Consider the following 285,078-nt stretch of genomic DNA (forward strand, 5'->3'; position numbering starts at 1 on the left):
GGCCAGCTGGCATAATGAACCTGAGTTTTCCAGCTCTCCGAGTGCTGCTTGGTCTCTTGCCTGGATCCAGGTTGCTGTCACAACTGAGCTGTAACACACATTTCTGCAACAGTAACTTGTTTATTTTATGTATTTATTTATTTACTTACTTAGTTTGCTCTAAAATTTACAGCCTTTCTATCAAACCAGAATTTAACAGGACTTCTTAAAAGTCAAAAGAGGCCTAATCTTTCTGAAGTTCCTGCTGTATTTTTTTAAATTAAGAAATATTAAAAGGTTTCAAAAATTCTGATATATTTTTAATGTTTACTTTTAGTATATTAAAGCTTTTCACTTACACAAAAATGTAACTGTATGCATAACCTCATTTAGACATAAATTCAAAAAGCAAATTTGATATCCTTCCTGAAAAAGCCTTTCCCAGCTATCTCTGCAATAGGTTCTTTGAATTATAGAAAATGAATTAATACTCTGCTGTTGTTGCTGGTTACCTCTCTGGCTACCTTAAGGGGTATCTCAATTCTGTATTCCTAGTGCTCAATGCGTGGGGTCTAATAAACATTCAATAAACACTTCTTGAATGAATCTATAGGCCAGCGCCTTGCTTTTGGTTCCAGGCCCACTTACTCTGAAATATTATGAGAACCACAAAAAGCTTTTATGTGGGTTATACCTATCAATATTTACTGTATTAGAACTGAAAACATTGTAATATTAATTTATTAATTCACTTAAGATAACAATTCACTCATTATATACTAATACAAATAATCCTTTTATAGATAATAACTGTATTTTCCAAAACAATACGGTGAGAAGAGTGGCATTGTTTTACATTTGCAAATCTCTGGCTTAATAGAAGACAGATGGATTCTCATAGCTCCTTCTGCGTTCAATTCCTTACGCTACCACAGGACACATAACCTCTGGAAAAATTGACTGTACATTCATGAGAGGAGTATGGAAAAAGCAGATAACAACTTAGTATGGTTATCAACACTGTATTGATCTAGCGATGGACCCGTTGAAAAATTCTTTGAGAATCTTTAGAGGAAAAACTGTTTTTGAACGACAAGGTTTAGGCTTCAGGATTCCTCTACATACAGCACATCTATCTTGAGAGAGGTCAGACTGGAGGAGTAAAAAAGGAACACAGTAGAGACAGCCTTTCTCTTTTCCTTTTCTCCTGTGCTGAGTAACGCAGTGTTGCCGTAACCCAAGATGGCAACCGTCGCTCATATTTCAGTCCGTACAATGACGTCACACAGCGACAGCGACGCCCTCTTTCCCTCAGGGTTTCACTACATTTCCCAGGATGCTTTGCCAACAGTGACGCTATTGGTCGGCGCTGGCGGAAGAGCGCTTGACTGAGCGGAAGTGAAGAGTCTCAGACGCTAGGAAGGTGAGGACGAGAGGAGCTGTGGAGCTGTGAGTAACCCGATGGGTCCGTTCTTTTGCCGGTGAGGGTCGCAGCTAGAGGAAGAACTGTTGGGAAGCGTGGGGTGGGCCCTCCTTAACTCTGGGGCCTCAGACTCCTGCCTTCTTCCACTGGACCTGGAAGCGGGGAGAAACAAAAAACACTGCTGTGGAGGAGAGGTCTCCGTATTAAAATCTTGGTGTTTTTAAGTTTTCTTGGGACGAGCTGGGGCAAATTGTCGCGACTCAAGGGTCGTTGGCGTGTTTTGTTGCGAGCGGAGAGGCAGGGCTGCTGACAGGTGTGACTCAGCTTCTACAGTAGTGGTTCTCAATTGGCTACACATGAAAATCACCTGGGATGCCTTTTTTAAAAATAGTGATGTCCTGGCCGGCCGCCGGACCAATAAATCAGTGAGGATAAGACCTGCGCAGCAGTACTTGCTAAAGCGTCCCAGGTGTTAATGCTGTGCAGCCAGGGTTGAAAACCACGCTTTTAGTGGTTGATTTTGACCCTCTCGGGAATCCTGATTAGGGCCACCTGCGTCAGGGCTCCCATTTCGCCGTAACCTACGTGTCGTCTATCACAGGCATTTGGGTGTAATTGATGATTACTCTTCTGGCACAAATTGCATTTTGAGCTCCACCAAAAATTCTTGACCTTCGTGTGGTGGTGCTGGAAAGACAGGCCATAGTTTCTTACTTACCACTTGGCTATTCATTCTGAATAAAGGTTAGGACTGCTTCATTTTTCTTGCCATTGTTTTCGTCTCGGTCTATTTTTTTTGCTACCCCGACAAACTGGGAGCAGTGGAAACTGAAGAGTCACATTAAAAATCGGCCTCTTTTGTTGCTTATAAGAAGTTCTGAAAAGGGTATCATTTAAAATTACATTTGGCGTTATTTATGGGCTTATGATAATCTTTATATATACATAATGTATAATTATATATGTAATGAATTCAGTGAAAGGAAGTTGAGGTGTGATTTGAGCTTTGATTCAGAAGTTTGTTCAGGTTTGATAGGTTAGATCCCATTACCTAAAACATGTTTTCTCTTTCCCAGTTTCAGCTTCACCTCCGTCACTGATTGAGCATGGAGGAGAAGTCAAAAAACTGTGGGGTTCCAGAGGATCTGTTTAATGGTTTGAAAGTTACAGATCCCCAGGAAGCGGAGGGTGCTAGCCCTCCAGTTTCTAATGCCGAAGATCACCTTTCTCAGAGCAAACTGCTCCAGGATGTTGAGACCCATCCCCAGGAGGACCAGGGAGAAGAGGAGTGCTTTTATGACCCCAGTGCCTCATTTGAGAAGGAGGAACCACGAGTGGACGAGGTTGAAAACAAACCTGAAAATGATGTGAATTCCTCTGAACTAGATGAAGAATATCTAATAGAACTGGAAAAAAACATGCCCGATGAAGAGAAAAAGGTAAATATTTTCTTTATTGTACGTGATCTGCTACATAAACTGCTTCTTCAAGTGAATAAATGTGTCTGATAGTGTTTCATGGACTGCTTCATCTGTGGTAAAGAGTGACTTGCCAATCTTTGACCTTATTGCTTTAATAGAAATGAATATGAGATAAATCAGTAGCCTTGAGTGTTTCTACTTAGCAAAGAAATTTCCCTTTTTTATGTGAATTTTGAGTTCTTATGTTTGTCCTGTGTCATTGCTTCTAACATGTATATATACCTTTTGCCTTTTTTTTTTTTTTTTTTTTTTTGACAATCTTATCTATGGTCGTCTGCTGAAATTCCTGTAGTGGACATTTTTTGGTCAGACTTTAGAACTATGGTATGCTGCCTGCTTTATGTTGATTCTTTGTTAACAAAAAGTGACCGCCTGGATATCCTGGTGGGGATTTGGTTACAGAGAGCAGTGGCTGGGACCTGGATCACTTACATATCATTCTTGAGAAACAGAATTGTGTGTGATAGTGGCTATCATTTGTTAAACATCTATATCGTGCCAACCACTGAGCTTAAAATGTTACTTGTGTTTTCATTTAATGTTCGCAGCACGTCTACAAGACATAGGCTGTTAGCATTCCCCATAAGAGAACAGATCTTAGAGTAGTAACTTGCCTAAAGTCACGTATCTAATAAATGGCAGAACTAATTCTCAAACCCAGATCTCTGATTCCAAAGTATAATGTAGAACTTAACAAAAACAGCTATCTTCCTACACAGTAGATACATGAATAAAATATACACGATCCTTTGCTTTGCCCTTGCGCAAGTGACTAAGCAAGCCTTCACTTTGGGAGACAGAGGCTTGGTGACCTCCATATATCCTTCCTCCTGATCTCATAAGCAAGGTTGCCTGAAGAGTCACCGTAGTAACTGAGTTTGTCTGCAGAGAACTTGAATGAGGTTTGTAGCTTATGCCTTTGAACAGCTCACACGCCGAAAGGACTGAGATGGTAAATGTGCAGTGTAAGAGTGGGGGATGGGGAGGAAGTGGGAGGTGAGGAGGAGTATCTTGTCTTTGTCCCTCCTTAAGCAATTTTCATTGTCAGATCTGCTGGTTTTAACATGCATGTGTTAGCTTTTGTGCTAGTGTGTGCCACCAGCAGAGAAGGATAAAGGGCAAAAAGGAGCCAAGTTCATAACTACCTTAGCAGAAATGACTCGGAAAATTAAATCAAGTACCATTCAGTAGCATTAGGGAAACGGTTTTCCAGGAAGTCAGTGTTTGGTTCATTTTTCGTATCACTGGTGCAGGCTTTTTAGAAACATTGATTAAGCATCTGTGTTATAATGTTAGCAATACTGTTCTGATACCTTAATATGTTTTGCCCTGATACAGTGAATTTTTTCCATTGCCATCGGTTTGACAATTGAGTGGTTTGCCTCAAAGTGTTACGTACTCTGCTCCCCATTCTCATTATAGAAACTGTTTTTTTCTTTTGGTCTCCTAGCGAGGAAATTCTAAGTTCTATAAATATTTGAATTAATTATTTTGATGCTTATTAATTAAATATTATAAGTAGCATAATACTTTTAAAACTTTTGCTTCCTTTTAAAAATTAGGGTGTCACTTCTATATGATGAAACTGTTTTAAGTTCTAATGTGTTCAGAGAGTTTTAACAACTGTATACACTTGTGTCATTCACACCAATTGTAGTATTAGCTATTTTTATGCCGTTTTGATACATATTTTTGTGAAATTACTAGGAAATATGTCTCTTCACATAGGGTTTGGTTTTATAGGTCATCAGGAACAGAGTATCTTTAAGCTTGATTCTTTTAAAATAGGCAGAATTCAGGTAATTAATTCAACAAAAATAAATACAAATGGCCACAAAATGCAAAGACTTTCAGCCTCACTAATAATTTTTATATGCAAATTAAAACATTCTGTCTTATTTTGCAGCACAAAGCACTGATCTGATACTGACAAGAAAATGATGTAGGAACTCATGTACTAATATTGGGAGTTTGAATTGCTGCCTCATTTCTATGGGATATAGATATCAGAGTTTTTGTATGAGCAGTTCTTTAGATCAGGGCTATCAATAGAACCTTCTGTAGTGATGGAAATGTTCTGTTTCTACACTGTCCAATATGGTAGCCATTGGCTACCACATTTTTAAATCATCTGGCTGTTGAGCAGTTGAAATGTGGCTAATACAGCTGATAAGCTGAATTTTTCAATATTTTAATTTTAGTCACACATGGCTAGTGACTACCATATTGGATGGTACAACTTTAAACTTCTGATTCTCTTCTAGTCATTTACTTTAAGGAAGTTACTAAAGATACATGTAGACATATATCATAGAGATATGTTGCAGAATCATTCATAACTTTGGAAAACTAGAACTAATGGTGAACAAAGGGGAATACTTTAAACATTTTTGGCGTATCTTTGTGGTAGTGTGCAATATAGTCATTAAAAAAAGATAAATCTTAGTATTGACATGGAAATAGGCACATAGTTAAATGAATTAAGCAAGTGTGATAAATGATTTACAATAAATATATATTTGGTGTTTGTCCAGCTCCTGACCTAGAGTTCCTAAAACCTTTGTAATTTCCTAAGTGAGAAAAGGTAAAGGTATATTTTGTTATTCATAACAAGCCCCTTTGAAACGCATCTGAGTTACTGTTAATGAAGTGACTTTTGGAAAGCCCCTAAGGATGAAGTCTGGTTGTCAGAATTTGAAGCTCTCAGCCCCACCCCACTCTATCCCCACCTCTGGGGAGGGGAGAGGGGCTGGAGGTTGAGTTAATCACTGATGACCAATGATTAATCAATTGTGTTTACATAATGAAGTTTCCATTAAAAACCCAGAAGGATGGGGCTCAGAGAGTTTCAGAGTTGGTGAACATATGTGCGTTCTAAGGTGACACATCCAGAGGGCATGGAAGCTCAGTGCCCCTTCCCACATACCTTGCCTTATGCGTCTCTTCGATCAGACTGTTCCTGAGTTATATCCTTTATAATAAAGTGGTAATCTAATAAATAAGCTCTTTTCCTGAATTCTGTGACCCGCTCTAGCAAATTAATTGAACCCAAGGAGGTGGTTATGGGAACCACCAGTATATAGCCCATGGGTCAAGAGCAGAGGTGACAGCAGTAGTGTAGATGGACTTGGAGGACATTATGCTAAGTGAAATAAGTCAGAGAAAGACAAATACTGTATGATATCACTTATATGTGGTATCTAAAAAATATAACACACCAGTGAGTATAAGAATAAAGAAACAGACTCACAGATACAGAGAACTAGTGGTTGTCATTGGGGATAAGGAAGGAGGGAGGGGCAAGATAGGGGTAGGGGATTAAGAAGTACACACTATTATGTATAAAATAAATAAGCTACGGAGGTATATTGTACAACACAGAATATAGCCAATATTTTATAGTAACTATAAATGGAGTATAACCTTTAAAAATTGTGAATCACTGTGTTGGACACCTTCTATATAACTTACATAATATTGTACATCAACTTATATAATACTGTACATCAACTGTACTTGAATAAAAAAGAAAAAATATATAAACCAAAAAAAAAGAGGCGACACCCTGGACTTGCAGTTGGCATCTGAAGTGGGGATGGGGCCAGACGTGTGGGACTGAGCCTCAACCTGTGGGATCTGACACTGTCTCCAGGCAGATTGTATCAGAATTGAGTTAAATGGTAGTTCACCAGCTAGTGTCCCCTGTGGAGCTGGAGTTGCTTGGTGTGGGGGAAACTTCCATACATCTGGTCACAGAAGTGTTCAGAGTAAGTATTGAGAGTAGAGGAGACACAGAGATGTTGTCCCTTTACAGCATATTATAAAAGTGACAATTCCTTTTAAGTTAAAAACCTATATGAAAACACGTTTATACATGAAAGTTTAGAAGGAGAGACACCAAATTATAAAAAGTGAGTAGCTTTGTGGAGTGTGATTATTGGGCAATTTTTACTTATATTTAATACAATTTTGTAACATTTGCCTTTTTTATAGTAAGCATGTGATACATTTATAATTAACAACAAAAGAAGTTATTACAGTTTGAGAATATAAATAAATAAAAATGAATTCTTTACAACCAGGCTGGACTTTTTGCTAAAAAAAGCACATAAAGCTGACCTTTGAGGATTCAGGAAAGATTTGCTGTCGTAGGGTCTGTATTGCTAAATGTACCTAGTATCAATAGCTAAATTCTGTTATTCAACCTGACTTGACTTGCCCCGTGGCTTAGAAGATAATCCGGCCACAAGTGGGTGCCAGCTCTCAGCAGAACTCGTAAATCAAGGATGATGGAAGAGGAAGGCAGTTATGATTTGGTTGAGACATCTCTTAAGGAAAGCACTGTGTATATGTGTGTGTGTGTTTCAGCAGCAGTCTTAACTATTTGTGAAAACTTAAATGTAGACTTGACTACCCAGAGGAATGGGGTTTTATCTAAAATTTGACGTGTACTAGATCTGCAGAGGAAATAAGTGATTCTTAAAGCTTGGCTGAGGTGGCACACCTGGTAGCAGATGAGGATTATTGCTGTAATAATGTTGTGATACAAAGATGCTTGTAGTTTTTGTTGGTGTATAGTTGCTCACAGTATCCTCTTAGATGCTTATAGTTTGGGGACATACAGAATATACTGCACTGTGGGCTGCTTGCCAAAGTGGAGCTCTGAGGCCACACGCATAAGTTCTCTCGGTTCTTGTGCACACGCTGAAGTTTGAGGACCACTGTCATAGGGCCTTGTGCACAGTCTTCCTTCAGTAACTGAATAAGGTTATCTCTTCCCTGAGGGCCAGTAATTGGTCTTACAAGTTACAGAAATCTTGTCTCATTCATTTATTCAGGAAATGTTTGGGTTTCTTCCACATGCCAGGCATTGTTTGAGGCACTTAGGAATACAGTGGTGAAGAAGACGGGATTTCTCATCTCTCATAGGTATATTCTAATTGGGAGGTATGGGGTAAAATGATAAGATGAAGTGATGAAGGGGTGGGAGTCGGAAGGATCAGGAGGACCATTTTAAACTGATTGGTCGGGAAGGACTTGTCTGGGGAGGTGGCATTTCTGCAAAGACTTGGAGGGAAAAAGGAGTCAAATGTGTGAGGATCTGAGAGGGAAGTGTTCCTTACAAGGGGAGCAGTTAGTCTAAAGGCCCTAAGGTAGCTACAAGCTTGGTGTATTCTTGGCCTACAGGGAGTGGAGGGGCCAGTAGCTGGAGCATAGTGATTATGGAAGAGAGTAGGGCGATGTAATAGGAGGGTCTGATGATGGACCACTTTGTGAGCCATGGGAAGGAATTTGAAGTTTCTTCCAAGTGCAGTAGGAAACAGATGGGTAATTTTAAGCCAGAGTAGAGATGGAATAAAATATTTACATTTTATTGAGTTTTCTGGTTGTGGGGCAGAGAATGAAGGGTGTGGGGCAGGGGTGGTGCAGAGCATTGAGACCAATTAGGGCCTAATCCGGTATCCTGGGCAAAGATGATAGTAGCTTGAACTGTGGATCAAGTGAAGAGAAATGAATGATTTCGGATATATTCTGGAGGTGGAGTTGACATACTGGTGGATTCAATTGGGAGGGCTGGTGTGAGAAATTAGCTTGATTCCTTGGCTTCACGTACTGGGTAGATGGTGATGCCCTTTATGAATACAGAGAAGATGGAGGGGCTTTGAGTACTTCGGGGATGTGGTGATTTAATTCTTGCCTGCATATGAAAAAGATTTGTAAGGCCAAATGGAAATTTTGTTATTTTGATGGGTTTGCTCCCTGGTGCCAGTTGTTTGCACACAGCATTCATTTACAAATAGATACATACATAGATCCATTTAAGCAAGGGATATAGAAGTCTGTTGCTTGGTGAACTTGGACTCAGAGCACATAGTTAATGGGATTTTAAAACATTTTCCTTGGGTTCTGAAACTGAAAAGGAATGGTCTTTCCTTTAACACTGTTTAACCTCCAGCCAAGAGCCACCATTGAAGTACTGGTTTAGAACCGAAGTTCTCTTATCAAGTCTTCCCTAGTTCTCTCATTTTTCTTAAATCCCACATTTCTTGATCCTTTTGATTTCCATGTTTCTGCTACCTCACTGCATTATTTCCATAATCATATCAGTGTAACAGTGGGCATGTTTGCAGGGAACAATTCTCTTGTTGCTTCTAGAAAGTTTTCAGTAACTTTTCTGTAGTGGCCTGCATATTCTTATAATTAACTTCATGAGAAAACCCTCTCTGATTTGTTGTTTACCTTTTATTTCCTTTCTAATGGGCATCCTTTTGAACTAAGGTTCCCATATTTACTAATTTCTTAAAAGAGTTTTAACAGTATTGGGTTTAAAATGAATGCTTCTGACAAGGAATTAAATAAAATCCTAGAATTTAACAGCTGGAAGGGCCTTAGATTTCTGATGCTGAGTTTAAACCAGGGAGGTAAGGGTTGTTTACTCTAAAACATTTGGGAGTTATTTGCTGATGATATGGTTAAAGTAGCATTCAGTGTTTCCTGTGTTTATTAAGGAAGATCTCTTTGTGTAGATCAGTGGTTCTCAAACTTTATTGTGGCTAAGAATCACAGGAAACTTACCGTACAAATCCCTGGGAAGTGTCTGATACCACAGACTTGTGAAGTGGCAGCCAGAAATCTGCTTTGTTAACAAGTATCTCCAGGTCATTTTTTTTTTTTCATTGAAGTGTAGTTGATTCTAAAATACTGTGTTAGTTTCAGGTACAGCATAGTGATTCAGCTATTTTTTTTTTCCTGATTATATTCCATTATAGGTTATTGCAAGATATTGACTATAATTCCCTATACTCTGCAGTAAATCCTTGTTGCTTATCTCCCAGGTCATTTTGGTGTGGGTAGAACTGTGGCCGCAATTTGGGAAACAGACAGCTAGACTGACACAGGTGACTAAGCTCCCGAAACAAGAAGTATTGGCTAACCAGTGTACTGACTGCATCCAGCATCAAAAGATGAGCTTACTAACGGGATGTTTTCTTTTACCGTGATCTGTGCTTAAGGTCAGAAAAAGAAAAAAATGACTTTTGGGGCAGAATTTAAACAGTACCAAAATAAGGAAATTTATTTCTATTAAATTGAGTTTTGGAAAATGGAATTTTCTGAGTTAAGAAACAAAGTATTTCCATGATCAGTTATCTTTCCTCAGAATGATAAGATTTAGTGAGAGTCAGGTTCTGGCTACAGCTTAAATCTAGAGCTCCACCCTCCCAGCTCCAAGCCAACTTCTGAAAAAAGTGACTCGTGGAAAGAGTGAATATGTCTGTATGTATAAAGCAAATGATGTCTGATTTGAAAGAAAACAAAACTGAAGCTTTGGTTCCCTTTTTAATGGTAATTCCCTTCAGAATCATTTGTATGACTGGTGTCTCTAACCCTTTCGGTGTGTAGTTTTCTTAGCACACCTAGGTAGGACTGAAGCAGAAAGTTTTGTTGGATGTGCTTCCATTTTTCAGCCCTTTAGCAAGTAATGCAGTTTTTCAAAATCCTCCTTTTTACTCAGATGTGATTGAGTTCTGCCTGCTGTGCTTGACTTAAAAGTTTGTGCTGTTTTATATTGTCGCAATTACTTTACGAAGCTGCAGGGGGAAGCAGAGAGCTACTGATAGATTTACAATATGGAGATTAACTTGGTGATGTGAACCTCTTGGTTTTCTCCTGTTGTCTGTTAAACACATGCTTACTATAGAATTATTTAATTAAGATTTTTTTTTTAATTTACTTAATGCAAGTTTGTATCATTTAACAATGAAAGAAGGGTCATACAGTTGTAAGCTCCAAGTCAAGTGTGTTTATGTTGTGTTCACTGACCTAAAGTATAGGGAATGTCCCTGGCCAGCTGTTGCACTGAGAGGGTCAGGGTCTTTGGTGGTGAGTGGTTTTTTATGATTAGTAAGGGAATGAAGGAGCACCTTCTGACACTTTTACCAAGTTACAGCAGTATTTAAAGTTGTTTCAGTTGGAGTTCTCTAGAATTTTGAGTCATAGTTAGAAAGCCATTCTCCACATTGAGGTCAAAGAGGTATTCACCTGTTTTCTTCTAGTACTTACATGGTTTCACTTTTTACATTTAGGTCTGCAATCCTCTTGGAGTGTGTTTTTGTGTATGGTGTGACATAGCAATCTAATTTTTTCTTCTTCCAAATGACTGCAATTTATCCCAGCACCATTTGTAACAGTCCATCTTTGCATCAATGATCTAGTGAAATTTTAGTATCAACTAAGACCAAATTTATATCCTTTCCCAAATGCTCATCTTCTTCCTGTTTTTCAGATTATCAGATATATATTTATAGTGGCATTATTTATCAAAACAAAGAACCTCATTTAGACAAGGTTGGATCACCAAAGATTTGAATGGTAATCAAATTTTTAAATAACTGGAGAACTGTTTAGTTTAAAAGTACAGAAGCATGCTGTTGAGATGGTTTTCTGCGGTATAATATTTCAGTTTCATCTTTAAGAGTACATTTCCTCCATGTGATGGGGGAACTTCTGCATTTTACTCTATAATCCAAGAAATTAATTTCCTGGAAAATAGAGTAAAATAAAAGACCTTGAGCATCCCTGTATTTGTGAGGGCAAAGAGTAGGTTTTAAACACTTGCAAATTGAATTCATACACCTGCAGGGAACCCATTTTGCTAACTCAGTGGAAAATGGCCTTGGATTAACTGTAGAATAAAAACCCAAGAACTGTGATGCAAGTCCCTGATTCAGTGAGGTAGAGGTTATTTTTAACGTAGGTCTCAAAATGACTATGGATCAGATCTCTGGGACTCAGTGACATGTTCTGGAGGAGTGTCATCCTCTTTTCAAGTGCCCTAATTCTTGGTAGCAAGGGAATTTAAAAAATGACGTTTTCTTTAAGACCGAAGCATATGAGCTCTGTGCTTACTACCTTTTTACAGGAGTTCCTGTGTCTTGCTCACTTACTTCTTCCTGCAAACAATTCTTTATTTCCATACCTGTGGAAGACAATATAGTCTTGCGATTAAGAGCATGAAAGGTTAGACAACTCTGTCCCAGCTTGGTGCGAAATGGGATAATAATAGTACCTATCTCACAAAGTTATTGTGAGGATTAAATGACTAGCACATAAAAGCAATCAGAAAGTGTTAGTTATAACTAAGTCAGAAATCAACACTGAGTGTAGACTGCGAAATGCTTAGGGGTCTGGAACCTTGAAGATCTCTTGAGAGTCAGTTCTGGACACATTTTTTCCCCAACGTGGTAAGCATAAATGGATATTACAATTTTTTGGAAGCAGTACTAACCTCAGTCAGTTATCTATAAATTATCCTTCAAGTTAATTCATGGACAGTAGATTGAGTGCTTGGGGATATGGGGTTGGGGTGCGAGAGAGGGTGTTACAGATTTGGAAGGGGCACATGGGAAACTTCTGAGGTTCTGGCAGTTTGTTCTCTTTCTTAATCTTAGTAATTATATGGATGTATATTTTACAGCAATGTGTTAGGCTATACTTTGTTTTGTGTATATTTCTCCATATTTATTCCTATCAGTTTCTGATAGTGAGATACTGAAATTTTTAACAATTGAATGGTGGATTATTTTTCTCCTTTGAATTCTTTTTCTGTATGTATTTTATAACTCTGCTGTTAGGTACATTTACATTTATTGCTGTTATGTTTTCTTGATTTATTGATTCCTTTATTATCATGAAATCATTCCTTTTTTGTCTCTAGTAATATTTCTTGTGTTAAAAACTTTTTTCTGATACTTCTATAGGCATCAGTATAGACTAAATGTTTTCATCCCCCCCCCGAATTTGTATCTTAAAAACTAACTCCCAATGTGATAGTATCAAGAGATGGAGCCTTTGGGAATAATTAGGTCATGAGGGTGGAACACTCATAAATGGGGTTAGTACCCTAATAAGAGACCAAAAAAACTTCCCTTGGCCGTTCTGTCATGTGACGTTAAAGCAAGAAGACTCTTATGAGCCAGGAAGCAGGCCCTCACTAGACACTGAATCTGCCAGTGCCTTGATCTTGGACTTTCAGAACTGTTAGAAATAAATGTTGGTTATAAGCTACCCAATCTGTGGTACTTTTGTGGTAACAGCCCAAACTGACTAAGACAGCCACTCTCTTCTCGTATGGTGGTTATTTGCATGATACATATTTTCCATCCTTTTCCTTTCAACCTGTTTGTGTCTTTGAATCTAAAGTGTGTCTTATAGACAGCATATGGTTGAATCTTAAATCCAGTCTGACAGTCTCTGCCATTTGATTGGGGTGTTTAGTCCATTCACATTTAATGTGCTTATTGACATGGTTGAATTTATTACATCAGCCATATTGTCTTCCATATGTTCCATGTCTTTTTTATTCCTGTTTCTTTTATTGCCTTCTTTTGTGTTAGATAATTTTTTTAGTGTACCATTTTAACATTTCTAATTTTTCAACTGTTTCTTAGCTAAATTTTTTTAGTGGCTGCTGTATGGATTACATTATACATCTTATTACAGTCTATTTTAGTTTAATTTGATGTAATTCTAGGGGAAGATAGAAACTTTGCTTCAGTATAGCTCCATTTCCTCCCCATTCCTTTGTGCTACCATTGTCATAAACATTATATCAAAATATTTTGTAAACCCAATCATGTAGTGTTATAATTGTTATTTTATATAATCTTTGTTTGAAATTAAAAGAAGGGAGAAAATAATATATTTATAGAGCCTTTGATGTATTTACCATTTCTAATGCTGTTCATTTCTTCGTATAGATTTACCATCTGGTGTCATCTTTCAGTCCAAAGGACTTCCTTTAGTGTATCTTGTAAGGCAAGTTTGGTAGCAGTAAATTCTCCATCTTCATCTCTGAATGTCTTTATTTTGCCTTCATTTTGCAGTATGGTTTTGCTAAATATCTACTTCTTGGTTGACGGTCTGTTTTTCTTTCACCATTTTGAATATGTCATTACACAGCCCCTGACCTTCATTGTTTTTGGTAAGAAACTAGATATTAATAGTTCTGTTGTTCCATTATACATGGTAAGTTTTTTTTAACTTTTTTTATTGAGTTATAGTCATTTTACAATGTTGTGTCAAATTCCAGTGTAGAGTGCAATTTACATACATTCATTGTCACATTCTTTTTCACTGAGAGCTACCACAAGATCTTGTATATATATTTCCCTGTGCTATACAGTATAATCTTGTTTCCTGATAAGTTGTCTTTATCTTGTTGCTTTCAGATTTTCTCTTTGTCTTTGAACAGTTTGACTCTGGTGTCTCTAGATTTGGATCTATGTGTTTGGGTTCACTGAGTTTCTTGGATCTGTCAGTTAACATTTTTTATCACAATTTTAAGATTTTCTGTCATTATTTTTTCAAATATTTTTTCTCTTTCTCTTCTTCTGGGACACTCATCCCATATATTGTAAAGGGTCTGTTCATTTTTTTTCCATCTTTTTTCTGCTCTTTGTTCTTCACATTGGTTGTCTGTTGCTCTAACTTCAAGTTTACTTATTTCTCATGCCAATTTGAATATGCTGTTGAGCCTGTCTATGAATTTTTCATTTCAGTTAGTGAACTTTTCAACTTTTTAAATTTTGTTTTTCCTTTTAGATAATATGTGTCCCTTTTTTGTGGTTCTCTGTTTTTTAATCATCGTCTTCATGCTCTCATTTAAGCCTTTAAAGACATTGCTTTTAGTTCTTTCAACAAATTTAGTCACTTTTGAGTCTGTTAGATCTCATATCTGTGTTTACTCAGGTGTTTCTATTGACCACTTTTTTTTTTTCTGATTATGGGTGAACTATTCCTGTCTCTTTGCATGTCTTATAATTTTTTGTTGAAACTGAGCATATTAAGTAATATTGTAGCAGCTCTGACCTCCACCCCATGCTCACCCCCCAGATAGTTTCTGTTGCTGTTTTGCCTGTCTGCTCCTTTGTTTAGTAATTTACCTGTATTGGAGTTCGAGTTTTTTGAGCTTGAGCCGGCCATTCTCCTTGCTTGGCCTTGTAATAAATCTTTCTCTGCTCTAAAAAAATGTTGTTGTTGTTGTTGTTGTTGTTGTTATTTGCCTGTACTTAAGCTGTGCAATTCATTTCCTCTGGGATATGTGGCCACTGATGGCTCTGCTCAGTTGGGTTTTGTTTTTGTTCTTGTTTTTATTTTTAAGTCTGGCTTTCTTGGGGTTGCTTCTGTTTCTGCACAACTTAGTGGTCATCCAGTAACTGGTCAGAGATTTATGTTCGAATACTTCAAATCGATAAGGCTCCTACCTCCTGTCAGTGGATCTGTGTGTGGGTGTAAAAGTATATTCCAAGTTCAGATAGTTTTCAAGTCTGCCCCAACTGAACCCTCTTGTGTCTCCCCTGCACACAGCCTCCTGATAGAACAGGATGTGTTGAATAATTTCAGTCTTCTCCATCCTTTCCAAGTGTGCACAAGAACTCCAGTCAGCCCAGGAAATTTGAAGAGCTTAGCAAGTGCCTCGATGACTGTCTCTTTTTATATCTCCCTGTTACATAGTTCTGTCTAGTCCATGGGTCCGTTACTTGCCCAACCAGGGCCTCAGCCACAGATTAGTAGAACCCCTGACCTTCCCCATTTGCTTGCCACTCAGATTGCAGCACCCCTGGGCATGGGTTATTTCACCCTCTTAGAATCAAGTCAGCCTCGTCCAGCCGTGAACCCGCTGGTTATTCACAGCCTGCCTTGCTGGGTTAGAATTACAGCATTGAATGGTGAGAAGAAGCGGTCTCTAGCAAGTACGCCACAGATTTCCATGGTTATCTCCTCATGCTCAGTAGTTTTTCATGAATAACGATAACTCACTTTTTTATAAACCTTTAGTCAGTTTCCAGGACTCTGAAATAGTTGTTTTTGATCTTTTTGTCCAGCTTCATAGTGGCTTTTAGGTTAGAGGATTTGGCAGCCTCCTCATTTAGCCACATCAGAAGTCCCACCTAGTATTGAGTTTTGAACTGTGTAAATATTCTACATGTTCAGATATTTAAATTAGAGAGGATAAGGAAAATTAAGCCTTAAAATGGATTACAGACAGAAAAAAATTAATGGATCTGTTATCAGATTGATTCCATATTAACATAACTGTATCCAATTGATTACATAGAGAAGATAATTCCAGTAACTTCGGACATAGTACTCTGGCTGTACACCCTTAGTAGGTTATATTGTAAAGTCAGAAAGAACTGCAGTAAAATCTTGAACTTTACATTGTAGGTTATAGGTAGTGATATTCATGTAGTAATTTTGAAACCTTTTTGTTTATTATAGAATAGAGCAAAGGAGAAAATATATTGCCATGCCTGGGAACCAGTTTTTACTGTGGGAGTTGGCGTGGTTTTCACTTTCATGAATACGTATATACAAGATTTGACTTGTATGTTATTTTCTGACTTCTGTGGTTTTTGTTTTGCTTTGCTTTGTTTTTTTTTTTTTTAAGATGTATTTCCACGGATATCTTCACTGAGAGGGCCTAAAACCAGTGACTCCTTAGTAACAGTGAACATACTGGCACCTAGACCTTGGTTTCTAAATACCATTCCCCACTGAAAGAATCCAGGACTCCTTGGAGAAAGCTGACTCCAGGTCCAAGGAAAGCAGAGTAGAAAGTATTGCACCTGAAATATAACGTACACCTGTAGCAAAGCCCACCCTTAGTGGGACAGATCCAGGCAAAGGTTTATGCAGATCCTGGAAGTGAGCTAAGTAGACTTAGGCAGGAAATCTGGAGCACAGTCTAAAAGGGCCCCATGGGAGGAAGGGTGCAGTCAGAAGAGGACCTTGACGGGGCCCTCTTGCCCAGGGATGTGCAGTGTTCTTCAACCCAGAAAACCATTTAAGCGTTAGGTAACGTTCCAGACTTTCTGCAGTGCTTTTTTATTCTCTTATAATTTTAAAAAATACTCTGTGAGGTGGAATTGAATTGCCAAATTAGAGGCATTACGTTCAGTCTGTGTTCAGAGGAAGATCATGTGGGGAAGGAAGTGAAAGGTACTCCTGGGGAGGAGATAAGGTTTGTGCCAGACTTTGAAAACAGGAAAATGTGCTTTGGGCAATTGGAAGGAAAATGTAGGGGGAAACAAAGGCATTCCAAGGTGGGTGGATAAGCAAAAGAATGGAATGAAGAATAAAAGATGGGAAGATCGGACTGCCTGGAAGAGAGGACTTGTGTAGTCCTGGGAGATAAGGTTGAGTGGGTTGGAATAGAAGTTTGTTGTGAAGAATAAGAGATTTCTGAATCTTGATTTCTGTTACCTGTAAAATAGGTCAATACCTCCCTCCTACTTCTCAGAATTGTCTTGAAAAGCAAATGAGCTAATGTATGTGATCACAGATTTTAAGTAGTGGAGTGCTATCCTGATATAGGTTATATACTGCTTTGACTACCAGGCTGAGAAGTTTGTGGTCGTAGTAATTATTGAAATAAACTCCATTCATCAACGGCATTGTCTGCTTAGGGTTTTCCTTGACAATTCCTGTGACGATTTACAGTGCAGAGTAATGTCGCTATTCCCCACCCCCCACCCCCGAGTTTTCAGTGACTGGGAGAAATACTGAGTAAAGAGGCCTGTAACATTTCTTTGGCTCCCATTCTTATGAAAATATAATTCTGGAACAGATGTTTCCCAGTGAGGCCTCTCTAGAATGTGTTAAAAAGGCATTGTGGAGGCGTGCGAGAGGACTCCTAACCGAGTTAGACCAGAACCTGAAAGATTTGCACCTGAGAATGCAGCAGAATCCCAGCACTGCCAGTTCATTTATGTGTGAATGCTCCTGGCACTCAGCGTGCTAAGTCAGACCTAACGCACTGTAAAATCTGTCCTTGGATTCCAATAACGTTACACAGGATGTGTGCCATCCTTTGGAAAAAAGGGATGTTCCAGCAGCAGAATAAATCCTAGTCTTTGTACTGGGATCAAGTTAGTCTCTTGGCACCGCTGAGAGAGTGCAGCTTTCTCTTCAGAGTGCTATTTTTAGCTGTTTCCTAGGAGATGGTCAGCATGATATTGATAATTGCATTAATCCTCAGTTTATACAGTCTGTGGAAGCAGCAACTCTTTTCCATTGTTTACTGCTCACTGGGTCACTGAGTTGTGATTTATCAGTTGAAAGAATAAAATGCCTTCCTTAGAATAATTGGCCTTTGAAATCCGTTCTGGAGCGTATCTCTCTGCTCATTCAGCTTTTAGGCCAACTTACAAGGGCACCGTGAGCTTTTCTCGGGCTGCCTGCTCAGGCTGGCTCTTATCAGTAATTCCTTCTGGGTGTACCTTGGATCTAGGCTTTTCCCATTGGGATCTTAATGTTCTAAATTTACCAAATGATGATTAAACTCTTAACACACACACACACACACACACACACACACATATACACACACACACACACACACACTCTCTCTCTCTCTCTCTCTCTCTCTCACACTCTCATGCACACTCACTCACTCAACACTCACTCACACTCTCACACTTCACAAGAGCCTGGTCTGACAGTCTAAGTGACTCATTCATGTTCATAGAACATTCCTGATAAGTTGGCACTGGAGAACAGATTATAGATCAGAAAGTAGCTTGAAACTAGAGTTAAAGCAGAGAGATTGAAAATTGTTAATGGGTGGACATTAAACTAATAACTTGATGAGTTGCTCTTCTCTAAAGAATTTTTATTTTTGATGTAACTGTTTTTAAAAAATATATTACAGACCTTTCAGACCTGTGATGCATTTATTCATGTGATCATATAATTTTCTCTTTTAACTTATCAACATGCTACCTTGCATTAATATATTTTCTAATGTGAAACCAACTTTTCATTTACAACTTTATTAGCCAGTGACATATGCAGGGGGCTGTTTTTGTGTGAATTTAAAATTGATAGAATGAATTCGCTAATATAGGGTTTTGGTTTTACCCTAATTGAAATCATTTTAAAACTTTTTTAATTAAAACAAATTTTTTTCATACCTCTTTATCCATTTCTCCTGCCCCCACCCAAGCCCTGACCTATGAACTTAGTGGGGTTTTTGTTTGGATTTGTTGTTTTGTTTAGACTCCACGTATAAAAGAGAGCATATGGTGTTTGTCTTTCTCTGGCTTACTTCACTTAGCACAATGCCCTTGAGATCCATCCATGTTGTCGCAAATGGTAAGATTTCATTCTTTGTTATTGTTGAATCATATTCCATTGTCTACATATACCACAGTTTCTTTATCCATTCATCCATTGATGGACACTTAGGTTGTTTCTGTATCTTGCCTGTTGTCAATAACGCTGCAGTGAACATGGAGGGGCAGATATCTTTTTGAGTTAGTGTTTTCATTTTCTTCAGATAAATACCTGGGAGTGGAATTGCTGGATCATATGATGGTTCTATTTTTAATTTTTTGAGGAACCTCCATACTGTTTTCCATAGTGGCTGCACCAATTTACATTCCCACCAACACTTCACAAGGGTTTTCTTTTCTCCACATTCTTGCCAACAGTTGTTTCTTGTCTTATCAATAATTGCTATTCTGACAAGTGTGACGTGATACCTCATTGTAGTTGTGGTTTGCATTTCCTTGACGATTAATGATGTTGAACATCTTTTCATGTACCTGTTGGCCACGTATGTCTTCATGTCTTCTTTGGGAAAATGTCTATTAGATCTTCTGCCCATTTTATGTAAGGTTGAGGGTTTCTTGCTATTAAGTTGTATGAGCTCTTTATGTAGTTTGGCTATTAACCCCTTATCAGATAGATGCTTTGCAAATATTTTCGTCCATTCATTTTGTTGATGGTTTCCTTTGCTGTGCTGAAGCTTTTCAGTTTGGTGTAGTCCTACTTGTTTATTTTTGCTTTTGGTGTCAGATTCAGAAAATCATCACCAAGACCTGTATCAAGGAGCTTACTGCCTTTGTTTTCTTCTAGGAGTTCTGTGGTTTCAAGTCTTATTATGTTCAAGTCTTTGATCCATTTTGAGTTTGTTTTTGTGTATGTTATAACATAGTGGTCCATTTTCATTCTTTTACATGTGGCTATCCAGTTTTCCCAGGACCATTTATTGAAGAGACTGTTCTTTCCCCATTGTATATTCTTGGCTCCTTTGTCATAAATTAATTGACCGTATATATGTGGGTTTATTTCTGGGCTCCCTGTTCTGTTCCATTGATCAATGTGTTTTTATGCCAATACCATACTGTTTTTTAATTACTGTAGCTTTGTAATGTAGTTTGAAATCAAGGAGCATGATGCCTCCAGCTTTGTTCTCCCTTGTCAAGTTTGCTTTGTCTGTTTGGAGTTGAAATAATTTTTAACAGGATTTGTTCTGGAGTTTTCTTGGCTTCCAGCATCCAATCCCCCCTCCTGTGTGGAGGAATTCCCTTGTGCTGTAATCTTGCTGAGTGGCAGCCGCCCATGTCCCTCACTCCAGTCTCTGACTGCTGAGTCATGTCACCTACACTTGGCTCATTGGATGCTTCTGACCAAAACTTTAAATCTGGATAGGGCAAAGAAAAGGGAGTGGTTAGAATTTATTGGCTGCTATTACAGCCCTGTCTTGACCAGTCTCTTCCACTGGAAGGCACTTAGTGTTTTCTTGCGTCTTGACTTAACAGAGCTGCCTCGAGTCCTGCCTGTTCTCTAAACCTATAATTTAGGTCTCCATTGATTGTGTGAGCCCCACAGTAGCATTCCAGTAAATACGCCCTTCAAAAATTTTATTTGCCTGAGATAGTCTTTTTGCTTGCATCCAGAAATCCTGACCAATACAACAGAGGACCATTACAACCCAAGCACCTCTCTCTTGGGTAGTACTAGGGAAATGTGGCCTGATTTTAATATTTTGATTGCCATCACCACCACCCATTTTATTTTTTCTGTATTCCCTTAGAGTAGCCTCTACTTAAGCCAAAAGAAAAATACCGTATGATATCACTCATATGTGGAATCTTAAAAAAAAAAAAAAAAAAAGACAAATAAACTTATATATAAAACAGAAACAGACTCACAGACATAGAAAACAAACTTATGGTTATTGGTGGGGAAGAGGGTGGGAAGGAATAAATTGGGAGTTCGAGATTTGCAGATACTGACTGGTATATATAAAATAGATAAGCAAGTTTATGCTGTACAGCACAGGGAACTATATTTGATATCTTGTAGTAGCTCATGGTGAAAAAGAATATGAAAATGAATGTTATGTATATTCACGTGTGACTGAAGCAATGTGCTGTACACCAGAAATTGACACAACATTGAAAACTGACTATACCTCAGTAAAAAAAAGAGTAGCCCTTCTTTAGATATGTTGTATCTTAAAATGAATTATTTTATCTGTTGAACATCTGGCACATAATAGATACCATAAAAATTAGATTCAGTTTATACCTACCTTTTAGTTTCTTTGTTGAGATTCATCAAGTGCTCTATTTCATCCCAGAGGATAATAATAAGGTATTTGGAAAGTACCATGGTCTCAACAGCTCACTTATAAACTTTGTCCAGAGACATAATATTTTTAGTTTGGTTCCTAATCTTGGAAGTACCAATTGTTTAGGCTCCCAGCTTGTACTGCGGATGAGAAAGCCTGTTAAGTGTATTTCCTCCCTTTGAAGCTTTTATTTAGTCAGAAACTTAAAGAATGAAGGAAGAGATTTTTGGAGTTTTCTTTCTTTGTTTGTTTTAATGCTGTCAAAAGTGGCAGGCAGACACTTGTGCCAGTTCTGCTGGTGCTGACCACGTTGTTAAGATGTTCGGGGCTGAAAGCACAAAGGGATCCGCACGTGTCGTCTTTGGTCTACAGAATGGCATTCACTCTCTCTTTGAGTTCAGTGAGTGCTTAGCCATCTGTGTGAATTTCTGACTTGTTAGTCTGACTTGTTAGAAGCAGCTAAGAAAAGAGATTTATCTGAATTTCTTCAAATTTCCCTGTGTTAGCCTGCTAACAGCATATGCTCTGACCCTGTGAATAAGACTCGTTTCCCCATAGTACACTGCCAGCGCACTGTATGTCTCCTTCATGACATAAACTGTAGTTGTAGCTAAATGAGTATTAAGTTGCTTATTTTACAGAAATAATAGCCTATTATTTATTGAGCCCTTATTTGCCCATCAGTATATTGGGAGCTTTATATACATTGTCACATTAATTCATAAATCTATTAAAGCCTCAGTTTTTAGATGAAGAAACTAAGACTCAGAAAGATCTGGAACTTGTCCAAGATCATACGATTAATAAGTAGCAGATCTAGAATTTGAATTTGTAAGGGTAAGCATACCAGTGGGTATGTTGTTCAGTTTCATTTAGAGTAAACAGAAATTACCATTCTGTGCAAAAGCTAGAAACATAGAAAACCTAGGTTTTGTCTCTTAAACGTCAGGATGCAATTGATGATGAGCCAGATGGTTGTGTGTTTTTCTCTATATCTGTTTGAGATTTAATGAAACTGACCCAGTTCTCGAAAATCAGGCTGCTGCCTATGCAACGGACTAACGTGTAGTGAAAGCTGACCTTTTGTTCACTGACAGTAATATTCTGAGAATTATGTCATTCTCTGATCTCTTTCAGAAACGGAGAGAAGAGAGCACTAGACTAAAGGAGGAGGGAAATGAGCAGTTTAAGAAAGGAGGTAAGACACCTACTTGAGCACTGATGCTGGGCATCTTGAAGAAACACCAAAGAACGTTTGGAAACAGCTAGCAAACCTAAACTGCTGACAATGCCATGTTGCCTCCCAGCACCTTGGAATTTTGTTTTTTACCAGGTCCACATTTTCTTAGTGGACAGTGATCGGTTACCACGTGTCACTAGGCACAGGCGTAGTTTTTCTTTTCTATAATCTATTGCCTGTAAACCCAGAAATTAGGAGGAAAAACTCTTGAGCTGTTGCTTTGGAAAGCTCTCACTTGGAATGTTAAAAGGCTGTTGGCCGCACTGCTGTCAAAGCAGGGCCCCCCTTCCTAACTTGCGGCAGTGCTGTAAAGACTGGCCGGTGGGTCCCCCACGGCCTGGGGAAGGGGTTCACTTAGGCTCTGGCTGCTTTTTCATGTGCCTCTTTCTGTGGCTGCCTTCAGTAGAGAGATGGCCTCCATGTCCTTCTGCATTTCCTGTATTTGCTTAGAAAGAAGTTGGGTTCGTTTGTGGGAAGTAGTTGATCTTATGGTAGCTTTCTGTCATGTTTCAAGACTGTATATGCTTAGAAATCTGGGAGTAGTAACATTTTCCCCTACTTATTTTTAACTTAAAAAAAATTTTTTTTCCTTATATCCTGGTTTAACAACCATCACTTCTTTTTTTTTAAGTGAACTAAATGGTTACAATTTCAAAAGCATGTTTCTTTGTATTTTAGTATTAAATATTTCAAACCTGAGAAGTGAGTAGGCAATTTTCTTTTAGTACCCTGACCATAATTCTGTGTATGGCAATGAATATATAAAGTTATCACCATTTTCTCTTTTAAGGTGTTTAGTCAGCTACTGATTTTTACATTGTTGCTTTTAGCTCCATAAAATGTCCCTCCAGACATTTCCTGGAAACAGTTTTAGCCAGGTTGACTCCATGAAAGCACGCTGTCTTTAATGAAAATATATACATAGGATTTTTTTCTTCCTCTCAGGGCATTAAACCCAGATTTTATTCTCTTTCATCTGTCCAGTTCCCTAGTTCCCTTTCAAAAAACTTACTAAATTGATAAACCACTTGAAAGGTAAGCGTTAGAGCATTTTATTGGAGACCTTTGTCCCGTGAATGGAGAGCTACGCCTTGTGAGACCCTTTGGAATACAGAGATACCAGGAGTGAAGTCATAACGATCTCTCATATTTTACCTTATCCTCAGATTATATGGAAGCCGAAAGTTCTTACAGTCAAGCCCTTCAGATGTGTCCATCCTGCTTCCAGAAAGACAGGTCTATTCTGTTTTCAAACAGAGCTGCTGCAAGGATGAAACAGGTATGTACCTTTGACCTTTCCTTTTTAAGAAGCACGTGAACTTGCAGTGTTTTCGTAGGCTAGCTTCTCTCCAGAAACAAGCACAGAGACTTCAAAGCTGCTGCCTCTCTTGTCCTGCCCACACATTACCCTGATGTAAAGGGCACAGGCAGGATAGAAAAATATTTTGAAAAACTTGAGTAGGATTACTGTTCACATTCCTCATTAAAGTGGCTGAGTGAACACTTTCATGGAAGGAAGCTGGCAAAGTTTCCACCAAACTAGGGCAGGTTAGTGAAGCAAAGAGCCAAGTAGCGCATGGCCTGGAACAGCTGATAGCTGCTTATTCTAGGCCTCTGGGATTCCAGATAAAGACTCAAAGGGTCAGGAAACACTAATTAAAAGTCTGGACTTCAAGGTGCTTATTCCTGAGATTCTGTTTTTCTCAGAAAAGTATGGACACAGGGAAACATCCAAGAGTTGGGCGGAGAGGTACCCTTAAATGCAAAATGGGTGTCAGGGAAAGTTCAGAAGTATTTTGTAAGTCCAGAGGACTGAGAACCTGGTATAGCAGGGTGAATGTAGAGTAGATAAGAGTGCAGTTATATTTGTTTGCTGTTGTGTTGGTCTTAAAAGTTAGATTTGTTGTGGTTTGTCTGATATTCCTGTTTAGTTAACGTGGTAAATCTTGCTGGACAGAAATGATGAGAATTTGAAAAGAAAAAATTACCACTTGTTTAACTGTGGCTACTAATATTCAAAACACAAAGTGTAGGGTTTTTTTTCAACACACCTTTAAGCGACCACGAAGCCAGCCCAGTATTAAGTGAAGTGGTTTTCTGTCTGTCTGTTTAGATCAGGTATCCATGTCACTTTCTTTTTGACGTTGCCTGAATTTCACTAGTGCCTCTACCAGAGTCACCTAGTATGACCAGCTTTTTTTTAAGGGTGTAGGGGGAGGTGCTTGGATGTTTAGACATGCAGAAAGTCTTTTTTTTTAATCCAAATTTATGTTTTATTATTGGATTCACTCTCCAAGGTGAAAATGTTTTTAGAATGATTGATGTGGCATCACGGGAGAAGGAATAACTATAGTATACAAGCAGACATTTTGTATTAGAGGTTCTAAAGCAACTATTTTAAGTTTATTTAAAACAGTATTCATTAATATATTCTGCCATCGATCAGAATTCACAGCCAACACCTTTTACATTTAGCTGGAAAATTCTGATCTTTTGCTTTTGCCTCTGAGACATCCTGCCACGTTCTTAGGCTAGAAGTTGTCATTGTGAAGTGGAATCAGGGATACCTTCAATATCAGAGAAAATGTACCATGCTCATCTGGCTCCTGGGATTTGGGGTTCTTTGTTCCCACGATTGCCGAGTTAATGGTGTTGCTAGGGATGGGCTAATGTAATCAATTGGTTCTTGAGTTAGGAAAATGTATGGCCTTGCTAGTCTTTTGCCTGTCATTTCTGAAAAGAACTCAAAAGACTTCTGTGACTGTTTCCTGTACATAGGATAGGTTTGTTAGTGAGGTTTTTCGTTTGTTCTTTTAACTTGCATTCATAATATTTTAAGAAGATTCTAAAATTATAGACTTGGAAACTTCAGGATTAATGCACTGAAGTGATTTAAGGAGCATATTCTGAGTTTGAGAAGGTGATGGGTTAACTGCTTAAGTTTCTGAAAGGCAGGTGTGCGGCCTCAGCACCCCTGACTTGGGTGCGCCTGGCCAGGCTTTCTGTTTCATGTGTGAGAGGGCAGAGGCAAACTGGAGTTAGGGCAGAGTTTCATTTCAGCTGTAGGCCAGGCTACACAAGAGAGCAGCCAAAGCCCTAAAAAAAAATAAGCTCTAAAAATAGTTTCTTAGGGGCACAGTGGATACCACCCCCAACATTTATACACATAAATTGTAAAGATTTACTCCTATTTCAGAAACTTTAGAATATGAAATTGTGTGTCTTAGATTTATAGGACTCTGATAAGTCTGGAAAATATGGACTTACAGATTTCTTTACCACAGGACTTAGAGCTTTTAATATGTGAATTGCTTGATAAGCATTGGGAGAGATAATATAGTTAGTGTTTCCCAGATGACTCGAACCTTTTTTGCTTATTGTGGGTAAAATACACATGACACAAAATTGACCATTTTAAAAGTATACAGTTCAGTGCCAGTTAAATATGTTCACGGTGTCATCACCACTGTCTGGTTCCAAATTTTTTTTATGACCCCAAAGAAGACCCACGAAGCAGTCACTCCCCATCCTTGGAACTGTTTTTGATTGACTCCTTAAACACACTTTGGTCAACGTTCTAAAATGCTCCGCAAAATAATTGATGCTTGTTACAGTAGCTGTTACGGAAATATTGAGCATTTATTTGAACTAACATTTCTGTAACATTGTAGAACATTTCTAATTTGGGGGAAATAGACATTTTAGAGTTTAGAAAAGTTAAGCAGCAGATCAGTGTCAGGGCCAGATCTAGACTCTAGCTCTTTTGGTAGCCAGTGTTCTTTCCACTGTGCTGTGCTTCTCCGTTCAGCAAGCTGAATTGGTTAGATATCTTACTTGGCGAATTGTTTTGTAGTTTTGTTTCCTTATTGGATAATTTAAGGTTCACAACTGAGACCACATAACAAGTCATACTGTGTTTGTAGATGGACCATCTTTATGCTTTCTGGAAGATACCGCTTTGGATGTGCTATATAACAGCTAGCCAAAGAGGAGGGTTATTAATTCAGTTATTCACTTATCAGTCATCTGCCCTGTGTATTGACTACAAAATTTTCTCAGTGTCAACATTCTAAGGTAAAGTATCTTGCAAATATAATAGGTCAGTTACAACAGTCTTTAAAGATACGTGAGGAAGAAGCTACTTGAATAATTTGTTGCCAGGAGACTTTGAAGTCAGAGCTGTCACCATAGTTTGAATTTTAGCTTGGAAGTACCATGCATGTTTTGGCGTGATTTCTTTGAAAGGCACTCTGCATCTCCATAAGCAGTTGTTAATGATCAGCTTATGTCATTGAGCCTTTGGGCTGTTGAGACAGATCTAGGGTGACACATATTAATGGTCTGTTTCTTTGTAGGACAAGAAAGAGATGGCCATCAGTGACTGCAGCAAAGGTACAACTTTTTGGTCTTGTTACATGTTAACATACAAGAGCATGACCTCTAGACAAGCCAATCAGGTGTGCACTTGTACACATGGACCCTTCTTCTGGGGCCAATAAAGAAGAAACTTTCAGCCTTTCTAGAGGTACTGCACAGTAGTCATCTTTGTGTAACCATGCTTTTAAATGGATAATTCAGGTGGTTTATCCTGTACTAGTAAATATACAGAAAATAATTCAAAGCTTCCGTGGCCACAGAAACTCTTGGAACAGAATTAGCTTCCTGTAGTGTCCATATTACTTTCCTTTGAGATTGAAACTGAAGATCCGAGCTGCCACTGGGGCATCTGGATCTGTATGTTCAGAGTGGCAGCAGGGGGCGCAGTTTCTTTTAGGGAATTGCTGCTCTAGTTAGAGGCAGTCATTCGTCCAAACCTTGCCATCATTTTAATTATCCTTTCAAGCTCCACACAGTGAACCGAGCCTTTGCTGTCTGATACCTGAGTTCCATCATGGCCTTTCATCCCAGCAACTAATAGAGGCACCCCCGGACGTCGGATCACTGTTGTTTTTTTCAAAAATTTCCTGATAGGCCAGTCAGTTGTCTTACCTTTATAACCTGCGTGGTGTGGAGAACACACATGATCACTTTCCCTTCTGTCTTGCTAGTCTATGAGTTTTTCTAGCTAATTACTACTTTTGTAATTTATGTTTTTTCTTTTTTCCTCCTTTGGATAAGATTTTCTCTGAGAGCACTCTATAGTTAGAAAGAACCTTATATATTATCTAATCCCACTCTCAGACCAAGCGTAAATTCCCTCTTCTATTTTGTTTTTGGTTTTTTTTTGTTTTTTTTTTTTTTTTTTTTTACATTAATTAGTTACCCTATCTCCTGGATTTCTTTTCTTTATGCTGGGTGTTTCTTCAGAGTACCTGAATGAAGCTGTTGCTGCGTTAGAATCTAGCAGACTGCTTCTGACCCATTACTATCTTGGGCTGGATCTAATTCTGAATGTACTGTTTTGTTTGGAAGAAAGTGTTTAACCTTAATCTGTGTGACGTGTGTGGGTTTAAAGAGTTTAAATTAGGAGCAAGCTGCTGATTTTCCGAGTTTTTTTCTCTGTAACCAAATGTTGAGAAGATGCCTTGTGAGCCTGATGAGCAGGGTGTACACTAGGAAACAGAGTTTATTTCTAGCTGTAGCCCTCAGTGTAGGAGGCTTACCAAGAAAGTGAGAGGAGGGAGAGGACAGTGTTTCCAACAACAGTGTCTACCAGATTTGTTTTTGGACTTGGTTAAGCCAGCATTCGTGTGCTTATCCTTAGCTGTTATGGGCTGCGTGTATGGAACCAGAGGCAAAATACATCGACACTAGTATGGTTTATTTGTATTTAGGACCTTTCTCCTCCCCTCTAAACACGTACACACGCCCACTCAGTGCATAAACCTTGGCAAAGGGCTTGGCTGATTTTTGAGGTCATATTTGGAGCTCATTGCTGCTAGTCACGTGGAACAATATTTCATGCCACTCACCCTGGGCCTTTCAGCCTTGGCGTAAATAAAGCTTAAGTTCATTCTTTTTATATGGATTAAGAAAGAAAATCACAAGTTAGAGTGGTAAGTTGACTTTAGGGATTTTTATACAGGAATCATGGGAGAGGTTCTTTCTCTTCCATACATACTTGCATTGTTAGGAGCTGTCCACCAGTTGAGAAGGGGGTGGTATCTGAGTTAAAATGTAAATTAGGGCATTCAGGTTTTTAGCAGGGATAGTAGAGGTCATTGGCGTATTTTTCTTATAGATATTATGATGTTGTAATTGGGAATATTTTAAGAGAATATGATATGCTGGACCAAGGGGAGGTTGAAAACGAGTGAAGTTGAAATGTTGAGGTTGGGTTCTTTCAGAGACTCTTCTCCTGAACAGTATCCCCGTCCACCTGCTGTGCCATTTCTCTGGTCCGCTTCTCTGACAGATTGCCTGTACTTAGGTGTCTGCTTATGTCTTCTCCCGTTCTCTCCTCACATGTCCTTTGGGCTTCTTTTTCGTCCACACCCATGAAACCCATCTTATAAAAGTGAGCAGCAGCTTCCTCTTGCTCCGTAGTTGCTTCTCTATCCTTAACTTTCTTGACCTCCCAGGAGTGTGTAATGTAGTGTGTCATTCGTCATTTTTTTTTTTTTCTGTTTCATTAGCTCTTTCTTCTTACTCTCTTTTGCTGGCTTCTCTGTCAGCCTCATCATTTTAGAAGTTCCTAGATCTTCATCTGTAGGGCCCTCTTCTTTTTTCTCTGTATTTTTTCCCTGTGTGATCTCACCAGCTCTGAAACTTTGACCATCTGTATGCTGCAGTTTACATCTTCAGCTGTGCCCTGTTGCCTGGAGCTTGTTTCTGCTGCAAACTTGACATCTCCTCTGGGATGTCTGGTAGGCGTTCCGGATTTAACGTGCTCAGAACAGACTCTGGTTCCTCCCCGACCCCCATGCATGCAGGCACACACAACTTGCAGTTATTTTCAGTTTAATGAATGTCATTATAATCCATTTACTTGCTGAAACTAAAGCCTTTGGAGTCATCCCTGATTGTTCTTTGTTCACTCCACATGGCTTAATTAGCAAGTCCTGTGGGCTCTGATTCAAAGATGGTTCCTTAATCCGGCCTCTTCTTTCCATCCCCACTCTCACCAGCTTAGCCAGCATCATCTCTCACCTGGACCACTGCACTGACCTCCCAGCTGTCTCACTGCTATCAGTTGTCCCCTCCACACTACAGCCAAAGTGATCCTTAAAGTGTAAGTCAGATTATATCTTTAATCTGCTTGAAACTGATCCAGTGGCTTCTTATCACACTTAAGAAAAAGTCCATGTTCCTTTCCCTGGCCAGCAAGGCCTCCATGGCCTGGTTGCTGCGTCTGTCTTCGCCCTCATCTCTTCCCCAGCCCCTGCCTGGCCACCAACATGGCGAAGTTATTCTTGCTTTAGAGCCTTTCTTCTTACTAGCCCTCTTCCAGTGCACTCCTCCGCTTTTCAGATGGCTGGCCTCCCTCAGATATTCCCTTTTCATATTCTTTGACCACTCTCTAAAGTTACCTTATTCCCCTCTTTGCTTGAATTTACATGACCTTGTTTCGTTTTTCTCCATAGCACTATAACCATCTGAAATTACTTGTGTGCCATCTGCTCTTGCCTCCTAGAGTAGCTTAAAGCTTCATGAGAACATGGACCTTGTGTGTTCTGTTTACCATTATACTCCAAAGATAACACCACGTTAGGTACTAAATAAATAGTTACTGAAAGTATGAATGCATTTTTTAAATGAGTATATCATTTAGAAAGGAAAAAAAAAAGTTCTATTGCTTCCTAACAGAAAAAGAAACAACTCAAAAAGGAATAGAAAAGTGCTGTATACTTGAACCAAAGCACAGGCACAGGATTATTAGAGGGGCACTTGTTAGATGAAGGGAAGGATGTTATGCACCAGTGACATAAAGGTGTTGGAGCAGGAGTTTCAAGGAACAGTGACAAATTAGCCAAAAATGTAACCTCAGTAGTCATGGCATGACCTCAGTAGTTGAGGCCCAGAAAAAGGAGAATGCTGGCAGAGTTGACCGCCAAACTGTTCTCACTCAACTCTTCATAACTTGTCCCTTCAAATTCCCTCTTGCTCTTTCGCTGTGCACTCGAGCTCTGTGTTCTGGCCTGTTCTAAAGTGGGTGAAGGAAAAGTATGTGGAAACCAGGCGTTGGGGTATAGACCAGGTTTTGGTAATCTACAGCCACAAGCCAAATGCAGCTTGTGTGCCAACTGCTTTTATTACAGCCCGCAAGCTAAGAATGGTTTTTACATTTTTAAATGGTTGGAAATAAAATCAAAAGAGAAATGGTTTTTCAGGACACATGAAGATTATGTGACATTCAGATTTCGGTGTCCATAAATACAGGTTTATTGTGATGCAACCACCCTTATTCGTGCAGCGTCTGTTCTTGCTTTCGTGCTATAGTAGCAGAGTTCAGCAGTTGTAATAGAAACAGTCTGTCTCACAGAGCCTAAAATCTTGAGTATCTGCCCTCTACTGGAGAAGTTTGGCAACCCCAGCTATAACCTCTGACAAATGACTCTTCCTTATAGACCAATGGAAAATGGTTAATAAGGAAACTTGGTGTGGCTGAGAGTGTATAGGACCTTTTTCCTCATGGTAACTAACAATTATTTCTTCTGTTTTACAGCAATTCAGTTAAACCCCAGCTACATCAGGGCAATACTGAGGAGAGCGGAGTTGTATGAGAAAACCGACAAGCTAGATGAAGCCCTGGAAGACTATAAATCCATATTAGAAAAAGATCCGTCAGTACATCAAGCAAGGGAAGCTTGCATGGTAAACCTCATTTTTTTAAAAAATATTTTCTCTTCTATTCCCTGTGTTGCTACTCAGTGAATCTTAAATAATCCTTTGAGACACAACTACATTCCATTTCTGTGCTTTTGAAAAGCTTATTAAAATAATATGGGAGATAGAACTTCGAAGTGGTGGCCACAGACCTTCTCTGACCATGTACCGTTTAATCCTCATCCTAAACCTTTGGCCTCCAGGGTTGACAAGAACTTTATTTCACGGCTGAACTAGGGAAATCTTGCCTGCTGGTAGTTGTGTAGGTTAGTTGAGAGTGAGTCTTAGTATCACAGGTGTTAAACCTCTGGTTTTCTGTCCATCCTTTGCCTTACTTAGTCACCAGGTTTCTAGTCATTGTCACATGCCCAGTACATTTCCGGTTGAATGTATCCTAAACTAACCTTCTTAATCTTTCTTAAAACAACTCTTGTTCTTGTCCTTGTCACTAAAACTCATTTTGCTTCTAAACGTCATAATATTCGTATGTCGATTGTAAATTAGCTACATGTTACTGGTTTTCCTCCCTTAAAAAATAACTTGTGCTTTTACCTTTAGCACTACTCTCTGGTTGTCTCTAATGTGCAGAGCAGTGTCTGTTCTAAAGATACGCTACAGAATTAGGTGTGTATATGTTATTGCCCCAATATAATAGATGTTCAACTAAGTTTGAGAAACACTGGCTTTCACTAAACAGGTTTCCGTGCTGCCAGACTTTCCCAGAGGGTCATTAGGATGGAGAGTTCTGTCCTGGAAGCCATTACGCAGTGGAGAGACAGGCCAGCAGGCAGGAGTGGGGAAGCTACAGGCCTGTTTTACTGAAACCAAACTTTTTGGCTCTTTTTTTAATTGAGGCCACTTGCCAACATTTAAAAATGGAAAGATTTTACTAGATAAAAATCTAAGCCGGACTCCTCTTAAAAATTAGATATGGACATGCTGGCCCCTTCTTGAATTCCCGCGCGCTGGCCTTCGGCTGGAACTCTCCAATTCCACCGCTGAGCCACACCACCCACTATTGCCTTACAGCCATTCCATTACTTACTTACATTTCCTGTCTGGCCCCTGAGGGCATCTCAGCCCCTGCCGTACAGGATTTCTCATTTCTTTCTTGGGACTGTGACTCCACCAAGCAGACCTGAGAAATGTTGATGCATCTCCCTGCACTAAGATCCTAGGTGGTTTGGGTTTTATTTTACGGTGAATTCCTTCAGTAATAACAGATCATTTATTTACCTAGAAATGGAATAGGGAGAAAGGCTCGTTCAGGGTAATTAGAATTCATACGCAATTTGAAAGCAGTTTTAATCCTTTATCTGACTTTTAACATATCTCCGAATGGTGTTAGGATTAGCTTAAATTTGACATGAGGAAAGGGAGCAGAGTTCTTAAAATCTTGCCTAAATTCTCGGTAGCCTTTATCCTTGTCAAATTAGTTTTAAGCTTTCTGTGAAAGGGAGCTTGTTATTAAAGCTAGTTGGTATATGCATAATGAGTTTATTTTACTTTGAATTATTATAACTGAGTTATTTTTGGAACCCCAGACTACTTGGGACCACTTACAGAGCAAAAAGTGGCCACAGAAGACTATTCTAGATGGGTGGTGCTCAGCTGGAGGTGGTCTGGTTCCCAGGGACATTTGGCAATGTGTAGGGACACTTTGTCACGACGGGGAGGGTAACTGCTGGCATCTAGTGAGGAGAGGCCAGGAATACTCTAAACATCCTACAATACACAGCACAGCCCCCCTGCTGAAATACTGCCAAGGTTGAAAAACCCTGAACTAGATGATCATTAGGAACATCCAATATCGATCTGATGCTTCCTCAACACATGAGCTTATATAAAGAAAGGACTTCAAGTCAAAAAATACAGATGGGCAAAAACCATAAACATCACTCGTAATCCCACCACCTAAATACACCGCTATAAACATGTGGTGTGTATCCTTTCAGATATGTGTGTGTGTGTGTGTGTTTTTCACCAGTTTTTTTAATTGAGGTCCTCCATGAGCCCCTGTGCCGAGGACTGGGCATGTGGCATTGAACCAGACAAAACCCCTGTCTTCCTGTAGCTCGTCCACAGGTAAATGCTGGCTTTTTCTTTATGTAATAGGATCATATATATGTACCTAACCCGATCTCATTTTCTAGGTTTTTAGTGTTTCTCAAATTCAAAATAAAACCAAAGGATTTTCACAGTCCATGTTTCTGTGCTTTTTCCCTCAGAGATTACCTAAGCAAATTGAAGAACGTAATGAAAGACTGAAGGAAGAGATGCTGGGTAAGTCTGCTTCCCTTACTTTCTCCTGACTGTAAATAGAAATAGGCAGGAAGCCAGGGGTGGGGGGCACCACTGTTTTTATTCTCTAGAGGAGAACACAACAGTTAAAAACACTTTCAGGGCCCTTCTTTTAGTGTAGCCACCAATACCACAGGACTAGTGAGTTCTTAGCCATTTTTGACTCCAGAAGGAGCGATGTGGTTTAGAGTGGATATCAGCTTTTCAAAAGTTAAACTTCAATTTTGTTTTTCTTGAAAAGCTTTCCTGCCTTGAAGAATGCAAATATAATTCAACTCCCAACCTAGAGGTAACACCAACCTCTATTTCAGATCATGAATTTCATTTTAAAAAAACAAAAAAACAGAACAGTTGAGTTTCTTCATTGAGTAAACAGCCTAAGGTTTTGGGTTCATCAGGATGCAGTGACTGATGGCACCGAGAGTCCCTTTAGTGCTTGAGAAGACATGAGAGGGCAGGAATTCATAATACATAGTAAAGGGGAGAAGACTGGGTAGAGGGCAGGGCAAATGGATTCAGCTGACTCGTGTTTTAGTTCTTGTATTTATCAAAGCTTTTTTTCTTTTTTTAATGGAGATACTGGCTGTTGAACCCAGGACCTCGTGCATGCTCCCAGAGCGATACCCTCCCCTCAAAGCTCTTTATAGTTGGAGTCAGAGAGCGCCTCTCATGAGCAGTCTGCTTGACTGAAAGGGCGTAAAGGTTCCTAGATGGAGACCTACCCAGCATATTCTGCTTTAACCTGTCTGCTTAAACCCCTGCTTGAGATCTGTATGTCCTTCCTTATGAATATTTGATTTCTGTCTTGTGAATTGCATTCAGTATATTGCAATCATACGGGCCTAAAGGAAAATCATTTAAAATAAACTGAGCCTGGCCATTTATGGCCTTTAGGCATGAGTATCTAGAAAATGAGACAAGTTTCCCAGATCACTCCGATAGCTGAGCAGATTGAGAAGAGGCCATTAACCTCGATGGTCCAGAGCCTTCTGGCCCCTGCTAGGTAAACTCAGACTCCAAGGAGAGCTGCTTCATGCCTGGGAGGTTTCTGGAGCCTTCTCCGGTTTTTCCAAAAGTGGCTCTTTCCCTAATTTACATTAAATTTGACACCATGTTTAAGCAGAAAAATTATCTTGGAGGTGCTTTTTCTTGAAAGAAGAGGGAATGGAGCATTTTCTCACCTATTTTAACAATGATGCTTTATTTTGGGGTGGGGGGAAGTATTTGCATTTAACTGAGCTGAATTTCATGCTGAAAGAGATGGCTTTGTGAATGACCACTGTGGATTTGGAAAGACACGTAGGCACTGGTCTCTAGGTCCTTTTTTTTTTTTTTTTTTTTATTTATTTATTTATTTATTTATTTATTTATTTATTTATTTATTTATTTATTTATTTATAGTCAGTATGAAACTGTAAAGGGGTAGGTATTAAACTGAGTCATACTGCTGCTGTCAGTTCCAGATGGAATGAAAACTTCCATCTGTCCTTGTCACTCTAACTTCTAATGAGCCAGTGTTTCCTGTCTTTGGGCTTTGAGTTTTACTTACATTATTCCTTTCATTTGAAATACTCAAGTTGAATTCATTCCCTCAGTTGCTTCTGTAATAAATTCTCCTTCCATCTGACTTAAACAGCTTAAATTGCTTGGTAAATAAATATGTCAGTTGTTACGCATCAGTAGTTTGAATGGCTGGACTCCGTTGTTTTCCTGATGAATGTAAAGATCACGAGTAAAATACGGCTTCTAGGTGTTACCCGTCATAGGAGAGCCTTAAAGGGAGGAATCCCTCTCTGCGTGGACTCTCAGCCCCACAAGAGCTTTCTGGTGTCCATCCCTCCTCGTTGCAGATGACCTGGCTTTGGTTCATGTGCTGTGAGTTCCTTGGAGGACAGTCCCTCCAAATGCAGAGTGATGTCATGTCCTTAGAAGCTGTGAGCTGGCTTTTTGCAGTGGAGTGCATGGTTTTTAGTGCTAGTTTCTCTGGGAATGATGGCTTCTACTGGAAGACAGGCAGTTAAAGATACAGAAAACTGCTTAATACCATTTGTCTTTGGCATTTACGAAGTTATGTGATTATGTCACAAAATGAGATTGTGCTTAGGTTTGTTCAGTCATCTTTGACTTGCTTTTTCTTTTTATAACCTGACTTCCTCTTTGTTAGAAAGAAGAGCTACGTACCCGCCTCTTTGAGGGGAAGAAATCTGAATTGGAATTAGGAATGAGTATAACATACTTGCTTCTCTCTTCTTAGCCTGTGTTTTATAAATATCATCCTTAGAGCAGGAGTGGAGACCCTGGGAGGCCGTCAGTCATGGTGCTGCAGTCCTTGCCCATCAGAGAGGACGATCGTGTTGGCTTTAGATTTGAGGAAAGGGGTCAGTAACTGGAGTGTTTCCTTTTGTCCTTTCTCTGGGAAGAAAGTCTCTTGTTACACCCTGGCTGTAATAGCCAGGGAGTAAAAGGTTTAAAGGACTTACGGGTGTGGTCAGTGGTGTGATGAGGTGGGAAAGAGGCCCTGGACAGAGAAGCCCAAGAGGCTCAGAGTCTTTTGAGCCATTGGTGGTACTGGTTATTGATTATTATCTGGCTTTGTTCAAATCTAGTGATTTTCACTTTTTGAACAGCAGAACTCCTTTTAAAAAAAAAAATTATATGAAACCACAATATAGAAAACAAGAAGTGGTATTTTATTTGTATAAATTCAAATGTTTAGTGCTTATAATCAGGCAATTTTAAGGAACATAAAAATTTGAAATCAAGAGGGTTTAGGATGGCAGGCACAGCCTTATGAGTATCAATAGATCATTTATTTCTTTGTTTTGTTTTCACAGTGTTAAATTTTTTCTCACATAAATGGGTTTTAAAAAAAGATTCAAAGTAAAACTGATGAGACATTTTCAGATCCTTGAAGCTTCTCTGCTGGAACTGTGGGTACTGATGACAGAGCCGTAGCGCACTGCTCTGTTTTCAGGAGTGTCTTGAGAAGCATGTCTGTTTAACCCTCTAGGGGAGAAGAGCCTTCCTGGGGTTGGGTTCTCTGCACAGGAGGTGGCGGAGATTAGCCACACCTCGCAGCTCTGCCGGGAGGGCAAGAGCTGTGTGCTTGGAGACCAGGTGATGGTGCTGACATAGGTCTCTGAACAAGTTTTGATTACAATTAGAAAAGAATGTGGGATCAAGACTTTTGTCATCATCATTTGCAGATTGTTTTATCCTATATCCTGGCCCAGCCATGAAACCTCAAACATGTGGAATTACCAAGAATCTGTATGTATATGCCTGTGGTTCTTCCTTGCTCTCTTGTCATCTTATGTCAAACTGTGAGATTGGAGATAAAGTTGTCTGCTTTCTCCAAAAAAATAACATGGACTGTTTTTCTACATCATCTTAGGAGGGACACTCCACCTGGGCAGCCTCATCCCGCTGATCACTAGAGAGGGATGTTTACAGTTAGTTTTTAACATCAGGCTTCTGATCGAGATCCCACTTGCCAGCTGCGAAAACAAGTTATCTTTTGGGGGTGGTTCTCAAAATACAGTGTCCAGACCAGCCTCATGTCAGAACTTGTCCAAAAAGCACGTTTTCCAGCCCACCCCAGGCTACTGAATCAGAAATCAGGGGTGAGGCCCCCCACTCTGAGTCTTAGCCGCCCCTTTAGGCTTTTCTGATGCACTCACTCAGGTTCATCTGCACCGATTTATGGATATGACTGGTGAGGAAGAGGGCAGTGCAGGCGCAGGCGCAGGCGCAGCCGGGAGCACTGAGGCAGGATGGGGTGTGGCCATCGCAGTGATAGGCAGGGGTGTGTTCAGCAGCTCTGCTTGGAGAGATCCCTGCTGAGCAGAAGTAGGCATGTGTCTGAGTTTATCTTTCCCTCCTCGTGCCGTGGCTGCAGCAGAGAAAAAGTAGAAAGTAGACGTTTCAGAATGTGTGCTCTCCTCATTCACTAGGCTTGAGATGTGCGACAGCTCTCTGTGGCAAGCCGTCCCTCACCTGCTTTCATTGCCAGTGTCTGTTCGGACAGGCTGCCACTGGAGAGGTCAAGGCAGCTCACTGCAGGTCGTTGCTGTTTGCCGAGTGGGTAGGGAAGACCACCCAGGTCCTGGGTGGGGGGTGTCCCGGTAGCGTGTATAGTTTGTATTCCAACCATTCCATGAGATTTGCTCTTCCTGCCTCAGCCGAGAGCTGCCAGGTGGCTGTCCCGACCCGGGAAACCTAGAGCCAGGACAGGACACTCACTGATTCCCCCAAAGGACCCAGAGCCATGGGCAGGGCGTGGCCCCAGCAACCCTGCCTTCCTGTCACTGGCATCCGATCCCTCCCGCTCACACAGGGGCCTTGGTCATCATCCAGCCCAGGTTTTCCATGTGGACTGTCCCTCCTTCCACCTTCTTGGAACATGTTTGTCATCTCCTGATTCCTGAAGTTCCTCAGGCGTTCACTCCTGGCCACTCGCATCCTTTTGTGAACTGAATTAAGAACACTGCCTTTTTATGATCCACATTCAAGTTACGGGCCTGGAAGTAATTTGTTCATTGTCATTGGGAGGATACGGCACATTCTTTCTCAGCTATTCTTGTGCATTATGTGCTTCTCCACTCTGCAAGTAGAAGGTTCTAGAATCAGTTCCCTTACTGAAGATTACAAGAAAGACTCAAAATTGTTACTGGTCCTTAAAACTCCTAAAGCCACACGTGTGGGTATGGAAATCCAGGGTTGTTTTTTCCCGTTTCTCTTCCTTCCGCCCTGCCTGGTGCTCATGACAGACTGTGCACATGCCGTGCCCTGCGCGCTGGCTGGCTCTGTGTTGTTGTCGCCCCTCGGGGGTGTGTGAGTTCTGGGTTTCCGGTTCCCTGCTGTTTGCTGCACTCCCTAGTCGCTCCTGTAGCTTCTGCTCGTGGGAGGATCACTCCTGCCACTTGGACAGTTCTTGGTAAGGCTTGTTTCAGCCTCTACTTTCACCCAGGAGCTAAAATAAGCATTTGAATTGGGTGTGAATTTTATCTTCTCTCTTCTGTGGTACCTCTTAATCTGCCTTTTGCTCAGAGGAAAGCAGGAGTCAGCCACATGGCTTAGTTTCCTGCCTTATAAGAGGAAATGCCATTTCAGGATTCTTTTGTATGCGTTTTGGTTTTCCAAGTAGGAGAAGGTCCCAAAGGACCTCTTGCATTGGGCTCAAACCCCAGTGGTCTTAGAGAGGTGGAGGCAGATGGCCTTCCTGGCTCTCTGCAAGGTAAACTGACTCCTGCACTGTCAGTATCTCCAAAGAGAAGTCACGCATAATGAGTCATTTGGATTAGCATGAGACGCTGTTGCTTGGAGGCACAGAAATTACTATTCATCAGAACGGGCATTAATCTCCAGTCACGACCATTCTTGTCTGAGCACAAGCAGTGCTGAACTCTTCTCTTTGCCATGAGATTTCGTCTGATGGATGAGATCCTGACGGTTTGGGCCCTGTGGACACGTCCAGGCTGAGTGCTGGTGCCAGATTTGCCACAAGTGGAAGTAAGGGAGCCTGACTGCTCACTGCCCAGGTCAGGGGAGGCGTAGGGTTTGGCAGGCGGTGGGAAGTGTGGCAGGTCGGCTCCTTTGGCAGATGACCCTGTCTCGGATACAGAGGTGCTGCTCTGATCTCTGAGCGCCCAGCCTGACTCTGGGCGGCAGCAGGAGAATCTGTGAGTGTGTGACTGTGTACACGTGGTCTCTGCTGAAGGTGCTTCTCTGCCACCATCGTAAACAGTAAGAAGTGAGCTGTGCAGACACCAAAAACTTCTTGGTTCTACCTTAATGGTGTGCTCTGTCCTCTTAGTTCCCACTGGCCCCGTGCTGACTTCGGAGTTTGTTTTGTTAGTTTGTTGTTACTGAAGTATAGTTGACTTACAGTATTGTGTTAGGTTCAGGTGTACAGCATAGTGAGTCAGTATTTTTGCAGATTACACTCCATTTGAGGTTATTACAAGACAGTGGGTATAATTCCCAGGGACATCCGTGTTGCCTGTCTATTTTACATGTAGTAGTTTCTGTCTGTTAACCCCATCCCCTAATTTCAAAGCTGTTTTACCCAACACTGTAGACATCAGATGTTTGTTTAATGAAGAAATGGCCTCTTTCCCATTATGTTGCACTAACTTTCTGTCAGAACCACCTCCAGGCTCTCCTTCTCTTGTTCGTTTTTCACTTTGTCCCACAACATGATTAACCCTGAAAGCTACTCCCAAACCATCAGTGGGCTTCGCCCTGACACAGGAGCTGTAGACCTCTGGGCCCGGGTCACAAAGCCTGCCATCTGGGTCCTTCCGCCTCCCTGTCAGCCCATTGGACACACTTCCCACCCTTGCCTGCCTGTCTCCCTACATTTGCTCAAACCACCTTTGCCCGCCCTGCGCACTCCCCCCATCCCAGATGGTTGCGGTCCTGTGTCTGCCTTGGTGGAGATTCAAATGCAGGCTCACACACAGAGCTCTGCCAGATGGGCCTCCTCCCTGCCCAGGCTGGAAGGGCTCTTCCTCTTACTGACTCTCCTAGCGTTTTATATCTCAGCCACATGTGAGCTGGCTTCTGCGTGTGTCTTCCAGCATATCTGAGCTTGTTTCGGTGTGAAGATCGTGTCCCATATCCTTGCATCCCCACCACACTTAGTACTTAGTACTTGGTTGTGCACTGAAAGGTGACCGCAGGTCTTCTCTAGCGTGGAGACGATTTAATCCTGCGTCTTTATTGGGTGTCTGCTACCTGCCAGGGACTTTATGGACGTTTTCTGTTTAGCAAGCAGAACTTCCCGTCGGCCGTTTGCTGTTCTGGAGATCATGGACTGTTGTGGAGTGTTACCAAGGCAGAGATACAAGAATAGAAGGAGAAAGAGTGATGCCATGTGTGTTAGGTTGGGACCTTGGAGAAACAGAAGCCATGCTTGGATTAGAAATGCAAGATGTTCATTGGGGAAACACCTGCAAGGGACCGTGAGGCCATGGGCGGCAGCTGGAGGTGGGAGGGAGCCCTGTAGGATCCCTGCGGAGGAGACGGGGGTTGTGGTTGTCGGAGGCCTGGGCCGCGGTATAGTGCCAAGGGCTTCTCAGCAAAGCCACCGGGGAGCCAGAGTTACCTGTGAGAGGAGTTCCCTGTCCTGTCCCCTCCGTGCTTGGCCGGTGCCTGGGAGCAGCCGTGGGACGCGCAGCAGCCGTGCTCCCTGCATCTGGAGAAGCATGTGCTCGTGACGGCCGCTCCATGCCAGCAGCCGAGCTGGAGCTCACGGCTCCTCGTGGTGGGCAGGTCTGCAGCCAGTCAGGCACAGTGAGGCCTGCAGAGCGCCCCACGCTCCCTCTCCGTCTGCAGTTTGAGTGTCTGTGCCCGTGCTTTGTGGCCGTCTCCAGGCACAGTGGCATCCTCCCCATCCTCAGAGCACGTGGAGCCTCGTCTCTGCTGAGACCCCTCCTCACACCCCTGAGGGCCTGAGCGCTCCTCTGGGCTCACCCCAGCCTTGTGTCTGTCTCCCCAGCAGACTGTGAGAGCATCTCGAAAGCCAAGAATAACTTGTACCCTTGAGACCCCGGTGCCTCACATGGCAGACACCAAATAAACGTATGTTTGCACTTCAGCCTGTTGTCTTGGCAGTGGAGGTGGGCCCGGCAGCGCCCCCTCCTCCCAGGCGGGGCCGGAGGCGCGGCGCACAGTCGGTGTGGCCCCGAGACAGAGGCTGCTCCTGCGGGGTGCGGCGCGAGCGGCCCAGGAGGCTCACTGTCGCCTCGTTCCCTCCGTGTCAGGAGGGCCGGTGCCCGTGCGGCAGCGGCGAGTGGGGCTTACTGGGTTTTAAATGCCTGCTTCTCCCCTGTCCTCTTTCCCCGGCCGCACGGCACGCTGCCGGTTCTGGCCAAGTCACGCTTCCCTAGGGAGGCCCTGTCGTTTCTGGCTTGCCGTGGTCCCCACCCACGTGTCCGTCTAGCTGCGGCCTCTCCGTGCCGCCACCTGTGTGCGGGGACGGCGTCAGTGCCAGGGATCGTCCCCGTCAGCAGCACTGAGTGTGTGTCCGGGTTTACGTTTGGGAAGCGTGCCTGGAGAGCGGTCGGTCTCGGTTTAGGGAGCTTTCTCAGAACGTGATGAGCTTCTGGGGGCTGAGTCTTCAACTGAGTCCCAAAGCTCTCTCCGAGAGTTACTAGGAAAGCCCTTGACATTTGAAGGCCATGTGTCCTAAGTTTTTGACCTGGGGTTTACTTCAAGGTGGGAGCCTCAGAGGGACAAAGCTGCTAACGAGGGTAGGTGGGAAGGAACCTGCAGTTCTGATGGTCAGGGGCTTCTTTCCTTTTTACCCACAGAAGTCCCCATCTCCACTGGAAGCAGACCTGCAAGAAAAATAAGAACAGTTTAGAAACGGTTGAAATATGTATTCTCCCATCCTAGCCACAATTTTCCAAAACTCTCTTAGTTTCAAATATTCCATCCTGTTGCCCCACCAATCCTTAAAATCTCTGAGATGTCCTGGAATCTCCAACTTTTATATAAACTCCGTGGACCTCTAGTTATGTCGAATCAGCATAAAAATCCATGGTTATACTGTGTATCTTAATTTTGGCTTCATGAATTGAACTCACCTGGTGATGAATAAATACAGCCTGAAACTCACGGGGAGGAGACTGGGCTGCTGAGGGTGGCGGTGCTGTGCACGTGAATCAGATCTCCTGTGTCCCGAGAAATGACGAGTCTGGGGTAGAAGCAGGGCTGTGCTTAGAAAAGCGGGAGGCTCTTGAGTTTGAACCCAGGTCCAGTGGAATCAGAGTCGGCAAGTGGCTCTGCTGTTCCGTGGAGGAGAGATTTGGAGGGACCTCCACCCTCCCCGCCAGGCAGCGGGGCCTGGCCTTCCGCCTGCAGGAGCGGCTGTCCCCGGGGGCCCGCCGCTGGTCCTGGCGCCCGTGGCCCTGGCGGCCCTGGCCAGGCTGGACAGGGCACTTTGCCCTCCCAGGAGGGCTCCCTCATGTCATCTGCTCAAGCAGCGGCGCAGGGTGGAGGGCCCTGAGGTGACTGCAGTGCTGAGGGCAAACTGGGGGCCGAAGTTTGCATGATTTTAAAAGCAGGAGTTTTTTAGCTGCAGAGAGATACCCTTTCTGTGTTGTAACCAGACAGTAAGGCAGGGTCGATGGGGATCGTTCTGCTGACCATATTTATTGCAGTTTCTGCTTTTACATTGCAGGTAAACTAAAAGATCTCGGGAACTTGGTTCTCCGGCCTTTCGGACTCTCCACAGAAAATTTCCAGATCAAACAGGATTCCTCTACTGGCTCCTACTCCATCAATTTTGTTCAAAATCCAAATAATAACAGATAACAGAGATAACAATAGCTTTTAAAGCTGGCTTGGAAATTGTGTGCTGCTTGCTGTTAGCGAGGGGAAAGGCCCTAACAATGTTTAACTTTTAAAAGCATCTTATCTCCAAGACAGGCTATCCAGTAGAGCCCAGTGCTCCCTTCTGCCCCTTGTTTTATGATCAGGGCTAAATGCACTTCCTGTTGTAATGAGCCTAATTTGATTTCCATTTTAGGTTGGTGGCTGTGCAGCTGTTGCCCTGGTTCTGGCTGTCCTTTATTTTGTCCAGGAGAAAGCCTGCTTGTCGAGGCTCACCTCCCCCGAGCTCCTCAAAAACAAACCCAGCCAGAGTCTCCCAGGCCGAGCAAACCTGCCGGCCAGAGGCTGCCCAGCCACAGTTGGTGGGGCTCCCCCCTGCCGTCCCCTCTTCCCGATCACACACGCTGCCCAGGCTGCCATGTGCGGGCTCCAGCATCTCGTGATTTCCTCTGTGGTAATAAACGCGTTCTGTGATGGTCTGAGCTGGGTTGTGGATTTTGTCCCTGTGATGACAGCTCAGGAGGAAGGCGTTTCTAGCTTTAGGAGCGGTGTTGGTGTCCAGTGGTGTTAAGGGGTGTGGCTGGATTCCACAGATCTTCCCCGTGTCTTAGTTTCCACCTTGAAGATGATCTTGAAGAGATGCCCGTTCTGCCATGCCCTCGAATTCAGGCACTCCGCCCCGCGCGCCGTCTCGGCCTCTCCGGGTTTGTGCGGGTGATTGACGTTAGTGGTTTTGACCAGGCGTCAACCTTAGTAATTTCAACTTAAAATGACTTTGTTCAGGAATGACGGTATGTGAACCCCCGAACAAAACCGTGTCCTTTTAGACTACGTGGACCCAGGCGTTTCAGTGGCGGTAGGTTCTTTTTCCCTAGTCATGGCTGCTGGTGAAAAGCTTTCCGTTGTTACGGTTTGGATGTGCTTTGCCAAGCCTGCCTCCCAGGTCGAAATAAAATCCTTCATGCAGTTTATAGGGGGAAAGGAGAAAGGAGAAGGAGCGTGGTTACTTTGCTTTGCTCTCTTTATGATAAATCTGGCACCTGGTTTCCCCCGAAAGGTATGTGAGAAGTCACACAGGTGGTACAGAAACCTTGGCCGGAAGCCGTGCGGCCCAGCTGTCGGCGGTGCGTGCGTCCTGCGCGGCCTGGGTTCTGACAGCAGTTCTCAGGCCTCTTGATGTTTACCATACTGGAAATTAAAGCTGAGAAATGTATTAAATACTTAATTAATTCGTTTAAAACTAACAAATACATTTTATGTTAATATGATAATCGTTTTAGAACAGTATCTTCTAAAAATCACATTTTAGTAAGAAGAGGGAATTTTTTTTTTTTACACAGTTTGCAGATCTCTCTAGTGTGTGGCTTGATGGAAGGTAGCATGATTCTCATGTCTGCTTGTGTGCTCGTTTCGTCATGATATATCATGTCATGTAGCCTGGAAAATTCTGTGTATTTGTGACAGAATGATGGTGGAAAAGCAGCCTCTTATGAAAGAGATTATTTCGTAACCACTGTGAAGACAGTTTTGACCCCATGGACACCTGAAAGGGTCTCAGGAACCCCCGGGGAGCCCTGGGCTGCCCTGAGAGCCACTCTGTCACGTTGTCGCTTTTGAGCTCAATTGCTGAGACTAAGTGAAGGTCAAGGCTGAGATTCCTGAAGGACTTTCTGAGCCTCAAGGAACAGGAAATAGACTTGTTTGCCTAGAAGGAGCCTTTCTTGAGACGCCACCACTGCCGCAGGGGGTAGAGGTTTTGCTTCTTAGGCCTCCTTCCTCCTCCATCTTCCCCTCCAGTGCCTCACTGAAATTTTGCAGGAGGCCAAACAAGGCCAACATGAAATGCTCCTAGTGAGCGAGCCAAGTCATGTGTCTGGAAAGGAAAGGAAGGGGATCTAAGTAGGCATGAGTTTGCTTAAGCCAAGTTGTTTATCTACTACTGTTAACTTCTCTGCTTCCAAAATCTGGAAGAGATGGATTCAAACCTTCTCAAAATGTTTGACTGTAGAAAAATCCTGAAAGGGTTGAAAGTAGAAAGAGTGGAGGAAGGGGGAGGAAGGGGGCCTGCATTTGCCGCCTCCTGCTGAGGTGTACGATTTAAGTTCTGTGGTGCCTTCCTCCCCACACCAAAGCAAGTATGCCAGAGTTTGCTTTTAAAATAGTCACACTGTGACACGGTATGTGTTCTTACGCCAGGGACATTGCAATGGATCAGAATAATTTTGGATCTCCTATAATTTCCTTGAAGACTCAAACACATTTTTTTTTAATACTATGACCTGTTACCTGTTTGCCTCCTTGAATAGACGTGAGCTCCTAGCAGGTAAGGGCCATACTTACGTTAATAGCACCAGCACCTACCGCTCTACTTGGAACTGAGAAATTGGTTTTAAAGGCTATTCCACAAAAGTGGTCTCGGTGTGAACAGCCACTCTATCCAAACGTGCTGAGATTTCTGGGGTCTTTATTTAGCGCCTGGTTTTTTAAACGTCTCCTTTGCTACTAACGGCTATCTGTCCCCTCAAGACAAGGAGAAACTAGTCATCTTCAAAATTTTAAGACCCAGCAAAGTGATTTAAAATGTCAGCTTAGACGGTTTACTTGCCGTTTTTCACTTTCCAAGGAATGTGGTGGGAGGCAGCAAAAGACAGCGTCTTGGTCTCCCCGAGTCGGGCCAGTGGGCGCTGATCCGTGGCTCCCCACGTGCTGCCGGGACAGCCTCGTCCCCCTGGCCCTTAAGGCTCCGGTTAATTCCCTGCAGAAGTGTTTTCATTCGGATCCGTGTGCAGTTCCAGTCAGTTTGGAGGACTCAGCTAGGACTTCTCAGCAGTGAATCTAGTCATTGCACCCTTTGTGAAGTTTAAAAAGATATTTGGTAAATATTTAAGCCAGTCAAGCCCATCTTGGGTGGTCACGTCGAGCATCCTCAGGTGGTGATCATTCAGCGTGGCCTGTGAGCACGTCTCCCGGTTTTTACATTTTCGTTTTTGGATATTTACAAGGATTTGTCTTGGGACTTTGAGGAGTCCCCAGCTTGTCCTCTAGTTTCAGCCTCCCCTCCTTCTCCCAGGTCACATTTCCGTCTTGTGTTTGTAGATGTCCCCACTGTGCTAACCCACACGTGAGCAGCTTTTCCACTCACCGGGGCACCGGCACTGTTACTACAGCAGATACACACTCGTGTGGCAGTTTTTCTGTGCGGAGTGCACCGTGGGTTAGTTCATTTTCTCACATCATGGATCTGAACCATGGTTAAATTCTATTCTTAAAATTCAACCTCTTTTTCTAAGAACTCTAAGACTTGCCACGTGTCCCCCTTCTATCACAAGCCCTGCGGCTGAGTTCCTCTTCCCCTGTCCTTCTGCCCCTTGTCCCACCCTGCAAAATGCCTGCCTTATCGCTGTACGAGTTACTGTGCTTCTAGGAATAGAGGTTACCACCGGAGATGCAGAGGCTGGGAGTGGCCGAGCCTGCTAGCTAATGACACAACACCGCAGCCCTGGGCCTGCATCTGAGCCTCGATAAAGTGACAAGACTTCAAGCACTGGACCTCCAGACTTGCTCAGGTATAGTCAAAGGCGTGAACTTTTTAGTCCGTAGATGACAAGAGTCGGCGTTCCTGCAGCAGTGTGCATAGGTGAAGGGACGGGACCGCTTTGGCAAACGCTGCTGGGCCTGGCCGCGGTCTCTGCTCCCTGGGTCTGTGTGTGGCCTCCAGGACCACGGCTGCCGTCCACCTCTCAGCTCGCAAGCTGGAATGCAGGCAGCTTTAGGAAGACCAGACACAGGGCCTTTTTGGAGGCGTGTTAATGTCTGGTTGGACTGTTGTGGAGTGGGGCGCTGCCAGCAGCCATGAAGTGTAAACCTGATGGGAAGGTGTGTTTGTAAGGTTGTCTGTCTGAGCCCAAGAGCTGAGCAGGCCTGCAAATCCTGTCTTTACAACCGGTTTAGTGAAACTTGGAATGTCAGAGGGGAAGGCTGTGATAGACCAGGGAGGATGGGAACAGCCATTCAGGTTAATGGCTGCTTTAATCTTCTTGAGAAAGGTCTTTAAAGGGAAGGGCCCAGTAACCTTCCAAGACCAGAGTGCAAATCTGAGCCATCACACAGGACAGGAGAAATCGGTGGTTCAGGCTCCTGCCCTTTCCTCCCGGCTGTCTGTGCTTTCCCGTGAACTTGCCTCTGCGTGAAAGGCAGGCCTGGGGCTGCCCAAGTTCAGTCTCGCTGGTGCCGCTGAGCCTGCAGCCTGGTGGTCGCCGCCAGCCCGCTGTCCTGTCCATGTTGCTTTCTGGGATCCCGCCCCCTTTTGATCCTGCCTGTCACCTCCCTGCCTCGTCTCTCCCTTTTTTCTTAAGGCGTTGAACTCTCTGTCTAATACGCCTGTCGGTGTGTGCTGTGTACTTGATACACACCCCCACACCCTAGTGAAATCTGGAGGCAGTTTCGGTGACATGTTTATGACCCTTTCAGCCCCACCCCCCTGCACTTCTATAGTAACAAGCTTATTCCTTCCATCACTTGGATTTCCTTTAAAAAAGGATGTAGACATCCCACCAGAAGTGGCTGGAAAGTCTGTTCTTCCAGGGAGCTGCATAGCTATGCAGAGAAAGGAGGTGATCATTTGCAGTCACTTCCTTCTGTTGTGTGGAAAGCAGTCCTGAGCCCACACTAGACCAACTCCATTCATGCCCCTGAAATGAGAAATGGACCACTTGCTACCAGCCAGCCCAGGAGGTGGGGCCGAAATAACCAGAGCATCTGACTGCTTAAAGCCCTTCAAAGGGTGAAGAAACCCTTTGGTGATAAAATTACTTTATGAAAACTAGTGAGGATGTTCTTACATTTCAGAGCATCAAAAATTTCAGCCTTCTTGGCTGCAAGTTGGTAATTGTTGAAGCTAGGGATGGGTACATGGGGTTCATCTGAGTTTTCTTCTGATTCCCCAGCCCTCTGAGCTAGCTGTAAGCTAGGAACAGGCCCCCCCTGCGTAGGAGTTAATGTCTGTCAGCCAGACAAGGATTACGACTCCCTGTACCTTCTGCTTCCCTCCCTTCCAGGGGACGCTTGGGAAGCTCGCAATTCCCCCCTTAGCTGAAGTGCGGAGGAGCCGGCTGCCCCACTGCCGGGGAAACCGCAGCTTACCCTTTGTGGCCGTGATTCAGTCCCAGCTGCTAGTTCTAGCTTGCTGAGAAATACGGCCTACCCCGGATGGGGACGCCTGTCAGGCGCTGGGGCTCTGAAGCCATCAGACGTGACAGATGTGAAGAGAACCAACCAGGGCGATGCTGGAACAGGGTCTACAGGACATGTTTGAAGGCGTCAGTCTAAACTCATGCTTCCTCATCTAAGACAGCGTCCAGGAGATCCCAGGTTGCATCTGTGTCTTGCAGAAGTTGTGTCTGTAAACGTAGTGACACGGATACAGGCTGAGGAGGGCTGGCCCTGGAGGGGGCTCTCGCAGGCCTTCCCAGTTGACCTGCACATGAGGCGTTTACCTTCCCTGGTTCTCTGCTTCCGTTTTCATTTGTGGGAAACTTGTGGAAAAAAAGAGGTATCAACAGACCCAGATTCCAGTGGCCTCCTTTTTATACTCATTAGATAAACTGAAATGGGAGAATGTTTGCGATTAAAGTCGCCACGTATCCTCTGGAATAGCAGGCAGCCTTCTAAGGGATTGCTTTACTCAAATGGAAAAAAGAAAAGGCACACTGACCGAAGTTTCTGGGTCAGCCCTAAAAAAAAAAATTTTCATCTGGTAGTTTCCAGAGGCAAATTTTTCAAGACAGCTGAGTGCTTCTGGTCACTTGACCTCACACTGGACATAGTGGGCTTTTAAAGAAGCAACCATTTATCCATAAGGGCAGGACTCCTTAAAATTAAAACAAACAAACCGACCAGTAGATGCTTGTTTAATTACATCCAACTCTGAATGGTAGGTTATTCGTTTCCACCAGAAAAGAAAACAGTAATGTTTGTGCACAGGATCCTAAACTACTCTCCATTCCTCTATCCTTGCTCATAAAGAGAACCCATAAAATCGCCCAGTGATTAAAACTCCAGGCTGTTGCCCTAAGGCAGCAGTGCTACCTGGAACAGCTCCCTGAAGGACAAAGCGGTTGAATTTTAACAGTTTGAAAAATAACCTTTTAAACCTAAGTCCTAAAAGGTAAACAAATAGGCTTTAAATAACAACTTTTTTTTTAAAAATCAAGACTTTATTGGATAAATGTTACACAACATTCTTTAACAGTTAAGTCTCAGCATACTTTAGATGAAAAACAATTTTTGTCATTCAAGTCTACAAAATGAAATAGGCTTGTGGAGATTTTGAAATACAGACGAAGGTAGCATGAAGCAAAGCTTAAATATTAAGCAACTAAAGCGATGGAAGGGAAACAGCAATACGGTATGTCTAGATTTTAAATACCACCAAGTTGTTTTTTAAAAAATGAAAATCTGATTTATGACAGCTTTGAGATTCTGTCATGAGAAAAACTATTAGACACTAAAACCAGATCTCTCCCCGTTCGTTTGCCTTTATAGTACTTCCTGGTCATGCCCATCACTCTGCACAAAGACAGACTTACAAAGCCTAGTTAAAATTTTTGATACACAAAATCTGCCGTGACCTGGGAGCCACCTGGTTCTGGGCGTGAACCCGAAAGGTGCTGCCGGGTTACGTGTCTGCAAGAACCACCCCAGCCTTGACCCTGGGGCCAGAGAGCAGGGGCCACTGGCGTGCGTGTCGTCGTCAGCACGCCTGCTGCTGCAGTTCTGAGCTGACTTCTTCAGACCTGATCAAATGCACAATGACTTCATGGTAAGGAATTTTCCATAAAGGCAATTTCAGAATGCCATCGAGACTCTGAATAACTTACGTCGTAATCAGGATTTGCACTAACTCATTAGAAGCAGGACTGCCTACCTTTCCTTCTCGAGTTGTAAAATCCTTGTCAGGTAGAGTAAATATTCTGAAACTCACCCAGAACTTTTTGTTCATCTGGAGTGTGGGGTTATTAAGTAATTCCAAACCTACATAGTAAGACTGGAAAGTGAACACTTGAGCCAAATGCTCAGTTTTCTATTATGTTGCTTCACATGAATTTTGTATTTTTAAAAGTTTTTTTGGCATTTTTTTCCTTTTTTTTTTTTTGTATTAAGTAATCAATATGGATTATCTTTCTGGTTTAAAAAATAAATCAGTATTGCCACTAAAAAACTTTAGTTTTATTATTAAAAGCACTGCACCATCAAATATAAAAGCCTTAAAAATGTAGTACTAACAGGACCATCTGCTTGTCTCATTCATGTTTTCTCCATTCATTAAAAAAGAAAAACTAAGGTTTTTTTCATAACATGTATTTTCCAGAATCAAAAACATGACGGTCTCCATTAATGAGAACTCATATGCCACGCGTGAGACGTTCACTGTCCTTATGGGTTGGCTTCCTGCTGCTTGTTCCCCAGGGTCAAGTTGCACTGACACCTGCGAGACTTTCTTGCACTTAGAGAGCACAGGAGCTCTCTGTGGAGAGAGGTCAGACAATTCATTGTCACCTTTCCTGAACTAGACCCAAATCAGTAAGGACAGGGAGAAGCTCAAACGCCTCTCCAGCACAGTAGGATTAAGACTCGCTCTCAGTATATTTTCACTCCAAGATCAACACTAGCCTATCCACTTTGAGTCAGAATTTGAAAGATAAGAATGTAGTCATGAAAATGTGCACAAAATGTTAAATACTGGTGGCAAATAAATACATCTTAATATGATCTAACAAGCAAACGTATATTTAAGATAATATAGCCCTGGCCCTGCTTTACTGAAGAAAAGATGCAAATGTTCTTGGCGGGGTGGGGGGTGGGGCACTGCCATCCCTGTAGGATGTTCGGTCATCTTTCCTGTTGATTCCACTGACACCCTGGTGGGCTCACTGGCCTCGGCGTTTGTGACTATTGCTGCTTCACAGGAGAGCCGTTTTAGAAATATCTGAGTTCATAGCTGAACTAATGAACATAAACCTCGGAGAAAGCAGTTTTTGTATGACAAATAATTCAGCGTTTCTGTCAACATCCCATGCCTTTTAGGACTGTCCAAGCTGTACTGAGAAGGACTTCACGTTCAAAAGAAGTTACTATCAGTGATTCTTCATACGTAAAATTCGAGAGAGGTCTTTGCGTATCTCACATCACTCTTCTCATCTGATGCATAATTTATTGCAATAGTTTACTTTTTATAAAATATTCCCCTAATACCTTTTCTTCAGTTTAATACAGCACGGTTTGCAAGTGCCCCATTACAGACTTGGTTTTAACCACTGCCTGAACATTAGCTTCTTAGTGCAGCTTTAAAAATCTGAGTCTCCAATTTCATTCAGTCCTGACGCTCAGGTGTTCTGTGTCATTGTGGTACAGGTCCGATGAAACCAGCGGCCTGCTAATGTCTCTGTGCTGAAATATAGTAAAGAAAAGGAAGAAAATGCAGTTAAGCACAAGTACTTATATGAGGAAGACGCTGTCCTGGTTTAAATTGAGCCCTGTATAGACTGTGGGATCACATCTGACTTTTTTCTTTTAAATCAGTTAAACTTGACCAATGGCTTTGTTTGTTTTTTTTGTTTGTTCGTTTTGAGAAAACAACTTACTACCGCTCTAAACCAGCAGAAGCATTCGTGTTATCTCTGAAGTAATCCAGCCAAATTGCAGCACAAATAAAATGGTTGTCACCTTCACATAGTCAATCTGCACTTGAGCGCATTTTGTAAAATAACTTGTTTATGAGTAGCTGCCTGAGCTGCTGTGTGGACTGTGAAACACAACAGCAGCCGCCCTCTAGCAAGCAAAGTTCTACACATCAGGCTGTGTCAGACTTGGCTGCAGGTTACACTGTCTGCACGTGGGCAGGAGTGAAAAAGAGGGGCTGGAGGGTGCGTCCCCAGAGGGAGACACACGGCACATTAGAAGGCACCAAAGGCAGCATAACACTGGCCGGATTACACAGTGTCCCTTGTTACACCAGCAAACCAGAGTATCAGCAGAGGCACTCTGCACCACACCGCCAACAAAAAGCAGGACTCTGAGCAGAACACTTATAAAGGACAAGGCTTATATAAAACTTACTGCCAAGCAGCGTGACCAGAATGCCCAACATTACCGACCACCCTCTGATACCAAGAAGTGGTACGAATCCCACTGAAACCCTCTATGGTCCCTGGTCACGCCTTGCAAACCTGGGAGCCTAAGGACCAATAAGAGTTTGAATCCCAAAAGAGGTGACCCATGGAAAAGATGATTTTTTTCAGTCAGATGTATTCTTAAACCAAAGATGTGGTTACCTTCAGTGAAATAACAGGCAAAACAAACAATGCAAAAAGGGAAAAAAGAAAAACCAACCCCATCCTCCCAATGTTTAACTTTCAAATGTTTCCAATGAGCTGCATCCCCCAGTCTCTGATGGCACTCAGAACTTCCAGTGCTGCCCTGCATCACTCATTTGTGGGTCCAGGTCTGTAAAGTTCACGGGGCTTCCTATCACAGTTCTTAAGCAATGAAAAGTGACTTCTAACCGTAAATACTGCACACATCAAAATGGAAACTGAATGTAGTCCTTCATCACTAAAGCAGCAGAATGATTAACAATTTTAAAATTTGACACTGAGCTAGGAAGAGTTAATTTTCTAAAACTAAGATATTACACTAATATAATAATACTAATAAATTTAGACTCACACAGAACTTTGGAAGTAAATGTCACCATTTTATAAACTGAAAGGAAAAAAATCAACAGCCAATCCCATGTACAATTCCACTTCCTTCTGTTTATCACTCTCAGTCTTTGGCTTCAGCCTTAGTGAGGCCTATTCAAGTTGGCGGGAAAGCCAAGGATGGGCGCAGATCTTACTATTCTTGTGGGAGATGCCGAAAACAAAATGGTGAGACCACCATGGGGCTCAAGAGACCACCACGAGGGCAGCTACCACTCCTGTGCAGGTAAGAGTCCCAAACAGCCCAGCCTCAAGCCCTGACTCGAAGCGTGCTGTCCTCAGCCAGCTTGCAGGCTCAGCTCCCGGGCAGCGATGCGGCCCGGTTACAGCTCGTCACACGCCCGAGGGTGAAGGGCCTTCATTCAAGGAAGCCAGAAAGATCCCAAGTCCAAAGCAGCAATGACAGCAAAACCCCTAAACCTTCCCTGTCACATAAGAGCCCAAAATAAGCCTTTCAGGCGTTATCCCAGGAGGTCTGAGTAAATGTGCTTAAAGAAATAATTACAACTACATTTCAGCATTATTTTTTGCCACCCTCTGAATTTTGACTTGTTTGGGGGTTGATTTAATTCACTAAGAATATCTATGTTCATATATGGAGATAATATATATATTCTCATATTAATGACTATCTAAGAAGTTAAAATAATGAATATAAAAGTGACAAAGAAAGACTGAGGTAGTGAAATGAGACAGAAATGCACTATCCTGCCTTTCCACGGAGACTCGGCGGCCGTCCGATGGAATCCTGCCGTCCGCCCCCAGCCTCTCCCACGCTGGGAGACGCTCCTCTCGGTTCCGAGGCTCACAGGCGGTGGGCTTTGGTTTCCTTCCACACAGCAGGTAACAGCAATGAAAAGTTAATTTCACTTACTATAACTGGCACTTACATGAGGCGCACCCAGCTACCAAGGTCAGTGAAAACGGAGGAAAGAGAACTAGCGCGTTCGTTTACATCTAGCCTGAGCTACTTCGGGGGCGGGAGTGATGACATGACGCCCTCTTCACTCTGTGGCAGGGCTTAGCACAGACAGACCTGCCCGTCTCACTGTTAACTTCAATGCTCCCAGTCTGAATCCACAGTGGTCTGTCAGACACTGTAAGGGAGCAGCAGGACTCGTCACTGTCTGATGTAATAGCTGCCATTTGTTGAGACCTATGGTAGAAAAAACCAAGTTAACAAAAATAGAGCAGTCATTCGAGTTCTTTTTCATCCATTTTACAAAAAAAAAATTTAAAAATAAGACCAAAATTCAGCTGAATTTTCATAATGAATTTATTCTAGATAACTTGCTGGCCTCACAAAACGTGAAGCTCTGGTGCCAACGGGACAGACTTAGGGTGTGTACACACCAGTCTTGGCCAGGAGAGGGCACGCTCCAGCCCAAGTCAGCGGAGCAGCACAGTGCCTTCAGGCTCACCGGACGCTGCCCTCCAGCGCTAGCTCACACGTAATGCTCCTGACAAAAAATCTGTGCTAGCCTGACCCTAGCCTAGCGCTGGCGTAGTCCTGATCGGCTCGGTATTCGGCAGCGGCCGAAGTCCTCACCCTATCTGCATCGTATCGATGCGCTCAGAGACCGTTGTGAAGAATGACCCGAACTGCCTGCGTCCCTTTCGCCTTGAATGCCGGTGGCCCCTGTGCGGAACACTCAGACCTGAACTTACTGTGAAGTAACACCTGCGTGAAATAGGTTTGACAAGGTAAGCTTTCTCACTTTGGCTTTCAGCGCAGAGACTTCAAAGTACAGTTCAAGTGAAGGACTGTCCTTGAAGCCGTGTTGTTTAACCCATTTGCTCGTTTCCTTGCTTCCCTGCTTGAAGTACAGAATGCGTAAGGAACAACTCATTACCACTTCAGCGTAGGCAACTCTGCGATCACTGATTTAGATAATGTTCAATCCATATAATAAAATATTTTTAAATGCTAAATTAGAAGCCGTAGCACATAATCAAAACCTTAAAAAAGGCTTCTCTGACACTGAAAAGGGGAAATTTCATACAACTGATCTATATACAAATGATTACTTCTGAATTTAATTCAGAGAACAGTTTTCTTAAATGAGGTTATTTACCCTTTTGTTCATGGCAAAACTTAAATATACTCTTAGCTATAACCCAACAGCAGTCACACAAGAAAAAAGAATATGAATGCACAAGAATTTATCTTTTGAACCTCACCCTCCTGGGTTTCAGCAACCATTCTAAAGGCTCTCCTTTTCAGTTCTAGGCAAGAGGAGAGTCAAGACGGTGCATCAGAGAATCTTACTTCCCTGTGCAGCTCCCCACCCAGTGCCCAGAAATGCCATGTAGAACATTAGCACGTGAGGGCCCAGGCCACAGAGCCGGGCCCGCGAGTCTTCTGCACTCATGTTTGAGGTGAACTTCCCTTCAGTGCTTTTAAGGGTCTCAAGGTTCTTCTTTAGAAGCGAACAGGATCCATGAGGAAGAGCCAGGGAGCCCTGGCAGTGAGGCGGTAAAAGGCTACCCTCATGAAAGGCAGCAATTTCCCTGGAAGTTACTTATTCTGTCCTTTAAAAGAAAGCTCACATGCAGCAATGGCCACCATTCCTGGGAGGCAGCACAGATTTAAAGGGCAAATCACAACAGAGTGAGTCAGCATTCAGTCTCCCCTTTAGAGCATGAACGAAGTAGAAGAGGTCACAGCCTTAGAGCGAAGCCCAGAATTAAAAACTAAAGAATTGAAATCACGTACATGTACCTCTTGCCTTGTCTCGCTGAACATGGAATAGAAAGATTCTCTTAACCCAGCGCAGCACAACACAACACGACCAAGGAGGGAAGCATCGATCACGCCTCATTTCACAACAGACACCCTGTTTTTCTAGCCTTCGTGCTATTTTTGTAACCAGTTCTTTTTCTAGGGTTTTAGACCAACTGCACAAAGTTCTTTCCAGCATACCAGAACTCACACCGAAACGTGCCACTGCCAGTCAGAGTCCCTCCTGAAAACGAAGCTGCAAGGGGAAATCCTCGATTTGCAATCGGCAGCACGTCAAAAGCGAGCTATGGGTAGAAATGACCACCCCCTGGAAAATACGGCCACGGCGCGCACAGATCAAGGCCTTGGAATGTGAGGTATTTCCCTCCTAGAAATGGGACACCATCTGCCATGCAATCATACCAGTGGCAATAAAAAGGAATGTTCCAATTAATGTCCACTTTTTCACCTTTTGGCAAAATACTGAAATAATAAAACACCAGGTTCCAGGAAACAGCACCCGTACAAACCAGCTACTTGTCACCACTCCAAAGCTGCCAGGTACAGCCCTGTGCCTCTGGTACCTTTAGAAATGCCTCGGGGCCTCTCCACGGGCCCCACCGGCTCAGACACTGCTCACGCCTTTGAGAGGATGTGGGTGCGCCAGCCTTCGAGGATGGGGACTGGTAGTCAGTACATGAATGTCTGCATCGATGGAATTACTCTTCCTCACGCAAGAGTTGAAATATTTGAATGCACTTCTCCCCTCACCATAACCCCCAGGCACCCTCCACAAATGCCTGTTGGAATTTTCAGGTAAGAATAACAGTGCTACAGCTTGTTTTTCATTTACACTGAGTGTACGCTGCAGACAGACCCTACCAAAAGCTACCCGAAGGAAGCTTTTGTGCCACGTACGGCAAGTGGCAGCTGTGGTCGTGACAGCAAGTAGTTCAGTCCTGCGCCAGACGGTGTCGCTTTCATCATTTAAACTCTCCGTTACCTTCCGAGGAGGTGCTGTTACCCTCGCCCGCGTCACAGATGACGACACGGAGGTAACCTGCCTAAGACCACACAGCTCGTGAGTGGCAGATCCAAGTCAGACTTTGAATCTAGGAAATCTGGCTCAAGAGCCTATCCTTTCCGCCACGTGCCTGCAAAGTGGAACCGAAGGACTCTGCTCAGTAAGATGGACACTGAGCACTGTGCAAAAATGTTAACGAGTGCGCCCGCTCACCTGCACCACTGGCAAGTTATCCTCCTACCCACCCATTTCTGTCGTTTACAAGGGGTGATCCTCTCTCACTTCCACAAAAACAGTCTCCCCAGGCAGGCAAAGACACCTGTCATTTTACCTGGGGGGGAGGTTACTCCTCCCCGGCTTTTTCAGTAGCTTTTAAGTGAATCTTTGTGCCACAGAGAACTAAGTGAGGGACACTGAGTTACAAAATTATCCTACTTAAAAAACAAAAAACAAGCCCTTGCTAAAACTTGATACGTTATCATTACAAGCCTTTTAGTTTACATGAAAAGGAAAAACATTCGATTATGACACAGCCTTAACACTCTGGCTATGGAGTATCTGGTTTCCCTTCTAGATACCCGCACTAGGACAGAAAAAATTTATAAAGAGTTTTAAATCAGGTTTCTGGAAAGATTTCTATGATTCTAGTGCAATGAAAAGGTTAACCGTCACATCCTTATGATACAAGGAAAATTCCATATTTAAATAATAGCTGTGTTTTAAACTTTAAAAATAATTAGGAATTTAAAGAAAAAATACTTAATTCATGTTTAAACCAAGTTTTAAGAAAAGTTTCCAGAAAAACTGGTCAGTTTTCAACAAAGTTTTATGAAATTGTTTTATAAGCCAAAGTGTCCAACAAAAGAAGGCCCACAAGTTAGATGACATCTATACTACTAGCCGTGTAATTTACTGAGTTGAAGAATGAGAATTTCTTCTTTTCCTTTACATGTCCCCACGACAAATCTCTCCTTTATGCCAGCATAACATAGGCTCTACGGGAAAAAAATTCAAGTTTGGCAGGTTTTTTTTCAGAGATTATTTAGATGCACTAAAATCTGACTTAGTCTATCCAAAATGGATTTAAAGGCACAATATAAAAGTAAATTGAGGGGAGGGTATAGCTCAGTGGTAGAGCATGTGGCCTCGCATGCATGAGGTCCTAGGTTCAATCCCCAGTACCTCCCTCAAAAAGTACAAATAAATAAATAAACCTAATTACCTCCCCCCACCAAAAAAAACCTTAAAAAAAAAAAAGGTAAATTTAATTCAGTATTTCCTACCAAAGTGTGGTACACAAAATGACCTTACAATTTTAATAGAATCATCTATGTATGTCAAGGTGTATGTTTTCCACTGATTGTACTGGCATAAGGAGTGGGAAAATGGTATGAATATTATAAAAATATGGTAGAGTGTGATGGTATGTAAATTAAGTTTTGGAAACAAATTCCATTATGAAAATCATTTAAATGGCTTCCATGTTGATAAAATTGTCCAAAACAATTGTTTTTGTCACTAGGAAGTAACGGTTTTACCCTAAAACCTACTCTTAATAGGTAAATGCAGTCATACTAACTGGCCTAAGACTGTCACCAGGAGGCAGTGAGTCGCTAAGGACGCGGGAGTTGTCAGCACTGCAGGCTGACTGCAAAGCACTCCAGGAAACCAGGCTTCCAGCACCACGTGCCAATCACAGTGCTCGACCAAGACAGACACTCCTGTGACTTAATTTCCAAACACCTTCGAGGACAGTCCCATCCAAACTTAAAAGATTTCTGTCAAAAACCAAATCACAAATGGATGGCAGTGCCAACTACCCAACAATGTGGAGGTACTTAATGCCACACAACTGTACACTTTAAAAAATGGCTTAAATGGTAAATTTTATGTTTGGTATATTAAGCGACAATTTTTAAATACAAAAAAAAAAAAAAAAAGAAGCCAAACCAGCAAATTACAGTGCTCTACTAACATGAAGGAAAAAATGATTTCCACCTAGTCAGAAGGAAAGTAAAAAGAAAAAAAGAAAAAGGAAAAAAAAAAACCTGTTTGAGTCTATAAATGAAGTCTCTTACTTGAGAAAAGATTAAGCAAGAAAGAGTTGAGCTGTTTCTCGTCTGCCTTTAGTGTCCATGGCAAAGACCCCAAGGCTTCCTGGAAAACAAACTGCAGATCGTCCAGACCCCTACAACTGGAATTGCTAACGCTTTCAGCTTTTAATTCTGTTCACTCTTTGTTGAATGAAGCAGTGTAGTAAATGGACACGAACTGTAAATACAGACTGTGAAGAGCCTCGTAACCAAGTCAGAAGCAGGTAGAAGTAATTAAGGCAGCCGAGCTGTCTGACTTCTCCTGGCAGTTGGCATGGCACCAGCCTCCCGTTCTATTTCTGAATTCCCTCCAGCAAGCATCTCAATTAGAGATTGTTTTAATAGCAACCATATTAGTACAATCCCAAAGCAAACACTAAATTTGTCCCAACTTAGAAATTGGGTCTTCAGAATTCTCTCTGGCAAATTCCCTACTGGAGGCCATCACTGGGCCCAAAATCAAAACAATGTCCTGACTTAAAACATCATCCACTTTTCTAGACATTTGCCAGTCTCTGCTCTATGGAAGCAACAAATGTGAACCAGTGTAGCACAAACTGTAGAAAAAATTCACAACTTAAAAGGGAAAATCTAATTTTAGATCCAAATTATAGGTTTCTTAAGGAATTTCCAATTCCCAACTCAGCTACTCTACATAAAAGAATGTATGTCTATAAATGGAAATGTGTACCTTTTCTTCCACGTAACCAACAGTGCAGACAACCTACTCAAAGAGGGTTGCAACTCAGTGTCTTGTAAATTAGAAACTGACCCACTAATGAAGATATATACACTGATTTAGCTGATTTCAGTTAAGGTCCACATCCTTTGCCTCGAGTCCACCCTCCTATCTGTATTTCTGTCTGTCCTGTCTTTTCTTGGTAACAATCTAAAATTACTTACAGATTTTTCCCATCAAAATCAAGCCGGGCAGGAGACACCATCATCGTCTTGCAAATGGGCGTCAGACTAGCGAACCCGACTTTCTCTGCTCTTCCACATCTAAAGAGCCCCAGGTTTATAGACCAGACTCTTTGGGGTCTATGAATTCTAGAAAACTAAAAGGGAAAAACACTGATGCTTTACATTCCTGAAGACATCTAGAAATAAAGATCTCTTCAGCTTTCAGTTCTCTCTTCCCTTCGTTTCTCCCCCTTGCTAATCCGGTTCTCGCCACTTTTCTTAGACCGCTAGACATTTGGCTTAAGCCTAGTTTTATCTCTACAAGAAAGAAAAAAATTGCCCATTTGGTTATGTCCATATAAGGAGTGCTTTTTTTTTTTCCTTAGAGGAATGTAAAAGAAAAATGGCTGCAATTACCCACTTCATCTCTATGTCCATCCACAGTAGATACTGGACAACTGTATCTCAGCTACTAAGAAACTTCTATTTGAATAAAACATCATTCTGTTTGCAGCAACTGGATTAGTGTTAAGAATACATAGTTCATCTGAAGATTAGAGAAATTTTTGAAAACTTTTTTCCCTGTTGAAACTTCAGATGAAATATGCCAGACTGCTGGTTTGAAACTGAGGGATTATTTGGCATCATTAGAGATGGTGCACATTTGTGATTATGCTTCAACTTTTTCCTTAGAAGTATGTACTGTATCAAATTGTTCCTTTTGTACTCAACAATCATGATTTTACTATTTTTTCTTCTTTCCATGGCTTCTGAAACAGATCAGATTTGGTTTATGCCACCAGAGCATGTTAGTCCAACCACCTGACTATGTAGTAATCAGTCAGAACCACTGTTAACATAAAACTCACCTGGATCATTACACAAAACCTTGGAATTACATATTTTAACTGACTTTTTGCTCTGCCTCGTTTAAATCTTTCTGAACCTTAGATTTCAAACTTTCAAAAATATCTAAGTGAATAAATTCGTTAATCTGAAACAAATACTTGGAAAACTTTTTAAGACCCCCTCAATCACACTGAGCGTCTTGCAACCTATTATAATCAAAGAATTTTTAAGATAGTATAGTTGTTTCTGTTTGCAGGAAAGAATATGTTCTTTTCAGGTGAAACATCTTTTTTAATTGTGTGTTTATTATAATCAAAAAGCATTGACTGAGCTCCCCAGAAGAAATTCTACTTGCTTTTGCAGAAACTGGTACATAGTCACAGAAGTCCATGACCTTAAGGAAGCTGACAGAAGACTATTGATTTCCTGTCTCCATTTTCTTATTTAATTCCCCAGTAACTAAGAGATTTCAAATTGGATTACCTAGAAATCCACAAAAATTTGCTCTCTTTGAAAGTCCTAAGTTTCCAAGTGTCAAGCTGACATACCAAATTTAAAAATTTAGACACAAAAAATATGAAAGCAACTTAAAAAATCTTGGGACAAACGTGCCTCCACAGGCAATCCATCAGAATTTTCACTAACAATACAAAGCTAAAAATGGAAAATAAGAACTCAAATCGTAGGGACAGATGAACCATGTCAGCTAAGTTATGGGCCCCAAAAGCAATGATACCTGAGGCAGGATACCAAGCAGAAAAGAGACTGGTTCTATCTACACAAATGTTAAAAAAAAAAAAAGTATATGATGAAAATTAATTATTAAGGCTAAAAAATTTTTAATGAAAAAATTCATCTGAAAAAAATGAGATTGAAAAAATTAAAACCCATACATTTATGAGAAAGTGGGAGCAGGGCCTCAAATCTAGAAGCATATCAGACCTCTACTACAAAGCCTCATTTTTAGAATATACTGATTAATCACTTACTTGAATTTTATCTACACTCATTATACATTCCCTGATAGGGCAAATAGGAAAAAGTGATTTTTCTCCTCCTCCATACACTATTACAAAGTATAGTTTTCTACCATCTTGAAATTTTTCAAGGCTTTTTGAGAAACACACACAAATAATTTGGATTTAGTTGATTTTATTTACAGCTTGTTTTTTTTTTACATTTCAGAGCATTACACAATTACAGTTTCTCATTTTCTGACCTGCAAACAGATACCTTAAATGGAAATATTTTTTTAAAAATTATCAAACTAGGTACACATCCAAAATGCAACAATTACACATATAACAATTAATTCACAAAGTGTAATTTACCGGGATGTATCCTAAGAATTTAGGAACAGCCAGTCAGTCAGGAGAAATCTGACTAGATTTAGCAATCAACTATTTACACATCCAAAGACAAACCTATCTGAACTCCCAAACCGGTAAGTCTGAAAGTTTTTGTTAAGTCCCCATTGGACAAAAGAGAGAGAGTGATGATTCAAACCTACCCAGCCTTAACAGTCTTAATCCCAAATACCGGGCTATCTGCCCAGTCTGAAACTCAACAGCAAGCATCTCAGCTTGCCAACACCCAAGTGTCAAACGCTTGTGCCATTATGCACATAGAAAGACTGTGTTCATTAACTAAAAGACAAGTAGTCATTAAATATCCACACCGTTCCCCCAGTCACCAGCCCTTACTATGACCCCAAATATGCAACCTGTTGTCACACAGTGACAGGCTATATTTTATATGTGTGCACCTGTGTATATACACATGCACATACACGCACGTGTGTGTGTGTATATATATGAACACACGTACACACAGAACTAGGTACAAATGGCAATTAACAGTCCCTGCAAAAATTCATTATCAGTTGAGGCTATGGCTCCTATGCCTTGAGATGGTTTTAGACTTCAAAACTGAATACTGCTAAAATCTCAGTTCCTTAAGACAAAATTTGATTGCTTGTTCAGCTCAAGCTTCTCAGTCTAAAAATGGCTATAAGGTTAAGTACAAAAAAGCAGCCAACTGAGTGCAATTTCTCTCTCCAGTTGGGCCATGCTGTTTCATAGAAGTTACTCTTCGCTAGACTAGAGACTCTGTGGCGCCTCCCAGAGGTTCTTGCCTACCTTACTGTCCGTGCTCACGTTTCAAACTGTGTCAACAGAGCCCGCACCTCAGGGGTCAGCTGCTTGGCAGCCTTGGCTGCCTCTGTGATGGCCTTGCGGTACAGGCCCTTTCTCTTCTTATTAAAGCGTGACTGGAAGTTTTCTAAAAAGGGGGAGAGTTGCGAAAGAGCCAGGAAAGATGTTGTTGGAGACCCGAACCATGAAATACGGGCCTCCTGTCGGACTAGGAGGCCGTTATCTTTCCGGCTCACAGTTATAGTGAGAATACGGGCTGGCCACCAAGGGAAGCCATATATCTTGGCCCAAACAATGTCCCCTACGCATATGGTCCTGCCATCTGGTGTGACACATTTAGAGACGTTTTTGGAAAAGACTTTCATTTTCAAGGAATTACTGAGCTTTTTCTCTTCCTTTGAAGAGGAGGAAGTGGAGGAGGTGGAAGGTGCGTGCATACAGCCTGGAGGACAATCAAAGCTCTCAGAAGAGCTACACTCAGAGTTGGAGGACTTCAGGTCATCTGTGCTATCAACGCTACACACTGAAGCACTGGAAGAGTCAGACTTCTTCTGATTTAGGGTCATGTAAACAGAGAGCTCGCCTTTGCTGCCTTTTTTGCCCAGTGTCTGCGGTTCATCCTGCTCCCCAGGCACCGGCACTTCAGCTGTGTCCTGAACCTCACTGCTGGCCTCTTCAGGGCCTTTGGAGGGGCTCTGATTTTCTGAAGGGGCCTCACCTGCTGAGCGGGTGGAGGTGCAGCGGGACTGGGGCTTGGGCGCCATCTTGCCGCTCCGCATTTTCTCCAGCCCTGTCTTCAGGGAAGAGTCGTTCTCTTCATTCCTGTACCTCTGCGGTTTTAAGCGGACCCGGGGTGGAAGGGACCCTGAGCTAGGATTCTGATACCGACGTGTGAAGTGGACTTTTGAATGTGCGTTTTTGGACGTAGAGGTTTCACTTTGCTTCTTCTGTGCCTTTTCTTTGGCAATTTTCAACACTTCCCGAGCCTTCGCGTGATCCATGTTCTTGCTCTGGAGCACTTTTTTCGTACTTAACTGAGCTTTTGATGTATTTGCCTGAGCAGAAACTTTGACTACTCTGCCTCTGCTGTGAGCAATATTTGAAACCTTAACCACAGCGTTTCTTTTCTGGCTTTCATTTTGGTTTTTCCCTTCCACCTTATGGTCAGTTTTCAGTTTTTTGTTCACAGTAGTTACACTTTCATTTCTCCGTTTTTTATCTTCGTATTTGTAAGAGTCACTTGCACTACCACCTTTTCTGGTTTCTTTTTTTTCAGCAACAACACTGTTTTTACATTTGTCACATAAGACTTGCCTGGGCCGTAATTTAATAGCATTCATTATTGAAGTAGGTTCTTCCCTGTACATTTTTCGTTTGGGTCGCTTAATTTTCCGAGGAGGCGGCTGAGGTATTGACTGGTTATATGTGTCCCTGATAAACAAAGGGGGAGGATAAGGTGCTCCTTCATGGAAGAGAGGTGGTGGTTTGGAAGTCCACAGGCGTTCAGCCAAGTTCAGCTCGGGAGGTGGGACAGGAGAAGGGTCATCGGGAACAGCACCATTCACTTCACGCTTGACCTCTGTTCCTTCTTGGAATGTATGACTTTGGAGCTGCATGGCTTCAGGTTTATCCTTGTATTCCCTCTTGGGAAATACTGTCACAGGAATCCCATGGGGCCCAAACCTTTGAAAGAAATGAAAGGAAAAAGAAGCCATTAACTTATGTCTATAGTGCAGTTTTTTTGAAACACCACCTAATGTTTATTGGTATGACCTTTCCTGAAAACTGTTTCACATTAAAAAGCAAAACCAAAAACCTACAGACGGCCTCCCTGCACAAGTCCCAGCGCCCTCCCCGCTTTTACACTGGTCCTGCATTTTAGGTATAAGCACAATGAGAAATACTCAGATAGTGGCTCTAAGCAATGCCAGAATAGCTGACGTTGTTTAAAACAGATCTTTCCAGTCTTGAATCAGAAAGAATGTTCTATCAGATAACCTGATATTAAAAGTCATTTAACATTCGCTCAACTACAAACATGTCCAATAAATCCAACTATAAATTTATTACATATCTTCCTCTGGTTATAATAGCTTTCAAAAGCTTCACAAAACAAATTCAGCCTTAACTACCCAAAACTACTGAAAACAGTAAAATCCCACCTCAACTTTATTATTTAAACACTCAAGATTCAAAGACATTTGTTTCTTTACTCTTTTACCCTAATTCTTAAGCCCTAATCCACCCCACATCTGCCCCTGAAGAAAAACCCACAAAAATATTAGAAATTCAGATACTCAAACTACCTCAAAAGCAGACGGACATAAAGCTGTGACTTTGTAACTTTTTAAAATCACATCATATATTAAGAAATATTTTCCTTTCTGCCTCCGCTACCGCCATGGCGCTTGTGAAAAAGCTTGTGGCGAAGGGGGGCAAAAAAAAGAATCAGGTTCTGAAGTTTACCCTGGACTGCACCCACCCTATAGAAGAGAGAATCATGGATGCTGCCAACTTTGAGCAGTTTCTATAGGAGAGAATCAAAGTGAAAGGAAAACCTGGAAATCTCAGTGGAGGAGTTGTAACAATCGAGAGAAGCAAAAGCAAGATTACTGTAACTTCTGAGGTGCCTTTTTCCAAAAGGTATCTGAAATATCTCACCAAAAAATATCTGAAGAATAATCTATGTGATTGGTTGCACGTAGTTGCTAACAGCAGAGAGAGTTAAAAATTGTGTTACTTCCAGATTAATCAAGATGAATAAGAGGAAGATGAGGATTAAAACATAATTATCTGGAATATTTTGTATAAGTTCTGGAATAAAACTTAGGAACCAAATATACATTGCAATGCAATAAAAATGTTTATGTATATTATACATGCATGCACATGTACATATATAAATACACACCTAAGCAAAGGTTTCACTAAATACTTGACCTTATATTATGTGATACGGAATGTTTTTTTCCTACTGTAGTCTATTTTCATTTGTTTTGATGCTAGCCAAATGCATTAAATGGATTTTAAGACTCCCTTACAGGTCCAGACCCAGTTTGCAAAGCACTGCCTCAGAACACAAATCTTTACAAGCCTCAGTTTCTAATAAAAAGGGTCAATAACCTTGTTTTCTCATGTAGATTTAGAAATAACTGTGGTTTAACCTGTCTGGGCTAAACATCAATACCCCTTAAATCTAAACTTGCTGTGCTCAGATTCCCACACATAAAAACAAAATTACACTAGCAAATAATCTCCTCAAGTACATGTCAATTTTGAGCACTACTTGATTCAAACAATATTTAACACAATATAATTCTAATGCCAATCCTTCAAGGCAGAGATGCTTAGAACCCAAGGCTTGGCTTCAAGCAGTCAGGTAGAACCTGACACTACTAAATGCAAATGTTTTGTACAGGTCTGTTTTTCTGGAGGATGAGTCTTGGTTCTCAGATTCTCTAAAATGTCCTTGTAGCCCCAAGAAGGTACAGAATATCTTTGTTGGGAAGAATTTTAAGATTAAGTTTCTAGGGCTGCAGACACCCCTAAACTCAGGTATACAGGAAGAGCCAACACCAGGATATATGGTTCCAATGTCTAAAGAGTTTTCCTTCTTAAGTCTTTTGTTAGCTTGGCTACCACAAACAAACAACTTTTAGCAAATACAACAACAAAGGAAGAGGAAAGCCTTCTTTACCTAGGGCACGGCATGTTTGGGTCTGGGCTAATCCACAAGTAAGAACACACTCCTCACTGTATCAGACTTTGCAAAAAAGTAACTTTTTATTCCACAATATCATCTGGTACCTAAATATCTGCTTCCTGGCTACTTAATTGCAAGGGACTTTGAGCATTTAGTCTTCTCTTATAACCACTTTTTCAAGATGACAGGAAAAGAGAGGTTATTTTTGTGTTTTAACATAGAGCTACACAAAACAGTATTAATTCATCTGAGGAGAGACCACTATTTGTATTAACAATAAAATTTTCTAACTTGTACAAGGAGCCATCATTTTGCCCCATTACATTTTCACATGCTGTTCCCGTAACTGAACAGAGAACAAATTTCCCTCCTTTTATTAGGAGTAACTAAACTGCAATTTGAGGGGAAGTTTCACAGCTGTCCTTTACCGACTTTGTATCCTTGGGCATTACTAAACCTCTCTAAATTCAGTCTTCGCATGTGTAAAATGGAGTAACAATATTTCATACCTTAAAGAATTCAGATGAGGATTCATAGGTCAATGTTAGCCGTTTTTCTTGGCTAAACTTTACTTCACTTAATTTACTTCATTTAAGTAATCTGATCTTATTTTCAACTAATAATTTACCAGAGTTTGGGGTCCTTTCTATACCTCTAATTTATGATTGCAATGTGAGGATGATCCAGCCAATTGGTGGGGGAGGGGACTCGGTTTGTTTGTCTGTTTATTTAATGGAGGAACTGGGGGTTGAATCCAGTACCTTGTGCATGCTAAGCACGTGCTCTACCACTGAGCTACACCTTCCCCTCTCCAGCCAATTATTTTAAAGCTGTTTGTATCAAATAAGCTGGGGAATCTGATTCTGTTTACCCTCATGGAGTTTAATGAGAACATTAATTTCACTTCTGGGGTTTTTTCCCTTGCCTTACCCTCTTAAGTATATAAATACAAGCATTAATGAAAAAGAATATGAAAAGGAATATATATATGTACGAATGACTCACCAGAAAGTAACACAACATTGTAAATCGACTATACTTCAATAAAAATAATAAAAAGAAAAAAAAAAACAAGCATCACATGTTTTTAATAGCAGAGAGGCACTTAAGTGTGCAGGCATCAAAAGAAAATGAAAACAAAAAAACCCCAAAAACAAACAAAAAAACCAAAAAACCGCCGAACTGGTAAATGTGGGGGCTAAATTGGCAAAAGCAGGAAAATATTTTGAAGTAATAATAAAACTTCTTCAAAGAACCAAAACGATAAAGAGGAAAGGGAATCAATGTCCTCCTCCATCTCAGCCATCATGCTGTTACTCATCCACGGACAATACTTAGTACCAGAGCCATGTTTTCAAACAGGGCATGGCGGCTCAATTTCATGGGTCACAACTGTGATTTCAATAAATCAGAGTGTAAATATATGTGACTGCAGTGAATCTGTTTCGTGTGTGTGTGTGTGTGTGTGTGTGTGTGTGTGTGTGTGTGTGTGTAGGGGTCCACAGGTAAAGTACATGTGTAACTATGCTCAAGTTTGACTTATGAAACCGTAACCTTAATAAGAATATAAAGTAGCAACAAAACTATGGTCTCTTAAAAATCCTAAAATGTAATTTCTCAAGTATAGTTGGTAGGAATCTGCAACACAACACTTGGTGATTGAAAATGGAGATTCTTAAGCCCTGCCCCAAGACTGAAAGGTTAAGACTCCTAGGCTGGAACCCTGGATCTGAATTTTCAGCAAGCACGTCTGCTTTAGCCTTTTCTAAGGTGAAGATATTTATGTCCCATGGAAGGCTGACTAGTATCTACTGTTTCTGTTTCTTCTATAAGAACTCTTTACAAATACTTCAGGAGTTGAGTAAAAAGACTCAAATCTCTCTCCTCTTGCCCCTCCCCTTCTTTTTGCTTTCTGAGGGTATTTATTACTGTATTAGTGACTCATTCCAGCCCTTACCCACTCACAGTCTTCTGTAACCACTACCCAAAAATTCTAAAGGAAAAATATTCAGGCTTATGGCTTAATTAAAAATAGCTTCAGGGGAAAACTAGGTAAAAGGTACAAGAGACCTCTCTGGACTATCTTTGCAAATTCCTGTGAATCTATGAAAGTTTTAAAGCTAGCTATCATCTTAACAATTTAGAAGTAATGACTGCCAAAATTTTGAGGAGGGAGAATACTGAGGCTTAATTAGTTATTTTGTGTTAAGGCAAGAGAAAATTAAGAATCTTCAGCTGATGTAAATGAGAAGTAAACGCTCAGAAAATAAGTTCAAGAGGGTTAGTTGGGAAAAAAAAAGAGTTGAGACAGGCCCCAGTGTTCTCTGTCTGTACCAAGCCTCCCTAAAAAAAAGATCAACAAAGACCAAAACTCCTTTTCCCTCTAGAATGCCTTTCTCTAAAAGAACTATGATAGGAAAAAATTATATGCAATTAATACCTAGATTATTTCATTTCAGCCAGAAGTTTTCAGAAACTGTCTCCTTCCTTAAATTAGCAACAGGTTAAATCATAAACCAGGGAAAATTGAAGCAAGTTTACTATAGTTCACATTGCATCTCTGAGACTGTTTATGTCAAAGTTTAATCTCAGGACAAATAAAACGAATTCAACAGTCAGCTACATGCAATAGAAAATTTTGTAAGTAAAAATGTACATCTATGCCTCAAAAAATTCAATACAACCTAGCAGGCCCACTTCTGGGTATATATCCAAAATAATTCAGAACAAGGGCTCAAAGAGATATTGCACACATGTACACAGCAGCAATTCACAACAGCCAAAAGGTGGATGGAAACAACCCAAATGCCTATCAACAAATGGATAAACAAAATGTGGTACATACAGACAATGCAATTATTCAGCCTCAAAAAGGAAATTCTGTCATGTGCTACAACACGGGTGAACCTTGAAAATGTGCTAAGTGAAATTAAGATTCCATTTATATATCTAAAGTAGTGGAATTCATAGAAATAAAAAGTAGAATGGATATTAAAACCAATTTCCGCTTCATACAGATGTTTGCAACAGCAATTAAAGTTTTTCTTCAAAACAAAAAAAAAGTAGAATGGATGTTGCTGGGGCCTTGGGAGGGAAAATTGGCAGTTGTTTAATGAGTATAGTTTTAGTTTTACAAGATAAAAAAGTTCTGGAGATCTGCCTCACAACAGTGTGAATGTACTTAACACTGCTGAACTATATACACTTAAAATGATTAAGACGGTATATTCTATGTATTTTTTTTTACCACAATTGAAAAAAGTTTTTAATTGTGTATCTACCTAATGTAGAGGGGAAAGTTTGATGAGAGCAGTTTATTTTCATGGTAGTAAAGGAATCATTAGCACAAGGGAAACAGTAATTACACTGGAGAATAAGAGGACAACACCCTGAGCTGAGGGAGGATCCAAGTGGACATCAGCGGTAAGGGCAAGTGACTGCCACATGCCTGCAGGTGTGGTACCTGAGCTCACAACACTGCCGGTTTAACCTGAGCCTCCCCTGAGCAGTACCAGACAAACCGAAATCGAGTCCCTGTTATATACTTACATCCTATGTCATACTGCAACTAAGTGCCGTACATGGTCATTCACTGGAGGACATTTTTGGCAAAACTGATAAAATAATGAAATATGAGTCACAAGACAGATAAAAGTTCTCTTAACAACATTTCCGGAATTTGAAAACCATCTTGTGGTTATGTACGAGAGTATCTTTGATCTTAGGAAATACATGCTCAAATGTTAAGGGGTAAAGGAGAATCATGTATGTAACCTACTGTCAAATAGTTCAAGTGAAAAAATGTGTTCATATAAAGAATGATAAAGCAAATATATCAAAATGTTGAAAATTAATGAATCTAAAGAGTTTGAGTTTTCTGCTTTGAAATTATTTCAAAATAGTTTTAAAAACTATTTATCCTAAAAAGTATAATCTTAATCTTAGTTTATACTCAGTTCCATCAAAACTTTAAAGTATATAAAAAAGAAAATCTGTTCTACTTAAGCGTAAGTGCCAACAACTCAACCCAAGGACCACTAAGCACAAAATCTGTATTCAAATACAAGTACCCTAATTAGTCAGGATAAAACTAGGTCCCAGTCCTAGGACCCAACTTCAGTAGGTGATACCAGAATGCAGTAGTCACTGCGGAAAGAAGCTACAGACTAGAGGGATGGAGAGCAGTGGGGATTAGTAACTAAGCAGTGAGCTTTGCAGGAAACCGGGAAGATAAGTGAAGTGAAAAGCAAAATGAGAGTGGTGGAGAGTGGTTGCCCATTTTTGAATGTTGGTGACCCATTTAAGTTGGTTCAAAAGAGTGAAACACTGAGCAGGAGTGGTAAAAGTCAACAAGGGGGGGAAAGATGCAGCAACCCGATTCCTTCCTCCAGGGAAGACAAGTACAGATTCACTTCAACAAGCAATAAAACAGAGCATCCACCTGGCGGAAAGAGAGGACGTGCTGGTGAGTGCATGAGGGAGGGCTGGGTGAAGCATGGTGGATGGAGAATACTAGTCTTAACAAGACAAGGCCAGTGAAGGCTTCTGATTGTATAGTGATGGGACCAACGGTGTAAATCACTCTATTAAAAACTGAAGCTCAGGTATACCAGCCTGGCCCCATAATTTAATAAGTACAAAGAACACAAAAACATTCTCCTTTCCCTAACTTTGATGTGTCATTCTCAAAGGTTAGCCCTTTTCAATTCTGTTTTAAAAGCAGATAAGAAGCAGAGAGACTACAAGGACTAAATTTCCCTAATAAGACTGTAACTTTCTTCTCTGGACAAAGCCTGTATTTCCTCACAAGCCGCCTGATCTACGGCAGGGGGTTACTGGGATGGAAAGACGAGACACACCCCCCAGCATCTGAAACAACTCTGAACAACAGACTCTGAAAACAACTCCTACTTACCTCATTCCCTAATAAAATATAAATAACATCCTACCTTATTAAAAGGGGACCGTTATACCTCACCAGTATGACCCGAGGCTTCCACAGGTGCTTTCAGGGTATTTAAGATGCAGATTATACTGCAGGCCACAACACATTTAGGTTGAGGGGCTATTCAAGCAAGCCCACTTAGGTGACCACGACAGCTGCCGTGTTCATCTTTGTTCTGCCACTCAACAGTTACTTCATAAAAGTAATAGCTGACACCTACACGGCACTACGTGCCAAGCACTATTCTAAATATGCACTCATTGTTTACACCAATTGATTTAATCGCCGTGACAGAGGGGCACGGCCTCCCCAAGACCTCACAGCTGGTGAGCAGTAGAACTGAGACAGGAATCCAGGCAGTCGGCCCAAAGCCAGGTTCTTAACCCCTGCTGCTGCCTCCCCTCCGTGTCCCACTAAGGGGGAGGAGTTAACCAGTCCACGTGCTCTTTTCTGAACCCCATGGAGGTGGACAGGCTTCAGAATTCAGAATTGTTCCAGTTTTCAAAAGGTAATAAGCACCCTACCCTTAAGTATATGAGTATTTCAGCAGTGAGACAGAAAGAACATTCACACTAAATGGGATACAGAGATAACAATATCTGCTCATGATTTTGATCAGGTTAGGTTTTGCCACCAAAAAAAATAACAAAAAGTTCAGTTTTCAGAGCTTTTTGGATACTGGAATTGTGGTTAAGTAACCTGATAGACTTGTCAAGATTAGTTTCAAGATTAAGAATATACACAATTGCTTACCACGGGGCCTAGCACACAGAAAGTAGGTATAACACACAGTAACTATTATTATAGTAAAGTTAAAATACATTCAATTTTGTTAACTAAGTGAATGATGTTTTTAAATAAAAGCTCCAAATATTACATGGGGCATCTGCAGGGACTATGGATACTCAAATGGGTGAGGAGGGAGGGAGAGTGATTTTAGGAACATAGAAACAAAACATCCACCAATTATGAACAAGAACACCAGGAGAGATCTTTTAAAATTAACTGGCGGGAGTGAAGCGGGGAGCTACATAAAAGTCTTAAAAGAACATCTCTGTAACCATAAGAACTGACTCAAGTTTTTAAAAAGTCTATGCAATCCTCTTTTATAAACAGCTTTTGCAGGGAAGGGAAAAAAAGAGGTTAAATAAACACTAATAATTTAGATCTTAAGCCCTCAAACATGTACTCTCAAACAATCCTCTAAAAACAACTTACCTGGATATTTTGGAAATAAAAATGTAAACTACAGAGGACACACTTATGCTTCAGTCTTTAAAAAATAATCATCATCATTATAATGTCTGCATTGTACTCAAATTATTTAACTCCCTAACAGTAAATTCTTCTTTTAAAATAACCATCCAAGAAAATGATGACCACAAAGTAGCAAAATATTTTTAAGAACAGACAAAACTTGACTTCACTTTTGTACAGCATCACTAAGGGAAACATACTTGACATTTTCCCAAGAAAATGAACACTGGTATAAAAAAATATTTTTTTAGTTATTAACGTAAATACTCATCACAGTTTTCAAACACTTAAAAAGAATTCCCTTGGTCCTGGCTCTAAGACACCAACAAGCAGTTTTAAGTTCTCTCTGTACTTTTTTTTTTTTTCTATGTACTTTTAACATTTCTTTTGTATTATGTCTAAGAGTCCACCACTCAGAGGTCTAAGTTATTTCTCAACGGGTGGACTTTTTTTAGAAAGGCACTTTTATTCAATCTATTTCACTATTTCTGTTTTACCAAAAACAGGTTTGTCCAAAAACTTACTATATTTTAGTCTTTAAATTCTTTTCCAATTCAATCATCCAGTACTTAATCAATGCTGATCTGGTGCTCAGAGAGCTTCAAATCCAACATGTTGTGATTCCCCCCATGATCAAGTGGAGTCCACTGCTGCCAGGGCCAGGCCAACCGAGGCAAAACACTTAGGACATATGAAGAACAAACTCTGTTTCCAAATATGCCGAAAGAGTTCACTAAATTGAACTGAAGAGCAGTTCGTATTTTCAAAGCAAGCAGCTGTTGCTGGCTGAGTGAGGAACAGAGTGCTCCACCATTTCCAGCCACCAGGGTAACTCCTCACCAAAATCATAAGCTAAATGTTAATGGCAAAAGATAGTTAGATGTGTTAGAATTTGAACATGGTTGTTTTCAAACCTGAGAGAATTGCATATCATTCAAAAAGGCAGCTTCAATTTCTCAGTTCAAATCACAAAATCTAATTCTCACAAACCGCTGTGACTCAGCTATTCATCTTATTCCACAAGCAAAAAGGCACCTTCAAATATACCTATTGATAGCCACCACTTTTAATTTTAGGCAGTTTCCTTAACCTCTTTGAGCCTTCGTGTCTTTATCTGTGAAATGGGGATTAATAGAATTTACTTCATTGGATTTTCCAGAGTAAAATGAAACAATGTATGCGAAGTGCTTGGCACAGTGCCTAGCACAGGAGTGGGAACTACACAGTAGCTATTATTAATTATAGAAAGTAAAGCCTGGCAACCTTCCTAGACGGTGGGAATAGCGGAGAAGTGAAATCAAATATAACAGGAGGTATGCATTTTAAAAGACTAAAAACCACTATTCTATTTTAAGGCCACTTGGTCCAAAGGGAGTGAGACAAAAATTATGGACTACTTCAACTTCTAGTGGGCAACCAGATTTAAGAAACCATCTGCAAGTCTGATTACCAGCTCTACAGTAAGAATCTGGATCTGCCACCCAAGTCGCCCATCCCCACATGTGTCGCTTACTTTGTTTCTAATTACATTCCAATCAAATTACCCAACAACTTTCAAGCAGGTTTAACAAATTTATGTATGGGCCTACTATTTTGGCAAAACTACCCCCTAAAAATCAGTTACCTCCAAATATGGTCTAAGAATCATCTGCATCACAGTCACTATGTTAAAAATGCAAATTTCTGAGTGAAGCTCAGAAATCTTAAGCACATTTGTTTTGAGGACAACTGCCCAAAAGTGTTTTAGCAAAAACATTCAATATTAAATCCACCCAGAGTAACCTCCACTTTCTTCCAAGATCTGCCACTAAAGCAAGCTGTTCTGCTGCTGTGCCGGAATTAATTAGGGAATTACAGGAGAACAGAACCAACAAATATCAGGAAATAAGGATGTACCTTCGAGGCACAAATAACTACTAAGAACATCTTTCATTTTTTAATCAACGTGAAATTAACTCAGCCGTAACAGAGAAGATGAGAACAGAACACAAATTCTTGCACGGCCCTCCACAGAAAAACTGCTCCTAGGAAGATTAAACCTAGTTTCATCAGGAACTTTGCTTTAAAACAGGACACAGTGAAGTACGGTCTTATTTACACGTAAAAGGCTGAAAATTAACCTCATTAGAAACCCAAGTCCAATAAAACATGCCTGGCACAGTGTGTAACACACATTATCTAGTTATCTAGTTTATAAAATTTTTAATACCACAATGGTATAAGAGTCTTCACACTCAAAACTAGACTTTTAGTGTCCAAACAACTAATCATTCTCCCCCGAAAAAAAATCACTGCAGTATAACTATGCGACAAAGAGCTCACTCCTAATACAGTAATATATATACTAGTACAGTGGGTGTCCCAATGCTGCCTGGGTAGGAAGTGGCACCCGCCTCAAAGCTATTTTACTGTAGAAATCCTTTAACAATACTTTGATAGAAGCAGAATAATCATCAAAAAATATTTTAAGTGTTGGAAATATGTACAACCCAACACAATCACTCAAGCATACTACTTAAGGTCCTAAGTTCTCAACCTGGATGCTTAATATAACCTGTTCATACCACTACTCACTGCTTCACCAGAATGGCTGTATATTTTTGCCACCAAAAGTAGGGCTATTGCACCATACGTTTCATCCTCTGTAAAGAAAAAAAATCATCTTGGTTTACATTTCCTTAAAAAACAAGTAAATTTTCTACAAATTGCCTAAACAACTAAGACAGTGAAATCTGAAGATTTCCCAAGAAATTACCTCAATTCTTTTTAATCCAACAGTACCCACATACACATACACTGTTTGTACAAGATCAGTCCTGAAATACAACAGGCTGCAACCTTTAATGAGCATGTACCACAAAATTAAAACGCACAAGGGTTTTTAAGCGTAAGCATTTACTTCATGATTCCTTAAATCATATCAGGTCCCAAAAAAATGGAATCAGAAAGAATTTTTAGGGTTTCAAAGTGGCTTTATAACTGTATTTTTAAGATGTGGAGAACAGTAATAAACAGTTTAAATGATCCCTGTGTAGAAAGGAACCACAGTCCCTTCAGGTACAGACTGAAAAGTCTGCGACACAACCTTTTCGGAAACCTGGGCTGAAGGCTTTTGCCCTTGGCACATTATGTTGGCTGGCTAAATTTTTCTATGTTTGGAATTACTAAAGTTGGAGGTGTGTTTAAGGGATAAGCTTAAAAGTTTACAAGCAGGCAAGAGATATCCTATCATTTCTACTGACCCAAAACAAGGGACAGAGGCTTTCACAAGAGGCCCTCAGGGGACTGCAGTCGTGCCTTCAGTTTGCTCCTGAGGGAAAAGAACTATTTTAAAAATGTTAGGGAAATGCATCCAAGGGGATGCAATAGGAAAAACATTCAGAATGTGGAAAATTCTACCAAACAAAACCTACAGCTTAACAAACTGCAAGGGAATAAAAGTAATGGCAAGAGAACTGCAGATGAAAAGCTTAGCGAACTTCTCAATCAAACTGCAATGTATAAACTTTACTTGAATCTTAATACAAAACTTAGATGTTACTTTTGTGATAACCTGTGAAACTGTAACACTAACTAGATACATGATGATATAAAGGAATTGTTGCTATTATTTTTAGGTGTGACAACAGTACAGTTACAGTTTTTGAAGTTCTTAACTTTTTAGAGCTCTCTACACTGAAACATTTATGTATGATAAAGTGCTATGTTTAAGATTTGCTTCAAAATAACCCAGTGGAGGTGGGCGTGTGACAAAACATGTTTGGCTAACAGTTGACAAATGTTGTAGCAAGGATGATACATCCGTGGAGGTTCATTTACCATGAAAAAATTAAACAAATCAGTGGTACAAGCACTGATTCTTCTGTCTAAAAACAATCATTAAGGCAGTTTAGCAACCTGAAGGGGATGATTAACGCTAAATGAAGAAACAAATGTACCTACGTCAAAATTTCAAAAGCATAAGGTTAAGGAAGAAAAGGGACTAGAAAAACCAAACTGAACTTGTGAGTTAGTTGATTACCTGGTTCATCTGCTAGTTGTCAACTACGGTCGTTAGACATTGCTCATGAATTCAGTAGCAGGCAGGTAATATAAACCACCTAAGAGGGCTGCGTATAAAACAATAGTGGAGAAGCCTTGAGTAAACCAGAGAATGCATGGCTCACCTTGAAGGCACTCAGTTTCAAGTAAATATTGTGCTACATAAAATCTGGTTTTAACCAGATATTCAAATAGCCTCATTTTTAGGGTGACCATGTCATTCATCTGCCAAAGCAAACTACTCTGAATAAAGAGGAGGAGGTAACAATCAAATCAGGATGGTACAGGAAAACCAGATCGCACAGTCACCCTTCCTCACTTTACTAACAGATAAACTGAGGCAAAGTTTGCACGTTTGTGTTTAAAATGAACTGCTTAAAGTCAAAAATGAATTAGCCTCATAAAAGACTAGAGACTGAAGCCCAGAGAGGCACAGAGATTTACCCAAAGTCAATGTTACTTTAAGAAGAAGGTGCTGGAAGTCAACACCAAGTACCCTGACACTGTCCAGAGCAATCTACTATTTAGTACCACCTTCTTGAGTTCTTTTTCATTACATGTGTCCTGCTCCTTTTTTACACAAAAAGATTCTTTTCAAAAATGTGTTCTTAAAAAAAACTACTTTTCAATTAAATAATTCTAAAAATAAAGCAAAAAATACAATGACAGGAAGGTGAAGACTGTCAAACGCTTACAAAAGCATTCTCTTGATCAATCCACGTATGTGTGAAATCCTCTAGGATCAAACACTTTTTCTACGTGGTGGACAACTCTTCCAACTTTAAAAGACATTTCTGTAAGGTGCACAATGTCAGAATAAAATTATTAATAAAAGCAGCACCTGGCCCCGTGGAAGGCTGAAGAAAAGCACACATACACTGATGCACTTTGTGGTCTCCTAAATGTTCATTCTTTCCTATCTCACTGCACAGGCAAGAACCAAGACTTCAGGGCCTCCTGTGTGTTCCCAGCACAGCTAAGGAAATGAGTCCCCAGAGCAGAAAGTTCCGTGGCTATGAGCTGATTCAGGAATCCACCTAGCTCCAACATCCATACATACTCTTTGCATTATCCCATGTAGCTACTGAAGTCAAGATAAGCACTGTCTTTCAGAAATATGAAACTCTTTACTTCCTGCTTAAAAGGAAATGTGTCACCCCACTACCTTTCTAATATGAAATTTTAAGAAGCACAGGCTTTAGAATCAGATCAGCCTGCATTTGAATCCTGACCTTGCCATTTACAAGCTAAATGACCAAACTGAAAGAACTTCAATTTCCTCCTATATAAGTGAAAAATACCACCAGTTATAAAGACTAAGACATGTGGTACAATGCCTGGTACCTAACAGGCACTCAGGAGGAAGCTCTTGTTATTTTGACCTAAAGGTTTTAGTTAATAGCCAATTCAAATAGGATACAAACTAGTTTTAAAGCAACTGACAACTGCAGTCATGATCTTGGTAAAGTCTACGAAGAGTTATCTCCTGCATCATCAGTTAACCCCAAAACTGTGAAAGGTAAGCGCAGATTACAAAATAAAATGGCAGGCCTATTTTTCAACATTAAATAATGAAAAAAGAAAGCACACTGGTCTTATTCTGCTTTCTAACTACAAAAGTGCAAAATTCCTAACCTAAATCAATCATTGGTCTAATAATTCCTTGAAGTGCTAAATCTTAAAAATACTTTGTGGTTTATTTCACTACTTCCACAGTGTATATGCCTCCCTTCAAAGCTGCTAAACGGCAGGGGCTGTGTCTCATACATGTAATACTCAGAACACCTGGGAGGGTGCCTTACACAGATGCGCTCAATAAATATTTGTTGAATGAAAAGTTCATATGGTTCCCTTAATGGCTTTTAAAGAAAATACGTTAATGACAGGATCCTTTCACTTCAAAACATCAAAATGGAAAAGGTTCATAGTAAGAATAGCACCCCCAACGAAAGAAACTGTTTATAAGATGCACTGTAGGTAAAATAGACCAAAACTCAAAAAACAGATTACAGTTCCCTACCAAAGAAAATTTTTCAAAAATAAAACACCAACACAATGAGCACCTCGAATCAAGAAAGGACTATCCATTTCATTTCCAGAAACAACTTACCTTTTTGCACCTTCCTTTTGCAGATTTGAAATCCAGATTCTCACACAGTCACTGGCCTTCACTTCTGTTTGAGTCAACAGCATACACACTACTGAGCATATACGCTCTTCTGCTATTAAATACACCAGCAGAAAGCACACTGGTCTCATTCTGCTTTCTAACTACGAAAACAAAAGTGCAGAAGTCCTAACCCAAAGTAATTTTAAAAATAAATAAAAGAAACTAATTTTTAAAAATCCTTGAGATGTAACACTGTTATTAGTAATTGTAAAGGCTCCCATCTTTTCCCACACTTCAGTTAGGTGTTTTAAATGGCTTTCTTCCCCAAATCTTATGTCCTGATGGAGGGCAAGCAGTTAAAAGTAAAACATACTAAAATAAGCCATTTCTAAACAGGTGAGATACCATCAGTGTGTGTGCTGTTGCAGGAAACAGAATGGAGAGCCGTGAATGGGAGTCTCTGCACTTCAGATCTGCAAAAGAGAATAAAATGGTTAACTTCACTCTAGACTCAGAACAGATTATCTTCTTCACTTGTTTAAAGTAACACCCACAAACAATTTAAATTAAAAAATGAAAATGTGCTAAGACAAGACGTTTGTGAGTGAACAACCATTTAAACTGTATCTAGTTTTAGGAATTCGTATTTGAACACTGTTATACCGCATCATCTTTTTGATATTAAAGGTTAAAAAATTTCATTTTTTTTACACTTTTCTTTACGCTACTTTTCTTAAAGTACTTCCCTATTGAACAGTTCTAACAGTAAGAATAATAGTCAAACGGCTTATTTTTAATAGACGCTGTCCGCTTTATAAGGAGTGACAGTTAACGTTTGGGAACCCCAATGCACACATCCCTTTCTCCAACCTCATTAAAGTTAAAGGTTAATTTGAGAATGAAGCAATCTCCTCACTCAGCACCCCGTTCTCTGATCCCCCCCGAAAAAAAATCCTCCTGCATTTTGCATTAACCCACCCGCCCCAGTGTGGATGAACCAGGACCAGGTCGTGGAAGGAGGCCGGGGCTGGGAGTGAGACCCGAGAGCGCGTCAAGCACCCGCACCCACTCCGGGCGGCACACCTGCCCTCGCAGGCGCCCACCTGGGGCAGGGACCGCCCTCTCGCGGCCCTGCGCGCCTGTCCCACTCGGAGCGCGCGCCACACGCCGCGCGGGACCCGAGGGCGGCGCAGGCGGCGGGGCGCCCGGGAGGCGGGAGCCCGGGGTGAAAGGGCCGCCCCGGCTGGCTCCCTCCCCAGGGACCGAGCGGGCCGGGGTGCCCTGGGGCCGTGCTGGGGGCGGGCGCGGTACCTTTTGGACAGATCCATAAGGACCCCGGAGAAGAGCTTCTCCCCGAGGCGGAACGACACGACGAGCGCGTCCTCAATGATGTGGTCCAGCGTGACCCGCACCTCCGAGCCGGGGATCAGCTGCGACACCGCGGAGTCCCCGCCCGCCGGCGGCACGAGCGCCGGGGCTGCGGGCTGGGGCAGCGGCGGTTCCTGGCGCTCTTCGGGAGCCGGGGGCTGCTCGGGCGGCGGTGCCGGGGAAGGTGGAAGGTCGGGCCCTTCCTGAGGCGCGGCTGCCGCTGGCTCCACCACCGGGGCGGGCAGCTTCTCCTCAGCCTCCAGCTCCGGCCCCGCCGCCTCCGGGCTGCGGGCGAGCTCCCCCGGCGGCGGCGGTGGCGGCGGGAGAGGCGGCTCGTCGGCCTGAGGAGAGGACTGCTGCCCGTCGGCCTCGCTGTCCGGCACAGATGCTTCAGTGGCTGTGACTGGGAGGGGGTCAGTGCCGGCCTCGCTGCCGGGGATGGGCTCCATCTCCGGCTCAGCCTCGCCGGCGCCCCCCTCCCCGGGGGACGCTGCAGTCGCTGCCGCCTCTGCAGCCACAGCCGCCATTTTCTTCCTGGCTTCTCCCTCCTCCAACTCGAGCTGCAGCGGCGGCGGCAGCGCTGCTTGGTTCCCTGGGCCTTCCCCTCCCTCCCGCGAGCGGTTTCGTCCCGCCCTTACCCCGATGCTCGTTATTGGCACCGCGCCATTGGTTCCGTCCTACACCCCTCCCGCACTTGTGATATTCCATTGGCCAGATGAGGACGTCAATTATCCAGTCAGTCCTTCCCTCCCATACAGAGTAGGAACTTCTCATTGGCCGGACGAGTTGTCAGATGTCGAATCCTAGAGGAGGAGTGCGGCGGGGTGGGCTCAAAGGGGGCGGGGGGAGTCACAAAAGCGGAGTCCTACTTTCTATTGGCTGAAAGAAAAAGTATAGCCTTGTGGTTGGCCTACGCTCCTGCCCATTATCAGCCAGGTTTTCAGAGGTGGGAGTAAAGGAGGGAATCACGTGTCCTGCCTGTTCTTTCAAAGGAGACCGAGGGGAGGAGTAACGAGGTAATGAGGGAGGGGAACCTCTTCCCAAGAATCCCTGCGCGGAGGTCCTTAGAATAAATGTTATTTCTAGGCGCGGACCTGCTTGCGGCTGCGTGTGGGCGCAAGCTTTTTAGAGAAGGACAAGTAAAGTTTGCAAATAATTCTACAAAACAGTTTTTGAGCTCCTACTATGCTAGGCACTGCGCTAGGTGCCGGGGATAGAATGATGTGCAAGACATTTTCCATAACCTCATGGCAGCCACTCCAGCTCCCACACAAGGAGTGTTTTCTTTGAGTTCTCCCCACTTTCTAGGAACAATGCACCTACTTATTTCAAAGTAGGAAAATGCTAATGAACATAGAAAGGATAGCAGGCACCCTGAATTAAGCTGATGAATGTTCCGGAGAGTAGTCCTGAGGCATTGCTAGACTTCCCTGTGAGCTACTTTTTCAACCTTAATTCACTGGAAAGTAGTCGCACCTGGTTCCTTGCTTCAGCCTTTTTCTTTCCTGGCCTCTCCTATATCACAAGTGCAAAAAGCCTCTGTCTTCAGTGTCCTAATGACCCTACTTCTCTATTCCTACTGTAAGTTTCCTGATTTGTTTTGTCCGGAGGAATCTACTGAGCCCTTTTCTCTCAAATTCCACCTCAGAGTGAGACTTTTCTCCCGAAGAGATTGTAGACACTGAGAATGACTACAGGAGGGAAAGGAACAAAGTTGCCAGCATTATAGGGAGTAAAAAAAGTTCTAAAGAATAAGCACAGCTGACATTTATTGAGCAACTTCTATGTGCCAGGCACGAGTACAAACACTTAGTATAATATCTCATTTAATCCTTACAGTACTCCTATAAGGCAGGTACTATTATTATACCCATTTTATACATAAAGAAACTGAGGCACAAAAAGGGTGCCCAAGGTCACTCAGTAAGTTGCAGTCAGAATTCCAGTTTTGCATTGAAAAGACTGAAGATGGGAAAAGGTAAATATCACCATATGCTCTATTTCAAGCCCTGTGGCTCTTCTTGGGAAAGGCGAGTAGGAAATCCCAGTCAGGGCAGAGTAACAGGAGGGAACAAATTTATTTAGTGTCTACTCTGTGCCAGGGATTTTCGCATAAACTCTCATTTAAAATCCTGTGAGTTAAGCCTTCTCCCTATTTTACAGATAAGGAAACTGACCCTTAGCCAGGTTAAAGGTCACACAGATAGCTAGCAGCAAATCCTTTAGAACCCAGGTCTTTCCAAGTGCATAATTGTTTCATTCATTCATTAATTGAACAAATAATTGATCTCCTGCTGGCTAGATGCCTGCAGAAAACAAGCATGGATCCCACCCTTCAGGGTCTTCATCATGGTCACTTGTCTATATTTCACCATAATCAATTAACTAAACACAAAATAGAGCTCCATGAAACTCCTAGACCAACACTGAGTTCCCACATTGTCTAAGATCCCAGAGGAGAAGAATACAGTTCAGGAACTAGGACCTGATTACCTCTTGCAATAATTCATTGCCAGACACTGCAGTGAATCATTTAAATTAAGGATTTATAGTGGACGGTGGCATACCGAGCAACACTTCTAAATCACCATTTTCACCCTGCAACTCAAGAGTCTGTACTGTCTCCCCATGTTCACATCAAGTGTATCCTCTTCTGCTTGTCTTTCAAGGCCCTCTGTCCTACTCTGTCTGTGAAGGTCTGTTCTCTACTACTCTCCAAACCTCCTAATACTGGGAACATGTTCATCCATTTATTCAACAAATAAATATTCAAGGTCTACTATGTGTCAGTTACTGGGCTGGGCAGGCAGAAGGCATGCAGTAGGAACATGAAAGCCTCCTGGGACATGTTTTCTAGTTAGGGAGCTAAAAAATAAGCAATGAATAAATACCATGATTACAGATTGTGAGCAATGCCAGGAAAGAAAGAAACAAGATGAGGTGATAGGGAATAGCTGAGGGAGGACCAGAAAGTGTCTCCTTTAGATAAGGTGGTCAGAAAAGGCCTCTCTGAGGACAAGACATTTTAACTAAAATGCAAAGGATAAGGAGACAGCTATTGACATTGCTGAAGGAATATTTGGGTCAAAAGGAACAGCAGTTGCCAAAGTCCTGTGGCAAAAGAGGGCTTGGCTTATGCCAGAAACAGAAAGAGAGCAGTGTGGTAGAAGAGAAGTAAGCAAGACGATAAGTAGCTGAGATAAGGTTGGAAAAGAAGACAAGAGTCAAATCAGGGGACACGGGTGTAGCTCAGTGGTAGAGCGCATGCTCATCATGCACAAGGTCCTGAGCTCAATCCCTAGTACTGCCATTAAAATAAATAATAAAAAAATTTTTTTTAAAGAGTCAAATCATACTTTATATGATGCAAATACCAAAATAAGAGATTATGCCCTCGGGGGGTTCCAAATCTATGGCGGCCCCAGCTTTGACTTGTGCTGTTTGTTGTATCCCAGTCTCCTCTAACTTCAGCCTCCTCTGAGCATAGCATCAGCACAGAGGAGGCCTTTGGTACTTGAGGCTGAATGGATGGAGGATTTGATGAATGGTTGGAAGGCTGGATGGGGTCTTGCTGCTGAAACAAAATGCCACAGGCTGGGTGACTTATAAACAACAGAAATGTAGTTCTTACAGTAAAAGTATAAAATCAGGGTGCCAGCAGGGTCAGGTGAGGGCCTCTTCCAGATTGCAGACTTCCTGTTATATGCTCACTTGCAGAAGAGGGCTCTTTGGGGCCTCTCTTATGAGAGTATTAATCTAATTCATCAGGGCCCTGCCCTCACGACCTAATCATCTCCCCAAAGCACCACCTCCTGACACCATCACCAAGATTTCAACATGTGAACCTTGGAGGGGCACAAATATTCAGACTATAACAGATGAATAGTGGTTGATTGGACAGATCATTGAATAGATGGATGGATGGATGGAGGGATAGATAGATGAATGCCAGGGATAAGAATCCAGCTGACTACTCAAGCAGATCCTGGCTGTCACAGATTTTGATCTCTGAGCTCTTCAGGGGACTAAAGTTTGGTGTCTAAAAACTCAGAGAGTGGAAGTGAATGACCCTTATGTAACTCTGCACAGGGACTCTGACTAACTGTATGATCAAGGCATGATCTTAGGCAAGTTGCTTATAACCTCATTTATAAACTGTCATAATAATAATTACCTTCCTACAGGGTTTGTTTTTTTTTTAATTCTGTAACATACATGAAGTGCTTAACATAGAGCCTAAATCAAAGTAAGTCTAGCTCAGTAATTGTTATCACCAAGATCTAGAGATTCAGAATCGGGGTGGCGGGGGTGGGGGGTGGGGGTGGGGGCGGTGGCAGAGGCAGCTTATAGCCCAAGTAGTAGAGCACATGCTTAGCATGCAAAAGGTCCTGGGTTCAATCCCCAGTACCTCCATTAAAATTTTTTTTTTTTAACAAAGAGCTCCCTATGTTTTTTCTGGGAAGACTGTCGTTTGCTGTGATGGCCTTAAGTGCAGCTTTCTGAAAACTGGGTGGAAACCTCAGCTAAAGAGGTACACGTAATATGACATCCATTCTTGAAAACCACAAACCCATGATCTTTTCGATAGAATTGCTTCTGTTTCATCATAGTTTCTCTCTGTCTTGACTTCCTCGTCTCTACGTCAAATGGTAATAATCTTCTCTATATCAAATAAATTGGACCAGGAACCCTTTTTATTATCCATCCCAAAGGTCTGGAGGCCTGGGCGGGAGCGTGGAGGTCATTTGGTTTATCCAGCGCAAAATCTGAGCCAGAGGCTGAGGGCCAGGCCCTGCTCTTAGCATTTGGTTCATAGCTTCTCGCCACCAAGCAGCTAGTTCAGTGTCTACTTCCACCGATTCCTGTCACTACACATATGCAAACACAAAAATGACCTGAATATCCAGTTCCAAGTTGCTTTGGTTCATTTCTATACCGAATTCCCACTCTCTGTTTTATTTGTATTTGCTTGTTTTTAAAACAGTGGAGATTTTGGGGGGAAGTAATGTGTATACAGCTATACATAGGAAAACACCCTTATGATGTCTGTCTTGTTCATAATTTGCCCCGCTACCCCACAGCACAGTGCCTGGCATACACAGGCCTTTACAAATATCTGTAGAATTCATAAACAAATGACTAAATCAGTGAATAGTTATTTCAAGCGGGTATAGGGTCACTGTGGGTTTTCTTTTCTTTTTGCCCATCTCCATGTTCCAGGAATCCTAAGTTCTCATTTTTCTACAATAAATATGTATTTCTCAGGAAAAAAATGTTTAAACTCTCACTTTGGCAAATAAATACATAAACAAGTGAATAAGAGAGAGCCTGCGTAGCCTTGAAACAGGAGGATTCCAAACGGGCTGTCTGGACAGGGTGTGCAGAGCTTTGGGGGTGACTCATTTCCTGGGAGCTGATGGGCAGAAAGGACAAGAGAGTCCCCATCCTGGAACCCAGAAGCTCCACCAGCCTGCCCTTTCTGGTCTCCTTTGGGTCACAGCACATCGTTTTTTGCTCTGGTGTATTTACTGGGTGAAAATGAGAATCAAGTCCCCAAAAGATTTTTTTTTCAAGGACTCTAAATGATTCATTGCAAGCTCTTGGACCTTGGCTGTCTCTGTGGCGCCGCATGGGAAGTGGTACCGCTCCGGCCCCCGCCCCGCCCCAACCATCCCTGAACCTTCAGAGGCGACCCCTTTCTGTACGTGTTGGCTGGCCCCTGTGTCCAAATCCGACTTCCTTCTAGACTCAGCCCACTCCACCCAGGTCCGTGGATGCTGACGAAGAAGGGAAGAGACAAGCCAATTTAGTTGTCGTCCTCTCTTTGTTCCCTTGACCTTGAGGCACTTAACTCAGCAGAGCTCACAGCGGGGGGGGAGCCCGGCAGAGTTCTGGAATGAAAGGCAGGAGACCTTGGGGGGCTCCAGGAGCCCGAGCTCATTCTCTCTGCATTGGTCACCATAGTGACTTCTCTCCTAAGCCTCAGCCCTGTGCCTTTTGCTCGATATTCATTCATTATAAGGCCGCCTCTGCGCTTTCCGCTCTCTGGGAAACAGGCACCGCGTGCATTCGCACTCACGTGGCTGAGGCGCGAGGTGCAGGGGGCTGGGGGCGTGGTGGGGGGAGTCGGGGCGCGGGGAAGGAAGTGGGAGGGCGGTCCACCGCTCTGCAGAGAGAAGGATCAGAGCTGGAAAGGAATTCAGATCCCCTCTGGTTCTGTCTCCTCAGTTTACAGGGGAGAAAGGACTTGTCCAAGGTTTCTCAGCCCTTCAAGGGACAGCCCAGACTGGAACCTGAGAGGTCTGACTCCTGGTCTCACTGAGGGACTGCACTCCATCATCAGGGATGCGCAGGGCCCACGATCTCACCGGAGATTTTCTAACTTCTTGGCCTTTTGTGCCAAGCACTGGGGTCACACTTACTGGGATTGTCACTAAAGGTTACCAAAATTTGTGGTAATCAGGTAACAATGAGCCCCTAGTGAAAAGCCAGAACTGAGTTCCCTAGTGAGGCAAAGCACTTCCATTTCCACTACAAATTTGCAAGTAAATTAGTTCATTTAATCCTTAAAATTATCCTGCAAAGTGACTGTTATTTTTCCCTTTTAAATTGAGAAAACTGCGGCTTCCCAGAATAGGTTGAATGAATCAACTTGGAGTCAGAGGTGAATTTGAATGCTAACTCTGCAATTTACTAATGATAAAGAATGACACAATAGCTCTTTAGTACAGGTACTGACTTCAGATTCACTGAGGTCAAGTCCTGCCATTTCCTGGCTGTGTGACTTTGGGCAAGTTACTTAACTTCTCTGAGTCTCTACTTCTCCCTCTGTAGAAACATAATAGAACCTACTCCATAGAGTCATTGTGAGGATTAAATAAAGTAATGCATGTAAATCACTCCTCACTGTGTATAACTCTTAATAAGTGAGTTCTGGTTTTCCACAATTAGAAAGTACTCTCCTGCCGGAACTTCTGGTCTTAGACGAAAAGAGAAAACCCACCTCCCTCTTCCAGGCCCACCCAGACCCCAAAGACTTTCCTTTGTGTCAGCCAAGGAACACAGTACTTGAAAAAGGGACATTCCAAAGAGAGGAAAGTGAATTTGAAAGATGCTTTTCAGGGCTCGATTTGCATTTTTACAAGATTCAGACGAGGGAAGAGAAGGGAAGAGTGGAAATCAGTATCTCTCTATAGCTTTGCTGACAGTACCTCCAGAGCTGTGCTGCCCAACCCAGTGGCCACCAGCCTCGTGTGGTTACTGGAGACACGAAACATACCTGGTCCGAAATGAGATGTGCTGTAAATATAAAACATATATTGGATCTTAAAGGCTTGGTGGGAGAAAAATATTATAAAATACTCCAAGGATCATTTTTATACTGATTACATGTTGGAATGATATTTTAAATAAAAGACATCATTAGAGTTAAATACACATTTCTTTTGATGTTTTTAATATAGCTACCAGAAATTTTTCAGTTATATATGTGGCTCACGTTGTATTTCTTTAAGACAGAACTGAGTATAGAAAAGTCTAATTCCAGCTCAGAGGACCTGTAAGTGTAGGACACTTAGATTTCTCTCATTTAATTCTCACAACAATATTACCTGGAAGGTATTGTTATCCACATTTTGCTCACAGAGGATAAACTTGGGGATGCCAACCCTTCATTTTCCCAGGTAAGGTCACCAAATGTCTATTATTATGTACTATGATCATTTCATAAAAGAAAGATTGTTTTTAATAAGAACAAAATTAAACACTACAACTATGTAAAACAGTACCTTGGTCCCCACAATGGTCTCCTATAATGAAAGCAGCTGGCATTCCTTAAGGGCTTATTATTTTGCCGGCACTGGGATAATATATGCTCTATCTTATTCAGGTTTATAAAACTCACAAGGTTGGTACCATTATTATCCCCAATTAAGAGATGAGGAGACTGAGGCTCTGAGAGCCACATGGCTTATAAACTACTTGGCTTGTATCAAGAAAGCCATTCCTTATAAAGCCAGGAAAGGCTTTCTTGACCTAAGAGAAGGCATTTTGGCCAAAGTCATTTTGTGATCTAGGCTTGACCACAATGCTTGCCCTTGAATGAGTCTCAATAATCAATGATCTTATGGAACATAGAAATGCAGGAACAGAAAAGGCAGTCAAACAATAGTGCGGTGACAAAGCAGATTCCTAGTTCCTCCTCGAGGGATATACATAATAATATGTCTTTGAGTTCTGCATGAAGTAAGGCCCCCACCCAGGTGGAGGAGGGAAGAGTGATGCTGACCCCTGACTCAACTAACGCTTTGGCCCTAATTCGATGGTAAATTCTCTTCTGCTCAAGCCCCTTCCTAAATATGTATGTACAGTTAGCTTACAACTTCCCCAATTTTGCTTTTGAGGAGACATTGCTTTGGGAAAGACCCCTAGTATTCCTTGTTTTTTTTTTTTCTTTTTGGTGGTGGGGGTGTGGGTAACTAGGTTTTTATTTATTTAAATGGAGGTACTGGGGGTTGAACCCAGGATCTCGTACATCTAAGCATGCACTCTACCAATGAGCTATCCCCTCCCACCCCCCGTATTCCTCTTACTTGCTGCAAGTAATAATAAATCCTTCTCCTGAACTTTGGCTTGGTTGTGTCTTTCACCTTGACACCCACCAGGAGGCGAACCCAGTTTTTGGGTAACAGGATTTGAACTGTCAAATGACAAAAATAATATAATTTAGTAATGAGTATCACGTCCTTTATTTAAGGACAAACAATCCATGGATTCGGGGAGGACAATGCCCCACAAGCAAAGGAGCACTCCTTCTGAGGGAGTGTGGGCAAGACTGAGTTCTACAGAGCATCAGATGAGGTAACTCGGAGACAGGGCATGGTTGGCTAAAGGGTCGGGGATTTCCTTACAAGGCCAGCAGGTCCTGTTTGCTAGGGTACAGGGAGCCAGCTTTAACTGAGCTGAAGGATTGTGAGTGGTGTAGTTAGGTTTCCCAGACAGTGATGCAGTTATAGTAAATGTGGGCTGAGTTAGGTCTAGATCTGTGACGGGCCCGGCCCCTGGGGCAGCCTCGGTTTTGTGGGTCCCGATATATGAATTTCCTATACCAGTTCCCCACTCTGATCAATACTATCAGTTGTGCTAGAGTATCGCTCAAAATTTATGGTGTTACTGCTACTCCACACTACCACTTTTTGTTCATGGTGGGGTCACGCTGGATCCCTTACTGGACTTCATAGGTTAGGATAACCAAAGTCTTGGTCCCTGAGTTGGCCATTTTCTTCATCCCATTTTTGGCATTCTAGGTCAAGGGAGGTCATTTGTCTGGTCCCCAGCAGCTGCGTGCATGCATTTAAAGCCTTTGAGAGAACACAGCACACAGGGAGACATGACTCTAGGTAGGGTAACACCCAGCATTTGCAGGGCACTCCAAAGCCAAGGTCCCCACCACCCAAACCAACTCAGATCAAAACATCAATCAAAGACCCTATTGACGGAGAGTCAATTCCTTAAGCCAAGTGGCTTGTTCACTGATCCTAAGTAGCTGAGTCTTGACTTCCCCAAAGTGTTAATCCAAGCACAAGTGGGGTCGGCCACAACACAAACACCTCCTTGCTCGTCTAGAAGATAATCAAGGGCTGTCCCATTATCAAGAACAATCCTGGCCAGAGAGTCCAGGGATTTTTGCTGGGCAGCTGTTGCTGTAGCAGCAGATTCTGTGAGTTAAGGAGAGATTCCTGATCATAGCCTCCTTTGCACTTACTCCTAATTGTGAATCACAAAAACCTCCTGATAATTCCTGTTTGGTTTGATAATGCAAATTGAGGGGAGTCGACCAGACCAGGGAGAAGTCTCAGTTGGATTGTGGATAGTTAGGGTACAGTTACATCACCCCAAAAGCACTGCCCAGTGGAGCACCAGCCATCTAGGCATTCATAGGCCCAAGATGTATTTTCTTTAAACCACCACAGACAAAAATAAACCCTGCTGGGTAACATACTATCCTGTGAAGTAGTAGTATCAGTAGATGGGCCTCTGAACCACGCAGTAGATTTCATCAGCCTCTCTGGATGCAGTGGCTTTGGCATGAAAATCTGTCAGTATCTGTCTCTGATTTTTCGGGCTCAGGTCTTTGAGTGTGAGCCTCAATCTTAATTATTGGGAGTTTAGAAGGGAGTAGAATGGCAGAGAGAATTACTTCTACTTGTGCGCCCTTTTTAATAGGAGTGCTGCTTGAGATTGGAAAACCTCTTTGTTTCCATAACATTCCAAAACCATGTACCACACCAAAGACATAGCAGCCATCAGTGTCAACTGATTTTTCTTGAGTGATTATGCGTGCTCTCTGGTCAAGGCAAATACTTCTGCCTGTAGTGCTGAATTCCCTTGCAGGAGAGGTCTGTGTTCAGTGAACTCATATTGAGTAGTGACCACATAATCAGCTTTTATACCTTCCCTGTTTATTCTTGGTATAAGACCCATCCACGTAGAGAATTAAATCTGGGGTAGGCCTATGCGGTTCAGATCTGGACGTGGGGTAACCAATCAGAAAGTGACTGTACAGCCATGTTCTTCTTCCTCACCTGAGAAGGGAAGTAAGGTAGCAGGATTAAGAACACCACAACGTTGAAGACGTGAGTGAGTTGGAGATAAAAGCAGGAGTCCACAGCAGTGGGTCTACTCGAGGAAAGATGCTGAGCTAAGAAGAAGCGCATGAAGTGTATGGAGGTAAATATCATTTCCTAAGGTCAGATCTGTTGAGGCTTCTATGAACTGGGCTGCAGCAGCGACCACCTTAAGCCGATTTGGGTAAACTCTGGCTACAAGTCCAGCAGCCTGCTGTAATATGTGGCAGCTCCCAGTCTTCCACTGCGGTCTTGAGTTAAAATTCCTAAAACCTGATTACACCTTTCATGGACGAATACAGTCAAAGACTTGTCACAGTTGGGCAGATCCAGGGCAGGGGGATTTTTGGAGGCTGTCTTAAGGTCCACAGGTGCTTGTTCATGTTTGTCTTCCCCATGATGGGGGTTCTGGTGTGGAGGTTTATGGATGTTCAAAAAGTGGGGAAGCTGTTGAGGAAAAATCAGGAAGCCAAAGCCTGCAATACCCTGCCAGGCTGAAAACCCCTCTAAGTTGTTTTTTTTGTGATAGGTTTTGGAAAGTTTTGTATTCATTGCATATACTTTAGAGAAAAGTGAAATCCCTCAGTGCTGTAAGTCATGTCCTAAATAGCGAATAACCTGATTGCAAAACTCAAGTTTTTCCTTTGAGGACTTGTGACCTTTGTGTGCCAACCGCTGGAGTAAATACACTGAGTCTAATTTAGAGGCTTCCTGTGTGAGAGAACATAGCAACAGAGCACCCACATATGGTAAAAATGAGGGAACTATAGGGTGCTAAGATCTTGATAGAGGGCTTGGGAAAACTTGGTGAGAACGTCAGTAAATCCTCGACGCATTACAGTCCAAGTACATTGCTGACTATTCCATGAAAGGCAAATAAATGTTGGTGATTTGGGTCCACGGGGATTTTAAAGAAAGCTGAGCTTAAGTCTACCACTGTGAACCATTCAGCAGTTGGTGGCACCTGTTATCATAAGGTCTTTGGATTGGGTACCACTGGAAAACGAGGAATCACAGTTTTGTTTATTGCCCTTGGGTCCTGGACAAATCACCATCCTTGCCCATTTGGCTTTTTAATTGGGAGGATGGGAGTGTTACAAGGACTGGTGCAAGGGACAAGTAACCCTGGTGAAATTAAAGATTCAACCACAGGGGTGAGTCTTTGTATAGCCTCTGATATTAATGGATATTGAGTCAATTTAGACAAAAGTTTGGTAGAAGTGTCTTTGGATTTTATGGGTTTGGAGCTCTTGATTTTTCCAATGTCTAATGATAAAGCCACCCACAGATACTGGGGAACTTCAGCTTACTCTGGAGTCTCACAGGATTGACTCATCTTCACTGTCATCTACAGCACATTGTAGGGCACCTAATGATTGCAGTTTCAGTTGGTCAGGGAATGCAAGGGTTAGTTCTCCATCAGAAGTGACCTTTATGTGCCCTTGTAATTCAGATCAAAGACCTCAGCTGAATAAATTCACAGGCGTTGAATCACAAAGCAGAAGAGGTATAATTGTTGGAGACTGGTCCCGGAGTCATCTGCACCAGCTTTGATAGGCATGCTCGTTGTATCTTATTTGAAATCTTCACTATTTTATATTGCTTTTCACTCTGAGAGATAGTTTGTTTCTAAAAGGTGTAGATTTGTGACTTGGCTGGGCCACTGGGGCAGCCTTCATTTTGTGGGTCCTGAGAGATGAAATTTCCTTTATGAGAGCCCGCGTCTGCTCGACTCAAGCCTGTTCTCCATCCGTTCTACCTCCCCATGTTGTCCCAGGAAGGGACTGCAGTTGGCATTCAGTTGTGAATTTGATGAGGGTTTATTTATTTATTTTGTTTAGGATCCCATTATAGATTCATATCCTTTCCCTCCCCACCGCACCCCAGTCTCTACTTGAATTTGGGGAAAGGTAATTACAGTTGAAGTGATGCACATAGTTAAAAGGAAGTCCACACCTCTGCCTTCATCTTGCATGAATATGGAAGAGGGATTTCTATCTAACCAGCCCTGCTCATTCTCCCTTCTGATGGGGAATGTCTGGAAGCTCTGGGGACTAAACCAAGCCCATGGAGAAGGCAGAGCTGTGGCTGGGCTGCCTGCCTCCTTCTCACCAATGGCTGCATCTGCATCCTTCCAGGCAGTGCCCGGGGCCCTGGGAGACCACTCCTCTTCAGCCCCCTTTCCACCTGACAGGAGATGTAGAACTGAGCTTCCCATATCTGAGCTACATTTGATTTCTGACTTGTCCACCTCCTAGCTTTCAGCTCTCAGAGCTCAGCCCTCAGGGACATCACTCCTGATTTCCAAAGCTGCAGCGAAACCTGCTCAGCATTAACCTCCAACTCCAAATTCAAATCCTGAGGCTGCAGATTTGCAGGGTCAGGGATTAGGGGAGCTGGCATTTTAAAGCCACAAGTATAAGGGGAGGCCATAATAATCATGCTTTTTAGTCATATTGGGCTTGTGACTATGTAATCACTGTTACTTGCTAGATGGTTTGCAAACATGGTATCATTAATCCCACATAGCAACTCTTTTCCATTATACAACTGAGAAAAATGAGGCTAAGAGAAGTGAAGTGATTTGCCCCAGGTCACACAGCTGGTACTGGCAGACCCAAGACTCCAAACCTGGTCTGTCAGGCTCCAAAGCTTAGAACCGTGAACTAGTTTGCCCAAGGTCACACCATGGCTAGTAAGTAACAGAGCCAAAATTCCAATTAAAACAAGAACAGGAGACCATGCCTTCCCCAACAGACTTGTAGAGATAAAAGAAATGGTAATACGAAATAGGAGTCAAGGTGAGTCAAGGTGAGTGAGATGAGCATTCTTTCAGGCACTCAAGCTTCTGCAATTTGATATTTCCCTTTTGAATAGCAATTTGATGATATATACAGTCCTTAATTTTTCAATTCCATCTCTAGGAAAGTAAATTTTTTTTAAAACTTCACAAAGAATTTTATCACAAGGTACTTTATTAAAGAGGGGAGAAAAAAAACAACCTAAATTTCACCAACAAGGATTGGTAAATAAATTATAATACGCCACTCAGTGGTATATATTACGTGACTTTAAAAGTTGTGTTCATAAAGATTTTCATTAATTCATTGAAATTTCATTTTCATTTCATTCATTAAAATGAAAAGTGCTTACAAAGTAAGTCTAAAAGGATAGAAAGTATTATAACAATGTTTAAATGCATTAAAAAATCCTGGGAATAAATATTCAAAAATATTAATAACGATTATGTTCAAATGTTAGAGATAGAAGCCATTGTATTTTTTCTTCTTTCTATTTTTCTGCATGATTAAAATCTCCCATAAGGTTATTTTTTCCGTAATAGGTAAATATGACGGTTGGTCACTATAAAGAGTATACAAATGCATGTACTCTGGACTTTGAAAGCTATTCCAAGAGAAGGAAAATCATAATGAATGTTATCAACATCTTTGGATTAAATGTAAAGCAGCTCAAAGTGACTAATTTGAAGGGAGCATGAGATTTATTCAGACTCTGCACCTCCCCCTTTCCTTTCTACCCCTTCACTTGTTTTAGTTTCTTGCCATCACTCACCACTGTATGAAATGATAGATTTTATTTACTTAGGTACCTACTTACTTAATTGGTGTCCCTCTGTACACCTTCCCCATCGCCCTCACCCCCTGCACCTTGAATCATCTCTAGCAGTCAGTGGGCCTCAGTGAAGACTTGTAGAAGGAATGAACTCACTCTTGCCCTGACATTCCCCTAAGTGCTGTTATGTTCACTTAAATCAGCAGTTCAAAGAAGAGAAACTGAGATGGGAAGGACAAGAACGTAATTTAAAAATAGTTCCATAAATAAAAACCTAATTACCTCTCTCCCCAGTGCACCCCCCCCCAAAAAAAAAATTTCTGATCCTCTAGCGGCAGCTGCAATGAGTCAGGGTTATCAAAATAAATCACGCCCACTGCCAACTGTATAAAGAATATTCCACTGTTGGCCAAAAATTCTAGTAAAAGTAAGCATCGTATTTGGAATGTTTGCCACGTGCCAAGAACTGTGTTAATAAGCATTTCTAAAAAAAAAAAAAGCATTTCTGTGTATTAATATCATTTCATCTTCATGATAGTCCTATGGGTGGGTATTATTACTCTCGCTGAAGAAACTGAGTCTCAGAGAAGTTAAAAAAAACTCGCCCAAGGTCACCCAGATGGTAGGTGGTGGAGCCAGGATTCAAAGTGAGAACACCATGGTTTCCATGCCTGGCTAAGCATGAAAAAAGCAGAGAGCCAGAGCCCACTGAAAGTCACCAACTCAGGGTTTCCCAGGGTCTGGCCCTGGGATGCACTGAAAAGTCTCCGCTTGAGATCCACCAAACAGTGAAGACCTAGGCCCAGTTCAGTCTCAACCTAAACTCACCTTTTTAACTACTCACTCCCCACAGACCCAGTGCTAACTTCCCCAGAAGAATCTTTGTTTGGCAGAACCACTGGTGGTCTTTGTGAAGGCTTTGGTCCAAAGATCAGCTTTCAGGATGTGACTTGGTTCTCAGAGTGATGGAAACCAGCACACACAGGCTCAGAGGATTCTAATGGAAAAGTATCTCAAAAACCTGGATGACTTAACATTATCTTCCAAGCCCAGGAACGTGCCTTTCACTCAGCCTGGAGCCCTGCCCCCTCCTCCTGATGCCTATTCAGCACCTACCCCTCCATCTTTCAGATCACAGCTTCTCACAAACCTTTTTTTATTTACTTGTGTGATTATTTACTTGTTGCTTCCCCTGGCTCTAGACCAAAGTGAGCAAGGATCAGGCCTTATTTTGCTTATCTCCAAACCCTGGCCCCAGGCCTAGCATGTAGTTGGCACTCAGTAAACAATAACTCGCCTTTAGAGACCTCCTGCTATGTGCCAGGGTCTGTGCTGAGCATTTCATTTATATCAACTCACTTAATCCTTACAACAACCTAATCGCCATTTCACAGATGAACAAACTGACTGCATAGGAAGACCAAGTGGTCACTTAAGCGTCTCAAAGGCTCAAACACACCAAGCTGGTCAATTGCAAAGCCCAGATTCAAACCCAGGGAGTCAAACTCCAAAGTTGAAACCCTTGATTAATTCATGTTACTATGGTTGACTGCTTGAGCGTTTAATCAGTGGCCTGTGGAGCAGCCACACCCACAGTTCACCTGCTGGAGACTAGAGCTCACGCCTGACTGGACAGGACTGATCAGAGTGTCCAGGCAACGTGGCCGAGCACCAGCCATCAGAGAGACGCGAGGTACCTGGGAAGGGATGGGCTTTGGGGCAGCCTTGAGATTACACTCTGGCCCCGTGGCTTATCCTCTCTGGACTCCAGCTCTCCCGTCTGCTCTGCGGATTAGTAATTCCCACACTCCAGGCTATTATGAAGACTGGATGACCTGCTGTACATGAAATAATCTCCCACGGTGCATCACACCTGGCAGCAGGTACACCACACAGTTGTCTCCTTTCTTTAATCGATCTCTGCCTTTCTGCATCTCAGTCTAAAGGCTCTTCTAATAAGGCTCTAGCTTTTTCCAACGAACATTCTCCAGCTGAGATACAAAGGCAGCTGTGGCCTTTGCTCGCGTCTGCCTGCTCCCTCCCTGAACCTTCTGCTATTTCTAGCTCGTCTCTCATCAAGGTCCTTTTCCTTTTCCAAGGTAGCTAGGATACAGACTTGTTAGGCCTGGCTCTGAATTCCCTGAGGTGGACAAAGCAGGGCCTTGCACAAGGAGCCACATGGGGAAGCTGAAAAGGACAGAATCAAGAGAAGAGAAGGGAGGTAGGGCCAGCCAAGCCCTCCCCTGTGACAGAGCTCAGAAGCAGAAAGACGGAGACAAAGGGAGTGCCTGCCTTTCTCCTTTCTTTCCTTTCTTTCCTTCCTTCCTCCTTCCCTCCCTCCCTTCTAGACAAAGGTCAGTATTTGTGAAAGGATTAAATGATTTGGGACTGCAGATGACTTAAGTATTGACTAGGACAAGCTAGAAAGGGCAGTGCCTTGGTAGGAACAGGCTACTGTGGCCCATTTAAGCACAAGGAAAAATCAGCATCAAAAACACCTCCCTGTGGGTCTTTGTTTGGTTGAGTAAACTTCCTGCTTGGCAGCGCAAACAACCAGCCAAACCTCTCCTGCGAACCTCTCCTGCGAGGGCAGTGGACCGCTTGTTTCTGAAGTCACCCTCCCGAGCATCAGTGAGAACAGGGGACTGGTTCCAGGAGAGAGTCCACACAAAGATCCAGATTCAAATGTCCCCTTTTTACAGGTAGGCTTCCTGAGTTCCTCTTTTTTTTTTTTTTTTTTAAGATGAAAACATTTTCCGATAAACACATTATGTATGTACAATTCAGACCACTCAGAAAAATAGAGTGAAATGTAAGCCTTCTTTCCACCCCAGTTCTCAGGTTCTTGGGTGCAACTATTACCTTTCTCTGCCCCCAATGTATTAAATAACTTCAAGTCTCCTAGTTCAAGCATTTTCCTTCCTGTGAATTATTTCAATCACCAAATACGTATGAGCCTCTTCTATGCAGCAGGCACTGGACGAGGCACCGAGGACACCAAGACACAGTCCCTGGCCTCAGGAAGCCTACGGTCTAGGGAGGAGGAGCATCAGATGTACATGCGTGATTGTGAAAAGGGCCACAGAGGAAAAGTACAGGCATATAACATGCCTGGCCAAGGAAATGACATTTGAGCTGGTGTCTGAAGAATGAATAGTTGTTCAGACAAGAGGGAAGACGTTTTCCTGCCAGAGGGAACAGCATGTGCAAAGGCCCTGCAGAGGGAAGGCGCCTGGCAGGAGGGACTGGGAGAAGGCAGCAGGGCTGCACAGAGTGAGCAGGAGGTGTGAGGTGAGGTTCAAGGACAGGCCGGGCCAGCTCACGCGGCCATCTGGCAATTCTGGCAACCGGCCCAAAGCTTTCCAGAGTTGTAACCATAACGAGGCCCTGTGCCATGCACTTTAGGGAAACCAAAGACCTTCCAGAAACTACTTGGGAAAAAAAAACACAGACAAACAAAGCAAAGGCTAACAGCATAGGATTTGAGCTGGGGGACAAAAAAGCCCATGGGTGGGTTAGGGAGCAAGACAGAAAGCTTCACCGGGTTGGGAATGGAGGGAATACCCAAAAGAACTGAAAGTAGGATCTTGAAGAGATATTCATGCACTCACATTCATAGCAGCATTATTTCACAATAGCCAAAAGGTGGAAGCAACCCAGAAGTCCATCGATGGACGAATGGATAAACAAAATGTGGTCCATATGTACAATGGACCTTCCTGTCACTGTATTATTTTTTGCTCTCTTTCTAGAATTATTTGATTGAAGAACACTTTCTGTTTTTAAGAACATATTTTTGAGGAGAATGGGAAGTTGTTTTTTAATGGGTACAGAGCTTCAGTTTGGCAAGACCAAAGAGTTTTGGAGATTGGCTGCACAACAGTGTGAATGAATGTGCTTCATGCTGCAGAGCTGTATGCTCAAAAATGGTTAAGATGGTAAATTTTATGTTATGTACACCCTTCCACGATTAAGAAAAAACTGTATCGTATGATACTACAACCAGGATACTGCCATTGACCCAGTCCACTCTTCTTATTTAGCATTCCCCAGTTTTACTTTACTGTGTGTGTGTATTGCACACGTGTGTGTTAATTCTATACAATTGTATCACCAGGCAGTTTCCTGTATCCACAGCACAGTCAAGATACAGAGTAGCCCCATCACCGCAAGGGTCCCTGTGTTGCCCTTTTTGTAACCACACTCACCTCCCCTCTTCATCCCAGTCCCTGCCACTCATCCATCTTCCATTTCTAAACTTCTGTCATTTCAAACATGTTACGTACATAGAATCATACAGTACGTGGTAAACTTAAAATCACCCCCCCCCATTAAAAATTTTTTAGAAAAAGAAAAAAAATTTTTAAGGAAATTAAAAAAAATTTAAAAGAAAAGAAAAAGGTCTTAAAAAAAAAAGCACGTGATTTGCAAACATTTTCTCCCACTGGATAGCTTATCTTTTCATTGTCTTCATATGGCCTTTCACAGGTCAAAAATTTTCTATTTTGATAAGGTCCAATGTATCGATTTTTCCTCTTATGAATAATACTTTTTGTGTTAAGTCTAATAACTCTTTGCCTAGCCCCAGATGCTGATTTTTCACTCACTTTTTCCTAGCGGTTTTATAGTTTTACTTTTACATTAAAGTCTATAATCCGTTTTGATTTAACTTTTGTATAAGGTGTGAGGTTTATGTGGAGGTTTGTTTTTTTTGCCTGTGGACATCTGATTGGATTTGTTTGATTTTTTTTTTTAAAGAATTTTTTCAGCATCATGATCAGACTATTATGTTAAGCAATCAACAGCTGGGAAGCAAAAAATAGTCCCCTCAAACCTACATTGACACACTTGGTTGTAATGCTCTACATTTTCCACCAAACAAAAATTAAAACAACCTGTTGTGCAATTAGTCACAAACACAGTCCTTGAGGTTTTTGCCCTTACACACGAGTAGTGGCTAAAACAGGTCTCTGTAGCAAATAGACCCTGCTACCACTGTGCTTGGCTGAGTTCACAAATCTCTTGTAACCTGTAGCTTCCCTGTCACTTCTCTGGCTCTCCTCTCCTGCTAAGTGTTATTTCCTGGCAGTAATTAAAACCATCTGCCGCTGTCACAGCTACTGCTGCTGCTGGAACCCCCATGAACCTTGGTTTCATGGTCTGACAAAGTACTCGTCTCTACCACCATAGAGGCTTTTGCCTCCAGAGTTTCCTCCCCTTCATGGGTCTACAATTTGAAAATGAATTATAATGGCCAAAATCACTGTAGCTTCCACCACCTCCAAAATCGTTTCCATTATTTCCAAATCCATTATAGCCCTCCCCACTGCCATCATATCCACTACCACCACCACCATGACTGCCACCAAAGCCACCTTGACCACTGAGGTTTCCTCCATCACCAAACCTATCATGCCCACCAAACCCACCTCTACAATAACCACAAAGTTTCCAGGCTCACTCGACCTCTTTGGCCAAATAAAGCACTAGCCAGCTCTTGCTTAGCCAAGGTTTCCTTAGTTCACGGTGGTGACCATACACAGGATGTTATTTCTCTCTCCTTTTTCCCTCCAACTTTATTGAGATACAGTTGATGATATTGTGTAAGTTTAAGGTGTGCTGTGTGATATTTGAAGTGTGTATATATTGTGAGATGATTACCACGTTAGGGTTGGTTAGCGCATCCATCAACCTCACATGTTACCGTGTGTGTGTATGTTAAGAACATTTAAGATCTACTGTCTTAGCAGATTCCAAATATACAATACAGCATTGTTGACTTGTCATCACCATATTAGACATTAGATCCCCAGGACTTACTCATCTTCTGACTGGAAGTTTGTACCTTTTGACAGTGTGATGTCTCTGAATGACAATCCTGTGAACGGAGTCATGGTCATCAACAGGTTTCAAAAGCAGATCCCTTCTTGCCACTGCCTTGGTCAGTCGTGATTTCAGTCACTTCAGTTTCTCACACTGTTCAAAATAACCTCTTGGGTGATGTTCTCCAGTGTCTTCTTTAATGCCACCAACAAAAACAATCTTTTTCACTGTTAAGTGGGCACTTCGTCTTTGAAACCCTGCTCTCGACACAGCCCTCTTTGGTGCCACGGCTCTTCCATCCGCCTCGTGTGGCCCCGCATCCCCGGCCGCATCCACCTCCTCCACAGCGGGCAGGGGACAAGCCCAAAGCCCTGGAGCGCGAGGTGTTTGGACCCCTCCTGACCGCAGTCCGTGAGCCTTCCGCGTGGCTCGAGATGGCTTCTCCGCCTCTCATCTCTTGTTTCAAAGCTCAGCCCTCCAGAGAAGGGCCTCACAGCTGCTGGGCCTCTTTGGAAGCCTCTGACTAAACAGGTGGGCAGTGGGAGGGGCCACCAGGAGAACACGGGTTTGCTTGATTTTTAATCATCACCTCTCCCCTCATTACTCGCTCCCAACACACAAAGATAGTCCCCACCCCTGACTCCTTTAGGACGTGCAGGGTTAGGTTTTGTTTCAGTCTAAAATAAATCGACATCACCTCTGTTTACAGAGATTCACAGAATCCCCCTTGGGTACTAGAGACCTTTTTAGGTATCCCCAGAATAAGTTTGGGCATCACTACACCAGAAGCCTTTGGGAGTTCGATGTACTGTTGCTTTCCTGATTTATTCATTGATTTGACATTGTAATTAATCATGCTGGTAGTCACCACGTATGCTATCCAGCCATGTGCCCACTGCTTTGCACTGTTTATCTCTTTTTATCTTCACACTATGCCTGCAAACTAGGTATTTTCATGACTACTTTATGGATAAGAAATTGAGGATGAGAGAAGTTGAGTAACTTGCCCAATAGGAGAACTGGAATTTAAACCCAATCTTTCTGATTTTAAAGCCTGTGTTGAAGGTGAAAATACAACCCACAGAATGGGAGGAAATGTTTGCAAATCATATATCTGATAAGGGAGCTTTCTCTATAATATACAAAGAGTTCTTATAACTCAATAATAAAAAGACAACCCAATTTAAAAACGGGCAATGACACTGAATAGACATTACTCCAAAGAAGACACACAAATGGCCAATAAGCAGATGAAATGCTGTGCAATGTCACTAGCCAAGATAATGGAAATTAAAACTAAGAGACCAATCACACCCACCAGGATGGCTATAAGATAAAAAAGCCAGTTGGTGTAAGTTTCACTGGTGTACACATCTATCAAAATTCATCAAATTGTACATCTGAAATATGTGTAGTTTACTGTATAGGAAACATACCACAATAAAGGTGTGAAAGACATGTAAAAATTTAAAAAGTTGAGAAATAGTAGTTTGGTTTGGATGTGGAGAGACTGGGCCCCTCATACGCTCTTGCTGGGAATGTGAATGAAGGTACAGCCGCTTTGAAAAACAATCTGATGTTCCTCAGAAGGTTAAAACAGTTACCGAGGGCCCCAGCAATTCCAATCCTAAATGAGCAAGAGAAACTGAAGCATATATTCACACAAATACTTGCATGTGAAAGTTCATAGCAGCATTATTCATAACAGCCAAAAAAGCAAAAACAACTCAGATTGGCGGGGGGGTGGGGGGAGGGTACTGCTCAGTGGTAAAGCACATGCTTGGCATGCACTAGGTCCTGGGTTCAATCCCCAGTAAGAAAGCAAGGAAGAAAGCAAGAAAGGAAGAAAGGAAGAAAGAAAGAAACTTAATTACCTCTCCCTAAAAAAGATACAAAATTAAAAAAAAAAAAAAAAACACACAAATGCCCATCAACTGATGAATAAAGTGTGGAATGTCCATACAACAGAAAATTATTTGGCAGCAGAAAGAAATGAAGAACTAATATATGCTATAACCTGGATGAACCCTGAAAACATTATGCTCACTAAAAGAGGCCAGACACAGAAGGACCACACATCATTTGATTCCATTTATACAGTGTCCAGAACAGGCAAGTCCATAGAGACAGAAAGTAAATTAGTGGAAAAAAAAAAAAGAAAGAAAGTAAATTAGTGGTTGCCTAGCGCTGAAGAAGGGAGTCAAGGGGAAATGGGTAGTGACTGCGAATGGGCAGAGGTTCCCTTCTAAGGTGACAAAAATATTCTAAAATTAATTTTGGTGATGGTTGCACAGCTCTGGGAATATACTAAAAAGCACTGAACCAGTTAGTTTAAATGGATGACCATATTTGAATGATATCTCAATAAAGCTGTTTAAAAAAAAAATAGTAAGGCTTGGGTTACCACATGGCTTGTCAGAAACTAAGTTCCTCAGTCAGTCATTCAACAAGCATTTCTTAAATACCTACCATGTGCCAGGCCAGTACCATTCCGGGCACTGAAGATACAGTGGATTACAAGCCAGACAAAAGCCCTGACCTCATGAGGCTTATATTCTAATGCAGGGAGGCAGATTATAAACAAAGAAATTTTAGATCATTTCAGATTAACACATGCTATAAAGAAATTAAATGGGGTGGTGATCATTTTGTAATGTATAGCAATATCAGATCAGTAGGTTGTGTGCCTGGAACTAACATAGCACTGTAGATCAGGTATACTTCAATAAATAAATAAATTTAACTAACTAGTTAACTTAAAAGAACTAAATGGGGGTTTTAAGATAGGAAGTGACTGGTTGAAAGGGAAGTGAGCTACTTAAAAAAAAACAAGTGAGCTACTTGTTTGGGTTGCCAAACAAGGCTTCTATGAGGTGGCTTTGAACTGAGTTCCTTCCTTCCTTTCTTCCTTCCTTCTTCCCTCCCTCCCTCCCTTTTTCCATCCATCCTTCTGCAAACATCCTCTGTAATAGCAACTCATTTCACAGCCAACTCTCAGCCTCCACCGGTGCTTTTCCTGATTGACAAATCTGTTTCCTTCTTCAGCTTGGTGCCCATCTGACTTCCGAAATGTCTTTACCCCATCTTTCCCTTTCTCTCTCTGGTGGAAGGGAAGGAGGAAGACAGTAAAAATTGCTTCCCCTTGGGACAGTGCAATAAAAATCATTCAGCAACTGGAGAGAAAACCAGAAGACAAAGGAAACATTCTCTCGAAATCAGTGCTGTGGACTAAACACGTAGATTTTGGTGAAGTCCCTGGGAATTGCCCCAACTCTGACACAAACCTGGCTGACAGATGAGAGAGTCCCAGAGGGTGAAACTGCTGGTTGGTCAGGCCGTGGCCTCTGCTCAACAGTTCCAAGCCCGGGAGTCCAGAATTGGGTGCAGAACAGTTCTTTGAGCTTCTCTGTGAGTTCACGGCTTTCTCTATCAGGACCCTAATCCCAGTCTAGGGATACAGGTAGCTCTAGATGGCCCTGAGACCCCCGATTCCTGAGGGCTCACCACCAATTTGAATGCCACAGGAAGTGGGTATTTCTGAGCTTAAGTACAGCAAGCAAGCCCTTCACCAGGATCTGAGACAGAGGACACAAAAAGCAGACTGACCCCTGGACATAGTGGGCAGAATTGGTCCCCTGAAGCCTGGTCCTGGTTTGCCACCGACAAAACCCATTATCTTACAGAAGTCTTTTTTGGGCCGTAGTTTCTCCTTTTGTGAACTGAGGGGGTTGGACCAGTTCTGGGATGACTAAGAACAAATCTGCCACACTTACCCCTGCTGTGGCAGACGTCACTAATGGGTCACAGCACTCCTGAGATTCAGCCTCAGAATCCTTCTCAACACAGGATTCTAACCAGCTACCATGTCACCAATGGATCAGAGTTAGCACATAACCTAGCACCCACTAGCCGTGTGCCTGAACTGGGTTATTTCTAATATCCTGATGAATCTGAGCCTTTAGGTCTGCAATCACAACAGAAGCGGGGCATGGGAGTGCCAAGAAAGGAGCACGGACCTTAGAATCAGAATGTCCTGGGTTTGAATCCCGGCAGTGCCACTTACTAGTCATGCAATCTTGGGTAAGTTAGTTCTCTTTGAACCTCAGTTTAGTCGTCTCCATAAAACAGGATCAGGGTCCCTAACACATAAAGGGTGTACAAATTAAATTAGGTAATGCTTGCACCCTTTGCTTGCACATGGAACATAAACAGACATATCCAGCAAGAGACGCCCTCTACCCCGCTATGCTTCCCTCTCCATCCCACACAGCAGTGAAGCCCAGACAAGTGGCTCCCGACCTATGCTGCCTGAAGTCCCCTCCTCCCACGGCTGTCTCTTCTGTCACTGTCAGATGGTTCTCTGCCCTTCCAACGCTCCCGGGGGCCTGCCAGCACGTCAGGGAGCTCAGAGCCCCCTCACAGTCTTCTGGGCAAGACAGAAGCTGGAGGAACCTTCAGAGATCAGTGAACTGTGGGCTTTCCCCCTGGTTTTCACGCTGGGCCTCTGCTTAATGACAGCAGCACCAGATGCTGGATGCAGGTGAGAATAGTTCCTAGAAGCAGGGCTGTGGCTGGGCTATTTTTTGTCATTCAGTGTAGGTACCAGGGGCCACTGTGGGAAAACTTGGTTTATAATTTCTGTCAATTATAGGTGGCAAGTTCATGGCCCAAGCAGCACAAACCTCCCCCCCCCTCCCCCACCCCACCACCATGCTGTCTTCCAGCTGGATACTCTGGGAAGTAGACTCTGAGACAGAGATTTGTATGCGAGAAATTTACTAAAGATGCTTTCGAGATCAGCAGCTGGGGGAGGGGTGGGCAGGGAAGCAGCACTGGAGAGGCTGAATTATGATGTTACGTGCAACCAAAGCCCCAGTGCCTCCAACCAGGAGCTCAGGAGCTGGAATGACCTCCATGGAGTTGCCTCCTATTGTGGATCCTCCTATTGACCAGAGGGGTGGTGCTCTTCAGCCAAGGGCAAACCCTAGGGAGGGGCCCCAGCTACACTCCCAGCAGCTGCGTGAATGAAGGACTCAGTCCTGGCCTAAGTAAGCCTGCGGCACCGCCTCAGGATCCACCACTCCCGGGCTCATGCAGACATTGCATTTCTTCTCTGAGGCAATGTATGGCTTCAGAATTCTCCTCCAGACTGTGCCCCAGGCAGCCATCAACAATCCAGGAGGGCTGGCAGCTAGAGGAATCCTGTCATCCCTATTGTGATCTTAATCCAAGCCTCAGGAACTGAGGCTCAGAGACGGAAAGACACTTGCTCAAGGCCACACAGATGAGTTAAAATCAGAGGCAGGACTAGAAATCCAAGCCCCCTGTCTCTGAAACAGATGCTCTAGATCTGTCCAGATTTAGAGTTAAATCAATCAGAGTGAGGTAAAATAACCATTTTGTTCCTCATTTGCATTTGCCATATTCCAAGTACCCAAAAGCCGTATGTGTCTGGTGGCTACTGTATTTGATGAGTGCAGGTTATTAGAACAGTTCCCTCATCATCAAGAAAAACTCTATTCGGCAGCACTGCCCTCGACCCATTACATATACTGCCCCTATGTCCTCAACTTTAAAAGTTAGGACATCCTCCAGACACCTTTGTTTCCCTGTCATTGGTAGGCAATGGCGAGTTATGATAAGGGATATGGAAACGTGGATGTTAACAGAACTATCTGGCTAAGTGCAAACCCTCCTGGGGATACTAGGAACCCAGAGATGGACTGTTCTCTGCAAAAGGAAGTCATTATTTGTCAGGAGAGATGAACAATTCATACTTCATTTACTCATTCATTCATCCAACAAATCTTAAGCGGGTTCAGTCCAGAGCCAGGTGCTAAGCAGGGTGCTGGGGACACCAAGATGAATTGGACACAATCCTTGCCCTCGGGATGTGCACAGTCTAGTGGGGGAAACACAGGTACATCTTGATGGAAGTATCCAGGAGGGACACCTGTGTGTGTATGAGTTTGCCAGGTGGGTAAATGCTTCTGCAGTCACAAAGGATAGAGAAGTGAGCAGGTGTAGAGTGACTTTGTCGCCCAGGGGACCTCTGGCAATGTCTGGAGACAGCTTGGGTCGTCACAACTGGGGTAAGGGGGTACTACTGGCATCCTAGTGGGCAGAGACCAAGGATGCTGCTAACATCCTATAATGCCCAGGACAGTCCCCGCTACAAAGAATGGTCCTGCCCACAATGTCAGTAATGTCAGGGTGGAGAAACCCTGGGCAGGGGCTGCACTGGAGATCTGCACATCCCAACCTTCCGTCCCACTGCCACGGAGAAGGGAAGGTGCACGGGAGCACACACGAAGTGATAAGCTAGTTTAGAGGGGTTCAGGGAGCCACTGAAGAATCTTAACAGATTCAGTGACAGGATTAGATGTGCACGTTAGAAAGGCCCCTGTTGGGGTCCAGGGTAGGCCACCCCAAAATGTGCCTCAATGGCATATTGATTATTTTGAAGTAAAGTTTCTTAAGAAGCTGGCAATGCAAGAGGACACTCTGACCCTCCTTTCTGTCTCCGTGAAGGCAGGAAATACCTCTCTCCTTTGAAAGGCGTCCTCCCTCCATCTGGAGATAGAAGGACACCATTATCACCAAAGATAGGGAATTGGGGCCAAGAAGCCTATATAAACAAACCCTGTTACTTCTTTTAATTTTCTACCCCAAGCCCAAGCTCTGTTTAGTTTCTTCATTAATTGAGCACCCAAAGCCTAAGTTTCTCTGTTCTGTCAATTCCTCACAAATGTATTGTTTCTTTGTCTAAAAAATATAAAAGCTGCCTGCTCTGGCCATTTCTTAGGTCTCATTTCTAGGGGACCTCTCTGTACATGAATTAAAATGTGTTTCTTGGGGGAGGGGACAGCTCAGTGGTAGAGTGCCTGCCTGCTCAGCATGCACAAGGTCCTGGGTTCAATTCCCAGGACCTCCATTTAAAAAATAAATAAACCTAGTTACCCCTACCCCTACCCCCAAAATGTGTTTCTTTTTCTCCTGTTAATCTTCTCGTGTCAATCTTATTATTCGTCTGGCCACAGAACTCAACAAGCTTAGAGGGGGAATCTTCCCCCTCCCCGACACCCCCCTAATTACTGGGTGAGAGATGGACGTAGCAGCTCTGGGGCCTGGTGACAGGCCATGGCAGAACAGGAGAAGACCTTGCACTTGTCACAACTGTGACTGAATAACATTTGTGGGGGTGGGGGTATAGGTAATCAGGTTTACTTATTTAGTTTCAGAGAAGGTACTGGGGATTGAACCCAGGACCTTGTGTATGCTCAAGCATGCACTTGAGCTGTATCCTCCCCCTCTTGAATAACATTTTGTGTAATTGAAACTGAGCAAGATCCTGTGGGGCCCTCCTGGGTGCAAAAGCGCCCTTGTGTCTCCCATTTCTTGTTTGTAGAAAAAGGCTTTGCTCTACCTAGGCCTCCCCTGAGTTCCAAAGAGCAGACTCAAACTGTTACTAATTAAGGAAGTGAGCGCATGCAGAAACGAAGGAACAGCAGTCAAGAAACAATAGTTCAGAGGAAAAACAGAGTCCGAGTTCATCCTCAAGGGATATGCATAACAATCGGACACATCTTTGAATTGTTCTGCAGGAACTAAGAGCCCCCACTCCGGTGGAGGATCATGACTTCGTGCTGAGCCCAAGCCCACAGACCCCAGACTGGTTGGAACCGGAAGGCTGATAATTAGGATTCCCAAAACACCACCCAGTCCTACAAGGCTCAAGCCATTAGCCACTGCCGCTGCCCACCCGAGGGGAACTGAGGATGGAGAAAAAACAGGAAACAGTCTGTGCTTTGGATACACTGGCCCCTAGAGAGTTAAGATGCATATCTAAGGAAAATTTTCAAATTACCCCATACACAGAAAACCACTAACATCATTAACTTGAGATGTCTGTTCTTCATGATCTTTTCATGGCGTCTTTTCATGCTTGACTACATATTTTCCTAGCAAAAAAGTTCTTATATATCCTGGCTCCTCCCTCACCTTCTCAGAGCAGCTCCTCAGAGCTCCCTAAGAGGCTGTCTCCCGGGCTACAGTCTCAGTTAAGTTCCCCAAATAGAACTTAACTCACAACTTTTACATTGTTCATTTTTCTTTCAGTCAACAGGGTATATACCCCAAAGAACTGAAAGCAGGGACCTGAACAGATACTTGCACACCCATGTTCATAGCAGCATTATTCACAATAGCAAAAAGGTAGAAGTACCCTGGATGTCCATCAATGGATGAAGGGATAAACCAAATGCGGTCCATACATACAGTAGGCTGTTATTCATATATGAATAAACAAAATCTGCATACATGCCATACCATGAACCTTGAAGATGTCATGCCAAGTGAAATAAGCCAGACACAAAAGTACAAATATTTTGCGATTCTGCTTATATGAGATACCTAGAATTGGCAAACTCATAAAGAGTAGGCCAGTGGTTACCAGAGGCTGGTTGCACAACTGTGTGAATGTCCTTAACGCCACTGAGTTGTATGCTTAAAAATTGTTAGGATGGTCAATTTTATGTTACGTATTTTTTACCACCACCACCACCACCATAAAAAAGATGAAGTGAGATGATTGTGTAAGGCCTTTTAGCATAGGGCCAAAAATTCATTATTACCACTTTTTTCCCAGAAGTGTTCTAATAAAAGGGAGGAACCAAGAGCTAAGGGAACAGAGGCAAGCGAGTAGGCTAACGTATCTGTGGGCTGCGTCAGGGACCACACACAGCGGAGGGGACCCTGGAGCGCCACTTGCTGCAGAGCTGGAGGAGGTGGCGCTGGGAGGCCAAAGCTATGGCTCCTAACGAGACAGGAAGGAAGGGGTTAGGGCACAGCCATCCAAGGAATGACGCAGCAGTTAGCACCAAGACGGTGAAAGACTCAACTCCCATACACCTTGAGGCCCAGGATGGCAGGAGATTTGACTTCCAATAGACCATGAGCTTCATCATACACATTGTAATATATTATCGTGGTAAATGGCACACCCACGGCCGCCATGACAGTTCCAAGGCTGACCATAAAAGGTCAAAAGTGGGTGGTTGGCCCAGTTCCTGAGAATCCCAGCCCCTTCCCCAAAGCAGTTGGAATAATCCTTCCACTTATTTGCACATGAAGTTACCAAGCCCATAAAAACTAACAACCCCCCACACCTCGTGGCCTTTCTCTTGCCTTTTGAAACAGCCTGCACTCTATGCAGTATATATCTCTCTAAATAAGTCTACCTTTACTCAGCTGTGGCTCACTCTTTCATTCTTCCCTGTGCAAAGCCAAGGACCCACCCTTGGCAGGGCACATCCCAGGGGCTCAACCGAGACCTGGGACATGGCCATCCCCTCGCCCCACATTCATGCTTCCTGCATCACTATGAGCCTGAAACCACCAGACTCCATCTCTGGAAGGACTCCACACCCCTGCAGAGCAGGAGCTGGGGGGTCCACGTGGGTGAGCCCTTCCGCATAACTGCCTGAGGGCCGTTCTTTGTCTTCACCAAGGCAGGAATTTCCAGGCCTGGGGGCATTTGCATTTGGTGTCTTGACTGCTGACCTGTTCCAGCAGCTGCCAAATCAATGATACACTTTCTCTGAAACCCCAAGGGCAGGCAGAAAATAAGTTAGCCTGGCCCTCCCGGCTTTTGTGTCATAATTAGGATTTTATTCCTTGTGCAGAGAGAAAACAGCCAGAACACCTGCTCCTAGAGGCACCAGTTGCCACCAGATCTCCTTGGCTCACTCTTTTTTTTTTCATTTGCTGTATCTCTGTTTATTTATTTATTTTTTTAATTGAAGCATAGTCAGTTACAATGTGTCAATTTCTGGTGTACAGCATAATGTTTCAGCCATACATATACATACATTCATTTTCATATTCTTTTTCATTATAGGTTACTCCTTGACTCCGTCTTTATATGTATATGATTTTTAAAGGAAAGACTGTTAGGAGTCCAACACAATCATTTTACAGTGAAGCCAAGAAGATGCTGGAGAAGTACATGGACTTGGAAAGCAAGGGCTGAGGTTCACATCCCAGTAAACTAAGTAACTTAGCAACTTAGAGCAAGTTCTTTAATTTCTGGAAGCCACATTCCTTCTTAGAAAAATAAGGATAATAATACCTTTCTGTTGGAGATCTTCTGAGGAATGAAGGCCAAGGTGGAGTGTAAACACACGACAGCTGGCTGGAGGGAAGCTTGACTGCACCTCAGAGAATGTGCTTTGTACCCACCACGGCTCCTCACTCTCCATCTCTCGCCTCGTGTTATTGTCTCCCTGACATTTATCCTCACCTGAAATTGCTCATGTGTGTACTCATTGGTTTTATTCTTCCCCTTGCTCCACCAAAAAGTAACTCTGACCCACTCTGGCCCAGCACCTAGGGCTGCATCTGGCAATTAGTGGCACTGAGTAAACGTCTGTGGAATTGCTAGGCAGGTTAGATAGAAATGAGCACTGGGTAGGGGGAGTGGAGGAGGAAAGGAACAATCCAGAAAATGGCAGTGTGTCTGCATTCAAGAAAACGGGCTCCAGAAATTTTTACTTTCTCTCAATGAGGGCCAGAAAAAGAAGCCAGTTAAAATCAAAACACTGCAGCTGCGCGTAAGAGAAGGACTCGGCGTAACCTGACCCAACGAACCTGCCCCAAAGGGGATGGGAGTGCCAGACCGCAGGGAACCAGAGTTGTCAATCGGCCTGAGCACAAGGAACCTGAGCTGTCAATCAGTCTGATCACTCAAAGAACCTGAGCCACAAATCAATCAATCACGAAAAAGCCCCTGAGCCAGGATATAACAACAGGAAGAACAAAGGAACAGCGCCGTTTTCCCTTTTTCCCTTTCATGGATTGGCCTGCTCCCAATTCTCGGGTGTGTACCATCTTTTCACTAATAAAAATCTTGTTTATGTCATGCTTTTTGTCTCTTGTCAAAATTCTTTTTTTTTTTTTGGGGGGGGTGAATAAGAACTGAGGTAATTCTTATTTCCCTTTTCCCGGTGGTCACAGAATAAGTGGCTGTCCACAGTCACCCTGGGATTAGATCAAGCCTTGTTTTGTCAAAGCGCCATCCAACGCAGGGGCACTTTAAGTAAATTATGTCAGTAACTGTTGAGAAGCCATCAGCCCAAGAGATGCATTTAGCTGTGTGGACCAGAAGTAGTTCCTATCTCCAAGGCCTAGAAAAGGAGAGTAAATAAAATAAAGACTTTTTTAGGGGGAAGGTGTAGCTCTGTGGTAGAGTGCATGCCTGGCATGCATGAGGTCCTGGGTTCAATCTCCGATACCTCCACCAAAAGAAAGAAGTACATAAACCCAATTACCTCCCAACTGAAAAACAAATTTTTTTAAAGAAATATTTTTGTACCAGTCTCTCCTTTGCTGACCCAGTGTCCAGGTAACCCAGGAGAAACACTGGGGGTCTGAGGGCAGGCGTGGGGTGTGATATGAGGTGGGTAAGATTGAGTCGGGGGGGGATGAAACAACCCAGAGTGGGACTGACTTTTCTCGAATGCTGACTCGTGGCTGTGCAGTAGTACTTTGGGGAGTTGTGTTCTTAGACACCATTGTGTTGAACCAGGTCAGCTTAGTAGTGAAATGTGTAGCTCCAGGTCTAAACCTAGGTCCATCCCTTACCTCCTGTGTGCTCTTGTCACCGCAGAATCAGCCCCAAGACAGCCCCGTCCTGGTTCTCACAAGACCCTGAGCTGTTTTTCAGAGACAAAGAACAAAACAAGTGCTGCAGCCAAAGCATGCGCAGAGGAGAGAATCTGGACCTCACACAGCACCCGGAACCAAACTTTCTCCTCCCCTTCCACCAACGCACGGAACCAAAAAGCCGGGACATGACTGGAAAGGAAGGCCGGAAGTTTGACGGAACCCCAGAAGGGGAGACAGATTTGAGCCGCGCCTCCTGTCTCCTGGCAGGTGGGCCTCACAATAAAGTTCTTTCTTTTCTCCAAAGTCGGTGTCGTCATATTGGCTACTTTGTGCCCTGGGCAGCGAGCCCTATGCCCTGTGACAATCTGAAGTCAGGTTTGTTGCCTCTCTGAGCCTGAGTTTCCTCACCTGTGAAATGGGATGATAGTAACCCAAGGTACTTATTAAATGAGATCAGTTGCCAACAGTCAGCATAGTGCACTATCTTGAAATACTTTTCTAGGCCCAAGATGGAGCCACTCCAGCCTGGGGTGCCAAGTCAGCAAACCAAAACTTAGATCACTTCCACGTCCCTGTAAATGCTCCGCCTGATCACAGACACAGTCTACCCACCTGGTCAGCCAGTCCCCGAGAACCAAGCTAACTCTGGGCTCTGTACTTACTTCCTGGTTCCTTATTAATTTTCTGATTTTCTCTTCCTTGTTCCTTATTCTTTACCCTATCAAAAGCGTCCTGCCTTCTGCCCCATTTTGCAGTTCTTTAGACACTTGGGAACGTAGACTGCCCGTTTCGTGAAGTGTTAAAGCGTTTGTGTTGCCAAACACAAGTACGTATGCCTGACACACAGGCCAAACCAACCAAAACATCGGAGTTTGGAGAAGAGAAAAGTTTATTGCAGGGTTGAGCAAGGATGGGCAGCTAATAACTCAAAAAAGAACAAAAAACTGGAACTCTTCATTGGTTTGGGGGAGGAAAGTTTTTATAGACAAAACTTGGGGTGAGGGCTGCAGGGTGTGTGACTTTCTTCTGATTGGTTGGTGGGAAGGTAACAGGGCGATGCTCCAGGAGCCTTGTGCTCAGCCCGTTTGCCATCCTCCTCCTGGGTCGGGGCCTTAGATCCGGCAGAAAAACTCCAGATGTAGTTATGTATATTCCCCGAGGAGGAACCAGGACCCTGCCCCAAGGCTGCACCATTGTTTCTTGACTGTTCCTCCCTTGTCTCTGCACTCCCTCCCTTCCCTGATTTGAGTCTGCCTTTTGGAACTCAGGGAAGGTCAAGGAGGCTGACTGAAACCTATTTCTTATACACAAGAAATGGGGGGAAAGGATTTGTACCTGGGAGGACCCACAGGGTCCTGCTGTTTTTCATTTGTATCATGTAAATTGTCATCTTTAGTCATTTTTAACAGCACTCAGTACAGGGGAGCAGCGGGATAATTAGCTATCTTTTCATCCAAATGAAATGTTGAGATCCAGAGTAGACATGACTGCCGGTTGGTGGCAGAGCATAGAACTCATTGCTCTTGGCTCACACTCTTTCCACTCTCTCTGGTGGCTGCCATTTCTTGTCCCCAAGGGCCTTTGGTCTAAGAGGGGAGCCTGAACATGTAAAACATAAATCTCAGGAAGCTTCAAGGATGACAAATGAGGCTTAGTATGTGCAGTGAAGTAAATCCATGCCTTGTGATGCTAGAATCTTCAGAAAGAACTCCCTACCCAGAGGGATGGTGACAAATAGAATGTTTTTAAAAAATTTTTTTCTAATGGAGGTACCGGGGATTGAACCCAGGACCTCTTACATGTTAAGCACACACTCAGCTACTGAGCTATTCCCACCTCTTGACAAATACAGTTTACTGAGTACTTTCTCATGTGCAAGACACTGGTTGAGGGCCTAAAACGATTGTTACTTAATCTCCAGCACAACCCTAGGAAGTAGGAGCTGTCATGACTCCCCTTTCATAGACGTGGAAATTAAGGCCATAAGAAGTGTAACTGGTTCAAGGCATATGAAGAAAGTTCTAAGTGGAGTTATGCAGCATCCCCTCCTTTCCCCCCCCACAGATTGCTGTTCCAGTAGTAAAGAGTCCTCCCATCAGCACTGCCTCCTGCAAAAGTACAAGGCTGTGGGGGAGGAGGGTGTGGCTCAAGCAGTAGCCTGCATGCCTAGCATGCACAAGGTCCTGGGTTCAATCCTTAGGACCTCCTCAAAAAATAAATAAGTAAACCTAATTACCACCCTCCCCCACACACACAAAAAAAAAGTGGAAAAAAAAAAAGACTCTACTAAGCCCTACCAATCGTGCACATTCAAGGTGTTTGAACCCGTTCACAGTTGAATTTCAGAGTTAAAAGGACTATGAGCAATATTATTAGCTAATACCATGACAACTACTGTTGTGACTTCACTTAACCTTTAAAAACAAGAGTACACTGTAGGTCCCATTATTTCTCTTCTCTAACAGGCAGAGGGTAAGGGGCCACTGGAATGGCTTGGCCGATGGCTGGTAAGTGGACGGGGAGTTGGACCCAAGCCACAGGCAGTCTTGTGCCCTCACTTGGCCCTGTCCTGCCTCTTGGTAGATTACCTGCCCAGTTGCTTGATAACCTGTTTGTAGGCTGTTTGTAGGCTCAGGTGACCCTTTGTGAATCTGGGGTGGGGGGGTGGTGGGAAAAAAGGCATAAATACTCTCTTCAGACACATAACTCTGTGATTTTAGGGGCTTCCCAAAACTTCTGATATTTAGCAAAAAACCTCCAAAAACTAACCTCAGCTCGACCTGGACCCCCTTCCTCTAATCTCCTTACACCATCCCATCAGTGGCCTTGAGCCTTGCTTGGCCATCTCTAAGAGGGTGGGAACGTCCTTTATTCCAGGCAGTTCATTCTTCAAACAGCAAGATTCTATAGACACGTCTCCCATCCGGTGAGACAGTGTTGCCTCCCAGAGCCTGGGGTCCTGGAAAGCAAGCCAGCTGCCAGCTTCCAGGCAGCTCTGCAGATGAGAGCCCTGGGCCGGTCTCAGCCCACCCCTCCGTCCTGGAAGGCTTCTGAGAGGCAGGGAGTCCAGGCCTCCCATCCAGCTGCTTGTCTCCTCTGTAAAGGCTCCCTCTGGAAACAAGGGGACCAGAGAAGAGAGCGGTGCTGCTTCAGAAAGGATGCCCTCATCTCTGCTGAGAGCAGTGTGGAGGGAGGGAGCCTAAAGCCCCGATCCAGGAAGTGTGGGCACAGAGATACCCTTCCACTGGCTCACGACACACTCTTGGTCAGAGACTGGATTGCACCTTCCTGGGCCCAGGTTAGTCTTTCTGCAAAATTAGGAGGCTGGATTACATTGAGTTTGCAAACCCAAATGCTCACTGGGGCCAAGCTAATAATAGAAACATCTAGGAATATTCAGTTCCTCTACAAAGAAGGCTCTCTTCTGATTTCTTTAAAACATGCGACTCTCTCATTTTCTGTTTCTAATGGAGCCCTGGAGGCAAACAATCCAAAATAATAAAGACAAAAGTGCCAACGGTGAAGGAAACGGTAATGGGCAGTGGGTCTCAGTGGAGGGGACAAAAGGGGACTGTTGCCCACTCCCTATCTGCAGGGGCAGCTGTGGGATGTCACCTCTTGGTCTACTCAAGTGGCTGACAGAGCATCACCAGTGTGGACACGTAGACCTGGTGTTAGCAGATCTTACGAGCTTTCAAAAGTGGCTGGACACATGAATTTTTATGTGAAATCTCCCAATTTTTAAAATGTTGGCTCAGATTTTTCTTAAACAGAGGGAGGGCCAAATACAACATGTTCTGAACCATGATCTGCCAGTCTGTAATCTCTGGAGGTGTTTTTAAAGCTCCTTTTCTGCTGGAACGTTCTGTGGAGGGACAAGTGAAGAGAGGAGGAGGGCGGGAAGGAAGGAAGGATGGCAGGAGCCGCAGGGGAATCTCTCTGAGACCTGGTTTGTCCTCTGCTGAGCCTCTGAATCTCTGCCGGTTCAGCAAAAAGGAGGGGAAGAGGGAGGGGAAGGCCTGGCCTTTCCAGGCTGTAAGGCTTTGTTTAGTAAACCATCCTTTCCTCTAGCTTTCAGCTCTCCTTTGGGAGAAGCATAATGGCCCCAGGCCTCAAGAGTGTCTGAACAGGTTTGAACAGGATGCTCCGGTCTGTGGTTGGAGGGGCGGTGCCCCACCTCCCAGGGCTGGTGGATGGAGGGGAGGAGAGGGGAGACTGGGCATCCTCGGCCAGAGGCGGGCCCTGGGCTTCGGCCTCAGGCTGGACTCCCGCCTGCTCCCTGGCTTGCTTCTAGCTCCCGAGGAGCCCCGGATATCTTTCCAACTGGGCCTCCGTGTCAAGAAGGGAGTTTACAGTCCACAGTCAGCATGGCTGCCCGCCAGCCTGGCAGATGGCCAGAGCCCAGAGCACACTGGGAAGGAGCATAACCAAGGCCCCTGGTGGGCAGCTGTGACCCAGAGTCTTCCAGCAGTGCGAGGGGAGGAGGATACCGGGGCGCCTTTCCTCCCCCCACCGACCCCTCAGGCTCCCTGGAGTCAGGCAACAGCCAGGGACAGGATGGCGCTCCCTGGGGCACCAGGGAAGCAGCTGTCACAAAAGGGCTGCAAGAACCCACTTTTAAGGGACCTTTCAGCTCTGACCCTCTGAGACTCTGTGAGTCCATGACTACGATTCAGCTTTTCTCACACTGTAGACCTCTCTCTGTATAGTAGACACCTCTGGTTTTCCCTCGCCAGGAATCCACTTCGTTCCTTCCTTCTGTTAGCAGCACCCTAGTTACCCTCCGGGAAACCACCCCTCCTCCACTCTCAGTCCAGGCAGATTGGGTGAGGCTGACCTGGCCTCTCTACCTGCCTGGCTCCAGGGCAGGTGTGTGTGCTGGGCCGGGCCCGGCTGATCAGCCGATTTCTTCCTCTGCTGGGTCCAATGAGACCCAACCCAAGGAATTTTGCTGGAACTCTTGGGAAAAGAGGCACTGCCAGCAATTGGCTTCCCGCACATCTGGAGGTGCTGGAGACCATCTGGCCGTGACATGGGAGGAGCCTGCTTGAGGACGAAGCCATCACAGGAAAAGACAGCGTGGAAAAAGAGGGTGAGAAGTAGAGGGAGGGCGAGGGGACCAGACTGAAGGATGCATTGATTTGTCAGCTGAGACTTGACAAAATGGTTTCAGCCCCTGGATCCAGCTATAACTGATGAAGTATTGAATCCCTGGACTTTTCAGTGAAAAAGTCAAGAATATGCCGCTGTGGCATAAAAATCACTTTGAGCAGAAAGCATTTGAGTTCTTGCTATCTCTTACTTGCCTAAAAGCATAGCTTCTCAAAAGAACTCAACTGTCCTAAATCCCTCCCTGGGGAGCAAAAAGGGAAGACTGACCAGAGACTGGAATTACCTGCCTGAACAGACATTGTCCTAAAGCTATCATATCTCTCATCTAGTCTCCTAAGGGCCCATTTCTCTTTCCTCAAAGTCACTTGTTTTCCTATAAGTGCCCTTCTCCCTCCTCCCCTTCCCCTACTAAGATGGTCTATAAACCCCAAATTCTAACCACCTCCTTAAGTCACATTTTTATGTAAACTCCTGCATATTAAGTGATTAAACTTATCTTTTTTATTACTGATCTGGCTGTTGTTGGCTTTAATCTGCGGGCCCCCAAATACAAAACCTAAGAGGGTAGAAGGAAGGTTTTTCTTCTTTTACATCAGTTTTACCAACAAAAAATCTACCTCTGACATTGGCTTCCAGGACTCCAACATTCCACGTGAGATTATTATATAATTATATTATGTAATTATGATTTACTCTGTAATTTGCCTAAGGAGTAAGTTCTATTTTATCTACTTTTGGGGGGGTGGACAGAGACTCCAGCAAGGACCTGGGCCTCTGAAATCCTGCCCTGGTTGCCTGCAACTACAGGAATTTTCCCAAGAAGCCAAGGATCCTGGCTGCATTCCTGCCCTGTCAGCACCCCCAACATAAACCCTAGGCAGCCCTGGCCAGCGCCTCGACTTGCAAAAGGGAATGTCCCAGGTCCCAGTGGTGCCCTTTAGTCATTCATTTGTTAATTCAACACACATTTATGGAGTATCAATTGTGTTTAGAAATGAAGTTCTCAACCTCTGAGACCTTAGAATTTGGGAAGGAAAACAGACCAGGAAGAAGAAATTCATCAGAACGTGATTACTGCTATGTGAGAAATAAACACAGAGAAGGTACCTCTAGGCTGGGGAGAGTGGCCGGCATGTCACAGAAGCTTCCTGAAGGAAGTAACCACTGAGCTGAATTCCACAGGATGATAAGGAGTCAGGTGAACAGAGGGGAAAGGAAATGCTGTCCAGGCAGGTCAACGGAGCAGCGTGACATTCAACCTGCAGGGGATGAGAGAGGCTGAGGCCGTCAAGGGGACTGGCTGGGGCAGAGCTGGCGTGGGGAGAGGTGCAGGGCATTTCCACCAGGGAATGAGGGAATGAAAGGGGCTTTGACGAGGACTGCTTCCTGCAGGTACACACACACAGATGGCAAGCGACACAGCTCAGCCCCAAATCTGAAGCCCGGGCCAAGCCAGATTTGTGCCCACAGAGGAGAAGACACGCTAAAGGATCTCCAGCTCGGGTTCCGGTCAGAGCTGCGCACAGAGCCCCAGAGCTCAAGTCTTGGGAGCTCGGTGCCCACAGCGAAAGCTTGGGTTTTCCTATCAGCAATGACTGAAGGCAGGGCCCAGAGCCTCATCTTCCATCTCATCTCCCACTCCCGATTCCTCCCTTTCCCACGCAGTCCTTGAGCTCTGCAGGGCCTGTGAGGACAGGCAACCCTGGGCCCCCATCCTAGCTGGGCTAAGAAGCGTGGCCTTCATACTCAACCTGTCTGTGTCCGTCCCCTTTTCTGCAAAACAAAGTAATGATAGTAGGGATTCAATATAGTAAGGTGTATCTGGGGACACAGTCAGGAATTCATTTCTTTACTCTGTCTTTTTACATTGCCTGCAAAGCCTCCCTTTCTTTGGGGATCCACACCATTCTAGGTGCTCCGTTGAGACTTTCCATCACAGCACCTTGGCCTCTTCCAGGCCACAGGGATGGGGCACTGACCAGCCAGCCAGTCACGCTATCTTCTTCTTGGCAACAGTGGTGAGTCCCCAGGATGGACTCAAGACACAAGCAAGCTAACCAGAGTCTGGGTCTCTCCTCTCTGGGGTTACAGATCTAGGAGAATGTGAGTTTGGAGAGAGACCATCTACCCGTGGATAAAGTCACTTCTTAGAAGGAAATAAAGCAAAGACGATGATGTTGATGACAACATCAAGATGCACTGCTTGGCGGGGAGGGGATAGCTCAGTGGTAGAGTGTGTGCTTAGCAGGCAGGAGGTCCTTGGTTCAATCCCCAGTACCTCTATTAAAGTAAAATAAAATAAAATAAAAATAAATAAACCTAATTACCTATCCCCTGCCAAAAAAAAAATTTTTTTTTAATTAAAAAAGATGCATTGCTTAAAGCCAAATCCACTCCTGGACTTCCCAGTTTGCAGAACAAATTCATTCACATTTGCCCTAAGTCAATATAGTTGGGTTTCCTTTACGTGTAGCTCCAAGACTCTTAAGCCATTTGGCACGTAAAACCCTGAGCACAATTATCTACCACCACAGAAGAGCTCAGCGACCAATAAGGAGCGGGAAAGTGGTCTTAAGCTCCTTCTCCATCCCCTCTTCCCATCCAGGACACAGTCTCACCCATTTCCTTCTGGCCTGGGGAGCAGGATGCTGGCTGTGTTGGCTTCCCATTTGCAAGGATGGGCTGTGGGTGAGGAAATGGTGACAGGCAGGCCAAACACCCAGTGCCCACCAGGTACACTGGAGCTGCGGCAGCCCATCCAAGGTCCCAGCCTGCCCACCGCATGTGATCTCGGGGGGGCTGCATGGTGGGGCGGCTGCATGCTGGAGTCCCACTGACTTGGTCTGAATCTTGTCGCTACAGCTGCGTGACCTTAGTCACCTTATCTTTCTGTGCTTCTGTTTCCTTATCTATCAAACTGGGACAATAACAGCCCCTGCCTCTCAGAGAAGTTGTGAGGACTAAATGAGAAAAAATGAATAAACCTAAGCTTGGTACTATGCTTGATATATTCCAGGCATTGTTCTAAGCACTTTACAAACTATGAGTCCAGCTGACTTCCACAGTAAGCTAAGGAGATAGGTACTATTATTATTATTATTCCCATTTTACAGATGAAGAAACCGAGGCACGGAGAGGTCAATAACTTGCCCAGGATCTCACAGGGTTTGACCTGAGTCCACATGCTCACCCATTGCATCAGTAGTGGTCCAGGCAGGAAACCAAAACCCACACCACAGAGCTCAGGAGTAGGAATTTAATATGGGCAACTAGTTAGACAGGGGCTAGAAGAGATGAAAACCAAGGCAAAGTGGGGCAACCTGGAGACTGACAACAGTGGGAAGGACATCACTACCCAGGGACTTTGGCCACGTGGTAGGAGCTAGGACACCGGAGGCAGGGGCCATCCTCTGGAGTCACTGCCAGAGGCGGCAGGAGCGGTGGTGTGAAGGATACATCCCGACTTCTCCCCACCCCCTGCTCTCTAATCTGCCAGTGCCTCCCGTTGGCCAAACTTAACAGGAAGCCAGTGGGCAGGGGAGCCTGGGAAATGTAGTTCAACACACCCAGATGAGAGCCCAGCAGGGGAAGGACAGGGCATGGCTCTGAGGATAAACAGTAAATGACCTGCATACCCACCGTGCGTCATAGCCTCCCCATCAAAATGCAGGGCACATAAAGGCAACTGTGCCCATAAACAGGAATTTAGGTCCCTGACTCCTGGTTTAATATTGTGTCTGGTACAAGAGCAGTTATGGGCATTCTGGGACAGTGAAAGGCTGGGGAACAGGCAGTTGGGGCTCCTGATGGTGCCTCCTCCTCTGGGCCTCTGAACATCTGGAAGCTTCTACAGATGGCTCTAAACAGCTGGGTGCAGAGCTGCCACAAGAAGCAAGCATCGTGTTTCTCTTGAGAGGGAGTGAAAGCAGCCTGAAGCTCCCCAGCCACCGCTTTGGGGTCGGAGAGAAATAGACGCAGCTGCTGCTGCTGCAAAACCGGAGGCAAATAAGTGGGGTAAGGTGTCCCCCAGCTCCCCACACCCTCCTTTTGCAAAGGCCATCATCTCTGTCCCTGCAGAGTTCCAATATTTTCCTCACCCCTGCGGGCTCTGACACAACCTCAGTGAGCAGCTGGGACGCAGGATCCCACAGGCGACAGCACGGGCAAGGGCCAAAGGTCCAGGCCAGAACCCGAGAGATGCGGAGCCTGAGCCTGTCCTGCCAGGATGGCGGAGAGATGCTGGTGGGAACGTTTCCCTTGGACCAGAATTCTGCCTCTAGGGATGTATCACGCAGATAATCTTACACAAGTGCATAAAGGCTCCTGGGCAAGGCTATTCACTGAGGTGTGGGTTATGATTCACAGAAGACTAGGGGGGAAAAAGTAGCCAATAGGAGGTGATTTGCTTAAGCAGATCCTGGTGCACTTGAACAATGGAACACTCTGTGCACCCACCAGGAAAGAGACATCTCTATGTGCTGAAACAGGCTGCTCTTCGAGACAAATTATTAAGAGAAAAATGCAAGGCACAGAGCAGCGTGTCCAGTACGCTCATGTTCAGTTTGGTGGGGAGCGGGGAAGAAACGTTTTGTGTGTATTTCTACACACATCTCTTGCTATCCACATCTACTTGGTTTCTGAATTCAGACAGTAGGGCTTCAAAGCAACGGATGCTACCTTATGGGAATCTCTGACTCCTAGATTTCATTTCAGATAGCAAACTGCAAGAGTTTGCTAGTAAATTGTTCATCCAAGAGGCTACCTGAATCCATGTGGTTCCTGAATTGGAACAGCGTTTGGAAGACCAGGGTAGATAGCAGGGATATCTGTATAGGCAAAACACTCACACCTGTGCATGTGTGGACTCTCTTTTGGAAGGAATACAGAAAATTGGTTAGTAGTGTTGCTGTAAGGGAGGGTAACTCAGCCCTGGGGGAGTGGGGTAGAAGTGAGACTTGTTTTTCAGTTTACATATATGTTGTGGTGATTTAAAAAAAGTGGCCCTAAATTCTCTGAGAGGTGGGGGGTTCTGTGTCCCATACTGTTCCATCTGAGCGGGCTTACATCTGCTTAGACCAATGAAGGATGGTGGAAGTGATGCTATGAAAAGTGATGCTTTTAAGACTAGGTCATCAAAGGTCATGTAGCGACACCAAAGACACTTTCTTCTTTCAGAAACCAGCCTCCATGCTGCGAGAAGTCTAAGCCACATGGAGTGCCCCGCTGTAGGCACTGTGGTCCCCAGTCCCACCTGAGCTCCAGCTAACATCATATGTAGTCATGTGAAGGAGCCATCTTGCAAGTTTAGCCCCAGTCAAGCATTCAGATGACCGTACTCAGCTGCCATGTGCTCATATGAACCAAGTCAGCCACAGAACTGCAAGGGACAATAATATATCGTTGTTTCAAGCCACTGAGTTTTGGCGTAGTTCTGTGTGTGTGTGTGTGTGTGTGTGTGTGTGTGTGTGTGTGAATATTAACTGGAATGTATATATTATCACACATATTACCTACTCAAAACTAAGAGTATCTTCCTGGTAAACATACAGGGATGGTCCTAAAAGCTAAATGTGCTTGTATCTCATTTAGTCCTCACAAGTTCACTGTGATTATCTCCCTTTGATAAATGAGTAAACAGAAGTTCTGAGGGGTTCTTCGGTTACTTGCCCAGATCACACCTCACAGAAGGCAGCCCTGGGACATGAGACTAGGAGGCCTCTGCGTCCTCGGGCTAACCATCCCTCCTGGGACCCATTGTGGGCCTCACCTTCCCCAGTCGGGGGTTGAGAATAGGTGAGCGGTGGAAACCTCCAAGCCACGGGGCTGTGCTCAGTACCACAGAGGGGTGTAGGCGGTGTCGGGGGCTCAGCTCTGGGAAAGCCAACTCAGAGTTGCCAGATCGTTGGATTTTTTAAATACCAGCAAGAAATCGGATTTTTTTTTTTAAACTATGTAGACTGAAAAGAAAAACAAAAACAAAAGTCTGCGGATTTGCCTTCTCTGGACTTGGAGATCTCCAAGGAGTCCTCGGCACAGACTTCCTGACTTTCCGCAGAGCCTCTCCAGGGAGACAGCGCAATTCCAGTCCCAGGAGGCTCAGATCTGAGAAAGGAGAGGGGTGGGGAAGACCGAGCCGCCGCAGCCACTCCCGCCGCCCGGCTCCCCGCGGGGGTGGGGAGACGGGGGTGCCGGGAAGCCAGGCCACCGGGGGCCACAGCAGGGCTGGGGGGCAGCCGAGCCTGCGGTAAATCAGTCACTCAGCCGCCAGGAGCTGCCCGCCTCCCCAGAGCTGTCAGCCCGCTCCCCGGGGCTGCGGGAGGCAGCAGGGCACCAGGGAAGACTGAATTTCCGTTGCAATGGGAAACCACCCCCGCCCACACCAGCCATTTTCTCCACCTCTTCTGCTCACCCCACTGCTTTTCCAGTGGGAACCCTGCCCCTGCCTCCTCCCCCAGATCGACCCTCCTTAGCGGAGGGGGCGTCGATCTCGTCCTCAGCTGTCTCTCTGGGCCTCTCCCCCCACTCCACCTCCCAGTGTCTTCGATTTCCTCCTGAGCCTGCGGCCCATTCCATCTTCGGCTGACTTGTCTTCCTCTGAGATCCAGCCTGGTAGAGCGCAGCCGCGCGATTGATGAGCCAGGGAGCTCCGGCTGGCAGGCGGGTGGGCAGCCAGCCAGAGACGCGGCTCTCTCGCAAGATAGCAGAGCCGCCCTGGGAGCGCCTCCAGCTACCAGGATGCTCCCTGGGGCCCCTCCCCCGCCGCCCAGGGTGACATGCCAGTCTCTGGACAGAGCAGATAACCACCAGGGTGACTGGGTAGAGCACCTGGCAGAGCAGAGTCCCTCCGTCAGTGAGAGCCCTCTGCTCTTTCTCCACTCCAACAACAGAGAGCCAAGAAGATGAAGACTGCCAGCTCTTGAAGCTGGAAACGTTGTCATTCAGCCATGCCACTCGGTCCAGGTGTTTGTAGTTTCTTCATTCACTCATGCAGCATGAGGGTTTGCTCTGAGGATCAGCCCTTTGTTAAAACTGCTCATGTGGTCTTGAGGGGCTGGCTGATTTGAATCCAGGCTCCATCCCTTCCTCGCTACATGACCTTGGGCATGTCACTTCACCTCTCTAAGCTGCGGCTTCTCTCTCCGGGTTGCCGCTGGGAGATGCAGTCAGATAATACACTTAAAGTGCTGAGAACGGAGCGTGGCACATGGAGGAGATCAAGCCATTCTTTCATTCAAGAAGGAATAACTGAGGGCCTACCACAGGCCAGGTTCTACGGCTACAGCTCTGAGTGACGTAAATAAACCCTGCTCTCATGTAGCATACCTTCAAGGGAGATAAGACTGGCAATAAACAAATAACTGAACGGACAAACAAGGAAACAGCAGGTAGAGATGCTGGACATAGGAAGGCAAGTAATGGCAAGTAATGATGGTGAGGGTGGGCAGGCTCCAAGGCCCCTCCAAGGAGGTGACACTGGAGTTGAGTCGGGATGAAGAGGACACAGCCAGGTGAAAATCTGGGGGTAACAGCATTTTAGGCAAAGGGCCTAGGCACATGTAAAGGTCCTGAGGCAGGAGTAAACCTTGGAGTATGTAAGAATCAGAAAAAGAAGAGAGAGGGGCCAGCGTGGCTAGAGGAGCAAAAAGGAGCATGTTGGAGCTGAGCTTGAGACCCAGACAAGGCCAGCTCAGCAAGGACATGTAGGCCAGGATAAAGGTTTTATTTTAAGCACAGTGGGAAGTGACTGTGCTATTGTTTTTGTTTTGCTTTTCAGTCTCCGATAAAAAAAATAAAAATTAGCTGTCAACATTTTAAGCAGGGAGTGATGTGTTGAGGGAGTAGAAGAGGGAGCAGCTGAGCAGTTCTCATGGGGACCTGGGCCAGGGAGGTGACCATGGCAGGTGCGGGATGGTTCAAGAGGTAGAGACGACAGGTCTGTTCCTGAGAAATTGAAGTCAAGGCATCCATGATGATTCTGGGGGGTTTTTCTCTGAGCTGCTGGATGAATGGGGGTGCTGTTTCCTGAGACACGGCAGACTGGAGAGACCGTGTTTGGCAGCTCTGTGGATGACGTGTACCTTGCTTTATGCTATCAGTCAAGGATAGAAGGCCCAGCACTTACTGGAGGTGGTTTCTGTCCTTAGGAAATCGTGATCTGGGTGGGGAGTCAGAGGAATGAGCAGGCGATGACTGATGCAGTGTGACAGCTGCAATGACAGGGAAGGAACGGGGAGCACGCACCCAGACCTGGGGGAGGGGTCTGCCTTCCTGAGGAAAGACCTCTAGGCTGATCTGCTCCAGTCCCTCCCTCCAGCCCCACTGCCCTCCCTGCTCACTGTGCTCCAGCCACACCAATCTTCCTCCTCTTCTAAAAGGCCATTTTTGGTGGGAGGGTGTAGCTCAGCGGTAGCGCACATGCTTAGCATGCGCGAGGTCCTGGGTTCAATCCCCAGTACTTCCATTAAAGTCAATCAATCAATCAATCAAATTACATCTCCCCCACCCCTGATTTTCAAGTTCCAGTCAAAAGCAGCAGAATAAACATTCTTTTCAAGTGCACATGGAACATTCTCCAGGACAGATCACATGCTAGGCCATAAAACAAATCTTGGTAAATTTAAAAAAAACTGAAATCATATCAAGCATCTTTTCAGACAACAACACTATAAGATTAGAAGTCAACGACAAGAAAAAAACTGCAAACACGTGGAGGCTAAATAATATGCTACTAAACAAACAATGGATCGCTTAAGAAATCAAAGAGGAAATCAAAAAATACTTTGAGACAAATGAAAATGAAAACACAACAATCCAAAACCTCTGGGACACAGCAAAAGCAGTTCTCAGGGGGAAGTTTATAGCGATACAAGCCTACCTCAGGAAAGAAGAAAAATCTCAAGGAAACAACGTAACTTTATATCTAAAGCAGCTAGAGAAAGAAGAACAAACAAAACCCTAAGTTAGTAGAAGAAATCATAAAGATTAGAGCAGAAATAAATAAAATAGAGACTGAAAAAAACAATAGAAAAGGTCAATGAAACTAAAAGCTGGTTCTTCGATAAACTTTTAGTCAGATTCATCAAGAAAAAAAGGGTGAGGGCCCAGATTAATAAAATCAGAAATGAAAAAGAAGTCACAACTGACAATACAGAAATACAAAGGATCATAAGAGGCTAATATGAACAACTATACACCAACAAAAGGACAATGTAGAAGAAATGGACAATTTCTTAGAAAAATACAATTTGTCAAGACTGAACCCAGAAGAAATGGACAATATGAATAGACCACTTACCAGCACTGAAATTGAATCAGTAATTTAAAACCCAATAAACAGAATTCCAGGACCGGACGGTTTCACAGGTGAACTCTACCAAACATTTAGAGAAGAGTTAACACCTATCCTTCTGAAACTATTCCAAAAAACTGCAGAGGAAGGAACACTTCCAAACTCACTCTATGAGGCCATCATCACCCTGATACCAAAATCAGACAAAGATATCACAAAAAAAGAAAATCAAAGGCCATTATCACTTATGAATATAGATGCAGAAATCCTCAACAAAATACTAGCAAATCAACTCCAACAATGCTTTAAAAGGATCATACACCATGATCAAGTGGAATTTATCCCAGGGACGCAACACTTTTTTCAATATCCATAAATCAATCAATGTGACACACCACATTAACAAATTGAGGAATAAAAACCATATGATCATACCAATAGATGCAGGGAAAGTTTCTGATAAAATTCAACATTCACTTATGACAAAAACTCTCCAGAAAGTGGGCACAGACGGAACATACCTCAACATACTAAAGGCCACATATGGCAAACCCACAGCTAACATCATACTTAATGGGGAAAAGCTGAAAGTATTTTCTCTAAGATCAGGAACAAGACAAGGATGCCCATTCTCACTACTTTTATTCAATATAGTTTTGGAAGTCCCAGCCACAGCAGAGAAGAAAAAGATAAAAGGAATCCAAATCGGAAAAGAAGTAAGACTGTCACTGTTTGCAGACGACATGATACTATACATAGAAAACCCTAAAGAAGTGATCAGAAAACTACTAGCACTCATCAATGAATTTGGCAAAGTTGCAGGATACACAATTAATATATAGAAATCAGTTGCATTTCTATACACTAACAGTGAAATAGCAGAAAAAGAAATTAAGGAAACAATACCATTTACCATTGCACCAAAAAGAATAAAATACCTAGGAATAAATAAACCTACCCAAGGAGGCAAAAGACCTGTGCTCTTAAAACTGTAAGACACTGATGAAAGAAACTGAAGACGACATAAACAAATGGAAAGATACACTGTGTTCTTGGATTGGAAGAAATCAGTATTGCTAAAATGGCCTTACTAGCCAAGGCAACATACAGATTCAATGCAATCCCTATCAAATTACCAATGACATTTTTCACAGAACAGGAACAAAAAGTGTTAAAATTTATATTGAAACACAAAAGACCCCGAATAGCCAGAACAATCTTGAAAAAGAAGAACAGAGCTGGAGAATCATGCTCCCTGACTTCAGACTAAACTACAAAGCTACAGTAATCAAAACAGTATGGTACTGGCACAAAAACAGACACATAGATCAATGGAACAGGATAGAAAGTCCAGAAATGAATCCATGCATTTATGGTCAATTAATCTATGACAAAGGAGGCAAGAATATACAATGCAGAAAAGACAGTCTCTTCAATAAGTGGTGCTGGGTAAACTGGACAGCTACCTGTGAAAGAATGAAATTAAAGCATTCTCTAACACCATACACAAAAATAAACTCAAAATGAATTAAAGATTTAAATGTTAAGACCAGATACTATAAAACTCCTAGAGGAAAACACAGGCCGAACACTCACAGACATAAATCACAGCAATATATTTTTTGAACCAGCTCCTGGAGTAACAAAAATAAAAGCAAAAATAAACAAAAGGGATCTAATTAAACTTAAAAGCTTTTGCACAGCTAAGGATACCATCAACAAAAAGAAAAGACAACCTACAGAATGGGAGAAAATATTTACAAATGTTGCGACCAACAAGGGACTAATTTCCAAAATATACAAACAGCTCATACACCTTAATATCAAAGAAACAAGCAACCCAATCAAAAAATGGGCAGAAGACCTAAATAGACATCTCTCCAAAAAAGACATCCAGAAGGCCAACAAACACATGAAAAAATGCTCAACATCACTAATTGTTAGAGAAATGCAAATCAAAACTACAAAGAGGTATCACCTGACACCAGTCAGAATAGCCATCACTAAAACGTCTATAAATGATAAATGCTGGAGAGGGTGTGGAGAAAAAGGAACCTTCCTACAGTGTTGGTGGGAATGTAAAGTTGTGCAGCCCCTATGGATGACAGTATGGAGATTCCTTAACAAACGAAAAATAGACTTACTGTATGATCCAGAAATCCCACTCCTGGGCATATATCCTGAGAAAATTATAATTCAAAAAGACATATGCATCCTAATGTTCACAGCAGCACTATTTACAATAGCCAAGACATAGGAAACAACCCAAATGTCCATCGACAGATGGCTGGATAAAGAAAATGTGGTATATTTATACAATGGAATACTACTCAGCCATAAAAAAGAATAAAATAAGGCCATTTGCAGCAACATGGATGGACCTGGAGACTGTCATTCTAAGTGAAGCCAGAAAGAGAAAGAAAAATGTCATATGATGTCACTTATATGTGGAATCTAAAAAAAAAGGACACAAAAGAACTTATCTACAAAACAGAAACAGACTCACAGACATAGAGAACAAACTTATGGTTACCAGAGGGTAAAGGGGGTGGGAAGGGAATTCCAAATTGGGAATTCGAAAATTGCACCTCTTGGGGAGTGATGGAAATGTTAGCTATCTTGAATGCTCCATAGTTTTTGGACGTTGAATGAGGCTGAAAGGACACTCACCCCTCAGCTGCAAAAGTGACAGGACTTGAAAATTCCAAAATGCTAGCTCCAGCAAAGCCTTTACAGCCCAGCCTGCTGTAAACGAAGAGACCGAGGCCCAGAGAGGGGACTGGATTTGTGCAGCTCACACAGCAGGGCAGTGGCAGAGCTAGGATGGGAGCCCAGCTGTGCTGACGGCTGGCTCAGAGCCTCTCCCACCCTGTCCCCACTTCTACCAGTCCACCTCCTTCCCTCTCCAGCCTTCTGCCTCTCAAGATGTCAGAAACCAGCAGATTGGAGCCAATAGGAAGTCCCTGAGTACCTTTCACCCGGGAGAAGGTGTTGTGTTACAGGGAGGCAGATGGGGCGGCCCATTAGTGAGCTATCACTGAATTCCTGTGGGTTCCATTAGTGCCTCGGATTAACCCGCTAGCACCTGCTGGAAGTGAAAAGCACAGAGACCCCAGAGGGGGTGAGTAATGGGGTAAGCCACCTTTGATAAGGCCAGGGGTGCTGAGCTGGAGATACAGAGAAGGGGTATTTCCTCCTTCCCTGGATGGTGAGTTTCCTTGGAGAGGGTGCCAGGTAGTGTCAGGGACGAAAAAGACCAGGACTCAGGATCACGGCATTTCAGAGCCAGAGGGAGCCGGCTGAGCTGACCCTTTGTACAGACTGACAACTGAACAGCAGAGAGAAGTCTGAGTCACTCGTGGAGAACCAGGGTTCCCGCCCATCACACTACATTATAGGACTTGAGTGAACCACAGGAATTGTGGCTAAAAATACAGACGACCATTACTGAGGCCCAGAGCTAAGTGCTTTACATATGTTATTCTCACAGCAACCCTGGGAGGTAGGTATTATTATCCCAGTCTAAATGGGAAAACTCAGAGGCTCCCAGTGGTTGAGTAGTCTGCCCCAAATCACACAGCTAGTACTTGGAAGAGCCAATATTTGGACCCGGGGCAGCCTGATCACCAAATCCTCATCTTTGTCATCACGCCATCTTGCAAGCAGCAGAAATAGACAGAACCACCATCTGCTAATACTGTCTGCAGAGCCCTTTGCATGGCCATGCTTTTTATTTTAAGCACTTGAAGATGACATTATTGTCCTATTTTACAAGTGGAAGAGAAGACCCAAGGCACAGTGAGCCCACCTCACGTCACGCACACAGATACTGCCCGAATCAGCATGCAAACCCGTTCCATCGCCAAGGCTCTGGGCCACTCCACTGCGTGAGTGTGAGGGCCGCCGCTCTAGGACAAGTGTGTGTATGTGCCTGCCTGTCCGCTTGGCATCCAGACTGATCCTTCCACTTGCTCATCTGTTCATTCCGTCACAGAACACATGCAGTATGAGAGCCTGCTGTGTCTGCCAGGGCCTTGCTTACGAGACCACTGGGCTTCTAGGACTGTGCAGCTTCCCTTCTACTTGGGGAACAGGACAGACAGACAACAATTCCAACAGGATAGGGATGGGCATTGGGTGTCATGGCATCACCTTGTCCTCAGGGGCAGAGAAGGCTGGGCTGAGTTCTATAAGCCAATCAAACATTGTCCAGGCAGAGAGAGGAGCCAGGAGCAGCCCATGTAGAGGCCCAGAGGTATAAGAAATCTCCAATTCCAGCAACAGCCTGGACCAGAACTTCAGCTCTGGGAGGAGCCAGGAGGAACTGGAGATTTAAGAAGTGGCTGGAATGTGGACTTTATCCCCAAGACGCTGGGGAACCACTGAAGGATGTGTGTCGTGATGATTTGCATTTAGAAAGCTTGATGTCTGGAAGAAGCATGTGGTGGGCTGGGGGTAGATGCCTGGAGGCTGCTTTGGTGGAGTTTCCAAAGATAAGGAGGGCTAGGGTGATTGATTAGATCTGGGAGTGGGGGGCAGAGCAGAGGCCAGGGTTCTGACGGCTAGGACAGGCAAATGGAAGGGTGGGTGCTGGGAGGTTGAGAGAGGAGTTCCCTGGGCCTGCTGAGTATGAGATGCCTGAGGAGCATCCAAGGGGCTCTGTCTACAGTGTGGCTGGACTTAAGCTGGGATTTCATGCCCACTGGTCTTAAGGTTTTGCAAAGAGCCAACCCCTGACTTTCCTACCCTGTGCCTTATTTTCCTCATCTGTAAAATGGGTATAATAACATTATCTCATGGAGTTGTGACGATGAAAAGGATATAAAACATGTAATTGATGTATAAAGCATTTAACATAGTCCCAGGCACATGGAGATGCTTAATAAAGGTTAGTTAAATAAATGTATGAATGGATGATTCTTTAGGCTGTGGCTGCCAGAAGTTATTTGGGAAAAAAGAGTTGATTTAAAAATTCAAGAGCCTTTTCCCTCCTTCTTCAATACCCAGGGCTGCGTTGCAGGGTAGGAGGGAAGTATAGTAAGGCTAATGTTAACCTGGGAAGAACTGGGTTAAGGAGAGCATGGTGCCTTTTTCCATCCTCACCCCTACTCTGGAGACACACAGACATACATCTTTCTAGGAGGTAAAAAACTGAGTCGCTATAAACTTATACAACTGGGGAGGGGGGAGCTCTGAGGGGTTTCGGAGGACATTCTATGGGTGTAAGGCTTTGGGATATTGTTTTGGGTGGAAAGAAATGGCCAAGCCTTTTCTGTGCTCTCTCTCAATGGAGCTGGGGATCTGCAGGAAAGCTTTTTGTTTTTGAGTGGGGATTAGGTTTATTTATCTCTATTTTCAGAAGAGGTACTGGGGATTGAACCCGGACCTTGCGCATGCTAAGTATGTGCTCTACCTCTTGAGCTATACCCTCACCTCCAGAAAGCACTTTTTAATCTAGGGAGTAGAGAAAAGAGCTCAGGGTAGAGCTCAGAATTGAGTTCATTCATTCATTCACTCATTCATTCATCCATTCTTTCAACTAATTCAGTGGTTCTCAACCAGGGGTGATTTTTGCTCCCAGGTGAACAGTGTGAATGCCTAGAGACATTTTGGGGTGCCCCAGCTGGTGTGCGGGAGAAGGTTTGCTATTGGCATTTAGTCGGGTGAGGCCAGGGAGGCTGCTAAATATCCCAAAATGCAGCAGATAATCCCCATTACAAAGAACTTTCCAGTCCCAAATGTCAATAGTGTGGAGGTGAAGAAATCCTGATCTCATTAGCATGTGCCTACTAGGAAACACTGCAGGGCAAGGAGACAGCATACTTTACCACCAGGTAGGGGAGACACCACTAAATTTATCAGGCGGTGATAAGTGTTATCAGGAAAATGTGAGAGATGCCAGGGGCTACAGCACAGGGAAGAGACCTTGTCTTTTCAACTGCAAGGAGCTGGGGGAATGGAACTGCTAAGGCAAAGGCCCTGAAGGCTGCAGCGCATTTGGTTTCATTTATTCTGAAAATACTTCTGAAGGCCTCCTGGGTGTCAGGCTCGGTCCCAGGTGCAGAGTACGCGTCAGAGGGCCGTACAGACACAAATTCCTGCCCTCAGCGACAGCGCCCCCTCTGGCCCCGAGGGAGACTGTCTAATAATGAGGACAAGTGTCTCCTCTGGGCCCTGAGGAGGTGGCCCTGGACCCAACATGGGAGGTGAGAGGTGAGCCACCCTGGGAGAGGAGACCACCAGGGGCAGGCTGGTGTGGCGGGTGGACTAGCAGATGAGTTGAAAGGGGGCTACGTCTGAATGTCTGCGTCTCCCCCAAATTCATATGCTAAAGTCCTAACCCCCCAGAGTGGAAGTCTCAGGGGCCTTTGAGAGGTGATTGGGACATAAGGGCCTGCATGGGATTAGTGCCCTTATAAAGGAGGCCCCAGAGAGCTCCCTGTCCCCCAGGCTGGCACCCTGACCTCCCACTTCCAGCCTCCGGAACTGTGAGAAGTAGATTTCCGTTGCTTATAAGCCATTCGGTCCGTAGTACTTGGTTACAGCAGCCCTAACAGACTAAGACAAGAGGTCACAGGACCCAGATCATTGGCCACTCTCACCCAGAGGGAAGTGGGAGCCAGAGCAGGGTTTTGAGGAGAGGCACGACCTGACCTTCTGGTGGCCCTGGCTGCTGAGAGGAGGGTAGACTGCAGGGTCTCACAGAAGCAGCAGGGAGACAGGCCAGTGAAAGGATGGTGCGATAATCTGAGACAGGATGGAAGGGGGCAGGGCACAGCCAATCAAGGAATAATGGCAATTTAATACCAAAATGGTGGAAGGTTCACCTCCTGGTTGGCCTTAAGGAGGTTTGACTTCTAGGAGACCTTGAGCTTCATTATATGCTCATTGTAACAGCCTGATCAAATAACATGCCCGCAGGTGCCATGACAGCCCCAAGGCTAACTGCAAAAGGCCAAAGAATGGGCGGTGGCCCCATCCCTGGGAATCCCAGCCCCTTCCCCAGGGCAGTTGGAATGGTCCCACCTATAGGTGTGTGAAGCTACTGAGCCCATAAAACATGGCAACACCAGACCTAGTGGCCCTTTTCTCTCCCTACTCTTTGGAGGTGGCCCGCACTCTGTCTATGGAGTGTGTGCCTACTTTTACTTTAACCTGAGCACCCAATTCCCACACCTCTTTCCTTCCTTGCCTTTCTCTTGCCTTACACTCTATGCAGTGTGCACCTCTCTAAATAAATCAACCTTTACTCAACGGTGGCTCGCACGTGAATTCTTTCCTGCGCGGAGCCAAGGACCCACACTTGGCGGGGCACGTCCCAGGGCCTCAACCGAGACCTGGGACTCGGCCCTGCTCACTCCCCACATTCGCTTTCCTGCATCAAATCCAGGGGACGGGTGTTCAGGGCTCAGACTTATGTGTGGGAGACCCAGGGAAACCAGTGCTTTAGGGACACATTCTGGAGTTGACAAGAACGCATGAGAAGTCAACTGTGGCCATGGAGGAAGGAGAGGAATCAGAGACAGCACCTTGTCTGGGCTTGAGTATCTGTGGCTAGAATGCCATTTACTGCATCAGGGGGAGACGGGGGAAGCAGGATTGGGAAGATGGGGAGAGAGTCCTAGGCACATGAAAACAGCAGATAGTCACTAGGAATGCCTGCTGGCTTGGAGATGGCTACTGGACAACCACGTGGAGAAGCCAGAACTAAGGAAATACACGTGGGTGTGACTGGCTTATGCATGCTTTTCAAAAGTCACAGCACAGGAAGAGATCACCTAGGGAAAGAGTGTCGACATGAAAAAGATGCCCAGGGACCACGCAGTGCTGGCAGTGGGAGTCAAGGACAGGATCATAGAAGGGAGTGGCTGAGGGGGGTGAAGGGTGAAGTGATGGTGATGTGTAACCAGAAGAACAACCAGGCATGGCTTTCTTGACGTAAGAGGAGCCATTTTTGGCCTAAGTCATTTTGTGATCTAAGCCTGGCCACACGGTTTGCCCTTGAAGAGGGCTCAGTAATCAGTGATCTTAAGGAAAGTAAGGGACTGCAGGAACAAAGGAAAAGCAGTCAAAACACAATAGTTCAGATAAAACAGGGTCTTAGTTCCTCCTCAAGGGATACACGTAACAATGGAATACATTTTTGAGTTCTGCAGGAACTCAGGCCCCCACCCAGGTGGAGGATGGAATGATGCTGACCCTCGTGACCTCAATCAACTAAAGCTTGGACAACTCAACCTTGGCTCCAAGTCTATGCTGAACTCTCCTCTGCTCAAGCCCCTTCATGAATATGCATGTACCCCTAGCTTAAGACCGCCCCAATTTTGCAGTTTGGGGAGACACTATTTTGGGAGAGAGCCACACCCACATCCAGTGTTCTCCTTACTTGCTTCAAGTAATAAATCCTTCTCCCAATCTTTGGCTTGATTGTGCCTTTTGGCTAGACACCCATCAAGAGATGAACCCAGTTCTCAGGTAACAATAGGATTTAGAGGAGTGGATGTCTGACCAGTGAAAGCTGCCTCTAAGAAGCTTGTGTGAGAGAATAAGGAGGGGTTGTGGGCTGTCTAGCATGGCAGTAGTAAGCCCACAGGAAGTAATGTTTCAAGAAGAGAGGAGGAGAAATGGGTTGCAAAGCTCCACAAGGAGCAAGCAAGAAAGTGGTTTTATCCCCTAGACCCTGATCTACAGGCGTGTGCGGGAAAAACCAACAGCTTCCCTGGAGGGGGCAGTGAGGGAACAGGGTCCTGGTGTGTTGGGGGAAGGTTAGGTTTCAGGGCAGGAAGGGGAAGCGAACCTGCAGAAAAGAGGCTGTGGGTTCAGCAGTTTTCTGAGGAGGACACCATGGCAGGGTGGTCTCTTAAGGTGGGGCGGGGGACACTGGGTCAGATTAGGAGTTGAGCTAGGACTTGTGAGAACCAGGGTCCAGGTGATGTAAGAGGGACTCCGTGGGAAGCTCGGGCTTCTGGTGGTCAGCGATCTAACAGTTCCACAGTTCCTCTCCAACACATATTCTGAGTCACACCTTTAATAAATGTTTGCTATTACTTTTTTTTTTTTTTTTGGCTATTACTTTTACTATTTTTCCAGGCTGCCAGAAGACGGAGCTTCTGAATTCCTCTGGGGCGACCCTCCCAGTTCACCTCAGAGGGAAACAGGCTGGGGCGGGTCTCGGATTCCAGCCTGGCGGCTGGAGCCACCGCGCACCGCACCCCCTCCCCGCCTCCCCGCCCCCGGCTGCCCTCCGGGCAGCTCCTTATCTGCCAAGGAGCTCCCCAGCTAGGTCTGGTTCAAATGCTGCCTTCAGAGCTCCAGGGAGCTGGGTGTGTCTTCCGTGCTTTACAAAATCGAAGGAAAACAAACAAAAAAAGCCTGGGCGAATCTCCTAGCCCAGGTAGCAAGCCGGCTGGGCGCGAGACTCACCTTAGAAGCGCGCCGCGGGCGGAGCGGAGGCGGGAACCACGCGAGGCGCCGCGCTGGGAGCGAGAAAGAGGCGGAGCCCGAGGCGCAGGCCCCGCCCCTCCCCCGGCCGGGCGGGGCCACCGCCGTCCTCCGCGGCAACCGCCCTCCCCACCCAGCTGAACCTTAGAGGCCCCAGGCGCCGCCCACCCGGGCGCTGGCCCACGTCCTCCCACTCCAAGGGAGGCAGCCCCTGACCTGGCTGTTAGCCACTTGCTGGGTGGCCTTGGGCGGGTTGCCTCCAGTCTCTGGGCCTCAGTTTTTCTCATCTAATAGAAGACGCTGGACTCGATTTCTCCAGGGTCCCTCCTTGGAGCGGTGCAATGACCTACCTGAAAGGCTTCCCTCCCCCGTAGCCTTCAGGTGGACCCTGAGTTATCTCGGATGGTATTTATGGGTTCTGCATCCTTGGGGGCAGAACTGTTCAGTGCATCTGTGCTTCTCAGCAGAGGTCTGCACGCTTTTTCTATGAAGGGCCAGATAATAAATATTTCAGGCTTTCTAGGCCATACGCTCTCTGTCACAACTCTTCAACTCTGCCCTTGTAGCAAAAGCAGCCAAGGACGATATAAACTAATGAACGGGGCTGTGTTCCCATAAGACTTTGTTTATGGCAGCTGATTTGAATTTCTTATAATTCTCAGGCATCAAGAAAATTTGATTCCTCTTTTTATATATATGTTTTTCTTTCACTTAAAAACACAGAAAGCATTCCTTGCCTAGCAGGCTGCACTCAATCAGGCTGCTTGCCCACAGGCGACAGTTTGCAACCCCTGGTTTATGGCCCAGGCTTTGTAATGTGGGCTTTGGGGCTGGTTCCTCCTCTGCAAAATACTGACAAACTTCAGTACGGTTGTGGAGATGAAGTCAGACCACAGATAAAGCTACTGCATAATTGATGTTATTCTCCGTGTTGAAGCTGGTATGTGTCCCGAGCAGAAGATGGGGACTTAGAGGTCAGAATGGTGTCTTGTTGGGCCCCGCACTCCCCACCGCCCACCCCAATTTCCTGAGTGCTTACTACGTGGATAAGCACTGTAATAACTGTTCAACACGCAAATCTCATTCAATCATCTCAGGGCTAGGAGACAATTCTGTCTAAGATAAGGTAAGGAGTCCCCCAAGAAAGAATCAGGCATGGCCTTCTTAACAAAAGAGAAGCCATTGTTGGCCCAACTCATTCTGTGGTCTAAGCCTGGCCACAAAGCTTGCCCTTGAACTGGTCTCAGTAATCAATGATCTTAAGGAATGCAGGAACAAAGGAAAAGCTGTCAAGAGACAGTAGTTCAGATAAAAGAGTCCTAATTCCTCCTCAAAGGATATACCTAACATTCTGATACTTTGGGTTTGTAGGAACTAAGGCCCCACCCAGGTGCTGGATGGAATGGTGATGTTGGCCCTCATGATTTCAATCAACTAAAGCTTGGACTCTGTCAGCCACCCAAGCCCCTTCATGAATATGCAGAATATGCTTAAAACTTCCCTAATTTTGCTGTTTGGAGAGACACTGGGAAAAATCCCCAGTGTTCTACTTACTTGGTGCAAGTAATAAATCCTTCCTTTACCCATTCTTTGACTTGGTTGTGTCTTTTGGCTTGACATCCACCAGGAGACGAATCCAGTTTTTAGGTAACACAATGACATACTCCCATGTTACAGGTAAGGAGACTGAGGCCCAGAGCCCAGATGTGAACTGGGTGTTAGGTCAGCCTCCAGAACCCCTTTTCTGTCTCTTTGTTTTTAGCTGTTTAGTCTGGCACTATGACCTCAGACAAAACAGTTTATTTTTCTAGACATCTTTAAACTTTTTGATCAAGGGATAAGAATTAATACTGTCTATATGCCACTGTCATTTTGCTCCCATTTTTCAGAAAAGAAAACTGAGACTTGAAGAGGTTGAAGATTGAAATCTGGGCCTGTCTGACCCCCAAATGAGTCCTTTCGACTGAGAACAGCTTCTGCCTAACTGGTTGCACAGGCCCCAAGGGGCTGTCTAGGTCTCCTCCCCGCCCTTCCCCTGTGTCCAGTATGTTGGCAAGTGGTTTTGATTCATCCTCGAAAATATATCCTGAATCTATCATTTGGGACAGGGACAAAAGCTTCTTTGGGGCTACTTTGATCTTTTAAAAGTGCTGATCAAAGGAAAAATAAAAAAGGTGCTGATCAGATCTTGCCACACACCCCTTCTTAGAACCTTGGAAGCTTTCCTAGCTGACGTGGAATAAAATCCCAAACCTTACTTTTCCCACAGGGTACTGTGCCATCTAGCCCCTGCCCATCTCTCTCCGCTGTCCCCCATTTATGGCCTCACTGCCTTTGCTGCAGCCTCCGTAGCCTCCTTGATCTTCCTCTAACTCACCAGAGCACCACATTCCCTGCCCTCACCTGACCTCTTGCCCTTCCTGCAGGTCTTCATATGGGCGATGGGAGTGATGCCTCCCCACCCAGGCTTCTCTGCTCCCCCCCACCCCACTTCTTATCACAAGCCCTGTTTCCTCTGTCGAGCAGTCCTGGCTACCTGTTAGTCTGCACAAATGGTTTCTCCCACAGGGGAATGTAAACCTCATTCCAGCAGGAATCATGTTTGCTCACTCTCTCCTAAATGCCCAGTGCTGAGCCTGGGTCTGACACAGAGTAGATGCTCAACAGGTATCTTGTGAGCTAATGAATCACTGTGCCTGGATCTCTGTCCTATCTGTGGGAGATCATGAACTTGACCCAGAACCATTTAACAGACGACAAGCCCTGCCATGTGCCTGGCCCTGTGCCAGCCAGCGGAGCAGCCACAAAGATATGCCCCATCCTGGGCTGAGCGGACACCCTGGCCCCGCAGACAGAGATGTATGCACACACAGTAAGGCCAGACAAGGTAGATGTGTCCAGGTTCTGCTGAAAGCTGTCTGGGCTCAAAGGTAGCTGGAGATGATGCCATGTGGCTCCTGAATCCTACAAGAAATCCTCATTGTCTCTGTACCAGAGCTGGGCCTTCTCACCCAGAGCTCCTTCTGCCTAGACCCTCCTTCTCCCCTGAAGCCCCAACCCTCCCTGGCTCTGATTTATTCTTCATCTAGTTTCCATCCACATCCCTTCCTCCAGGAGGCCTCCCTGATCCCCCAAGTCCCATCTGGATGATATTTCTTTTCTTTCTTTCTTTCTTTTTTAATTTTATTTATTTTTAGTGGAGGTACCGGGGACTGAACCCAGGACCACGTGCATGCTAAGCACGCACTCTACCACTGAGCTATACCTCCCCCTGGACGGTATTTCTTTAGTTGATTCCACTCCTAGCACTTGTCACTTTGCCTGTCAGCCTGTTTCCCTGCCTGTCCCTCCACCTCCCTGCCCCCCTACCCCCACCCCACAGGGCCAGTTGTTCCAGGGAAGTGGGGACCTTGACCAGCACCCATTGCAGTGCTAAGCACAAAGTAGGAGCTCGAAAAATATTTGCTTCCTGAGTGAACAAATACATGAACAGAGGACTTCCTCGGAAGGCAGAATTTCATCTTTCTTGGCCAGGACAAGAGCCTCCCCACCCCCCCACAGCCATGGCCATTCTGTGTTGGCAGCTGGCCTGGCACCTCCACCCCACCCTAGGGGCTCTAGTGCCAAGCCCCAAACAGATTCCTTTTCTTTTTAGTTTTTTCTTTACTAAGTCTATGATGGTACACATTTCAGGAGTTACAGAGGGGTACGTGCTGACATGTCTCCCTCCGTCTACTTCTCAGAGGTGCCCTCCTCTTTGTGGTACCTGCCCCAGGAAGGCCTGCAGCTGCGTTTCCAGGCCAGGGGCCCACTCCCTGCTGGAAGGGAGAGAGTCAGCTCTGGCATTATTGGCCTCACTCCGTAGCCAGGTGAGGCAGAGATGATGGAGAGGAGATGTGGGCCAGGACGCCTCAGCCCAGGTTGGAAGATCCCCAGGTTCCAGAGAAGCTGGGGAAGCCCCTGCAGAGAGAACACACAGTGCCCGCTGTTCCCTATTGCAGGGTCTCTGTTGGGCCTGCTGGCCAAACAGCCTGAGATGCCAGAAGGCTTGACAAAGGATGGGGAGAGGTCCGGGCCCTCAGTTGGAGGGATGTCACGCTAAGGTGGGACCTGGAGAAGGGACACTCCCAATCTGGCTCATTCTGCCAGTTCTAGCTTCAATCCGTCCCCAAAAAGGCCCTCTCTGCCCAAACACATGAATCTAGGTAACACTAGATTAAAACAAATGCCAGCAGCACCCAGAAGGTAAACCTGCTGGGGTTGTGGGGAAGAGGCACAGCTAGTTCCCTAATCCCAGGGCTTTCTGGACCACTGGTGTACCATGGAGCCTCAGGTCTTGTGTGTTTGTTCTTTAATGCAGGATTGAGAACTCCATTTTTCAGCTACCAATGAGTTGCAAGAGGTGTGGAGGGGCAAGAAAGCTCCCGGTCAAATTCAATTTCCTATTTCCCATCCTACGACAGGGACGGCAGACATTCCCATTCACAGCCACTCCCACACCCCTTCCTGGCCCAGACTTCATTAGCTAATTATGGTATCTTGTCTGCTAAGCAGCATCCCTGGCCTCCGCCCAGTAGAGGCTGGTGGTACCTTTCCCCCAGTTATGATAACCAAAAATGTTTCCAGACAGTGACGCATGACCCAAGGAAATAAAACTGCCTCCAGTTGAGAACCACGGGTCTAAGGGGAAATGCTGCAGGAGCTAAGAGGGTGGCGTGGCGGCAGCGGGAACAGGAGGTGGGATGTGGAAGGCAGCAAAGCCTGCCTCCCCCTCCTGGTAAAACTCCACAGTCAGCTCCTCTTGCTTGCTCCCTGGAGACCCTTTGTCTTTGCTGGAGGCTTCCTTCTGATAAGGCTGCAGTAAACTGCGCACGTGTTTGTGTGTGTGTGTGTGTGTGTGCACGCGCGTGTGTGTGTGTGTGTGTGTGTGTGTAGGTGGGGGCAAGGAGAAGGAGAGGGAAGGGAGAGAAGGAGGGAGAGACTGGGAGCAGAATGAGAGAGAGACTGCAGGTGCAGGGGGAGAGAAGAGAGCTGTGCCGGCTGGAAGCGCCTCTGGCCCCAGGTCCTCAGCCTCTGAGCACACCAAGACACAGCCCTGTGGGCTTCTGGCCATGAGTCCTTTGCCCCGCTCTGAATGACCCCAGGGAGATGACTCAGTGGCCATACCCAGGCTGGAAGGGGTGTGAGGGGTGTGGTACCGACCTGGTCTTGGCTCCCCCAACTCCCAGACAGTCCCCCAGCAGGTCCAGTCCACCACGCTTCTCAGATTCATCAGAACCCCACTCTCCCCGCCCTGGTTTGGCATCATCTCTTTGTATCTGGAGACCTGGAGTCACCTCCTGGCTGCCCCCTGCTTCCACCCTCACCCTTCCTATCCTTTATTCCCCAGCAGGCAGAGGAATGACCTAGTAACACTGCCCATCAGATCATGCCATCCTTGCCGGAAGCCCTCTGATGACTTCCTCGGCCCCCGGAGTCAAATCCAGACCCCTGACATGCCTTCAAGCTTACATGGTCCTCATCCCCCTAACTTTTACCTGAAGTTCCCCTGCCTGCTCCCCCCAGGTCCCGTGTCCTCAGCATGAAAGTGCCCTTTGCCAGACAGGCCTCCTCAGACACTGGCACCTCGTCCTGTTGTGGGGTCTTCACAACACTTCTGAGCACACGGATGACCTTGTTTCTTTGTTGTCTGCCTCTCGTGGCCTGGAATCTCAGTTCCTTGCCCGTCACTAATGTCTTTATCCCCAGGGCGCATGTGGGTGGCACACAGTAGGAGCTCCATAAATAGTTACGGAATAGACAGACCAGCAGACCGGCGAGATGGTCTCAGCTGCCCCTCTCCACACTGCGGCTCTGGGGCTCCTCACAGGCTTTGAGGCCTTTGGCTCAGCCAGGCTCATGGGCAAGGCCGGCTCAGCCCGCGGTGATGGGGCAGCAGGCGCGGACCGGACAGCCCTGGGAAGGCGAAAGTGGTCACCAGAGGCAAATGCAAGGATGTTTCAGGTCACAGTGGGGAGGACCCTTGGACAGATTTCCTCATGATGACCCCATGGTTTCAAGAGTCCTTTCCCTCCTTTCAGCAGTCTCTTTGTGCCACTTTTTGAGAGCGCCTCGTTGTTACTATTATTCAGCTGGCGTATCTCTGAGGAAGAAAACTCCTGGGAGTAGTAGCAGGCCGGCCTGCGCCCAGAGACGCCCAGAGACGCCCAGAGCCGATCGCGGGGGAAGGAGTCGCCCCTCCTGCCCTTGGCCCATCCGTCCCAGGCGCGGAGGGCGCCGCCAGAGGGCGCTGCAGGTCACTGCATCCAGGCGCACCGGCAGCCGGAGGTAGGTGGGGCTGGGCTCTGCCGCCTGTCCCACCCGCTGGGGCTTCTCTCCCCCTCTCCCTTTCTCTCGGTCCATCTCCCTTTTCCTCTCCCTCTCCCTCTCTCTCTCATTCAGGCCTTCCTGCAAGAAGTGGGGCTGGACATGGCCTTCTTTGTGGAGGGGGCTCCGCATCCCCACCCCCTAGCCAGTTCCTCTCCAAGCCCCTCACTGCGCAGCCACAGGCCACGTGACCTTCTGAGATGGAAAAGGCTTAGTCGGGGTCTCACTGCCTTACCTCGCTGAGGGGTAAGCTGAAGGCAGTGAAGCACTGTTAAGCCTGGATCCTATCCTGACTCTGTCCCTTATGTGCTGGACCACCTCGAGTGGGTTCCCTAACCTCTCTGAGCTCAGGCTGCAGACTGGCCAGCCTCTCAGGGCTATGGGGTGACACAGGCAACGTGCTCAGCACTGCGCCTGGTGTCTGGTGTTAGCCGTTATCATTATGCAAATAGCCTGCCCAAAGCCACCTGTCAAGCCAAGGTGGCAAACCTGGGCCCAGATCACCTAATACTCAGGTCCCTACTCTTGCTGCTGTAGTGGGCAGAGGCCACCTCTGGCTGCGCCCTTATTTGGAGGAGAGGTCTGTGTAACCAGCTGATGTCACAGGACTGTCCCCAGATGCCTCGCCAGTGTTTTGTGCTGTAGGCTTCCCTTGGGAATGGCCCCGCCCTTCCTCCTGGCCTGGCCACGCCTGCGCTCCCTTCAAGCCCCGCCCAGAGCTAGGGAGAGCAGGAGGTGGTCTCCGATGAACCCTCACGGAGGATAGTCGGCCAGGATCTATCACATGCTCTGTCCCGACATTCTACTTCAGGAAATTGAGTCCTACACATGGCATCTTACAGACGCGAAGTAAGATAACGCACAACATTTTTTGTTTGTAATAACACTAGATCGGACGTAACCTGAACGCCCCTTCAGTAGATGCCTGGTTAAATACGTTACGGTGGAGTCATAGAATGAAATACAAGACAGCTGCAAAAAACGATGAGGGCCTCTTTGGTATCAACACGAAACATTCTCAAGCTATATTCAATAAAAATATCCAAGTGTGACGAAGTGGGGAAATACAGATACAAATATAAATATATACATACTTGCATGTACATGCATCCTGTTGCTCTGAAGGACACATACGAAACTGATGGTTTTGCTTCCCCGGGGTGGGGGTGGGGGGATGGGGTGGTTGGAGGCCTGGGTGTGAGGGGAGATTTTTCTTTGTAGCCCCTTTTGTTACTCTTAAATACTGAAATATGTGAACGTAGTTACCTGCTTTGAAAATTAATTTTAAAACTGCTTTTAATGAAAGGAAATGGTGGCCAAAGAAAAATTATATAACATGATATGATGATACGATGTGATGTATTTGGGTTGGAGAGAATCCAGCTGGGTTTCCACCTCCCCTCTCCATCCCCCTCTTCGTCAGTCTTCCTCCCCTCCCTCCTCCCTCTCTTCAGGGAGCTGCCTTTTCTGGACCAGTTCACACAGTGAGCTGCCTCTGAGCTCACCCATTTGTTATCTCTTTACTCTGAACTCACCCATTTGTCATCTATGTATTCCGTGAAGGAGATGTGACTTGTTGGCTGCACAGAAGAGGGGACCTGACTGAGCCTCTGGGGTTGGAAAGATTTTTCTGAAGAAGTGACTTTTTTCCATTTATTCTTTTTTTAAAAATAAATTTTATTAATTTTATTATTTGGGGGGGGGTAATTAGGTTTATTTACTTATTTATAGGAGGTACCGGGGAATTGAACCCAGGACTTTGTACATGCTAAGCATGCATTCTACCACTTGAGCTATATTCTCCCCTCCCTTTCCATTTATTCTTTAACAATCTCTTAAAAATCTCACACACAAAGAATTCAAACACACAAAAACAGAGAGACCCCCATGCACCCATCCCCCTGCTCCCACCACTAGCGATGTGGCTCATCCTGACTTGTGTCTGCCCCACCCAATTATTTTGAAACAAACCTCGGGCATCTTATTATTTCATATGTAAATACTTCATTATGTATCCCTAAAGGAGAAGGACTCTTTAAAAAGAAGAGAATCATAACACCATTATCATGCCCTTAGGCGAGGGAGTGACATTTAAGTTGAGCAGCAGGCCAAGGAAGTGCAAAGGCCCGAGGCAGAGGGGGCACGTATATAAGTCTATTCAGGGAATAAAGAGGAGGCCCATGTGGCTGACGCAAAGGAGACAAGGGTGGTGGGCAGCAGCCAGCCCCTCTGGGCCTTTGTGAGTCGCAGTAAGGAGTCTGGCTTTGAACTTTATCCCCATGGGACTGAGAAGCCCGGAATGGCTTTAGTCAATGTTGAGAGAGGATCTGGTGGGCTTTGAGAAAAACAGCTCCAGCTGAAGACCTGGGCCTCCCATCGAGCCTGAACTGTGCTTTCCTTGGAGGCTGTGTCTTGTAGGTTGAGTAGTTGTTTATCTCCTGCAAGATGTTTTAGCATCCGTGTTCCGGTCTGGTGCCAGGAACTCTAGAATCAGGCCAATTGGAGTTCAGATCCCACCTCTGCTCCTTGCAAAGGGTGTGACTGTGGGGAAATCTCCCTCCTTTTCCAAGCATCCTTTCCCTCATCTGTATAAAGGCCCACGGAGTCCGTGCTTCAGAGCTCTCTGGGGAGACAGAGTAAAACTGCATGGAGGAGTCACTGTAACACGCCTTTCCCTCCCTGCTTCCCGCCCTGCCATATTTTCTTTACTGGGAAACACGCTGCAGAGAGTGAAAGAGAAGCCAAGGGCTCAGGGCTACCCAGGGTCGGAGGCCTCACCCTGCTAGCAGCCTTGAGCTCCGGCTTCCTGCTCTCCTTGAAATCCCGTCCTGCGGTTTACAGCCCCAGGGGTGGGGTTCCCTCTTGGAGCCGGGGAGCAGCTAAGCTTTCCCACTGGCTGTTTGAGGCCAGTGATGTCCCAGGCCTCAAGAAATTAAAAAAAAAAAAAAAAAAAAAGTGATAGTTTTCCTCCTCCACTGCCAGCAGTGTGATTTTAATCTAGTTATGATAAGGCCTGAGTCTTCTGCCTGGGACCCAAGGCCTCCCAGTCAAGGACAAGATCCCAGGAATGATTAGATTGCCAGCCTTGGCCAGGATTTGCGGTCTCAGCGAATCTACCCCAGAGGGCCACAGCTGGGGCAGGTCGGCCCCATCAACTTTCCCTACTATGTATGCACACACATGCAAGCCTCTGGCCCAGGTGGACCCTTGGACCTGAACACGTTCACGCATCTCCTTGTGTGTATTTCCTTGTGTATATCCACACACACTTACCCACCTGCATGTGCACATATGCACATAAACAGGTGTGCATGTGTAAGCGGACACAGGCACACTTACACACATGCTACCATACACACACCCACAATGCTTAATTTTTTTTTCTTTTTTTTTGCTGGAGGTAATTAGGTTTACTTATTTATTTGATCTTTTCATAGAGGTACTGGGAATTGAACCCAGGACCTTGTGCATGCTAGGCATACGCTCTACCACTGAGCTATACCCTCCCCCATACTCACAATCCTTAAATCACACCTGCAAACAAGAATGTGTACACTCATATACAACCCCCCCCCCCATGTTCAAGACGTACTCCTACTGTCGTAGATCATCGCTGAAGCTGGCTGCTGTGAATTCTTTCCTTGTCTGCATGTGCGTGCTGTTCCACCAGCAAAAGGTAAATTCTCTTTCCTCCCTCTTGAGTATCTGTGGGAGAAGCAATGTTCTGAGATTTCTGAATCCAGGCTTTAAGAGGGCTGGCAGCTTTTACTTCCTCCTTGTTGGACTTTGTCAGCTTCCAGGTGAAGAGGTGCAACCGTCCTAAGACTGCCATGCTGTGAGGAAGCCCAGGCTAGTCATACCCGGAGAGAGAGGAGCCACGCTGAGGGGCAAGGCCGTGTCAGGCCTGTGAGGGAAACCTTTGTAGACCTTCCAGCCCAGCCCAGTTACTAGCGGGATGTAGCTTCATGAGTGAGTGGCTCTGGGTGATGCCATTTGGTGCAGACGCCGGCCTAGCCACAACTTGCCCAAGTTTCTGACCCACAGAATGATGGGAAATTATAAAACTTGGCTGTTTTTAGCCACTGCATTTAGGAATGGTGTGTTAGGCAACATTAAGTCATTGCAACACCCATACGTATTACATACTCACTTATGTTCATATAGACACAGACTCATGGACACTTACAGATATGCTCTGCACATACCTTTGTACAAGACGCTACAGACTGTCTATCCAACATCCGTCCCCGACTTCTCTTCCTTCCTGGCAGAATCCTGTCAGCTGACCGCCCTTCTTCCAAGCAGCTTTGTGTTTTGAAAGGCTGATCCCATCCTCTGCTCCAGGAGGGAGATCCCGATGAGTCTAAACCAAACTTGGTGGTCTCGCGCCCTTAACAGAGATGGGTTTAGCTTTGGCCATGTTTAGTTCTAGCCAACGAGATGTTGGGGGAAGTAGGCTTGGGGCTTCTGGGAAAACAGTCCTCATTCTTAGGAAAGTCACGCCAGAAACAAAGATGTATTTACCAGTCACTGGATTCCTAGTGTCTGAGTGTGGGGTATGGAAATGCCGCAGCCATTTTGTGGCCATGAGGATGTGGCATTAGGCGAGTGGAGAGGTGGAAAGAACAGAGGCCCTTAAAGACATTATTGATCAAGGCAATCAGTCAATTTGAGAGTCCTCCCTCCTCACTTCTGGAATTCCAGTCATATGAGATAATAAGTTTATTTATTGCTGGGGGGGGTTGTTATTTATTATTTGTTTGTTTTTGCTTGTAGTCTAAGGCAGCCAACTAATACCTACTGTCATCTCAGTAAATAAACACTCCCACATCCCAGTGCACAAACAAATCCAGGCCATACTCAGATAGTCACAGCTGAGCACTGTGCACTCTGATTTTCACATATACACAGGACATAACCATACTCCGCATGTATACAGAGAAAGCACAGATCTGTCTCCGTACACACATACACACACATACACATCCTTTCTCACATGTGCACTCAATTCCTGGGTACAATACCACAGACACCAATACACCTGGGCAGTGTGCCCCCAGAGGAGCACAGAGACACACACACTGGTCACCCTGATACCAACATGAATTCACCCATTCCTGCCCACGTCTGAATAGCCACAACAAACATACTCACAGCTCTGGGGGGCTCCCTGGCTGCAGTGAGAAGCCACTGGCAGAAGCCAAAAGCACCTCATCCGGGGCTGACAGAAGGTTCTGGAGAGAGTCAGGAAAGAGGGACCTGGAGAACAGAACGTGGCCCTGGAGGCAGGAGGTCACGTCCAGCGTGACCTGAAGATGCGCGGCAGCCCCGCGGTCACGGAGGCTGAACTCAGCGCGGCACCAAGGAAGGCTGTGGTCATCTTGTCCCCACCTCAGAGTGGAAAGAAAAGCTTCCTCCCAGCCACCCAGCCCCTCCTTTCATGCTGCCGCGAAACCCACTCTGCCCTCCAAGGGGCTCTTTCGGCTCTTCTTGTAGGCAAACAATTGAATTAGACATTGCACGAGAGTGAATTTTCACCATTGATGGCAGAGAGAAAATACAGGTAGAGAGAAAAAAATATATGCAAAGTAGCATTGCGAGCGTGGGGGGGTTCCGAGGATCACGAGGTTGTAGCAGTCAGAGCGTGACAGAAAATGAGGCTGGGGAGGTGGGCAAGAGCTGCGGCGGGGTTCTGAGTTGACCTCGAAACTCCACAGCCCTGTCTGCTCATGCCCGGGACCCCCGGTGCCCAGCAACCTTGCACTTATCCCTTCATCTCCCCTCCACCGGTCTTCTCATGGCAAACGCCTAACTCAAACTGATAAGCAAGATGTTCTGGGAGATAAGGTAGCAATAAGCAAATTTCCTTCCTGGATTGTGTATGTATGTATTTGGACTTTATTCTCTCAAGCCCCCCTCTTTTGTATCTTCCCATAACCCAGAGGAGTCATCAAGGATATTCTTGTTAAATTCGTTTTTATTTATCCACTGACAATGTAAATTTATCTTTCAGAAAATTTGCATTTCTAAGTTTAGTAAAAAGCAAGTTCCAAAACAGCACGTGGGGTACGATCCCATTTTGGATAACATGTTGGTATGTATATTTATGTGTGCATCATAATAAGGTCTGGAAGCATATACACACCAACTCTACGTTAAACAACAGAGTTACATCTGAGTGATGGCTCCCCCACCCTGCAAAACATCCGAGTGATGAGATTACAGATGATCCTTATAGTTCTTTGGCTCTGCTGCATTTTTCTGAATTTTATGCAAAAAGCACGTGTTACTTTAATCACTAGGAGAAAATGATTTCCAACTAAAAAAAAAAAAAAAGTAATCTACATTTTTGCCAAAAGTAAGAAGTTGATTGTAAGAAAGTGGGAATAAGGAGAAAATTTCAGGGAGAAGTGGCAAAAGGGGAAATGAAATCGACTTGTGCATGACTGATGGAACCTTGCAGGGGTCTTCAGGAGCCCTGACCTGCCCTTACCAAGGGAGCCTTGCCTCTCATCCTCTGAACCAAGGCCCACCAAACAGGCAAAGAGAATCATAGAAAAAGCTCCCAGTTCAAGGAGTGTCTGATCTAGATGGCAGTCTCAGTCATGTGTATGGGTAAAAACACGCCAGGCAGGAAATGAGAGGTGAGCAGGAGAGAGAACTCACCTGGGGGTGGGGACATACTGGTTCTGTTCCCAGCTCTGGCACCTGGGGCCTTGGGCAAGTCGTGTCACGTGTGTGAACCTGTCTCTTATCTATCAAGGAGGTATAATGATAAGATGGGGATGCTGTGATGATCAAATGAGATAAACTATCTGTGACCGCTCTGTGAACTCTTGAGGTGTGCCATAGGTCACCTTTGCACCTGCTGCAGTGCCTCTGGTGCAAAGGAATCCATCCATCCCTAAGATGGAAATTCAGACCCTAGCCGTAGGCAAGTGGGGTAGACCATTTCGGGGCAGGGCCACCTTTGGATGGCCCTTAAAAACCCCACCACGCAGACTGCAGCCTGCACAGCTCTGACACTACAGAATATAAAGTCAGGGAGGGCACCTGGGTCTCAGCTCAAAGACCCACACAGCTGGTTCCCCTCTGCACAGCGGTACGCCCCAAGGACAAAAGCATAAGAGCAGCCACTTTTTTTCTCTGAATGTCCAGTCCTTTCCATAAATTTAACTGCCTGCTCCGGATAATTACTTTTCTCCTGCTTGTGAGCTTAGAGCAACAGTAGTTCCCAATAACTAGACTTAATAAGGCTAAATTATAATGAGTGTCCTGCGGAATTACATAGCGCATTAACACCAAATGAGTTCATTAGAAATTCATTAGGAGTGATTCCTGTGGCTGCCACAGGAATTAATCACAGTTAGCCAGCGGCGGGAGAGGGGGCGATGAATAAATGCACGGGGAACCGGATGAAGACCTTTTGGCATCTGACTTTGGCCCGAAGCAATATTTTTCGAGGGTCATGGGCTGCCTTGGTTGTAAGTTTGGAGGTGAGGTTGTTTGGATGTTGTTGGATCTACCTCCTTGCTTCCTCCTCCTTCCTGGCTCTGGCGCCTGGCTAGCATTAGACCCACAAATGTAAGGGTGGCCAATCTTCTTTTCCAGTCCTGGGGTGCTGAGAAATTATACGGAGGACTTAGGGTTCTTGCCTGCCTGGCATGCATGTCCCCTTCCTCTGTAAGAGCCCTTCCAAGTCCTTTCCGTGTTCCTTGAAGACCTTTCCTACCCACTGCTGGATAGAGGCCTTCATGGGACTGTCCGTCAAGACCCACCCCCAGGGGTTGGATACAGCTTAGCTAGGCCAATTGAACTTTGTCTCCTGGTACTTTTTTATTAGCTAGCATGTACTAAGTATTTGCTAGGTGCCAGGCCCTTTTCTAAGTATCTTCATATATTGAGTTATCAACGCCCCCATGTCTCTAAGGAGGCGGGTTTAATTGTTAGCCCCATTCTGCCAACGAGGAGGAATCTCAAACACAGAAGTTAAGTGACCTGTCCAGGTGATACAGCTAGTAATTGGCTGAGCTGGGAATCGGAGTCTTGGGTAGAGGGCTGCAAGGATGGAGGGCGGTTGAAGGTGAGTGCCTGGATGTCAGTGCCGCAAGGAGTCTGTGTCTTCTTTCCCCCTTGCTCTCTGGTGCTACAGGCTAACTTGAGGTCTCGTGGTTTTGCTTTTCCACCCCTTCTATTGCTACCCTACACCCTCCGAGAAATAGTCCCCTTTTAAAATTTTGTCACCAAGAATCAGAGTCTGTACTTTCATCTGAAAGAACCCTGAATCACCCAGCAGGAATCTGTAAAGCCCTTGCCGCTGTACACACCACACAGAAACAAAAGGCCGATTTCTGCCCTCCAGCTGCTTGGGTCTCAGATGCAAAAGCAGTGGGAACAACTGAATCCCGAGCTCTCCTGCGCAGGTTCTAAGTGGAAGACAGGAAGACTTGAATGGGCTAGATGGGAGGAGAAAAGCTTTCATCCAGGGCACAGCACGTGCTCTCTGGGGAGAGTCACGGTCATGGACACCTTTCATCATCTGCCCATGCCACAGTCCTTTCTTCAAACACTTCCCTCTCTACTCAGTACAGCCGGACCTGGTGGCTAAGGTGGTGCCTCAGGACCCCACTGGTGGGGAGAAGCATCTGCACCCTGTCTCTGTTTAGAGAGCTCCCCCACTGCATGGACTCCGCCTTCCAGGACGAAGCTGAAAAGGCCAGATACTCGTGTTCCCATCATCCTGTCACAAGGTGCCTGAGTGTGAACTGGGTTTGACCAATCAGACACCCCTAATGAGACATTTTCTCTGCAGCTTGTGATGCAGAGAAGCAGGGGCAAGAGAATCCATTCTGGTGGTGGTGGGAGCCACGATCAGTGCCCAGGGGAAAGGTGGCTTCAGTGACAGGGCGCAGTGCCACCGCTGATAAGGGCTGCAAACTGTCCAGTCGAGCTTTTGCTGGTACTGGCGGCGGGATCCTCACAAAAACCATTTCCCTACTTGTTTTCCAAGCCTGAAAATTATGTGATCTAGTTGACATCCTTACAGTACATTTCTTTTCTGTTCAAATCAGTTTCCATAGCTCACGATGAAGAGTGCCCCGCTCCCTGCCCATGGCTGATTGGCCCCGCTCCCTGCCCATGGCTGATTGGACCAAGGTGAACACTTGACGCAGGATGGACCAATCAGATTTTCTCTCTCTTGACTTGGCTTCTGTTGCCTGTTCTGAAAGCCCTGTTGTCTGCCAGCACGTGGACAGCAGAGAAAGGAGGTGTGTGGAGAATCAAGTGGACATAGAGAGAAGCTGCAGATGGAGTGGAGGGGGAGAGGAGGGGAGAGAGAGAGAGAGAGAGAGAGAAAGAGAAAGAGAGAGACAGATTCCTTTAGTGCCTCATGAAGTCTGTTTCCACCCCTTTGGGTTCCCCAAGCTGCCTCTGCAGCCTTAAAAAATTAGGTTGAACCATGTGAAACTGTTTTTATAGGTCAAAAAGGTCAAATAGCAGCAATTATGTATGCTGTAACCTGTTAAGTTCCCCTTTTGGCCTAAGCTAGTCCAAGAGGGTTTCTTTACTTGCAACCCAAAGGGCTTTGTCCGCACCAGTCAGACATTCCATTAACTCAGAAGCAGGGAGTGGAACAGGCAGAGACACAGAGCAGAAGCAGGAAACAAGGGGTTTTCCTGTCTGGCAAAGTGCTTTGTCCCCAGTGAGGAGGCGGCCCTGTAGACCAGTGGCCACAGGACTTCCCATCTCGTCTCCGGGCACTGACTCTGAGGTCACCGTCCTCCGCTGCTTTATCACCCATGAACTCCTGGAACAACTTCAGCCCCACTCTACTCGCCTCAGTTAATTCCACAGTTGACCCTTGAACAGCAGGGGTTTGACCTGCCTGGGTCCACTTATATGTGGATTTTTTCCAATAGTAAATGGAAAAGTACTACACAATCTACAGTTGGTTGAGTCCACGAATGCGGAGGAAGCACAGATACGGGGAGGGGGGCAAGTTTTCCACGGATTTTCCACTGAGCCAACTGTCTGTGCCCCTAGTCCCTGGCATTGTCTGAGGTTAACTGTATTCATGCTAATACATGGTCTTGAATAAGGCTTTCATTTTTGTTTTCTCATATGTGCATCTTTTCCTACCTAACCAAAGTGTCCAATCACTGAGGACTGGTCGAATAAGTTGTGATATATCCATACAGTGGATTGCTTTATGGACATCAAAGTGATGGCTGGGGCTGTGGTGGGCACTCGGGAGGTGGGAGTGATGGACAAGACCTGATAAGGGTAGGTGGCATGAAGAATGGGGTTGGGAACCACCCCTGATGAGGGGAAGGACCACTGAGCTGTTCAAAACCTGGCTGAGGCCAGACCATGAATTTGTGGTGGCGTGAACGGCCACCCCCGCCGTTCTTGCTGTTGCGCCTCTTCTCCTGGTTGTAGCCAGCAGTCCTGGGGATGGGAGGTAGAGAGACGAATTGGTTTTCTGTCCCAAGATGGGACCTGGGAAGCCAAGGTGGCCAAAGGACTTGAAGGGTCCTGGCAGAGAAAGTGATGCATCCATGGGCTGGACAGGAAAGGAAGTGAAGCTAAGAGCAGGGGATGAGCTGGGGGAAAGGGGACGAGATGTCAGGCTGGGAGCTTCATCCAATGGGGTGGGGACTGTATTCTCTTCTGCTGTGTATCTTCCTTCCTTAATACATAGCTAGGTGCTCAGTAAATGCATTTTGAATGAATGAATGAATGAACGCATGGGTTATAACTCTGACATTAGAGCCAGAGACTGGCATTTTGCTTTTCATCAGAGAGCCAGCAGCATCCATAGTGGTGGCAAGTATCGCTTCAAGTCAGAGAAAACTGAGTTCAAATCCAAGCTTCATCAACAGACTCACAGACATAGAATACAACTTGGGGTTGCCAGGGGGGAGGTGGGTGGGAAGGGACAGTTCGAGATTTGTACATACTGACAGGTATATTTGAATAGATAAACAAATTTATACTGTATAGCACAGGGAAATAGATACAATATCTTCCAGTAGCTCACGATGAAAAAGAATATGAAAATGAATAGATGTATATTCATGTATGACTGAAAAATTGTGCTGTACACCAGAAATTGACACAACATTGTAAACTAACTATAAGTCAATAAAAAAAAAAAAAGAGGAAAAAAAATCCAAGCTTCATCAACAAAAAGCTGTGTGACCTTGGACAAGTCACCTAATCTTTCTGAGCCTAGACCTTCTTTTCTATAAACGAGGATAATAACAGCTGTCTGGGAAGTTTGTTCCAGGGATTAAATGCGATGCCATGTGTTGAGTACCTGGCATAGTATCTGGCAATTTGGGATCACTTGTTAAGTACCACAGGAGAAATAATGGTCTCCAAGAGCCTGGGGGCTTCATCCAAATCCAACTGCTGCTTTCAGTTAGAGGACACGAGTGCAGGACCTGAAGCTAAACTGCTTCCTCAGCCAACTAACAGTGACATTTCTGAGCCTGTTTCCTCATTTATATAGTGGGGATATATAGTGGGACCTACTCAAGAGACTGGTTGGGAGAACTGGGTGATAATTAACGTGAAGCACGTAGCACACTGTGGGTGCACGGTACATACTGGCTCCTAGGATTCCCCGTCATCTGAGATGGAAAAGATCATGGGAGGAGCAGGCTCTGTTGAGAGTAGACAAAAAGGAGTTTTGGACATGTCACGTTTGAGATGGCGTAAGACATGAAACGGAGCTGTCAGGTGGGCAGTTTGATGTAAGTCCAGAGGGGATCTCTCAGACAGGGAAAAAAAACTCTGGGAGTCACCAGCATAGAGATAACATTTAAAGCCATGGACTGGATGAAATCACCAAGGAAGTGAGTGCTCAGAGGAAAGACAAGAATGAGGACTGAACTTGGGGGCATCTGACCTTAGCAATGATGGAGATAATTGTCACTGCAAAGCTGCTGACCAGACAGAGCGGTGCTGAGCTGCACAGCCAACCCACCCCAGCAACATTTATTAACACACTCTTACACCCTCTGTGCCAGGCTCTGAAAAAAGTGCTTTACAAAAATCAACTCATTTAATATTCATAACAACCCTTTAAGTTAGGAGCAATTATCTCCATTTTGCAGATCAGAAAACTGAGGCACAGGGAGACTTGCCCAAGGACACGTAGCCAGCAAGTGGCAGAGCTGGGATTTAAACCCAGGCAGCCTGACCTCAGAGTCTCCATCTCTTCTAGTTGTAAATCTCTAACTCTAAGTTCCAATTGTGGATAAACAAAGTGCCAACTGGACTTTCCAAGGGAATACTGAATTTCTTGGTCTCTGACCCTTGAGAGCAGGCCTAGGAGAATCATCGTGGAATAAACTGCCAGCAGACGCCCCATTCAGCCTCGATACTCCAGGATCAGCCCCAATTAGCATTTCAGATTCTTGGTTGAGGAAAGAAGAGGAAGGGGGGGTTTGATCAAGGAACCTGTAACCCTGATGGATCACTTATTCCTGGGGTAGGGAGGTCAGGGGGAGACCCAGGGATCCTCCTCCGACCGTGGACTCAAGCACTTGCATTTCCCACCTTCTTCACTAGTTCCTCTCAGAATAAAGTGGCTGATCTCAAGCAGGAGCCAGAGTCCAGGTGGGAAGTTGGGGTGACCCAGGGGGATTAGCCTTGGGGTCATTGTTTATCTCCAGGAGTTTGGTCGCTCTGTTGGTTCAATTGCCCCATAAAACCTTACTATGATACGGAAGCAGTTTGGGTTCATTTACCCCACTTGGAAGGTTTTCAGTGAGTGTCTGAACAATTAACTGAACTCCAGGTGAAGAGGAAAAGAGAGAGGGTGTGGAGGGAGGAAGGCTGGACGGTCAAATGCACATACAGACCCCAGTGAAGGGGAGAGGATGACAGCTGAGTCAGGCGTCCCGGTGCCACACCCCTACCACTCCCCTCCCGCCCTTGATGCTGACTTTGGATGAGCTACTAAGGGGAAAACAGTTCTGACCACTGCAGAAAGAAGTCAGTGGGAAAGGGAGTCAGGTGGGGGTCTGGAGAGCCATCTGGTCCACCTGCCAGCTCTTGCCCACGTCCCCTGGCCTGGAGCTTCTCAGGGCAACTGCATCACCACCACTGGGGAGCTTGTCAGGTGCAGATTCCACGACCCCACCCAGCCTCACTGAATCAGAACCTCTGGGGCTCAGGGCCCAGGGGGTTCCATTTTTTCACAAGCCCTCCCCTCCTGCACCGTCAGCAGTGTATGAAGAAGACCACACTCTGAAAAACACATCCTCCCAGCCTATCCTACTCTGATCTGAACAAAGAAAACAACACTGGAGGTCTCCCATGAGGAAGTATGGGATGCAGGGTCCCTCCTTTAAAGGGATGATAATATAATTGAGAGATAAAAGACATACTTTGTGAAGAGTTAAATTAGTGCTACAATAAACAGTAATTGAAAACAATAGGCAGACAGGCTGGACAAACTGCCAATGAATGGGATTAACAGTATCATTCAATGAGTACCTACAAATGACTAGATCCTGTGCTAAGCTTATTATGTATATATCCTCATTTAATCTCATTAAAACTCTGGAAGACAGGTGTTTTTATCCCCACTTAGCAATGAGGAAATCCAGGTTTTGGCTTAGTTGTCAGTTTCTCTCAGATTGGCTTTCCCCGACCCTGAAGAGGTGGTCAGGGTCATGCCTCTGCGTTCCCACAGTATTCCAATCTTGCTGCTTTATCTCATGTATCGCACCACGTTGCAGTTGCCTGTTTACTGGGCTGGGTCTCTCAGACTTGAGGACAGATACCTGGTGGTTCCAGAGTCTAGCACACAGTAGGTGCTCAGCTAATATCTGTTGGATGAATGAAGGTTGTGAATCTGAAGTCTCAGAGCTCATACAGGGAGGCTAACACATGCAACTCTAAAGCCCAGGCTTCCCCTTGAGTCATTACAAGCAGATGGTACACACCCGGGGGGGTTCCTGTAAGGGACAAACTATAGGTTGGAGTAATCAGAGGAGGCTCCCTGGAGGAGGTGGAGTTGCACAATCTGAATGTGGAAAGACGGGTGAAAGGTAAGCAGTCATTCCAGGCAGGCCAAGGCATGAAGGTGGGATTCTACAAAGTGCAGACTTCCTCTGAGACTAGAGACCCCAGGGCATTTCAGGAGACTACACCCCATCCCCTGAGCCTCTCTAGCTTAACCACCAATTGTCTCCTTTGTCCCACTTACATCCCAATCACTGCTGTGAAATGATTTTCCTCCAAGGTTGACAGGGAGATGGCAAACACTCCATTGTTCTCCCATGCCTAGACCAGTGTGACATCATGCTTTCTTTTAGCGGCTTTCTTCTCTGTTTGGAAAGTCCCTTTTAATAATGAATGGGATAGTTTTCAGTTTCCAATAAGAAGTAAGATCCATTAATGTCTATGATAAATTGCTAAGGGGGGAGAAAAAAGCAAGACAAAACAGTATCTTTGGATTTCATTTTGGTTGAAAAGAACAAGGGGGGGAAAACAGATTAGGCACAAGTATGTTTGTGTGCATGTGGGAAATGCCCCGAAGGTTATATACTGAATTTGACGGCAGCTGCTCTGGAAAAGGACATGCAGTGGGATGTGGGGCTTTCCCCTTTACTTTATCCCACTTTGAGCTTTTGTCTTTTTTAAACATTGAGTATGTATTAATTTTACAATTGAAAAATAAGACCCCATGGTGAGATTATAGGTAGCTTTTAGTTGATTTGTGCTTGTTCCTCCCAAATTATCTATTATGAATGTCTATTACTTTTACAATCAGAAAATTAAAAACCTTTTCCTCCATGAAGAGGCTTTTTCAGAGGAGGGGTAATTAGGGGTTTTTATTTTTTTAATGGAGGTACTGTGGATTGAACCCAGGGTCTTGTACACGCTAAGCATGTGCTCTACCTTTGAGCTCCACCCTCTCCCCGCCATAAAGATTGTCTAAAAAGAAAAGAAATAGAATCTCAAGGTGGCACAATTTGTGATGTCGAGAAGGGTGTTGTTTGGGGGAAATTACTAAAGATGTTCTAAATTCTGAGTCCCAAGAAATTCAGCACCCGGGCAATCTGGGGGAGAAACCAATACAGTCCCAACTTGACAAAACATGTTAAGAGCTGTACAAATGCTGCCAGATCCCATAAATTTGTCATCCCATCCTGGAGCTTTAGCTCAAGGAAACACTTAAAAAAAATTCTCCACATATAAAGAAGCTCACTGTGGACTTTCATTTCATGGGGTAGCTTGGGATCCCCCTAAAAGTCCAACAGCAAACATTATGCAGCCGTTTCTCATAATAAACATGGCAGCTTTATAGAAACAAGGGACTGTGTCTCTAAACTAACACTGAGCAAAGAAAAAGACAACGGAATATGGCAGTTACATGGTGATTATGGCTGTTATATATCTAATTAATTATAACAGTGAGCAAGAAAGCAAGGATGGAGTGGTGGGAGTGGTGGAGCTGTCTGCTTAGCACGTACAAGGTCCTTGGTTCAATCCCCAGTACCTCCACTAAAAAAATAAAAATAAAAAAATACATAAATAAACCTACTTACCGCCCCCGCCCACCCGCCACGGGGGGAAAGCAAGGATGAGAGAGGAGAGAGAAGAAAAAAAGAAGGAGAAAGAGAATTTAAAAAAACAAAAAACAAAAACAGTCAGTGTTAGGGTAATGGGATTATGGAGGATTCTTGGAAATGTCCTTAAACGATCTTGAAAGTTGTCTTGGTAGTAAATATGAACTATGCACAGGGGCTCTGTGACTTTGGGCAAGTTATTTAACTTCTCTGAACCGTGGCTTCCTCCCTGGAAAAATGGGGACATTAATGTTACCTTCTTCACAGATTTGTTGGAAGATTTAATGAGATAATCCATGCAGAACGCTCAGTGTCATCGTGCCCAACACATGATAAATGCTCAGTAAGTGTTAGCTATTGTTGTCTTTGCTATTTCCTCACTATTATCAATGAGGGGAAATTCTCGAATGATTTCGGTGGGAGTGAACTGTTATAGCCTTTCAGAAAGTAGACTAATAGATATAAGCTTTAGTTACAAAAACCCTTTGTTCCAGGAACTGCAAGCCTAGGAATTCATCCCTAGCTATTGATCTTAGTAAATAACCTGACATGTACACCAAGAGGTAAGAACAAGAATGTTTATCTCAGAGTTACTTATAATAGAAAAATGTTGGGAACAACCTTAACACCCAGCAGTAGTTATGTAAATTATGGAACATACAAACAACAGAATACTCTGGAGCTATTAAAAAGGTACTATTAAAGGTACTATTTTAAAAATTCATTTTTGAGGGGAGGGGGGTAATCAGGTTTATTTATTATTTAATGGAGGTACTGGGGATTGAACCCAGGACCTCGTGCATGTGAAGCACACACTCTACCACTGAGCTACACCCTTCCCCGGCATAGCTTTATGTAATGATATAGACATGTACCTACATCATGGCATAAAAAAGGAGGGACAGAACAATATAACTTTATTTACATAAGAAAGTATATGTATGCATTTAAAAGTCTAGAAGGGTAGATACCAACTGTTAGCAAGGGCTGTCTCTGCCAGGACTACCACTGCTCTGAATTATTTGAAATTTTAATGTATATAATCGTTTAAGTACCAGACAATCATGATGACAGTGCGGGGCAGGGAGTGTGCGTGCGTGCGTGCGTGCGTGCGTGCGTGTGTGTGTGTGTGTTTAAATAAGACCCCTGGCTGAGGGGAGGAATTCTAAGATTGGGGACTGCAGGCTGGCAAAATGTGGCCAAGCTGGTTTCATCAGTAGGGAAACCACTGGGCCTCAGATCTGGGGGTCAGCAACGGTGGTGAATTCTGCTTTGGACAGAAATGATGGTGATTCATGGAGAGCCGGCCCTGGAAAAGGAGACAGAGACTTGCAAAATTGTCCTTAATTAGTAATAAGAAGAATGAGAGCCTTTGTAAGTGCCCCACACTTTGCTCAGCCAATCTGTTTGATCCAGATTGTGGTCCCAGGAGACAGGCAGGGCTGGAGCTATCATGGGGGAGATGGAGTCCCGGAGGGCAAAGGGGTGCCAGAATCAGACAAGGGACAGGAGGTAGGGGTCTGAACTCTCAGTCCTCCCAGTCGTGAAGCTGGACCCGAGTAAAACTTGCCAAGCTCCCAGCCCTTGCCTGGCACCCCGCAGGTCTCCAGTGCACCGGGCACTACCTCCTCCTCATGATCCCTGGGTCCGCTCACACTCGTTGACTCTGCTCACATTCTCTGCCCCCATCTGGCGTCTGTTTTCCTGCAAGTGCTCTTTGCTGCAGCCAGACCCACTGTTTCCTTTCCCTGAGGCCCTTCCCACTGTCATCACATTGTTCCCTCATCTTAGAATGCTGCCTGCCTGTGTTCTCAGCCTCCTCCAAACTTACTGCTTCTTTAAACATCCAAATCCTATGATTCCCTCAAGACATGTATTAAGTGTCATCTCCTGTGCAAAGCTGCACCGGCCAGCTGGACATCATCGCTCCCTCCCCAGCCCCCCACCCCATCTGCATGACTCCCAGGACGCATCCCATCCTGCTCGCGTGGGAGTTCTCGGCAGGTGTGTTTTGTCTCTGGTCCAGACTGGAAGCTCTTTTGGGAAGGGGGTATGTCTGTGTTCTCAGTGCCAGCCCCACGCTGAGGTGCCTGATTCACTTTGGTTGCTGAATGAGGGATGAAATGAAGAATGATGAGAGCGTGGATGGATGAATGGAGGGAGGGCTGGGCAGAGGTGGATGACGCCTCAAACCCCGTGGCAGAGCTGGCCCTGGCCTTCCTGGGAATGGCCGTGGGATTCCAGCCAGCACACCCCCAGGGTGAATAACCTCAGGGTTCTGCTCCTCCAGGTCCTGCCCTTGTCATAAAACTGCAAATGCTTCCACTTCAAGGGCAGGAGGGAGAGGTGGGGCGACTTGGGTGCTGACCCTCAGCATCTGGGAGAGTTTATAAGCCGAGGCCCCGGACCTCTCAGCATCACAGACCTTCCTCCTCATCCTTCTGCTCTTGGGCCTCCAGCTCTCCTGGCAGCATGGCTTTCAGCGGCAAGTTCGAGACCGAGAGTGAGAAGAACTACGACGAGTTCATGCAGCGTCTGGGTGAGTGAGAACACCTTCCCGGGGCTGGGCTGCCCTGGCCGGCTCTGTGCCTGAAACCCAAACCCCTTGAGGCCCAGAGAGGTTGAATGACTAGAGCAAGGTCACACAGCTAGTCGCTGGTGAGGTGGAGGCTTGATTGGTTTATTCATTCAAATATTCATCGAACACCTGCTATATGCATGGGCCAACCCAGTGTTACGGATGGGGCACCTCAGCAAGACTTGCCCTAAGGTGACACTGCACACCAGTGGCAGAGGTCATTAGACCCCGAGGGCCCAATGATGAGATGAGTGGTGTCACCACATCCTGCCTGGGGAGAGGTGACCAAAGGGTGAGCGCAGAGACCAGGTGAGACAAGCCACTCGTTCACTCGGTCGTTCAGCAAACACGGGCCTCTTACGGAGCTAGGCACTGTGGGCAGAGATCAAGGACCTCACTCCTCCGACTGCTTGATTTGCAACTCTGGCTGTGAGGAACCAGTGACAGTGAGCAGGACTCTTGGTGCGCAGCCAAATGTGAGGCAGCATAGTCGTCTAGACCTGGCGGACGGCCCTAAGGGACCGGGGCCCTCCCTGCCTCCTGACGGCAGAGGAGCCCCCAAGAGCGGGGCCGGTGTGCCCCGGGGCCTTGGGGAGCCAAGAGGGCTTCCAAGTCAGTTACTGGGACTGGCCCTGAAGGACAGTGACATGGCTTCACCCACAGCGGTCCCTTCCCACTCTGGGTCTTCATTTCCTTACCTATCAAACAAGAGCATTAGAAGACAGCCTCGAGGGTCCCATCCACCTAGAATTGTGTGAGCTTGGTGAACTTCTGTTATTTGTTTTTATACAACTATCTGAGGAGCAGCTACTATTTAATGTTTACTGTATGCCCGGAGCTTTCCAAGACAGTCATGGTAATTCAGTCCTTGCAACAATCCTGTGAAATGGGCCTATTATCTCCAGGAGAAACACTGAGGCTTGGAGACGTAGTGACCTGCCCAAGCCACATGGCTCACAACACAACTGGGACTTGGGGCGGGGAGGGGTACAGCTCAGTGGAAGAGTGCATGCTTAGCACGCACGAGGCCCTGGGTTCAATCCCCAGTACCTCCATTAAAAAAAAAAAAGACTAGAATGGCAGAACTGGGACTTGTGCTCTTAACTGTCAGGCTAGCCTGCGCCATGGGGGTTAGGGGACGGGGGGGGGGGAGCTCGTTCCCAGAGCCACAGGCTGTAGGCAGCGCTGACACAGCCGCTCTGCTTGTCCCCGGGCCCAGGGCTCCCCAGCGATGCGATTGAAAAGGGCCGCAACTTCAAGACCACCACGGAGGTGCAGCAGTCTGGGCAGGACTTCGTCTGGTCCCAGCTCTACCCCGGGGGCCACTCCATCACCAACAAGCTCACCGTGGGCAAGGAATGCGACATGGAGACCGTCGGGGGCAAAAAGTTCAAGGTGAGAGGCCGCTGGCCGCCCCTCCCTCCTTCCCCAGGCCTCTGGCCCACTCCTCCGTCCCAATCATGTCCCCAGGGGCTGCTCCCCGAGCTGAGGCTTCTTTTCCAGTCCAGCCTCCAGCTTTAAGAGCCGGCGTTATTCCTTGCTCGTTACAGGCAATTTAGCCACGCCTGGTTTTTAATGCTACTGTCAATAATGAACACGATAAAGACGGTAAAAAACTGTTAACGCTTGCTGAACCCTTCACGCGTACATCCCAGACACCTGCTGAATCCGTCACACACCTTAATGCAGCTAAGCCTATGAAGTCGCCACAACGCCGATCCCATCTTGCAGACAGGGGAGCTGAGCTGAGTCACAAGATCAGTAAACAGTGCCCGGACCCCATGGCAGGGCCAGGCCTTCACACCCGTCCGGCTCCAGAGAGCATGAGCACATTTTTATGACGCCTCCAGTGTGGCCTAGAGAGTAATCGCCCAGGCCCTAGAATCAGACTCATCTGGGTTTGAACCTGAAATCCTGGGAAGTGAGGAAGTGGGGAAAGGAGGGGAAGGGTATAGCTCAAGTGTTAAAGCATGTGCCCAGCATGCACAAGATCCTGGGTTCAGTTCCCAGTACCCCCTCTAAAAATAAATGAACCTAATTACCTACCTCTAAGTTAAAAAAAATTAAATAATGCAGTTATAAATTAAAAAAAAAAAAAAAAGAAGTGGGGAAAGGGGGCTGTTCATCCCAGACCGGCCCCTCAGGGATTCCACCGGTTCTGGGTCCTCTCTGTCGCCCCCCCCAGCCCTGCCACCAGTGTACCTGGTTTCTCAGGCTGCCGAGGTGGAGGATAAGTAGTCATAATATTCATATTCTGTCACTTGGGGATTTAAGAAATTTGACAACTTATTGTGGATGTCTTTCTGTGTCTGCACATGCTGACTTGCCTTATTCTTTTTTAATGGTGGTACAGGATCCTACAGTATGGAGATGCTGTCATTTATTTACCACCCCCTCACTGAGAGACGTGTAGGTTAGTCACCGGTGGATAACCTAGGCTGGATATTTAGGCTGTTCACTCTTAACACCCTTGGGTGACATCGGCTTCACTCTAATAATGATGATCTTAACCGACTCCCTAGTTAACAAGCAGTCCTCAACCCCAAGCCAGGCACTGCTCCAGGCACTTTAGATATATCACAGTAAATCGCTTCATCCTCATAATAACTCTACAAAGAAGCTAGTTACTACCCCCATTTCAGAGATGAGAAAACTGAGGCACAGTGAGGTCCAGTATCATGCACAAGTTATCTATATCTTTGGATATATGCAAATTGGATCTCTATAAGGCAAATGACTTCCAAGAGGGGGATTGCTGGGGCTGCAGGCAGACCCCTTATCCCCAAGGGGCTGGTCTGCGTCTGGGGGGAGGGCTTATGTAATTCCAGCTGTGTCATGCTTCTCTTCCAGGCCACCGTGCGGATGGAGGGTGGGAAGATGGTGGTGGACTCCCCCCATTACCACTTTACCGCGGAGATAGTGGATGGCAAGCTGGTGGAGGTGAGTGTCCTGCTGGTTCCCGGCACAATCGATCAGAATGCATTTCTGCCCCCAGCCACGGCCCCAGAGATGTGACCCTCTGGGCAGCTGGCTTCATGGGCACTCCCCATGGGCCAGGCTCTGTGCTGAGCGCTGGGTGCCCATGATCTCATTTATCTTCACAATCACCTTGTTATGTAAGGATTTGTATCCCCATTTTGCAGGTGAGGAGACTGAGGCACGGGGAGGCTAAGTGATTAGCCAGAGGACAGAGAGCTTTTTTGACAGAGCAGGGATTTGGCGCTAGGCAGTCTGACTCCAGTGCCCACCCTCGGGACACTGCAGGGACCGTATCTTCCCATCACCGAGCGCAGGTGCCCCTTAAATGCTATATGTTGCAGACACTGAGGTCCCTTGACCTTAGGGGGTCACTGACTTCCATAATCTTCAGTTTCCTCATCTGTACAATGGGCACACCTCACCGTTGGGAGGACTAAATGGGATATTGCAAGGGAAGCGCCTGGCACGGGTGAACTGAAATGGACAGAGGTGGACAGCTATCCCACAAAGAGCCACATCACCCTGACATCTGTTTAGCACTTTGGCCACGTTGAGTCTGCACAGTGGGTCCTGTAACAGATCACAAAACTGAGGCCCAGAGAAGTGGTGCAGCGGACTGACTTCCACTCAGGACTGGGACTGGAAGCTGGTCTATCGTCACCTGTGCCCACGCGCACCTTGGGGCCCCCGCACTGACTCTCTCTGTCCCCGCTGCTTCTTCCAGATCTCCACCTTTGGAGGCGTGACCTACGAGCGCGTGAGCAAGAAGCTGGCCTGAGCTAGTGGGCAGGGCTCTGCGGGGGCCACCAAGCCACCAATAAAGCTGCTGTAACAAGAGACATTCTGCTTGCTTCAGAACCTCTTTGCCTTTGTTTTTGTTCTCTGGTGTCTCGGGGCAGTTCTGGCTGGGTGGGAGTGGGAAACCCCTGAGGACGGCCACATCTTGGCCCTGGGATCCCTGTGGGATCTGTGTCCTGGCATGAGGGAGGCCTGGATGTGGACGGGAAACTCCAGACACGCCCGGGGGAGGGCGAAGGCAGTGACCATGGGCACTTCTGTGAACCCCTCACCCCTGCTTGCCACCCAACACTCTGGGTGGAGACTGCCCTTTAAAAAGACAAACGTCAGCTGGGAGGGGTGACACACTGACTCTCAGATGGGCCACGGGACAGGTGTATCAAAGGGGGTGGGGGCAGGAGTGGTGCTTCCAGGACAGGGCCCCCCGCTGCTGGGCTCCAAGGCCGTGCAGACCCGGGGGTGGACGCAGCAGGGCTTAGCCAGAGAAGCTGTTTCAGCATGGCTGTGGCTCTCTGATCACTGGCTGTGGAGTTGTTCCTTTGGGCCTCAGTTTACCTGCTGGTATACGAGGGGGCCAGGAGGACCGATGAGGGACTGAGGGGAAATGACAGTCTATGAGATGGCAAAGGGTCTATGCGAATGCCAGGAAGGAACTGAGACTTCATGGTTTGAACGAGTAGGGCTTGGCTGGGGGGCCTGGGAGAAACTTGGAGAAGGCTGCGGGGGGCCGGGAAAGTGGTCAGAAGGCCCCCTACGACCCCCTGGTAGGTGCCTGGAACCCTGAGTTGGGAGGGATTCTGGGGCAGCATTAGGATTTAGCAGACACCCCTGCCGATCAGTCCCAGGGCACGGGAGAGGAGAAGGGAGGCCCGCTCGTCCACTGGCTGGAGAATCCCTAACCCAGAGCACTGGGCAGGACTTTTTTCATTCTCTTCTCTCCTTGGCAGTGTTCCCCATCTGGGTACCACCCTGACTGCTTTTTCCAACATATTTTTCTCTATGACAATTCAATTATTTTTCACTCCAGTGAAAACTTTATATCACTTCTGCACATGGAAAGCCAGCATCACTTGCCACATAGATTAAAACTATTAAAATAGTCAGAGCTGAACAATACTGACTTCTAGTTGGATTCTGTTGCCCAAAGTCATGAGCTCAGGGCCTCCCTTCGTGAAAAGGGTGAGAGAGACATGCAAGACCCACAGTATCAAATGGGAAACTCTAATCAAACTAACTCTAACTCCCACCCTAATCAAAATTCCTGCAAAACTCCTGGAAGAGAATACACTCACTATCAGAGTAAAACTAAGTGTCCGTCAGTGGATGAAGAAGATACGGTATACGTGTGTGTGTATACATACACTCACACACACACACACACACACACACACACACACAGGACGATTCAGCCATAAAAGTAAGAATGAAATCTTGCCATTTGCAGCATGAATGGACCTTGAAGATACTATATTAAGTGAAGTAAGTCAGAAAGAGAAAGACAAGTATCGTATGATTTCTAACTGAAACAAACTCACAGACACAGAGAACAGATTAGTGGTTACCAGAGGGGAAGGGGGTTGGGTATTGGGCGAAATGGTGAAGGGGGTCCACTGTATGGCGATGGGTGGTAACTAGACTTGTGGTGGTGATCACTCTACAGAGTATGCAGAGGTTGAATTATAATGCTGTATACCTGAAACTTATATAGTAAAAAAAACAAAAAAACAAAAAAGAGCTGATTATCTAAATGATCTTGAATATACAAGTCCCACACATGGGGCATTAGAAATAAGATTTGCCCAATGCCTTGCAAAGGGTCTGGCACACAGCAGGTGCTTAATAAGTGCTACCTGACCTCAAGTCCTTACAGCCTATGTAATGGCCTTCCACTCTCAGGGGCCAGCCTTGGCCTGGACAGATAGCACAGCCCAGGTCATTGGCAGCTCGCTCCTGGCCTCCTCCCACGTTCTGCCCTGGAACTTGTTTATCTTTCCAGGAACAGCACTCAGCCTCCCACACCCACCCACCAAGCAGAACCCTGCAAATTCCATCATTTTGCCAAGACTTATTGCGAATTAAGTGAACTAGGTAAGCATTAAATTAAACTAGGAGTGTTGCTGTTTCCCCTCCAGACTGAATAATTACTCATAATGAGCTTGGATAATAAGCCTCTAAACAACAGAGAGTTAACCATAATTAGGCTGAAAATTGAGAGAGAAAGAGAGGAGGAGGAAGGGAGAGGAGGAAGAGTAGAGAAGAAAGAAAGAGGAGTGGGAGGGAGAGATTGTTTTCACTCTGGTAACCGATTCAAGGACAAATTCAAATTGTTGGCAGGGGAGAAATTCTGTTATAGAAGTCAGATTCATGGAACAGAAGGACCTCACAGCCCAACTAGTTTAAACTCTGTATTTCACAGATATGGAAGCCAAGGCCCAGAAACAAAAAAATTCATCTAAGGTCACACAGCAGAGCAAGAATCGGAGAGTGATGTGGGGTCCCTGGTTGATGGAGGCACAGTCTCTCTGTCTGGCTTACAGGGTGAGTGGCGTAAGCTGAGCTGGAAGGAAGCATCCGTTTTGCTGGTGTCCTGGAAGAGAGGCATCCTCAGCCAGTAGAAGGGACAGCGGTTAAGAGTTTCAACCCTGGAGTCACACTGCCAGGGTTCAAATCCCTCTTCCACCACCTAGAAGCTGTGTCACCTTGGGGTGCGTTCATCCGTTTCTCTGAGCCTCAGTTTCCTCACCTGCCCGTGGAAATAATGACTGTACTTACCTAACAGAGCTGTCATGCTGCGAATTAAACAGGAGCCACTGCTACCTCCACTCCATCACCACCGCCATCCTCAAGCCAGTGTGATGAAATGTTAGGAGCACCGCCTCCACTTACCTGTAAGGCACGTGGGCAAGCCGCAGTATTTCTCGGAGTCTTGTCTTGTCCGTGTGTAAAACAGGCTCATAAGATCTTCCCTTCTTGGGTCACAGACGAGTTGCAAAGATTAAGGGTAAAAATCCATGCTAGTGGCCTCCAGAAAGTTACAGGAGCGTCACCATTTTGCTGCGCTGGTCAAGGTGTTGAAGTGACTCCCCGCTCAGTTCAGATGCCCTTCACCCAGCCCTTGAGAGTCATCTCTGCCACTCTGCCGGGGTGACAATTTCTCTCCCACCAAGCACATCTGGTCAAAAGAGAGCTTCTCAAAGCGTCTCTAAAGACCACAGCTAGGTGGCGTCCCACCACCCACCTGTGGCCCCATGGACAGACACCAAGGTGTGTACGTCGGCAGGAGGTGGGGGGTGTGCAGTGAAATCCTGAGTGACTGCGCCTTGGTGCAGGGGTGTGTGTGTCCTCTACGGGTGACAAGGCAGAGGCCACTAGTAACTCCTTGGTCAGGCATATCTAAGTGTGAAATCTGGTCGCACCACCTGCCCATGGTGAGACCTTGGGTTTCTCTGAACCTCAGTATTCTCATCTGGAAAATGGTGATAATACTCCTAGCTTCATGATGATGTCATGAGGACAAAAGAAGAGCAGGGGGAGTAAGAGAGCATGAGGAAAGTGTCAAATACGGGGCCTGGAGCACAGTAAGTGCTCACTAAACAGGGCCTTTCTTGGCGGTTCTACTGGTGAGAACCGGCACACACTGGGTCAGAGCTTTCAGAGTAGGGAGAGGTGTCCAAACCTGGCTGTGCACGTGTATTTCCTGGGGGTCTTATTAAAAGGACAGCCCAGGACCCACCGCAGACCTGCAGAAGGGGGGACACTTCAGGTACGAAGACCAGGGAGCTGCCACTGTTCTGAAGTGCTCCGCAGCCAGGTATGATGACCTTGGAGATAGTGCCAGTCCAAACCCTCCCGTTTTACAGACGAAGAAAACTGAGATCTAGAAAAGGGGAATGACCTGCCCACGTCCACACAGCTGGGGAGCAGCAGGAGGCCTGACATCCTGTGCTGCCTGCCGTGGCTCTGGCAAAGGCCGGGGACTGGACACTGGTTGGAGCCGGGCCAGCAGAAGCAGGACCACTTGAGCTCTTCCTTTAGAGTGAGAGCTGAATTGGAGGGAGATGAAGCTCTGGGGCTCACCTGAGCCTCCCCGAAAAAGAAAGGGGCCCTCTTATTGCCAATATTCCTCATAGACCTCCCCACTGAATAATGATTCCATACATTCCAGGCTTTCTTATCATAAACCTGAAGTATATAGTTCAGACTGACGGCCTTCTCACCTTATAAATGAAGAGACAGAGGCTCAGAGTGGAGAAGCAGCTTTTCTGTTTGCTATGAGCAAACTCAGACCTTCCACCTGTTAGGCCCAACGTTCTAGTCTATATACTAAAGGTTGCAAGTTTCCTGCCTGAGAACCACCCTAACCTATGTGTCTTCTGTTGCATTACAAAATTTTTAAATTTAATTCTTTAAATCATGAAAAATTAATTTCCTAGAAAGTGTCCTTCCAGTTTCTTTGAAATCTGGAGTTGTGGCAGCACGGAGGTGAGATCCCTGAAAGGCAGTACTTAAACACAGGCTTCAGTAGTCCCTACCCCATCACATTGTCTCCGTCATCCGGCTGATTCACTCACTACGTTACCCGCCTGGTCCTGATGGGCATGTGGATTTGAGACTCCTGCCAAATGCTATGGCCTCTCTGCTGAAATTCATCACAAAGGGCTTCCCTGAGAAACAGAGAATGAGGTTAATGAGGCTGGTGAGAGTCTTTCTCAAGAATTTGGTGCCAGGGATTGCCAGAGCCATCCCAGAGGTGGGGTCCCTCCCAGGGGATGCTCTGGGGAAGCCCCAAGCCTGGTCCCAGATTTTCACCTTCACAGATGGGGCTTGGGGACCCCCTCCCAGATCAGAGCCGGTTGGGGGCAGACAGGAGGAGCAGTAAATCCTGTCAGCCTGTGGCAGATATACGAAAAGCTATGTTGCTGTATTTCTGTCTGCTGCTGCACACGCTGAGAACACCCACACCCCTGTAAAAAAGCAGCATGAATGCCTGGCAGCTTTTTTACGAACCCACATCCATCATCCTGTCACGTCCTCTCCACCAGGTGAGTGGTACCGCCAGCTGGAGCCTTGCGCTCATTCAAAACCCTTGACTGAGGCACCTCGGGGCAGCGCGTCAGCTCTGGGCTGGCTGGGTTTCAGCTGTGGCTCCTTCCTTCACTATTGCTGTCCTTGGGCAAAGAAGCTCTCTGTGCTGTTTTCAGACCTGTAAGATACAGCTAATAATAGTTCCTACCTTGTAGGGTTATTAGGATGATTATAAGACATAATATAAGCAAATTCCTTAGCATAGTGAATTACAGACCGCAAATGGCTAATAAACGCCAACTGCGTGATTAGAGCCACCATCACCAGGCGGTGACGTTCTATATGTTGTATTGGCTGGGGTGGCTTAGGGCACAGCCGTCAAACCCAGTAAACAAACTCACAAGATCATTCCAGGTGATTTCACAGCTATGAAGAAAATGGAAGGGGGCAAGGAGGGAGCCTAGGGGTGACAGAGCCCTCTCTGGGAGGTGATGCGGGAGCTGAGGTTTCTCAGCCTGGGCACCGTCGTCACTTGGGGCCAGTCAGGTCATTACCATGGACTGTCCCGTGCACTGTGGGATGTGGAGCAGCATCCCTGGGTTCTACCCACTACATGCCAGCCATGCCCCTCTCCCGACTGTGACAACCAACAATACCTCCAGATGTCACCAAGTGTTCCCAGCGGGGCAAAATTGAGTCCTGCTGAGAATCACTGATGTATTTCAGACGACAGAACAGATGGCTTTGGAGAGCTGGACCTTGAACCCACAGGGCATGAGGAAGTGGAACCTTCACCCTGACCCTAATCCAGGCATTCATGCAACGTTCAGCCAATTTCCTTAAAATAAATCTCTCTCACTACCTATATAATGGGTTCTGTTTTTCTGGAGAACCTGCCCGATTCAGCGGTAGAACTGGGATGCCAAGCCTCACTCACCCCTTCTGCCCAGCCCACGTCCCCGGGAGGCCAGCTCAGAGGGCAGGAGCCAGTCTTGCCAGTCACCCACCCTCCACAACCTCTCAGCCCCGGGGGGGGACGTGGAAGAGCGAGGGAGGGCTGGCTGAGAGCAGGCCAGGAAGAGAACCGAGAGAGAGGCCACAAGCAGGTGATACGTTTATTGCGGGACCGCTTTTTCTGGGGGCTGGGCTGGCTGTGGGCTCTACTTGGGGTGGGGGTGCTCACAGGCGCCCAGCCTCAGAACAGACACAATAACTTGGAATCCAAACCAGTTGCACATAAATAAGGCTGGGCAAAGGAAAAAAAGAGAAAAACAATAAACGAATGTGCACTTTCCTATGCTGGTGTGACAAACTGGCCCCAGCCTGTCCGCGTCCAGCGTCTCCTCTTGACTCAACTTCCACGCTGAGCCTTCTGTCTGCTCGGAAAACCGCCTTCGGATCCAACTCCCGGCAGCCTCCCTGCCAGCCTCCTGGACTGGCAAACAAGCCAAGAAAACCAAAATGGGTTCTTTTTTAAAAAAGAAACAAAAAAGACGCTTCTGTGGCTCTTTGCACCTCCCAGTTCTAGCGCGTGAACAATGTTGTCCCCCGACCCCAAACCAACCAAAAAATGAAACATACTGAGCACAAGCTACGAGTCAGGATAAAACATATTGCACATGGCTCCGAGGGTCTTCCCGAGAGCCCTCTCACTGCAGAAACCCAAATACTGGCTTTCAATCCAACCAGCTGTCGGTGGGATCACAGACCCGGCACACCCCCCACTCCCCAAATCCAGATGGCGTCAGGCATTCATCTCACATTAAGATCCTTTGCTCTGATCCAAACACCAAGCCGAGGCTGGGTTTAACCTTATGCACTAGAAGCATGTGATGGAGGGAGGTGGGGTTTATTGGTTTTAAATCTTTGTTTACTTTTTAACAACCTTTTTCTTCTGGGTAGTTATCGAAGTCGTGCAGGTGAACAGAGCATCCAAGACGTGGAATCTCCTGGAACCGAGAGCCTGGAAAGCAGTTCTTCCCAGCCATATGCTTTTGCAAAGGGAGCTCTGGGTTGACCTCCAGGGTCAGTCCCAAGCCAGGTTAAAACCCACAGCCCTGGCGTGGGACAGGCAGTGTGGCAATCACCATGGTTTTTTCAGTCCTAAGGAATCTTCAAGTATCACAGAATCCCTGATGCAGCATGTAAACAAGACATCTTACAGAACAGAAAGCTAGGTCACTTCGGGAAGCAGCAGCAAGTAAAACATATAAAAGGCTGAGGGAAGTTTTAGGTTCCACAACAAAAGCAAGACAGCCGCTCACCGTGCCTTGGAAGGCAGAACGCACACACGGGCCCTTGTGTATGGAGCCAGGGAAAGAAAAGCACCCCAGACGGCATCTACTGGGGGTCCTGAGAACAGGTCAGGCTGCCCCCTCTTTTCAGTGGTGTAGCTGCCATCAGCAAAGCACAAAGGAGTCTTTGATGCTAAAACCTGGCCGTGCTCGTGGTCGGCATCCAGTCCCCCGTCTCCTGGCCTTGTCCCAGGTCTCTTGTCAACCCACTGGGCCCTTCTCCAGAGATGGCCACCGAGCCATCCCCTTGCACCCCAGCCATGTGTGGAAGATATTCTCCAGACGAATGTTCTTGGTTGAGGTATGTCATTGACTGCCTTGGGCTGGGTCAGTTTTATTTAAAAAGAGCACGGACCTTCTCCGTTCAAGGGCCCTGAGGCTCTGTGGGGATGGCCTCCCAGGCACCTCACTGGGCTGAGCTCCCCTCGTCGGTGTCCTCCACCTCCTGGGTTGCCAAGATCTCCCTGGGTGGCTAAAGGTGCTCTATCTGTCGAAACAGCCTGCAGGGAACACATGGCTCCCGCTGAAGTAGCTGCTCCCATAGGTGGCGGCGAGGCAGTGCCTGGGCTCAGAGGTGATGGCCATCTGCATGCCGAGGGACTGCGGGCAGGGCCACGGGACACACGTCCAGGGGCGGCAGGGCAGGGTACAGGGCGTGGAGGGACGAGCCGGTGCCCCCTGAGAGCAGGGTCCCCGAATGGGGGGGCAGCAGCGGGTCCTGGTAGGCCAAGCACAGGTCCCGCACGGGGGTCTGGAAGTGGGCCAGGGCCGTCGCTGTCGGCTGGCTGAGGCCGGGGTAGGCGGGCGGCTGGAACAGCACTTGGGTGGGGGCTGGGGGTGTGCCGGGCACCATCGCCAAGGCCTGGCTCTTGACCGCGACGGCATCCTTGAGGACGTTGTCATAAGCTCTGAAAGAAAAGGACTTGGGTGAGACTCGGGAGGTCTGAGGCCACAGCACCAGACAGCTGCCTTGCTGAGCTGAGTGGGATGCGAGGAGCTGTGTGTGCCACGACCGCCGGGCTGCACCCGGCCTGTGCTCACAGCCAGTACCACTGCCTCAGCGGTTCTCCGACTAAACTCGGGCCTCAGGTCTCAGCTTGGACCTGCTTCCTACAAAAGCCCTCTTCTGACCCCTCAAGATGAGCCAGCTGTCCCTGCAGCCCCTGCACGGCCCACCTCGGCAGTCTACACTGCAGGCAGGCAACTTCCAGGTCACCACTGGGCCCCTGCTGCAGAGTCCGAGCCCCGAGAGGGAGGACCCGTCCGCGTTTGCTCATCACTGCATCCCCTACACTGGGCACAGCACCTTCCCGAGACGGCAGAGCTCCCAGGGCTTAGGTGAGCTCAACCTTTGCCTTCAAGCCACTTCCTGGCAGCTCCATCCCCAGATGGCTCACTCCTGAGGTTGCAGATTTCAAGCAGGTTGCCCCCAGGGACCTAAGTGTCTCCCTCTGAAAAGGGAGATGGAACAGGTTTTTTTTCCACCTCAAAAAAACCCCAAAAAGCTTCCCATAATAAGACTTTTTGGGGAAACCAATCAATTAGAGGCTTCTGTAAGAAAGGAGAAAGTGGAGGCTGCAGCAGATCTGAGAAGGGGGCTACCACAGAGGGACAGCCATGGTGAAGAGGCAGAGGCAACGCCGGTGGCTCAATATCCAGGGGCACCCGCCTCACTCAAACCAGAAGGTTCCCCGGCTTTGGGGGGACCTTCTAAAAGGCAAAGATTTTAAAATACAGGCTAGCAAGCAGGACCGATTTCAGAGGACTGACACAGGCAGCTGCATCAGGAGGCTGAGATGGCTCTTCAGGGGCCTGGCCTTGTGGTCAGCGGGGCCAGCATCCAGGAGATGCCACCAGCCATCAGGTGGAAGCCGTCGGGTGCAGCCCGGCAGGAGCTTTCTGGACTCTGTCCTCCTCCCTGAGGTCACTGCTGAGTTCCTCTGCCTCTGATATCAGTTTCATAGTGTGTGTCTGTGATGCCTTTAAGTGTCCTCTCTGAAACACCGAACATTTCCTCCCCAAGATTCCCAGGGACCCTTGCAAGGAGGCTGTGGCCTCTTATGCGAAACCAATCTGGGCTCAGCTGGCTGAGAGTCAGCTTTGTGTCTACTTCAGAGAAAAGCAGCTTATAATGCGAGTCTCTCAATGTGATCACCCAGAAGACGGACGGATACGCTGGATCAATCCCAGAGCCGACACTCAGAAGCCCCTCGTGTCCCCCTCACCCCTAACCTGAAAACTGCAAACCCAAAGCTATGCAAAATAGGAAGGACTGAGCACCCAAATCCCAACTCCATCAGCAGTTACCGTGGCCCACTTACCTGGGCCTCACGAGCAAGTGGAACTTCGACATTTCAGAAACACGGAAGGATCAGGAGAGGAACTTACACCAGCAGGATTTCGATGCACGTGCTGAGATGTTCCAGGGAGTAGCTTGAGATCCTCTGCAGGTCTCTGGTCCAGTAGGGAGAAAGCTGAAGGCAAATCCTAGAGGCCCCCACACAGGCTGCAGCGACTACAGAAGGCTGGAATTTGTAGAAAATGTGATCTGAAGGAGAATCACAGAGGGAGTCAGCGTCATAAAGCCATGCCCTGGAGTCCCAGGGCCCCTCCTGCCTTGTGTCTCCTGGGAATTGGTAGACAAATGATTAAGTTCAAGGTTGCTCACTGCACATACACACACGATGAGAACTCAGTACAGCGTGAAGCTCCGTTCTTGAATCTTAAAACACCTTGGCTCGCAGTCTGGGATTTCTGCTGTCAGCCTAAAGCAGCGATTTTCAAAATATTGTCCCCTGTCTTCCAGGAGCTGCAAGGGGTTGCTGGTGGGCTACAAGCAGACCCGCCAAACATCTGTCCTTCCAACTGCAGGCTCCTTATGAATAGTGACAAGGCCTGGCCCATAGTAGGCACTCAGTAAAAATCTGCTGAATGAAAGCATGAATGAATGGCTACAAGAGTTTGATATTCATAACTAAAACCGGCCCTTGACTTACGTTTACTGAGGACTCTTTTTCCCCCTCCCAGCTTTGTTGACGTATGGTTGACAAATAAAAACTGTACATACTTAAGGTGTATAATGTGATGTTTTGGCACATATGCATATGGTGAAATGATCTGAGAAATCTTCACGTCCTACTAAGATATCTAACAACGCGGTAAAGCTGGCACTACGTATGTGCAAAAGGCAAGCTGTTGAAATTCCCACAATTTTCAGGAAGGACACTCGGTTATCAGGGTATTACTATGCTGTTTTAAATTGTTCATGATTTTCAAAGACTTCAGCGTTTGCCTGTTAAAGTGTGCATCACCCAGGTTACAGACCCAGGGTCAGACTCCCCAGGTCCAAACACTAGCAATGATCTTGTGTAAGTTACTTCATCTCTCGAGTATCCATAAAGGAAACTGATTTTTAAAATGAGAACAGCAGAAATGATTGTCATGTGGAGTCGTCATGAGGTTCAAATGACCTAGTATTTTTACGTAATGTCTAGATTTTTTCCCCCTAATATCTAGATTTTAAGACATCGGGAAGATGAGATTCAAATAAACAGAGTAACTCTATTGCTAAAGCAGCTGGGAACATAGTCCTCTCTCCCACCCTACCTGTACGATGCTAGCTCTCCCAGAATGACCTACCTGTGAATCTGTGCTATTTAGATCACTTGCCATGTTCCAGGTTAACGTATAAAAAATTACCAGCTGGTCAGTAAACAGGTAGGCTACCAGCTGGCCGCCTGCATATAAGCTGCTACTTCTCTTTCACACGTTACTGCTAACCCACGGGGCACATCCTCGCTCCTTCTCTGCTTATCTCTGCCAAGTGGGGGAGTGACCTGGTGATTTGGGTGGATGCGCCCCCCCTCCCATCAGGAAGGACTCCCTGGGTGCGGGCCTCTTGGAGCCCCCGGACCGCCGCCCCTGTGCAGGTAGGAAGGGCAGACAGGCTCCGACACCAGGCCCACCTTGCAGGGTGACCTCTAGGAAGTAGCGGGCGTACTCCTTGAGGCACTCTTTGGTCTTGCGGGGGCAGGTGGTGGGCCAGCTGTGGCAGTGGTGGTCCTTCTGGCTGACCGAGGCCAAGAGGTAGTAGTCCAGGAAGTGGGCGGGCGTGGGCAGGCAGAGGTTCCAGCTGAAGGCCTCTAGCAGCAGCAGCTCCGTGCTCAGCAGCTCCTTCTTGGAGAGGGAGAAGTTCTGGCTGCTCAGGATCCTGGTGCTGTTTATCTGCTCCAGCTTGGGGACATGGTCTTCCCTGTCCTCGAACTTACCTGAGGGAGAAGCAGAAGCCCAAAGGCACACACTCCAGATCTGTCACAACTGGGCTCGCATCCCCATGCCATTGCTTCCGGCTGTGTGATCATGCACAGGTGTTGCACCCTCTCTGTGCCTCAGCTTGCTCATCTGTAAAGTGGAACCTATACCTCCTAAAGCTTCTGTTAGATTCAACGAGAAAACGTACCCCACATGTTCACACCAGCACACGGAGCATGGAAGGTGCTCCACAGCAGTTAGCAACAGCAGCGAGGCCTGGGGACTAAGGTGGCCCTCCCGTCTGGTCCTCACTAATTCCACCTCACGACTGGTCAGGGGGCCGTAGTCACAGTGACCTTGCAAATCTGGCCCCATCCCTCCAGGCGGGGAAAAGCCCTTCAGTGGCTCCCCAGTATCTTCAATACTGAGTTTAAATTCTGTCAACGGGTTCTTAGTTGTGGTATCAGTTAAATGTGGAATCTTAAACCAAGCTCATGGGTACAGAGAACAGAACGGTGGTTGCCTGCGGAGGGGCGGGGGATGGGTGAGGATGGTCAAAAGTACAGACTTCCACTACAAGATAAATTAGTCCTGGGGCTGTGATGTACGGTAGTGTGACGACATTAATAACAATGTATTGTATATTTGAAAGTTGCTAGGAGGGTAGATCTTAAAAATTCTCATCATAAGAAAAAAAAACTAACTATATGAGATCATGGATGTTAACTAAAACTTATTGGTCATTTCACAGTGTATGCGTATATCAAACCATTATGTTGTTTACACCTTAAACTAATGCGGTATGCCAAGTATACTTCAGTAAAACTGGAAAACAAAAAAAAAAGTGACACCATGTGACTTCCAAGGCAAGGCTTTAAGAAGTCTTGCAACCTCTGCCTTCACCCCTGTGAGCACCATTCTGAGGCTGCCTTGTAAGGAAGCAGGTCTAGCCTCTTGGGGGAGAAGAGGCCACAAGGAGGAGGGCCCAGGCGCCCCAGGAACAGCCAGCACCGCCTCTCACACATGTGCACGAGGCCACCCTGAACCTTCCAGCCCAGCGGATCCTCCAGCAACTGTCTGAGGAGTGGAATGAGCCCCAGCGAAACCAGCACAGGAACCACCAAACAGCCCACGTCACTGTTGTTTTAAATCACCAAGTTTTGGGGTGATTCATTTTGCAGGAACAGATAACTGGAATACATTCATATCAATGGACGGTGGCAAAAAGATGTGAAACTCCATGGACAAACATGTCACCAGCTCAGGAAGTACTAAAGGAACAATGACTACATATAGGAAAGTCCCGGAAATAAGTTGCATGAAACAAAGTCACATGGAGCTGGATATAACAAAAGTTAAACATGAGCGTTGTGTGATCCCGCCCAAGGGTCCAGGGGACCGAGGGCTCACAGTCATCAGCTGTGGAAGGCCCCAGTGGCAGCCTCCGCTGCGGGAGGTTCTGCAGGGGGAGCTGCTGGGGAATCTGGCCTTAACCCCCTCACTCTGGGGAAACCACGCACACCTGGCTGTGGCTTCTGCCGCTGAAGCTCTCTGAAGGCACCTGCTCTCCTTGCTGACAAGCGGTCGTCTGTGCAGACCCTCTGCCCTGGAGCATCCTGCCCCCTCCCCGGCTCACTCCGCCAACCTCACCGTGTCCTTCACCTCGAAGTCACTGGCTCTTGGAAGCCTTCCCTGACCGCAGTCCCCTCGTACTGCCCGACACACACATTAGATGGTGCATCCCCAGGCCTGGCCTCCTGGTCCGGTCACCTTGGCCTCCAAGCCCAACCTCACAGTTGCTGGTCAGGAAGGGAGGGAGTGCAGAGACAAGGGAGGAAAACTTAAACAAGGGTGCAGCCCTGGGGCAGGGTCCTGGTTCCTCGGCAAGGAATATATGTAACAATATCTTGAGTTCTTCTGCCAGATCTAAGGCCCCCAGGGGGAGGATGGCAACTTCAGGCTGAGCACAAGAGTCCTGGAGCACCGCCCCGTTACCTCCCCACCAGCCAATCAGGAAAAAGTCACACACCCTGCAGCCCTCACCCCAAGTTTTGCCTGTAAAAACTTCTCCCTGAAAAACTTCTCGGGGAGTTGGGTTTTGGGGTACAAGCCACCCATTCTCCTCGCTCGGCCCTGCAATGCACCTTCCTCTGCTCCAGACCCCGACGTTTCAGTCTGGTCAGCTTCACTGTGCATTAGGCACATGCACTTGCATTCGGTAGCAAGAAGAGGCAGTGGGCGACCCAGCTGAACTCACGCACACATTCGCCGCCGAGGAACAGCAGACAAAGCACTCGAACACCTGTGCACAACCGCCGGCGCCTCCTGACCCAGTTCTCAGCAGACGCCCGCGCTCTCTGAGAGATAAGGAAGCAACCACTGCAGGCTGCCCGACAGCAGATGCAACGCGTTCCTCACCAAGGCCTCGAAAGACGTCACTGAGAAATGAAACACCGACTCTGGGAAGCCTGTATCTCCATGCTCTCAGGGAGCCAGGTAACGACCCAGTGAGTGGGCAGAGGTGGTGACGTGAGGCCCTGGTCTTTGCCAGGTAGGAGCAGAAATGACTGCTGACCAGGTCCAAAGCAGCTTACAGCAACCCGCATTCACCTCCTTCCCGGGTCCGGCCTGGCAGGAGCTGGACCTGGCATGGCACTGTCTCCAAAGTACACACCTGGCCTTGCCTCGTACAAGGGCAACTCGGGCAAGAAAAGGCAAAGACAGAGCTGCCCTTTTCCCAAGGGCAAGAGGCCCCTGTCCGCTGAAATCCTAGGGTGGGGTCTGCTGGCCAGGCCTCGCCACCTTCCCCAGCCTCACGGCCTCACTCCCTCCCCAAGCTTGGGTCCAGACACTTGGAATCTGACCCCTCCTCTGGCTGGGAGAGGTCATCCCCTCACCCACTTTATCAGGTGCCCTCCAGAGCTCAGTTCAGAGGCCGCTCAGTGTCATCAGGGCACTGCTCACACTCAGATTGTTTAATTTCAAGTGCTAGTATCAGTGGCCACCACCTGACCATTAGCAGGTCATTAACAGGTCTGAACTCCAGGAGGACAGGAACCAGGTCCCACCCAGCACAGTCCCGGCACACAGCAGGTGCCCGATGGATATTCCTTGAGAGAATGAATGGTTCTCTCTGGAAAGGTGAATTGTAGGCCATTTGAATTGTTCTCTGATGTTCTCTGATTATCTGTATTCCCTAATTTTTTCTCCAATGATTCATGTATTCTTTCTGCAATTTAAAAAGAAAGAAGGGGAGGGTATAGCTCAAGTGGTAGAGCGCATACTTAGCATGCATGAGGTCCTGGGTTCAAGTCCCAGTACCTCCATTAAAAATAAATATATGAATTCAATTAAACAAACAAGCAAACAAACAAACCTAATTACCACTCCCTCATAAAAATAAAAAGAAAAAAATATATTTTGCAAAATTGTCAAGGTTTTCCTGAACCTTGGTTGAACTGAGTCAATGCGTTTGCAGGCACTCCACAGATATGAGCTCTTTCCTTCCCGGAGCAGAAGGTGGTGGGGTCAAGGTCACGGCTCTGGCAGAGACACGGCGCTGTGCACCGTGCTGGCTGTGGCACCGAGATCCCTCCACGGCCTTGTAGGCAGCCAGCAGTCTATTCCGATGGGCAGATGTGCTCAATCAGATTAGTTTCTCCCTGCCCTCAGGGCTTTTCAGAACTTTCAGGGATCTGTTTTTTTCCCCCTGCCACCAGGCCCAAGAGGATTACCCTCCAACGGAAGGGGCCACGGATTACTGAGGAATCTGAATTCACCTGCTCCGTCTGCTCCCCACACTGGGAGGGGGGGGCTTCTTGGGGACCCACCGCACTGCAGGCCAGAGCAGGGCAGAGCTGGGTCTGAATCATTGACAAGCTGGCTCTGGATCTAACAGTGCTAAACCTGCAAGGGGGTTCGTTTGCTCTCTAGGAACATGACCCATGCAGAGAAAGCATGGCCACCCAGGATGGGAGATGCTGGAGGGAGTGTCCAGCACACAGAAGTGGACAGAGCCCCCCTGCCAGGCCGGGCACCGGGCCTTGTGCTGGACACACACTGGCTCCTCCCACATAGGTTATGTTCAGGGCCCCGGAGGCTCAGAGAAAAATTTCACGCGAGAACTCAGCTCCACACTTAGGGGCGACCTCACAGCTCCCGGTCTTAGTGACTCTTCCCCAGCACAATACATTTCACAGCCAGCAAAGATTTTACGAGTTTCCTGGTGTTGCACGTGCCCGGCAGACGTTTCCTCCCTCCTCCCATGACTGTGAGCAGACTGACCCTTTGTCCCCAGCCCACCACCACCAAGCATCCGCCACTCAGCTGCTTGCTCCTTACTGACAAAGGGCACAGACAACAGATGCCTGGAAGTGCTCAGGCAGGTCCCAGGAGGGGTGGGGGAACAGAAGTCTGAGTTTTTCCAAGTCAGACAAGAGCCAAAGACTCTTTTCAACTTGTTTGATGTGCTTTTCATTTGGGAAATTTTCAAATCCACGGAATAGTCGAAACAACAGAACAATGAACCCAGATGACCCTTCCCCAGATTCACCAATTGCTGACACGGAGCCACACGTGTGTGTGTGTGTGTGTGTGTGTGTGTGTGTGTGTGTGTGTGTGTGTGAGATATGGTTTTACTGGCCCATTTTAATTAAGTTGCAAACATGACCTGCCACCCCTGGCTACTTCAGCATCCATCCCTGAGGTCATTTTCCTATATAATCATACTGCTGTTAGCAATCCCAAGAACATCACCATTAATGCAATAACATTTTCTAACATTCGGTCCACATTTGACTTTCCCCAAGAGTCCCGAAAATGCCTTTATAACTTTTGTTTTTTGGATTCAGATCTGACAAGGCAACACATGGTGTCTGTTATGTCTCTTAAGTCCCCTTTGTTTGCTTTTCGTGACACAGACTGGATGAATTCAGGCCCAGCAGTCTTGTACAATATCCCATATTCTGGGCTGCCTGATTGTCTCCTCATGATCAAACAGTTTGGGCAAGAGCCCTACAGAGGTGACATTTTGTCCTTCTTACCGCGTCACATCAGGGGTTTTATAACGTCAGTTTGTCACAGCAACACTGATGCTATGTTTGATTGCCTGTTTAAGGTGATGACACCAGATCTCTCCATTTTAAAGGTACCATTCACCTGTGAGGTGACACCTAGAGACTAAGTGAATATTCTGTGTCCCAACGACCTTTAACTCAGCAATCTGGCATCCACAAATGATCCTTTCCTGAAATCAGTGATTACACTGGGGTTGAAAAAAGGAATTTTTAACAAGTCTACCATTTCTTCTACATTTGTCTTTTTGGATATTCATACTGCCCCGAACTTGAACAGTTGGGAGCACCATCAACATACTAAGACGAAAGGAAAACCCTGAGCATATCAAAGCATTCGCCCTGAATCTGGGAGGCCAGGCGCACGCACGTGAGCCCTCAGTGCCGGTGGCGGTGGTGAGTGTGCAGGTTGGAGGATGCTCCGCACACCAGCTGGCGCACTGCTCCACCGCTCCCAGGGGCTGGTGCACACAGAGCCTCGGCCATTCCTGGCCAGTCACATAGTCAGTTAGTGGACTGATGACCATGCATCTGTCAAGCCTAAACTCTTTTTTTTTTTTTAATTGAAATATAGTTGATTGACGATATGGTGTTAGTTTCAGGTGTCAAGTAGCCTGAACACTTAACCACAGGCTAGGCCATGCTGGCCAGACGCTGCAACCCAGCAAGCCTCAGGAGGGACACTCAGAGACTGGCTCTTCTTTTTCTTTAAAAAAAAAAAAAAAGGCATTTAAAAAAATTGCAGTAAAATGCGCATACCATAAAATGTACCATTTTAACCATTTTTAACTGTACTGTTCAGCGGCATTAAGTACATTCACACTATAGTGCAACCAACCTCCAGGACTCTTTGTCTTGCAAAACTGAAACACGATACCCATTAAACAACCCCCTGTCGCCCCGCCCAACCCTGGTAACCACCTCTCTACTTTCTGTCTCTATGAATTGACTGTTCAAAAGGCTGGCTCTTTCTTCTTGCACCTACTGTCTTGACAACCAAGCCTTAAAGCAGACCAAATAGGATTCCTAACTTTTCGAGAGAATTAATATTTTTAATTGCTTTAAAAAAATACCCAAACTCTTTATTTTGGAAAATTTAAAATATAGCCCTCCCAATAGAGAAAACGTTGTAATGAACCCCTATGAATGCATTGTGCAGCTTTAAAGAGCATCAACATTTATAGCACCTTCAGAAAAATTCTTAGACAGAAAGGTAAATGGCACAGAATGGGATTCTAGAAGAAGCCTGTGTTGCCCATTTCTCACGCCCAGGCCCAGGGCTGCCCCAACCGCTAGACAGGCTGCTTTATGTACGGCTCCCAGCTAATCCCCCCAACAGCCCTTCATGCCTGGCAAGATGCCCACTTAACAGACTCATTCAGGATCACCTGCTGCCCATTTGGGAGCTGAACCTAGACTCAGAGATGAGGCCAAATTTTCCTGGCTAAAGAGGACCATGTTTTAATGCAACAGCTATTAAAACTATTCTTCTTTGCTAAAAAAGTACAACGCCTTTAAACAGGCAAAGCTGCTCTTTCTCAAGAAAGGCCACTCTTCTATTTTAAAGTCCTTCCCCCCTTCTTTTTGATACAGGAAAACGGGACATGAGAGAATGGCCGTGTCCCAGGCCTTGGTTGAGTCCCTGGGACTCACTCCACCAAGTGAGGGTTCTTGGCTTCTCACAGGGAAGGATTCAAGAGCGAGCCATAGTAGAGTGAAAGTAGATTTATTCAGAGAGATGCACACACCATAGGCCGAGTGCAGGCCATCTCAGAAGGCCAGAGAAAGGCCACAAGGTGCAGGTTTGGGTGTTTAGTTTAAAGTAAAAGTAGGTAATCATATGATCCAGCAATCCCACTCCTAGGCATATATCCTAGAGGGAACCTTAATTCAAAAAGACACCTGCATCCCAATGTTCATAGCAGCACTATTTACAATAGCTAAGACATGGAAACAACCTAAATGTCTATCGACAGATGACTGGATAAAGAAGTTGTGGTATAGTTACACAATGGACTACTACTGAGCCATAAAAAATAATAATGTCATTTGCAGCAACATGGAGGGCCTGGAGAATGTCATTCTAAGGAAGTAAGCCAGAAAGAGAAAGAAAAATACCATATGATATCACTTACATGTGGAATCTAAAAAAAACAAACAAACAAAAAAACCACATACACAAACAAACTTATTTACAAAACAGAAACAGACTCGCAGACACAGAAAACAATCTTATGGTTACTGGGGAGGAAGAGGATGAGAAGGGATAAATTGGGAGTTCGAGATTTGCAGATACTAACTAATAGATATAAAATAGATAAACAAGTTTAAGTTCATATTGTATAGCCCAGGGAACTATATTCAGTATCTTGTAGTAACTTATGGTGAAAAGAATATGAAAACAAATACATGTATGTTCATGTATGACTGAAGCATTATGCTGTACACTAGAAATTGACACATTGTAAACTGACTATATTTTAATAATAAAATATATATGCCAAAAAATAAATAAATTAAAAAAATAAAGTAAAAGTAGATACACAATCCACAGAGCGCGGGCCATCTCACTCAGGAGGGAGCAGCCACAAGACGCAGGGTTATTAGTTTTTATGTGCTCAGTAGCTTCATATGCTAACAAGTGGGAGGATTATTCCAAATATTTTGGGGAAGGGGCAGGGATTCCCAGGAATTGAGCCACCACCCTCTTTCTGACCTTTTATGGTCAGCCTGAGAACTGTCATGGCACCTGTGGGAGTGTCATTCCCCATGCTGATATATTACAGTGAGTGTATAATGAAGCTCAAAGGCCACTGGAAGTCAAATCTCCCGCCACCTTGGGCCTCCGGGTCTACTGGGAGTTGCGTTTTCAGCCGTCTTGGTGCTAACTGCTGAGTCATTCTCTTTATGACTCTGCCCTGCCCTCTTCCATCCTGTCTCATTTTCATCTGAGAATGAGAAAGAAAATCTGATCAGGAATTGAGACCCCCATGGCCACCCCTCCCCCTCCCAGCGGTCCCCAACCCTACTTTGTAGGGTGCTGATGTAAATGGAAGGGAAGGCAGGCCAGAGGGATCAATGGCTGCCTGGCCCTCCAGGTGGGCCTGACATCTTCCGAGGTGACCGTGGGAAGTGCCAGGCAGTAGAGGAGGTGTGAGGACCCAAGAGGAAAGAGTAAACTCCGGTGGAAAGGCCTTTTCCCCAGTACCTGGGAGAGGAAACACTGGCCCCTTCAGTTCCCAGGCTGGGCCAGGCTGAAGGGAGACCTTTCTGATGTTCATTCTTCCTTCCTCAGAGGGGAGACCAGTGACCATTAGGAGGGGCAGAACTGGCCAGCTTTATTTACATCTGGTCCTGAGAATATTTACTTAGGGCTGAGCATCCCTTGACCTGGGGGAGCCTGGATTCTAGGTGAAGTCCTGACAGGTAACAGGCAAGAATGCCCTGCCAAGAACTTTAAGTTCAGGCCAGTTCGTCACCCTCACCCATTACAACTTGTATAATTTCAGGCTATCGCCTGGAAACCCGAACCCCAAGGGTGGTAGGGAGGGCTCGAGGAGGTCACAGATGACAGGACCGGTGCAGGACTTAGGGCACAGGACGTTCCCCATGAATGGTGGCAGCTGCTGCTGTATTATGTATCGAACTTTGCACTCCCAGGGATCATCTTCTAAAGTTCTGCTAGTTGGGTAGCGACGAACTAGGGTTCACAGCCAAAGCTACAAACATTTTCTTACAGGCTCTGAAAAAGGGGTGGAAATCAGCCCAACCAAAGGCTCCCCCAGCCCCACGATCCCACTCGTGGGGCTGTGCTGGACGCCCTGAGTGGACCTAGAGTGGCTCCAGCCTCCTTCCCCCTTGACTGTGACCTTGAACTCCATTCTTCTGCTGGTGGTTTCAAGGTTCTCAGAGAAGGAGGCCAAGGTTTCTCCCGGATGGGTCCTCCTCACAGGGGTGGGACTTCCCCAGGTCTCCCAGCTGGTTAGCGAGAGGGAGAGAATCCACATGCCAGGATAGGAGCCCCGGAGGGCAGGGAGCTTCATACTTGGTCCCCCTCAGCATCCCACGCTCCAGGCACAGCACAGCAGGCATCAAGCCACGCAGGCAGCCTCCCTGGGAGGTGCTGGTTACATGCCCTCACAAGAGCTCTCAGTTCGTTCTGGGAACAACCCCAGAGGCTGGGAGTGTCCTCCACACGGAATCAGAAGCTCAGACAGGTTCAGGGAGTTGCCCCCACCATCCTAGCCATTAAGGATGAGAGCAAAAGGAAAAGTCCAGCTGGCTACTTTGTGAGGACAGGGACCACATTTATCTTGTAGAACTTTGCAGATGCCCTTCACAACAGCCAGCATAAAGTCAATACTTAATAGTTCTTTTTTTTTTTAAATGAGTGCATAAATGGCTAAAATGTCCAGAGCTTTCTACACCACAAGCAGGAAGTCTCAGGTACAGTCACGAGGATCCTGCAGCCCCAGAAAGTCTCGGTGACGAGTACATCGATCTGGGCGCAGGAATTCCCAGGGATGTGGGTGTCAGGCCAGCTTCGGCCTCCCCTCGTCGAACCGCCTGTTTCTCCACAAATGCTTTTGTCTCCATCATTCCTTCTGGCTGCTTAGTAATTTAATTCCAGAGCCTTTCCACTAAAGATCTGTATGATCAACAAGACTTAGCTTTTTCGTCCAACGGCAGAATTGAAGTCAAAGAGTGAATCCCTGAGGGGGATGCTTTCTGTAATAAAGAACAGCACTGCACCCCCAAACCAGTTTTTTTCCCTTAAAAAGATTTTTTTAATTATTAAAAAGTTTTTTTAATTATTATTTTTTGGTGTTTTTTGGGGGGGAGGGGAATTAAGTTGCTTTGCTTGTTTGTTTAACTGAACTCAGGACCTTGTGCATGCTAAGCACGCACTCTGCCACTGAGCTATACCCTCCCCACTAGCTTTTTCATTAAAAAAAAAACTCTTTGGCTTTTTGTAGTTATTGAGGCCACAGGGTGCTTCCTACTTGTCCCCAAAGGGGCACTGCTCAGATGTCCAGCAGACATGTGTCTTTCTGAGGAATCAGGGGAGACAGATTTTGAGCCATTTGATGGAGAAGCCAGGAAACTACTCTGTGGAGAGCGCCCGCCGAAGGCTGTCTTCCTTCGCGGTGCAGCACGGAGGGGCAGAGCGGGCACCGTGCGGGGATCCTCCTGGGTTCCCCGGGGGCTCAGCCACTCACTGGCTGCGTGGTCTGGGGCGAGTCTCAGCCTCTGGGGCCTGTGCAATGGGAGCGGCAGAAGTAGACGGAATGTGATGAGGGCTCAGCGTGCTTACACCGGTGATCAACAAAGACTGGAACTCGATCTGCTTTATAAGCCTCTGCTTGATTCAGGACCAACCATGCAATCACGGGCGCAATGACAGTTTAATGTGCAGATAAGATTTGAGGTGGGAGAGAGAGAAAGCCAGAACAGAGTGAGAGAGCCCTCCAGCTATAAGACGGTGCTTGGGCAGCGGTCTTCAGGGAAGGGAGGAAGCTGTGCAGACCAGAGCGGGTGGGAAGCAGGGAGCACACCCCCCCACAACTGTGTCCTTGAAACCTGCTGCAGAGGCGCCACTTCCAAGAGCTGTGTCCCCTCCAGGGATCTGGAGGTTAGGAAATGACCCGCAGAAAAAAGCCTGTAATCCCAGCTAGACCTGGGCATCAGGGGCCCACCAGGGTCGTGTGAAGGTGAACCTGGGACTTCCCCTGCTTGAGCTCCCTTCCTTCCTCAGGACACAAAGAAAGGTCCTTAAAGAACGTCTACAGTCCCCGTCGTTGAAGACTGATTCCGCACACACGTACCCACTACGCGCTGAGCCCGGGAGACGGCGGAGCACGAAGCAGATCAAGCCCGCACCTTCATGCTGCCTCACAGTGCCTCCCTCCTCCCTCTCTTAAAAGCAAGGCTGTTCTGTTTGTGGCTGCATCTCCAGTCTCTGGCACAGAGCAGAGCTCAAGAAACACTGAATGAATGAATGCAAGTACGTCCCTGACAGGCTGACTCAGTTCCCGAGTCCAACTCTGGACTGGAGGCGAGGCTGTGCGGTTGTTTTCTTCAGGAGGAAACTGTAAAAATGCCTCCGAGGTCAGAGGTGGCAGTCGGCCAGCTCGGTCACACACCGGCTTCCCTTCTGGCTGCGAGGACTTCCCTGTCTTAGGATGGAGCAATGGGTGTGAGGACTGCACACGATGACTCCGGCAAAGTCCGGGTTCCTTTCTGTTCCTCTTCACAAGGGACCCACATAACTTCACTGACTGTAAAAGCAGGGGCCGTGGGGTGGGGGCCCCTTGTCATGTGCACGGCTGGCATCTGGGGCCACGGTCCAGCACACGCTTCGTGCAGAGGAATGGACTTCTCCCCTGTAATGAAGGTCACTGCTTTGCAGAATGCCCACTCCCAGCTCACCAGGCTCTGGACCAGACCTGACCGGGCTGCCGGCTGCAGGAAGAGCAGAGAGCCAGCCTAACACAGAGTGTGAGGAGCAGACGGGGGGCTTGCCATCAACGTCCCAGTCATCTTCCCACTGATGTGTGAGCCAGGCTGGTCTCCTAACAGTAAGGACACTCGGATTTTCTCAGAAGGGCGACTGGCCTGTTCTTGGCACGTGCCAAGACCTGTTAGCAATGCCCGGCTTGAAGGTTGCTTCTTTAGGGGAGGGTCTTGATCTGCTTTGTGCCCCACTGTCCCCCAGGCTCAGCACATAGTAGGTTCATGTGTGTGGAATGAACCATCGCCAACGACATGGCCTGTAGACACCCCTACTGTCCACCCCCGAGTCCTCGAGGCTGAACCCAGTGTGTGGCACACGGCAGAGGTGGAATAAATGTTTTTTGAATGTTCTACCCATGTAGGGTCAAGGGCTGCTGGACCCTGCCTGTTCAATTAACCCACGCAGCTTAAGATCCCCCCTCCCCCACAGAAAAATCTCAGAGACCAGAACTCCAGCCCCTGGACAAACAGGTCTGGGCACTAGACTTGCTGCGGCAAATGGTCCGATTTCTGACATTCCAGCCCAGTCAGCTGACAGGCACTTCACACAAAATCCCTCCCCCAAATAGTTCTAAGCCTGCCAGGCCTGCAGAGATGGGGACAGGAAATGGAAAATCACCACGTCCTCACTCACTGTGCCATAACACTGGAGGTCCGAGCCCGGATCTGCTCAGCGTGGCCCTCACGTGACAGGCCACATCTTCCAGTCCGCCCTGTGCTGTGTGGCCACCGCACACACGCCATTGATTAGAGGACGCACCACTGATGCTGCAGTGGAGGAAACAATAAACTATGGTCATACGAAGTGCACACATCAAAGGTAAGACCCATCCTGGTTTCTGAAACGTGAAACCACTGCAGGGAGGAAACGCAGGCCTCCTCCTGGCCACTCTTGTGTGAGATGCAGGAGATGTTAAATTATTTCCAGCCACATTTCCTTGCAGTTAGGGGTTTAATCCTACAAATAAGTCTCTTGCTTTGTCTGAAGTGCACCCCTGAACAAGATCACGCGGAAAAATTGCCCTCTTTGCATCCGCTGCCTGCAATGGGACATTCAGGGGGATTAGGGCTGCTTTCAAGTTTCCAAAATCTCCACCGGGGCGACCCCTGCTCCCCACCCTGCTGTCAAAGAAGCTGCTTCTCAGAATTCTGCAACAGGAATCAAAGCAGGGGGAGGGGGCGGGAGGGCATAGCTCAGTGGTACAGTGCGTGCTTAGCATGCACGAGGTCCTGGGTTCAATCCCCAGTAGATCCACTAATAAAATAAAATAGTAATAATGAAGCAGAGGGAGGGGAGGGCTGCAGGGGTGAGTGAGGGGAAGTGAAGGCGGTTTACTGGGAGAAAGACCGGCCTCTCCTGGAACCTCCTGGGGCCTAGAGGCAGTGCCTTTTTTTTAGGTACCTGTCCTAAGACATGAGGCTATTGATTTCTAGCTCGAGGAGCCTTAAAAGCAATTGGTCTGGGAACTCATTCCTCACCTGGGGGTCCTGGCCAGGACACAGCAGGATGCCGGGAAGCAAAGGCTCTCCCCTGGGAGCACGGGGAATGCCCCACGCGGACAGTGATGAGGGGCCAGGACAGGGGAGGGCCTGCTCCTCCCCTCCTCTGAGGGTGTGCTGCTCAGGTGGGGAAGCAGGGTTCCAAGGGCTCCCTCGCATTAAGTTCAGAAGTTAAGAAAAAGAAAAAAGGGATCTCCTCAGCTGCTGGTTAAAACCTCTGCAAGACAATTCAGCGCTACCTACCAAAATCTTTAATGTACACACCTTGGACCAAGGCAACCCCCCCTCTGGGAATTTATCTCACAGACTTACTTCAGTGTGCAAAGATGCGGGGAAAAGGATGCTTGCTGTCATACTGTTCTTGGCAGTGAAAAAAGTGGGTGGCTATGTAATTGTCCCCTGACAGGGGAATCCCTCAGCAGATGGCAGTGTTTATAGTATGGAGAATTTTGCAGCTGGTAAAAAGAGTAAGTTAAATCCACACAGGCTGATGGGAAGGATGTGCCCTAATGTGCTAAGAAGAAAGTTCCTTTGACGTTAATCCATTTGTGTTAATGTATTCGATTCTGACCATTCGCTGTGAACACTGATCTGGTGGCTACACAACCACACCCCCAGGGGGAGAAGCAGGGTGAGGTTTCTGCGAGCCTCTGATCACAGTCGATCAACACATAACCTCTTTGGTGTATTTCTGTTTAATATACGGCTGATCCATGACCACCGAACTCACAGCCAACAGCACTGTCCCCCATTCCTGAACAAAGCTTATCTAACACGCGTGTTCTCCTAAGGCACACCCATCTCAGCCTCCCTGAACGCAGGAGCACGGCACTGCATTTCAGCACGATGGTCGGGGGTCATTTTCAACAGCAAAACCACCAACAAGCAGAAAAATGAGAAGACGTGACACTAGACAGAGGGAGAAAAGGACGCTGGTGTTAAGCAAGAGAGTGAACCCAGGAGGCAGCGCTGCCATGCTCGACCCCAGCTGGGAACACGCACGCTGGGCGACTCACATCTTCTGCTGCCCCGCACAGTGTCCATAAACAACCCCGAAAGATCCAGGAGTATTGCTTCTGGAGTTAGAAATAAATTTTAGCGAGTAGGTGCATTTGCAAGTATGGACTCTCGGAATCCTGAGGGCTGACAGTGTGTTTGTATATTATGCGCAGAACATTTCTAGAAAACACACTCGATTGAGTTTGGAAGAAGATATAAGAAACTGTTTCCAGAAGTTATCTCTGGAGAGCGGGCTAGGCAACAGGTTTTTAAATTTTATTCTTTGAATCCCATTTACAAGTGAGCATGCCATTTCTAATTTTAAAAATCTGCAGCCAGGAGATGGGCCTTTTCACAGGTAGCGCACGTGACAGGGTGAACTGACCCAGCCCTCCAGGAGACCTGTGCCCAGAGAGGGGTCCTTTCCTTATAGAACAGCCATGGGCCCACCCTCTTGCTTGACACTTCCCTCTCCTGGGGAGGAGGAGGAGGGCTGGGATGAAGGCCAGCGTCGGACACAGGCTCACCTACAAAAATCTGAAGTCAGAACTTTACCCCCAAGACACATGCACCTGTCACCCTTGGCTTCCACATTTTTCACAAACCAGAAGCCGTTGGCGGGGGGGGGGGGGGGGGCAGGACAGGGCTCACCTACAGCTCAGCACTGAGAAACCTTGTTTTCCCACAGAGTCGGGAGGGGCCTGGAAGTCACAGGGAAAGAAAACAGAAGTTTGCAAATAGAAAGTATGATGGTATTGGCATTAGGTGAAAAGAGGGGGGAAAGAGAATGGAAAAGGGAGGAAGAGAGGGAATCTGGTAATTTTGCTTACTGGGCAGTTTATCTCTGATTCATTCCCTTTCCCCACCCCTGGGTTTCTTTTCCCAATTATGGAAATACATAACAAGTACATGTAGGTCTGGAAGGATATACTCCAAACGTGGGAGTGGGATACAGGTGTGGGGGGAAACTGACTTTTTACACCAGGTGAGTCTGTATCTTTTGGATTTTGTTCTAACACTAAAAATGTATCTCATACTTTTTGTATCATCAGCATAAGGTCTTAACACTTAAGACCACGCCACCCTGGCAAAATACCACCGGCCATGCCTCTCGCCTTCCTGGCTTCCTTCCTCTCCCCCGCTCCTTCCTCAGGCTGGTCCATGCCCTGGGGCTGAGGACTCTGCACCCAGTCATCTCTGAACGGCGACAACCAGGCAAAAGCAAAACTCCAAGTTTCCTTAAAAAGTCCAACCCAGAATGACCATGATATATGACCAGTAATTCTCCTCCTAGGTTAATACCCCAAAGAAATGAAAGCAGTTGTTCAAACAAAATTCACACCCAGTATTCCCAGCAGCTCCAATCCCAGTAGCCAAAAGGTGAAAACAACCCAAATGTCCATCCGCAGATGAATGAATACACAAACTGTGGTCCATCCCCACAGTGGAGCGTTTCTCAGCCACAACAAGAACTGAAGTGCTGATTCCAACACCGACGGGCCTCGAGAACACAACATAATAGAAGCCAGACCCCCGAAAGTCACAAATTGTATGGTTCCTTTTCACACAAACAGACACAGAACAGACGGGTGGTTGCCAGAGGCTGGGGGAAGGAAGGGACGGGAAGTGACTGCTTTAAGAGGAGCACGGGCGCCTTTTGGGGTGATGGACATGTTCTGGAACTGGGGAGCGGCGACGGCTGCACACAGTGTAAATGTGATAAATGCCATGGAATTGGACACTTGACAATGGTTAAAAAGCTGGATTCTATGCTGTGATATGAATTCTACTTCAATAAAAAAAAAAAAAAAAAAAAGCAAAATTCCAAGCTGTGTGACCCTGAGCCTCTCTGAACCTGACACAACGGGCAGATGACAGCCAGACCACACAGGCCGGCTGTGAGGCTTCCAGGTGACGTGTGTGGGTAACGGCACAGGGCTGGGCGTGCGGAGAGGGACCCGCCGGTGACGAAGCTGCCGCCCGCTGGGATGCGGTTATCATGAAGCACCGTCAATGCCATCTCACCTGCAACTCATGGGGTCCCCGTGTGGCCCAATTATCTTTTTAATTAAACAACAACAAGCTGAAAGACTAAATACAGGAGAGGCGAGACTCCATTTGTGGTGTATCTATATCTAGGGTATATTTAAAGTAGGATCCTCTCCGGAGTCCAGGTAGGAAATGCAGTTAACGTGGTCACAGAGAGGCAAACGGGCGGCTCTGCCACTGGGCCACTATGGAATGACCTACAAGCTATCGCTTTTCTGCCTCCTTCGTAGGCCTGGAGTCACGGGCCCTGGGCTGGCCCCCACTTTACAGGGGCAGAGATGTGTAGGTGAGAGGGTTCCATCTGCCCCAAGCCCTTACCCAGAAGCTGCTCTCAAAACCTAAGAATGGATAAGTAAGGGCAAGGTGAACTCTCACCCTTCTTATCTGGAAATTATTTGCTATGAAATTAGCAGATCTCAACCCATCCCGAGGCAAGGTGACCCAGCCTTGTGGCTGACAGTCCGCCTGGGGAGAGGGGAGGCGGGTAATGAATAGGATTTCAGGCTGTCATGGAAACTTTTATTTCCTGGGGCCTCTGAGCATATGGCAGGTGTCCTGAAAAGTCCGCTCCTGCCGCCCGAGGCTGGCTGCTGCCCTCAGACATGTGGGGTGGGGGGCGTCTGCTTCTCCATCTGAAAGAACCCCTCTCTCTGCCCTGGCGGCGGCAGCGGCACAAAGGAGTCCCCAGGGTGCGCCTCTTGTCCCAGCTCCCCAGACAGACGCCAAGGGAGCCTCCGCGGCCCCATGGAAATCCAAGTCCCCTGCCCCCAGGGGCCGCGATACAGTCCACAGATCACAGACAGCAGGAGGCCAGAGGCCACAGCGCAGACATCTCTAGGGTCTCCTGAAATGCGAGGCTCATCTTGCCCCCCACTGAGGGCATGTGTCCAGAGCCCCCCATCTCTTCCCAAGATGAAAAGGGAGCTGTGTGCGGGTGTGGTTTAGGACACTTAAGCAGTGAGCAGACTGGACTCCCAGCAAGACTGGCTCCTCTGTATAACACAAGAAATTCAGCTCGCCCCAAGATAGAGAAAACCACAAATCAGGAGGCTGTAAACCCAAAGCAGCCAAAGGGTTTATAAATAACAGCGAGTGGAAAGTGCCAGGGTGGAAAACAAGACAGAATTTTGTCAAGACTCTGAAGCCAAGCGTCTGGAACTGGGTGATGGTGCTGGAGGGTTCACAGCTGCGTGCCAGGGACGGACAAAGCCACGGGGGGAAATGGGCACCGTCTGCTCAAGGCATCCGCAGTCATCAAGGACTGGGGAGGGTCCCCAAAAAAGAAATAGGACAACAGCACACTGTAGAGGAGACTGTAAAGTGTGAGTGAATTCGGAGGAGAAAATACTGGACATCAAGGAAATGTGACTGCTGCTAGTCACTGTGGTGTTACTTCACTCCTCTGCGTGAAGGGCAGCTGGGAGACGTGTGGGAGCCCAGCTCCGAAGGAACCCCGAGCTCCATTCATTTCCTTTAGTCCACAGACACCTTTTTTTGGAGACCTTACATCATGCCAGGCTCCCTTCCCTCCCTGAAACTCACTGCTTAGTGGGGAAGGTGGGTGATAATTAAAATCTGGGCAGAGAAACAGCATGTGCAAAGATGGGAGACAGGAGGTGGCTTGGCCGGAACCCAGGGATCGAAGAGGAGAAAGGCATGAGGTCAGAAAGGCAGGACCCTGATGGTTGGTCCTTATCCTAAAACTGCTGGTAAACCAAGGGGGATTTTTAATGACAGGGTGGCGCGGTGGACTGTGATTTAAGCAGATGACCAGAGCAGCAGCCTAAGCATGTAGTATTTCCTACTAAGGCAGACAGACGATGGTCAATGCTATGCCGTGTTTTTAGCAAAGCCTCATCGGAAGCTAAAAACTCCAAGAAACCTGTGCCCACGCCTGGTGACTACAAAATGGGTCCTGCTTGGCCCCGTGCAAGCAGTCACGTCTCTGAACACCTCTAAGAACAGTGGTTGCTGGGTTCCCCTCCCAGCACATTCAGAGGCCCTATGCCAGAAAGCAGGTGACATGCAGCTAAGACACAGGTTCTGGCATCACGTAGTACTAGGCTCAAATCCTATCTCCTACAGGCAAGCTGGGTGACCCAAGGCAAGTTTCTTAACCTCTCTGTGCTTCAGTGAAATGAGGTAGCAAAAGTATCTGTCCTCTAGGGTCACTTTGTGGATTCATTAAGATCAAGCTGCTAAAATTCTTCTCCCTTAGTCTGGTACATTATAGATGCTAAAGAAAATATTGGTTATTATTACTATAGTTCGCTTTCAGCTAAGGATGAACACAGAAGACGCGCAAAGACCACAGAGATGTGGAATGACCCAGGAGAGCCCCGGGGAAGGAGGAGAGGTCCGCGTACTTGCAAGCAGGAGGCAGGAGACGGCCACGGCAGTAGAGCTGCTTGGAGGCGGTGATGTTATAGCGATCCAGGAAGTGGTCCAGCAGGTAGACAGCCAGGTGCCGGGCGGCGGGGCAGAGCTGGCAGTGGCTGCTCAGCAGGGTCAAGATGTCGACAAAGAACCGGCGGCTCTTCAGGAGCGGGGAGTGGGCTCGGAAGGCGGGCAGCTTCAGCTCCTGGAACAGGCAGGACAGAAGTGGGGTCAGGGTTGCCTCCCGAGAGGTAAGGGGGCACCGATTCCCTCCACACCCTGTTCGTTTTCCTTCAAGTCCCCGGCTGGCAGCCCCCCAAGTCCCAGAAAGTCCTGGACCGCCTCCCATCCGCCCTCACTGAGCACAGGCTCGGGAAGTGTCAGGAACATGATGACAGGGCAGGAGGCAGCTCAAAGAAGCCGGCCATTCCCAGGGAAAGGTGGAGTGTCTGAGATGCACGAGGCCATAAAACATGTAGGCCTTGAGGTTGGAGACCCACCTCCAAATTCTGGTTCTTCTACTCAACTAGGTTGGATGACCTTGGTCACCCGCCTTCACCTTCCTTTCCTCCACAATAGCTAGAGGATGGAAGGAAAAGTGGATGTGCGCTCCCATCCTAGCACACGGCAACCTCTCGGTCCTTGGCTTAATTCCCTCTGTGGGTGGGGGACTGCAAGAGACACCGTTTTCAAAAACCTCAACGTGAAAAAAGTTGTGAAGAGCACAAAGAACTCCCCAACAGCCTTCACCCAGATTCACCAGTTGTTGACATTTTACCTTTTCTCTCTCTGCACACACACATTTTTTTTTTCTAAAAATAAGTGCTAGACATAATATGTCCCCCAAGGAGGGGACTTCTCGTTTGTAATTTATACACTGCTGTGCCATCTGAATTAAAAACCAACAAGATATTATCACCCAACCAAGATTTTTATGATGGAAAAACTTTTCTTGTATATCTATCATACTTACAATTTAACCAAAGTAGACCAGACACGATTTATTTAGGACGTGTCTTTGCAACAGTCTGTTAAATACGGGAAACTAAGGAGAAGTAAAATTGAGGACAAATAAGAAAGGAGAGGCTGGCAGAAAAGGAATAGTGAGAGCTCATGAGGGGCGGGTTCACCAGGGCAGGAGGTTAAAACAAACTGCCCGTCCTCCATATAACCCCTGTCTTAATCCTGGGGCTTCACTTAAGTAGCAACAGATCTGGGACTAGAGATGTCTGTTCATTCATTCATTCATTCATTCAAGAGATATCAATTGATTTATTTCATTTAATAAGTATCAAGTACCTTCTAAACATCAGGCATTATTCTAGGCCCTGGGGTAAAACCTGGAATGAGGTAGACAGAGACTTAAATGTACGATTAAAACTATAAAACCCTTGGGAAAAAAAATGAACAAATCTTTTTGACTTTAGATTAGGCGATGGTTTCTTGGATATGACATCCAAAGCAGAAGGAACAGAAGGAAAAAAAAAAAAGTAAGTTAGACTTCAAAAATTTAAACTTTCAGAAAGTTTTAAGAAAGTGAAAGGCCAGCCCACAGGAGGGGAGAACATGTTTGGAAGCCATATATCAACAAGAGACTCTAACTCAGAATACATAAAAAACTCCTACAACTCGGCAGCAGAAAGACAAACAACAAAATTTAAAAATGGGCAGAGGACTGAAGAGACATTTTTTCCAAGAAGATACAGGAATAGCCAGTAAGTGCATGCAAAGATGTTCAACATCAGGAATCATCGGGGAAATGCAAATCAAAACCACGAGATACCAACTCACACCCATCAGAGTGGCTATGATAAAAACAAAAACAAAACCAGAAAATCAGCAATGTTGGGGAGGATGCGCACAAGCTGGGGCCCTCATACACTGCTGGTGGGAAAGTAGCATGGTGCAGCCAACTGTGGAAAACGACTCGGCGGCTCCTCACAACGTGAAGCACAGAGTTATCACGTGGCCCAGCAATTCCATCCTTGCCCTATATACACTCGAGAAATGGAAACACAGGACCACACAAAAACTTGTTCAGGAATAGTCATATTGCGTTATTCATAAAAGCCCCCAAATGGAAACAGCTCAACCCAATGCCCATCAACTAACAAGTAGAGAAATAAAATGGAATATTATTAGGCCGCAAAAAGGAATGAAGAATTGATACATGTTGCAACATGGATCAACCTTGAAAACATGTTAAGTGAAAAAAGCCAGTCATAAAAGGCCACATGTTGTATGATCTCATTTACATGAAATGTCCAGTATAGGCAAATCCATGCAAAGAGAAAGTGGATTAGTGATTGCTGGGAGCTGGGGTGGGTGGGGAGACCAATGGGGGGACCTGCTAATGGATAAGGGGTTTCTTTCAGGGATGGTGACAATGTCCTGAAATTAGATAGTGTGGATGGCTGCACAATTCCATGAATATACAAGCAACTGAATGTATACTTTAATGGGATGAATTTATGGTATGTGAATTTTATTTCAACAAAGCTATTATTAAAAAAAATAAGATGGAGGCAGTCTGAAAAAGAAAAAAAAAGGCAGTCTGCAGACAAGAAAACTAAGATGGTACACATCATTCAATCTCATGGAGTTTATGGCCCAGTTAGAGGGAGAGTCGGCAATCAAAGGATAAGGCAATTGCAAAATTTCAAACCTTGATCAACACTACAGAGGGAGGTTGCGGGCCCTCCCTGTCTTCTCTGAGGGAGGGGAGGTCTGCCCTGTGAAAGCAAAGGCTGGTGGAGATTTCATGCTGGGACCTCTTCCCTACTGGCTTGTCCCCCGAGTTGGGGGGCCAGGACACAACCCCTCAGGAGCCCTAGAGTGGTGCACAGGGAACGTGCCCAAGGCCTGAATCAATTACTTCCTGTCCCCAACATTTATACATGAAGAAGCTGATTTTGAAAAAGTCCTGTAACCCCAGGGCTTTCCTTAACTAGCAACAGACCTGAGACTAGAGGAATTTTAATGTATTCTTTCCCTCAATCTTTAAAAAAAATTTTTTTTAAATCAAGGAGAAAATATTTTTTGGGGGAGAGAGAGGTAATTAGGATTATTTATGTATTTATGTATTTATTTATTTAATGGAGGTACTGGGGATTGAACCCAGGACCTCGTGCATGCTAAGCACACACTCTATCATGAGGTACACCCTCCCCAACCCAGAGAAAATCTTTTTTTAATAGTTTATTTTTTATTGAAATAAAGTTGGTTTACAGTTATTGTGTTAGTTTCATGGGTACAGCAAAGTAATTCAGATATGTATTTTTTTCAGATTCTTTTCCATTACAGGTTATTATAAGAAATTGAATATAGTTCCTTGTGCTGTATGGTAAATCCTTGTTTACTTATTTTATACAGTAGTGCGTATCTGTCCCTACTCTCAATTTATCTACCCCCTCCTTTCCCCTTTGGTAACCAAGAGTTTGTTTTCATGTCTGTGAGTCTGTTTTGGTTTTGTGAATAAACACATTTGTAAATTGTTTTTTAGATTCCACGTATAAGTGATATCATATAACATGTCTTTCTCTGTCTGACTTACTTCATTTAGCATGATAATCTCTAGGTCCTTTCATGTTGCTGCAGATGGAAATATCTGACTCTTTTTATGGCTGAGTAGTATTCCATTGTATAAATATACCACAACTTCGTTATCCAGTCATCTGTCGATGGATATTTAGGTTGTTTCCATGTCTTGGCTATTGTAAATAGTGCTGCTATGAACACTGGGGTGCAGGTGTCTTTTTGAAGTAGGGTTCCTGCTGGATATATACGCAGGAGCGGGATTCCTGGGTCATAGGGTAAGTCTGTTTTTAGTTTTTAAGGAAATTCATACTGTTCTCCACAGTGGCTGCACCAACTTACATTCCCACCAACAGTTTAGGAGGGTTCCCTTTTCTCCACACCCTCTCTAGTAGTTATCATTTGTGGACGTTTTGAATCATGGAGAAAATCTTGACGTCTTCAAGGAAAACACCTGGCTTCTTTGTGTATTATTCATCCCCACTGTTTGACGAAGTTATGCAGCCACCATGGGACTTCAAGCTCCTTGAGGGTAGGGGTCTGGGTCTGGGTCTGCTCTTGCTCAGGCTTGTTCTGCCAGCACCCTAGTGTGAGTAGGACATGGTCAGGTGCCCGGAAACTAAATGGTGAAGGAAGGGAGGGGGAGAAGAAAGGCGGGACTGCTGTGGTGAGAACTGAATGCCCTGGGCCCAGAGGAAGGTATGGCCATCCATGTAAAGTAGCAGGGCAGTGGGGACTTCAAGGAGAAGAGATGTACCTAGCCCAGTTCTGGAAGGATGTCTAGGAATTAACCTGTTGAAGACGCAGGAAGGAAAGGAAGCCAGCAAGTTAAAGGCCACACTGGGGTCCCGTCTGGGGAAGCTGGAGCCCTGGGAACATCCAGACAGACAGGGTGTGCCTGGACAAAGCAGGCTACAAAGGTGGGCAGAGTCACAGCCTGTACATCCTGCTAAGATATCCCCTGAGGGTAATGGGGAGCCACTGAAGGTTTTAGAGCAGGGCAATGCCACGGGCAGAACCAGAACAGCCACAGGTGAAGATCTCTCAGCCAGGCTTCCGACAGCTGGCAGCAGCAGCCAAAGTGGGAATGCAGCCCCTGACTCCCAACAACAGCCCCCACAAGCTTGCAAGCTATTTGGGTATTTCCTTTAAGCCAAGGGCTCTAAGGCTGTTGACAAGAAGCAACCACAATCACAGATCCTTGGTGTTCCATAGGCAGCAGCTGCCGGAAATTAGCCAATGACCTTTGGCCAGGGCCGCGCTGCCCTCACCAAGGCAGTTCAAAGGCCCCAAACACCAGAAGTCAGATATGCAACTTCCCTCCCAGCTCAGCCGGCCAAGCTTCACTCCCTCTCTCTGGGGATTTTCCCTTGTGTCAAGAGAAGCTCAAATATTGCAGGCCTTTTCTCTGAATACTCTCCTGCAAAAAGGGCCCACTGGCTCGTGAAGATTTTCACGGGAAGCCATCGGTGCATAAAAGAAACAGTCACGGGCCTTTGGGATGGGTAACAACAGCTCAGGAAGGAGCTAGCAGTAGGGCTTCCTGCATAGGATGGTCTCAAGCATAGACAGGCCTCTGAAAGCTGGGATGACAGCTGCCTGCCATGCTCCCGTCCCCATTCCTGCTTGTCCCTCAGGCACTGCTGTAAACGTCACTTCCTAAGAGAGGCTCTCTCTGACCCTCATCATTCCAGATCAGGAACCCCTTGTTCTCTCTCTCAGCACGCTGTTCTGTATGGACAGTTATTTATGTGTCTCTTCCTGCTAAACTCCAACTCCAGAGAACAAGAGCCACATCCTTCCTGCCCATACCATTTGCCGGGTGCCCAGTAAGTGCCTGGCCGAGGCAGGTGCTCAGAAAATATCTACATGACTGAGAAGGAATGAAGAGCCACCAAAAGGCATGGAGGAAACGTACATGCACGTTAAAACTAAGTGAAAGGAGCCAATGTGAAGTGGCTACAGACTGTACACCTCCCACTGCGTGGCACTCTGGAAAAGGAAAAACTATGGAGAGAGCGAACAAAGGCCAGTGGTCGCCAGGGGTTGGGTGGGGGAGGGAGGGATGGACGGGGGGAGCACGGAGGATTTTTAGGGCAGTGAAACTAATGAATAAGATACCGTAATGTGGATACATGTCATTCTACATTTGTCCAAACCCACAGAACGTACAGCACGGGAGAGTGAACCCCAGTGGAAGCTATGGACTTTGGTGTCCCTATGAGGTGTCCATGCAGGTCCACTGGTTGCAACAAGCGGACCAGTCTGGTGGGGGCTGTTGAAAATGGAGGCGGCTGTGCACATGGAAGGGGCCGGGGATACATGGGAACTCTGTGCACCTTCTGCTCAATACTGCTGTGAACCTACAACTGCTCTGAAAAATACAAAATCTATCCAAGAAAAATAAGAATGAACACAGGGATGTCCCTCCCTGTTCCAAGAACACCCCCTCCCACCCCCGCCACATACGGGGGAGCAGCTTGGCACAGACTACAAAGTCGGGCAGTTCTGGGGTAGAGTCTCACCTCCACTCTTTACTAACCTTCCTAACCTTGGGCATGTGAATTCTGAACCCCAGTGTCCTCATCTGAAATATGGGGCTGGCAACGCCATCATGTTAAGTATCTGGCACTTAACAGCACTCAAGCAAGTGTTAGTGGCCTTTCCCTCAAACTGGGCAATCAAACCTTGGATAAGTTAAGCTTATGTGCCTCCATCGGGCCCTGAAGGATACCTGCCTTGTAGGGTGGGATGAGACTTTCCACCCGAGGGTTTGTAGCTGGGGCTCGGGGGCCTGCCGGCCCCGCATGCTCTGCAGAGCCCCAGGGCGGAGCGAAATTAGCAGCTCCGAGCCTTCGCTTCTCCCCTGCACCTCAGAGCGGGGCGATTCTTTGGCAAATGGACAGCAATGCAGGATGCCGCCGTGCCCACCCTGTTTAGCTGAGAGTCCAGCTGACTACTCCCCTAACTCAATTAGGGGGGAAGGCATTCACTCCAAGGGCTTTGCTCTAAGGATCGCATTCTTCCCCAAGCACTCTAGACCCAAGTCAGCTGAAAGGCCACGGCAGCCGGGTGCATGAAGCCAGCCCCTCCGATGAGCGGCCTGGATTCCAGTAACAAAAGAGCAGCCTGCAAGGGGCGGCTGGCCCGGGAAGCTCTCCTGGATTAGGCAGGCACTTGGCAGGCACTCAGCAGCCGGCGGGGGCGGAAAGGGGCAGGAACTGGCCAGGCGGTGACCTTGCTCACTGCGGGGGCCAGGGGCAGCATCGATGCCGGTACCGTACCGGCACAAAGGCTGCAGGGACGAAGGGCACAGATGAAGAGGGGCGGAGTGGTCGAGGGAAGGACAGAGGCTTCCTGAAACTCTCCCTCCCCAGCTGCTGGTCCTTTATCACCTGAGCCAGATGGGAGGGCACGTGCGCCTCAGGTACATCCAGACATGAGCAGGGCACGGGGACAGATGGCCCTGATGGAGTTTGGGGTGGGGGTGGGGGGAAATCTACCTTAAAAAAAAAAATCTGCTTTTATCTCAGGAGTTTATTGTATTTTTAAAAATAATAACAATGGACTGGAAGAAAACTATTAGACAGACACTGAAATGTGACCCAGTGGTTGTCTCAGAGGGCTGGGAATCTCACGTGATTTTTACTTTTATGCTTGTCAACATCACCCAGATTTTTAAAAACATTCCGTGTACAACCACTTTATTATTTCAATTACTGCGTTTCCAGTTTGAGAAAAATGGAGAGGGTCTAGACACCCACTGTATTCATAAGGCCCTGAGAATTCCCCGGCAACCCTACGTCAATCACCGCTTTGATAAAACTAGCCTTTTAATAACCACATCCCTCCGGCCAGAGGCGTGCTCCACCTCCCACTTCATCCTCACAAGATGCGAAGACCCCACCCAGGCACGACCCAGCAGAAGTGTTCCTTTTTCCTTTTTACTAATTATAAATTCTGTGTTCACTGGCAAATTTTCAGAAGTAGAAAAGACGAACAAATATCACTTATAGCCCCTAGTGCAGAGAGAAGTATTGTTAAGTTTCATGTGGATTCCTCAGATGATTCTCTGCACCAACTTTCACAGAGCGGGACCCCCAGCTACAAGAGCGCCCCCCTCCCCTTCAGAGGGCACCGGAAACTGTCTTCAGTGGCTGTCTTGAGGTTCCAATATAAAGCTGTGCCGTGATGTAACCAGACCCCTGTTCTGCACATTTGGGCTGCATCTCTTCCTCCCGGTCTCATCAGAGACCCTCCCTGACCCCTCCTCTGCCGCAGCATCCTCCCAGTCAGCTGGTACTGCTGACTTGAGTGATCATCGGTCGCCCCACCTACAACGTGCTCTCCCAGAGGCAGGGAGGGAGGGAAGGAAGCAGGGAGGGAGGAGCCGCTACCCTCCAGGTCTCGGCCGTGCCCCTAGTACCTGGCACACAGTTAGGGCGAATGAAATTCTGTCCCGTGAGTGAATGAATGTATGAGTGAATGAATGGAGTATTCCGGGGGGTAAACACAGGTGGGAGCCAAGCAAACACCAATGGAGGGGTCCTCCCTCCACCTGTGGCCATCTCTGCCCTGCTTCCCCAGGTCTCCCTTAGCGGGGCCTGCACCCTTAACTGGGGTAGCCCATGAGGTTGGGGGACAGTCCCCGAGTGGGAAACCCCGGGGAGACCAGAAGTGCCATTCTGGGGCAAAGAAAGGCGGTGGGCGTCAAGACAAGCTTGAGCCCTTTAGAAATATTCTCCCTGCTGAGATTAAAAACCACCGCCTCCACCCGCAAGAGCTCTGCCTGAGGCTTCTGAGGCAGAAAGAGGATTACCTGAGAGGGACAGCGCTCTGGAAAGGCCAAGGGCAAGTGAGTCAAACCCCACAGGAAGCCCCAAGGCAAGCGACATGCAGAGCCACAGGGCCGCCTGGACAGGCTTCAGAGGATTCCACGCTCTCCCCTGGGCAGAGGTGCAAACACTCCACGCCTGTGCTGGGCTCAGACGTGCCTGGAACAGGGCAAGGCCAGCCCCAAGTGCAGCTCGGCAGACCCTGAGCCCACAGCCAGGACCGCCGGCCGGGGACCCCAGCCTGTCACCGTTGCAGGGCGGACGGGGGATAAAATGCAGCGTGTGCTGCCCACACACAGGTTCTGCCGGCATTCTGAGGCTTTCTTTGAAGGTCACGTGCACTGTGAAAGCTCTGCCAGTCACCCCTGGCAGCAGGGAGGACCGGAAGTCTTCATCTGACCCCTTGGTGTCCTGTGCTGTGTTACTGTCTAACTGCCTCACTAGTAACCCACTCTTCCTTCCAATCATAGCTTAAAAGTCACTTCTGAGAAGAGTGCTCCCTGATCACACCCGTGTCAGAGAGCCCCCCCGAGGATCTAGGAGTCTCCATCCATCCGTCCACCCAGCCATTCACCGTCCTTCATCCCTCGACTGTAAACCTCACAGGCAGGCAGGGACTGGGGCGCCTTGTTCCGCTCTGTGACCCCAGTGCCTGACACCAAGGACATACTCAATACCCACCCAGATCTCCCAATCTGGGGAATGGCTGATACGTGAAATGAAAGGTAAGGAAAAAATGAGTTGCTCCTGATCTTAGGTTGAATAAAACTATTCATTATAATAAACAATTCCAACTGCTCCCAAAGCCTGGTGAGGGAGTACAAGAAACTGGGGGTGCTGAATTACAGAGAAAAGAGGAAGCTCTGTCCTTGCTTTTGGGTGGCATGTACCTCAGTCTCCCCAACAGCAGCAGAGGGTTCCCAAAAAGGAAGCAGGGCAGTGTTAACAGAGGACTGGGAGCTGTAAGAATTATAAATTATGCCCTCTATACTCGGTCATTTCAAAGCTAACGTTTCCCAGTGTGAGTTCTGTGACACCCCAGTCCCTGAAGAAAAGGGTTCTGTGAGCCGTTGGTTTGGGAAACCCTGCATACTACATGGCTTCTCCCTAAAAGGAACCCATCATGTATTAGGCCATCAGAGGCCCTCAAACATCAGTTTGGGAAAAAAACGTAGTTTTGAGAAGACTCTAGGTTGAATTTATTTATCTACCCCCTGCCCCTTCTGGGGTGCAGAGTAACAGCATCCCAGAGAGCGCGTTCTGCCAAATGGTGCTTTACTTCAGGTGCTGGCAGCTGGGCACTTGTGAGCTGGGAAGAATTAAACCCCAGCGCATCTGCAAGGCAAGATTCTGGTGAAAATCCTTGGCTCAGTTCCTAATAATCTGATGCTTCTAAACTGAGGTTAATTGAAGAGCTTGCTGAGATTAAAAACCACAGCCTCCACCTGCAGAATGCCTCGGTAAGCATTTCCACAAGGCCGTGGTTATTAGGAGCCTAAGGAGAGGCACGAGAGGCCACAAACGCCAGCTCACGGGAACCCCAGGCAGCAGAGGGCTGGGTGTGCTGCCATGGGGGGTCAGGCACTGGGCCCAAGATTAAATTCCCCTACTGCCCCATCTCTTATATTATATATACATTTATAATTTTGGCAGCTTCCAATCCTCTGTCAACACAGACCAGTTTCCTCCTCGGTAACACTCTGTTGCTACTGGACAGACTGGGGCACATGCCACCCTAAGACAAGGACAGAGCTTTCTCTTTCCTTTGGAACTCAGCTCCCTGAGTTCTGTACCTCACTTCTGGTCTCCAGGAGTATTTGGAACTGCTCGTTATGACGAACAGTTTTATACGACCTTCCATTATATAAATATATGTATAATATACATATGTAACATGAAAGCTTATATCTAATTTGCCAGACACCTGCGCTCCGTGGATTCTGTCCTCTCACCCTCCAGTAGGCCCAGTATTACATCAGCATCCCAGTATTCCAGACAAGGATGGCTCAGAGAGGCTGAGTAACCTGCTGAAGGCCACACAGCTAATAAAGGACGCACCTGAATCTGCTCTTTCTGACTCTGCACTCTTAACACTATGTGTTGGGGCCCCCATGGGATAGTTCAGGTTTGTTTGTGTTTTCCTTCCAAAATAATGTTACAATTAACTGATTAGAGAATATCTTACTGCAGAAATTTTAGAAAATACGGTAAGTACAAAGAAAAGTAAAATCGCCGACAATCCCACACCAGGCGACAGCTGTGAGTACGTGCAAGTGTCACGCTGTGCCCTTCCAATCTCGTTTCTCCGCACACAGACGCCCCCGACACTTTTCCCCAATTCAGGCTCTCCATCCCCACATGCACCCTCTTGAGGCAGCAGCACTGTCTCTAACACTGATACCCGGGAGACGGGGGCACGGAAGTGCAAAGGCCAAGGCCACATTGCAGGTCAGTGGCACATCCTGGCTTGGATGTCAGAGGAGCTGGCCGGGCCTGGGCTCTGACACTGCTTCAAATGTGACAACCCAGCAGGGCTGAGCTGCTCTCTCCCACCAGTCTCTGAAAAAAACCCACTCCAGGTCTCCACCGGTGCTTCCCACCATGCTCATCCTCCCTGCTGCCAACTACTGCCTCCCCACGGAGGCTGGGCCCCCAGACACTGGGCCAGCTGCTTGGGAAACAGCTCCAGCGGTCCAGTCTGCCTGAGAACAGAGCAGCAAGACATGAAGAAACACCCTGGGTAACCAAGGTGACCAACAGGAAGCAGAGACTTGCAAATCGCAAGGGAAAAAGAAAGGTGTTGGCGTGAGAGGGGGTTGGTGGTTCTTCAGGGGCCTCAGGAGGACACACCACTGACCTGGCAGGCCCTGCAAAGCCAGAGTATCACTCACCTTCCTTCCCCTCTCGGCCCGATTGCTTCATAGAGCCCAAGGAGGCATTTTCTGTAAAGAATCCACTTCTCTGCGGGAACATTATTTCAACATTCTCAAGAGGGTGGCTTGCAGTACATGAAGCCACCACTGCCGGTGACATCCCCTCCTGCCCATGTCTGGCCTATAGCTTCCTTGCAGCACAGAGCAAGGTGGCCCTCAGCCACCCCGTCTCTCACAGGCCCCCTGAACTCCGCAAATGGCCAGAGGCCCAGCTCCAGACACACCTCCTCGTTCCCAGGAGACAGAGCCACAGGGTACACTCTGCACAAGGCCCTGCTCCAGCTGCTGGGCATCCCACCGTGGCCAGAGGCATGCCTGCCTGCCCCCTCGGTGGTACCCCTCCCGCCCCTCCCACGGAGCTCTGCCAACACCCCCATGGACAACACCCAGCGCCTTTTTATTAAATGCCCCCCCACATGACCACATCTCACCCTTCTCTCACAGCCTCCGTCACCTAGGAGGAGGGGTCATGATGTGCTCCCTTCTATGCAGGTTCTTTGCAACAGGTGCAACCCTCCTTTCCCCTGGGGTCATCAGTCCTAAGCTGTGACCTCAGAAGCCCTTCACTCCACACTTCCAGCTCCCCTCCCTAATTTCCAGGTTCCTTCTGATGGATTCTCCTGGGCACCCTGATTCCACCTTGCAGCCTGAAATGGGTGAATAAGGTCACCACCACCACTAACTCCCTGTCACTCCACTGGGACTCTACTCCCCTGCTGACCTACAGGCCAGGGTTTCTGTGACTGTGGTCAGTGGACCGCAGACCCTGGAATCTCCTGGGGACCTACTGAAACACAGAGGTCTCCCCCCTGTACTGAGTTGGATAGTGTCTCTTCCAAATGCAGGTCTACCCAGAACCTCAGAATGTGACCTTATTTGGAAATAGAGTCTTTACAGATGCAATCAAATTAAAACGAAGTCAGTTTGGATTAGGGTGGGCCCTGGTCCAATGACTGGCATCCTTACAGGGAGAGAAAACCAAGACAGACATACAGAGGGGAGACTAGGCAAAGACAAACACAGGGAGGAGGCCAGGTGAAGATGGGGGCAGAGAACAGAGCGGCGCAGCTACAAACCAGGAACACCAAGGACTGCCGGGAACCACCCGATGCTGGAAGAAGCGAGGAAGGATCCTCCCTGAGAGCCTCTGGAGGGAGCACGGCCCTGCAGACTCCTGGATTTCAAACCTCTGGCATCCAGAACTGAGAGGGATATACATTTCTGTTGTTTTAAGTCACCCTGTTTGAGGCAGCGCTAGGAATCTATCAGCCTCCCTATTTCCTGACTTACTGAATCGGATTTCCTGGGACAGAGCTGGGCACCTGTCTGAGCTTTATAAGCACTTATCTGAGCCTGATGCTCGACTATAAGCTCCACAAAGGTAGAGAGTTTGGGGGCTTAAAAATTAAAAAACAATTTTTTTTTTAAATGGAGGTATTGAGGATTGAACCCAGGACCTTGTGCATGCTGAGCATGCACTCCACCACTGAGCTATACCCCCAGCCTGAGTGTGTTGTTCATCGTTTGTATCCCCAGTGGCCAGCAGTGAGTGGCATGTGGTTGGCTGCTAAAAAAACATATATTGAATGCAATGCGTGCCAATGTTCGGGAACTTCAGCGCCTTGTCAGGATGTCAAAGAAATTTTAATAATCAAATGAGATAACGTGCATCAAACATTCAACAATGTCCGGCATATTGTGCCCAATAAACAGCTACTCCCTTAATTCAGAGGGCAGTGGGAGTCTTTAAAGATCAGACAGAAACAGGGGGGAGGGCTGCCCTGGGCCCTGGTAGGTGAATTCCTGCACTCTCACCTCCTTTCGGAAGCTGTTCACACTTTTCTAGGCAATGAGGTGTCACCGTTGGTACAGTGGTTAAGGCTACACGCTTTGGAGCCAGATTGCCTGGGTTCAAATCTTGGCTCTGCCGTCTACCTGCTGTACGACCTTGGGGAAGTTATTTAACCCTCTAAATGTTAGCATGTCTCATCTGTAAAATGGGTATAAAATGAGGGTAATTTAGTACCTACTAGAGGAGGTTGCCCGAGGACTCAGATAACGGGAGGGAATGTCAGTCAAGCACACAATAAGTATCCATTACTGGGGAGTATCACTGCTAACTTTCACAACCATTAACAAATGGAATGGCCATATGTGGGTTCAGATGATGGTCCTCAGTTGTGCTAAAGACAGCCCCTCCCTTGGGGGGCCATGGTATCTCCTGGCAGAGCCTCCCAGGGTCTGCAGGTAATACACAGGGTTCAGTAAGTGACTGCCTGATAAAGAAGTCATCTGCCAACAAGCCACAGGGACAGCCAAGGAAATGAGCTAGAATTCTGCCTCCCCAGGCTCACAGGGGCTACCTGTGGCCACCCGGCTTCCCCCTTCCTGACCCAAGTGCTGAATCCCCTTCACCCAAATCAGGCTTCCAGGGTGGATCCTGACACTTGGGAAGACGTCACTAGTGGTTGGACAAAAACTCCCCCAGAAGCCGCTTCATGGCCCATCTTAAAGGTAACCATGCAGAATAAACCCTGAAATATTAAGGGACGATGGGATACTGTGTCTGCATCTTGGTCCAGGAGAAAAAAAAAATGTATGAAGATAGAAAAAGGGGATGATAAGGGCAAATGTGTTAACATATTCACAGTTGTGTACTGGTGCTGGCAACTCCTCTCAAAGTCTGGAATGATTTCAAAACATACAGTTAACACAAAAGAGACCAATGTGAGAGTTCCACTCAGAGCCAACAGCCCTGTACCACTGGCCCCCGCCTTCTCCGCCTGCTGCGTGGCTGCCCCGGATGCCGCGCGCTGAGGGGAAGTTCACGTTGCACATCACTGCCTTGAGGGCTGGCTGCAACTCCTTTACTTGTCAAAAGTCAGCCTCCAGACAGATCGTGAAGTTTGGAGGTGCCAGCTCTCCCAGGTGCCATTCTCTACCAGCAGGATGGAGTTAATGGCAGCCAGGCTACTGCCCCACAGGACAGTGAAGTCCGGGAAGCAATGCATGGGCTGTGAGGCACAGACCCCAGATAAGGGGTCCGTGATGAGCACACAGGGACCGGGCAGGGTGGGGGTGGGGAGCTCTTCTGCAGCAGCTGCTCTGATCAGAACTGGGGAGACACAGCCCAGCCTGCTCTCCAGGACCTGCTGTCTAGGGAGGGAGCCAGATCCAAGTGGAATAAACCCATTAATATGTGTAAAATTACAAATCATGCTGAGTGCTAAAGGAATAATGGAGGGTGGTCTGAGGACATAACAGGGGTCCAGCCTGAGTCAGGGAAGGTGATGTTTGAGCTGACAGCTAGAGAACAATTAGCTTACCGCATATTCTAGTCCCACAGAGTAGGGAAGTATATAAACCAAACTGTTAACAGTAAACACAAGTTAAGGACACCATGAGGAAGTTAACAGGTCAAATCAAGAACAGGGGCATTCTTCAGGACAAACGACCTGGTTTCTCCAAAACCCAATGGCATGAAAAAAAATTTATTGAAAATGATAGGGGACAGGGAGACCATTATAATAAAAGACTTAAGAGTAATTTTTTAAAAACCTACTGAATGGGAGAAAATGTTTGCAAATGGTATAACCAATAAGGGGTTAATATTCCACATATATAAACAGCTCATACAACTCAACATCAAAAAAACCAGATTAAAAAATGGACAGACGTACTGAATAGGTATTTTTCCAAAGAGCAAATGCAGGGAATCAACAGGCACATTAAAAAAGATGCTTAACATCACTAATCATCAGAGAAATGCAAATCAAAATCACAATGAGATATCACTCACACCTGTCAGAAGGGCTGTCATCAAAAAGAACACAAATCACAAATGTTGGAGAGGCTGTGGAGAAAAGGGAACCCTCCTGAACTGCTGGTGGGAATGTAAATCGGTGCAGCCACTGTGGAAAACAGTATGGAGATTCTCAAAAAGCTAAAAATAGAACTACCATATGACTACTACTGGGTATATCCCTGAAAAAAAACAGAAACATTAATTTGGAAAGACACATGCACCCCAATGTTCATAGCAGCATTATTCACATTTCCAAGATATGGAAGCAACCTAAGTGTCCATCAACAGATGAATGGATAAAGAAGATGTGAGATGTGTATATCTATATCTACACACACACACACACACACACACACACACACACAATGGAATACTACTCAGCCATAAAAAATGAAATTTTGCCATTTGCAGCAACATAGATGGACTTGGAGAACATTATGCTAAGTGAAATAAGTCGAAGACAAGTAGTGTATATCACTTATATGTGGGATCTAAAAAACACAACAAGCAAATAAAAACGAAAAAGAAGCAGACTAACAGATACAGAGAAAACAAACTAGTGGTTACTAGTGGGGAGAGGGAAGGGAGGAGGGCCAGTACAGGAACACGAGATGAAAAAGGGGTATGAAGGGATTGTATGAAATTGTGTGTGAAACTTTCGAAAATTGTAAAGCTCTACAGAATTTAAAGAATCTTTCACTCAATGAAAAAAACATTATGCACAGATCTTTTCTGGACTGTGATTTGAACAATGCAACTATATAAAAGCCATTTCTGAGACAGCTGGGGAGAACTGAATATGGACTGAGCAATAGGAGATTATTAATGAATGGCGGTTAGTTTTGTAATAATGGCATAGTTTTTTTGTTCTTTTTTTTCTTTAAAAGGCCTTTATCTGTTAGTAGATACTTACAGGTGAAATGACATGCTGTCTGGGGAACAGACGAAATGGGTACTGAGGGGGAGGACATGGCTCAGCGGTAGAGCGCATGTTTAGCATGCACAGGGTTTTGGGTTCAGTCTCAGTACCTCCTCTAAAAATAAATAAATAAACCTAATTACCTCTCCCTACCCCCCAAAAAAAAGAAAAAGAAAAGTTTAAAAAAAAAGAAATGGGTACTAAAGCTGGGTAGAGGGTACATGGGGATTTATTCTACTATTCTCTCTACTTTTGGGTATCTTTTCACTCCAAAGAGTCAGCTTTTTCACAATGACCAGAAAAATCAATCGTTATTTAGTGCAAAGTTATCTGCCACGTCACATCTCATGACTCCGCCTACTTTAGTGTATGGATGAACCACAGCGAAACCAACTCCCTTCTGATGGGCATTTAGGTTTTCTACAACTTTTCCTTACAATAACTGAACCTGTCCAATTCCTGATGCTTCTTTATGTTTTGATGATCTTCCTTTCCCCTCCTTGTCACCCCTACCCATCCACTCAAGTCACTGGATGACCATTTCTGGACTAAGTAAGTAGCTGGTGGTACCAGCATGGATGTCCCTGTCACACAGAATGCTCTGGCTGTGGTACCTTCTGCTCCAGTGACCTGCGGGGGAGCTGGTGCCTGAGGACAACTCAAATTGAGACTCAGGACTCAGTTTCCAAGCAACTGCCACATGGGGACAGGCGGAAGCACACACTGAAAGGATGGGGCTAAGAGAGAGCCTGGGGAGTTTTCCAGCCAGGGCCGAAGGTCAGCAGTCCTCACCCAGCCTAACATAGGTCTCAGGCTGGTTCCCTGCTGCAAACGGTCTCCCCAGTTCCCGCAAGGTATTCAGAGTTCCTACCCTTTCTCTTCCATCCTTTACTGCTTTTCCCATCCTGGCTTTCTGATCCTTTTAAACACAGTCAGGAAGCACCATTTTGAGCTACTGAAAGGGCATGGATTTTTTCTTTTTAAGTTAATATTCAGGGTTAGCAAAATTACTGGGAAGCACTCTCCCACCCCACTGGTGGAAGTGCCAACTGGTGCAGCTTTTTGGAATTGAATGGTGATACGCAAAGTTCTTAAACCCTGCCAACCAGCAATTCCATTTTAGGAATTTATTCTCTTATTCTCATTTATCTCTCACACCTAGATAGAGGACTAGGGTCACCACTGCAATGCTGTGGAAAATCAAACGGTACAGCAGAAATGACCCAAAAGACCATCTGAAAGGGAATGAATGAACAAATCATGTAATATACATACACGGGAAGACTACTCAGCGATAAAAAAGAAAGAAACTCCAATAGATACAACACAGGCGATTCTCAAAAGCATTACACGAAGTAAAAAAAGGCAGACAGAAAAGCACACACACGTGTAAACCCCATTTATATGACAGTCTAGAAAAGACAGGCTAATTCACACAGACAAAAAGCAGATCGCTGACTGCCTGGGGCTGGGAGCAGGATGGGGTGAGTGACAGAGAAAAGGCACCCGGGAACTTTCTAGGTTGATGGCAATTTCTACAGCTTGACTATGCTGGTAGTTACATGAGTATATACATTTGTCAAAACTCTCTGTACACTCCAAAGTGTATATATACTTAAGATCGGTACACTGTACTGTATATAAGTTATACTTCAATTTTAAAAAATGAATAAGCAGTTCCATCTAAAATGTCCAACAAAGGAGGGAGGGTACAGCTCAAGCGGTAGAGAGCATGCTTAGCATGCATGAGGTCCTGGGTTCAATCCCCAGTACCTCCTCTAAGAAAAAATCAATGAAGAAACCTAAATACCCCCCCCACCAAAAAAAAAAAAACCCAAAAAATTGATCCAAAGAAAAAAAAAGGTCCAACAAAAAAATGAATTAATCAAATCATGGTATAGCCATACAATAAAACATTATGCATGATACCACAAAAGAATGGTTGATGACACAGAAAGCTATTTAGTATATACGGTTAAGAAAAAAATTGTTAAGGAAATATAATGTACTATGATAATAGTTATATAAAATAAAATGTATATATTTGGATAAAAAATTGACCAAAAAGAAACATTCCATTCATTAATTCAATACAAATATACTGAATATCTACTATACACCTTTATTGTTACAATGAGCAGAAAAGACCAAAAAAATTCCCTTCTGGTCATGGAGCTTCTGTTTGGTGGTTTCATAAAAAATATTTAAATTATTAAAACATACACATTAAAAAAATCAAATGGTACAGAGAAGTGTATGAATTCTACTACCACTTGTGTTAGAACAGACACGCTTGGTTTGTTCGTGCACAGAATAGCTCTGGAAGGACTCATGAGAAACTGGGATCCTTCAGATCCCTCTCGGGGAGGGAAACCAGGGGAACGTGGGCAGGGCTGGAAGGAAGCCTCGTCACCGTCTACCCTTTCACAGAGTTTGGGTTTGTCTTTTTTCTTTTTTTCACCATGTTCCTGTATTATCTATTCTCAATAAACACAACCCAATTGTTTCTAATTTTTTTTGCTAACATCTAACAGTTAGGAGTTGGGAGGAGAAGAATGATATGGAAACATGATATACTGCAAAATCAATAAAGTGTTTTGAAAAAAGATATTTTCCATTTTTACTAAAAAAAAAAAAATTCCCAACTAAAAAGGTACTGTGATGACACTCACATGAAAAAACAGCGGAACCCACACCAAAATGTCAACTGATTACCTCCGAGGGGTGGGATGGGGCGGGCGGCGGGAATTTTACTTTCTTCTGTTTGCTTGTAATCATTTTTGCAGTTTCCTAAACAAACACCCCACTCGGTGTGTTTAATAACTTGAAAAAGAAATGAAAAGAGAAGGCAGCAGCCCCACAGCGTCACCTCGTTCTGCCAGGTTCTCTCCCCCTTACCCAAGGGGCTGTGTGCTTTAGGGAGACAAAGAACAGACCAAGGGCACGGGCACAGGGCCAACCCAGAGCCTTAACTGTCCTCCGTCACCTAGGGATCACAGCCAACCAGGACGCCGCCGAGACCCTTCCCCACAGGCACAAGCCAGAGGCCCGGATGTCGGCGAAGGACCCCCACACCCACTCTCTCCCAGAACATCTGGGAGGCAGGCGGGCAGGGGTCACGCTCCTGGTTTACAGATGAAAGCAAGGTTCCAAGATAACCTGCTTCTTCCACAGGTAAGGCGCACTGAGACCAAGTCCCAGCTGAGTGTTGTGGGCAGGGCTTCTGTACTGAAAGCCACTTAGGACTTGAGGGAAAACACCAACTTCTGATTCAGCTCTGTCCCCAGCTTCCCGCAGAAGACAGGTGAGGCACTGGAGTCAGGGAGTCTCCAGGCTAGATGCCACTGAACGGTATCTCCTCCAGTCTCCTGGCCTCACTTCTCAGCCCATCTCGCATTCTCTGTCTGCATACACCTCGGGGGCAGCCCGGACCAGCTCCGCAGGGTGCACACAGGAAACTCCTGCTTATGCTAGAAGTCTCACCCTTACCTCCATGAAGGGGCGCTGAGGCCTGTCTGCTCAGGGTCTCACCTGAAGACCACCACTGGAGGCAGCCCTGTCAGGAGGTAAGGGCTTGTCAAAACCTGCTCTTGGGTTTGAAAGGCCTGAGTGACACGTTCCTGGAACTAAGCTGGGCAGATACGTCCTCATGTCTGGAACAATTTCCCATGGGCAGATCTGGATGTGCCTCATGATTTGGAAAGAACTACCCGCCCCAAGGGGGTGCAGAAACCCCAAAGGAGGGGAAGAGAATAGAAAAGCCAATTAGGGGGTGACCTAGCCAAATGGCTGAGAGTGGACCTGGGTCACCACCTTCCGTAAGGAGACAACTGTGCAGGCCTGGCAGTGGCGAAATTCAAGGAATTTAAGGGGAGGAGAGAGAAGAGAAAATACATAATGTTGGAAAAGAGAACGAAAAGGATGTGCTGATTTTAGGGGATCACTAGAAAATGGTGCAGTTTTACCCTGGGGTGCTGGTTTGAGGTTCTACCACACCCATGGTCAGAGCTCAGGCAAGCGAGGGAGGCCTCTCTCCCTCCCCCTGGCCACCTGGAGAAGTCGACCACCTGCACCCCTGGGGCTGGCAACAGCAGAGGCCAGATCACTTCAAGGTGAGAAGCACACACAAGCGAGGCACCAGGACCCACCAGGACCAAATAAGGGGGGACCTGGCTGGGCAACGCCCCGGAGGAGGCCAGAGCCCCAGGCGGCCAGCTTCTCAGGGTGGTTTAGGGAGAACCCAGCTCTTGGAGGACCGTCCTACCACAAACTGAAATACACAACCTTCTGTGTCATGGAGGTTCTGAGCCTCGACTGTTTCCTACGTCCACTCTTTGCTAAAATGGATGTGCTTTTTCCAAAGGAATTTATGTTCAAGCTCTGATACAATCAGGGATTGGATCTCAAACCAGTTACCCCCTCTGAGTCCTGTAGTTTCTCATCTGTACAATGGGGTCAATCCCAGCACCGGGGCAGGTCGGAGGAATGCGATAATACACAGGGGCGTGCTTGGCACACTGCCTGAAACACAGTACGTGCTCAATAAACAGTAGCACTAACGTCATCGTCACTGAAGGTCATTTCTGCTTGCTGGTGTTTTAGAAGGTCTTTGTATAAATTCAGTCACAAATCAGTAAACATGTCCTTTATCCGTCCACACGGCTAAATATCTTTAAGTGTATGAGGAAGCGAGCTTCAGGAAGTCGAAAAACACATTCAGTGGCTGGTTACTCTGCAGACCTCAAATGGAGCAGCAGAGAAGACCCTGAAAGTATCATGTGATTCTGATCCTGGGAGAAGGGAGACACCCGATGGAGGAGGAGGGGCCTCTGGCACACGGGGTCCCCGGAGCCCAGGAGGCAAAGCTACCAGGCCACGCCAAGCAGGACTTGCCAACATGGCATTGGAAGGGTGTGGTACTTTTCCCCCAAGCATCCCCCAAATTCCTATATTCAGAAAGTCTCCCACACGTCCAAGAAGCCTTAAATCACAGCGATGAGGGTCCTGAAACATTTTCTTTGCTTACTACCATGAGCACTTTCTCCTAATTGGAGTGAAGATTATGCATAAAATGGACATAAATCAGGAGGCCAGAGCAATTTCTATCCATCGTGCTGCTCATTAGAAGGTAAAATTCAGGAACGAAAATAAAACCTCCTGGCAGAATTCTGAGAGCGATGATCTAGATTCCCATTACCTGGGCTCAATCTGCAGCTCTTCTCCTAAGATCCCTAGGCTGGACTTTGGTCCAGGCCAGTCAATCTGCCCTCGAGGGGGAGGGGAATTCCTTTTCTAGCCCCTCCCCTACTCCTCCCCCAACATGATCCCAGGAGAGAGGCAGGCTGTCTATAAGTCTGTAGGAGGCTGGGAGGCAGCCTCCATCTGGTCCTGTGCCTGGCACCACAGCCAGCACTGCAGCCGCTCACACAGAACGCCCCAGCCAGGCCGGGGGATACCTCCTGGGACACGCCAGAGACCCGACAGAGGATCCCTGGGAAGCATTCCTGCACAACCATTCAACGTGCCCCGGAAAGTCCATCTGAGCCTGGTCCTCCCCTTCTGCGCTGCCCCAATGGCTGTGCCTGCAGCAGGTGAGGCAGTGGATGCCCTGTGTCCTTCCTCCACGCCACACACCGGGCTGGGAATGCCAAGATGTCACACACACCTCATAGTCTAATGAGGAGGCCCAGTTACTAAACAGGTGACAAGGATCACGAGAGAAGCCTGAGGTTGCGGCCGGGACACATGGGGGAGGGGAGAGAGACTTGAAGGACAAGGAAGCTGGCCCTCAAACTGAGAGCCATCCTGTGTCCCATTTCCATCATGTGCACCAGAACTTGCTGATTTTCAACCTGGATGCATCTTTTGGGGGAAAAAAAAAGTGGCTGATATTCTAATCTAAACACTCCCAGGGGCACACACCTGGTTACTAGAAAAACATCACCAACAGCCTCACTGCTGCCACCAGCCTGCTAGTGGTGAAGTGCTCCTCCCCTCATGTTCAGTGAAGAAGTTCAAGGGCACAGGTGTGACCAGGGTAAGAATGCTGATTCCCCTGTAATGGCTGGCACCCCCAGTCCCAGCCGAAAGGAGCCGAATGAGGCGGCTCTAGGTCTGCTCCAGCAGTAGCAGTAGGGCCAGGCAGGAAAGGCAAAGGAGTAATTTAAGGCTGAGCACAGGATAAAGGGGGCCTGGAGAGGGAACGATCTCTCCAGAGAGATTAGGCGGGAGGAGGGTTCCACTCTCCCCTACACCAGTCAGCAAGCCCTACCCAGGCTGGTCAGAAGATCTTGCCGATGGGGTCTGGCTCTGGTGTCCCGGCCCTCAGCAGGTATGTGACTTCTGGCACACTGCTGCCTTTCCCAGCCTCAACCCCATCACCGTCCAAGGGTCCAATGGGAAAACGCTGCCTTTCTTAGGAGGATTTATCTGCTACACTTGTGAATCCCTCCAAGAGTGGGGATTCACAAACCCCAAGACTTACCCTGGCCATGTACTACACAAAAGGGGCTGTCGGCCTCACACCGAGTGGTCGTAAGTGGAAATGGCACAGTGTCTGTCATGTAACTGCCACCTGCCTCTCACTGAACCCTAACGTGTCTAGAAAACATTTCCCCCAGTTTACGGAAGAGGACATCAAAGAAGACTCACTCTTCTTATCATTCGAACACAGGAGGCTCTGTTCTGAACACGGCTGCCCAGCACTGAACAAGACAAACAAGAGGCCTGTTCTTGTGGAGCATACATTCTGGTGTGGGGGAAAAGATAATAAGCAAACAGAAATTAACCCCAGATACAAGGTAATTGCTGTAAAGAGAACAAACCAGGATGATTTGATACAGTAACACAGAGGAAAAGTAGACTCCAAATAGAGGGAACAGCCAGTGCAAAGGCCCTGGGGCATGAATGAACTAGACTTACTTAAGGAAGAGGAAGGAGGTCAGAGTGGGATAGGGCAGGAGACAAGGCTGGAGAGCAGGCCAGGGCCAGACTGTGTCAGGTGTTTCAGAGGTGTTAAGGACTGGATATTATAAGTGCAACGGGATGACAATGGAGGTCTTTAGGCAGGGAAGTGACACAATCTAATTTCTGGCTGCCGTAGGAAGAACAGACAATGGAGGTCAGGTTTAAAGAGTTTTAGAGAGGTCAAATAAGCAGCTCTGAGTTTCTCCGCCATTATTAGCGTGCATTCAACACCAAGGTTTGTTTCCACGGTGTCACATTTCACATACTGTAGTATAGTGCTATACCGGAACCTCACGTCTGACAAAGTGGGGTTCCCACTGTCTCAAGTCATCCCAGCCTCACTGCCTGCGCCAGCCAAGTTAGGGTAACTGCTCCTGGCTCTACAATGGCAATTCAGCAACACAGACAGAAACACAATTTGCACTCACCTGGCAACAAACAACAAACACAACAGTATAAGGATTTACCCTAATAAGACCAGCTTCAAGTCACGGCTGACCCGGAGCAGCAAGCCCTGGGTGAGTTTTCCATCTCTAACCTATAGAACCTGGACAAAGCCGTCCTCCCTCAAGGTGGGCAGCCCAGTAGTGCGCTAACACGGCACTGTGGCGTGGGGGAGGCACAATTAATGGGGAACTGCCTGCCCTGCTCCTGTGAGTGGCTAGAGGAGACATTACAACATTCTCACTTATAAACAAAAGATTGCGAACTCAGGTATCTGAGCTGGTTGAGTTCATACTGCTCTCAGAAATCCTTCCTGCTAGAAAGGGGCCAATTAGGTCAAAGCCATTCCTCCGTAGCCATAAGCAGAACTGACAACCGCTCGAGCCTACGATGAAAAGGAAGCCCCGTTTCCACGGCAGGCCTCACTAATTCACTTAGTAAGGACCGAACCCTTACTGCCTGGCCTAGCATCCCACGGGCCCTGCTTTTTAACTGAACCACCAAGACCTGGATTTCTTCTCCAGATGCCTAGAATGTAGTGCACCTTGGGCCACTCTGTTCTGACGAGAGGACCAAGGGGAGCAGAGGAAAGCCACAACCCGGACAAGCAATGTACGAGAGAGAGACGAGTAGGTACAAGGAGAAGGAAATAATAATTAATTTGGCTGGAAGACAGCTACCCTCTAATGAGGAAAAAGCCCTGAATAGCTGGTGACTTTTTAAGCAGAACTCCATAGACACTGGGTGCAAATGTACTGCATGTGAGGCCCGTGTGCACAGGGACCCAGGTAATCCACTAAGAAGACCTCTCCCTCCCTGGGCTGAAGAGTGTCCCCCCAAATCCCTGTCTACCCAGAACCTCAGAATGTGGCCTTATTTGGAAATAGGGTCTTTTCAGATGTAATTAGTTAAATTAAGATGAGGTCATACTGGATTAAAGTAGCCCCTATGTCAATGACTGGCGTCCTTGTAAGGAGAAAATAAAGAGACACAGACAGACATACAGATAGAACACCATGTGACAACAGAGTCTGAGATGGCAGGTATGCATCCACCAGCCAAAGAACACCAAGGAGTAGAACGGCCCTGCCAACACCTTGATTCCAGACATCTAGTCTCCAGAAATGGGAGGGAGCACATTTTTATTGCTTAAGTCCCCAGGTTTGTGATATCTTGTCCCAGGAGCCCTAGGAAATCCATATACACCTCTGGTTCACACCTGTTCCTCAAATCACCCTTCCCAGCCTCAGCCCAGGGGCAAGAGGCAAGACGCAGAGGCCATGCTTCCAGCGAACCTGGACTCTTCCATTTTCCCAGAACCCATTAGCATTTCTCCCTTTGAGGGGAGGGAAATGCACGTTCACATTTCAGCAGCCCCCACCTTTTCCCACGGGAGGCAAACTGGCAGGGTAGTGTTTGTTATCTCCTTACGACCTCCTAGTTTTGAGGCCTCACCTTTAGATTGTTGTTTCCTAAATTTTACTCAGTTTTATCCTAGAGATATTGGGGGAGGGTGTGTGTGTGTGTGCATAACTATGTATGCCTTATACTATCATTTACCTAATTATTCTTCATATCAAGTCTCTACTTCTTAAATAAATTTATTTTAAAAGTAACTGCTACATTGCTACAATAAACGGAAAATCAGTATCATTCACCCTATGCAGAACTTGCTAGATATATGCTTTTACCCCGCATATTAAAATTAATACACAGTAATTATTTTTAAAAGTCTATTCATGTACCATTTAAAATAACCTCGGGTGACAGTACTATGAGAAACACCACCTTAAGGAGTACAGTTTAGTTGTCGGAGAACTCTGGGCTCCTAAGCAGAAAATGCAATGTAAGCTCTTCAATCTCGTCTCTCACCCCCGCGCACGGACTGTCCCGGGAGGAAGCTAAGAGCAGGAGGAAAGAAAGGCATCAGGAGATTCTAGCTCCCACGCGGGGCGACTGTAGGATACGGAGTCGAGAGCGAAAGGGACTTTAAACACCCCGTCCTGCTAGTGACAAGGGCGGGGAGGGACTGACCTTCTCGCGCAGGGTGCAGTGGACGTCCGAGGCGACGCGTCCTTCCCACCACGGCTCATCCATCATCGCGTCCGCAGCGCCGCGACCCGAGGCTACCGGGCTCTCAGGGCGCACCCTGCGTGGACAAGGGCAACCTCAGCGGCCGCAGCGCGCCCCTCGGCTCTGAGCACCCCGCCATCCCCATCCTCGCTTGTCCCCGGCCGGGTGTTCGGCGGGGCGCCCCCTCTTGCCCCGCTCGGCGGAGCTGCCGGTCGCCTCCCGTCCCGGGAAGGTTGCGGTGCCCCCTCCCCACTGCTCGCCGGACTTGGGACGACCCGGAGCTGTGCACCAACTTGCAGGGTTTTTATCTTCCCTTTTGCAAAAGTTGCAGAGAAAGTTGCCGACTCCGCTAGCTCGCCTCAGGCGGAGGCTCCGGCAGTGGCCACCGGCTCTCCGTCCCCAACTCCTCCCCCGCCGCCCAGCCTTTGTCCTGCTCCCACATCCTGCCCTCGAGCCGGGGCGAAACTCACGCATCCCTCTCCGGGCGTGGGGGGCTGCGGGCGCCGGGCCCCTCCCAGGGCCGAGCCGGCGGTTCCCCCGGGTGCCTGCACGCGGCTGGGCCCTCGCGCGGGGCGCTCCACGCTCTCGGCGGCCGCCTCCGCAGCCGGGCTCGCCCCGGCCGCCGCGCCCCTGCGCGCGTTCGGGTCCCGCCGCGGCCAGCAACCTCCGGGCCGCCGGGGGCCTCCCTTCCTCGCTGGGGGAATTGGGGGCCGGGCCTCGCGCATGCGCTACCGGTCTCCGCACCCCGCGGGGCGGGGGGCTGGGAACTGGAGGCTTGCTTTCGCCGGCGGTGGCTGCGTTTCCTGTCCGCCCTCCTCCCCCGGCCTCGGTGGAAAGCTTCCTCTCACCTTGGCGTAGACTCCCGGTGGCGTCCTGGGCACCCCGCGGGCTGACGCGGGGGGCGCGGGGGGCGCGGGGGGCGCGGCGCCACCTGCGCGCGCCACTCGTGTAAGCCGCGGGCGGGATGCCCCTGGAAAGTTCTCTCCCCTGCGTGCGCTGCTCTAGCCAGCCTTACGTCGGTTCCACCTGCTTTTTTCTTTTTTTCCCTTTTAACCGGTCCTGCAATGGGGAGGTGGATTTCCAAACGGACAGTTCCCACGAAAACTCCAGAAAATCCGCTCTTGATTATCCATGAGTCCCTGATTCTAAAGGTTTAGTAAACCAACTGATGTTTTTTGTACCCCTGTGAAATATAGATCAACGCCTTAAACTAGGAGGAAACCAGTCTTTTTGGAGAACCAGGTGGATGGAAAGCATTGTCTTTTTAATTTAGTTGATTGTTTTCGGAAAGGCACTCCCTTGAATCAGGTCCTCTGATGGGACAGCATAGGGCTGTCCCTTTGGCTGAATGTTTTTGGGGATACTCTGGGAGATTCATAGACCTGTTGCAGATCCAACTACCAGCTGTGTGATTTTTGCCAAGTTCCTCAGACTCTCTTAAACTTGGGACCCCTCACCTATAAAATGGGAATAAAAGTTGCACCAACGTGCTGGAGAAACTGTGTCATTACTAAGATTCATTCCTGTAAAGGGGTAATTGCCATGCCAAGTATAAAACACTCAGTAAATAGCTGCTACTAAAGAGCTTTTAGTTTCTGACTGGTTTCCTGCAAGCGAATACCTACCTGGAAAAAAGTTTTTAAAGTCAGCTTTGATAAGCTTCAGCTTAAAGAGCAGTTTTAATGTAAAAAAGAAAAAAACATTATGAACTCTTCTAAAGGTGAAAAATACCTAGGAATATTAAGGCATAGGAAGAAACCAAAGGCAAGCATGAATATATATATATATTTGAATAAATATGCAAGACTTAGACATCAAATATCACCAAAATGGCAAATGACAAATTGGAGAAAATGTTTGTAACAACTGTGACAAAGTTTGATCTCACTATATAGACCTCTTGTAAATCAATATATATAACACTAACACCTGAAATGCAGAGATGGATGAACGGGCATACAGGAAAGAAGAAATTCAAATGGATAAAGATAATTTTTTAAATGCTTATACTCACTAGCAAAGATATTAAACATGTTTTGAACACAATAGGATATGTTCTTGTCAAGGATTTCAAAAAACAACAGGGTTGACAAATACACCGTGTTGTTGGGAATGTCAATTAAGACCATCTTCTGAAGGACAATATAACTCAAAAACCCTAGAAATGTATCATTGGCTCCAACTCTTCCACATCTGGAAATTTACCCTAAACAGATAGATAGATGAGGACAAGGATTTCTTTATAGGGGGTTTTGTCAAATGTTTTTTTTATTATAGTGAGCTATTAGAATAGGGGCAAGATAAATAATGATTTGGCTCTTAAAAAACATTTTTTTAAGAGACTGAAAAATGCTTTGGGAAGATGTTCACAATATATTAAGTGAAAAAGGAGATTAACTTATTATTCCAATTCTATATCGCATTCATACACACCCACAAAAGAAACAAAGAATACCCATAAAAAGATTAACTGTGTAATCAGAGTGGTAGGATTATGGGACATTTCAGTTTACTTTTTATTCTAGTTATGTATATATTTTCTAAACTTTCTATAAGAAACATACATTACTTTCACAATCAGAATAAAAATTGAATGTTATTTTTAAATAAACATGTGGTATATTTACTAGAATGGTTTTCCACTGAATAACTTGCAGCGTTGTTTTGTTTTTGGTTTGGTTTGGTTTTTTTTTATAGCAGTGTTATTTCTTTCTCAATAATCTTTCTATTCAGGGTTCACCAAAAGAACAAAGGCCTTAATTAGTCACTGACTTGCAGTACTCTTTTCCTAAACGTCAGTTCTCAGTCATCCGGAATTCTTATAGGTGAGAGGGAGGCAGAAACTTTGGGCTTTTCTCCAAGGGCTATTTTAAGAGGATACTAAACATTCGTATTCTGTAATTCTTTGTGTATTATTCTCAGGAGTCTCTCGTTTTCCCAGTATCTCTGAAAAATACAAAATATGTTGCACTTGATGGTTTTGACAGTGAGTCTCTGTCCACAGGCAGAAATGGTGTTGGTGAGCTTCGCAAAAAGCCTCCTCTGGTGGACAGCCAGGTAACAATGCATCTGGAGTTACTGCTCCCACACACTCCATCCCCAACCATGACAACATGTCATTCACTCAAAAATGAAACCATTATCAAATGCTTACTTACTATGAGCCAGTCACCACCCTCCCACTTCCAGTCTCTGAAGCTCACAGGTTGGGAACTTAAGATTTAGAGCAAGACCGTCCCACCTAGCTACAACTTTCCCGGGTATAAAATGAGCAAACGTTTTTCTCTTCTCTGATCCTTTTCAATCTTCCTCAGAGGACAAACCAATCTAATATTATCAACTTATCGTTTTAACTTTCCTTTGTCTTTTTTTCCCCCCATGGGATACGAGCTTTCCCATTACAAATATATATTTATGGTGAAATGAACACATTCTCATCCTGGTCCCAGGCCTTGTTCTCCTGCCCATGCATAAGCAGTGCCTTGTTTTTCCTTCTAGAGGTGATCCATGCACTTACCAACATGAGCACCCAGGACTTTTTCCCTTTTACACAAACAGTAGCATATGGGACACATCCTTGAGCACCTCGTTTTCCCCTCTTGGTTGTTTCATGGCACTGCCCATAGAGCTGCACAGTTACCCCTCGTCCCATAGTACGGATCCATCACGATGTACCTAACCAGTCTTCTTTTGCTGGACACTGAGGTTGTTTCCAGCCTTTTGCCGCCATAATGACACAACAGTGAATATCCTGGGGGTGGGGGGGTGGGGATGGGGAGGGGAGTGGTACAAGTTCTTCGAGCCCTCAGCTCTTCAGGGAAAGCTGGGGCATGTACTTTGAGTAGCAGTTCCTTAGGGTCTTGATGGTTTGCATTGCTCCGTTTAGGACCAAAAGCAAGAAGCCTGGCTTAGTTTATAGAGACAGAAGGAAGACATCTGGGCCATAAACTTCGAGACATAATCCTTGTTTACCACTTTGGTCTTTAACCAAAAACCAAGCCAACCCCTTAAACTCTTTCCATTTGTGTGCTCTACGTAGTCGAGAGAACCTTTGCCAGAGCCTTTACAATCCTTGCTTAGAAATTCTTGAGCTATAACTCTACAGTTTAGTTTCGAGCAGGAAGAATTTAAAAAGCAGCATTTTGCAAAACAAAACATAAAACCTAGGCTATTTATAAAGCTGGCCCAGACTGCTTTTTTCAATGAAAAGAAAAAAAAGGTACGAAATCAAAAAGGTACAAAAGGAATAAGAGAAAAATAAATTTCCCTCTCACCGGGGCAGTTCACGGGTGTGTGACCAGTGCAGCCGAACAGGCTCCCGCTCAGAAGGGCCTTGTGCTTGGTGTGAACATTCCGCTGTCACCACTTAAAAATTCCTAAAAATGTTATCTTTGAACCCATGTTTTGTCCGTTCTTCTTTTTTTTTTTTCAATTGAGTCATAGTCAGTTTACAATGTTGTGTCCGTTTCTGGTGTACAGCACAATGCTTCAGTCATATATGGATATGCTTATATTCATTTTCATATTCTTTTTCACCGTGAGCTACTACAAGATATTGAATATATTTCCCTGTGCTGTACAGCATAAATTTGTTTATCTATTTTATATATACCAGTCAGTAGCTGCAAATCTCGGACTCCCAGTTTATCCCTTCCCACCCCATTCCCCTGCTGGCAACCATGAACCCGTGTCTTGTAAATGAAGTCCAGGAGGACAGAGGAGCACGCACACGAGCAGAGACGTCCGTGCACTAGGCGTCTGCTGTTCCTTGCTGCCTCATTTACATATAGTGATCTCAGCACCCCAGGAGCACGGAATTCTAGTGGGCCCGCCGGGCACGGGAGTTCGGTGACATTCAAGGGAAGTAGAAGATAAACGTGTTACTTCTATAACTGGGGGACCCTGGAAGGAGGAACTGACAACCCTGAGAGGCTGCACTTCCCACTTAAATACTAGACTTGCTTTGAATGCAGAAAAAGGTGTATTAGTTTCCTAAAGACTGCATAGCAAAGTACCACACAATGGGCGCCTTAAAACAATAGAAATTTTTTCTCTCACAGTCTTGGAGGCTAGAAGTCTGAAATCCAGGGGTCAGCAGGGCTGTGTTTCCCCTGAGACTCTGGGTGGAATCCTTCCTCGCCTCTTCCTAGCTTCTGGTAGTAGCCGTCAATCCTTGGCCTTCCTTGGCTTACAGTACATCACCTGCCTTCTCTGTCCATCTTCACGGTGTTTTTATAAGGCCACTAATCAGTCATCTAGCATTAAGGGCCCATCCCACTCCAGTATGATCTCATCTTAACTAATTCTATCTGGAATGACCTATTTCCAAATACAGTAACATAGTGCATATTAGGACTTCAACATATTTGTGGGGTGCGGGGGACACAATTAAACACATAACAGAAGGCAGTAGCATTCTGGGAAATACAGACAACCAAGGAACCCTATCATATCCTTTCTCACTGGTGTTGCTTCCTTGAATTAAGCAACCACATATTATGACAAAGAAGGAAAGTAAAAGATGGGGCCACCCATCATTCCTTTTCTTTCTCCTCTTCCTTACTCCTGAGTGAGCTGGAGCTGGAGAGTATTGGTGAGATGTGCAGATCTCAAAAAGTTCATTGCACCATTATTCACAATAGCTAAGACATGAAAACAAGCTAAGTGTCCCTTGATGAATGGATGGATAAATGAATTGTAATACGTATATATACACACACATATATACATACACACACAATGGACTATTATTCACCCTTCCAGCCTTAAAAAAGAAGGAAATCCTGCCATTTGTGACAGCATGGATGAAGCTGGAGGGCATTATGTCAAGTGAAATAAGCCAGACATAGAAAGGCAAATACTGCACAGTATCGCTTACACATGGAAGCTACAAAAGTTGAATTCCTAGAAGCAGACAGTAGAACAGAACAGTGGTTACCAGGGGTAGGGAAGTAGGGAAAATGGGAAGATGACCACTGTACAGCATGGTGATTATAATCTGTAAGACTGCACTGTATACTGGAAATTTTCTAAGAGAGGAGATCTCAGGTGCTCTCGCCACCAAAAAAACCCAAAAACCAAAAAACATTAGGTAACTACGTGAGGTGATGGGTGATGATATGTTAATTAGTTTGACTGCAGTAATCATTTCTCTGTGTATTTGCATATCAAACATTTGTTGTGCACCCCAAATATATACAATTTTTTATTAAAAAAAAACCCCAAAAAACTCTAAAACAAAAACAGAAAGAAGTAAAACAACAAGTTGCGTTCATTTTGTGCAGCATTTTCCACTGCTGTTACATAAACTAAATACATATGAACATACAAGCTATGAAATACGAATCGTGTAATTTCAGGGATCCTGCATACGAGTTAAATACTCTTATTTTTGCACTGAAGAGGGGCAATGCACAATATAAAGATGAACAATAAAAGTCATAGTCATATTTTAAAATTTTCTTTACTTAGAACATGAAAGAGGAAATTTAAAAAAAAACCATGACAAGTCGAGAGATGACAGAAGAAAGGAAAAACTTTGTATTTTAATGACTTTAACAGCACCATTCCCTGCCTTTGGAACAAGGGGCCTCGTGTTTTACCTTTGCACTGGGCCCTGGGAATGGCGGAGCTAACCCCGCTCCCCTCTCCGGCCCCTCTGAACTCTACCCCAGAGCAAGCCTGTTGCTGTGGTCTGAATGTTTGTGTCCCTCCCACAATTCCTATGTCGAAATCCTAACATCCCAAAGGTGGTGGTATTAGGAAGTGGGGGCCTTGGGGAGATGATTATGTCAAGAGAGTGGTGCCTTTTGAAAGAGACTGGGCCCCGCCCACCACGTGAGGACACAGCCAGAAGGTGCCGGCTCTGAACCAGGAGGGCAACCACACTGGCGCCTTGATCTGTGTTCCCTGCCTCCAGAACCTGTGAGAAATAAATCCCTGTTGTTCACAAGCGACCCAGCCTGTGATATTTTGCTGCAGTAGCCTGAACAGACTAAAACACCCATTTCTGTATCCTTCCAAAGATAATCTGTGCCTTGTAATTCTTAATCCGAACTCACCCATCTACCTTCATGAACAATCCTTAGGGCAAAAATTTCCTCCTGTTTTCCCACTATTGCTATTTACTCTCACACCATTTAGGCTCTGTGAAGACAACACAGGGCCTAAGGTAAATAATGATGGACAGAAGGCTGGCAGAGCTAACAGGATCTGGAGGAGTCACCTGGCTCAGACTTCAGCTGGGGAAGGAGAAATCCCAGTTTTCACAGGAGACCCCGAAAATTGTGTGACCCTGGACACTGACGCTCTTTGGTAGTAAGATGGGGAACCATGGTTTCCTTCCAAGACTGTTGTGACTATGAAAAGAAGGTGAATGAAAGTACAAACTGCTCTGTAATGCTTGTCCATCATAACAAGACATGCCAGAAACTTCCTAGGGCATTCCTCTTTAAAGCCTGAAGCAAGCACTGTGAGAACTCACTGTGAGGGCTTTGCAAGCAGCCCTCCTTCCACTGGCCTCAGTTTCTCCTTCTGTCAAAGGAGAGGAAGAGGACACAGACCCAGGGGGATACAGGAGTCAGGGAGACAAGTAAGTGAGAGAAACTTGCCGAGTGGAAGACAACCCTCACAGCCCTCCTGGGTCGCTTCCCTCCCCTCACTCCCAACTGTGAGAGAGACGCAGGGATGGTGGAGTGTTCTCTCTGAAGAAAACAACAACACAAGTTTGATAGTCAACGGCCACCCCAGCCGAGCTGCCAGGGGCAATAGGGAGTGGTGAGGACTGTGGCAAGCCAGGGAGCTCCTGATGCATCCCAGGTGAGGTGCTCTCTATGCCTCGCTGACTGTTCCAGCGCCAGAGTTTGGCCCCAATATTGCCAGTTTGTTAAATTTTTTCAAAGAAAGAAGAAACCAAGATATCTCCTGATTTTTAAAATACTGGGCCTTTTTTTTTTCTTCTTCTCTTTCCCTTTTTTATTATACTGTGTAGCCACCCAGAGCATCGGCCCCAGTCTGTGAACTCTGGACTAGGTGTGTGATAAGGAGCATTCCAGCCTGACTCGGCTTCTGTGGGGAACAATGCAGCAAGATCCTAGGAACTCCCCAGACTCCAGGAGGAAATAAAAGCCGCCATGAACTTAAAAGCCCCTGAGCCCGCCAGACGCCCCTCCTCTGACAGACAATGAACAGGAAGGAAACTGGGACTGGACAGTAAAAAGCAACCAGACAAGCCTGCTGGGGCTGCCAGTGGGACCCTCAAGCTAGGGAGGTCCTCACCGCCAGCAGCAGGGTGCTGCTTTCCTCTGGCCACGGGGTGCCATGAGGTCACCTTCTGTGGGGGCGTCCAGGTGTGCAGAGATCCAGGGTGGGAGAGCCAAGGATTGAGGCGGGCTTAGGCCAGGGGACGGGGTGCTGGACAATCCTCTGTTTTGTCATTCTTTTTAAATTGAAGTACAGTCAATTACAGTGTGTCTTATACTGGTGTACATCCCAGTGTCCCGGTCATGCATAAACATAGATAGATTCGTTTTCTTTTTTTTTTCCCATTAAAGGTTATTACAAGATATTGAACATAGTTCCCTGTGCTATACAAAAGAAAACTTTAAAAAAAAATCTATTTTTATATATAGTGGCTAACATTTGTAAATCTCAAACTTTATTTTGACATTTTTTGATTATACAGGTATCCATCCCCTTGGAACACTATTACAGCATGATTAAAATATGTTTAAGATCCTGAACAACCCCACTCTCCTACCACCGCTAGGCAAACCACGTGATACCGATGTGATGGACTCCTGGGCTGGACACAGAGACCGTGGGGGCCCGGAGAGAGCAGCTCCGAGGCTACAGGTGGAAGTGGTGGAGGAGGTGAGAGGGGACAGGCTCTGAGCGTGTTTGGAAGTTAGAGCTCCCAGGACCTGCTGGTGGACCAGCAGCCGGGTGTGAAAGAGGGAATCAGGATGACCCCAAGGTTTTAGTTCTGAGCGCCTGACGGCAGACGACGATCTCGTTTCCTGAGACCTTAATCCCATCACCTGGGACATTTTTGATGTGGTGCGCCCCCCTCCCCCAAGCCTCTCTGCCTCCCACCAGCTCCGTGGTTAAATCCGGGCTCTGAGTGAGACTGCTCAGACTTCAGTCTTGACCTTGGTTCTTTCTAGTTAGGCAAGTAACTTAACCTCAGATTCCTCATTTATACGATGGGGATGACAAGCGGTGCCTCCTTGATGGAGTTATATAAAGATCAAACAATGTAACGCCTGGTGTGCAGAGGGCACTGAGCAAGTGTGAGCCGAAGTTACCATAAGCATTAAGTTGTAATTGTCTGAACGCGTCATTTTGTATCCCGCTGCTTCTAAGCCCCAGATGATCTCAGGAGCATTTTTCATGAGATACCTTAAAAATAGCTTTCAGAAATACTTTCAGTGGCTGCTTAATATTCTCTCACGTAGCTAAATCATTTTTTCAACCCAGTCTTTCATTGTTGGACATTTCAAAATACGACAAAGAGCTAGTGGTTACACATTGTTTTCTCTGTGCATTATACACAACGCTGAGATGAAAATCCTAAAAATGCACTTTCTTTGTGCTTCTCCGATCATTTCCTGACGATTCACTCCTAGAAGTGAAATTGCTGTGATAAAGGGTGTGAACAATTTTACACCTTCTGAAATAGATTATAAATGGACCTCCAGGAAGTTTCTACCAAAACACGTTTCTGTCAACACAAAGTTAGAAAGTGCCTGCTTCCATGGACCCTCCCCAAGACTAAGTTATCATTTAAAAAAAATTTTTTTAAAGAAAAAATATATTAAAAAATTTTTCCAAGTTGATTGTAAAATTGAACACATTGTTTTAGTTCACATTTCTTTGCTCTCTGGTGATTATTTATATTTCTTCTACAAACTGTCCTTTACACAGCTTCCTCTTGGCCTATTCGAGTTTTGCTAAAGGAAGTGCTAGTTACATATTAATACTAACAAGGCGGTTGCATTTGTGGCAGATGTTTTTCCTGCTGTCTCTACATTTTACATTGGGTTTTTACAACCTGCAGGACACACAGGTAGTCAAACCTCTCTTCCCCTCCTGAGAGTATGTGCTTCCAAATGTACCTGGGACCCCAGGGTGGAGGTCCACCCCCCTAAATTGATGTGTAGCTTCAAGCATGACATCTCTCAGATCACAGTCTCCCCACCTGCCAGTGGAGGGTACAGATTCAATTAGACCTCAGTCACTTTACCTGCTGCTGAAGTAAGTTCTTGTAACTCAAAGCTTTGGGGGTCCAAAGTCAGATTGCCTGGGTCGATACTCCAGCTCTGTCACCAGTGGGCTGGGTGACCCCAGTACTGAAGACTGAGTCTTAATTTCCTCCCCCCAAAAATGAGTACCTCCTCCTGGATCGATGAAAGGATTAAGTTTCTTTAGCTAATATGTATGGATACCTGCTATCTGCCAGGCACCGAGCTGGGTTCTTGAAGTATATCAATGAACAGAAGTGACGAAGTCTCCACTCACTTAGAGTCTACACTCTAGTAGGGAAGCGGGTCAGGCAGCCAACACCGGAGACTGTGGTGCAGACTCTCAGCCCCCTCTCTGAGGCCATCACTCTGAGTTCCTGGTGCCTGCGTTGGGAAGTGCTGACTTGCCTCTGGCGGCTAGAGCCGTCTCCAATCCAGCCTTGCCGCTGGAACCTGTTTGGCAAGCAGAACCTGGGAGGTCAGGGAATCAATGCCCCGGAGGCAGCCCTCAACCCAAGAGGGACAGGCTTTGGTCTCTCTATTTAGCGGGACAACCCTGTGAAGTATTCTGTATGCTTCCCAGAGGTCCTGGGGGGATAAAGCCCCTCCCTCACAGGAGTGAGGCCGATGACACTCTTAGACTGACTTTGCACCCTCCCTGTCTCACGGTCCCTGCATCCTCATCCCCCACTTTTTGGCCACATCTTCCAAATAAACTATATGCACCTGAATCCTTGTCTCACTCTGCTTTGGAGGAAATGCGAAGTAGAACAGACATAAACAAATAAAACAAAGAAGGCAGTGAGGACCATGCAGAGAATTGAAATGTTGGGGGTGGTGGGGGAGGGTATAGCTCAAGGGTAGAGCACATGCTTAGCATGCAGGAGGTCCTGGTTCAATCCCCACTACCTCCTTCAAGAATAAATAAATAAGCCTAATTGCATCCCCTCCCCCAACCCACCCCAAACGAAACAAAACAAAAAAAGAAATGGCAAGAACAGAGCATCCGGTGAGCCTGAGAGACAAGGAGAATCTAACCATGCACGGACTAGGGGAAAGAATTATCTGGGCAGAGGAAACAGCTGGTGCAAAGACCCAACTCGGGAGTGTGCTTGGCATGTTAAAGAAGAGAAAGGTCAGCGGATCTGGAATTTAGTGGGTGAGGAAATGATGTGCAGAGGAAGGCCAGATGGTGAGGGACATTTTAATCCAAGAATAATGATTTGGGACTTGATTCTAAATGCCATGGATGGGAGGTCAGAGGAAGGTTTTAAGCAAAAGAATGACAAAGATTGATCTGCAGTTTCGAAATATCCCCCCCGGCTACAGAGTGAGAGTGGGTTAGAAGCGGGAGTGGAAACAGGGCACCCAGCGAGCGATGGTGGCAGCTTGGACTAGTGTCATCAAACTGTGGATCGAGAGAAATCGATTTGGGGTGTATTTGATAAAGATGGAGGACACAGATGGGGCCTACTACATGCCAGGCACTCCTCTAACCCCTCCATAAATTAACTCACTTAATGTTCACCAAATCCCTCTGAGTTAGGCAGTATTTTTAGCCCCATTTTACTGTTGGGAAAACAGAGGCACAGAAAGATTGAGTAACCTGCCTAAGGTCACCCAGAGCAGAGATTTGACCCAAGTCATTCTGGATCCACGGTCTAGGTTCTGACTACAGTGGTCCCCACTTAGGTGTGGAGGCTACGTCCCAGGATGGCCAGTGGTTGCCTGAAACCTTGCACAGTACAAGATCCTATGTGCATTTATATATATATATACACACACACCATGTTTTTTCCTACATATACATACCGATGGTAAAGTTTAATTAACAGATGAGGCACAGTGAGAGAGTACCAACAACTAATGATAAAATATAACAATTTCAATAATATTGTCATAAAAGTTATGTGAATGTGGTCTCTCTTTCAAAATATCGTGCACACATGTAATGCCTTTTCTTTCTTAAGTAAGCACTTACCACGCACGGCGGTTGTAACTTGTGCAGTTTGAGGTGTGACAGCAAAACTGACACAAATTTTTTTTTCTTCTTCACAAGTGGACGGAAAATTCATTCTTGCCGTAGATCTTAGCAACCTCAGCGTGTGATTTTTTTTCTTTCCTTCTTCTTCTTCTTTTTTGTTTCATTTTGGAAGTCCTTTATCGTAAAAACTATTCTTTTGTCGGCTGGCAAACAGCAGCCAGAGTCTCAGCGATTATTCTGGACCTTCAAGTTGGATAAATGCAATTTCTTTTCTTGAGACACAAGTTTTCTGTCTGTATTTCTGAGGCAATGTTATTGCCATCTCTGCAGTGTCTGGTGGGCCCTGACGCATCAGCCAGGCTGGTGGTTTCTGTCCCTTAGAGTGTTGTGAAATCAAAGCAGAATGAGAAGGTGGTCCTGCTGATCTCAGAACTTCTGATAACTGGGCTTAGGGTTGTCCCTTCTGTCAGGGAACCTTATTAATGGAGCACGTGGCTTGACCACCTGAACGACCCTGTTGCAGACGCCATCTTGCTGCTCATCATGACCCTGGAAAAGGGGCAGCTCTCCTTTTTTTTTTATTAAGTCAAGAATTTTCACCTTTCCACTTAAAGGAAGCACTTAACAGCTTCTCTTCGGCAGATCCGAATTGCCAGCATCACTACTCTTGTGCTTTGGGGCCATTATTAAGTAAAATAAGGGTGACTTGCGACACCAGCACTGCAAAACCGAGACAGTGGATCTGAGAACTGGTACTGAGTGACCAACGGTGGGATACACTGGACAAAGGGATGATTTATGGAGCGGGAGGGCGGGAGATTTCCTCAAACTACTCAGAACCGCAAGCAATTGAACATTTATGAATTGTTTATTTCTGGAATGTTCCATCTAATATTTCCAGACCACGGAGAACTGAAATTGTGGAAAGTGAACTCACGGATAAGGGGGGGGACTTACATTGCCCTGCCTCACTGGGGCCCACTGACTGTGCTGGGGGCTGGGAGGTGGGGAAGGGTAGCTGGGAGGCAGCGGGGTCCCAGAGTTCCAGGTGTCCCATTAGGACGGCCCTCCCCCAGCATCCAGGCCCCGGCTGTTGGGTGAGGGTGGGCCACCGCCTTCTCTGAGCTCCAGGCAAGACCCCGTCCCTCCTTCTCCCCGACACTCGTGGCCTCACTGCCAGGATCCGCCTTACAACCCCTTGAACCCTCTACAGCCCAGGTCTCCCAGGCCTCCCCTCCCTTCCCCAGACTGGCACCCCCAGGCCCGCCATCCTCCTCTCTTCTGACCTGTCCCTAAAGCTGGCCACTTTCCCTCTAACCCTGGCCAATCCCAGGCAAAGCCCCCACGTCCTCAAGCGCCTCTCTGTGCCCCCTTCACCTTCTCTCTGTCATTCCTGCGAGGCACATTCAAATCACCTCCACGGCTCACAAACACAGCCAACTTGCTGGACCAATTAAACGAAAATCCTGGACGGTGGGGTCCATGCACTGGTGTGGGCTCAGTGTCCCCAGGTGTTTGTCATTTGCAGCTGGGGTGGTGAGCCACAGACCCTGGCTCTCATGGGAGCTCGGTGTCCCCACCGGCTCCGCATGTGGAAGCCTTGTCCCTCCTGAATCTCTGCTCTGTGGACCTGGGGGTAGGTGGGGGTGCCTCCTTGCACCCCTGTGTCACTGCCAGACCCTTCTCCATCGTCACTCCTGTAAAACCTACCGGCTTTGAACCTCTTGTCATTAGAATGCAGCTCCCTTGACCTGCCCTATGGCGTCACCTCCTGGCCACCAGGCCACGGCCCTTGCTTGAGGATTTTAGCGCTCGGCTCTCTATCACTCTCTCTAACCACCTTCTATTTTAATTCTTGGTGTTTTCAATATCCAAGCAGATGGATGTATCTTCTGAGACTCTGGCCTCTGACTCCTTGACTTCCTGTCCTCCAATCACCCCATCTTCCTTGCTACCGTCTCACCCCATCTATAACCTCCATCTGCAGCTCGCTCCCTCTAGGACCTAGGCCCCAATAACCCCTGAAGTCCTGGATCCTGACACCTCTCCACTGTCTAGTCGTGTCCAGATTCAATTCCAAGGTCAATCAGCTGACTCACTCTATTGCCTCTACCTTTAACCCAATTACTTTCCTTTTTTTTTTTTTCCAGCCAAGGGCAGTTTAGCCACGAGAATTTATAGCATTCCCTTGGCTAAACTTCAACCCAGGTTAAATCCACCTGTCTGTCCTGTGCTGGCTCTGGTGTGGCTGAGCTTGACTGGACAAAAACACAGCCATGCCTGGCAGCCTTCAGTGAATTCACCATTCAGCGCATGCGGGTGCTCCATTCTGCCTGGCAAAGTGACTGTATTGTCCTTGTCCTGGGATTCTCAAAGGTGATCCCTAAGCGGAAGGAGATGTTTCACCTGCTCAGGCAATAGAAATGCAAATTCTTAGGTCCCACCCCAGACCTGCTGGAGCAGAAACTCTAGGGGTGAGGGGCCGGCACTCTGTTGTAATGAGCCCTCCAGGTGAGTCCAAGGCACAGGGCTCTAGTCCATTTCTTTCCCCCTCTCCTAAATGACTATTTATAATTTACCCCATTCCTGCAAAGGTCCAATACTTCCTTCCCCACCTCACACTGAGCTCGCTTCCTTATTCACTAACAAAGCAGAAGAATTTCCCACAACACACCTGAGTCACCCTTACTGCCCCCCCCCCCCGTGCCCTCACACCCTCCTGCTCTCTCATTGGCTGTCAGTGCTCCTAAGGCCACACCCCCACTACTGCCCTGGTCTAGAGCACCCCCCCCCCAGCTCTCAGCTGGGTTTTGGCAAAAGCTTCCTAACTAGTCTGCTTATACCAGCCCCTGCCCCCCCCCATCTGCACAGCAGCTGAAGTGATCCCATCGAAATGCAATTCACGTCTCTCCTTTGCCCCAAACCCTTCCTTCTGTGGCTCCTCATCTCACTCAGAGTAGAGGCCAAGTCCTTCCTATAGTCACAGGGCCCTGCATGACCTGCCTACCCCTCTGCTTCCCCCTTTTACCTCATCTCCTCCCCACCTTTTCCCCTCTCTCCACCTGCTATCACCATACCTCCATTTTCCTCAGGCATTCTGGGCAGGTTTCCACCTCAGGGCCTTTGCACTTGCTGTTCTTATTCCCAGATATCTGATCAACTCTCCAAGTAGATCCTTCAAGTCTTTATTCAATGTCATCTTCTCAGAGAGCCTTTCTTGGCCACCTATTATAGTTTCAACTTCTAATTACTGACACTTCACTCTTCACTGCTTTATTTTATTTCCTAATATTTAGTATTATCTAATCGACTATATATTTCTCTTTTCTAATCTTGATGACTGTCTCCCAGGTGGAACATAAAGTCCACGAGGGCAGGATATTTCACTCTTGTTCACACTCTCAGTATCCAGCTGAGCGCCAGACATGGTAAGTGAGTTAATGCCATCAACCTCTCTGAACATTCCCTTCCTATTCTCCGTTTAATTAAAACCTGGCTCCTTTCTAAGAACATGCTTTCTCTGGAGCTCCCTTAGCTCAGGTTTGTCTTCTGTCACACTCCCCTCATTCTGAGGGGCCTAAACAGGAGGCAGGTGATCTCCCTGTGCCTGATTGTCACATCCACACCAACCTCCCTCACTCCTCCATTAACGCCCCACCTCCCAGCTTAGAAATCCACATCATCAGACTAGACAGTCTCCCCACGGTCTCCCGTGGGCCCCAGGGTCATTTCCCCTCAGTCCTTGAAGATCTGAGCCCATGCCTCACGGTCTCTGTCTCCACCACTACTTCACTGTGATTCTCGGTAATTTCACTCTCTTGGTAGATGATTCGTCCAAGATCCAGGTCCCTCTCCTCCTTGAGGCCTTCTTCTCCAATAGTCTTGTCCTCTGCACTAACTCGGCCCAAACCCAGACTTTGTTATTACTCATAACTGCACATCATCCATTTCTAGCATCACATGCTACGACCACCACCCTGTCTTTCCAGCTCACCTCTCTGGCACCTCAACTCCAATAATCATTCCACCCGACTCGATACTTCATCCATTGATCCCTCCACCGTTTCACTGTCCCAACCGCCTACTCTCACCCCAACACTTGCTTCTTTACGCCACCCAGATTCCATAGCTTATCATTAAACCCTTCTGTTGCCGGTATCCTCAACTCTTCCGCCTTTTCTCACTTCACAACTTTCACGTATTCACTGCTTCCAATTATTCACCTAGTGTTTTTCTTGTCTAAGAAAATTTTATCATGATAAAATATATAAAATGTGCCCTTTCAACCATTTTTAACTCAGTGGCATTAATTACTTTCACACTGTTCTGCAAACGTCACTACTCTTTTCAGGTTTGTGCCTGTGCATAGGAAATCCCAAAGAATCCAAAAGAAACCTACTGGAACTAATAACCAGGTTCAGCAAGGCTGCAGTTGCCTCTTCTCTCTTGAACCTTCCTCAACCATGTTTTTCCTCTATGTCTCCTCCCAAACTGCTCTTTCCAAAATCCCCCCTGAGCTCCATCTCGCTAAAGCCAACGGTCACCTCTTGGTCCCAGTCTTACTTTTCCTACTGCATCATCTGTTATGGTTGATCATTTCTTCCTTTTTGTAAGTGTCTTCACTTGGTGCTACGGGCTGAGTATTTGCGTTCCCCCAGCCCAAATTCATTCATCCCTAGTATGATGGTACTTAGAGGTGGGGCTTTGGGGAGGTGACTAGGTCATGAGTGGAGGGCCCTCCTGAATTTGAGATTACTGTCGTGATAAAAGAGGTCCCAGAGAGCTCCCTTGTCCCTCCACCATGTGAGGACACAGCATCTTGATCTTAAATGTTCTCACCCCTAGAACCAGGAGAGATAAATTCCTGTGGTTTATGAGACACCCCACGTGGAACACTTTGTCACAGCCGCCCAGCCGGACTAAGACCCTTGGCCTCCAGAACCAGAGGCCCTTGATTCTTTCCTACCTTGGTAGAGGAGAGGCACTTTGACCAAAGAGGCAGAAGTTGGAGCAATGCAGCCACAGGTCAAGGAACTGCCATCCACCACCGGAAGCTAAAAGATGCAAAGAACAGATTCCCCACTAGAGCTTTCAGAGGGAGCATGGCCCTGCTGGCACTTAGAGTTCAGACTTCTGGCTTCTAGAACTGTGAGAGAATCCGTTTCTGGTGCTTTAAGCCACCAAGCACGTGGTAATCTGTCACAGCAGCCCTCGCAAACTAATAGAGCTGTCTAGTAGACATCTCCGACTCAATGTGTCCAAAAACAAACTCTTCATTTCCTCATCTCCCACTCCCACCCACCGAACTTGCCCCCCTCCCCCCACCGTCTTTCCCATCTCAGTAGGGGACAATTTCAGCCTTAAAATTGTTCAGGCCAAAACCTTAGTGTCTCTGTTGACCCTTCACTGTCTATCAGATGCCACATCCAAATCGTCAGCAAACACCGTTAGCTGCACCTTCAAAGATAACCCAAATCAGAACACCTCCAGCTTCTTCCCTGCCACCACCTGGGTCCAAGTCACCAGCATCTCTTGCTGGGATGATGGCAGTCATCTCCTGTCTCCCTGATTGTGTTCTTTCCTTTACAGTCTAATTGTCAAAATACCAGCTGGGAGTGATGCTATTCAAACCTAATTTGTCACTCCTTTGCTCAAAACCCTCCCATCTCGCTCAACATAAAAGCCAAGTCCTTACAGTGCCCTACAAGGGCAATGAGCAGGGCACCTGCATTTCTCTAATGTCATCTCCTGCTGCTCTCCCCCTCCTCACTTGGGTCTTTGACCAACCAACCACGTTCATTCCCACTCTGAGGAACTTTTCATTGAGACTGCTGGGGGTTTAGGAGGGAAGCTGGTAGGGTGACCAGGCTACATTTTGTGCCATTTGAGTTTTGTAGACATGAATTTAAAGTGAGACCAATTTGCATAGTTGTTTGTTCTTTAGGACATTCAGCTTGGAAGGAGTGAATGGAGAAAGAGGAGGGTTGGGGTTTGACCGGATTAAGGTTTTGCTGGGGAAGAATGATGGGGAGAGAAGAGCACGGATATTAAGGCCATTTGTGTAATGGAGTGATTATAATGTTGGACCATGAAATCTGAGCTGGATAAGAAGGAATTAAGTTAGGTAATACACCTAAAGCACTTACTACAGGGCTGGGCATGTTGGAAAGACTCAAGAAACATGAGCTATTATTACCACAAGCATTCATCCTACATATACTGAAAGGATTCTTAAACCTAAAAAAAGACCTGGCAAAATTAACTGCAGTCCCACACTCTCCCCCAGCCCCCTTGGCTAAACCACAATCCCTACAAACAGGAGATGGCTTTGAAGACAGAGCAGTAAAATCCAAGATGAAGACAATACATAAATCTTTATGTATTTCAATGGAAGGATGTGTTTGGGTGTTGCTCATTATAAATTGTTAAGAGTTGGAAAACAATTATGACTTTTCACCCTGGTGGTGTGAGGTCCAAAACATACTTTTAATTTATTTATACCAAAGAGATATATATGTTAAGTATTATCTTTGTCTTGGATTTTGTCTTATCCCTTCAAAGGGTTTCAGCCTGATGATATGATGGTTTTCTCTTAGATGAACGCACGCTTCATTCTACACATCATCACTCACTTGTTTTCAGTGATACATTAATACTGACACAGAAAGTACCTTGTCATCTGTTACTCGTATCTGCCAAGTGCGCAAGCTGTGGTTGACTAATTGGAAACACACAACCAAATGGATCAGCTTCATCCCTGTGTTCCTGGGTACCCAAGGCCATGGCCCATTTCCTGTCAAGCTTCAATATTATTCCAAGATTTGGCTAAGAAAAACATTTTATTTTATACAAATAGAGATGTCAATGAGTGGAATGTCAAAGTCACATGTATTTTAAAGATTAAAACATACCAGCAAAATTCAGGAGCTGGGCCATGGAGCAAAAAAATCAACAGATGGGAGTTGTGGTAGGAGGCTCCATCTGCCAAGGCCCTGCTAATTTAGGATTAAGACGGACCCTCTGTGTCAATGCTGTGGTAGCAGGAACGATCCGAGATTTTTGAGCTAAACACCCAGGTAGGTGGGTTTGCCCGCCACTGAATGAGGGAGCTGGGGCTGGAACCAAGCATTGAGGGTTCAAGTCTCTGATATTATTCTTCTAACTGTGAAATGGATTATTATTATTATCGTGAAATGGATGTGATAACTTCGAATTTCCTCAATTCTATCATCCACCATTTGACATTTTTAGGATTGCGATTGTGTCTTAAAATGAACCCATTTGAAGGTGGTAGTGCTTGTCTTCAAATGGAAAAAGAATAAAACCAGAAGGCAATTCTCTTTCACGGTGCTGATTTAAAATGTATTGAAGCAGAGAGGCTCCCAGCTCATAAGGCTGCTGTGAGGATTAAGCTGGAAGAAATGAGATGCTGTGTGTAAAGCATTTAGAAGAATGCCTGAACCTGGGGTGGAGCGGGGGTGGGGAGGAGGGGCAGCTGCAGCCTTTCCCATGTCGCCCTCCCCAGTCCGGTGTGCTGGGAAGATTCCCTTGTCACCTTATCTGCACCAAGACCTGGCAGCGCCCAGCAGAAAAAGGAGAGGGAAAAATCCCTACTCTGCTCCGCGGGGCTATTTCTTATAATTCGTTGTAACTGGGTTCAAGGACTTGGATTTCTCTGATTCTTTTTTCTACACCCCTCCCTTTATTTTGTTAATCACTAGCAAGCCTTCTTCAGAACACTACCAGATTTGGCCCACCCATTCAGCACCTCTGCAGGGGAACCTGGAGCTTGCATGTATTTCTTGTTTACATGCACGTTATTTATGCAAAACCTTCATTCAAAACGCTCAGGGGACTCTCCTTCCGCGTACCAAGCCGACGTGCTGTCGGTGGTCCTCACTGCCATCCGCGAAGCCCCGCCATTGTTTCTCTAGCCACGTGGCTCCTGGGCTGTACACACCTGCAAGCTGCCTTCTCAAGCCTTTGCGTTTGCTGTTCCCTCTGCTGGAAATGCCTCCCTCCCTCGCAGCGCCGTGAGACAGTCTCATCTCATCCTTGAAAAAGTCTGTCCTCAAACTCCGCCTTTGCAGGAACGTCTTTTCTGAACACCTCGCTACAGTTGTAACCCACCCCTGACAAGCGCCCTACTGTAATTTCTCTCCCTGGTACTTAAGACCATGAACCATACTATTTTACCTTCTTACCTGGTTTACTGCCTCTCTCTATTATAGTGTAAGTTCCGCGAAGGCAGGAATTTTTCTCTATTTGGTTTGCTTGCTTTATCCCCACTGTCCAGAACAGAGCTGGCACATGCAGGTACTCAGAAAGTACTTATTGAAATAACTGGTCTTTATGTATTGAGCATATGCCTTCTTTAAGTTGGAAGTATTGGGCCAAAGGGATGAATATTTTCTATAGTTCTTCACTTAGTTGTTGCCTGTATCAATGGTTTGTCCCTGTTTATTGCTGAATAGTATTTCATAGTATGGATGTACTACACTTTATTTGAGGCGGGAAGCCCCATAAAAAAACGGCAGGGCCACTACTCTCCTGCCGGCACCAACCGGTTCCCTGGCCCAGAGGCTCTATCTCACTTTTTGCCTCTGAAACGGCTTACTTACCCCCTAAAATTCTATTGGTTCCCCGAGGTCACTTCTGATTGGTCCACTTCCCTAACTTCTGATTGGCCCATTTGTAGTACTTCATTTGCATGGAGCTCACTCCTGATTGGTTATTTCTCTCACTCCTGATTGAGCTATTTCTACAAAGCTTGTTCCTGGTTGGTCAACTTCTGTTATACTTTATTTGCATATGATGTTGCAAAGTGTAAAAGTGACAGCCTATAAAGGCCTGTGTAAATCTGCAAATGGGCTTCAGAGCTTGGAGTGTTAACTCCGTCTGGGCCTGCTGGTGTAATAAACCTGAGTTCTCCAACTCTCCCAGTGCTGCTTGGTCTCTTCTGGGATCCAGGTTGCTGTCACAACTGAGCTGTAACACATTTTCCCTCAACATATTTAACCATTTACCAGTTGAAGGATATCTTGGCAGTTTCCAGTTTGGGGCTGTTATGAATAAAGCTGCTATAAACAATTGGGTACACATTTTTATGGGATCCTAAGTTTTCATTTCTCTGGGATAAATGCCTAGGAGTGCAATTGCTGGGTTGACTTGTAGTTGTGTGTTTACTTTTTTAAAGAAGCTTCCAAACTGTTTTCCAGAGGAGCTGCACCATTTTACATCTCCACCAACAACGTGAGCGACCTGGTGTCTCCACATCCTTACTAGCATTTGGTATTGTCACTTTTTTTAATTTTAGCCATTTTGATAGGTGTGTAGTGATATCGTGGATTTAATTTGGGTTTCTCTAACAGCTAATGATCTTGAGCATCTTCTTCGGTGTGCTTACTTGGCGTCTGTTTATCTTCTTCAGTAAAATGTCTTCATGTCTTTTGCCTATGGTCTAATTGGATTGATTTCTTGCTTTTCCACTATTGAGTTTTGAGAATTTAAAAAAATACATTCTAGATACTAGTCTTTGTCAAATATGTAGTTAGCAAATAAATATCTTCTGCCACTCTGTAGGTTTTCTCATTCTTTTGATAGGGTCTTCCATAGAGTAAAAGTTTTTAGTTTTGATGAAGTCCAACTTTAAAATTTTTCCTTTTAAGGGCACAGTTTGGTGTCAAGTCTAAGATCTCTTTGCCTAGCCAGATCCTAAAAATTTTCTTCTATGCTTTTTTTCCTAAAAGTTTTATAATGTTTTACATTTAAATCTATAGTCAATTTTGACATCAGCAGGAATTTGTTTTTTGTATAAAGTTTGAGATTAGACTGAGGTTCTTTTTTTTCTTTTTCTTTTAACCTTTGGATGTTCAGTTTGGAGCCTGCATTTTAACAAATCTTCAGGAACGACAAGGTTTGAGAACTTCTGGGGAGGATGTGTGGGATTTAGATGGTGATGTGATAGTAAATGTTTCACAATCAGCTCTTGTTTGGGGGGGTACAATTTCCGTGGTATAAATACAACCCTCATAGCTGATGGCAAGCTACCTATACGATGCCCCTGAACACAGACTTGGGAAGAGATTCACAGAAGCACAGCATTTATGTAGCATGTCCATACTTACAAAAGATGCAAATAACCTGAGAAATGCAGATAGTAATAAAATGTAGTAGGAAGTGATGCATTTTGAGTATGTATCACCTTTGTTTTAAATACAATTTATTTAAGTTTGTGTCAAGAACTTTGGAGCTTCTGAGAGTTTACCCTGTTTGCAAGCTCACACAGTAGTCAGTTTCATGGATGCTGGCAGAAGACATGAGACTCCTGGGTCAGAGACAAAGGACTTTATTACTTACAGCCACCACAGTAACCAGAGTGTCAGCATTACCTTGTACTAGTCCCCTGAGCCCTAATTCCTGTAGGGTGATGCAAAATGGACCAGCCAGCCCTTGGACATGCAGTGGGTTCCATAGAGGAGAGGAATCCTGAGCGGAGGGACCCGAATCTTTTATAAAGCTAAGCTATCATCTTTCACAATGCTCAGAGGCAGACATTATCTTTATTATTCTGGACAATAAGCAAACCTGCCCTTTTCTTTGGAGGGAGACTCAATACAAACAAGTTTGAAAAGATAGCCCAGAACAAGGACAGTCAGTGCCTCCACTCACTGAGACCAGCTGAAATGACAGACTCAGGAGGAACTGGCTCCCAACAACTTTTATCATTTGATTTTTTAATAATGGCTGTGTTTAACAGCCCACTCACAAAATTCCTGAAAATGTAACAGCAGGCCCTCAGAAGCCAGCACAAGCTGGCTCCAGCACATCAATGTATTTCAAGGAGGAAAAAAAAAAAAAAAGGAACGACAAAGGGAGAGAGTCCCTCTGGGCTGATTTCACCAGCTGGGAGCCCAGGAGGCTGGAATGAGGCCCCATCCGTGGAGGAAGCTGTTTTGATGGTTTGTTTTCCAGAATGGTTATGATTATAATGGAAATTATAATAATGGTTATTAAAATAAAAATAGCAACCACTCTCTGTTGCCTGTCAGGTGCAGGTCATGCATTGTGGGGGCTTGTAATCTCATTGAAGCTTCACAGTGACCCTCTGAAGTAAGGACTGTTACTATCCTCATTGAATAAATGAGAAAACCAAGACGCCCAGAAGTCAAGGAAGAAAGCTGGGCTGGGACTGAGCTTGTCCGGCAAACTCTAGCTCTGAGAACTGCTGAGCTGAGAACTCACAGTCTTAAAGCCAACTTTTCCACTCCTGTCAACTGGCATTATCCACACCCCACCCGCCTTCCCTGTGTCCCTCTCAGGAGCAGGGCTCTGTGGTGTAACACTGGCCAGGGCCCAGGGCACAGATCTCTGGTCTCTGTTTGCCAGTAAGGTCTGGTGTGACCTCGGGCAGATTATTCATCTCTGCACCTCTATTTCCTCATCTGTGCAATGGGCGCATGGTACTGTTCTGCCAGCCTTGCAGAGTTATCCTGAAAATCAAAGGTGCATCACAATTGGCTGGGGTTGTAGTTTTGGCTGCGTGCCCTGGTACCAGCCACAAAGTCTCTTATTTGTGTTTTGGGAGTTGCGGGGCTCACACGTGGTCACCATGAGGCTGTCAGATTCTGAGTCTGTAAATGAGATCATAGCCCCAGAAGGGAAAGGCAGAATGCAGCCCACAGACAGGAGGTACTGTTTTTCACTCTCCACTGCCCCATCTTTTTCTAACTTCCTGTGGTTGTGCAGCCACCGGGTTCAGAGAGGGTCAAGTAAGCATTTGTGACTTGAGTCTTTGGGCCGTAGAAGGGATGGTGGTTCCGGTGGGGCTGGTCTCCCTGCTGGCAGATAAAGACTCATCTTAGGCGCCAGGGAGGAGGCGTCTGGGAGCAGCAGGGGGCTTGGGGATAGACTGCCTCTGGGCCTCTCGACTCAGAGTCTGTTCAGAGCTCTCTCTGGGTCCCAACTGCCAAGTGGCCTGGGTTCCAGGCCCAGAGTTGCCAAGTGAATGGTTGGGGGTTGGCATTCCAAGCCCGGGGACCAGCAAGTGCAAAAGCCTGGAAGAGGGAATGAACGCGGCAGGTTCAAGTGGCAGCAGGCCCCTGCCTGGACGGAGAAAGGGGAGGAGGTCAAACATCCACAACCCACTCCGAGCAGCAGCGCCCCCAGGAGGCCGGGGGGCCCCCAGGGGCAGGTGAAGGGTGCGTCCCTTACTCTCTCACGCTCCAGATGCTCTTAAAGGGGTGGATCAGTCCCTGGTAATGGGGCCGACAGCCCGCAGCACCCAGCTCTGACAGTGCGCGTCTGAGATCAGCTGACCATTTCTCTTCCTGCTCTCAACTTGTCTGCAGGCTGGTCTGGGCCAGAGGTGAGGCGGCTGGTGGGGCTCCGAGACGCAGCCTTGAGGAACTGGCTCTCCCTGCCCAGGCATTAGAGCCAGCGCAATGTGACCAAGGTCCCTCGGCCTCCATCTGTCAGTTCCAGAAACCCAGTCACCTTGGGGGAAAGGCTTCTGGCAGCAGAACTGGGGATCTAAAATCTCAGCCTATTGGAGCAGGAATGGGACTCGGAGGTCACTGGCTGCAGCTGAAGAGATGACTCTCTCCTGCCATAGCCCCCCCGAGTGTTTTCCAGGGCTTCCAGCCCCTGGCTCTCAACTTGGCTGACAACAGACTTACCTATCTACAAAAATTCCCCAGGTCCAGGCCGCACTCCCGGCTAATTGCATCAGGATCTCTTTGGGGGAGGGTCTGAATGCTTACACCCCACTCAGGAGATTGCATCGTGCAATCCAGGTTGAGGACCAGGGCGGCGGTCCCATGCAGCTCTCTGAGGCTGCAGTCATTATGAGTGGGGCCTTGGGGTCAGACAGAATTGGATTTGAACTTCAGCTCTGCGACTTCATGAGCTGGGTGACCTCAGCTAACTGTCTAAGCCTCTCTGAGCCGCTAATCCCTTATCCATAAGAAGCACATCATAGTAACACACCTACCTTACCTGTTGTTCTCAAGACCATGAAAGCACATGGCAGAGTGCATTCATTCCTAAAAAGAGCCCAGTGATTTTGTTTATTGTTATTACTTTCCCAAGGCCCAGCATTCCATCAGAAAGCTCTTCTTTAGGTTAGGTTAAAATGTTCTTCTTAGGGCTGCAAGAGTTATCTCAAAACCCAAGTTTGCTTATGTCATATCCACTTAAAAAAAGCCATTTTATGGCTTTCCCTTATTCTCAACGTCCATACACAATTCTTGAATTTGACCTAGCAGCCTTCAAGATCTGAGCTCTGCCCCCTCACTTTCTTATGTTGCACTCTTTCCGCCCTGTGGCCTGGGAGAGGGGACTACTTTGACTCTCCTGACCTGCCCTGCTTGTCCCACCACAGGGCCTTTGCATATGATGCTCCCTCCCCTGATCCCCTGGAATGCCATCCTTACCCTGCTTCCCCGATAACTTAGCCTGTAGCTCTCAGCTTGGTCATATCACTCTACCAGTAAAGTTCTTGACACTCTTACCAGGACAAATCTTCACCTTTACATTCTCCTGGCACCATCTCTCAGCTGACATTTTACATTAATTTCTCTGGTCATTTGTCCCATGTTTGTCACCCATGCTAAACTCTAAGCTCCAGGAAGACAGGGACCATATCTGCATTTCGCTCAGCCCCGCATCCCCAGTGCCTAACTCAGTGCTTGGCACTGAGTAGAGTTCAGTAAATATTTATTGAATAAATGAAGTGGCCAGAATTGGCCTCTTGATAAAGTCTACCCAGTTCAAGCTTGGCTCCTCACAGCAGTCGGTGCTGTGGACCACAGGACGACCCTGCAGCAGGGGGCAGGCACCTTCAGGACCCCCACTCTTCTCTGCTCCCCATTCCTTATAGAAGGTGGCTCTTCTAGACCTCTGTGTCCTCCTCCGGACAGGTTCTGCTGGTACAATGCCTCGAATGGGACTCAAACCAGCAGATGGGGAGCTTTTCAAGAGCCATTTGCCCACACAGTTCTGCCAAGCGATGGGGCAGCTGAGAAGTAGTTCAGGGTTTAACTCCCCACTTAGCCTTTCACCTCGGAGGCCCTTGATCTCCATGTAATTAAGCTCACACATTAAATGAGTTTTATGGGATAAGAAAGCCCCATGTGGAAGATGGAATTTTCACACCAGGAGGCCATTTTGGATAATTGTCAGCCTCAGCGTGAAAGCCACTTGGGGTGAGGATGAATGGGTGTTACGGGTTTACAAGGGCATCAGCAACAATAAATACCAGAGATGAAGCTGAACTCTTCTTGTTTTTAATCAGGGCCAATCTGAGGCAAACTATAAAGGAGATGAAGAATGTCTTTAAGGGGGGGGGGGGGGGAAGCAACTTGCCCAGAGCCATCTTCGGGCTCTTTCTGAGAGATTCTTTTTAGGCTTTTGTCTCTGAAGCAGGGATAAGCCTGGAATTTCGCAGAGGTTATCAGAAGCAGATCAGCACCCCCACCCCCCTGACACCGAGGGACGGGTTGGGCCTGTGAGGTTAGCGTCACAGCCAACGTCCACCTGTGCCCTGTGGGAGGGACACCAGGAAAGGGGAAAATGAAGAAAAAGGAACACACACAGTTGCCACACCCCATTAAAGAGTAGAATCAGAGACTTTTTTTTTCTCTCTCTCTCTCTTCTCCTTAACAGAGGCACTGGGGATGGAACCCAAGACCTCGAGCGCACCAAGGATGTGTTCTAACATCGAGCTATCCCCCCACCACTGAGGTCTTTCCTATTACAGTTTTCTCCTCAGTCCGGCCCAGAGATTGGCAAAGCCACTGTAGTTCAGAGTTGGCCGAGGAGCCTGTTAACAGGCCAGACCCTCAGGCCCTACCAAAGAAATGGAGGGGCTGCAGCTGTCTCCATAGCTCACTCGGCCCTGGGAGGTTCTGACGCCCCACCTGTCTTGTAGATCACAGGTGCCTTCCCTGGCCTGGGCACAATGAGGGCTTAGGAGACATCTGCTGAATCAAAATGTCATTTTGCTCTGTGGGAGGGAAGTGTTGGCTGGGTGGCCCAACCCCCGCCACTCAGGAGTGCTCCCAAATCAGGGCACTTGCCCTCCCTTCTCTGGTTCCCCTCCCCCAGGGACACACAATGAGTCCGGGAAGGCCTGCTGCCCACAGATGGGTTATGTAGCTGGAAGTGCAGCCTCTAGGTTCTAGGACTCAAATTTCCCATCTGTAAAGTGGGGACAATGATCATAGCAGCTGCTCACAGGGGTGTTGAAAAGCTGAAAACAGATAATACACGTCATGCCCAGCAGATGGCTAATGTGCAGTAATAGTGAGCCATTACTTGTCTTCTTGCTCTGGAAACCTCCTCACAGCAACTGTTCAAAGTCTTCAGAGGAAGCGAAGGGCCAGATGTGAAAGTTCAGCGTCTCAGAACACGCCAGCCGGGTTCATCCAGCTATTTTACTGTATGTTTCAGGAATTTCAGGCTCTTTTCTTAGCTCTGCTTTGGAGACCAAAGCATAAATGTTTAGTGAAAAAAAAAAAATGGATTCTGAGATCATCTGATCCAACCTTTGTTTTCACAGCTAGGGAAACTGAGGCCACCTGATGTGAAATGGCATGGCCACAGTCACACAAGAAGTTGGAAGACAGAGCTGGGACTAGAACCCAGACGCGGCTGTTTCCGGGACAACAGCTGTATTCCTGTACTCTGCCAGCTGTTTCTGCAAGTTAGAACGTACGTGACATCCCTTTAACTGAAAATGCTGCGGAGATGTGTGGCTCATGTGTTCTTATTCTTTTTCTTTTTTTCCAGCGGAGGGTCATGGTCAAACAGTGTCACAGGTCAGAATCTCTGTCTTTTTCTTTGCTTTGGCTGGGAATCTGAAAAACAGCCTGGGGAAGAGACCAGGGAACATCTTGCTGCTGCCAAGGCTCCGGACCCGAGGCTTGTGTGGTAGACGTTCGCCCCCTAGTGGACTGAGTGGAGATGACAGGCAGGGAGTGAAAGAGTTTCCACCTTCGTGGCTGCCTACCGTTCTGATGCAGCTTGTGCAGCTGGGCCTGCCTTACCTCCACCCTAATGCCAGCACTATCAGACAGAGCCCATCTTTACTTAAAATGTCGATATTTTGTTCATCAAAATTTTTTCTTTTGGTATTAATTTTAATTTATTAAAATATTGCTTTAAAATATTATTTTTATTGATTACTTTGGGTGGCACCCCCTTTAAATTTTGCACCTGAGGTGAATGCCTCCTTCACCTCCCCCTGATCATAGTCTTAATCCAGAAGCCAGCACTGGAAGACCCCACAGATACCCTACAGAGACCCCGTTGCTTGTCAGATGAGCCATGAGGCCCAGCGAGGCCTGAGCTGGCGGCCTGTGAGGGCAGCATGGGTCTCATGCTCCCGGCAGTGGAATAATCAGAGCCGCAGGTTTTCCCCAGGATTTCTCCGGAAGGGGACAGTGACAAAGGCTCTCTCCTTGCCCAAACTCTTGCCAGGCTCCTCTGAGCCCTCTTCTCCACCAGGCCTGGCAGCCTTGGCTAGTCAAGACTTGAACAAACACTAATATAGTTTCTAACAGCTCAAGGCCGCATCCTTAGAATGACCCATGCCCCGCTTAAAGTGGCCGCCTGAAAAAAACTGAAGGCAGCCGAAAGAACGTACTGTTTGTTCCCGCCAACATCTGAAGATCACGCCCCTATCTTCCAGTCTCTGTGGGAGGGTAGGACCCCCACTTTGATAAAAACCAGTTGGCAAATCCCGGTGGGTTCTGCAGGGACCAGCCCCCCACTCCATTTTCATAATTTTTCACTTCCTGAAGTCCACAGAGCCCCCACTCAGCCCCACCCCCATCCCCTCATTCTCCCTTTAAAACACCCCATCACTGCTACATAAATCAAAGTGAGTCCAATTCACTTTGGATCCTTCCCTACTAAAGTCGTATATTAAGGATTGAAATCAGTCCTCACTACTTTAACTAGTGTCCAGCTTTGTTTCTCTTGGATAACGTCTGTCTTTTGAAGTGTGTCCCTTATGAGAAAAGACCCTGGGGCCAAAGGCAATTTTATTGCACAAAGATGCGCTGAGTTCCGGGTCGGCCTCAGTGCCTAAAGCATGAAGGCCTAAAGACAGGCCCCGTCTGCTGAGGCCCACAGTAAGCCGTCAGAGCAGGAGGAGGGGCTGGTGCCCCAGCTTGTCTGGGAGGGGCCACCTCCTTGGAACCCCTTCCTCAACTGGGCTTGCCTCCTGCATCATCTGCCAGATGACTCCGGGTCCTCCAGGCAACCAGGAGACAGCCACCCTTGGGAGTGTTAGGGAACAAACCAGCCCTCATCCTTGCCATCAGCTGGCCACCAGATACCCCCTCCACTCTGTCACCCTCTACAGCCCACCTGCCATTAACCCAGCACTCCCAGCTCACCACTTCCTGCACCCCTGGGCCACATCCAAGGAAGACAAGACCACAGCCTTTTGTCCTGCAAGGTCTCTGCCTCCATCTGCCCCAGCCCCCTAGCCGAGTGCTAAGTCCCCCAGCCACCCCTCGTCATCCCCACCACCTCCCTGGGGATTCCCTGGCGGGCTGCTGGGGGGGACACGGGTTTAGGTCAGACGCTCTGTGGGTCCTGCCTATCTTGCTCAGGCTGGGTTTATTACCCAGGCTTCACAGGGTTGAGTCAACTGCCTTCAAATGCCTGCATCCCTGGGGGAAGGAAGAGGAAGTGGCTACAGGTGCTTCTTTAAAAAATGTAAAATAAAGGGAGAAAGGAAAATAAAAAAAAAAAATAATTGTTTATAGACAAAGATGCCCCTTGAGACGCTGGCCCCTTCCTACAGGGGTGCTGGGCAGGACCCCAACCACACACTAATCTGCTTGGGCCCCAGACCCCTTGCTGGGTTTCTCAGACCCGTCCCAACCCCATACTTTCTACAGCCCAAAGAAAACAGAGTTCTTTAAAGTAAATCCATTTTTTTTTTCATGGAGGGGGCCACACCTTCCAGGACCACTCCAGGCAGCATTTTCTGTCCTCGAGGGGGCCCTCTTGGCCTCGCCTTTCCGGTTACAAGTTGGTCAGCACAGTCTGCCTGGGACCTACGCCTCCATAAGAAAGTTCTCGGCAGTAATTGACCTCGGGGGTGGGGAGGGCGTCTCAGCACCAGCCGCTTAGATCCCTGCGCGCTGGAAACCCGTGCGGAGGGGGCAAGTTCGTGTACAGGCATCACTCCTGCCCAGTGGTTCTCAGGCTTGTGGATACCCCGGGTATCTTCCTGATTGAGAAGTGGGTCTGCAGGTGATTTCTAACTAATAATGAAGCACTTCAGTGGGGCACTGACTTGACTCCCGCAAGAAGCAGATTCCAGGTTACCCCTGTGTGAATGTCACGCCGACTCTTCCCTTCTAGAGTAGAATGAACTCTTTGCTACAGGCTGTGAGATTCTGAACAACCTTCCAGCCTCGCACCCCAGGCCTCCCATCTCTTTTCTCCCTTCGCCCATCCTTCTGGCCTTCAGCAGGTCCTCAGATGTGCCAAGCTCTTTCCTGCATCAGAGCCTTTGCACCTGCAGCTCCTTCTGCCAGGTCACCCCTGCCCGGACCCCTGCCTGGTTCTATCTTCTGCTTTAGGGCTCCGCTTAAAACTGAACCTCTTTCTGGTACTGACTTGGAGGGGACTTCAGAGAGCCTTGGGGAGTTGTGCGGGGCTGGAGATATTCTGTTATTGATCAACACACAGGTGACAGGATGTACGTAGGTAAAAATTCATTGCGCTGTCCACTGAAGATTTGTCGACTTTACTGTATGTAATAAACCTGAAAAGTTGAAATCTGAAAGAACCAATGTCTCCCTCTTCCCTGTCTCCTGTTCTTCCTATGACTCTCGACCATGGCTTGTGCATTTCCATCCTGGCCCAATAATTACGCTATTGGCTGGTTTATTTGTAAATTGTATCTCCCATCGGAGTGTAAGCCCCGCGAGGAGAGAGCCTCTGTCGGTCCTGTTCACGGAGGTGACTTCCAAAGTGTAGCACAGTGCCTGCCACACTGTGCATACTGAGAAAATTAGCGAGTGGAGAGACGGGAGGGTGAATTAAAAAGCTTGGGTTTAATGATGGAGGGAAACAGGGGTAGAAGAGGTCGGCCTGAGGTTAGAAGCTCCCGATTCCCAGTCCCCGGCGGACAGTTCAGGGGTCTTGCTCTGGAAGCACAAGTCTAGGAGCCACTGGCCTCCTCGGAGACCCAGCACTGGCCGGCCTACACCTCGTTGGGGTTGTCCTGGTCGGCGTAGATGAGGAAGCCCGTGAAGAGGCTGTCGGTCCAGTAAGGGTCGTAGAAGAGCCCATTCTGCTCTGAGTAGAAGATCTGGAGCCAGACCTCGTCCCCCTGCTTGAGAGCCAGGATGGTGGAGCCCGAGGCCACGTCGTGGTTGCCCGTGTTGGCATCGAAGGTCCGGATGCGGTACTGGCCGTTGTGCACCAGGCCGATGGCCAGGTGCTTGTTGGCCAGCGTGATGTCGTAGGTGAAGTAGTAGATCCCCGGCACGCCGCAGACGAACTTGCCGCTGGACGCGTTGTAGTGGCCGCCCTCGTTCATCAGGATCTTGTCGAACTTGATGGGCAGCCGCTCCCGCGGGTAGCTCTTGGTCACCGCCACCGAGAAGGCCGACTTGGCGTGGCCGCTGCCGCAGCTGCAGGGGCCCGGGAGGCCCGGCTCCCCCTTCTTGCCCTTGGGCCCCTTCTTGCCCGGCGTGCCGTGCTTCCCCGGGGCCCCGCTCACCCCCTTGGGGCCGCGGGGGCCGGCGCGCCCAATGGCCCCGGCTTTGCCCTTCGGTCCTGGCTTTCCCCGGTTACCTGTCCGGCCAGGAGGACCTGGAAGACAGAGCAGCTGGCGTTACGGAGGGGACCTCAGAGAACAAGGCAGAGGCTGCTGGCCCCTGGGCTCTCCATCCTTGGAGCACAAGCCTTTGGGTAACGGAAAGAACAAGGAGGCTGCGGAGTCGCATAGAACTCGGTGCACATCCTCATGGTGTAAACTGGGGCGCTTCTCCCAGGCTTACCTGGAATATGGGCATGGTGATACTGACCTTCCAGAATCCTGTGGATCAGGGCAAAAATAATCTGTAACAATTCATGCCCTTCCCTTTTCCTGACTTCCAAGGAAGAGTCTGTTTTGTCTGCCGGATCAGTCCTTCCACGGGCTGTGCTGGTAATGGGTTGAGATGGGAATTGGTGCTGTACACCAGAAACGGGCACAACATTGTAAACTGCCTATACTTCAATTAAAAAAAAAAAAAAAGAATTGGACGAAGCCGTTTGACTTCAAAACACTGACTCTAGTGAAATCCCCGTGTGGTGCCCAAGGTCCCTGCCCACGTGTGCCAGGGCTTTTATATCAGCACAATAGTTGTACAACAGCAAAAACGAAGAACAACTAAATGCCCATCCAAAAGGAAGTGATGAAAAAATTACCATCCATCCATTATGTGCAGGAGTTTAAAAAATGAGGCAGATTTATGTGCATTATATAAAAATTTCTCTCAAATACACTGTTAAGAGAAAAAAACAGGCGGCAGAAATTTTTTTGTTGTTGTTAAAAAGAAACCACAAAGCTATTTCTATACCCATTTAAGCACCTGGCACACAGTAAACACTCGCTAAATATACTTGGCATATCTTGCAGAACATTCCCGCAGTAATGTTTACTTGTAGAATGGCTCTGGGTTTTTAATACCCATGTTCTAATAATGTGCATTTCACTGAATAGAATATTTTTAGCTGATGGTTATGTAGGAAACATTTATATTTTTTGTCCCCCAAGCTCAATACAATCTTTTAGACAAAACATATGTGGGTAATGACTGGAATCACGTTGAAATACAATTTTGCAATGGGTACAAAGTGACTGACAGAGTTGGGTGTAGATGTTTTGAAAAGCATGGTGGATGTCAGTCAAGGAGCCTGCTTCTGGAGGTTGCTGGTGCTAAGCTGCAACCTAGCATTGCTGCCCACAAGGATAGTGCTTGCTCATTGGCCTATGAACTGGGTGATCAGAAAGCAACGCTGTAGGCACTTTACATCCTAACAAGGCACTCGGCTTCTTATTTGTATATATGCAGGCATTTCACTGTGTTTTAGAGTTTTAGGTTAACATGTAATACATTTAAATTTTTCCTATTTTAAATAATTGGGGAATCAAATCCCAAATAATTCTTTTTTCCCCCACTAAACATCTAGTTTTCAGTAACAGGATGCTTATGCTAAGTGCCTGGCAGGGCTGGATATTATTATTATTGTTTAAATTTTTATTTATTTATTTATTTATTCTTATTTTTCCTTTTTCAGGGGGCTGGGTATTATTATACACATATGTAACTATGTAGAAAGAGGCCAGGAAGGATGAACATTTAACCAGTTGATACTGGTTACCTCTGGAGGATGAGAGGAGAACAAGGAAGGGTAGGAATTAAGGAGGAATCTTGCTTTATTTATATTGTTTGAATACATTACATTGAGAACGTATTTGGGTACTACTTGTGTAATTAAAAATAAAGGAATGGGGAACAAAATAAAACTAAGAAAGGTCAAAAAAGCCGTTCCTTGAAAAAAATGAAAAGAAACAAAAGATGCAAGAAGGGACCATGAGAAGAGGAGCGATAAAGACAGAATCATTTCGGATTCGAATTTTGGGGGGAGACAAATAGATAAGGAAGCTTATCTGGAAGTTTTATGATGTATTTTGTATTTTCTGGTGGTGGGGGTTAGGTTTATTTATTTATTTTTAAATGGAGGTGTTGAGGGTGGGACCGTGGACTTTGAGCAAGCTAACGCACCCTATCCCTGAGCTGCACCTTTCCCCACTTATGATGTGTTTTGGATGTGCTGCCTTTTTGATTTCCTTTTTTTCGAGAAACTTCAGGAAAAGCCGACTTTACTTGCCAAAACCTTTCTAGAGATGGATTTCTATGTGTATGTCGGAGGGGAGAGTGGTTGAACATTATCCTTTATTGTGACTGGTCCCAGGGTGACCTGGCTTTTCTGGGTTACACGTGTCAGGACTCTCCATCTCTCGACTCTGCTTTCCTTGGTGTGTTCGCTTAATTCTCAGTGGCGACTCAATATAGGGCAGGAGAGTTGGCCAAAAACAACCCCAAACCCATGTCCTCATAGCTCTTGATTAGGGAAGAAGGGCAATCGCAGAGATCCCCTCTCACCCCTAGGAGTCACAAAGCATATGCCTTGGAAACTGGCTGGCTCTGCTTGGAGCACGTGTTCAGACATGAATCGACCACTGTGGTCAGCAAATGGGAACAGTGTCATCCAGTGCCTGACACATTGTGAGATACCCTCAAGTCAAAGCCATTATCATTATTTTTGTTTTGTTTCGGGGGGAGGTAACTTGGTTTGTTTATTATTTATTTGTTTATTTAATGGTGGTACTGGGGATTGAGCCCAGGACCTCGTACATGCTTAGCTATACCCTCTGACCTATACCCTCCCCCTATTATCATTATTTTTATAGTTATCCTTCTGGGGAGGAGGTGCCCTTGGAGGAATTAACTTGGTGCAATAGGAAAAGGCCAGGACTTGGAGTCTGCTCCCAGCCTGTTGGGTGAGCTCAGCAAGTCTGTTAAGGGGGACTTAGATGTACCATTTACTGTATGTCTACTCGGAGACAGGTGCTTCACGGGTCAGTTTACTTCATCTTCACTGCACCCCGCAAGGTAGGTGCTGTTATAATCCCTATTTTAGAGGTGAGGCAACTGAGGTTTGGAGAGAGGTGAGGTCATTTGCCAAAATTGGTATCCAGGTTTGTTTTCAGAGTTCAAGTTCTTGGAGCTACGATGTGCTATTCTCAGCTTAGTCTCTCTGGCTCTGTGCCCTCATCTGTCACATGGGGGCAACGTGAGCACCTCGTTCACGGGATGGTATTGCTGTACCAGCAAATGTACCACATACTCAAAAGTTCTATGTCAATATTGAAATGCCATACAATGTAAAGTTATTATGATTTCCCTCAAGCTTAAAGTGTACACTTTGGGGTGCTGCTGACACTGAAAAGTGCTTGGTAGCATTTAGAGATAAAAGGAATATCAAGGAAGAGCGGTATCCTGTAGAGAGTTTCCAATCTGTCTGTGCCTGCCTGGCTTCCCTTCTTTCGGGAAAGTGCCCTTCACTACTTCACGTGGTCCTAGTGAGGCTGCCAATCTCAGCGACCAACTGTCCTCACCACCCACTCACATACACCTAGGGGTGGGAGCATGACTCAGTCCTAGCAAATGGTGGAACCTCACCTCTGTGGTCAAAGGGATTGGTTCAGGCTGCACGTGTGGTCAAGGAGGATCAGTCATCCTGAGATTTACTTTATGGATCAAGCCATGAGGAGGTAGGCTTGAGCCCATCAGTGGGCATCTCACAACTTCCAGCCTTTGTGAGAACCAAACCAACACACAGAGAGAAGCAGAGCCTTGGCAACAGTATTTGAACTCCTGGATCCAGCTATTCCTGAAGCTCAGCTCTCGGACTTCCTAGTTGTATGAGGCAATAAATTCCATTTGGGACTATAAATTGGGTTTCTGTCACTTGCAACCAAAAGAGTTACAAATAATATTTCAGGAGACTTGGTTAAAGTCACTCAGTAAAGCAGTGGCACAGCTAGGTCAAGAACACAAGATTTGATGGTCACTGTTCCTTTCCGGAGAATAAACAGTGACAGCGATTAAGAGACATTAATTTGGTTTATAACGAAATGAGTTAATATGAGTTTTCGTAACTTCACAAACCCCTTTCATGTCAGATGCTGTCAACTGCAGGTGGGAAGGAACAGGAGAGACAAGCACTGGGCCGCTTACCTTCTTCTCCATTGTCCCCCTGGTCCCCGTCCTGGCCATCCTGGCCATCTTTGCCTGGAAAGCCCATTCTTCCCACCATTCCTGCTGGCCCTGGAGCTCCTGGGGGGCCGGCTGGGCCCTGGGGGCCAGGCAGGCTGCAGATGAGTTGAGGGGGGCCCTTCTGGAAGTCCCTGCGGGCGAAGGCACCTAGCAGCGGGTCGGCAGCACAAGGAAGGGCGCAGGCCAAGAGCACCCAGGGGATCATGGTGGTCACCTGGAGGAGGCAAGAGAGCTGTGAGTGGGGAGTCTGGCCACTGAGCTCACCTGGTGGTCAGTCAGAGAGGCTTTCAGAGTGGGAGGAGGAGGAGGCACCAGGGAGAGACACAGATGTATTTCAGATTCTCACTCTCTTCTACATCTCATGCAAGTAGCTGGACAGTGTCATCACATCCTGAGGACCTGTTTGGATGAACTGAGTCATGGACCCAGAAGACACTTTCTCTGCAGTGGCGGGACTGACAGCCCAGTGACAGCTGATGGGGAGGGGCTGTGGATGGAGAGAAACGATCCATGGTTTCATTCGAACAGGTGGCATGAAGGGAAAGTTACAAGGGCAGAAATACTTCAAATTGCAGGTGATGATTTGCAACTAGGCTGCTTCTCCCAGGGGACTCAGCACAGCTCATCAGTGGGTGAGAATTGGGGTATCAGCTCTGAGCGAAGGTGGCCCAAGCCTGAGCAGCGCTGGTGGCCCATGACTGCAGCTCCTCTGCCAAGGGCTTCCTGTGCATGGGGCTAAGAGCTTTCCATGCATTACTTAATCTCACAGCATCCTTACCAGATAGACACAGGGGAGGAAATGCAGGCTCAGAGAGTTTCACAGCATGACTAAGTCAGGGAATCAGCAGGTGGCAGGGCTGGGATTTGAACGAGGCCATGCAGATCCAGAATTGTCTGCTTTTTTTTTTTTAAGTTAAAAAATTATAAAAAATACACTTATATTGTTAAAAAGTTAAATAATATTATAAGGCTTATAATGAAAAACTGTGTGTGATGTTCAGTCCCACCCATCCTTCACTTCAAAACTCCCTCCCACCCCTCAAATGCTTTTGCCTTTTCTTCTGATATTTATCCACATTAAAATATAATGTGCTTATATGGATTTTTTTGATTTATCAATTTTAGACGTTGCTTTCGAATTCCTATTATGACAGATGAGGATTTTTTTTTTCTCCCTCATGGAGTTCAAATACAATTTTTGACTAGATCAAAAATCATTCTTTGAATGATTGTAAGCAATGTTTACTGCTAAGCTGAGCACTGTACTATAATTATACTTTTTTTGTATACACTTTTCTTACTGGAGATATTGATAGTTTTATCATTTATTTGCTTTGTTCTCTACACTACTATTTTCTACATTATCAAATATGTCAGGTAATTTACCTCCTCCATTTATTTTCCTGCAGACATAAATCCTAGACCCCTCTATTCACCTGTTCTGATCTCTGTAAATGCGAAGCTGTCATCCCAGGATCCTCATTTATCACCATCATGCTGATTCTCTTTGTCTCTCTCCTGGGTTGTATCTCCTGCTCTACGAATCCAATGTCTTTCTCTTTTTGTTTTATATTCTATTTTTCACTCCCTCATTTTGGTGGCACATACCCTGTAATAGCTTCCTGGAAAAGAGGTGTGGGGCATAATTTTTTGGAGACTGCAAATCTCAGACTGCCTTCATTTCACACCATGTCTTTAAGGCTGGGGCAGCAACAGCATGACCATACCAGAGACCAGAGTGTTATGTGCCCAGAGATTATCTATCTACCCCCAGCCCCTCGCTGGGAAGATGCAGAAGCCAAGGTCCAGAGCAGAAATCAGTGCCTTGTCTAGCTCAGTCACTTTGCAGCCAACAGCCTCTCTCCCAGGAATGAAAACAGGAGGGAGACCACTCCTTCCTGCCACTTCCTGCCTCTGAGATGAACTCTGAAGTGCTAACTTGCTCCGTGGCTTTAGGTAAGCCCTTTTCCCTCTCTGGGCCTCGATCCCCACCCCCACATGAAAAATAAGGGGTTGTTCCCACGCTCGAGCGGGCATCAGACTCCCCTGGAGGGCTTGTTCAAACCCAGATTGTTGGGCCCCACCCCAGAGTTTATGATTCAGTAGGTCTGGGTTGGGGCTGGAAGATTTGTGTCATTATACAGTATCCAAGGCATGCTGCTGCTGGCAGTCCAGGGACCGACTTTGAGGACCACGGGACTAGAGGATCTCTCTCTAAGGTCCCTTTACCTTTGTGCTGACTGAGACTTTCAGACTCCACTTTGCCCTCTCTTTCCAGATACGAAGCCTTGGGGGCTTCTCTCTGTTCTTGCACTGACTTTGCCTGATCCAAGCCCTCAAGCATGAGGGGGCTCCCCGCAGCGTGGCGCTGGCAGGAACCCTGCTCAGGCCTCACCCTTGCAGCTCCCACTTCCCTCCTGGGCTCTCAACCTCCCTTGCCTTCACATCCTGCTTTGCCTGGGGCCTGGGAGCCTGTCCAGACCTCCGGGCTGCCTCTGGAAACAGGCTAACTCCATCTCTCCTCCTGGCCTCCTCCAATTCTTTAACCCTGGGAACAAATGAAGGGGAGAGAAGCCAAGGCAGGGAGACTACAACACTGCACTGAGCTGGTCCTCAGGGGGCCAGCCCCAAGGCTCACCCACCTGGTGACTTTGGACAAGTCACTTTCTTTTTCCAGACCTCAAAGACTAAATGTCACAAGGGTGTCTCTGGCCAGGTAGAGATGATTTAGTACCAGATACTGCCTTTATTTAAGGCAGGACATCATATAATAGCAAAGCTATTATCTTTTCAATTTCTATAATCCTGATGAAGAAAAAACAGTTTCAGTTTGGTGAAGTGGATCTTTCCTGCCTCCATAACCCTTTCTAATATCCCTCTTCCACAACCAGCGCTGTCATCTACAGAAGTCCACACCTATTCTTAAAGAATCTTGAGCAAGCCCCCACAAATATGCATGAAGACCTTGGAAACCCCCAGACAGGACCAAGGTGCCAGGGACCCTGGGACAGAGCATTTGCTAGGATGCAAGGAAGGCCAGCGATTGACAGAGGCACAGGTTTAGCTCTGGGTACTTAGCTGAAAGGAATTTCACATCCTTTGAAGAGAATGTAAAGAAAGACTGAGTGGATGAGCAAAAGAGGTTGTTAAAATAGAAATTTTCACCTGGGCACCAGGACACATGAAAGGCTGCATTCTAAATCCAAGGGTCAGGCCAAAGTGAAGAACTGACAAAGGAAAGTTTGAAAGCCTATCCCACAACTCTTGGCACTTTTGGATTTTAAAATGCAACAGCCTCCGTGGAGGCAGTGTGCCCGTGCCTGACACCAGCAGGCCTAAGGAAGCTGGAGGTGGGAGGGCGGCTGGTGGCCCAGGTGGAGGGGGAAGAGAGAGCTCTCTGCTGCACAGGAAAGGGGGCTGACTGCCTTCTCACCCTCCCTGGTAGGTGGAAGGTACCAGACGTTTCGCAGCCTGAGCCAGAGGGCTCAGAACAGAAAGAGAAGGGCCCAGCAGTGATGACCATGCAGGGTGGACGCCAGAAAACCAGAAGCCCAGGGGGAGGCCTGGACTTGCCGGTGAAAGGAAAGTATGCATGGCTGCCTTTACAGCTGTTCCAGTCCTAGGGCCCAACACTGGAACCCCCAAGGGGCCCGCAGAAAGCCCCCACAAAGGAGACAGCTTCCACTGCTGTCGGGCCCAAAGGGCAGAGGAGCCCAGCCCTGTGCCAGCCAGGAAACAAGTAAGAACCTGAACCCTCCTTCCATCTCTTAACCTCTCCTTCCGCTCCTTCCTTCAACCCAGAGAGAGGTGAGTGGAGAAGGGAGCAGACGGCCCTGTCAGCCTCACACTTTCTCTGGGGGACAGGGGGAATGAAGACTGAAGAGTGGGTTACGTGGGAGTGAACTAGCAGGGGGATGGGGAGCGCCCTCACTGGCTCAATTACAAAGAGTAGAGGGAGGCAGACAGAGCTGCAGTTTGAAGCCTCCCTGGTGGTACCCGTGCTCAACATGGGCTGCACAGGCCAGAGCAGAGGTGGGAGGCTGATGTGGCAAACCTAGCAGAAGTTTACATGCATGATGGGCTTTTGGAAAACTGTGTCCGAGATGCTCCCCAGGCCCCAGGAATCTCCGTCTCCTTCCCTTGTCTACTTGGTGAGAGTCTTGCCAAACTGGCCTCAGTGTTACTTGTGAGGTGGGACACATCTGGGCCACCAGAAGAGAAATCAAATTCTCAGGGCAGGTATGAAATGGTTCGGAAAGTTGCACTCTGCAAATATGTGGGGAGGGAGGGAGGGAGGGAGGAAGGAAGCGGGTGGGAGCCAGTCTCCTAAGCAGAGGAGAGTCTGCAAGTCAGGCAGGAAAGCGAGACTGCCGGATGCGACAGAGGAAGGAGGGAGGGGAACCGAGGGTTTCTGCTTAAGGCTCCCCTCTTTCTTCTGACCTCCACTCCGAGCCACACAAGCCAGGCAGGAGGGAGGAGGGTCTGCTCTCCAGCCCACATCAGGTCCGCCAGCACCAGCCTCTCTGGATAACAGGGGATCCCGCTCAGTGACGCTGGCCCAGGGCAGGCCCCAGCGGCTGGGTGGAGGAGCTGGGCTCTGGAACATGCAGGGAGGAAGGGATTTCTCAGAACTGGAGCCTGGAGACTCCGGCAGCCCTAGCCAGGAACTGTTTTGGAAATACAGGCAGGGAGACTAGGTTCTGGTTCCAAACCTACCAGGGAGGGAGAGGCAAGTCTCCTTGCCTCCAGGGCACCTCCAAGAAAGACCAGGCTCCAAATAGCCCTGCTCCCAGCCTGTAACTCCACCTTCCCCGCCAACCTCCACTCCACACCACGTGGGTGAAAAAAATAGGGGCCCAGTGCTAGGACAGGGGCCAAGGCCCCAAGGCATCCAGATAGATTAACTCTTGCAGGGTCTTTTAAACAAATTTAGAAGGACAAACTTGAGGGGAGCCCCAAGGGACCAACCCCTTCAGTTACAGACAGGGAAACTGAGGCAGAGGCAAACCAACTTAACTGGATGCCTGCAAAGTTCCAGGGACTGTGCAAAGATTTTTATTGGAATTATTTTATTTGAAGTTTACAATAAACTCTATGAAGGCAGTAAATGTATTGTCCCATTTTTTGGAGGAAGAAACAGTGGCTCTGAGAAGTAGAATGATTTATCCCGTATCACACAATTAGAGCAAAGGGGACAACATTCAAACCTGCGTCTGAGGGGCTCTGAAGACCACGCGTAACGTACTTCACCTTGCTCCCTTCCTGCTGTTTTTTTTTTTTCCTGTTTTATAGAAGAGGAAGCTGATGCTTGAGAAGCTAATTTGTTCATGTTTACACAACTAGTTCATGGCAGAAGCTATATTTGAACTTGGGTTTGGCTGACCCTAATGCCCAAATGCTTTCCATGATGTCAGCATTTCTTAGATTTTAATTCCTAAATATCCCAAATTACAGAAGAGACATTGAAGCATATGCCAAAGCCACACACAGCAATAGAGAAATTTCTTTGATATCTCATCTTTTATTATATCATTTTGTACACACACACACATACACACAGAAAAACATATGGTTTTGAAAATGTAAAAGTGTTATTTTTTCTCCCTTAGGATATTTGATGAAAATGACGCTTGAGGAAACCTCCTGACTTCTGAGAGACCCACATGTGGCTCAGCCAGGGTGATGGGGGCAGTCTCCTGGGCCCTGACACCCCACCACAATCCACTGTGGAGTGTTCATGGGGTGTCCCCAAGGGGCTGGACCCAAAGACCAGGACCCCTAGCACCATCAGCTCATTCCTTGCTTAGACACAACAAGAGCCTCTATCCTGGTCTCCTGCTCCCCCCAGGGGAACTCTCCATGAGCCGAAGGGATCGTTTACAAACATAACTCAGCCACGCCACCTCCTGGACAGTCGCACGCCAGTGGCCCCTGGCTGCGAACAGCAAACATGGGGACCCCTGACCTGGCCCTAAAGGACCCGGCCCCCAGCATCCACCCTAACATGGCTCTTCCCTTCTCTTCCTGCACCTGCCTCCTTCAGGCCAAGCTCTATTCTGCCCCTCTGCCGGCAACTCAGGGGCCCCACCTCTCGGCATGCTGGCACTTCATCTGGGAGAAGCTGTGTTTCAGCTTAAATGTCACTTCCTCCAAGGCCTTCCTTGCAGACAGGTCTCCGTTTGGAGCCCTGTCTTTCCAGGCCTTACAACTCACTTGTATTCACTGCACCTGTCTGCTTACCTGCTCACTGGGCCTGTCACCTCTCCCATTAAAATGGAAGCCCCTTGGGAGCAGGGACACCTGCTACATTCCCAGGGTTTCCAACTTCCTTGCACACAGTGGGTGGTCAAGAAATATTTTCTTGATTAGTGAGTGTTTGAGACCCCAGTCTCTGTTCTGAAGAAAATTCACAGTGAAGAGAAAACAAGTGGTCTAAATCCAAAAAGGGCACTGGTATCCTTGGGTTCAAGTAAGTTTTCTCCTTTCCCCAGTTTTTCTAACTCACATCAGATCCAATTCGAATCCCTTCTTCCTTTTGGCCTTCTGGAGCACTGGGCCACCCACCCCCCTACTACGGGAAGGGGGCTTGCAGAATATTTTATATATACCAGGTACTCCATAAATATCTGTTCCATGGATAAGAAAAAAAGAAAGTATTCGTCTTTCCTCACCTCTTAAAAAACTGTCTTAGTTCCTAAATCGTCCTTTCTGGTGTGAATTGAATAGGGAAGCCTGCAGGTTAGTCTTCCTGCTGAAGGAAAAAAATTGTTAGTTGGTTAAACCCCCCAGATGGAATCATGAGTTGCTAAACTTAGATGAAGTTCTTCAGTCTGGTTTTAACTTGGGCTTCTCATCTCTAAGTATCTAATGCTTCATAAAGACACACGTTCTAGGAAAACACTAGGCGCTGAAGTGCTTCAGCCTGGGGTTCACTGTCTTCCTCTTCCTCCATTTGCCCTTGGCCATCAGGACACAAATCCCGGGTTCACTCCCAAGGGCCCTCTACTCAGACTGTGATGTGGGAAGGGCCCGCAGTGGGGACACCGGTCTCTCACTGACTCTATTTGAATGTGATCTGCCAGCAGAAACTCCAGGGACACCTGTCTGGGCCTTGAGCTAGGCTGCTGAGCCTGACCTCTGCACCATCCCCCCGGAGACTGAAAGATATAAATTGTACTCAGTTAAATTTGACCTGTCGGTTATCAGGTTGTGACACACTTACAATGAAGGGTGGCGTTTCACTCAGTGATTAAGAGCCATGAGAAACACAGACATTTAGTTTCCTCAACTGTCTGATGGAAATCACAGTATACCTACCTCACAGAGTTGGTACGAGAATAAGATAATGTATTCAAAGCTTTCTAACCCAGAGCGTGACACAGTAAAAACGCACTCGTAATAAAAAGTGCAAGAGGAGCAACAGAATGACAAAGCCACACTTGGCTACTGAGGGAAACCCAAGAACACTGGTCTTGCGTTCAGAAGAAGTGGGTCCCAGTCCTACCTTTGTAACTCACAGGCCACGTGGCTATGGAAAAGTCATTTCCTCTTAGCTGGGCCTCCATTTCCTCACCTGTAAGATGCAGCTCATGTAACCCTCACCCCATCTGCCTTATAGGGTTCCTCTGAGAATCAAAAAAGAAAAGGAATGTTGAAAGCGGAACATGAGACAAAAGTTAGAGCCTTGTTTAAAATCGTAACTGCCACCAACTGCAGCCGAACTAACAGCACAATCCTGACCTCCCACCAGGAGCTCCTGGAGTGTTTCAGGCGGGGAGCCTACTTCTGAGCTGGGGGGACCCCTGAACCTCACCCAGCCGGGCAATTCTCCCGCGCTTGCAGTTAAAAGGAAAGGGCTGGTGGTAGGAATGGGGTGGGGCTTGCTCGCAGATGAAGCTCATGCAGATGATGTTCGCTGAAAATTCGCTTTGATGGGAGTGGAAATTCCGTGCTGAAAAGCACCCCATTCCCTCCCCCTTCCCAATCCAAATTCCAGGAAGCAGATTGGAAACAGCTGGTCTGAAAAGCTGAGCCGAGGCCCACGGGAGGAGGGAGGGCTGGCTGCCGTTCCTCGCACCGCACTCAAGGAACCAGTCCCCATTCCTGGGACCTGCAGACCGATGCCCATTTGGAAACACTCCAGCACCGAGTCTAAACACCGAGGATTAAAAGTCTTGAGTCCCACTTGCCCAAAGACCTCAGAAAATATGTGATCTGCCATTTTCTCCTCCCTGCAGCCCCGGACCCTGCTTCTGGCTCTGTCCGGAAAGAGAAGGCCAAGGCCAAAGTGTGACCCAATGACGCAGAAGCCAAGATCTCGCGAGGTTTGTCTCAGCGGAAACTGAGAGCACACCGGAAGTCAGCCTGGCAGCCCCGCGTACCACCACGTTACGTCTTCGCATAAATCCGCCCTAACCCTTACAGACGGACTCGCGTGGCGTGTGGTGTTGGGGGCGTGAAGCCCACCCCTCTGGGCGCTGGGCTGCTTCAGGTGGGACCTCAGCTGCCCCCGCAGTGAGCGCCAGAGTCAGGCTCTGGAGCGGCTGAAGCCAGAGCCATCAATCCCCGGACCTGCCCACGGCTTTTCTCTGCCGCGGAGACCCAGGACCGCAGTGAGAGAAGCATGCCGCTGATGTGTGGGGTGTGAGGACGGGGAAGGAGGCCGGATGGTGTTCCGAACCCTAGCCTGCTCTCTCCTGAGGGCCGGCTTCCACGCGGCCAAGCAGAACGCTGCCCAGTAGGGATAGGATTTGAGCCACGTGTATCATTTTAAGTGGGCTCCCTGCCACGTGAAAGAGGTGAAATGAATTTTTATAATATGTCTCACTGTTACCTCAGTCATCATCCTTTCCACGTGTAATCAGTGAAAAAATTATTGAGGTAGTTTACGTTTTTAAATTAGCACTAAGTTTTTGAAGCACAGCGTGTATTTCGCACTTGTAGCACGTCTTAATGCCACATTTCAAGTGCTTAACAGGCACACAGTGACTACTGTGTTAGCTTGAAGCAGAGCCCCCTGAGTTGAAATCCCACAAAATAGCTGTGGGACCTTCTATAAATTATTCATCCTCTCTCCTTCATCTTCTTCCTCCTCTTCTCCAAAATGGGGATGTTAATAATAGTACCTACCTCTTCTAAGAGGGTAGTGGTGACAGGGATTTAATATTCCTAGAGTAAGGCCTGGTATATGGTCAGGTATAAAAGCATTAACATTATTATTTTATTATTGTTTGTCCTTCTAGAAAGCAAACAAGATGACAGATGTTGAAAGCGAAACATGATAACAAAAAATTCAGACCTTGTTTCACAACATTGTAAAATGACAATAACTCAACAAAAAATGTTTTAAAAAATTCAGACCTTGTTTAAAACTGTAATTGTCACCAACAGCAGTTGAACCAATGAAGAATCACCCTGATCTCCTCTGTGAGTCCTGTGGCATTTCATGAAGGCCCCTGTATTCTAGTAAGTTCTCCATTTTCCGGTAAGCTACTTTGGGTTGAGTTTCTGTCTGTTGCTACCAAAGGAGAGTCCTAGGGAGGCATGGCCTTCACTTCTGCCCTGCCATTGCATCTTGAGGGAAGGATGGAGGTGTCTGGCTGGGGCCCATACCCCTGATCCACCTGGTGTGTTCATGCACCACAGTACAAAGCTAGGTGAACCAGTGGGAGAATGTTTATCTCATCAAATGACAGGAGGTCAAATAGGATATCACGTATGCAGATGCTTGGTGCTGTGGCTTGAAGAGAATTCCCAATAAATGGTGTTGCTTATTCTTAATTGCCTGGCGAGCCAGACACGGGGGATCTGAAGATGAAATGATGTTGTAGGGCACGTGGTCTGGTTATACTGAGGGTCTAGCCTGGCATACCTGTGAGACCAGCAAAGAAAGCAAACCTTGCTCCTTTTTTCTTTTTGATACAGACTCTCTGAAGGAGCATTTAGGACTATACAGAAGGCAGAGGAAGGAAATCTGGGGGTTAGCTAATCCCTTGGGATGGTATAAAAGGGACCATGCTTGCAGATCCAGGAACTGAGGGAGAGGAACAAAGTCTGAACTCTAAAGGGCTGGGGATAAAAAGGTGTTTTCCGTGACTTCCCTGGGCTCGCTGGCTTCCACTGAGTCGCTTTCGGTCAGGTCATGATGGGCATTCAGGGTAACTGTAAAGATCTGACACAAGGCTGGCCTTCGAGAGCACAGAGTTGGGCTGGTGGTTGTGAGATGATTAAGAGTCATTTTCTAGCTCTTTGACCTCTGTTAAGTTATTTAACCTCTCAGTTTTCTTGTCTGTGAAATGGGAAAACCAATACTGTATGGTCTTATTTGAATCATTTGAATTTGGAATAGCATGCTATAAAAACACTTATTGTTTCACTTTATGTGTAAAAATTTGTCAAGAACCTTGCAAGGCTGTTCTAATAGGAAACAGAAATTTTAATGGGTAAACAGAAATACCTGCCATCCTTTAGTAGGTGAATTTTGAATTACACCAACTTGAATTATTTGCAGTCTTTAAGAATGCCTCCCTGAGTAATATGATTGCTCGTACCGGCTTTATGGGGTAATTGTGAACATTAAGTAAGATCATGTGGTAACCAACCCACAGTAAGCACTCAGTAATTAGTAATGGTAATCTGATATAATCATAAGATATGAAAACAGTGAGTGATAGAATAGAAGAAGGTTAAACAAGCAGACCTGGGTCTGCTGTTTCCCCATCTGTAAAATGGTGAGAACCGTGAGCTTGTGAGGAGTCGAACAGTTGTGAGCTTCAGGTTAAATAGCATTGAAGGCAGCTGTAACAGCTGAGGTGAAGTTGTGAGCTTCAGGATAAATAGCGTTGAAGGCAGCTGTAACAGCAGTGTGACTTGAATGCAAAGGTGCAGGATTTCTATGGGTGTACCCTATTTAAACAAGGCTGTAACACTGGAATTTAGTCATTTAATGATCAGCTTTTTGTTAAGATTGCAACATGCAAGGACCTCTGGCTGAGAGCTGTGGAAGATGGCCTTGCCACTGAGGAAGTTAAAATCTAGAGAAGAGGTGACGAGCTGGTTTATCAATGGCCTTATGGAAACCACAGATTGCACTGTGCTTTTATTGTTTTTTTTTTTTTTAATTTGAAATTGTTGCCAGTGTAAAAATTGGGAGATTTTATGTTAAAATCAAGATTTCCAAACAGTATACCTAGGGATACATCTAACTAAGGAGGTAAAAGGCCTGTACTTGGAAAACTATGACACTGATGAAAGAAATTGAAAACAACACAAACAGATGAAAAGCTATACCATGCTCACGGATGGAAGAATGAATATTGTTCAAATGACCATAGCACCCAAGGCAATATACAGATTCAGTGCAATCCCTATCTAAATACCAATTGTATTTTTCACAGAATTGGAACAAATAATTCTAAAATTTGTATGGAAACATAACATAAAAGACTCCAAATAGCCAAAACAATCTTAAAGAAGGAGGATAAAGCTGGAGGTATCACACTTCCTGATTTAAACTTTGTATACTACAAAGCTACAGAAATCAAAACAGTATGGTACTGGCACAAAATCAGACACATCAGTGGACCAGAATAGAGAGCCCAGAAATAAACCCACACTTGTATGGTCAATTAATCTATGACAAAGAAGCCAAGAATATACAATGGGAGAAGAGACAGCTTCTTCAATAGCTGGTGCTGGGAAGCTGGATGGCTATATACAAAGGAATCAAACTGGACAACTTTCTCACACCATATACAAGAATGAACTCAAAATTGATTAAAGACTTAAATGTAGGACTTGGAACCATAAAACTCCTAGAAGAAAACATAAGCAGTACACTCTTGACACTAATCTTAGCAATAGATTTTTTTAGTGTGTCGCATCAGCCAAGGACAGCAAGAACAAACATAAATAAATGGGACTACATCAAACTGAAAAGTTTCTGCACAGTGAAGGAAACTGTCAACAAGACAAACAGACCACCTACTGAATGGGAGAAGATATTTGCAAACAGTATACCTGATGAAGAGTTAATATCCAAAATATACAAAAAAACGCATACAACTCAACATTAATAAAGCAACTGGATAAATGTAGACGGCCTACAGACACGTGAAAAGATGCTCAACATCGCTAATCATCAGAGAAATGCAAATCAAAACCATAATGAGGTACCATCTCACACCTGTCAGAATGGCAGTTATCAAAAAGATAACAAGTGTTGGTGAAGGTGTGGAGAAAAGGGAACCCTTGTGCACTGTTGGTGGGAATTTAAATTGGTGCAGCCACTATGGAAAATAGCAAGGAATTTCCTCAAAAAATTAAAAATAGAACTTCTATATGATACAGCAATTGTACTTCTGGGTTTTTATCTGAAGAGAACAGAAACACTAAACTTGAAAACATATATGTACCCTTGTGTTCGTTGCAGCATTATTTACAGGAGCCAAGATATATAAGCAACTGAAGTGTCCATCTATAGATGAATGGATAAAGAAGATATATATAATAGAAAATTACTCAACCGTAAAAAAGAATGAAATCTTGCCATTTGTGACAACATCAATGGACCTAGAGGGTATATTATGCTAAGTGAAATAAGTCAGACAGAGAAAGACAAATACTATATGATAGCATTTATGTGTAGGCTCTAAAAAATGAAACAAATGAATAACCACAACAAAACAGAAACAGACTCATAGATACAGTTGGTTGCCAGAGGGGAATTAGGGGAGAAGAAGGATGAAATAGGTGAGGAAGATTAAGAGGCACAAACTTCCAGTTATAAAATGAGCCATAGGAATGTAATGTACAGCATAGAAACTATAGCCAATAATATGGTAATAACTTTGTATGGTGACAGATGATAACCATACTTATCATGGTGATTATTTTGTAGTGTGTAAAAATACTGAATCACTATGTTGTACATTTGAAACTGCTATTAATATTCTGAGTCAATTACACTTTTTTTGGTAATTTCTAAATTTTCTTTAGAATCTGGAGGATTTGGCAACATTCTGGCAGGGCTGGCTATCTCTTGGACAAAGTGTTAAGAGCTGAGTTGTGTTTTCTCCAAATTCATGTGTTGGAGTCCTAATCCCCAAACCTGAAAGTAAGACTGTATTTAGAGGTAGGATCTTTAATGAGGTCATTGAGGTCAAACAAAGTTATATAGATGGGCCCTAATCCAATATGACTAGTATTTTTATAAGAAGAGATTTGGGCCCAACCCCCAGACCAAGGGATGACCATGTGAGGTCACAGTTAGAAGGCGGCCATCTGCAAGCCAAGGAGAGAGGCCTCAGAAGACACCAAACCTGCTGTCACCTTAATCATGGACTTCCAAACCTCCAGAACTGTGAGAAAATAAATTTGTTGTTGTTTAAGCCACCTCGTCTGTGGTACCTTGTTACAGCCGCCCTCGCAGACTGATCCACAGGACCTACATTCTTCAGTGTCCAGTCCTCACCACTCCCAGATGCTGTGCATCCTTTTCACTTATATATCACGCACAGCCCTTGTTGGTATATGAGTTTTCAACCCTGATCCACAGGAAAGGGTATTCTCCATGTGTGTGTGTCCTGCATGTGTGCTATGTGTTCTTATTTCAAAGCTTCGATGTTCATTTGCTCGTCTAAGTCTCCTCACAGTTCTAAGGGCTGGTATTATCATCCCCACTTGGCAGAAGAGGGAACAGAGCTCAGAAAAGTGAAGTCATTTTTCCCAGGTCAAGGCTGGGATGGAACCCAGGCCTGTTGACTCAGGGCCCAGGGCTCATGTCCCTCTGTCAACCTCTAATTGCAGCCCCTCTGCTTGGGCACAGGACCCGTGTGTACATAAAGCCTTAACTAACAGGGCAGCTGTGTGTGTGTGTGTGTGTGTGTGTGTGTGTGTGTGTGTGTGTATTACAGAAATAAGCCAGTTACAGCAGTGCACAAATCCAAGGGAAGATTATCCCCTTGAAAAAAGATTTGGCATAGAATTCCCTTCAAAAGTAAACCTAGATGAGAACTTGATTAACAGAAATCTGATTTATGCAGGAGTTCATCATCTCATGGAAGCCAAGCCAGGTTGGTAGGCCCCTGACCTAGAAGGAATGGGGAAGCTGTGAGCATAAATGGGGACTCTGTTAACCCATGATGAACATTCAGCACCAGAGACTGGGACTTACGAAAGCAGGTGAAGAAGAGGGAAGGACTAGCAAGATAGGGAAGAATGGAGGGAACCTGCAGAGAAAGAAGTAACTTCTTGGGGAATTTGCTGAATATTTGATGGAGGCAGAGTAGCTTTGGAGGTGCCGCAGGCTTGTGAAGGAAATCTCAATTCCCTAGTGGGACGACACACTATACACAAGAGCAAAGTATGTGCAGATACGGAAAGATGGCCAAGATACACTGCTAAGTGAAAAAGCAAGTTGCAGCATGGAAGGTCAAGTATGATTTTCTTTGAGTTAACGAAAGATGTACACACATAAATACAGATGTGTGTGTACGTGTGGGAAATTTGTGAAAGGACATACACCTTGTTAAAGGGGTAGTTACCTCCCAGAGCTGTAGAGGAGCGTGTGGGCTTTTACTTTTCACCTTCCATCTTTGTGTCCTGTTTGCATTTCTTATGATGAGTATTGTTAGGGTTACCTTTTTGTTTTAAATGATATAAAACTAAGGCTTACGTATGGGAAGACAGGCAAGGTCATGGCCCTGCTCAGGGTGAGGAGAAATCAGACACCCGGGAAGAAATGAACCTTGTGCTGCACTTGTATCAGAATGAAGGGCGGCAGTGAGGTTCTGAAGAGTGTGGCGGGTCTGCAGAGGGGCAGTTGAAAGTGGGCACCGTGGGTGTGATTACCAGCTGACAGAGTGAAAGCAGAGGAGAGCTGTGCAGGTGGGAGAGCAGAAATGGAGGAGCGGAGAGGACTTGGAACAACACTTAAGTGAGCATCGGCCCACATTTATAGGACACTGTTACTACTATGCTGCTGGTTCAGTGTGGCGTCTCTGGGAGATGGCCAGTCTAAGGAGGGGACTCTTGAAGGGTTCCATGCAGTAGAGTTTTGCAGTCAAAGGGCAGGAGAGGATTGCGCTGAGGTTGTGCAAAGGACTCGGGTGTTAGAGGAGAGACCTGGGCTAGGAGGCTGCAGGAGGTCAATGCAACCGTTCAATGGAGAAGCAGGGTCTGGAATGGGGACAGCGGCAGTGGGGATGGAGAAATAAGAACACAGTAAAGAAGACAGGGCTTGGAGACTAGTTTGGGGGAGAAGGGCGAGGGAAGAGAGTTTGAAGAGCTAGGTGCAAATCTCAGCTTGCCAGTCTGTATGATGTATTAAAGAAATGTCAAGAGTAAAATGAGATAATGCGCTTGATAAGTAAGTATGACTGCTAGCTTGGGTGTTAGACTCAGCAGGATTCAAGCCCCTTTACCACCAGTTACTAGCTGTGCAACCTGCGTGTCATTAATGCCTCTGAGCATGGTGCCTCTTTTGCAGGTGGAGATAACCTGTTGTCCTGGAAATGGGACAGCTCGTGTGGAGGGCTGGCAGGGCCTGGCGCAAACCAGGCGCTCAGCGAATAGTAAAACTAGTACTAACAGCAAGGGAAGCGCTGAGCACAGAGCCTGGAACGCAGCAAGCGCTCAGTAAATGTCAATCCATGTTACAATTCATAAGGCAGAGGACTGAGAGCCAGGAATCCGGGGGCTGCCCGGCCTGCAAAGAGGGGATGTCCGCAGAGCTCTTCCTCCCACCTCCTCCTCCTCCCCACGCCCCCCCCCCACCCCCGCCCCGGCGCCGCCTGTCCTCCCTCTCCCCGCCCGCACTTTCCACCGCAGCGCGGACACTCACCCTCGCCGCCGGCCACGTCCAAGGCGTCTGCAGCCACGAAGCTCTGGGCCGCGCTCCGCGTCCCCGCCGCCTCCCGCGGCGCCCGCCCCAAGCATACTTTTCCCATCCCGTCATGGGCGGGAGGGAGCGCTTTCCGCCCGGTCACGTGGGCCAGCCCGGCGGAGCGGCGTGCTCTCTTGGGTTTGGAAAAAGGTTCCAGCTCTGGTGACAACTTGGGTGTGTGGCTGCATCGCTCTCTATGTAGAACTTGTCAGTGCATTTGAAGTTTCACGTGCACGAGAGTAATTGTCACCGAGGCGTGTGCAAGGGTGCGGCTCTGTGTGCTTGTTCCTGAGCATTCGTTCCACTCTGGGTGTAGGGGTGCTGTGGGCATGACGGCTTCTAACAGAGTACCTGTCCCTGTGTACTGAATGTGCATGTGCTTGAGAGTGATTATGGACCATGTGCACGTGTTTAGTGTGTGCTTAAGTGCATGTGTCCAAACGTACATCAGGGTTGTGTCTGCACGTAAGCATGTTCATATGCAAGGTTGCAGCATGGTGTGCAGTGGAGGTGTGCTTCAGTTGCTGGGTGCACACGATGGTGGCTGGATAGCTGTGTGTTGGGTGCATGTTTAAACGTGTGTCAGTAGGCAGTAACCACATAAGACTGTGTGGTGTTGAGTGGCACTTGTCTGTGCAGCGGCTCATGCTGTGTGTGTTTATATGTACGTGTGCCTTGGTGTGGACTCTGTCTAGATGTGAGCAGTGTACATACATAATAATGGTCAGGTGCCCCTGCGTCCCAGCCCTTCTCTCCCTCCTCCCCAGAAGATGAGGCTTCGCAGGCCTCACTGTCTGGCCCAGACTCAAGTCACTGAGAGACGTGCATCCTGCCTGAGGGTCCCAGCTCCCAGACAGGCAGAGTGACCATGTTTAGTAGCAAATAGACACTAGAGGAAAGAAAAATTATCAGAGGGCTGGCCTTTGCTTCTCCCTGTTCCTTCCACTAGCTACCAGTATTTCACTTAGCCACTAGAGCATCTGGTTAACAGATGGAAAATGACCCAAGCTTTACAGTCAGAATTTTAACGCGGGCAAGCATTCAAACTCTAACGCTGGTTTCTCCACCTTAGACAAGTCAGTTACCTCCTAGGCGGTGTTTCATTTTCTGAAAAGTAGGACAAATAATAATTATATTACCTGCACTGTCTTTCCCCCCAGAGTTGGGACACTCACTCATAGAGGTGTTTGGTAAACTACTGAACTATGTAGACAATTGTTATTAATATTACATAAATGTTATCTGAGGGTGAGTTAGTGGACTCAACAAACATTCATTTGACAAACAGTTAATAAGCATCTATTATGTGTCAGACCCCGGCTAGGTGCTGGAGGATGAAGAGGTGGACCAGATAGGCTTGGTGCCTGGCCTCATGGACCTGAGAGTCTGGTGGGGGTGATACAGGTGTTTTCATGTGCTTGGTCCAGAAGAGGAAGACACTGAGTATGAAACGGGAGGCCAGGGGGAGGCCTGGGGAAGTGACATGCAGTTGAGCCTGAGAGATGGTGGGGATTTGTCTGCGCGTAGGGATGGTGAGAGCTGCAAACACAACTGAAAGACGGCATGTGAAGGAGAGCTTCGTGTGTCAGTTCACAGGCAGCTGGAAAAGAGACCTCCACCTCCCATCCCGCCTGGGTGACTTGGTCTGTCCCCAGATGTGTCAGGAATGGAAGAGGGGAGGGAACTGGGCTGAGAATGCCTGGAGGCCACTCAGCATCTAAAGGGCTCAGGACAGCCCCTCTCCTAGGGTGGAGTAGGAATCTCCGTGTGTCACCCACGGGGTTCCAGAGCGATAGAGGTCGATATCACCTGGCATCCTCTTGTTGGTAAGAAAATGATTAGTGAACAGTGGTGCCACACTAGGCACCTGGCAAGCATTTAGTAAATGTTTACTGGCTGGGTGAATGGGAGTGGATGTTGTCCCAGCATTTGGAGGAGCCCTGGAACCCAGGTCCCCTGAAACTGAGCAGAGTCCTCGGGGCCTTGTCCTGTGGGTCCATGAAGTGGTGATGGCTTCACGGAGCAGGAAATCCAGAATCCTCGTGAAATGGCTGTTCCAGGAGCTACTTCAAGCTAGAATGGGGCTCAGGACTTCTTCACACTAGCTTGTTGATGTCTTTCATTCAGTCTGAAAACATGTATGACCTGTTATGAGTGTGGGGACAAGGAGGTGAACTTCTGGTCTACAGGGAAAATGAATGAGAACACATATTGCTCCAAGAGGCCAAATGCAATACGTGTCATAGGAAAGGTGCAAGGTGTCATAAGAAATGAGGAGGCTTTTCCCCTTTGTTTGATTCAGTTCAGTTCAGGTCACAGTTCCATTCCCGTCTGGAGCATGTGCCCAGCATCAAATTATGACACTGATGTCCACAGAGAGTTTACAGTCTGGCAGGGGCAGCCATGTGCTGGTAGATTAGCTTGTTCCACATCTGTCCACGCCTCTCATGAGTGTGCCTTCATATATATATATATGTGTGTGTGTGTGTGTATAGACACACACACACACACACACACACAAAACCGAGGCTGGAAAGCTTAAAACCCGTTTCCTAGACTCCTTGTTGCTGGGTTCCTATTGTAATTTAGGTCCAGCCAATCCCCTGTGCTTGTGCAAGACCTGAATGCAAAACTGAGTTCAGAAGAAAAATGATTGAGTTAGATGCAGAGGAGGCACCAACCTGGGAGGAGTCCGTTTTGCTGGGGCTGACCCAGAAGGTACAGCATGGCTCTGGGAGTTCTGGCAGTAGCTCCTGGGGCCCAGATTACACCTAAGATGGGGGTTTCCTATAGCCAGAGACGGAGCCCGTGGCTCCCTGAACTCTAGCTGCCAGCTCGGGCAGGGGCGGGGCCCTCAGTATGTGGTGCTGCTCTGGGAATCACTCCTGGAGGCCCAGGCAGAGCTTGCTCTGCATTGATTTGGAATTTACTTGATTCTCTTGATTAAATCCATGTCTGCTTCAAATAGCTAGAAGGTTTTTTGCCTCTTCACTTGACCCCTGGTTGATACGTCATGCTGTGGACTCTCAGTGCTGGGCAAGTCAGAGAAGAGAGATTAGTGAGCCCCAGCACAGGCCGGAGGTAATCCAGAGGCCTGCGTGCCTTCCCCACTTAGTCCCGCCCACTACCCACAACCCCTCTTCAATCCTTGTATTCAGCCTTCAAACAAGTTAAGAGATTGATTAAATATCAAACCGCTACAGCGCACAAGGCGCTCTGACTTTGGGGTCACAGTCATGAACAAATGTGCAAGGTCTCCGTTTCCAGGATGCTTATGTGAAGACAGATGTCCCACTAGGACTCAAATAAACAATTCAGAATCATGGTCATTGTTATGAAGAGAAGAGGGAACTGTGGGAGAGAACTTGTTTTGGTTGAGAGGTCTGAGAAGATCGCTTGAGTAGGTAACATTTAAGCTGAGCCACAAAGGATGAAGAGGGCCGGCTGTGCCCGGCAGGAGGAGCAGAGTGTGCAAGAGCTGGGCTGGCCTTTCTCAACGCCTTTCTAACGCTCCCCTGGGTAACGGTTGTAGGAAAACGCCCAAACCCCTTGCCCTTCTGTAGCCTCACTAACCGAAAGCCCTCTGTGATTTGACATCTTCCCAGACATTTCTCCTATTTTTCCTGTGTGGCGAGGTCCTCAGCCTCAGCAGTGTTCGCATCTGGGCTGGATCAGTCTTCATTGTGGGGACTGTCCTGTGTCTTGTAGGATTTTCAGTGGATCTCTGGCTTCTGCCCTCTAGACGGGAGTACTGGACCTCCGTCCCCAGTTGTGACACCCAGACATATCTCCATACATTGCCACATGTCCCAAGAGGGGCAAAATTGCCCTCCTTTGAGGTCCGCTGCCCCATTGGTAGCCCTGCTTTGGTCTTCTTGCTGGCTCTTAAAGGCACCTTCAACTTCTATATTTCTGCACCTCCACTTACACTATTCCTTCTAACTAGTACCCATTCTGCCTCTCCACACAGCTTCACCCATATGCCTACTAGAAGTTCATGGCTTTTATCTGTCCAGCATCGCCCTGTCCATTAGGGAATTTGAATTGGATGACTCATGCATTTTGAGTGGTAGGGAAACAAGCGTGTGGACCAGGTACCCTTTCCTTCTGTGCCCAATTTAGAGCCCAGATTGTGGATATGAGACCCAAGCAGAGCCAGTCAGTCTTTCCAGGGGATCTGCATCAGAGGGCACTGCTTTTCTTCTGAATTGTTAACTGTAAGGACATATCTCTGGGTTGCCACCAGCAGCGAGCCTGACACTTAGAGAGAGCCTACTTGTGGCAGGAGGCAATGACACTGACACACAAGAAGGGGCAGATTCAAGAAGAACTGATAGGTGGAGAGAGACTGCTATGGCCACGTCATTAGAGACATGTGCAGAGACCTGCGCTAAAGCATTCACATTCTCATGTTCTTTCTCTCTCTCTTTAAGCTAGTTTGGATTGTTTCTGTCAGTTACCATGGGAAGAGTCCCACTGCAGTATCCTTTAACACATTGATTGCCCACTGTGGATCAAGTGCCCCTGAGGAGACACAACTGCCACCCGGATTTGGGTGACATGGCAATTAATGTGTTAATGGCCAGTTCATATCTCTTCTGTTTCATGAAGTCATCTCAACACAGGACAGTCTGAAGAAAATGCTTTCTTTGAATCCCTAACTGGTGGTTTTCTGGAGCCAGCAGCCAATTCTGTGCCTCTCTTCCCAACTTTGAGTTTAGTGACATCATGTTGGCATTTGAAATCGTCATAGTGGGAATAATTATGGAAATCAGCAAATACTGCATTCAAGTCTCTCTTTCCCCGACCCCAGCCCCAGCCTGTTGACCAGCACACCACTGTCTAAATCTTTTCAATTGTACCACCTTTTTAGATATTAATCAAGTACTGATTCATGATATCTCTTGCTTTTTGAAAATGGTGAGGTCGGGAGGACAAGTGTCCCCAACATATACTGCATCTGAATCTCCAAATCTCAGAGGAGGAAGGGTCCTGAGAAATAATTTGGCCCATAGTCTTCATTTCACACACAAGGACGAAGAGGTCCAGAGACCTTCAGTGACTTGCTTGTTAGTTGTAGAGTCAAGACAAAGTCTAAGATCTTTTGACTTATGTGTATTATTAAAACGTGGGCATTCCTGGCCTTCCTCTATGCCTTTTCCAACCTTTCCTTGCTCCAATTTTGTTTCAAAAGAGTGTTTAAAAACAATTGGTGAATCATTCCAAACAGCTAATGGCCAAGATCCAAGCTGTCAATGCTTGCTTTCAACAAGAGACTCTGGGGCTGTAAGTGCTCCAGAATGAGATCATTCCAGATGGGGTCTTACTAATGTGGCGGCACCGGGAGATAGCTGTTAATAGAGGGGACTTGCTGCCATTGCACGGAAAGACTGTGATGGTGGAGTGAAGGTTGGCTGCTCTGTGTATTATGTCACTTAGGGCGAAACAAGACGATAGGTGGACTGCAAGGGAAGCTCTGCAGACTTACAAACATGTGAAATACACCATTTATTTTTTGACATGGCTGCTGTATCTCCAATAACCTATCCTGGGAATGTTTATAAGGGTATTCATTGCAAGTGTTGGAACTAATGAAAGACTGGAAACAATATAAATGCCAAGGAACTGGGGACCAATTAAATAAATCATTATACACCCATACATAGAGGCAGAGCTGTATGTACTATTATGAAATTATCTCCAACGTATGTTGTTTGCTGAAAAAAATGAGGAGCAGAACAATGTGTATAGTTTGCTGCCATTCAAGTTAAAAAAGAGGTGAGGAAAACACACAGACACACATGGATGCATGAGCTTAATCTATCTCTAGAAGGAGATACAACAATTGTTAACACCAGAAGTTGTCTCTGGAGAAGGGAACTGGAAAACAGAAGTAAGAAGACGACTTATTTTTTCACTTATGAATTTTGGAACAGTTTGGGTTTTAAAACCATGGAAATCTATTATTTAGTCAACAGCCCTCCCCTCAATAAAATAAAAAAGAAGGAAATGCTGTGTTGCAGTTCTTGGAAATCCTTCCTTCGTTCCAATGGATGAGCTAGATCTGGGGAAGTGGCAGAGAGTTTAAAGAGTAATAATAAACTCCCGACAATGATACACTTTCTTTAAAACAAAAAGGTTTCCAAGAGAAGTCTATTGCAGTCTTCTAAGTTTGGGATGAGTCTCCTCCCCACTGTATAGCCAAGGGAACTGAGGCGCGGAAGCAAGGCTGTCTTCCCCAGATTACACAGTGAGTGAGTGAGGGGCAGAGTTGGGATGCGAGTCAGATGTCACCCGGGCATAAGTTCCTCCATTTCTAGCAGGGCAGAGGGCCTCAACAAGCAGCGCAGGTCTTCGTGGGAAGGAGAAGAGCCAGAGAGTTCTGAAAGCCTCTTCTGGCCTAGGGTTTCAGGAGAATTAAAGGTCTGAGCCAGCTACAGTCCCAGCACAAATAAAGTCAGACCAAAATAGACACCACTTATATTCAACAGAAATGACCCAGAAAAATCCAATTAGTTTCCAGATGTGATTTGAAGGGCCTCAGTTGGAGAGACTTCGTCTTGAAATCTTACACAAAAAGCTCTTGGTGAGGTTTCTCAACTCAGTATGTGGATCAGAAATGAGCAGACATTTGATTTGAGGGAGACCTAAGAAAGTCTAGAGGCTTCTGCTTTGTAGAATCAAGCTTAGAAACAGTAGATGAGTGAGTATAGAAACCAAAGCTTTGCCACGCTTGCGAGTGTCATTTTGGGAGAGAATATGAGAAATACAGGGTCTGTCCCTGCCTTTTGAGAAGAAAAGCAGAAACCCCAGACTGAGAAAATGAGGCATGACGAAGCTGTATAAATGAGATTTAGCCAGGGGCTAGAAAGAAATGCCTTATCTTCTACTAGACTTCTACTTCTTTTAAATAACACTCAGAAGACACTTAGCTCTACATGCCTACTCAACTTAATTTATTATGGGTATGATAAAAATTAAAAACATTAAAGCAGACAAAAATGTGTCTAATGTGCTACTGCTTATGAAGAAAAAAGGTTACGCACACAGACACACAGACACACAGACACACATTTGTATGTAACCACTCTTTAAAGACACAGAGTGTGGTAGTGGTGGCTGCCTCTTGGGAGAACTGTGGAGCTGAGAGATGGGGTGGGAGGTGCAGCCTTCACTGCACACTGTCTCAATTTACCATATGCCTGTATTACATGTTAAAAATAAACACTCTTAAAAGCTCAGTGGGAAAAACATACCTTTATAATGGAGAGACTTGGTGGCCACTCTGTTAACCAAGTAAGGAAATTTAACATTACCAAGGGCATAACAACCCAACATTATCTGATGTAGCCAGAGTTTTAACCTAAATATAATTTAGCCTTCACTTCTAACCTCTGATTAGCAGAAAGCATAGGGAATAGAGATGCTAGTTAAATGACCCAGGAGGAAACAGTCAATTCAGAGAGTGAGACATTCTTCTAAATGTTAATATCATAAAAATATTAAAAGGTGGCTCAAAAAATGAGGAATAAAAGATATTTTGGGGGAAACTGGAAGAACTTTGAATATGGTCTGAGTATTAGATAAAATTAGGGAATTATTGTTCATTTTCTTATGTGTGAATAGTGGTTTTGTAGTTATGTAGGATAATGTCTTTATTAGGAGATGCATGAAGAGACATGATGTTGGGAACTTACTTTAAAATGGCTCAGGAAACACACACAAACATCCACATGTGAACACCGTCACCCCTGAGCCCCCACCCCAGACACACCCACACTCGCACACACTCTCACACACAGTTGGTTATTAAGTTATAGTCTTAGCTTCCAATTCAGCTGTGTGATGTCAAAGTGAGAACCAGTGGCGGTCAGGTGATGGATGGGGTATTGGACCAGGTTGAAATTACAGAGAGTCTATAGGTCTGTGAACCCAGGGGTTTTAGCTCCAGTTCTTGAATGTGTAATTGGAATAAACATACTCGATTACTGGCAGAATCCCCAGCTTGGCTCTCTGATCCAGGCAGTGAGGGCTGTTTTGGTTAAAAGTGCCAAGTAGAAGTCCCTAGAGATTCCCTTCCTCACCAAGGTAATAAACCAAACGCAATACCTCATTGCTAGAAGAAGTTTCAGAGATTAGTGCCCCCATCATAGGCTTAATATCTATCACATCCCCATTTAAATTCACCTGCTTTTCCTGTGAGTAAGGTTGTTAGGTCCGGAGAGTGACTGTGGATTACTGTAAACTTAAACAGCTAATGACTCCAACTGCGGATGCTGTGCCAGATGTGGTGTCTCTGTGAGAGAGAATCAGCAGAACACTTGTTACGGGGTTATGCCATGTACCATCAGAGATGTGGTAAATGCTCCCTGCCTACTGCCCCATATCAGTTTGCAGTGAACACCACACCTGGGTCTTATTCACCTTGCAGAACCAAGAGATCACCTTCCCGTCCTGCTGTACAGCGACCTGTTTAACATCTCTGATAATCCAATCTGCAGAGATCTTGATCATGACATTTCACAAGACATCAAACTTGTCCACTTCACTGATGACATACAGATGAGATCTGATAAGAAGACAGTAGCAAGGACTTCAGATGCTTTAGTAAAAGGGCATGTCAGAAAGTAGGAGACAAACCTCATAAATATTCAGGGACTCATCCATCTTGGTGAAGTTTCTGATGTGCGACGGTCTGGAGCATGTTACAGTAATCCATTCCTTTTTAAAAAAAATTCACCTTTTTTACATTGAAATATATTTGATATATAACATTGTCAATTTCAGGTGTACAACATGTTGATTTGATAACATTTATAAATTGTAATGTAAGTCCCATGGTAGTGATAGTGACGGTTATCATGTCACATAATTTGTCATTTCTTTTTTGTAGTGGGAATAATTAAGGTCTTGTTCCTTAACAAATTTGATAATTATAATACGGTACCATTGTCCATCACAGTAGTCCTTTCAAGGTGGAAGACAAGTTGCGGTGCCCTGCATCACTTGCCGCTACAACAGAGGCACAGTGCTTGATGGGCCTTGTGGCTTTTGAAGGCAACATATAGCACGTTGGAGTGTCACTCTGACGCGTGACACTGCCAGTTCTGAGTGGAGCCCAGAGCGCCAGAAGGGCCTGCAGCAAGTCCATGCTGTAGTGGTGGACTGAAGCCCCAGCAGATCCCACGACACTTGAATGTGACAAATAAGAGATTCTGTATGGGGTCTTTGGCAAATGCCAGTAGGAGTTTCAAAGCATAGATGTCTGGGATTTTGGAACAAATCCACACCCTCTTTGGAAGATAACTATTCTCCTTCTGAGAAATAGCTCCTGGTCTGCTACTGTGGTCCACCAGTCAGAGTGAGAACTTCGCCCTGTCAAAGCTGAGCACCTCACCATGGGGTTGGGTGCTCTGCAGTCCAGCAGGCCATACACTGGAGTGTGCACACCAGCAATGTCTCATGAAGCAGAAATGGTATGTATGAAGGACAGAGGTCAAGCAGGCCTGGAAGGCACAGGCAATTTACCTGAGTAGGTGTTTATTTGGCCCAATTACAATACCAGCTGGTTGCTACTGAAACTCCTGCAGCGTTACAGTCCCACTCAGGTATGTCTCTGAGAGATCCTAATGAAGGGACATCTCCCCAGGGAGCAGGATTTTGAGCAGGACATTTGGTAGACTGCTACATCTAAACTGAGCACTCTCCAAAAGTATGGATCTAAACTCTTGTATTCAAGGGCAGTTACTAATGGTTTGATGGAGAGTGAGGGTCTTGGAAAGAACAGATCGAGAAGACAAGGGACAAGGAGGTCTGGCGGTGAGACATGTAGATGGACTTCACAGAATAGGTGGAGAACTGAAGATAATTGTGCTCAAGGTAAATGCTCACCAAAGGACTCTGTGCAATGAAGAGAATGTACTTTGCAGACATGCAACTACGGGGAACATAGTTAAGCAGAGCCCTGGCTGCTGCCCTCTGACACTCACCACTGCACCTGGGCCGGCTCACACTTCCCACGGGCTGCTCCCAGCAAATGACTTGAGTGGCAGGGACCCTAAGGCAGGCCTATTCCTGGGACATTTGGGTCTCTTGTGACAGCTGACTTTGGCTTGAGGACCTCCCGATGGCCTTGCTGAACCTAAGCTATTAAGAAAGCTCTCAGTAATCAGGAGGACAAGATGTACTTGGCAGCTATTAGTCAGCCTCTTTCCCCGTCATCCCAGTGACTGCCCGGTGGGCCTGTGTACAAGGATGGCCGTATTGGCAAGGATGGAGGCTCAACAACATGGACTTCCCTCCAAAAGACAGACCCACTGGGCGCCTGACCTGCCAACCGCCGAGACCAACACTTAGCCCCTGATATGGGCACTTGGTGGCAGTTGTATTTCAATAGGCCCTTTCCCGACACGGAAGGGGCAGCCGTTCACTCACACTGGAAAAGACACGTTGCCTGGATGTGGCTTTGTCTTTAGCACTTCTGCCAGCCCCAGTGACTGTTGTGGAAGCCTGCACCGCGCTCACCTTACCATGCAGTAGCAAAGGGGCGCGCATCAGTCTGCTTGGACTGCCGTGAGGACATGCATAGACTGGGTGGCTTGGACACCAGGAACTTCTCAGCGCTGGAGGCCAGTAAGTCCAAGGTCAAGGTGAGCAAGGTAGGTTTAATTCTGAGGCCTCATTTCTTGGCTTGTAGGAGGCTGCCATCTTTGTGTGTGTTCACATGACCCCTTCTTTGTACATCAGAGAGAGAGCAAGCCTTTCGTGAAGGCATTAATCCTACTGGGCCAGACTCTCACCCTCATGACTTCATCTAAACCTTATTACCTCCCCAAAGCCACATCTTCAAACAATCACACACTGGGGGTTAGTGTTCACCATATGAATTTGGGGGTAGACACAGACATTCAGTTCCTAACAGAGCGTGGCAACAGACTGACGCCTGTGGCATTTATTGGCCTTGTCGTGGACTTCATCACTCAGAAGCGCCTGGTCTGTTAGAATGCCAGAATGATTAAGACTCACTTACTTGCAACTGGGAGAAAATAACCTAAAAGATAAGGTTCTGCCTTACAGGATGCAATATATGCTTTGAATTGATAACCAATGAATATGCTTTTCCCCACCATGCCAGAATGCATTGGTCCAGGAATCAAGGGATGGGCACCTAGTAATTCACAGAATTTTTGCTTCCTGTTGCCGCAACTGCGACCGATAGTTTGGAAGTCTTGGCTCCCAAGGGAAGAATGCTTTCACCGAGACGTAACAGTGTCTTTCCTGCGCTGGAAGCTGAGACGCTGGTGACCGTTTTCTGCCTGTGCTGTGAGGGCCAATGCCAGTGGGCCTGAAACCGGCCTGGTCACAACACGGTGCATCTGATGGCTGCTGCTGCTTTGTGTGTCTGAGGAGTTTCAGGGTGGCGTGTGTCCACCTGTCGTCATTGTCTGCTGCAACAGTGAGATGGATGATTTATACCTGGAGACCTCTTCTGTACCCCCCAACCCCCATCAACGCCACAAAGAACTTGGTTGTTGGGGTGAGTTTTTAGGCAACAGAATAATTAATGGGACAAATAACTAAATTTGAGAAGAAAGTCTCAAATTACTAAATTTGAGACTTTGTGTCTCCTCAAAAGCATCTTTATTTGTACAGAGGACAGTTACACCTTAAGAGAACCACAAAGCTATGTTTATTGTACAGAAATTCAGTTATGGATAGAGGATGCTGGATAGCCAAAGGGGTAGACTGGGCTGGTTATTAAGCAGTTGTCTTTCAGCTTCACACCCACCCTTCTGTGCTTCCTGTAATCTGCTTTGTCAGGCTGGGCTGGGACCCCACAAAGTTCATTTCTTTATCACCCAGCTTTCTGTTAGGCTCTGCAAATGAGGGATGCAAGAGACAGCAGAAATCCAGAGGAAGGACCAGGACTTGCTCCTTCCTCTTTTGCTTCCTACTGTTGCCAGTATTGCCTCTACTGTGGTTCTTCACCCTGGCGTTGAGAGTTAGTTCAGTTGGTTTTTCAGTTTCTTCATATTTCCAGAGCCAGCCTTGTCACGCATGCTCAGAGATGGCAGCACCGGCAGGCTGGGACCCATTCTTAAGATCTTTAAGTGCCTAAGAAATACCAGGCAGGCAGGCCGCTTCCCCAGAGAGCCGAGTCTCCCTTCCAAGGGACCCCTCATCCAGTTTTGCACCTTTTGACAGTGCCAGCCCCCTTCCTTGTTCATCTAGCCCTAGTGATGCCGGCTGCTCCGTGCATTTACTATCCCTGTGACGCCTCCACACCCCCTTTTGCCTTTCAACTTCTCCAATACCTGGTCAGTGATTCCTTTTTGTAGATTCTTTTTGTTTAAAAATTGGTATGGTTTCTGTTCTTATTGGACCCTGTTTGCTACGTGGATACCTATACATTTATATAAACAGCTATAGCAGAATGTTAATTTTTGAATCCAGAAAATAGTCCTCTGAGTGTTCATTGTACCCCTCTTCCAACTTGTTGGTATGAGACCCTGCATAGTAAAGCACTGGGGATAAAGGCCTCCTGAAAATGTGGATAAATATTAGTACCAGGACAAAAAGGTTAACCTGATAAAGGATGAAAGTCTCCAAAATTATAGGTTAGGCTTTCTGTTAGTAGAAGGAAACGATACATAAGACCCGTGATTGTTCCTGAAATCAAGTTGATGCCATCACAAAAAACTCAAAACAAAAAAATAAACAACAAAAGTCTCCTTTTCTGTTTATATCTATGAAAGGTTCTTTCTACTTATGTCAGGGCCACCAAAATTCCAAAATTAAGCGAATGAAATATGGCCTCTGTGGGAAAAAAAAAATAAAAAAGGTTCTTTAGGAAAAACTTGTCTGTTTTATCTTGTAGGGGAGAAAACTGAGGCTCAGGACACGTTCAGTCCTGCTCTCCAGCCTCCACAAGCGTTGTCCAGAATCACATAGTAAAAGGAATGGAGTCAGAACTTTCTCATTAGCCATTCATAATCGTGGAATAAGACTGGAAACGAAGCGTATGAAGTGGGTCTCTTGGTGGCATGTGACAGGAAGCTGCAAAAGAGGGATTTGTTAGCTCATAAAACTGAAAAGTAAAAAAGTATGACTGTATTTAGGTGCTGAAGCAGTGTCGTAAGGAATCTGTCTCTCTCCTTGTCTTGGCTTTGCCTCTGCTGGCTTCGCATCTGCTGGCTTCACCCTCTGGCAGCAAAGCTGATCAATGGAAACTCCAGACTCCCATCCTGCTAGTTTAGCAAGTATCTTCCCCATTAATCCCAGCAGAAGTCCTGGAGCTGACTCTGATTAGCTGGGGTGGGGGTGGGGGCATGCAGACTGACAGTGGGGTAAGGACAGTTCCTTAAAGAAAAACAAGCGTGCTATTGAAAGAACTGAGTGAATGAATGAATCCGTGCTGAGCAGGCCAAAATAAGGGCTGGCAGGTCGTCAGATCTCTTGATGCCTATATGCTGAGGGCAGTAGAGTTCAACCTGCTAGTCAATAGCTGAGCTAGGACTGGAATCCATTTCTGAATTAGAGTAAGACTTAGAGCAAGGCTGTAAAACAGAAGGGAAATAACCTTAGGTTCTAGGGAGATATTCTCAGAAGATAAAGTACAAAATACGATGACTTTGACAGTTGCCTTATACTGCTGATTATATTAAGGTAGACTTTGAAAGCTTCCAACCTGACTTTTCTAAATGCTTAGCAGATATTAAAGCCAAGCTTACAGTATTTTGATATAATTTAGTGCTAAAAAGACTATACTATAAATATCCAGACCCTATTTTTTTTTCAAACTGAG

At 46.2% G+C, this 285,078-nt stretch overlaps 5 protein-coding genes, 1 long non-coding RNA gene, 1 other non-coding gene and 3 pseudogenes across 20 annotated transcripts; 4 read left to right on the forward strand and 6 right to left on the reverse strand.

Moving 5' to 3' along the window:
* Positions 1 to 1,358: 1,358 nt before the first annotated feature.
* Positions 1,359 to 51,610, forward strand: TTC1 (tetratricopeptide repeat domain 1). Of its 6 annotated transcripts, none has more exons than XR_004318875.1 (11): positions 2,509 to 2,841; positions 22,442 to 22,502; positions 23,711 to 23,823; positions 26,900 to 26,936; positions 31,150 to 31,298; positions 33,539 to 33,593; positions 42,799 to 43,404; positions 46,047 to 46,164; positions 46,375 to 46,516; positions 49,494 to 49,770; positions 50,320 to 51,610. XR_004318875.1 is itself a non-coding variant. In XM_014553555.2 (8 exons), the coding sequence occupies exons 2-8, from the start codon at positions 2,509 to 2,511 to the stop codon at positions 42,930 to 42,932; spliced, it is 882 nt and encodes a 293-aa protein (XP_014409041.1). In that variant the 5' UTR covers positions 1,359 to 1,460; positions 2,479 to 2,508. The 6 variants fall into 6 exon arrangements, 2 of the variants coding, with proteins under 2 accessions (XP_014409041.1, XP_006178033.1); XR_004318876.1 differs by having other exon boundaries at positions 51,363 to 51,610; XR_004318874.1 differs by having other exon boundaries at positions 49,494 to 51,610.
* Positions 49,980 to 135,457, reverse strand: PWWP2A (PWWP domain containing 2A). Of its 6 annotated transcripts, none has more exons than XR_004318871.1 (4): positions 79,823 to 80,501; positions 63,174 to 64,138; positions 53,602 to 53,867; positions 49,980 to 51,398 (listed from the first exon to the last, which is right to left on the reverse strand). XR_004318871.1 is itself a non-coding variant. In XM_032477217.1 (4 exons), the coding sequence occupies exons 1-4, from the start codon at positions 80,404 to 80,406 to the stop codon at positions 51,385 to 51,387; spliced, it is 1,683 nt and encodes a 560-aa protein (XP_032333108.1). In that variant the 5' UTR covers positions 80,407 to 80,501; the 3' UTR covers positions 49,980 to 51,384. The 6 variants fall into 6 exon arrangements, 5 of the variants coding, with proteins under 5 accessions (XP_032333108.1, XP_032333107.1, XP_032333110.1 ...); XM_032477217.1 differs by having other exon boundaries at positions 53,748 to 53,867; XM_032477216.1 differs by lacking the exon at positions 53,602 to 53,867 and having other exon boundaries at positions 62,441 to 64,138; positions 79,823 to 80,504.
* Positions 64,857 to 65,252, forward strand: LOC102516418 (annotated as a pseudogene).
* Positions 99,076 to 100,756, reverse strand: LOC102505602 (annotated as a pseudogene).
* Positions 135,458 to 158,128: 22,671 nt separating the features above from the next.
* Positions 158,129 to 158,202, reverse strand: TRNAV-CAC. Its single transcript has one exon. It is a non-coding gene; the product is annotated as a tRNA-Val (tRNA).
* Positions 158,203 to 159,738: 1,536 nt separating this feature from the next.
* Positions 159,739 to 163,757, forward strand: FABP6 (fatty acid binding protein 6). Its single transcript, XM_006177973.2, has 4 exons — positions 159,739 to 159,901; positions 161,160 to 161,335; positions 162,791 to 162,880; positions 163,644 to 163,757. The coding sequence occupies exons 1-4, from the start codon at positions 159,835 to 159,837 to the stop codon at positions 163,695 to 163,697; spliced, it is 387 nt and encodes a 128-aa protein (XP_006178035.1). The 5' UTR covers positions 159,739 to 159,834; the 3' UTR covers positions 163,698 to 163,757.
* Positions 163,758 to 166,109: 2,352 nt separating this feature from the next.
* On the reverse strand, positions 166,110 to 220,098 carry CCNJL (cyclin J like). The gene is given in 8 exon segments (XM_032477225.1): positions 166,110 to 171,648; positions 171,650 to 171,944; positions 173,425 to 173,584; positions 175,002 to 175,304; positions 193,787 to 193,817; positions 193,819 to 194,001; positions 219,267 to 219,381; positions 219,776 to 220,098. Coding segments are annotated over 7 exon segments (1,167 nt in total). The 5' UTR covers positions 219,333 to 219,381; positions 219,776 to 220,098; the 3' UTR covers positions 166,110 to 171,519.
* Positions 187,583 to 191,187, forward strand: LOC116662805. The gene is made up of 2 exons (XR_004318882.1): positions 187,583 to 187,692; positions 190,424 to 191,187. It is a non-coding gene; the product is annotated as an uncharacterized LOC116662805 (long non-coding RNA).
* Positions 220,099 to 231,330: 11,232 nt separating the features above from the next.
* LOC116659842 lies at positions 231,331 to 232,907 on the reverse strand (annotated as a pseudogene).
* A 16,554-nt stretch (positions 232,908 to 249,461) lies between these two features.
* On the reverse strand, positions 249,462 to 271,377 carry C1QTNF2 (C1q and TNF related 2). Of its 4 annotated transcripts, none has more exons than XM_032477228.1 (4): positions 271,233 to 271,283; positions 262,063 to 262,139; positions 255,353 to 255,605; positions 250,728 to 251,372 (listed from the first exon to the last, which is right to left on the reverse strand). In XM_032477228.1, the coding sequence occupies exons 3-4, from the start codon at positions 255,594 to 255,596 to the stop codon at positions 250,759 to 250,761; spliced, it is 858 nt and encodes a 285-aa protein (XP_032333119.1). In that variant the 5' UTR covers positions 255,597 to 255,605; positions 262,063 to 262,139; positions 271,233 to 271,283; the 3' UTR covers positions 250,728 to 250,758. The 4 variants fall into 4 exon arrangements, with proteins under 4 accessions (XP_032333117.1, XP_032333119.1, XP_032333118.1 ...); XM_032477227.1 differs by having other exon boundaries at positions 262,063 to 262,142; positions 271,233 to 271,269; XM_006177975.3 differs by lacking the exon at positions 271,233 to 271,283 and adding an exon at positions 262,896 to 262,989 and having other exon boundaries at positions 262,063 to 262,142.
* Positions 271,378 to 285,078: the final 13,701 nt, after the last annotated feature.

This window comes from Camelus ferus, chromosome 3, assembly GCF_009834535.1.
Source record: "Camelus ferus isolate YT-003-E chromosome 3, BCGSAC_Cfer_1.0, whole genome shotgun sequence".
Taxonomy (NCBI): domain Eukaryota; kingdom Metazoa; phylum Chordata; class Mammalia; order Artiodactyla; family Camelidae; genus Camelus; species Camelus ferus.

What these genes read in the sequence shown, in the direction of transcription:
- TTC1 (XM_014553555.2), top strand. Translation starts at nt 2,509, where the DNA reads ATGGAGGAGAAGTCAAAAAACTGTGGGGTTCCAGAGGATCTGTTTAAT. An exon ending in AAGCAAGGGAAGCTTGCATG is followed by an intron (nt 31,299 to 33,538) that starts GTAAACCTCATT and finishes TTTTTCCCTCAG; the next exon opens with AGATTACCTAAGCAAATTGA. An exon ending in ACTGAAGGAAGAGATGCTGG is followed by an intron (nt 33,594 to 42,798) that starts GTAAGTCTGCTT and finishes TTTACATTGCAG; the next exon opens with GTAAACTAAAAGATCTCGGG.
- PWWP2A (XM_032477216.1), bottom strand. Translation starts at nt 80,406, where the DNA reads ATGGCGGCTGTGGCTGCAGAGGCGGCAGCGACTGCAGCGTCCCCCGGG. An exon ending in CTTATGGATCTGTCCAAAAG is followed by an intron (nt 64,139 to 79,822) that starts GTACCGCGCCCG and finishes TTTCTTTCAAAG; the next exon opens with GTTTGGGCCCCATGGGATTC.
- FABP6 (XM_006177973.2), top strand. Translation starts at nt 159,835, where the DNA reads ATGGCTTTCAGCGGCAAGTTCGAGACCGAGAGTGAGAAGAACTACGAC. An exon ending in CGAGTTCATGCAGCGTCTGG is followed by an intron (nt 159,902 to 161,159) that starts GTGAGTGAGAAC and finishes CCCCGGGCCCAG; the next exon opens with GGCTCCCCAGCGATGCGATT. An exon ending in TGGATGGCAAGCTGGTGGAG is followed by an intron (nt 162,881 to 163,643) that starts GTGAGTGTCCTG and finishes TGCTTCTTCCAG; the next exon opens with ATCTCCACCTTTGGAGGCGT.
- C1QTNF2 (XM_032477226.1), bottom strand. Translation starts at nt 271,346, where the DNA reads ATGACGGGATGGGAAAAGTATGCTTGGGGCGGGCGCCGCGGGAGGCGG. An exon ending in GGACGTGGCCGGCGGCGAGG is followed by an intron (nt 255,606 to 271,232) that starts GTGAGTGTCCGC and finishes TGCCTCCTCCAG; the next exon opens with GTGACCACCATGATCCCCTG. An exon ending in GGGGGACAATGGAGAAGAAG is followed by an intron (nt 251,373 to 255,352) that starts GTAAGCGGCCCA and finishes TCTGTCTTCCAG; the next exon opens with GTCCTCCTGGCCGGACAGGT.